Below are 243,793 nucleotides of genomic sequence, written 5' to 3' on the forward strand. Positions count from 1 at the left end.
GGTGGTGCTTGGGTTTACTTTTAAAAGGAAAAGCAGTACCACCAGTCGCGCGCACAGTCACTCACCCCCAAACAGGCACACACGGGGAGTACAGACAGACACCCTGCAGCACACAACGTAACGTCTGAACACATTCCAGACCCGAAGGCGCTGCTTTGGAAACCGACGCCAGGGAAGCGGGGCCCCTTCTGCCCACACGCGGCGGCTCCCCGTCTCACCTGGCACTCCGTGACCTCCCGGTCGTCGTGCGAGGCCGACGGCGGGCCCTGGCCGAGGCAGCAGAGGTAGAAGACCGTGTCGTAGCGCCGGCCGCCGCGCCCGGCCCGGCCCACGGGGGTCAGCCACTTGGACCACTCGTGCAGCGCCCAGATGTTGGGCACGCCGCGCAGCTGGCGGCAGAGCTGCAGGAAGGAGGCCGGCTGCCGCTGCACCCTCCGCCGCCACTCGGCCAGCTCCGAGGCCGGCGGCAGGCGCTCGGGGGGCAGCAGCGGGCCGGGAGGCTCAGCAGCCCCGCCGGGCGGCGGCTCCGCTGCGGCGTCAACCAGCAGAAGGACGCCGGCTTCCTCGAACGTCTCCCGGATGGCGCAGAGGCGGAAGGCCACCTCCTGCGGCAGCGGAGAGCTGCTCAGCTCGGGCCGGTCGGCGGCGAAGAGCGGCGGCGCCCGCGGCCGGCCGGAGCTCAGCCCGCCCTGCGAGGAGGAGGCGGCGCCGCCCGGCAGTAGCGCCCGCCAGTCGGCCGAGAAGTCGGCCGCGTCCACCGTCCCGCCGGGGAAGACGTGGGCGCTGGGCAGGAAGGCGCTGCGCGGGCTGCGGCGGAGCAGCAGCAGCTCGTAGTCGAAGGGGGCGCCCGGCGGCGGCGGGCAGGAGGAAGGGGGCTGCCGCGGAGAGCAGCCGCCGGCCGCCAGCAGCACCGTGGCCGCCTCCCGCCAGGGCCTCGAGCTCCTCATCGTGCCTCGGCTCGTCCGGAAGTTGCTGCTGGCCTGCCCTGGGCGACCCGAGGCCACGCGGGACTTGGGTCGCTCGCTCGCGGCCCGCCTCCGCCCCTCACCGTGGAGAGGCCGCCCAGGGCTGCGCCCGTCAGAGGAGGAGCGCTTGGGCTTAGGCCCGGGGCCCGAACCTGAGCCCCCCACCCCACCCCGTTGCCGTCCATGGACTGCTACACCTTCTTCTCGTCCCGCAATTTGGTTATACGGAGACTCAGGCATGTAGGAAGCGGCTGCCTTCTACCGAGTCGGGCCCTTGGCCCCCCCCCCCCCCAGCTCGGTATGGTCTGCTGCTGCACAGGCTGGCAGCGGCTTCTCCAGGGTTGCGGGCTGCAGGAGTCTCTCGCGTCTCCGCCCTGCCATTTCTACCGCTTGTCCCGCTAGCCCCAGTGCTTTCAGGCGCCGGGTAGGGTGCACCCAGAAGGGATCTTCTTTCGCTGTGGGAATGGGGTGCGTATCTCAGGGCAGGGGCGTTAGCAAGGTTGGAGTGGGCCCAGAGACCAGATTTTAAAATGCCCTCCCCTCACTGAAGCTCAGCTCATGAAGGAAAGAAATGAGGCTGAATAGTGGTAACAAAAAGCACAGTTATATATCTCTATATATAACATTTATGGGCCACAATAGAATATCATCCTGAATTATTTTTTAAAAGGCTTTGTAAATTGTGGACAATGCAAGTCATTTGATGGTACTAGAGAAAGCCATGCTGTTCTGGTAGCTCCAGGTCTTCACACTCATGTCAATTTCGGAGGACCAATACAAGTGAAGGAAGCCCAGGCGGGTGTGGGGCTGGGGGAGTCAGTCATGTGACTTGCCTCTGGGGGGCCCCCAAGGCAGTGGGCCCCCAGACAACTGTCTCCCCTTGCCCTGTTATAGGTACGCCCCTGAGAGGAGAAGATAAGTACCATGTCGATGCACAACACCAGTAATAGGTGACTAGAGACCTGAATCTGAATCCTTGCTCAAACCATCCTCACTGTGTGACCCTTGGCACGCTCTCAGCCTAACCTACCTCGGAGGATTATTGTGACTTTGAGGGGAAATGTATTATTATTTTTATTATTTATTATTTATTTGATTTATATACTGCCCTTCCAAAATGGCTCAGGGCGGTTGTAGGGAGGCACCATGTTTATCCTCACAACAACCCTGTGAGGTGGGTTAGGTTGAGAGATACGTGACTGGCCCAGAGTTACCCAGTGAGTTTCATGGCTGAACAAAGATTTGAACTCAGGTCTCCCCAGTCCTGGCCCACCACTCTAACCACTGCATCACACTAGCTCTTTCTCTTTTTGTTTCTCGCTAGCTGTAGTCACCCAGTGGAATGCCTGCCTAGACCAGGCCTGCTTATCCACATGTACATTGTTCTCCGTTATCCTAAGATGGCTTTTTAATTTTTTCATATCTCTAAATTTTGATTCTCCTGTGAGCTCTTTGGAGGTGTAAGCTGCACTTGAGGCCGTATGATGTAGTCGCATCATATACAGCTGGGCAGGCAGTTCATTTTAGTGCGAGCTCGGGCAGAGTAGCAGAGTTCAGCCAGCTGGCTGATTATATTAAAAACTGGGACAAAACACCAGCATAACTATAATCAGACATACACACGCACAAGTGGACATCTGCTCACTCTCTTTTTATATGCAGGGCTTTGTTTTATATGGGAAGAAATACAGGCTGTTAATCATAAAACCTATCTTATTGTCCAGGTATTTTGTCTGCTAAATACATTTACTAGGAAGTAAATCTTATTGAACTCAGTAGAAAATGCTTTCGAATAAGCAAGAATAGGATTGCTGTATTGGAAAATTATTGCCATAAATGGAGGGAATGCTTTGGCACATATTCTCTCAGTGGTTTGCCAAGTGCTAGTAAATATTTGGCTGATATCAATACGCAGCTAAATAAGCTCCCCGCCTCCCTTCCACTTCTTTGGGCACAATGTTTTTCCCCTTTTTCTTCCTTCCTAATTTATTTTGTCTAGCTCTAGATTGCAAACTTGCAGCCAGAGCCTGTGTTTTCATTTTTTGTACAGTGCTTATTGATGTGCTGTATAAATATATAAATGTTCATTTTAAAATTATGTATTCTGTGTGTGTACACACACACATACACACACAGTCAGTAGTCTTTGCTCCCTAATAGCTGCCTCTCAAATAATCTTTGTTCTAGACTAGGGTCTAGAACATGTGCAATATACTTTACTTTTTTTAATTGCAAAAAAGGCCCTCCAAGTTGTTGCTGGTCTTGTGGTAGCAAGTGTCCCCCTTGCTAAGCAGGTTCCACCCTGCTTGCATATGAATGGGAGCCTACAAGGGTGAGCACTCTAAGATGTTCCCCTTAGGGGATGATGAAGAAGCAGCTCTGGGAAGAGCATCTGCATGCTTGCATGCAGAACGTTTCAATTCCCCACCTTGGCATCTCCAAGATAAGGCTGAGAGAGATTCCTGCCTGCAGTCTTGGAGAAGCTGCTGCCAGTCTGGTCCATACTGAACTAGATGGACCAATGGTCTGACTCAGTATATGGCAGCTTCCTATATTCCACCCCTGACTACTGGCCACTGTAGCTGTGGATGATGGGAGCTGTAGTCCAACAGCAGCTCGGAGGACCAAAGTTTTACAGCCCTGGTATAGATTGTACCGTGCATCTGATTCCTGGCAATAAATTTATTGATTGAAAAACCACTCAGGCTTCACATTGCACTGCATTTTTTATCTTTTCCCTGTGAGCTGTAAAATAAATAATTATTAAATAATGGGCTCAGCTTTAAGAGCTAGGTTTTTACATGCTGAAATATTCATGAACAAATGCAATCTTCTTAGAAGTGAAGTGCAGTAGATAAGGAGTTGCTGATCAAAGACTGACCTAGTCAGGCTGCATCCATCTATGTCCTTCTGCCAAAAGAACCCTTTTTCTCAATTAAAAAAATAATATAAAGACAATGAACACTCTTGTTTCCAAGTCAGTAATATGTGCTTTTAAATTACTGGCTAGAGGCATTTAGCAGCCCTGCTAACTGAGCAAAGAGGCACCTTTTAGAAGTGGTCATTCTCTTTATTGAACAGGGGGAGAGCAACTGGCCCTATCCAGCCCCAGTGGCTGTTGCTTGTGCTGGTCTTATGTTTCTTTTTAGATTGTGAGCCCTTTGGAGACAGGGGACCATCTTTATTTATTTTTATTTCTCTATGTAAACCACTTTGGGTTTGTTGAAACCGCTTTGGGTTTGTTGTTGTGTCAACCCTATGAGCAAAACTATCCTATCTCCACCCCCCTCCCCTCCCCAGAGGTGGTGCTATATGAAGACCTGGGAATAGAGAACGTTGTTGGCCATATTGCCGTCTCCTTAACAATTGGCACAACTCGTTTCCTCTGCTCTAGGGTTACACAACTCCAGCTGTTTTCGGACTCCATCATCTGCAGCCACAATGATCAATAGTCAGGTATGATGAGAGTTGTAGTTTAGCATCTGCAGGAGGGTAAAAGTTGTGCAGCCCTGCTCTACTTCATGATTGCTCCATTGGCATTTAAACTCCACAGCCTGCACTTAGCCGTTTTTTAACTCAGAAACAAGTTCGATTTCAGTAGAACTGAATTCCTAATAAGTATGCTTAGAATTACAACACTTCTATGCATATTAACTGAAAGCAAGTGCTGTTGCACTGAGTGGGTCTCACTCCCAAGTTAATGTGTTTAGGATTGCATTATTATGGAATAGATAGGTTCAGGATGTCATTGTTGAGTACAAATGGTCTTTAAAGTCCTTTTACATTTTCAGGCAGAAGGATGATTCCAGCTTCTCTCCATATGTCTATAAATGTTACAAGAGATATGCGAATTTTATTATGCAGAAGTGCATTCTGACTATGGATGTGCAGAATATTTTGATGTTGAAACAATTTGACTTGAAGTGGGCTGATTTGACTCAAAATGGGCAGTTTCAAGTGTTTTGAATTCAAAATAGAACACCCTTTATTTAAAAGGCCTGTTTTGAGCTTGGAGCATAACAACCCCATTTTGAGCACCATTTTGGAGACCTGGTTTTCCCTTGCTGATTGGTTTTCTGGCACTGGTTTCCAATTGGATTGCAGTCTCCTTGCTGCTTGGTTGGCGGGCTGTCATACAACTCAAGTGTTGTCATGGCCAACTGTGCCCCCATTGGCTGAGGGGAGGGAGGAAGGGGAACACAAAAGGAGGGGATTTCAAAATGAATTCAAAGGGACTAGGAGGCATAGAGAGTCCCTGTAGTGTGCCTCTCCTGTAGAAGAGGATATATTGGGAGAAGAGGAAGGAAGGTTTGATTTTTTGGTTTTATTTTCTCAGCACCGAGTATAATATGCTGTGCTTTTGCTGCTATAACTGTCTGGTTTTGCTGGATCTCAGATTGACAAATGCAGAACTCAGGTGATTGCCTTCCTTGAGTTGTGTTTTGTTTGTGAGATAGTGTTGTGGCAAGAAATGGACAGTAGCAGGTGTGCATGCATATGTGTGTAATATTTCTTGGTGATTGATGTAATGAGCTCCATGTCTGGCCTTGGGACTAACTTATGCTTCACTCACTGCTTTGCAATCTGCATTGCAAGGTATACTCCGTCAAAAGCTTTTTAACCAGGCCTTTTAGCTTTTGTAATTTTAAATATTGTATTCGTTTTAGGCAGCTTTTTGGAGTTTTAATTGATTTTAATGTTTTGTTTATTTGTATTGTTTTATGACTGTGAACTGCCCCGAGATTTTGGTTTGGGGCAGTATAGAAATGTAATAAATAAATAAATAAATAAATAAATAAAATGTGGCTGAAGTTGCTCTAGTTGAGCTTAAGGCTATGTTTGCTGCTAAGGGTGCTGCTGTGGCAGCTGTTGCAATGCTAGGAAGTAAGGAGTCATAATTGTGAGTGAGAGAACAACTTGTGCCAATGATGTTACTGCAGCATAGGCACTATGTCTGGCAGTGGATTCTGGGTCAGTGATTCTTTTTTTGGCTATATTTGGACTATGTTTGAAATGTGTGTTCGGTTTTGGGAGGGAGAAATTCCCTTTTATTGTGTGCTTCTGCAGTGTTTTTCAAGGCAGGGCTGCAAACTCATTGCAAATTGCAATGCAAAACTTGTGTGCATGCATTCTGTGAGTGTAGCTTTTTCCAGCCATAGGGAAATTTGAAACATCCCATTGTTCCCCATGGGTAGCTGTTAGGGACACCAAAGTGGGTTGGGTGCTCTTGGGTGCACCAAAAGTGAGCAACAACTTTATCCAACGAGATCATCTCCTTTATTACAGTCACTTGTTGTCATGGCGATCCACACTAGGAATGTGCACGGAACTGAGTGGGGGTGGCTCGAAGGAGGGGGGAGGACTTTAAGGGTGGAGGAGGGTGCACTTACTCCTCCTCTGTTTCCCCGGTGCTGGAGTCCTGTAACATCTTTTGGGGTGGCGGTGTACCTCCTTGCCTCCCCTTCCCCTCTTCAGCCGGAAGTACTGGGCCCGTGTGTGCATGGCGCGATCACGCATTAGCCCGTCTGACGTGTGTTCAAGCGATGTGCACACACACCTGGCGTGCGCATGCGCACCCAAAACGTCCGGCTGAAGAGGGGATGGGGCAGCAGGGAAGTACACTGCTGCCCCAAAAGGTTTTACAGGACTCCAGGGGGGAAAGTGGGGGGAGGGATAAGTGCACCCTCCCCCACCCTTAAAGTTCTACCCCCTCCCCAAACATTCAAACCAGCCAGTGTGAACCTGTTTGGAAGCCTGTAAAAGGGCCTCCAAACTGGTTCGTGCACATCCCTAATCCACACCCTATTTTTAGGAGAAATGTAGAAGCAGAACTAAAATATATACTTCTGTACAATGGTCAGTAAGTAATGCAGTATCTAGTTTAAATGTCACAGCATCCCAGTCACCTCCTTGTTTAATACAGAGACAGTCCCTGAACACCTGTTAATATTAATAAATTGTGGCCTGTGCCTATTATTTTTTCCTGCCACATGCAACAGGAAGTTCATCATCTTGTACGGTATGCTTGCATGTTGGCCGAAGTCTTATCTCCTACCATTGTATTACTCAGATACTGCCACAGACTCAAATGCACACTGGATTTGGAGAGCAGCCATCCTTCAGTAATCCCAGTTGAACAGCCGGCTTCCCACTGCAACTGGCCACTCACTGCTCACGTGTAGCCCTTCTATTCCACCCAGGCCTCAGCCTGCATTAAAAGACTAACATAATCGTATTGAGAGGAAGCATTTAAAGGGCTATAATCCAATGGTCTTCCCGAATGACTTTTTATGTAATGAAAATCTGTGAAGGGTAAATATGTTGATGAGAAGCTTCACAAACATTTATTTATGTACAAACTATTATTCTGCGCATGTAAAGCTCCTAGCCTTCCGGCTAAAAATTAAGAACTGCTGGATTTTGGTTTTATATAGAAACAATCCTCTGACGCCACATAACAAAACCGGAAAAGCAATTTTGAATTTTAATTCCATACATGAGGTTTTTCTTTCATTATCCAGTCTTTCCTCCTGGTCATGTGTGCTTGTTTCTAACATGAGCAACATTTGTTCAAGAAGCATACATTTACTGTACATCCAGTGGCTGGCATCCTGACTAAATTACTCAGTAGTAGTACTCGGTAGTTACTCTGAGGAACTGCTAAATTTCAGTAGGACTTCCTTTGGCAAGTGTCACTAGGATGTTAGCCAGTGTTCAGTTTTTCAAGTTGCAGACCACTCGGCTTCAGTTGAGTATAGCAATGTAAATTCTTTTTGAATTCCTTCCTCTTCCTGTGCTTTCCACAGACCTCCAAAATTCAGTGCTGTTACAAAACCTGGCTGTGTTTCACACATCAGGCTTTACTGCGAGTTTGAAGTTGCCGCCCAAAAACGATGCAAAAAGTGGATTTTTTAACCCTGGATATAAATCGGGCTACACTCTTAATGCTCAACGAAACCCCCGAATCATGTGTGATTAGTGTTCTCCAATAGCTCGCAGGGACCTTGGGGTAAATCTGGCCGACATAAAGCGCACCTTCCATTCTGGAGGAGAGTTCAGCTAAAAGCCCTGTGTGAAAAACACCCTGATGAAGTGAATGTGTGATACAAGCATTCTGAGAGTCAGGCTGCTAGAGTAAATAAAGGATTAACACCCTGATCTAAAGCATATTTATTTTGAAATTAGTGCCATTCGTTTCTATGCAACTTCCCTGTGAGGTTTAGTCATGTTTTTGGAAATAGCTTAGATACCACTGGTACAAAGATTGAACATGTACATTCATTTGAACTTGGAGTTAAGCAAGTGTTCACTGCCTTATATTTTTATCACACAAAGACCAGAGTTTCCTCAAGAGGGGAAAAACACATGCACTTAACATTAAAGTTACTTCAACAAAAAAAATTTGGAACCCTCATGTGCCAAGTGTTCTAGATAGCCCGATAAAATAACTGCAAGATTTTAAGACTTCTCTCTAATCTCACATAACATTTTGATTTGACAATATAGTACCAAACTGAGTTATTTGGATCATGCAAGTGATTCAGTATGGAATATAAATCCATTTGATTGATAAGCTTATGCTCTGGCATCTGTCTTTTAAAAAAAATGACTGTTGCAAACAGGCTGGTGAGTTAACAGAACAGACTTTATTTTAAATAAATAATCGCAACAGGCAGTATCCTGAGCATAGAAAGCAACACTCCTGCACAGATGGAATGATGCCAGTTCATTTTAATAATTTAACACTTTCATATATTCATACTAAAAACAATTCTGTAATACGGATCTGACAAATGTTTGGAAGTAAAACCTGGATATTAGAAATCAAGTGTTTTTTTCCCTTTCGTACTGAATACTCAACATTTATAATATTTGGGCCACCATCAAAGTAGTAATACATGACTTTGTCATAGTTTGTAAAATATAGCAAAGTTTGATTTAAAAACAAACAAACCATATTTACAAAAACAAAACAAAAAAGATTTCCTCCCTCCCTTTTCTAATGAAAATATACATTCTTACAACAATAAAAATAACTAAGGCTGTAAACATAAGAAAATCCCCAGGCTTTTTAAAAAAAAGTATTTTGTTGTAACAAAACCCAAACCTTAGCTTGAATTAATGCAATGCTTTTACAAAGAAATTAAACAGATCAATAAATTGTAAAATTCTGGTAGCTGCAACACTCTTAAATCTATTTGCGGACAAGCATTTATTTTAAAAAGCAAGACAAACCAATCAAGATAGGCCCTTTGGGTTTCAAAACCTTCTGGAAGGGATTGGGGGGAGAATTTGATGAGCTTCTGTTTCTGTTATTGACAAAGGTGCATGAAACCCAGTTTCAGTTTGGATGGCCCGAAGTGCAACTTTTTCTAATAAGCCACAGTAATCTGTGTGGATTGTAACGATACTGTATGTGTATAATGTATACATACATAAAAGAAGATGGGGAGGGGTGGGATGCGAAGGCTACTTTCTGCTCCTGTCAGCCTTAGGGAGACCATAAGAAAAACCTTGCTGGATCAGGCCCAAGGCCTATCTAGTCCAGCACTCTGTTTCACACAGTGGTCCACCAGATGCCTTGGGAAGCCACACAACCAGGAGATGAAGGCATGCCCTCTTTCCTGCTGTTGCTCCCCTGCAACCAGTGTTCAGAGGCCAAAGGAAAGATGACATGTCTTCTATACTCATAGAAGACAATAGGTATCATTTTTCAGATTTATCCTGCTGCCAAAATGTAATCTTCTCCATAGTTATTTGAGATTCAGTAGGCCTGACCCCCCGTGCATCTGGTTGCCTTAGTTAACCACAGGACAGGCAGCTGTGCCTTAGGTCACATTGCGCATAAAACTGGGCTGGGCATACAAGTGAGATTAATGATGGGGACATTAGCTAATTCTATGGTGACAATCCCATGTCAGACTTGGGTCTATTTTTACATTTTGTGGCCATTAACATAAGCCCCCATGATAGTAGTGATGCTCTTGAGAAAGAGGCAAATTAATGAGATGTAAATTTTGAAAGAGATGCAAATAGTACAAGGTCTGCTCCTGATTTACAAATGAGTCATACCTTTATCTTAAGACAGGTTTACTTGAAAATAAGTTCCAGTAATTTCAGTAGAGTCTACATTCAAGTAAACGTTCTTGGGAATGCAGCCTGAGTCAGAGAGAAGAAACAATTCTCTCTGCAAGCAATATCTTTGTTTCATCACTTATTTCTGCAAACAGATACTGGATCATTTGTAAAGCAAATTTTGTAGACAAGCAAAATGGATAGATTTGAGTGGTTAATCCAACACTTCTACCAAATGAAGAGAAGAGCAGTTCATTCAAGTCACAACTGTACCAACACTGTCCATCACCTAATATGTTGTGCCCCTTGAAATGAGTGTGCAAAGAATATAGAACTTGTTTCTTATTAAGATACGTTAGCAGCAAACCAACTATGTGGTTGTGGGACTTCTGTAATCTTTCTTCATCTCAGGTTTAACATCACCTGCAAACCACTTGAGAGTTTTTAAGTGCAGGTAGTCTGCCAGTCACATTGTGGAAGAATGTTGAGCCCCTGTAGCAGCAAATACAGCATCACTACTTTTCAGTGGGCAACAATTTAAGTTAAACAATGGATGGGATACAGAGGATCCATAGCAGCAGTTTGAGTTAATATCAAGTATGAGTTGGTATCTACATAGAGAGATGGGGACTTTAGCACCAATAAAAGCACACAGTTTTGACCTTACCCCTGTAGTCTTAAATAAAATCCCAGCCCCGATCCCTCAGTGCCATTTGTGGACCAACCGACAGAGATTTACAATCACATTTCAAAATACTTTCATCACCTGAGTGTCACTAATTAAGGCTGCAATCTTAACACATTTACTTTTTGACTACCGGAGGACTGACTTCTGCGTAAACAGGCTCGGAGTCTTGGCTCCAATCCTAGATACACCTACTTGGGAGTAAGCCCCATTTAATCCAGAAAGACTTATTTCTGAGAAACAGGACTGCATCGTTAGACTGGCTTCGATAACACATTCAGTGCTGGGGCCAGGTTTGTGCTGGCTCCTACCAGGGCAAGAACCGCTGTGGTGTTATGCCTGCAGCAGCAGTGGGGGTGTTGGTAGCTATGCCATCTTTCCCTGTGACATTCAGTGCCCCTGCCATAGGATGCAATCAGTGTTCCCTCTAACAGGGATTCTCAGATGTTGTTGACTAAAGGTAAAGTAAAGTGTGCCGTCAAGTTGATATTGACTCCTGGCACCCACAGAGCCCTGCGGTTTTCTTTTGGTAGAATACAGGAGGGATTTACCATTGCCGCCTCCTGTACAATATGAGATTATGCCTTTCAGCATCTTCCTATATCGCTGCTGCCTGATATAGGTGTTTCCCATAGTCTGGGAAACATACCAGCGGGGATTCGAACCGGCAACCTTCTGCTTGTTAAGCACTTCCCTGCTGTGCCATAATCCCCAAGCAAAAGCCATTGCAGCTGGGGGTTCTGGGAGTTGTAGTCGGCAACATCTGGGTATCCCAGTTAGAGGGAACACTGGATGTAATGGTGGGAGCAGAGGGGCACTGCATTATAGGTGGCCTCCAGTGTGGTTACCAAAGAACACTCTGAGCTGCTGCTGCTAAGTCCCTGCAAAAATCTGGGGGAGGCTCATCTTGCTAATGGCAGCAGTAGCTGCTTGGCAACCACACACTGCCATCTTTTGACCCTCTGAGAGTCACCCATGGGCCCATGACCGGTCCTCAAGTTGGCTAACCCCTGACACCAGCCCAGTGTGAGTTTTCCAGTCATCCTTGCCCCCCAGGGCTACTTTCACCCACCTTGACATCTTGCTAGTGGATGGCCTGAACCAGAAGTCAGAACTTGGATTTAGGCAGATTAACACTTCAGTTCTAAACATATGTACTTAGAGCCAAATTACATGTTACATTAAGCCTGTTATTGATTGACAGGCTTAACAATGGAAGTGCCTCTGATGTAAAAAAATAAAATAAATAAAAGCAGCCATGGGGCCCCCAGTCCGGGTCAGGACTGTGATGTGTAAGGAAGTGGGTTAATATCCCCCTCCCACACTTTTAGGTTTTCCTGTCACGATCTTCCCTGTTCCCCAAAATGTAGCTTTCTGCTGCAAATAGCTACTTCAGGGGTGGGTGGGTAAGTTTAGGTGCACAGGTAGGGCAAGTGTTAATTTCTCCCCCTCTGGTCCCAACACAGATTGGGGCCCCCACCTGCCTTTTTTAATGTCTAAGATACACTTTTGGCTTACTTCTTGTGCTATGCCCTCCGCTAATTGCAAGCTTAACATAACATGTTTGGCCCTTAGAAGAAAGCTACAGCAGTCTTCGGCTCCCATTCTGTGCGTGCTCCCACACAGAAATACTTTCCCTAAAATCAGCTGGACAGACAAATGAATCCTGAACAAATTTCAGTTAACTTGCTTAGAGTAAGTGTATGATTGCAACCTTTGAAGTAATCTTGCATTGGTCAGTAAATTGGTGTACATCCAAATATTTTGTCTTAACAGGTTTGTTAGCAGTTTAATACTTGGACAACATAATCCTAAGCATATTTACTCAGTAGTAAGTTCCACTGAAGTCAGTGGCGCTTACTTCCCAGTAAGTCTGCAGTTGCAGCTTTTAAAGATGCAGAGCCAGCGTGGTGTAGTGGTTAGAGTGCTGGACTAGGACCGGGGAGACCCAAGTTCAAATCCCCATTCAGCCATGATACTCGCTGGGTGACTCTGGGCCAGTCACTTCTCTCTCAGCCTAACCTACCTCACAGGGTTGTTGGGAGGAGAAACTTAAGTATGTAGTACACTGCTCTGGGCTCCTTGGAGGAAGAGCGAGATATAAAATGTAGATAATAATAATAATAAACATTTATATGAAAACAAATCCCTCTTATTTTCACTGACAGCTGACTCTGAAGGAAGTCCAACTGTGTTCCATAGAGCTTCTTCCCAAATAAGTATGCACTTAGAACCATAGAGTTGGGGTGTCTTTAGGCTGCCTAACCCTTCCCCCTGCTCAATGCAGGAAACTTGGGAGTCAGTTCCGTTGGACCTAGTGGGACCTTCTAAGGGATCAATTGGATTAGGAGAGCTGGTCTTGTGGTAGCAAGCATGACTTGTCCCCATAGCTAAGCAGGGTCTGCCCTGGTTGCATATGAATGGGAGACTTGACGTGTGAGCACTGCAAGATATTCCCCTCAGGGGATGAAGCTGCTCTGGGAAGAGCAGAAGGTTCCAAGTTCCCTCTCTGGCATCTCCAAGATAGGACTGAGAGAGACTCCTGCCTACCACCTTGGAGAAGCCGCTGCTAGTCTGTGAAGACAATACTGAGCTAGATAGACCAATGGTCTGACTCAGTATATGGCAGTTTCCTATGTTCCTAAGTAACCAAACATAGTATTGAGCTGCTTGTATTCAAGCAAGGACATTCATGAGACCGGCTATATGGAACTTCATTTGAAATTAATGGGACCTAATATTATAGTTAGGTCACCTTAAGTGGAGCAGCCAGGAAATACTTTACTAGCAAGCAGAAGGTTGCTAGTTCGAATCCCCACTGGTATTATATCAGGCAGAAGCGATATAGGAAGATGCTGAAAGGCATCATCTCATACTGTGCGGGAGATGGCAATGGTAAACCCGTCCTGTATTCTACCAAAGCAAAACCACAGGGCTCTGTGGGCGCCAGGAGTTGACACCAACTCGAGGGCGCACTTTACCTTTTAGTATTGTGGTTAGAATGAATCTATTAATTAAACCTGAACTCTGTGAATAGTGGCTTAATGTCTTGTCTTCGGATCTTACATAGGATCAAGGTTTAAATTCCGCCACTTGCTTCTTAATAACCACAAAATAACCTCTCGTTAGTCCTGTGGCAAAGAGTGGCTGCTCTTGGGTGACTAGCTTGATCCAGATATATTGGATTCCTTTCTACTAATACCATAGGCCCATCTAACTCAGTATCATCTGCAGTAACTGGCAGCAGTTCTCCATGTTTCAGACAGGTTTTCTCAGTCCGCCTGACCCAAGAAAATTTGACTGAAGATGCCAAGGATTCAGCGAGGGACCTATTCAACAGATGTGCTCTATTACTGTGCCAATCCAGGCATCAGTCACAGCTCATCACTGGGAAATTAATTAATTAATTAATTCATTTTATATCCCGCTCTTCCTCCAAGGAGCCCAGAGCGGTGTACTACATACTTAAGTTTTTTCCTCACAACAACCCTGTGAAGTAGGTTAGGCTGAGAGAGAAGTGACTGGCCCAGAGTCACCCAGCAAGTATCATGGCTGAGTGGGGATTTGAACTCGGGTCTCCCCAGTCCTAGTCCAGCACTCTAACCACTACACCACTGCACATACAAATGTGCAGTGTAGTCCTCAGCATGCTTGCTTAGAAATAAGTCCTACTGAATTCAATAGGGCTTATTTCCAAAAAGTGTCCTTAGGCTTACTATCCAAGGTTGCAGTCTTATACATACTTGGCAGTAAGTCCCACTGCATTAAGTAGGCCTTTCTTCTAAATAAACATGCTTGGGATTGGGTTTCATGTTAGTTTTTGATGCTTAGAAAAATAATTGGCATTGAAGAGGAGAGAAGTGGAAAAATAGTCTTTGTAGTTATGATTGAGCACAGTCAAAAACGGAATGTTGAATAAATTGTTCTCAGCAAGCCATTGTTGTGAATAAAATGCAGCACTTTAGCTTAAGAGCTATTTCAGACAGACTTCTGGCTGTACCTCAGAAAGCCACTTTAAAAAAAAGAATTTATAAAATCTACAGTATGCATCTTAAAGATAATGAATTGCTTTAGAAAATGGTCTATTCCTATGGAAAACTCAATTGTTTTGTGATATTGTTCAAAAGGGGGAAATGCCCTACTTTCCCATAATGTTTATATACTTCCATGCTCAAGTTTCAGGAGCCTCAGGTCAGCGACAAGTCCAATCACTGCCATACTAGTCACAATAGTGTGAGTACTTGGGCCTGTCAAGATTATAAGATTGGTTCTAATCTTGATTCCTGCAGGTACATACAGAAATCCCATTAACAGTAATAGGAGACGCACATGTGCAAGCCTTAGACTGTCAACGTGAGATCAGGCCTCTCAATTTGCATCACAGAAACACAGGAGAGAGTGAACATTGCATGATTTATAAGGTTCTGCTACACTTAAAAAAATACTTTCCTTAGAAGTGTGCTCAGGATTGCATTGTGAGGTTCCAATATGAAAATTTAAACTGGCCTGCACTTGGAGCTTCAATCCTAAGCACATGTACCAGACAGTAAGCCTTACAGAAGTTATTTCTGAGTAGGCACGCTTAGTATCTTGCTGTATTCCAGTTGAGTTGATCAGTAAACCCCATCGTTTAGCCGCAATGCACAAACCACAAAGCCCAGAGAAGATGTACAGCCTGATCCTCTGCAAATTTACTCAGAAGTCTTCTTGAGTTCAGTTAGATTTACCTGGGAATAAGTGTGCATAGGACTGCAACCCTAACAGATTTCAAAGAAGTAAATGCCACATACTTGCAAGTTAAGAGCTACTGAGTAGAATGGGACATACCTTCTGCCAAGTTGGTCCTCCAGCCAAATCAGCAATTAAACCGAGTGGCATGAACAAAGAATCTGCACCGTTGCCGCAAAGCACCCCCAGTAGGATATAAATGATGGAATATGTTATGCAACAGTGGACCGAAAGAGCTTCTTAAGATCTCTGCAAATGGTACTTAATATCCCCTCTGCCCCTCATCTGGAATACTTTTCACATTGTGTGTGGTGCCAAGAAGTGCTATTTAGATCCTCTATCCCCACTCCCTCCAAAGTGTTCAGGTCTCTATCCTATTTGGTTCCACACACAGATTCTCAGGCTTCATAAAAGTAGATTTAAAAGGGATATAGGAAGGTGGAAAGGATGCCTAAGTGTTTCCATGCCCCCCCAATTTACTTCCAACCCCAAATCCTGTGCATTTCATACCCACTTTGTAAACATGGACCGAAATCCGACCCTACTATTCCCAAACAATATTTGTTTCCGATTACTGAGAACAGTCATCTATAAATAGCAGTCAAATCCCTACTATGGCTGGTAGTTGTAATTCCCATATATTATTAACCATGAAGGGACCAGTGAACAGACACGGTGCCTTTCTGAGTGTCGCTGTTTCAAATGCAAGCGGAGGTGTACCTTGAGTCGACTGGTCTTTTCAAGCTAACATAATGTGCAAAATCCCCCCACCCCACGCAGATAACCTGGATAGGCCACATGCCCACTCCAGCAGGGGGATTCAAGCCCCTAGCTCCTTTTTCCTTAGAAACCTGAGAGCACAGACCTGGCTCCTCACCACCTCCCAAGAAACAGTCTTCTTCTGGATCTGGCCCTCCACCAGCCTTAGGAGAGTTTCGCAACACACACCGCCAGGATGATGGCGATCAGGAGCACGGCAGTGAAAATGATGCCCGCGAGCACTTTGCTCACGTCGCAAAAGGCCTTGTTCTCCTCCACCTCGATCATGCCAATAGAGGAGGCGCCCACGCTGATGGTGGACTTCAGCTCCGCCCCGGGGTCCTGCTTGGCCTCCACCGTCCACTGCGGGACGTTGACTTTCATCTCCATCTCGTACATCATCTCCCCCACTTGGTTGATCTCGTTCTCCAAGTCCTTCAAGTCCACCACGTCGATGTTGTTGTCCGCCTCGTACTTCATGTTCTGGACGCTCATGGCCCTGGCGGCGACCCCAGAGGTGCCGCCGCTCATCCCCGTCTGGATGAGAGGCTTTTTGGGCACGTTGAGGGGGAACTCTTGGCCCAGCTCCAGGGCCCTCCGCATGTCGGTCTCCAGGATCTCCAGGCAGGTGGAGAAGATGACCCATAGCCTCTCGAACTCCGCCTTGTCCTCTTTGCTCGCCGTCTTGTCCCGCAAGGCCGTGGTGAGCTTGTTGCGGTTGGCCACCGCCAGCTCCTGGGCTTTCTGCCGCGTCTTCTTCAGCTCCTCCCGCAGGTTCTGCGAGTCCGAGGTGCCGCCGATGGTCAGCACCATGTGCCGGTAGCAGGCGGTCACTTTGTTGAGCGCGTCCAGCAGCGCTTTGCACTCCTCCTTCACCATGGCGCGCGCTGGCGAGGGCAGCCGGGCTGCTGCTGGCGATCGTGCGTGCCCTCCTCACCCCCGCAAGCTCCCTCCGCTCCCCGCAGCTCAGCCCAGCCGCCTCGGGGAGCAGCCGCCGGCGGCGGAGCCCGCAGGCATGGCCAGAGAGACTCCCGACGATCTGCGCCTTTCCCGCGCGCCCCAGCCGCTCACCACGCGCTCCAGGCGCCGTCTGTTTGGAGAGCCTCTTGGCGAGCGAGGGACACCATCATCGCCCCGCGCGGGCGGCTCTCGGGCATCCCTGGAGGACGCGCTTCTCGTCCCCCACGCGCTTGCTGGCCACGGCAGAGGCAAAAGTGCAGGAGAGATCCCGGTTCGGTGTTTCCGACCCACTCGGGACGCGGGACTCCCAAGTTGCTCTGGTCCCCTTAAGCGCGCGGCTCCGGCTCCGCATCAGCCGCGCTCTCGCCGGGGCAGCGCCCGGGCTGGCAGCGTTAAATAGCGCACAGCTGGCGCCCCTGGAGCAGTCACATGGGGGCCCGGCAGGAAGTAGCCTCGCAGCCCGCCGCTCCGCCACCGCCGGTGCAGCAGCCTCTGCCCTCGGCCAGCGGCAGCTCCTCTCCTGCCGCCGCCTCCCTCCGAGCGAGCCCTCTCCAAGCTCCACCTTCTCCCGCCGCTGATTGAGCCGACGCGAGCTGAGCCGCTGCGGGCCAGGACGGCTTATTGGCTCGCCTTCTGGGTAGGGCCCGCCTTGGTCGCCCTTGCTAGGAAGAGGTAGGGCTCGGTTGGAAAATGCGGAGCAGCAGCAGCAGCGCCGCCGAAGGGGGGGCGAGGAGCGGGGGGTGCGGAGGAGACCTCGCCGCGCCGGGTGGCCTTGGAGGAAGAGCAGCCCCCCGGCTCCCTTCATGAGCGCGTAAGCGAGCGCGGATCGGAAGCCTGCCCGGGCGAATGGGCGGCGGGCGGCGCCCAGGAGGGGGAGCGGAGGCGCTCAGAGCTGCTCCAGGCCTTTCCTGGACGCGTTGAGCCCCCTGCGAGAGCGTCGCTTCGTTCTGGCGGGTTCTGAATGGAGCTGGGTGCTGGAAGGAAACTTGGCCTCCCGGGGGAGTGACGCGAAGCGGGCGGATATCCCGTGTCAGCTTTTTTGCACGGTGAACGGCGGCTTCTTTCTGGCCTCTGCCTGCCCCCTTCTGCACCTTTCCCGAAGGGAGTTGACAGGGCTGCCAAAGGCCCCGCTCTCTCACCGCCCCCCGCCTTTTCCCGTTAATTTTAATGGGGCCCCACACTGTCTCATTCGCCCCCGGCCCTGCACCCCGCCAGGGCTCTCCAGGGACAGCCCTGGGAGTTGAAGTTGCCGCGGGTCATGTATTGGGTATGTCGGCACAGCAGCTTCTCTTCTCCTTTATAGTATCTCTTGAGGAGCTGGGGTAATTCTTCTGGTCTGTGAGATTGTAATAAAGATATACTATTGTTGCTATGTATTACTTGCATAGAGGAGCATTAGTTGGAGTGTTTGTCTTTCTGATGAGAAAACCAACAGGGGAGGTCAGGTGAGTCATCAAGGTTATTATCTGAGGCTTTCTCAGGGATAACACAGTCTCATAAAAGGAGTTGTTAGCTTGCAGGGTATGCGGCCTGGGTCCTGCTTGTGTTCCAAGCTGCGGGGGCTTCATTTTGCCCTTGCTGAAGAAAGGAATGAAGTGTTGGCTATGGATAAGACGTCGTTGGGTCATCAAATGTATACTTGATTCAAGGTTGAGAGGAGAGCTGGTCTTGTGGAAGCAAGCATGACTTGTCCCATTAAGCTAAACAGGGTCTGTTCTCGTTGCATACGAAAGGGAGACTAGAAGTGTTTGCACTCCCACCCTTGGGGGGGTGGAGCTGCTCTGGGGAGAGCATCTAGGCTCCAAGTTCCCTCCCTGGCATTTCCAAGATAGGGCAGAGAGAGATTCCTGCCTACAACCTTGGAGAAGCTGCTGCCAGTCTGTGTAGACAATACTGAGCTAGATGGACCTATGGTCTGACTCAGTATATGATAACTTCCTAGGTTCCTATGTTGGGGAACTTAAATATATTGATTAACTTTTATGCATGATTAACAAAATCTTAAAAATGTCCATGGTGTTGTGTACAATTTGCTTGTACTAAATAAGCCAAGACAGTAATGTATATTAGATTGTAGTTCATGATGTTTACTCTAAGTAAATGGTTGTGAGATTGTAGGCTTGCAAGCCCATGTACACCTCTATCTGGGAGTAAGCCCCATTGAACTTGGTGAGAGTTGCTTTTGAGTAAAAATAGGAGCATACTGCAATTGGACACTAAGGCTCTGCATAATATTAAGCTGAGGAAAGCTGGTCTTGTGGTAGCAAACATGACTTGTTCCCTTAGCTAAACAGGGTCCACCCTGGTTGCATATGAATGGGAGACTAGATGTGTGAGCACAGTAAGATATTCCCCTTGCGGGGTGGAGCCGCTCTGGGAAGAGCATCTAGGCTCCAAGTTCCCTCCCTGGCAGCATCTCCAAGATAGGACTGAGAGAGATTCCTGCCTGCAACCTTGGAGAAGCCATTGCCAATCTGTGTAGACAATACTGAGCTAGATGGACCTATGGTCTGACTCAGGATATGGCAGCTTCCTATGTGCCTAAGCTGAAGGCTGCAATCCTGTGTATACTTAGGTGTAAGACCCACAGAGTGGCACTTACTCCTGAGTAAATATATTTAGGATCAGGTTGTGTGGTGCACTGTTCCCTCTAAGATGTGCACACGCTCATACATTTTCTGATGTCCGCTCAGTTAATTTTAGATCCCGCTCAGGTTGAATCAAGAAGGCCCCATTCTGTATGCATGTGCACACACACACTGCCTTGATACTGCCACTCAGAACAAAACTCATTCTGCACCCAGATGAACAAACTCCTGTTCAGATGTTTTGATGAGATAATCTGCCTTTCTTCTAGAGCACAATTACTCAGAAGTAAGGCCAGTGCATTCTGTGAGGTCACCAAAGCAGCATAGCAAACATAGAACCAGTTGAAAAAGCACTGACAGAAATCTTCATGTAGCTGCTGTCAGTCAGCAGCACAATCTTTTCAGTGGACTTCCTTGAAAAGAGACCAAGTTGTGTCTGCAGTGGTGAGCATGAATGCTTCCCTTTGCCAAGCAGGGTTTGCTTTGATTTGCATTTGGTTTGGTGACTACATGTGAGCATTGACTCACATGTAAGAGATTTCCCTTGGGGAATGGTGCCATAGCTAAGTGGGTAGAACATCTGCTTGCATGCAGACGGTCCCAGGTTCAATCCCTGGTAGCATCTCCAGGTACGTCTGGGAGAGACTCCTGCCTGAAACTTTGAAGAGCCCTCACCAGTTTCAGCCAAGACAATACTGAGCTACATGGACGAATAGTCTGACTCTGTAGAAGGCAACTTCCTATGTTCCTAGATTATACGGACATGGTATTTCATGGCAAGTTCGCCAGCTTCTTAAAGTCACTCTTTTGCTGGATGAGTTTTGATTGTGGATTGTACTGTTAGATGGTGTCCTATAGAGGGTTTTGTTTTGAATGTGGACCTAGGTAGTGTGGTGGTCACCTTTTTGCCCTGCTGTGGGCTTTTCAGAAGCGTCTGGCCACTGAACTAGCAGATCCTCAGTCTGATAAAATGGCATTATTGTGTCCTTTTTACATATTCCTTATGTATTTGTTCAGTACAGGCTGTGGCTTCTTGAATAGAGAAACCACTTACTATTTGAATGTTGACACTCACGTCCTAACATGTGCCTGTTACAGGACACTCATCTTGTTGCTCTGTGTCTAGGGCAAAACTTCCCTATTATGCCATAAACAGCTGCAGTATTGTACCATATAGAACCTATATCAGGAGACCACCAGCTGTTACCTTTGAACTCTATGGCCCTGTTCTCAAGCCATAGCATTTCACACTTGGCTTACTACTTCTGCTGTCAAGCAACTGGCTGTGCATGAGCTGTATCAAAGTTTGATTCTGTTAACTGGTCCTGCAAGTATTGCTTACCACTCAAGAATGACAGATGCTCTCTGAATGTGGTAGTGCCTTGAAACTGACAGAGCTTAGTGAGTGGCGAAGAAGTGCTATGTTTGCTACAGCAGAGGAGAAAACATACTTAATATTAAAATAGCCTGAATGGTGAGCTTTCTGATTTGCCAGGTGAGAGCACTTGAATCATTGCATAAGAACAGATCCCTGTGCCACTGTGGCATGGGATGATGGGAATTGTACTCCAGCAACTTCTGGGGACCCATGTTTAGGAACCTCTGCAGTAGACTAATTTGCGAGTGGGTGGCCTTCTTGTTCTTCCTGTTGTTAAACTGAGAATCATAAACCCTTGCTGAAATACTAGAAATCACCCAGACAGAGATCTGGTAGCAGATCTGGATCTATTTCAGTGTTCCCTCTGATTTTTCTTCTGCACGTGGAATGAGTTGTGCTCTGGGTGGCAATATCAAGGCAGTGTGTGCACACATGCAGTCAGAACGGAGCCTTCCTGATTTAACCTGAGCAGGATCTAAAATTAACTGAGTGGACATCAAAAAGCTCATGCATGCACATGTGCACTCTTAGTGGGAACACTGGTCTGTTCTCCCCGCCCCTAGCCATGATGTATACACAAACAGACCACAAGTACCCCATATGGTTAACCCATTCTAGTCAGCCAGAGGTGCTTTTTCAAGCAGTGGTTTTCATTTTATTTAGCAGGTGGAGATCAACATCCCTATTCATCTCAGCACAGTGTTACTGCGGTTGTTGCTGGTGTTTGCTTGTTTCCTCTTAGATTGTAAGCGTTTTTTGAGATGGGGAAACGACTTCTCATTCCTTTTGCCACATAAACTGCCACATAAGCTATAAAAGGGAAGAAGACTTCTTTCAGAAAATGGAGGTCCTGCTGAAATGAAGAGAACAGGAAGGAACATAAACTCTGGCAAAAGAAATGCAAGGAGACAATAAGGGATGCAGAAAGAGTTTGAGGAACATATAGCTAAGAGTGTCAAGGGGAATAACAAAAGCTTCTTTAAATATATCAGAAGCAGAAAACCTGCCAGGGAGGCAGTTGGACCCTTAGATGATGAGAGTGTGAAAAGGATTATTGAGGATAAGGAGATTGCAGAGAAGCTAAATGAGTTCTTTGTTTCCGTCATCACGGTGGAGGATACTGTCCATATACCCATCTCAGAACTGAGTTTCTTGAGCTTGGAGGCTGAACAATGACCAATTTGAGGTGACGAGAGAGGTTGTTCTGAACTGTTTTGGAAAAACTGAAAATTAACAAATCGCCACAGCCAGATGGCATCCACCCAAGGGTTCTGAAGGAACTCAAATGTGAAAATGCTGTTCTCTTAGCAAATATATGTAACTTGTCCCTACAATCGGGCTCTGTACCAGAGGTCTGGAAAGTAGCTAATATAACTCCCATTTTCAAAAAAAGATCCGGGAAACTACAAGCCGGCTAGCTTAACTTCTGTTAAGCAGGAGAGAGGGCATGTTTTCTGTTCAGTTTATAAAAAGCTCTTAAAGTTGGAAAACTGCTGCTTAACTTGCTTGAAAAAAAACCAGTCTCTTATGGAGTTATACTTCAAGCAAGATTGATATTCTGCATGCGACATCTGAACTGGTTAACTCTTTAAAGTTGGTAAATGAACCCAATCTCTAAAAACAACAAAAAACAAAAACAAAAACTGAACCTAGTTTATTCATGGGCTTGAGATCCTGGCCAGAATTCATGTTACTTGGTGGATGTGCTTAAGGAAGAGTCCTAGAGAATGAACACATGACTGCAGACTGTACATGTGTTCAGGAGAATCATATCTTATAGCCCCACTGGGTCTGTAACATTTCAAAATGTGTGTTTGAGGACTGCATGGCTGAGTGCTTCTCATGTAGCACCCCAGGGGAGAGGATGTTGGAAGTTCTTGTCTCAGTATTTTGGTATGAGGAAGGGTCTCTTCACACAGGAGGGGAGCAGCATTATCTGTTTCTTTGAAGTGTCACAGTCCTCAGAGAACTGTAACTTGGTGGAACTTCTTTCAGGTCTATAGGCTGGTTCTCAGACACTTCCTTATGAAGCTTACTAGCTGCTCAGAGCAGTGGTTGCAGCCTATCTCTCGGGGACGGTGTGAATATGAAAATGAATTTCATAGGCTGCTCTGAGCTTCTAGAAGAGAAGATGAAATGGGTACTGTATGTACCCCTGATAAAAGAGCAAAGAGGCACCTTTTAAAAAGTGGTAGTTCTCTTTATTTAGCAGGGGGAGAGCAACAGGCCCTATCCATCCCCAGCACAGCATCCCTCCAGTGGCTGTTGTTGGTGTCTATCTTATGTTTCTTTTTTAGATTGTTAGCCCTATGTGGGAGAGGGAGCCATTTCATTATATTTATGTAAACTGCTTTGGGGACTTTTGATGAAAAGCAGCATATAAATATTCGTTGTATGTGCAACCTCATAAGAGATGGCAGGCAGGCAGGCATGGATTGTATCTCTCAAAGCCTGCCTGCCAAACTATTTGATCTATTGATTATTCTGCCCCCCCATCTTGAACTCCACTGTCCTTTGCTGGTTTTTATAGAACTCCACAGATTTGCAATGAAAAATAGGCAGTGAATAAGAAGAACACCACAGTGGTGGAGAGAACAACCAACAGCAGCTGCCTCTGCCTGCGTCTGTTCTGTTGCCACTAAGCGCTTTAGACCTAATTACTTGGGATGTTTAATCCTGCATGCTGGGAATTGCAGTCATATCATCACTCCAGACTCCTCCCCCCACCCCTCCTGTCCTATCAAAACTGCCATCTGTCAGAGCAAAATGACTTTAAATCACTGTGGTCTGGCTTGGATTTGTATTATCCTGTCTGCATTCGGCCAGTAGGATTAGACACCACACTTCTTAAATTATACTAGCAGCATTTGTAAATGTGTTTAAAAAGCACCTATTGGCTTTGCCTCTAGGGAGTGTTGAAGTGCGTGCCAGTGATAGGCACAGTTCAGCGTTTTGACGAGTAACCTGGAGTTTGATTAGTGGAACCTTGTCAATAAATGTATTTAAGGCTGGGGTGTCAAGCTGTTGTGTGGTGGGCTACAATCCTATACAGTTACTTGAGGGTAGGCCCCTTTGAGCACAAGGCTGGCTTCTGAGTAAACGCAATCTCGATTGTGCTGCTGAAATCTTCATTAAAGCGCCTGCAGTTGGGCAGCAGGCTCTTAAAGAAAACTACTTGGTAATTTATTAGTAAAAAAATAATTGGCAGGTACCATCTCAAATGCATTTCTCCTCATCACACATGTCTGGTAATACCTGCTGTGAAATGGCAGACATGCTTGTGGCTTCAGAGCTACTTAGGTTGAAGATCCATCTTTCACTGAGTAATCGGCTCACTTGTACAACTTAAACCATTTTTTTTAAGGGAGTGACAACCCTGAACTTTAGATACGTAGAAATCTTCCCTGAGAAGGGTCCTCCTTGGGTTGTGTGCCCATAGCATGGCTGGTCGGCAATTGTTACTGGACTACAATTTTCATCATCCCCAACTACAGTGGCCAGTAGTTAGAAATGAAAGGAGTTGTACTCCAGCAGTAGCTGGGGTGTGTGTTAAATGGTGTAACCCTGGCCTTTAGGAACAACATTACATAATGGCATTCTATCCTAGGAGAGGAGAGCTGGTCTTGTGGTAGCAAGTATGACTTGTCCCCTTACGCTAAGCAGGGTCTGTCCTGGTTGCATACAAAAGGGAGACTAGAAGTGTTTGCACTGTAAGATATTCCCCTTGGGGGGTGGAGCTGCTCTGGGAAGAGCATCTAGGGTCCAAGTTCCCTCCCTGGCATCTCCAAGATAGGGCAGGGAGAGATTCCTGCCTACAACCTTGGAGAAGCTGCTGCCAGTCTGTGTAGACAATACTGAGCTAGATAGACCTATGGTCTGACTCAGTATATGACAACTTCCTAAGTTGCTATATTGGGGAATCCCCCCTCCGGACCAGACCGAACTGGGTGGTGGTGCTTTCGAAGGGGTGCCGGACTGAACTGGTCTGGTCAGGTTTGAGTCCGGTCCAGACGTGAACTGAACTGGGCCAGCCGGTTCCGTGCACATCTTTATAGCTAAGCTAATTTATGCTTGCTACCACAAGACCAGCACTCCACTCCTCTCTCTCTTGGAGGCGCCCGGGAGGAAACTTGGAACTCTCTGCATGCAGTGTTCCCTCTAAAAGAGATTCCCAAATGTTGTCGACTACAACTTCCAGAATCCCCAACTGCAATGGCTTTTGCTTGGGGATTATGGGAGTTGTAGTCGACAACGTCTGGGTGTCCCTGTTAGAGGGAATACTGTCTTCATACAAATGCTGTTCCCAGAGCGGCCCCCTTCCCTGAGAGGAATAACTTACAGTGCTCACACATGGTAGTCTCCCATCCAAATGCAAACCAGGGTGGACCCAGATTAGCCAAGGGGACAATTTATGCTTGCTATCACAAGACCAGCTCTCTTCTCCTCTCTCTTCATCCTCTGCCTCAGCAGTCAGGTGTGATGGGAGCTGTAGTTCAACTGTCTACAGGAGGGCCAAAGAGGTGCAGCTCTGAATTATTGTAAGGTCCAGTATTTAGTGAGGGAACTTCACAACCTCACAACACTGGTTCTGGAGGGCCAGTTTCTTGTAATGGTGAAATGGTGGTGGATACATCGCTCTGAATAATGCCTTGCATATCCCTGTGAAATTGTGTGGCCATGAAAGGAAGAAAAATGCCTTTCTGCGAACTAGAGTAGCTGTGAAGCACCAAACAGATTCTTTTGCTGAAAAGTATCTTTCTCCTCTCCCCTCCGGAAGGCTCCTGCATTGGATACTTGGGAGTCCCATATGGCTGTGTATGATGAAGACCTCTTGAAGAACCCCTTCTATTTAACTATGCAGAAACGGCATCCAGACCTCTGCAGGAAAGCTGCAGAATTGCATGGAATTGTAAGTAACTCAGTGCTTCTAGGAAAGCCACGCTTCTACAGAGTGCCAGCGAGTGAGTGCAGCCTCCAGGATCTAGGGGTCAACTTAAACATAGGTGCAGTCTCCCAAAACTCTCTCTTTGTTGCTTATTGTAGACACTTTCTACCATTTAGTGCTTCCTGCTGTGTTCAGCACCGCACCAGTGCTGCATATCCCTGGCAGGAGCACTGGGTATGGAGAGGCTCTATATGGTTCAGTGACACACTAAGGAGTTTTTAAACACTATGCATGCTACACTGTCATGTCGGAAGGGCACTCGGACAGCTTCTGCATCGGGATCCACAAATTTAGGCTTGGCTCACTAGCCAGCCATTATGTGTGATCTCCACCAATCCCCTCTCTTGCCTCAGATGCTTTTCTGGCTCACAGGCAGAAGGTTATAAGTTTATTCGGTCATTGACCAGCAGACATTTACAATAAACCAGTACGTATTTTACAAATAATATAACAAAACTTGGCCATAACAGAAATAATATCAGTGTCCTCATTAATTAAAAGATAATTTAAATAAAGCAGAAGGCTTACTGAAGTTGGTTTTCTGTCATTTGCACTGGGATATGGAGATGGTAAGAAACATGGGTGTCTGGGAGGGGCAAGAGGGGGTACTTGCTCCTCCAGAATTGAGTCAGTCCCATAGAATTTAGTGGGGCTTACTGTCAAGCAATTGGGTATAGGATTGCAGCCTTTGCCCTGTCCCAGAAAAAGTCCTGTGGGCCCCCATGGTAAGAAACAGCAATGAGCCCTCTTCTATTACTCAGAATTCCTGCTGCTTTCAAAACCTGTTTGGCTCTTATAGGGTCAGCCTATTAAGGTGGTTCTTGTGACTTCTTGTTGGGGACCACTTCCACCACAATGCATAGTTGGGATGCCCAGTTGACTGTTCAAGAAAACCTCTTAATGGGTAACTAGTGTATTGGTTTCCAACTTATTATTTCAGTATTTGATGTCCTAATAGCATGATCTAGCAAACGGATGGTGCTTTTTCGGGGCTTGGGTCTGTCTGTCTGACTGTGTACTTGTGGTTATTTTCTAGGTACTAATACCATGCAAAGGAAGCCTTTCAAGCAGCATTCTCTCAACCTGCCAGTTCGACTCTTATGTTCTGAAGCCAGTGGAACAAAGCTTTCAAACCTTGAATGGAAAGGTACGTAGGCATTTAATAAGGAACCTAGAGCCCAGTCTTGCATTGACAGTGGTGGAGATATTAACCTAATGTCTCTGCAGTCTTGCAAAAGTTCTATAATTTCAGTAAAATAAATGGGTTGTAAACTAATCTCGTAGCCTTGCTTTCAGAGCCTGTGGGGGAAGAAAGATTAAAAAAACAAGTGTCTTATCTTCAGATTCATGTGCACTTGCTCTTTTATGTCTGAAGAGGTAGTACTTTGCCCTTTAATAAAATTGCCCATTTTATTTACTGTCTTTTCTCCCACTGTAGGGGATGGAGGGGAAAAACAAGTTAAAACTTGGTAGCTTATCCTGTAATACTGGACAGAAAAAGCTACTGAACAAAGCACAATAAACTGTTAATAAAAACAACCCCATGTGAAATCTTGACCTAGAATCAGATATTCCAAGATTGCTTCCATAGTCCTATATTGGAGTAAACTGTATGGGTTTTATTGCGTTAAGGTTCCTTTGGGCAAGATCATACTGGGCGGGTTCAGGCATCATACCAAACATTGGTTAACGCTGAGCTCCACGAAATGTCTTTCAGCCTCAGGAGTGTATGCCCCCTCCCATCCCTGCGTGAGCATCTACTTCCTTTCTAGGTTAGGAAAAGCTGAGATTGGGTTCAGACACTGCAACCAATCTAGGCTTATTCTTGAGTTCTCTGAAGCAAGCAGGGTGGAACAAGCTGGGATTGGTGGGTTTTAGAATGACTTCTCTCAGTTCTTCCTAACCTAGAAAGGAAATAGACACTCATGGGGTTGTAGGTGTGTACATGCTTCAGAGGCTGAGGGATGTCATGTGGAACTCCGTGTTAACAAAGGTTTTGCATGGCTCTTGAAGCCACCCACTCTACCTACGTGAAGCTACATATCCACTTATTAAATGGTTGTACTCTTCATGTTTCTCTCTCTCTCTCTTCTCTTAGGAAATTTTCATACAAGGCAACTTGATCATACTTGGGGCCGGCTTTAATCATCATTGCTCAGTACCTGTTCTCTTTGAGGAAACTTTCTACAACGAGAAAGAAGAGAGCTTCAGCATCCTTTGTATAGCTCATTCTCTGGAAAAAAATGAGAGCACAGGTGAGTGGTGGGGCTTTCTCTGTGCTAAGTAACTTTTGGACGACTCTGCTCTCAGCTTTTAAGTAGGCACCTTCAGTCTGGAAGGCAGTATCAGAAATTGTGAACCATTGAGAATTTAGAGAGCTAGTGAGTAGCAGGTCTGCATGGAAGAATTTTAGTGTGTCTTGCTGTTGGAAGCCAAGAAAACCTCTTTCCCAGAATTGCTGAGTTGGGAGGATCCATGGTTTTGGAAGAACTGAAACCTCTTGTACCTCTTGTACCTATTTATTATATAAATAGTACAGTAACTAAAGTTGGTTTCTATACACTGATTACTGCTTCCCATTTCAGAAGACTCCTCAGCTCCTTCAAATTCCTATTCCCTGAAAAGCGTTGAGGAGGTGAGAGAATTCTTGGGAAGGCACGCTGAGAAATTTGATAAAGCCATTGCGTCATTCCACAGGACCTTCAAGGAGCATGACAGGAAAAGTCTGCGACACTACATAGTCAGTATCTCAATCTCTAACTTGATCCAGTTCTGTATCCTTGTTAGTATTTCATAAGATAACGGATCTTCTGTAGATCTAGCATCAATGATTATAGTAACTGATGTCAGGGGTGTAGCCAGGTTGTAGTGGGCCCAGAGACGAGATTTTAAAATGCCCCCCCCCCCTCCGAAGCTCGGCTCATGAAGTAAAGAAATCTTAAATGAGGCTGAATAGTGGTAACAAAAAGCATATCTCTATCTCTATCTGTATCTCTCTCTCCCTCTCTCTAATCTAAACACCTATGTGCCACAATAGAACATCATCCTAAATGTCAGCATGGTGTAGTGGTTAGAGTGCTGGACTAGAACTAGGGAGACCCGAGTTAAAATCTCCATTCAGCCATGATACTTGCTGGGTGACTCTGGGACAGTCACTTCTCTCTCAGCCTAACCTACTTCACAGGGTTGTTGTGAGAAACCTAAGTATGTAGTACACTGCTCTGGGCTCCTTGGAGGAAGAGCGGGATATAAAATGTAAAAATAAATAAATAGCAAATTTATTTTTAAAAAGGCTTTGTAAATTGTGGGTAATGCAAGTCATTTAATGGTACTAGAGAAAGACATGCTATTCTGGTAGCTCCAGGTCTTAACACTCACATCAACTTTGGAGGATGAATACAACTGAAGGAAGCCCAGACGGGTGCGTGGCTGGGGGAGTCAGTCATGTGACTTGCCTCTGGGGGCCCCCAGACAACTGTCTCCTCTTGCCCTATTAGAGTTACTGCCCTGACTGATGTATATTCACCCAGCCATGTGACCTAAAACAGATGTACATATTATTGCGATCTTGATTACTTCAGAAGTATACAAACTACCCCAGCCAGCTAATCAGACTCTCTTAATCCATCACTTACTGGCATCTAGCTTCACTAAAATACTACGTTGTCAAGCATGTCAACCTCTTGTGGAACTGCAATAGGATAGGCTTGTGTTTTGTCTTTCAGGATTCTGTGAATGCACTCTACACCAAATGCATTCAGCAGTTACTGCGAGACTCCCACCTTGTGAGTACCACACTGATCGATTCCTGATGAGTTGCTGCCTTCTCCTTGGCTTGTGTATTAATGCTACCTTTTTTCTTAAACAGAGGATGCTTGCAAAGCAGGAACCCCAGATGAATCTGATGAAACAAGCTGTGGAAGTAAGTATCGGCATGCTGTGGCAACTTCAGTGGTGACACCTGGGGATGGGGGGAAATCAAGGTGGATGGGACAAAGTGCATTTCTGGGTGGGGTCAACTTTGTTTTGTGCCTTAGATATTCGAAATAAAAATAATGGAGCATTCCCCATTAATGTTTCTGCTTTAAATGGAAATGAGCTTGGGGGACCTGCTATCCTTGATGAGAAAAGCACCTTAAAGTTACTGCAGGGGTCCAGCAGTTGGAGAAGCAGCTTACTGTGTGTGTGTGTGGGGGGGAAGGGGGTGCACATTCTTCCTCTAGCACAGTCCATGGAAAGCTGCATGTACACTTCTCTGCCACAAAGTGTGGTGACCGCCAACAACCTGGATATTTTTAAGGGGTTTGGATAACTTCATGACGGAGAGGTCTATCATCGGCTACTAGTTAGAGGGCTATAGGTCACCTCGAGCCTCAAAGGCAGGATGCCTCTGAGTACCAGTTGCAGGGGAGTCACAGCAGGAGAGAGGGCATGCCCTCAACTCCTGCTGTAGGCTTCCAGTGGCATCTGCTGGGCCACAGTGAGAAACAGGATGCCGGACTAGGCGGGCCTTGGGCCTGATCCAGCAGGGCTGTTCTCATGTTCTTATGTACATGGTGCTTCTAATCGATCTTTCTTGGTTTCTCCAGATGTATGTCCACCATGCTCTTTATGACCTGATCTTTAAATACGTGGGGACCATTGAGGCAAGTGAGGTAAGTGTGTTCTGCCATGGGAAAACTGTGGTCCAGTCCCAATGTAGTAGGCAGCTACTGTTTCCCAATATGTGAATGAGCCATAGTTGCATGTGCCCCTCCCCCCACCTCAGCCGCCTCTTTTTGTGCATGAGATGCTTTTTGTGCATAAATGCTTTTCATCCTGTCGTATACATATATTTGATATATTTGATTTATAAGAGGATTTTCTTCCTTGGAGGCTTTCAGGAAAGTCCTAAAGACCCATCTCTTCAGCCTGGCTTTTAGTGATACCTAGTTTCAACCTTAATCTTAATGAGATTTAATCTGGTTTAAATGTTTTCTTGATTTTGATTGTGGTGTTGTGTGCATGGTTCTAATGCAAAACGCCCTGAGCCACTTCAGGAAGGGTGGTGTGTGATGAATGAGTCACAGGTCCTAATTGCACACCAGCTTGAAACTTTGACATACCTCAGATCAGTGGCATCGTTCATATCTAGCATGGAACTGCAAAGTGAAAGCTTCCTCCTTGTTGGCACACTAGGGGGAGAAGAGGGAACACATAAGATATGAGCCCCATTAACGTGTTACATGTGAATGTTGAACTCATACAAATGTACAGTTCTCAACACATGTTGAACTTGGGTACAAGTACACTTCCTGTTGGTACCTTGCATTTGAGGGACTTCTGCCCAGGTTCACTTTTAACATGAACACAGGTAAGTCATTCACACACAAACATGTTCAAGTGCACAGACATCTGTATACTCATACAACATAATGTCTGAATGGGACTCGGGTTTCCTGTTAATCTGAACTGGACCTGTGGATTCCCTTAAGAGACACTCTGTACTTCTGTTCCTACCTTGTAGTACAGATGGCATCTGTATTGTGGCATTTAGGAAGGGTACATTTTCAAAGGTCATTTTTCTTTCAAAAAATGGATGTGGCTATTTCTGATTGCTGCTCCAAATGCATTGTGGAAAATATAACTTGGTGTCTTCAACCAATGCAATATTTGGGTCCTGGCATATAAGCTGTCTTGAGATGTAGTTGGATAATGAGCTGTCTTGAGATGTAGTTGGATAATGGACTCTAAAATGACTTGATTTGTCTTAACTGGCTAGGATGCAGCTTTCAACAAAATTACAAGAAGTCTGCAGGACCTGCAGCAGAAAGACCTGGGTATCAAACCAGAGTTCAGGTGAGCTACATTAAGAGATGCCAAAATATTTAAAGGCTTTTTTGCAGTGGGTGTTGCTGGGGGAGGGGGGAGAGAATAGGGGGGCCCAAGGAACCTGAATTAAGCAAAGGAAGCTAATCTTTAGACCTGTGTTTTCTAAAGAGCATGGATTGCTCTTAATCAGTTGCCCTAATCACACATTATGTGCAATACTCATACAATCTGTGTGCACGTGTACAAATCTTCACCTGTGTATCAAGTAAAACTACTCACAGGTGAATGCAGGTACAGCAGTATACTTCCTGTCAATGTCCTGAATTTCAGGGGGCCCATACTTGGGTTTGCTTTTAAAACATATGTGGGTGCAATCACACACACACACACACACACACACACACACACACACACACACACCTCTGAGTGCAGGTATATCATTTCTGAATGAAGTCAGTGTATCTGAGAATGGGGCATAAAATGCAAGTTTGGACTGTAGCCTGTGTTAATGGTGTTTAGTCAACATTCCTCTTGGAGTGGGGCAGACCACGGTTTCCTGTAACAAGGATTCCCAGGTGTTGAGCACAACTCCCACAATCCCCAGCCAAAGGCCATTGCAACTGGGGATGCTGGGAGTTGTAGCTAAATCTGGGAATCTTACAGGGACCACTGGTGCAGACTTGGGATGCATCCCAGGAGGCAATGCTTTGGTTGAAGTAGCGCATGGGCAAGAGCCTGTACTGCTACTAACTAGTGATGTAGCCTTTTCTGAAACAGTCTGTTCAGCAATCCTTACAGCAGCCTGATCTTCAGACACCAGTAGACAGTACTTGTCAGTGCCATAAGCTTCACTTATAGACTCCTTTGGATGAAGCTGCAATTAACAGAACAGGGTTAGGTCAGGCTACACTTGACCTCTGGTAAGACTGGCAGCCCTAAAATGCTAGAAGAAAATGTGCATCTTAAACAGGGCTGCTCAACTTCGGCCCTCCTGCAGATGTTGGCCTAAAACTCCCATAATCCATGACTATTGGCCTCTGTGGCTGGGGATTATGGGAGTTGTAGTCCAAAAAACAGCTAAGTTGAGCAGGCTTGTCATAGTCTGGCATAATTGTGACATCTTTCTCTGTAAGTTAAAGGTTTTCTCCCCTCTCCTCTCTTGGTCGAAATGCTTCCTAGTTTCAACATACCACGTGCGAAACGAGAACTGGGTCAGCTGAATAAATGCACCTCCCCACAACAGAAGCTCCTCTGTCTGCGAAAAGTGGTGCAGGTGATCATGCAGTCTCCCAGTCAAAGAGGTTTGTAGCCATGGCAATGGAAGGATAAAGAATTTCATCAGATCACCTCTCTATATACAGGAAAGCACTCTCGACGCACTTGTATTAGAAATCTGTATAGTCACAAAAGCGTATAATGGAATATTCAGGTGCCTGTGTTCTGTCGCTTAGAAACATAGGAAGCTGCCATATACTGAGTCAGACCATAGGTCCATCTAGCTCAGTATTCTCTACACAGACGGTTAGCAGCTTCTCCAAGGTTGCAGGCAGGAATCTCTCTCAGTCCTATCTTGGAGAAGCCAAGGAAGAAACCTGGAACCTTCTGCTCTTCCCAGCATGGCGGCTCCATCCCCTGAGGGGAATATCTTACAGTGCCCGCACTTCTAGTCTCCCATTCATATGCAACCAGGGCAGACCCTGCTTAGCTAAGGGGACAAGTCATGCTTGCTACCACAAGACCAGCTCTCCTCTCCCTGCTTGCAAAATGAAAATGAAAAGCTTACAGTGGCCTGAGGGATTTAAATATTTGACTAGGACAAGTGCAGATCCTGTATTGAGATCCCTAGTGGGGCTTGTAGTCCATATGGCTAGGTATTCAATGACATGTATTTCAGGATAGCTGTGGGGTATAGAAGAGTCTGTGCTAATGGCTGAGTTTTCACTAGAAGGATATATACCAGGGGTGGGCAAACATCCTCCAGCTGTTCCTAGACTACAATTCCCAGCATCCCCAGCTACAGTATAGTGTCTGGGGAAGATGGGAATTCTAGGTCGACACCTGGAGGGCCAGGTTTGCCCACCTCTGATGTATAGGAACCTAAGGAGCTGCCTTATATGGAGTCAGACTATTGGTCCATCTAACTCAGTTGAACCTGGGACCTCCTGCATGCAAAACAGATACTCTTCCACTGGGCTCCAGCCCCACCCTCTTATAATACAGACATGCTTGAGTATATCAATGTGAAAAGCACAAGGACTTGTACAGCAAACCTTGTACCTCTTTCAGGGGGCTTATAGAAGGGATGGCATCCCAAATGATGAAGTGGCAGGCGGGGGCAGGCTGCTAGAGTGCAGTTCAGCACAGGTGAAATGCCGCTAGGAGAGTCTTCGGTTGCCAGCCAGCCCCGTAGAGTCCTGCTTCAGCCTTTGCCCTTCTGGTGAACCCAACACACACCATGCAGGATTTATTTTGAGAGCACTTAGATGGATAAAATGGCATGACTCGAGAGCTGCTACTGGCAGCAGTGGGCTGTGGCTCAGTGACATTTTGCAAGACTGAGAGCCTGTTCTCATGGTCGTTAACCAAGTCGGACAAGTGTCATGCCCCTATCGGGAGCTGTGCATGCTCCTGATTTTGGGTCATCTGTCAGCAAAAACCTAGGTAGGAAGGGGAGGTGATCATGTGGGAGGCAGGCTCCAGCACTATCCTGCCCAGCATATTTTTGAGGGTGGAGGAAATCTGTCCCCCTCATAACACTAGAACCAGGGGTCATCCCAGGAAACCTATGACCAAGCAGGCCTGTAACCAGCCTCAAAATATTTTGGGGGGTGATTGCAGAAGTCGGGGGAGGCAGGTTATAAAATGTTTGGTGAAAACAGTCAGTGAGGCTGGGGAGGAAAGAGAATTTGTTGTTGTTGTGGCAGGTACATACCATGCCGCCAGCTGGCTACATGCCTGTGACCCAGCAAAAGGAAGTGCTTTTTCACACAGTGCATGATTAACCTGTGGAATTCTCTGCCACAAGGTGCGGTGACATCCGTTAGCCTGGTTGCGTTTAAGAGGGGCTGAGACAAATTTGAGGACAGGTTTATCGATGGCTGCTAGTCATCTCAGCCTAACCTACTTCACAGGGTTGTTGTGAGGAGAAACCTAAGGATATAATACACCGCTCTGGGTTCCTTGGAGGGTGGGATATAAAATGTAATAAATAAATAAATATTAGTCTGAGGACTATAGGCCACCTCCAGCCTCAAAGGCAGGATGTCTCTGAATACCAGCTGCAGGGCAGCAAGAGCAGGAGAGAGGGCATGCCCTTACCTCTTGCCTGTGGGCTTTCCAGAGCCTTCTGGGCCACTGTGTGATCCAACAGGACTGTTCTTATGTAAACTCTGGCAGAGCTAGCACCCATCTCCAAGATGGTCATTTCTCCCTCCTACCAAGGCTTTGCTGACAACCAAAAACTGGGAGTGGGCACAGCTCCTGAATTGTCCTACCTAGTTTACTGTCGTTAGAAGAACCAGCTGAATGTCTGTCTGTGAAAGCAGGAAACATCGCTTTCTAACTTCTGTGCCTTCCACTTTCCCCACCTCCAGTTAACATGGACACAATGTGTGCAGATGATCTCCTTTCAGTCTTGCTGTATCTGCTGGTGAGAACCGAGATTCCAAACTGGTACGTAGCATTCCCCCCTCTGCTTCAAAGGATGCAACAGTTCTAGTACTCTATTGCCAGAAGCCATTTTAAACTCTCCTGGAACCCCTGAACGACTCCAGACTAGTGACGCTGCCTTGATAGCTATGACAAGTCCATGCAACTCCCAGATGCTTTAAATTGGGAAGATCAGCTGACAGCCGGCCCCTTAAATTAATGGCATTTGAGGAGTTCTAGGCTCTAAGCAGCTCTGCTGCATTCAGACAATTGCATAACTGAATTAAATGTCTGGCTGAGAAACTTGGTTCCACTTTTTGAACTGTGCATGCTTATAAAACTCTGGATTGGCTCTTGTGTTCTAGAATAAACTAGCTGGCCTGGGCGCAGAGCATCTGCTCCTCTAGTTCACCCTTGTTCTTGGCCCCCCTCCCTCTTTCTCTCCCGCCTGCTCCCACCGCTTTCTCTCCCTGGTCGCCTGGCCGTTCGCCTTATCTCCGCTGTCGCTTTCCTCTCCCCTTCCTCTCGCCCGCAGACTCTCCCGAGAGCTGCCATGTATGGGATGAGTGATGGGCACATCTAAGAGAATTATATATCGGCTACCCAACCCCTCACAGAGCATCTGTGCACTCTTTGGGGCTGGCGGTTACCTCCCCCACCTTCTGCCCCAGTCTCTGCTTCTGGGCCCAGCTGCCTCTCCTCCCCACCACCACTTCTCCCCACTCACTTTCTTTCCCCCCTCCTGGGCCTTGTCTCCGCTGCCGCGGCAACCAATCCTCCTGGGTGTGCCTCAGCCAATCAGGCGCATCTGCTGCCCAGCCAATCAGCTGAGTGCTGGGACGCACCTTCCAAGGCACACCTAAGAGAATTATATAGATAGATGTATATAGGACCCAATCTGGGATTTAGAGTTGGATCAGTGGATACAGAAAGTAATGTAGGTTAGTATAGTATAGTTGATCTCAGGATTCCTCTTGGCCCTGAAGCTTATCATGGTCCTACCTCATGGGCCCTGACAAGATGAAATGAGGGCAGAGCCATGTAAACTATCTCAAGTCCCTTGTGGAAGGGTAAGTTGTGAATGTGTTAAAAGAAATGTCAGTTTGTAAGCAAAGTAACTGGGGCATCACAACATCATTCAATTTCTTGCAGGGCCTGAGATATGGAGCAAGGCATCATTCTGTACCACGTCTGTATTGGCCCCAGCCCTGCTTCACAACCAAGCCTTGCATACTTTGAAAGTGGTGCAGGGGGCAGTGAAGGCTGCCAAAGAACTGCTCTGGTGGCAGGGTATATCTTTCAGCAGAATAATATCTGGGCAGTGAGGTGGTTCAGTGTTAGAACCGAGACCTGTAGGAACGTACCTTGAGGGCTACAGGTGAAAAGTGGACCCAACTGGCTGAAAGTCTAAAAAGGGACGTTGCATACTGCCAGGGCAACACAGTTGAGGATCAGAGTAGAACATTGTGAGCCAGCATGGTGTAGTGGTTAGAGTGACCGAGAAGACCCGAGTTCAAATCCCCATTCAGCCATGATACTTGCTGGGTGACTCTGGGCCAGTCCCTTCTCTCTCAGCCTAACCTACTTCACAGAATTGTTGAGAGGAGAAACTTAAGTATGTAGTACACTGCTCTGGCCTCCTTGGAGGAAGAGCAGGATCTAAAATGTAAAATAAATTAAATAAATAATAGCCAGGAAATGTCACCAGAGATGTTCAGTTGGGGGCCTTACTTGAGCTTGGATACTTGGTGGTCCAAGTGGAATGTTTCAGCTGCCCTCTGGTTGAGTCATTCAAGTATATAACGCATGGTTCTGCTTCTTTTGGCCATGGAAACTGCTCTTGCCCAAGGTGACAGCTAGACTTTTGCCTGCAAATCTGGAAAAATGTGTGTGCGATGTAACGTCTGTTGCCGAGCAGACCTTTGCTGTTCCTTCCTTCAGTATAATGCAGATTGAAACCATAAATGTAAATGCTCAAAGCAGAACTGTTGTATTAGCAAAGTGCTATTTCCAGGGATTACATGCATTTAATGAATGTGCTTATGTTTTTGGACGTCATAATGTAGTGCTGATATGCCTGGACCAATATGAACCCAAAAGGGTACAGCTGTAGGGACACCTCAATGGCATAGTTTGCAGTGATGTCTTCCACCCAGATTCAAGATGGTGGACGCATGAACATTTGAGGCTCAAGTGCCTCCAAAAAAAGTGGGCTAACTTGTGAACTGCCTAACCGATTTGGACTAAATTTACTCCAATTTGTAGGGATAGTGAAAAGGAAGTAGGTGGATTAGTCTTTACTAGAACAACTTGTTAATCCGTGTGTGTGTGTCTTTATTGGGCACGTGTGCTGCCTTTTGTGAATGTGTAGGTATGTGGCCCAAGTTCTGTACAGCTTTTGCTGTGTTGTGTGTTGCTCCTACAGGGTCTAAACTCTAGTTTTATACTACGATCCAGATAGTGAGATGTCCCTAGATTACATATAAAGCTGCTTCATATGGAGTCTGGCTGTTGATCCATCTATCCTGTCGGCAGCCCTCCTGGGTTTCAAGCACTATCTTACTCTGCTTTCCTTACCACACCAGAGGGTGAATCAGGGACCTTTTAAACATGCAAAGCTTGAAGCACTGAGCTACAGCTACTTCCAACATATGCCTAAACTCGATAAGATGACATCCCTCTCCCTTCCGTTGATAGTTTTGACAGTACAAATTAGAACTGCAGTGGCTTGGTCCCTACAAGTATCTGTATGCCTACTTTGGTTTTCATGTAAAAACCTTAAGTGCATCCTGCGCTTGGATACACCAACTAGAAGAAAATGGTGTGGTGAGCACTTGTTTGGTCACTATAGGGAACACAAGATAGACACAATCCTGTGCCATCACACACAGGCTGTTAAACAGTGTTGCAAAGTTTTGTGCTGCAGCTGTTGGGACACAGAAGGGATAAATTTAAAATTCAGATTGAATTTTGTTTTTAAAGTCTTTGAATGCTAACTGGTAAGTTAAAGATTAATATGGTGTTTGGATCTTATTTGAGCAATTGGAGTAACAATTCTAATTGTTTTGTTTGGACAGGAGGACCTCAGTATTCATGGGGGTTCTGTTTCACAGATACAGTGAATATCGCGGCATTAGGTCAATGGGGAATTGGGAGTTAGGTTTCTGGTTTGAAGAAAATGTCTAACTTTCTTTACGGGGGCAGGGATGCTGGGGGAAGCTGCCTATGATCTTAGCTGCTTTCCCCGAGTCGCACTGTGCCCCCAAATGCTTCCAAATAAGCTGAAAATTGCCAGTTTTTTCACGTGTTTCTAAAAACTGAGCCATTTTGAGGCTCCAAAACACAAAATGGTGGCTGAAAATGATCTCCACAGTCATTTCTGGCTACCCTTGACCTGCAGATAAGCGAGGTTGACGTCTTTCCCTCTTTTTCCCCACATACGCCAAGGTCGGGTGTCTTTCACCTGACTGTGGATCTGCAGATAATGAATCTGTGGATATTGAGGTCTGCCTATATTTAGAACTGATATCTGTGGCATATATAATTAAACCTTTGGTCAGTGACCGTAACAAAGACTCTGGGGGCAACCAGTGTTCCCTATAAAAGGGATTCCCTGATCTTGGCCACAACTCCCATAATCCTTGGCCAAAGGCCATTTTACTGGGCATGATAGGAGTTGTGGTCAACATCTGGAAGTTGCTGTTACAGGGGACACTGGTGGCAACTCTGCCTTTCTTCTGCTGTGGCGTCCCTGCAGGAAGCAAGCTTTGAACCTTGTTGCATTGGAACTTGCTAGCTAATAACCAAAGGCCAATAATCCAACCACTCAAGCTTGCAGAAGATGGCTTGGGGGGGGGGCTCACTAAATGGAGAAGCAAAAAAGAATGGAGGTGAAAACTGATTAGTATCTCTTTTGCGTCTATACTAGGGGCCTTCTGGAAGATGTATGATTTTTTTTGTTTATCTCTAGGATGGCCAACTTGAGTTACATCAAGAACTTCAAGTTTTGTAGCACGGCAAAGGATGAACTAGGCTACTGCCTGACCTCTGTTGAGGCCGCAATAGAATATATCCGTCAAGGAAACCTCTCAGACAAGCCAATGGTGAGTTGCTTTAATGGAAGCACTGTTTAAGTCCTGGTATGGAAGTCTGGCCAAATGGCTGCCTCCTATGTAACATGTCTTAAATAGGAGACCTTGTGGCTAGTTCAGCTCACAGATGTACAGCTCACTGCAGCAATTTGCTGTTTGTGTACTCCACTCCTTAAAACGGGTGTCAAACAGCAGCCCTGCAGCTATTAGCCTACAACTCCCAGTGTGGCGGTCAGTAGTCAGGGATGATGCAAGTTGTAGGTCTGCAGGAGGGCTGCAATTTGACACCCCTGGCTTAAATGTTTGCATAACGAAAGGTTAGTCTTCACGCTGTCACTCAGAGGTTTGAACAAGGCCTTCAGCCTTTGCCCTTCAAAGGAGGAGTGATACCTGAAGTGTGAATTGTAAACAAAGGCTAAATAGTGCATTTTTAGGAAATGTGGTAACTGCACCAGTGACCAGGCATGCTTGCTACTCAAGGGAGTATGAGATAGATCAAGGAGGATGGGAGGAGAGCTCATCTTGCAGCAAGTATGAATTGTTCCCTTGGCTAAGCAGGGCCCACCTGGTCTGTATTTGGATGGGAGACCACCTATAGGCACTGTAAAGAAATTCCCCTTAGGGGATGAGGCCACTCTGGGAAGAGCACCTGGCATGCAGAAGGTTCCGTTCCCTCCCAGGCATCTCCAAGATATGGCTGAGACACTCCTGCCTGTAACCTTGGAGAAGCTGCTGCCAGTCTGTGTAGACAAGACTGATTACTAGATGGACTAGTAATTCAAGACTTGTTTAGATGGTGCCCTGAGACAAGCATCCAACTGCTTTTGGGTGAACACTACCCTACACCTGACAATTCTGGGGTTAGCTGGATCGCCTGTAGAAATGGTGACTTGTATAAGCAAAGGTCAGCATTTCTCTGTGTTCGAAGTGTGTCTTGTGTATCCTCTTGTAATACTTACAACCCTATCAGGTAAGCATTCTTCTCAAATTGCAGCTGATGCTGAGAGGAAGTAGCTTGGCCACCAAGTCAGTTGACGACAAATGTCGGGCTTAAACTGGGAAGCCTCACTTGCCATCTCTGGCCCATTGGCTGTTACACTACTCCAGCTCTCAACACTGACTGAAAAATACTTGCCAAGGTCCACATTAGCAGGGGCGTACCTATAACAGGGCAAGGGGAGACAGTTGTCTGGGGGCCCACTGCCTTGGGGACCCCCCCAGAGGCAAGTCACATGATTGACTCCCCCAGCCACACACCCGCCTGGGCTTCCTTCAGTTGTATTCATCCTCCAAAATTGGTGCACATTTTAAAATCTTGTGTCTGGGCCCACTCCAGCCTTGCTACGCCCCTGCACATTAGGGTGATATAGCCCTATTTTTAGTACTCGGAACCCTGCCAAAGTCCTTTAGTTGATACTTTCTCAAATTTCACTTGAGCAGAAAACACTTGGTTTCTACCCTTGCAAAACTAGGTGCTCCCGATCTGACCAGGAGGCTGAAGGATGCGAACATGGTGCTACAATGAAATCTGTACCTGATATGCTGCAAAGAGATAGAATTTGGATGCTTAATTACATAATCTGGAGTGTGTGTGCGTGCACACACAAGGGCTGCTCTTCAATGGAATACTCCTCACTAAACCTGTTGCATTTTAAATGTGGTTTTACAGCATGTTCACTTTGCTCGCCAGAGGTGAATTTTTTTTAAGCAAGCTTGTGGCACTTGGCTATTTTGTGTGTGTGCAAATGTGAACCACAAGTGTTGCTTGCTAGATTTCAAAATCAAACATGTTAAGTGTCCAAAGGGTTGGGGAGAAATGCAAGCCAAGTTAAGATGTCAGTCTTCCGTTTTGCAGGAAGTTTAAGGATTAGTTGAACTCTTTCATGTCAGTTACCTAACTTGTTGTCAGAAAAGTTTTGGGTGGAAATGTTTGGATGGTAACTTATAAACGCTTATAAAATAAAATGCAACTTGGATAATGAAGTGTGTAGTCTTTTCCCCATGAGTAAAAGCTGCTTTAAAAGGTTCTTGGCTCAATAGATATACTGTATGCTTGCTCAGTAGATCAAGAATGTGTGTAAATGGGTCCTACTGCACTTTGAGTTGCTAAGCCTCTTGATATGTGCTGCTGCTTTTAGATGGCCTGATAAATCCCAGCCACCAGGGACCCTTGGCACCTAGAATTCTAACCATGGGCCCTAGATCAGGATATTTGGAGGTAAAGGTAAAGTGTGCCATCAAGTCAGTTTCGGCTCCTGGTGCCTACAGAGCCCTGTGGTTTTCTTTTGGTGGTAGTTAAGACTTAACAGGGCTGCCCTGGAGATGTTAAATTAAGCTACTTATAAAGTGGATAAAGAGAAGCCCATTCACCCTCCTACTGTGCCTGTCATTAAGCCCAGTAATTTTGCCGGGTGTCCATTGTCTGGTTCCTAGATACAAAGACAATTTGCTAAGGCCTGGCATAACACTGAGCCTGAAGGAAGAACTTAAGATCACACAGACTACTTCTGCTAGAAGGCTCCAAAGGAACATGAATTCTAAAGACTGGTGCTTCTTGGGCCTATGCTTAAAATATAATTTTCACCTGTTCACGGTAGCATGAACTTCCTTAGACCTGAGTTGGACACAGCAGTCTGAGATCCATCTGTTAAGCCCAGATTGTCCTAAATTGCATATAAGAAATGGATGCGTGTGTGTCTCAAACAGCTGCAGTGCTCTTTACTCCTTCACTAACCCAAAGACAGGGTCTAATGTGTGAATGACAGCTGCATCCATGTGTAGTGAGAACTCTTTTTTTTCTGTTCTGCAACACTAAAGTGCTTCACCAGTTCTCTTGGTTGCTGTGCCCTAGAGTGTCTCTTCCAGCCTGTCCGTTTGGATCTTACAGAAAAGGTGTAAGCTACTGCTTAGTGAAAACATAGCAGTTGGTAAATTGACTGAATCTCACCTTATTGTCTAATAAGCTGCAATAGGTTGCATTTTCAAGGCTCAAAGGTAACAATACCATTGCTGCAGCAACTTACTCATCTGTCAACTATATTAGATCTTCTGCACACTTAAAGTAGTACAAAGTACATGTAGCCTCCTAGTAGAACAGTCTATCCTGTGTACATTTCCCCCTGTACATTCAAAACAAAAATTGGATTTTTGGGGGGGTTCCTTAAAAAGGGAGCAGCTAATGAAGCTTAGGTGCAAATCAAAATATGAGGTAGGAACCACACTTGCTCACTTCATAATAGGTGAACAAAAAATAAAAACAAAAAGCAGTAAAGGGTTGTCAGAGAGGACTGAAAATGAAACACCCTTGGATGTGATGACCACCAGTTTGGATAGCTCTAAGCAGGGCTTAGACACCTTTATGGAGGACAAGTCTATCAGTGGCTACTAGTCCTGAAGGCTATAGGCTGTCTCCATGTTCAGAGGCAGTTGCAGGGAAGCAACAGCAGTAGAGGGAGCATGCCTTCATTGCCTGGTTATGTGGCTTCCCAAAGCATCTAGTGGGCAACTGTGTGAAACCAGGTGTTGGCTTAGAGAGGCCTTGGGCCTGATCCAGCAAGATTCCTAGGACGTCATTCCAGAATACAGAATGTCTATCTGTGATGTATCTGATATAGGGATCGTACATACAAAAATGTTTTAGGAGCTGCGACTCTACTCTAAAGAGGGTTTGGCTAAAACAGGCCTGCTCAACCTAGGCTCCCCCAGCTGTTAGTGGATTACAACTCCCATAATCCCCAGCCACAGTGGCCAATAGCCAGTGATCATGGGGGTCGTAAGCCAGCATCTGTAGGAATGAGCCCAGGCCTGCCAAAGTTGAGCAGGCCTGGGCTAAGACTTAGGTGGGCAGCCCCTATCCACTGCTAGTAATCCCATTTTTCAGGGACATGATTAATATGCATATAGATGTGTCCCATGGAAAGAAATGCAGTGCAGCTCTATGGCACCCACACTTCCATGCTACAATCCATAAGTCAAAAAGCAGTATGGTACACACACTGGCAGGATTCAGGGACAATAAGGTCCTCTGAGTTACGCTCTTGCATTTGCTTAGTTATTTGAGAATCAACCTTGGAACATGTGCTTCCTTTTTCTTAAAGGAATAGATGAGAAAGCTTCAGGCATCCTTCTGATATTGCTTCATGAAGCATCTGAAAGTTATTTTAATGTAAGAACAGACCAATGACCCATCTAGTCCAGCATCTTGTTTCCCACAGTGGCCCGCCAGATGCTTCTGGGAAGCCCTCAACAGTGGTGTGCACGGAATTGGCACCTGCTGGTTAGAAGCGGGGGGGGGGGATCTCTTTAAAAATTTGGGGAGGATGCTCTTACCCCTCCCGCTGCATTTCCCCCACTGGCACTGCCTTTTAAATTGGTCTGGCAATGTGGCAGTGCCACCCCAGTACCTCCTTGCCACCCCGGTACCTCCTTGGACCAGAAGTGACCGGAAGTTGCTGCTATGCATGCACATGCCTAGGAGAAACATCTAGTCAGTTCTGGTCCGAGGAAGCACTGGGGTGGCAAGGAGGTATACTGCCACCCCACCAGACCATTTTAAAAGACAGTGCTGGTGGGAGGTTAAGGGCACCCTCTTTACTCCTTAAAGAGATCCCCCCCCTTCCAACCGGCTGAACCGCTGGTCTTTCAAACCGGTTTGGAGGCCCCTGAAGGACCACCAAATCGGTTCCATAATCATCCCTAGCCCCCAAGCAGGAGATGAAGGTATGCCCTGCTGTTTTTCCCTTGCAACTGGTATTCAGAGGCGTCCTACCGTTGAAACTGGAGGTAGGCTGTAGCCATCAACACATAACTGAATGTTCTGTTGTAACAAAAACCAGGGAGTGGTAATCTGATTAATTCTGGACAGTGACTCTCTATTTTTTGTGTCTATACTCAAGCTGCAGATGGGTCATCCAGTGTGTGTGTGTCTGTCTGTGTCATTTTCTAAGCATCATGACTTTGTATACATCAGTCATACCCCATCAGCACAGAGTTGCTTTTCTGGGACTGCATCCTATGCTGCCATGGTTACATCTGGCCCCACCCACACTGGTTCTGATATCCAATCAGACACAAAGGATCTAACTAACCCTTCCCACCCGGTTCCAGCTTTCAAATGCTGTTGTGATTGCATGGCACAGCGCTATGCAAATGCTGACCCAACACCATTGTGGTAGTATGGCGTCCTTAACTGTCAAATATTTGGAGATTAAGAACTATAGAGCCAATACAGATGAGTTCCAGCATATCTGGCAACTTGAGATGCACCTATAGGGCAGCACCTGGTGAATCTGTGTGAAGTACATGATATGCACTCAAACCGTTTCAGACCCCACGGGCGGGTGTACATGCACATACATCATTAAGAGGCTAAATTGGCCTAGAAGTCTCCGATTGTTGACCCCCAATGGGCGTTGGTGTATTTCATTTTAATGTATTGATATTCTCTTTTCTGCAGTATGACTATCTGGTGGGGAGCTGTCAGCCCCTCTGGAGGCAATTCTAAAGATAATGGAATCAGGCACATTACTACTTTTTCAGTGATTGTAGCCATAAGCAAACTTTCAAGCCGATATTATACAGTATATACCCACTGACAAGAGAACATCTCCTAATACAATGCCATGTTTTTAATAAAACCTTCAAATATTATAGATATAATGTGCAAAACATGTTAGTAACAGAAATGGAAATTGTGTCCAAAATTTTTGATTCCATTACTGATGCATTTTGAGTGTTTCAAACCCTATATTATTTAAGGGTTTTGTAAAAATGGCCTTATAGTAGATGGTATTTTGCCAGTAGGTATACATAATATCAGCTTGAAGATTTGCTTATGGCTATTGTCATTTAAAAAGTGGTAATGTGCCTGATTCTATTATCTTTGGAATTGCCCCTTGGTTTATATATAAGTAATGACTGACTTCAGCATTGTATAAAATATGTATTATAAATGTATAACTAATATGTTTTGGTATCATCAAATCCATGTATTGAATCTGTAAGGATTCTTACTTGGGAGTAAGCCCCATTGAATACAGTAGGGCTTCTTTATTTTAATTTAATTGTATTTAAAATATTAATAACTTGCCCCTACATTGCAATATGCCACCTTAAGTGGCACAGCGGGGAAATGCCTGACTAACAAGCAGCAGGTTGCCGGTTTGATTCCCCATTGCTACTATATTGGGCAGCAGTGGTATAGGAAGATACTGAAAGGCATCATCTCAACCTGCGTGGGAGATGGCAATGGTAAACCCCTCCTGTATTCTACCAAAGGCAACCACAGGGCTCTGTGGGCACCAGGAGTCGAAATTGACTTGATGGCACACTTTATCTTTACACTGCGATACAGGTGGACCTCATTATTTTCTGGGGTTCCGGTCTCACCTATAAGCACGAATACGAAAACTGTGAATAACGAAACATTGAATCAGTGGGAATCCAGGCATTAGGTTTCTACACAAACATAAAAAAGAGCTTAAAAAGCTGGGAGGAGGCAGAAATAAGAGAAGAAAAGGACTGCATTCTCCAGCAATGCCCTCCCAAGCCCTCAACACCCCCCCCCCAATTTATTTATTTTTAATAAAGCCACAGAATGGCTCTCTGCTGGAAAATGATGGCCGGAAATAACATCCAAAGTCGTTTCTGGCCACTCAAAACCATGGATAGGCGAATTTTGCCTGTTTTTCTATGTATGGATAAGGAAACTGGGTCTCTGAAATGCAGTCGCAGATACATGAAACCATGGATATGAAGTCCACGGATAAAGAGGACCACCTGCACTGCTCAGGGCCACTCACAACAATTAAACAGTTTAAAATGAAATTTAAACAGTAAAATGAATAAAACACAGTATAAAATCAATTTATTGAAAACAGATCCATTGAAAAATTTAAAAACCATCAGTCTGTATTTCTGACTAAACATGCACAGAATTGCACTTCTAATCCAAGGCAGGATTCATTGCTCAACCCATTGTTGCACATTAAAGCTGTGATCCTAAAAACACTACGTTAGGGAATAGACCTCACTGAATACAATGAGATTTACTTATGTGTAAACAAGTTTAGGAGTGTTCTGCAAGAGGAGAACGGAAGTTTTAGAACTATCTGTATAGGAATATTTTTGACTGAGAGCAAGTTCTTTCTCTCCCTTCTAGGAATCGGGAAGAGTTAGTGAGAAGCTCTTTTTGAGACAAAGAATGAATTTACTCTCTCAGATGTCAACCACGCCAATAGACTGCTTCTTTCAGGTTTGAATTGCACAAATATTTTGTTAGCCCTGTAAATTTGCCAAAGCTTTCCTGCCTTAGAAGGCTTACATTCTTTGGTGGAACAATTTTGCAAACTTTTTTGCTGAGAAATTTGGCAGCAGTTCAGGTCTGTAGCTAGAGATGTTGATGTGTTGGAGGCCTAAGGGGGGATTATTGCTAAATATCTAGGTCATACATACAAGAACTTGGGATACTTAAAGTGATATAACTATTAAATATTAACAAAATAAAATCTAATTTCATTCAGTCGGAAAAATAAGGATTTGGAGCTTATTGATTATCCTATTGCCTTTGCATTCATTTTTCCAGAACTTTGGAAGGTGGCATCAAGTTTCTACTTCTTAATGAGCATTCTAGTAGAATCCTGCCTGCATGCATTTCCTTATGGGTCAATCCAGAGGTAACGGAATCGGTATGTTATCACTTCTTCAATTATGGTAGCCATAAACAACTTTTCAAGGTGATATTATATAGATATAGATATATATACCCAGTGGCAAGAGATAATCTCCTACTATAAACCATATTTTTTACAAAACCTCTAAATATTATAAATAGTATCCGAAACGTTCAAAATATGTTGGTAATGGAATCAGAATTTTTGGACACCTGTTCCCGATGTATTTTGCACATTTCAGACACAATTGTTAATATTTAAGGGCTTAAAAAAAATTGGTCTTCTAGGAGATGTTCTCTTGCCAGTGGGTATATAAAATACCAACTTGAAAATTTGCTTATGGTTACAATCATTGAAAAAGTGGTAACATGCCTGATTCCGTTACTGTTGGAATTTCCCGTATCTCTTTACAAGTAAAGTGAGCCTGAATATTGCTGGGTGAGCTGTGAGCCAGATGCGAACTCGACATACTGGAGGAACACTTTGCAACTTGGCCTTATTCATTATCCCAGTCTGCTCCTGAATTATCATACAGAACACAGCTTCTGCTGGCTTCAGTTGATATGCCAGCTGCACCCCTTCCTGGGGGCGAGAAGGAGAAGAAGAAGAAGACCTTGCCACTGTTGGCTTTGCCTTGGCAACCTCTTGACTAGACAGTAGACTTGGTCTCCCTACCAGAATCTGGGTGGGAGGAATGCCCAGCCAGGCTCCAAGCACCGTGCTCACTCCTGAGAAACATTCATGTGTTGGCAAAAATCGAGATAGGAGGAAGGGGAAGTGATCGTGTGCTAGCCCGGTAGGATGGCGGCAGCCAACCAGCTTCGTTGACCCAACATTGTATCGAGGGTGGAGGAAAGGCGCATCCCACAATGTCCTACCCAGATTCCAGCGAGCACACAATCACCTTCCCGTCATCCTACTTGGGTGTTTGCTGACACTTGACTGGTTTTGGGGAGTGTGCACAGGGCTTGGAGCCTGACTGGACGCTCCTCCAACCCAGCCATCGGTTGTGAAAAGAGGCTTTGTAATACGTTGCACATGGGGCTGCCCTTCAATGCAGCTTGGCTGCTTTGGAATCCGGCAGTCGGATTGGTGACCACTATTAGCTATCAGAGGCACATTATTCTAATATCACAAGAGTCCCACGAGATTCCTGTTTGTTCTCAGGCTAAAATGACAAGGATGGTTCTTACCTTTTAAAGCCTTGTAGAGCCTGGCTTTGGCACGCCCGAGGAAGTGCCTCGTCCTCTGAACCTCCCTGGGAATAGATGAACAGTTAAGAGTCTGTGTTGCCGATGCCAGCTCTTAGTGGTCAAACTGCCTGCTAATAGAGGATTTTCAGCTGGGGCCCAGCATCTCTGGGATCTAAGATCTGCCCAGTTGGAGGACTTGGCTCACTTAGGCTGTTAAAATGCTTTTGTTTAGGCGCGTGTTTAATATTTCATGTGATGGGAGTTTGTTGGAATGGATGGCGTTTTATTTTTCTCTGTTGGGGAGGAAAAGTTGCTGATCCAGCTTGTTCTTAAGAGTCTTTTTGGGGATGTAATGCATCTTGTGCAGGAGGCAGCTTAATGTTGTATTTTTAACTCACACACAGATCAGGTATCTGAATCAAATAGCGATGATGCTTTCAAAAAGCATTAAGAGCAATAATGAGTAAAAACAAGGCATTATGTGGAAAACATGTTCAGAAGAGATCATCACTATGGAATTTCTTTACCAGTGTTAGCACTGAATGGGGTTCTCTTTAGTTCTGTAGTATGTCTCAGTCTTTGTAAAGTTTCATACTTTAGTGCCTTGATCTAGCTAAGAAGCTTTGCATACCGTATTTACCCGAATAGAAGTCTAGTCCCCCTCCCCACCCAAGTTCTTTCCTGTAAACGAAGTTGGGGGTCATCTTAAATTCAGAGTCCTCTTTCTTTGGGCTCAATACAGGTATAACCTGTATCTAACCTCTATTTTCTAAGGGAGTTTTCTTAAATTTACTGTCATCTTCTATTTGGGTAAATAAGGTATATATCACAGGCTCGATCAGAAATGGGCGGTGGGGGTGGTGGGGACAAATTACATGCCCTTTGAAATGAACCATCATGGGCGGTATCTATCCACACCTTCTTGATCCAGCAGATTCAAATACACATTCTCACTCTGGCACAACTACTCACTTGTAAATAACATTTTAGAGCGTGACCAGAGTTGGCATGAAGCATAATTCTTGTGCATGTGATATGTATGTGAAAGAGATGTGTGCCTCACCATCCCCCTCACCCCGTTTTAAGCGCACAATTTAGCTTTATTTAGCACATTAGTTCTCTTCCACATCTGCTGCTTCATTGTTTGCATTTAAGTGGCTCGTATTAGGCCTGCACACACAGTGAATGACCACCTTGGAGCCTTAGCCAATTGCAGCTTCCGGTAGCTTGTTTACTGCGTGTTTCAGACAAAATGAGTGCTCTTCAAAGGTTGCAATTAGGGGAATAACCACAAGGTGACCCAGATAATGGGGCTGTAGCTCAGTAGTAGAGCATCTGCTTTGCGTGCAGAAGGTCCCAGGTTCAATTCCTGGCAGCATCTCCCAAGTAGGGCTGGGAAAGACTCCTGCCTGAAACCTTGGAGAGCTGCTGACAGTCAGTGTAGACCTGGCCTGCTCAATTTTGGCCCTCCAGCTGTTTTTGGACTACAATCCCCAGCCACAGCGGCCAGTCGCCAGGGATTATAAGAATTGTTGGCCAACATCTGCAGGAGGGCCGAAGTTGAGCAGGCCTGGTGTAGACAATATTGAGCCTAGGTGTACCAAAAGTCTGACTCGGTATAAGGCAGCTTCTTCTTTTCCTAAATGCAGATCTGTGATTTCTGTAATGTGTGAATCGATCCTTAGTTCCTCTTACCGTTCAGCTGCCCTTCTCCTCTACCACAGTCTGTCGGATCTGGGTTGTGCATCAGTGTCTGACTTACATTTTGCCCTTGTTTGTAGCATATTGCTTCTGGGGAACAGGACGAAGTAGAGCGCTTATTAAGCCAAGGGGACAGTGATAAGGACACGGTGCAAAAAATGTGCCATCCGCTCTGTTTCTGTGACCAGTGTGAGAAGCTGGTGTCTGGGTAAGGATCACAGTTTTTGAATATTTCCAAAGGTGTTTTTTCCCCACAAAGCAGGACTAGACATTACATCCAGGGTGAAGTTGCTTCTGTTCCCTGGAAGTCCTTGTGGGGTAGAGTGTGGGGAAAGGACTAGCTGGCGTTCTAGTTCTGTGCGTCTTTTATTTGGAAATAAGCCTCACTGTGTGATGATGGGGCTTCCTCACTGGAGCAGGCAGGGGTGGCCATCCTGAGGCTCTCCAGCTGTTGTTGGACTACAGTGCCCATTGCCCCCTGCCACAGTTTATTGATGGGAGTTGGAGTCCAGCAAGAGGTGGAGAGCCTCAGGTTGATGGAGCACCCCGGCACTAGTAAGTTTGTTTAGAAGTGCCGCCAGAGCCAGCAGCAAGGACTGGAATGGCTGAACACCCGCTGAGACCCATAATGCTGCAAGGCCTCTTCAGCCTTGCTACACCCCTGAGAGAGAGAATGGTCTCTTCCCATTTTTTAGGAGGAGGAGAGCTGGTCTTGCAATAGAAAGCATGAATTATCCCCTTTGCTAAGCAGGGTCCATCCCATTTGGATGTGGTCGCAAGCCTGACTTGTCCCCTTAAGCTAAGCAGGGTCTGCCCTGGTTGCATCTGAATGGGAGACTAGGAGTGTGAGCACTGGAAGAGATTCTCCTCAGGGGATCGAGCCGTGCTCTGGAAAGAGCAAAAGGTTCCAAGTTCCTTCCCTGGCTTCTCCAAGATAGGGCTGAGAAAGATTCCTGGAGAAACTGCTGCCAGTCTGTGAAGACAACCTCATGGCCTTTTGTTGATAGTGTGCGCATGCGCGCGCAAATACACATACACACACACACACACACACACACACACACACACACACACACACCCACACACCCCTCTCTTTACTTGCATCCCATGAGCTGATAGTGATTTCTTTATTTTAAGGAAGCTGAATGATCCTTCCATTGTCACGCCATTTTCTAGAGATGACCGGGGATTCACACCACTTCATATAGCTGCTATATACGGTAAGCACTACAGTTCTTTCCTCCTAGAATATTCCACTGTTTTTCACATTTTCTATCCCTGGAGGACACTCATCTACAGTGTACCCTCTAACAGAGATTCCCAGATATTGTTGACTACAACTCCCAGCATCCCTAGCTTCAGTAGCCTTTGCTTGTGGATTCTGGGAGTTGTAGTCAACAACACCTGGGAACCTCTGTTAGAGGGATCACCGCTTGTCTGCTGAGGGAATCCCTAAGCATTAAATTTTGACAATATGATCTGGAGCTGTGAGGAAGCTAGTGGCTAGCTGATCTTGCCCAGGGGCCCATCTTAACTTCTTGTCCTAGGGCCCACTTCAACCTTGCTGTGCCTCTGATAGAGAGAACAATCTCTTCCCAATTTGTTTAGGTGGAGGAGAGCTGGTCTTGTGGTAAAGGTAAAGTTGTGCCATCGAGTCGGTGTCGACTCCTGGCGCCCACAAAGTCCCGTGGTTGTCTTTGGTAGAATCCAAGAGGGTTTACCATTGCTATCTCCTGTGCAGTATGAGATGATGCCTTTCAGCATCTTCCTATATCGCTGCTGCCCAATATAGTTCCCCATAGTCTGGGAAACATACCAGTGGGGATTCGAACCGGCAACCTCTGGCTTGCTAGTCAAGTCATTTCCCCGCTGTGCTATTAGGTGGTATGGTCTTGTGGTAGCAACCATGTATTGTCCTCCTTGCTAAGCAGGGTCCATCCCATTTGGATGGGTGATTCCATGTGATCGCTGTCTGCTATAAGATACTCCCCTTATAGGATGGGGTCCTAACTCAGTGGTCGTGCATCTGCTTACATGCAGAGGTCCCAGCTTCACTCCCTGGCACCCCCAGCTAGGACTGGGAAAGACCCCTGTCTGAAATCGTAGAGAGTCGCTGCCAGTCAGTGTAGACAACACTGAACTAGATGGACCAAGGGCCTGACTCCGTATAGGTCAGCTTCCTATGTTGCCTTTTGGCTTGGTAGAGGGATGGACTTGAGGACCTTTTGGGCTCTGTGACCCTGTGATTCTCTCCCTTGTGAACCGAAAGCCTCTTCTGAAAGCCTGCCTTAATCCCTTCTGCGGCGTTGTGGGCTGCTGTGGCTTCTGCCCACTTTATGTAGGTCACAGCACGGACCTGAGAATTGCGAGCAAGTTCATGATTCCAGGAGGTTGCTTAATTAGTGTCCCTGTACAAGCCCCAGGGATGGGATTGCCCTTGCATGTACCTCCAGTTGGCGTTCCCATTGGTCTCTTCGTTAATTTATTGTTGCAAGGAGGCCCCTCGCTCAGCTGCGACCTGGAATAATCTGTCATAGATCGGGGGGGACTTTGATCACCAGGAACTACTGCTAAGAAACCTAGCCGCTTGCTCGAGCGGGAGGAATGGATTGTTAAGTGCACAGTTTGACTTGGAGAAAGAAAACTCCCTTTTCTCCCCATGAGACGCTGCCGTTTTGATTCTAACAAGCATGCTTCCCCCTCCACAGGACAAGCCTCATTAATTGACTTGTTAGTCTCCAAAGGCGCCGTTGTCAACGCTACGGATTACCACGGATCAACGCCACTTCACCTGGCTTGTCAGAAAGGCTACCAGAATGTTACCGTAAGCACCAAAGGGTTCATGAGGGATGTTGCACAAGACCCACAGAACACTGAAGCAGCTTTCTATCTGATGCAAGTGGGTGCAGAACCTCCTGGCTTTTTGCTGAGAGCAGAAACGGCTGCTTTTTCCACACTTTGACTGAATGCTGACTCCCGTAGCCTCCAATTGTGATCCAATTAAAAAAACCAATCCCTGTGGAGTGTCAAGCCTCATGCTAGGAATGCAGCCCTTATCCCTGACCTTTTTTTTAATGTTAAGTGTTAAAGAGAGAAGAATCCAGTTGTCATCTTCGGAATACAATGCAGGGGCCTCTGGCTTCATAGCTAGTTTCCTCTTCTCTGACAGCAGAGAGTACATTGAATCATAGCTACGGAAGAAAAGGTGGCAACTAAAAGAAAGTGGCTGGGATCCAGAGAGTTTCTCGAGTGAAAGGCAATAGGGCAAGAGGAAGTTGCCAGATTCTGGGAGCCCGGCCCCACAGAATACAAGGAGAGCTGGTCGTTTGGTTGCAAGCATGACTTGGCCCCTTAGCTAAGCAGGGTCCCCCCTGGTTGCATTTGAATAGGAGACTGCATGTATAAGCACTGTAAGATAATTCCCCTTAGGGGATGGGGCTGATCTGGGAAGAACACCTGCCTGTTTGTTCCCTCCAGAAGGTTCCAAGTTCAAGAATGCAGAAGGTTCCAAGTTCCCTCCCTGGCTTCTTCAAGACAGGACTGAGAGACACTCCTGCCTGCAAGCCTGGAGAAGCCGCTGCCAGTCTGTAGTGGTGCAGCGTGGTGTAGTGGGTAGAGTGCTGGACTAGGACCAGGGAGACCCGAGTTCAAATCCCCATTCAGCCGTGAAACTCGCTGGGTGACTCTGGGCCAGTCACTTCTCTCTCAGCCTAACCTACTTCACAGGGTTGTTGTGAGGAGAAACCTAAGTATGTAGTACACTGATGTAAAAATGTAAAACAATGTATAGACAATACTGAGCTAGATGGACCAGTGGTCTGACTCAGTATATGGCAGCTTCCTATGTTCCTAAGAATGGCTTTCCAGGAGGCTGCAGTGGGAAGGAGGAGGTAAGAAAGACTGTTGTGTATGTGGAGCTCTGCTCCCACTTCCCTGAATGGAACCTGATGTGTTCCGGTGTTCAATGTAAGTAAATACCCAAGCTAGGTTATACCCAAGAATAGGTTACTATTTGTCTACTGCCTCCTCTCAAAAGGCCATTGAAAGAATGCCGTCCATATTCTCTAAATATCAGCAGTGATGTGCAAATGGACACCTGTTAGGGACACAGGAAGCTGCCTTATACGGAGTCACGTCATTGGTCCATCTAGCTCAGGATTGTCTACACTGACTGGCAGCAACTTCTCCAAGGTTACAGGCAGGAGTTTCTCTCAGTCTTATCTTGGAGATGCTTCCAGGGAGGGAGCTTGGAACCTTCCTCATGCAAGCATGCAAATGCTCTTTTCAGGGCGGCCCCAGGCTCACACACGTAGTCTCCCATTCAAATCCAAACCAGGGTGGGCCCTGCTTAGCAAAGGGGACAATTCATGCTTGCTACCACAAGACCAGCTCTCCTCCCCATAGGAAGCTGCTTTATACAGAGTCATACCATTGCTCCGTCTAGCTCAGTACTTTACGCTGACTGGCAGCATCTCTCCAAGGTTCCAGGCAGGAGTCTTTCCCAGCCCTACCTGGAGATGCTGCCAGGGATTGAACCTGGGACCTTCTGCACATAAAACAGTTTCTCTGCTGATGAGCTACAGCCCCATCCTTTGGCCATGGCTCTATCTCATAGGGTAGACTACATTGCAGGATTGTTGCGGGGTGGGGTGGGGCGCGGAAATTACCCTGAACATCTTGCGGGGGGAAGTGGGGATGAAAAATATGAAACATCAGATAAGCAGGCAAGGCCTACTTTATATGCTGTGCATCACAGGTGCATAAAATAACTGCACTAATGTATGTGAAGTGTTTGAAATTTACTATGTCAGTACTAAGTTTGATTATGTAAAGAAGTGCTTTGAAGTACGCATTTAATTGAGCTTGAGGGTGCTTTTTGGACTGCAAAGCTCCTCTAGAAAGCCAAATATTGAACTCCTCTGGATTGTTCTGTACTGTAGCGGATGATATAATGTCTGGGCATCTTGGCTGTAACTCTGAATTGGTTTTAAATAGTGCATGACAAGAAGCTTTTATACGGGTCAGGAAATGGGTCAAAATGGTAACAAAAAGCCAACGAGAAGCATTATCACTTGGCTGCTTTCAGGCAGAGGAGAGATGCATTCTCTACTCATTTGCTCAGACTTAAAGGAGCCACAGCAGTAACAGCCCTCGCTGCCATCTTTGCAGTCTCTTCTTTATAAAACAGATGGGCTTGCTTCTCTCTCTCTTTCAGCTCCTCTTGCTGCACTATAAGGCAAGTACTGAAGTTCAAGACAATAACGGCAATACTCCACTCCATTTAGCTTGCACTTATGGCCATGAGGATGTAAGTAGTTTATCTATAAGAAATCAAAACACTGCCTGATGTTTGTACCACTTGCAAAATCTTGTCAGAATCCTAAAACCTGTGTGTGTCTATAGAAAGGAAATTCCTATCCTTCACCCTTTTGGGCATATTCTCAGAGTTGTCCCTGTATCCTTGAGGGCTAGAAACATTGGCCAGTTGAGATGGTATTTTATAGGGCGAAATCTCAGCCTAGTAAGCAGTGTTCCCTGTAAGGAGGATTCCCAGACGTTGTTTGACTATAACTCCCGGCATCCTCTGCTGCAGTGGCCTTTGGCTGGGGATTATGGGAGCTGTAGTCCACAACATCTGGGAACCCCTGTTATAGGGAATACTGCAGGTAAGAGTCTTCAAGGCATGCATGGAAGGAATGAGTGGAATGTGTTGTTAGGTTTGTTTGACTGTAGTATGACAAGCTCTATGGAGGACTAAAGAAAAAGGGCCTAAAGGCTAGGTAAGTCAATCAATTAAGTTTGTGAAAAGTTAAGAGCAAATGAGATAAGGAATGTTGAAGTTGCCAGTTGAAAACGGGGCTGAGGGGAATATGGAGGCACTGAACAGGAATTGGCCTGTTCACATCCCTAATAGCTTGAAGTATGTCTCCCAGAAGAGCTGATTAGGGCTGAGTGGGTGGAGAGGATGCATGTAGTCAAGTTAAGCTTTGCCTTTCTTGGTTGCAAAACAAGTGCAGGTTGCCTAAAAAAAAAATAAAAATCTATAAAGCACTGTAAGAATAAAAAATAAAAAATACAATCCAGTAAAAAGCAACCCAAAAGCAGCCGTCTAAAAACACAAGAAGAGTTCCGTCAATTGAAACAAACACTCCTTACCTAAAGCTTTGTGAAATAAAAAAATGGTTTCTTGTGCCATTCTCTGTGGCAGGGGGTGGGGAATGCCCCAGAAGTGGGGCTGCCTCCCAAAAGGCTCTGCTTCTGTCTGGTGCATGCCAAACTGATCTCAGTTAGAGGCAGTCCAGAAAGCAGGGCTTCCGATGACAATCTGAAGGGTGTGGAAAGGTTAATATAGAGCAGGTGGTCCTTGAGAGGGAGGCTGTTCCTAATCATGGAAGGGGTCTGTGTCCTGTTTTCAGAAATTTCCCCTTTGTGCTTGATCCCACACCCATCCGATAGCCCCCTGCCCCTCTCAGGAGAGACCTTTTAGGAGGCTGATGTGAACTTCTGGAAGGGTGGGGCAGCCCCCTTCCAGAAGTTTCCTTTTGCTCATGGTTCTTTGGCCATAAGCTTATGTTGGCTCCAGTGCTGGATAGTTCCATTGCTTTAGTGGTTTACTCTGTTTTGTTTTGTTTGGTTCAGTTTATAGCATCGTTTTGTGTGTGTGTTTGTTTTTAAACTTTCTAGTGTGTCAAGGCTTTAGTCTATTACGACGTCCATTCTTGTAAATTAGATATTGGCAACGAAAAAGGAGACACCCCTCTACACATCGCTTCCCGCTGGGGCTATCAAGGGATCATTGAAGTCTTGCTGCAGAACGGAGCCAATGCAGACATTCCAAACCGAATGAAAGAGACCGCTGTGCAGTGTGCTTTAAATTCTACGGTACTTTTGAAAATAGATATATTGATTTCTTCTTTGGAGACTTCAAAAAATGTGTTTCCTCTGTGATTTTTTTAAAATTGGTGTTTAATTGCCATGTGGGAGGAGTATCCAAACTAATGTCAACGTCACTTTACCTGTCTGCATGCAGTTAATTTGGCTGAGTCCTAGGAACATAGGAAGTTGCCTTATACCGAATCAGACTGTAGCTCTGTATTGTCTAGACCAGCGGTTCCCAACCTGGGTTCCTCTGGATGTTGATGAACTACAACTCCCACATCCCCAGCCATAATAAATGGTAGCTGGGGATGCTGGGAGTTCAGCAACATCTGGAGGAATCCAGGTTGGGAACCACTGGTCTATACCAAGGTGGCATATTTTTGGCCCTTTAGTGGCTTTTGGACTACTACTCCCATCATTTCCAACTGCAGTGGCCTATAGTCAGGAATTATGGGAGTTGGAGTCCCAACACCTGTAGGAGAGCCCAAATTTGTGCAGCCCTAGTTTACACTGACTGACTGACAGGGGCTCTCCGAGGTTTCATGCAGCCTTACCTGGAGATGCCAGGGATTGAACCTGGGACCTTCTGTGTCAGATGTCCTACCAGAGCAGATGTCCTACCACTGAGCTACGGCCCCATCCCATAAGGGGAATATATTACAGCACTCACATGTTGTAGTGACCCGAACACCCAGAGATATTTCCAGAGGGCATCAGGGTAAGTGAAGAGAGGGGAGAGCTCAGCAAAAATTGCTGCATAAAGACAGTGTTCGCTTGGATGCTGTTTAGGATTTATAATCAATGCCCTTCAATTTGGTTTGCTTTTGTGGAAGAAAAGCTATTGTTTTCTTTTGGAGTTGCATGCAGCCTGCATTAAATTCCAAGGTACTTTTTAATTTATCTTCTATTCTGGAGGTTTTTTTAAAAAACCAAGTGCTTCTGTGGTGTTTTTCTTCTTCTTTTTAAACTGATGGTTAACTGCAAAGAGAAATATATAGCCAGGGCCTTCAAAAATAATTTTCGGCCCGCTTTTGATGGGGGAAGGTCACAGCTTTACATCTGAAGTGCAAGGCATGTGTGCTAAGTGCTGCAAACTGGGTGCCCTCTAGTCTGCTTTTATATATAATCTCTTTTTGCTAATGCAAGGCTTGTTGATTTCTCTGAAGATGGAGTTGCGCCTGTGCGTTCATGAATATTTTATCTTTCTGCAGATTTTATCTTTAATGGAGCTGAACTACCTAACGTTTGAAAGAGGGAAGAGTACTTCTCAGGTAACAGAGAATGCTGGCTGCAAACCATTCTTTAAGGCGGGGGTTCTCAAACTTGGGTCTCTAGATGTTGTTGGGCTCCAGATGTTGTTGGGCCAAGGGCCATTGTGGCTGGGTTTTTGGGGGTTGTTGAAGCCCACCCACATCTGGGGACTCAGGCTGGAGGACCCCGCCTCAAAATTTTCAGCGGATTGGTTGCGATGATGGTGATGATCCTGCCAGCAACCTCACTTTGATTTATTTGCTGATTCTGTCAGCCCCTCGCCAAATCTCCTCCATGTTATGAAGATGCCATCAGCCAAGTGTCCTCTCTGTCCAGCTTACCTGAGCCAGCTGCAGTCAGTAGGCAAGAAGAAACAAAAGTGAACGATAAAGAGGTAAGTTGAAGAAGCTTTGAATCATCAGCCACACAGTAAAAACCCCAACATGCCCTGTGCCCTTTTGCTTATCTGTCTTGTCTCCCATAGATGGGAATGAAGTTGATCATAAGGCCAACCTAGACCAGGCCTGATGGCAAAGCAGAGGAGGGTCCCAGGAGCTTACTAGGGCTGTGTGACGGGATCTCTGATCCTGGCAAAAATGTACCGTTCCCCCAGCACTACGAGCTCCGTACAAGGTCTGCCTTTTCCGATATTGGAGGCCCTTTTTGCTGGAACAGGAGGGTGTGAAGGGAACTCTAGGAGGGTGTTCCGGGCCATCTGGGAAGCTGTACTCTCCTCCCAGTGCTTTTAAAATGAGAAAGTAAGTCCTGACAGGCGAAATACGGTCAGCTCAGCCTGAGCTGTTTGAACCGCACTTGCCTGCAGAGCTTTTCTACATCTAGTACATATCCAGGCAGAACCGAAGCTGTTCGCTGGGAAAGTGCCAAGAAGATAATTACAGTAATGCATTGTTTCCACACACACCCTTTTTTTAGTGCTTTAGAGCCAAGCCTCCCAACCTCAGGTCCTCTCAGATATCCCATAATCCCCAGGCTCCACTTTTGTTCTGGGGATGATGGGAGTTGTAGTCCAACAACATCTGGCAACCCACATTTGGGAAGCCCTGCTTTAGAGTGTTCGGTGTGGTTCCCCTGTTATGTCAGTAGTACAGCAGCCTTGCACGGTCAGTCAGTGCTGTTCTTCCCCTGCTGGGGAATAGCGGGGTGAGGCTGAGAGAGAGTGACTTGCCTGGGGCCATCTGGTGCGTTCGTGGCAGAGGCAAGATTTCAGTTGGGGGCTTCTTGGGAAGCTGCCTTATACTGAGTCAGACCATTGGTCCATCTAGCTCAGTATTGCCTTCACAGACTGGCAGCAGCTTCTCCAAGGTTGCAGGCAGGAACCTCTCTCAGCCCTGTCTTGGAGATGCTGCCAGGAAGGGAACTTGAAACCTTCTGCTCTTCCCAGAGCGGCGCCATCCCCTAAGAGAAACATCTTGCAGTGCTCACATGTGGTCTCCCTTTCAAAGGCAAACCAGGGCGGACCCTGCTTAGCAAAGGGAACAATTCATGCTTGCTACCACCAGACCAGCTCTCCTCCCTTCCTGCATCCCATTTCAGTCTTGGAGCTCCTGAGCTTCTCTGGCTAGAAGAGCCAGACGGGGCTGATGTTCTTTCCCTGTTAAATGTTCAGGGTTGTATTTTTTGAGTTCTGAGCTGTGTGTCTCTGGGATAGCATTTGAGCACCATGACTAACACTGGTGTGAATTTAATTCAGCCAAGTGCCGCTATGCCAAAAATAAGAAGCAAAGCGGGTAAAGAGCTGGTCTTGAGGAGGATTGCTGCTTTTGTGGTAGCAAGCATGGATTTGTCCCCTTTGCTAAGCAGGGTCTGCCTTGGTTTACATTCGGGTGGGTGACTACAGAGGAATGCTGTAAGATGGTAGGGGATGGGGCCATAGCTCACTGGAAGAGCATCTGTATACTTGCAGATTGGTTCCTTAAAAAACTAAAAGGCATCTTCAATTCCTGGCATCTCCAGATAGGGCTGGGAGAGACTCCTGCCGGAAATCTTGGAGAGTTGCTGCAAGTCCTGCCTGCAACCTTGGAGAAGCCGCTGCCAGTCTGGGTAGACAATACTGAGCTAGTCTGACTCCGTATATGGCAGCTTCCTATGTTCCCAAGACTCATTTACTAGCAGACTGGGATTGGCTTAAAAAAATCCTTAAAGGGGGACAGAGTTCTCACCCTCCATGGGCTGAGTTGATGGTTCAAGTCAGGGGAAAAGATTACCAGCAGCTTAGGCGTCTTGGCTTCTGGAGCTCATGGCCTCATTCTGTAATCCAACTTTAGTTCACTGCCATTTGCCATAATTCCTTTCGGTTTCTTGCAGTTGCCTCTCATGTTTGATCCTGTGTTTCAAGCCTCCAGATTAAAATGGGAATCTGTTTTTGCAGGAAAATCTTTATTTTTCATAAAGATGTCAACGCCATGTTTGCCATCCTTGCTCTCAAGTTCTGCTTCGACCGTACACTCACTGTGTGGCCTCGGGCAGTGTCTTGTCTTAGTTCCCCCCTAGCAAACAGAAAAAAGAGCCAACCCTTTTGTTCAAAATTGCCACACGGTACATGCCTTCTTGACTGTGCCGCTTCAGACTGAGTGGATGGAGAAGATTGGTTCCCTCAATGAAAAATCTCCCTGCCTGTAGAAATCTGATGCATCAGGAAGAAGGGTCCTAACCAGTGTTCCCTGTAACACGGAATCTGACATGATGTTGACTACAACTCCCAGCATCCCCAGCCAAAGACATTTGCAGCTGAGAATGTGGGAAGTTGTAGGTGTTAATGTCTGGGATTCCCTATTACAGAAAACACTGGTTCTGACCTAGTGTTCTCCCAGATGTCTTTGCTTTCTGTGGGCAGGGACATTTTTGACATGAAGCAGCAAGGAAGGAGAGCAGGTCTTGTGATAGCAAATATGAATGGTCTCCTTTGCTAAGCAGGAGGTGGGGGGCATGATCTAGCTAAAATTGGGGCATCTGAGGTGGGACTTGTAGATTGATTTAAGGGTCCCTGAATCTCCCCATAATGCAAGCACTACACAAGCAATATTTTCAGGATGAATCAAATACAGATTTTGTTTGTATAGGAACATAGGAAACTGCCATATACTGAGTCAGACCATTGGTCTGTCTAGCTCAGTGTTGTCTTCACAGACTGGCAGCGGCTTCTCCAAGGTTGCAGGCAGGAATCTCTCTCAGCTCTATCTTGGAGATGCTGCTAGGGAGGGAACTTGAAACCTTCTGCTCTTCCCAGAGCGGCTCCATCCCCTGAGGGGAATCTCTTCCATGCTCACACTTCAGGTCTCCCATTCAGATGCAACCAGGGCAGACCCTGCTTAGCTATGGGGACAAGTCATGCTTGCTACCACAAGACCAGTTCTCTTCTCCTCTATGTAACACTTGGTTCAAATCCTGATGATGGTCAGGCAGTTTTTTTGCAGGAGCGGTGCAGGATAATCTGAACTGTCCAGATTTGATCTTGTTAGAGGCAATGGCTCTCAAAGCTTTCCTAGGCTCCTCAGAATTTCCCTGAACAAGAAACTTTCTTTCAAGCATGTTGTTAAAGATTGAAATGATCGAATGTCTTAGTTAACATTGGACTTGCTTACTTATGGAGGTTGTCATCCCTCCCCTACCGCGAGGATTCCTTACTGGCAAAAACCTGTGTTTGGCAAATTCGCGCTTGGCAAGTCATTGAAATGAATGGGAAACAGAGGGTTAGGGGGACTGAGATTGCAAAAAGACCAAGAAATAAAGGGGAAATGTGTGAAAATCTGCAAAAATCCTTTAATACTGCCAAGAGTCACCCAGAAGAATGAGCAGATTGAACCTCTGGAAAAGCTTTGAAACACCCCCCACCCCCAATCACTCAAAGGCACTTTAAATTGCGAGAAGTGGGCAAGGGCCAGCAAGAGGAATGAATGGGTTGAACTTCTGAACTTTCACAAATCGCTAAAACCCTCGCCAGCCACGGATACTCGGGTTGCGGTTGCCGAGACCAGACACAATTTCCCGTTCGTGGATACTCAAAACCATGGCTGGAAAAACTGCGGTTGAAGAGGGATGATTGTATATACAGATGTTCTTAGACTACTCAGTGGACCCGCTTCTGTTTATTTTTTACCATTTGGCCTTTGTGTTCCCTCTAACAGGGATTCCCAGATGGTGTGGACTACAAATCCCACAATCCCCAAGCAAAAGCCATTGCAGCTGGAGATTCTGGGAGTTGTAGTGAACAACATCTGGGAATCCCTGTTAGCGAGAACACTGCTTTGGACTCAGATATAATCCTGAAAATGCAACCCTCAAGACAGCTTTTATGCTGCAACCCCAAACAAGGCAACTATAATCGGGCAGGTCATGTATATCCAGGCCCCATGTGGAGGTGCTGTTCGTACAGTTGGCCCTTATTGACCCCTTGTTGGGTCTACTGGATGTATGAACTGACCTGCCCACAAGAGAGGACCATGGATGTTCAGAGATCACATTATAAGACTGACACTGTAGATCGCACCTAAAATGTCTTTTCCTTTGGGTTTCATTTATTGTGTAGGTGGAAAAGCTCTTGCGAGCAGTGGCTGACGGAGACCTTGAAATGGTAAGGTGTCCTGTATTCTGTCTTATTTCTTTGGAGCTTTGTAGGTTGTATATGCAACACCATGTTGCCTGTGTTGATAGCGTTATAAATAACATAGGGATCACGACTAGGGTACACTTTGGCCAATGACATGAAGCTATAGAAAGAAGAGCCAAGGGAGGGGGGAGTTTGATTGCATTTGTAGAAAAGTCTGCATGGTGATATTGCTCCAATGCTTTCTAGAAAGGACAACTGGCCCTGAAATTGAGGACTTGATTTCACATTAGCCCAACTTGGTCATTATGCTACATACAGGTGTTTGTGCACTCGTACATGTGTACGTGTGAATGACTGTACCTATGTTCATTTTAAAAGTGAACCTGGATACAGGCCCTTCAAATGCATGGTTCATATAGGAAGTGGACTGCTGAACCTGCAGTCAACATAACTTGTTACTGACTCTACCTGTGTATAGGTCTGTACCTCTGTACACTCATTGTACAAGAGTTGAACATAACGTTGAATGGGCCTATTGTGATATGTTTCTCTCCCCGTTGAATTAGCTCCATGAAGTAGAATGCTCGCTCTGTTTAAAGAGAGCTTGGCTTTAAAAAGGTACCTCTTGCCTTGCCATGAGATCATTTCCGCAGCCATTTTAATACATCTTTTAGAATCATGAATATTTGGAGGTAGTCTCTTTCCTGGGTCTTCCTCCAAAGAGATGAGCTGGGCACTAAGAATTAGATGAATTCTTCTTCCAAAGAGTTAGATGAAAGGCACTAAAGCACTGATTGTGCATTGTATCGTGAGGTAATGGTCTCAGTTGCTGTGTGTGTTCTAGAAAAGCATATGGTGGGTCCCCTCAAGGGCTGTACCAGTTTGGAATAGAAGAAATGTACAATTGAGTTTGTTTAAAGGATTTTTTTAACCCTGCTTTACAGTTTTAATGGGAAGATTCCCAAGGCTTTAAATATGGAAATATCATTAAACATAAAAATTTCCCAAAATACAACAGTGTACAGAAGAACAAAAGCAGCCTAAAATCAAATAACAAAAAGTAGCAAGACCACATAAACAGTAAGATTCCATACACCAGTAAAAGCACCTCCTTGCAGTCTGCTAAAATCTCCAGCAAAGAGCTGTCTTCATTTGACATTTAAAACTTAACGAAACAGGTGCCAGCTAGACATCTCTGGGGAGGCAGTTGGGTGCCACCACAAAGAAGGTGCTCTCCTTGTTCATCTCCTTCCTCGGATCTCCTCTGGATGTTTTTCCATGTCAAAAATTATTTCTTTTTGGAAAGCTGGTATGCTAGGCAGAAGTCTAGTCTAGCCTCTTCTCCTTGTCCTGTGAGTGATTGTGTGGGAGCTGGACAGGGCATTCCATTCCCATCATATTACTGAGGGTGGGTGAAAAACCACCATATGATGACTCTGCCCTCCTCCGCCCTTGCTTTTTGAGTTCACATGACTGCCGATGGGGTGTGTGCCCAGCTCTCCTATCCTGATTGGCGGCTCCTCTAACCCTATTTCAGGTTGTGTGAATGAGCCTAATGTCTGAATAGGGCTCTTGTTAAAGAGACATTGAGCTTGTCTCTGTAGCATCCTGTGCAAGGCAGAATTCCTCTGACTGCCTCCCTCCCTCTATGTTGGGTCCTGCATGGACTCTCCTGCTGCGGCTTCTCCCTCCTTTTCCAGCAGTCACTCCAGGTTCTTCCTCTGCACCGGGGTTCTCAACCTTGGGTCCCCAGATGTTGCTGGACTCCAACTCCTATCACCCCCAGCCACAAATGGCCATTGTGGCTGGGCTGATGGGAGTTGAAGTTCAGCAACCTCTGGTTGAGAATCTCTGCTCTACACCAATCCTACTAGATGGTCCAGACCAGCCTAGACTCTGCTGTGAATATTTCTGCACAAAACACACATGTAAACACATCAGTTATAGAGGGGATGTATGTGTTTCAAATGTGGATTTTCCTTGGAGGATTTGTGCGGGAGGCAAGCAAGAATGGATTGGCCCTCTGTTTCCATGTATTTGAAAGGGAGAGAAGACATGTTTGAAATATGGGTGTTCTTTTAAGAACATAAGAACAGCCCTGCTGGATCAGGCCATAGGCCCATCTAGTCCAGTATCCTGTTTCACACAGTGGCCCACCAGATGCCTCTGAGAAGCCCACAGGCAGAGAGTAAGGATTTGTCCTCTCTCCTGCTGTTGCTCCCCTGCAACTGGTATTGAGAGGCATCGTGCCTCTGAGGCTGGAGGTGGCCCACAGCCACCAGACTAGTAGCCACTGATAGACATGTCCACCATGAATCTGTCTAAGCCCCTTTTAAAGTCATCCAAGCTGGTGGCCATCACCACATCCCATGGCAAGGAATTCCATAGATTAATTGCGTGCTGTGTGAAAAAGTACTTTTTTTGTCGGTCCTAAATTCCAACTTTCTGTTTCATGGGGTGACCCCTGGATCTAGTGTTGTGAGAAAGGGAGAAAAATTTCTCTCTTTCCACCCTCTCCACTCCATGCATAATTTTATACACCTTGATCATATCTCCCCTTAGTCGCCTCTTTTCTAATGCAAAGAGCCCCAGTTTAAGGAAGGTGCTCCAGGCCCCTGATGGATGGTGCAGCATGTTTTGGACTCAGGTGCAAAATCTCTCACGGGAAGCATTCCTGAGATGGAAATCAGGGCTTTGTTTCCTCAGTGTGTATAATTGTAATATCAGCTCTGAGCAAGAAGTCACGGCAGGCTTAATGATGTCAACAAACACAGTTAAAGAAAACAAACAGGCTTGCATGAATTAAAAGCAATTGGTGATGTGTTGACTGTTACTATCTTCCTTTCCATAAAGGGCTGGCATGGCAATATCAATCCAGCTATTCCCATCCTATAATTTGCATTATTTACTGTCTCCCTTAATGACTGAGAACTGCCATCGCAGTTTTATTCTTCAGAAACCTTTTAATCAGGCAAATTATACTGCTGCATATTTGATATTTAATGTTTGTGGGCGTTCCCATTTTTAAAAAAATACATGTAATTTACAAAGACTGTGAAACCATGGAGGCTCAATTCAGATATCACACCAGCCTGTGATTCATTCAGGAAACTTAGCTATGACTTGGTGCGATGGCTGAATTGACGAATCCTGCTTTGCAGTTGTTTGGCAAACCAGAATCAGAAACCATGGTTTTGAAGTGGGTTTGTAGCCTATGGTTTGTGATAACCATGGTTTGGCCTGGTGTCTGAATAAAGCCCTATTTACAGCTGTTGATGCACCTCCAGAGTCTGCTCCACTTAGAAATTGAGGTGCTGATCAAGTGGGAAACAAACACAGATCAACAGCTCTAAACCATGGTTTGCCTGTTCTCAACAACAGTGCAAATTATGGTTTGTCATGATGTCTGAATGGAACCTCATAACCCGGTAACAAGGATCAGCTTTAAAAAGCTGGCTTTAGTTGCACAAGGCAGGATCACGTGATCAGAGAGGAGAGCTGGTCTTGTGGTAGCAAGCATGACTTATCCCCTTAGTTAAGCAGGGTCTGCCCTGGTTGCATATGAATGGGAGACTTGATGTGTGAGCACTGTAAGATCTTCCCCTTAGGGGATGGAGCTCCTCTGGGAAGAGCAGAAGGTTCCAAGTTCCCTCCATGGCAGCATCTCCAAGATAGGGCTGAGAGAGATTCTTGCCTGCAACCTTGGAGAAGTTTGTGTAATACTGAGCTAGGTGGACCTATAGTCTGATTCAGTATATGGCAGCTTCCTATGATCTGCCTCAAGTCCAGTGCCCGGGGAGTGCATGCTCCCAAGGACACACCCATCCCTAGTTCCCCAAGCCTTCTGCCTGACATTCTCTGCAAATTTGTACCTGACATTTGAAGTTAGATGGAGAAAGTCCAGTGAGTGTTGGGTGGAAAGCTTGGGAACTTGCAGGGGGTGAGTTCAAACAGCACACTCCCTAGGAACCAGGGATGTGCAGCAGGTTGTACGAAGCTGTCCACAGCATGTGAGGCTGCAAGGCAATGCTCTTTGTTCTTCCTGTGTGCAACATCTACACAACTCCTGGGTGGCTGGTTTTATTTTCTGTTAGTCTTGATCATATGTGCCATTTGCAGTCAGCGCCCAGTAGAGGAGTTTGCCTTGATTTGCAAGCTGTTGGTTCAGCCAGCGAGAGAGTGAGTGCGTTCAGGAGGGAAGCAGAGATCGCTAGTAGTCACCACCTCGATGTCGCGTCATTTGTGGTGCCTCGTCATTTGCTGGGGAAATACTGGAGTTGTGGGGAAAACAAACAAAGTTGTTTTGTTGTGTTAAATGTTTTATTGTTTCACTGTTGTGAGCTGTCCTGAGCAGTACTGTACTGGCGGGTGGGGTTATAAACGTTTTAAATAAATAGGCAAACAAAACTCCACATAGCAAAAGCCATGCTGTTTTTATGTGGCCAAATATGCTTTGTTGCGCATGCAGCAAATGCATTACTGACCTGGAATAGTTGGGGGCCAAGGCACACTTCACAGCTTGGCCTGGCTGGGTATCTGCCCAGGTCGGCGTCCTTCAGGGGATCTGCCGCGAAGGGAAACCTGCCCTTTCTGTTCCTCCTGCTTGTGTGCCTGCCTTTACCTTCAGGTCTGGGGGCGGGGGGGGGGGACAAAAATGGCGGCAAGGAAGCAGAGCAGTCCTGCTATAGACTTGCTTGCCAGCTCTCTCCCTGGTGGCAGCTGACAGCAAAGGAATTGGTGGCTCCACCAAGTGTGCTTTGCTTAAGGATCTCCTACCACCTGGAAGCCAGCATTGTGAGGGTTAAAGGCTGTCTCCTGGGCTGAGTTCCTGCCTCCCAAAAAGCTGAATTGTGCAATGTCTTTGAAAGATACCAATTAACCTGTAATTTACTTAACTTGCTATGGGGGAGGCCAGTGAAGCCCTGCCGCTAGGAATCTTAACTCAGGCATTGTCCATACACTTTCTAACATACCTTTGCAGTAATGACTAGAAGCTTGCTTTTTATTTTTAATGGAAGCTGAGGTTTTCAGGAGGTTGAATTGTCCACTCTGTTCCGCATTCTGTGCTTTTCATGGGCTACTGTGGAATTGCAACATTCTTGCATGTATTTTCCCACTGCCATCCTGTATCTAAATAAAATAAAACAAATGGAAAAAACAACCCAAACAGAAAATGGTTAGGCAAGGGTTTTGGAAGCTGGGGGTCTCAGGCTGTTGACAGGCACTGGAAGGCTTTGCCATGCCCCCTTAGCCAACTGGTACCCAGACTGGTCTGCCAGTCCTACACAAAGACCTGGTTTATGCAGTTGTTCAAATCTAGGTTTAATGTGGGTTACCGACTTCAATGTGAGTGTGTGAACCCATGCCAAAGTGGTTTATGGTCTGAGATGAAGCTGAGAGTCCCAGCCTTGGTGTGGGTTCACACAATCATTTAAATGTTGGTAACCCACATTAAACCTAGATTCAAATGATTGTGTGAAGGAGGCCAAAGAGAAAAATGTCTATTCCAGCACAAGTTATAATGCATCTCTAGGAGATGAAGACAGCTGTGCAGCCAGATTCTGCAGCAGAGAGTACATCCTCTTGCTGGTTTGTTTTTTCTGAATTGCTTCTTGTCGGAAATGTAAAGAAATCGCAAAGTGACGTGCATTAATTGATGAGATCAGATTACGACAGCTTCATGGGATACTTAACATGTGCATCTATTTTAAAGTGCATTTAACCTTTCGACTGAAATCCTCCATTAATCCATTGTAATTGGAAACAGATAGGTTTGAGATAGCATGATTAAACTTTGGTAAAGCACAAATTTAAATTGCAGTGTAGTGCTGAACTGTTATTTAGTCTACAGATTTCTGGTTGTCCAGAGATTGTACTATCTGTGCAACTGATGGGAGGAGCTTGTACAGGAATGAATCTTGTTTATCTGCATCTGAGGAGCTTAATTGTCCTTAGGATACATCCCAGGGATGTGGGTTTTCCATTAACCTTTGAACTGGAAAGATTTCTGGAAAACTTCCAGGAAAATGTTTTCCTGAATTTCCATGCAGTTTTTCTAATTTGCACAAAATTGTCATCAAATCAGACTGTAATCTGATTTGGCATGGTTTTTTACCTGTATAGTTAGAGTGGGTGAGAGAGTGCACCCACACAAATTTTACTGTTTACAATCAGTAAAACACATATGTACTCTCTCTCTCATGCTTCTTAGAGAAACTCACCTAAAAACATTATTTTTGATCCTTCTAGTTGTGGTGATGATGATGAATATTTATATGATGATGAATATTTATATTTATGCAAAAGCAAAAAAAAAAAGTTCTCGAAGCAGCTTACATAGAAAAAGAAACAAGTGGTTCCCTGTACCAAAAGGGCTGACAGTCTAAAAAGAAACATGAGGTAGACACCAGCAACAGCCACTGGAGGGATGCTGTGCTCGGGTTGGATAGGGCCAGTTGCTCTCCCCCTGCTAAACATAAGGGACTCACAATTTTAAAAAGGTGCCCATTTGCTCAGTTACAATTCACCTAATATTTTTATCTTTTGGTTATGTCAAATGATTGAGCGCTTCTTAGATTTCTCTCTCTCTCCAACCCTCCCCAGTTCTAATGCTAACCAGGCATACACCAAAACAAAGGTTGTTCGTACGTACTGGCTCTTTCCTTCCCTCAACTCCCTCTATGGCTGTACTATATTTATACCACAAAATACATTCCTTATGCCAGGCAACTTGAAGCATGGCCTGTACTGGATGCTTTTGCTTCTGTGACAGGTTTGCTTAAGAGCAAGATGGTGTTTTAACCTAGTTCTGTAGCTTGGTTGTGTGGGTAGCCTGTGGTATGACTAGCTACTTTTGTGTGTTTTGTGTGTGTGTGTGTGTGTGTGTGTGTGTGTGTGTGTGAGTGTGTGAAGCAAGACTGAATATTTCAAAAACTCCTCTGGGAAAGCATACAGAAGTATATCAGACTGCCCTGGGAGTGAGGTGGTCCATGATGTTCTCTCCGCTGCGATGTTCTCTCATTTTATTCCCCCCACCACCGCCAATATGTGTAAATGGCAGCCTGCCTTTACCATCAGTCAGTCTATCTGAAGCTCCTTCCTGACAGAAGAGCATGAAACCTGGACTGTTCCCTATAACATGGTTAAGAACACAAGAACAGCCCTGCTGGATCAGGCCCAAGGAAGCCCATCTGGTCCAGCATCCTGTTTCACACAGTGGCCCACCAGATGCCGCTGGAAGCCCACAGGCAGGAGTTGAGGGCATGCCCTCTCTCCTGCTGTGACTCCCCTGCAACTGGTACTCAGAGGCATCCTGCCTTTGAGGCTGGAGGTGGCCTGTAGCCCTCCTATAGTTCCTGTAACCCCAACGTGCAAAGGCCCAGAAGAGTATGCCTCTCTTCCATCCAAAATATTTGCAGTTATATTATGTCTTTGTGCGGATTTTCATTGTCTGAAAAGTGGAGTATAAATATAATAGATTTCCTTGCATGGGATAAATAGAGGGGAGCTTAGGGGTGCCAGAGGTGCTGAGGCTAAACCTGCACTGACTGCAGGGTCTTGGCCAAGATTTAGGGTTGGCCCCCTTTCAGCTGCATCCCAGGCTTGCTTTGGAACAAAGCATCTGGCCCCTATCCGCATAGTCTTGTCCTGGCTTCTGTTTCTTGGTCACTGAACATTGGCAGTTTTTCTTCTTTCTTTTCGCATGTAGATAATCAGATAGGATGTTTTCATAGGTTTCTGGCTATACAGAATTATAGAATAAATGTGAAATACTCTCAGTAAAGCAGTGGTATCCCTTTAGAAGATTCAGCTGGTCAAAGGTTGCTTGTAATAATGATCAACCACACGTTTTTCAGGTTCCCTAATTAAAGGGAACTGTCCGTCTCCAGTTACCACTGGTATGTCTGGCGGCGACTTGGAACTGGGCCTTCTCTGTAGCTGCTCTTGGGCTGTGGAATGCACTCCCTGCAGAAATCTGTGCTTTGGGATAATCGTTGGCCTTCAAGAGAGCCCTTAAAACTTATTTGTTTGGTCTGACCATCCAGGGTTTTTTAATTGCTTTTAAACGGTTCTAACTCTTGATGGTTTTAGACTGTTTTAAAATTTGTTTTTCTAGTGTTTTAAGTTGATTGTTTTAAATGATTGTTTGCATTTTAAATTATTTTGTTTTAAACTTTGTTTTAAAACAATATAATATTGTTTTAAATGATTTTGTTTTGTTGAGCACTGCCCAAATCCTTTAGATGGGGTGTTTATAAAAATGTAATAAATGATGATGATGGTGGTGGTGGTGATGATGATGATGATGATGATATCAATAACAATAATATTGATAATAAAATTCTGCCATCCCAGGTCCTTGGGAAGGAATGTCTGGATAAAACAAACCAGTCAATAACACCTGTCTGACTGTGTAAACAAGAAATAATAATACAATAAAGTACACAGATTGTTTGTGATTTCAGCATGTGTCTTTGGTGCAAGACACTGTGCTTGGTCCCGCTCTTTGCTTATGTTGTAGTATGGAAAAATAAGGATTTATTTATTATAAGCTCTAGGGGACGAGTGCTGGTCTTGTGGTAGTAAGCATGACTTGCCCCCTTTGCTAAGCAGGGTCTACCTTGGTTTGTATTTAGATGGGTGACTACATGTGAGCATTGTAAGAGATTTCCCTTAGGGAATGGGGCTGTAGCTCAGTAGAAGAGCATCTGCTTGCATGCAGAAGGTCCCAGGTTCATTCCCTGGCATCTCCAGATAGGACTGGGAGAGACTCCTGCCTGAACCCTTGGAGAAGCCGCTGCCAATCAGTGTATACAATACTGAGCTAGATGGACCAAGAGCTGGACTCCACATAAGGCAGCTTCCTCTATTCCTATGTCAGTTCCATCTGTGGTGTGGATATAAACTGGCACATGGAATTCCTATCTTCAAGCTAAGGTAGTTGGTTCTTTTACAGCTGTATGAAATGTTAAAATGTGTATGCTGGCTTTGAGTTTTCCAACAGCAAGGCCTTGCAATTAAGAATTTCTCCACCAAATGTCTCAGCAAACTTGTCCCATCTGAGGAAGAGAAACAGTAGCCTTTGAAACAAAAGGTGTTCCAGCCCTGCATGGCTTTTCCTTCTGAGCAAAAATCAGCATACTTATCTTTGACTCGAAGCAGTGATGTTTAAAATACAAGAAAAGGTGAGGACCAGGGAAAGATGCCAGCATATTCTGGCGGACTGCCCTCAGTTTAATCTCCAGCAATCCAACCTAAAAGGATTTGAGAAGCCGTGTGCAGAGGTGAGCGTCAAAGTCTCGATTAGGAGCGGGGGAGTCGTTTCCAATTTACCTCACCATGCCTTGACGAACTTTTCTTGACAGCAAGAATGTTTACCTTTCCCCTCTTATTTTCACTTGACTTGAAGTAAATGAAATGCCAGGAGGGTCCTTGGTGAGGTCTCCTTGATGTCTCATTCATTTTGCAGTTCTCTTCTTTTTCTGTGAAAATATCACCAGGTGGCAGCCTTGTTCTCACTGAAGTGGCAATCCTGTGTCTGGGCATTATGCTCATGCGCGTAGATGCTCCTCCAGGAAAGGAAATTCACCCATATTGAAAACTAGCATGTAGAAGCCTAGTCGCCTCCTTGATATGCTAGCTTTCCGCATGCAGGAATTTTTTTTTATATGGAAGAGAATTCAATCACATGAGCCACCACTAGCAGTCAAAAGTGGTACAGTCCAGACACAAGCTTACACCTTCGGTAAGCCTACGATTCAGACTATAAAAAGATAATGCTTCCCCCCCCCTCCCCATTGCAGGTTCGTTATCTTCTGGAGTGGGTGGAGGATGATCTAGAAGAAGCTGAGGAAGCCAGCAGCATGGAGAAACTCGAGTTCTGCCACCCCTTGTGCCAGTGTCCCCGATGTGGTCCTGTGCAAAAGGTTTGTTTTCCTAACCCACCAGCCAGCGTTCCATGTCATAGATTCCCAGGTGTTGCTGACAGCAACTCCCATCATCCCTAGCGGCAATGGCCTTTGGCTGGGAATGATGGGAATTGCAGTCAGCCACATCTGGGAATCCCTGTTACACAGAGGCATAACTATAGGGGGGGCAGGGGGGGCACGTGCCCCGGGCGCCATCTTTTCTGGTCACATGGGGGGCGCCGACATGACAACATTTTAAATTTTTTTTTTAAATTTTTTGTTAATACAAATGTTTCCTGCTCAGTGCAGCAGCGCTGCAGCAGTCAAGGGAGCGCGTAGGCAGCCCATTCCCCATGAGCGGTCCCTTCCGTGCCGCCCGCCCCCCCCCCATTGCTTTGCTGGTGCCTGGCGGCCAGTCAGTGGCCTGGCTTGGCGGTGGCAGCGGGCGCTTGTGAGGAAAAACCTAAGTATAATGTAGTATGTTGTGGCACGGGGGGGCGCGGGGGGGCGCCATTTCAGTGCTTGCCCCGGGCGCCATTTTCCCTAGTTACACCTCTGCTGTTACAGGGCACAGTGTCGCTCTTTGCTCATAAGAGGCCTGTGATTAATAGTGTCCAGCTCTTAAACATGGCCCCGTCCTTAATAGAGTTCATGACCTCGTGGGATGAAGCTGCTTTTCTGGCTAATCGGACTGTTGAAAGGATTGAGCAGCAGTGGGGGGAAGCTTATTTCCCTGTGTTAGCAGGCTAACCCTGCTAATGAGGCAAGGAGGCAGCTTTCAAAGTGGGGATTCTCTTATATTTATCAGGGGGTGAGCAATGGGCCCAGTTCAACCCCAGCATAGCATTTCTCCTGTGGCTGTTGCTGGCGTCTCTGTTGTGTTCGTTTTTAGACTGTGTGAGCCCTTTGAGGAAAGGGAACCTCCATCTCCTTCTTCATCTCCTCCTCCTCCTCCTTCGCAAACCGTTTTGAGAACATTTGTTGAAAAGCAGTATGGAAATAGTAGTAGTAACAGCGACAGACTTTTCAGAGGATGAATTTTTATGTCCTCAACGTTCTGCTTTTTTCAATGGCGCATTCCAGAACTTTATTACCGTTATCTTCAAGAAGATTTTGTACCGGTGAGAGTAAATGAGAGTTCTGTTCTGGCTGTGTCTTTCTCTTGCTTAAGCACATGAAGACTTGGCTAGCAGATGTGTATATAGGGGTGTTTTTGTTTTTGTCTTAAAGCGTGCAGATCCATTTACTAAAAGCATCTTTCAAAATCATAGATAAGAGAGACACCACTTTAAACGGTGCCTGTTTTTAAACTGGACGAAACACTGTGATGAATTCCCTTTTGGGTTTTTAAACTTGTCTTTCCCCCAACAGAAACTCCTCAGAGTCCCCTCCAGTGGCCTGGGAGTGGATGTTGCCAACCAGGATGGCTTGACACCGTTGCATGTGGCCGCGCTCCATGGGCATGCGGACTTGGTGTCCCTCTTACTCAGACACGGAGCCAGCAGTGGGGTGAGGAACGTGAGCTGTGCGGTGCCTCTTCACCTAGCCTGCCAGAATGGGCACTTCCAGGTGAGTGCTGTTTTACTCCAAAAACCTAACGGAGCACCCGAAAGGCAACTTGAAGTATGGTTGGTGCTGAGTAAAGCCATGTGGGCGACAAGGATAGAGGGGAGTCTGGCTTTTAACTTGTTTAATATTGCATCTGCTTTAATTAAGCAGATAGTATTGCCTCTGCTCTTAATTCATAGGGGATTTGGAAGGACAAGACAGGATGCTAACATTTACATATAAAAAGAGACCTCAAAATCCCCAGTGCCTTTCTTCTCACTTCCTTGGCCCTGTTCAACCCTTGTTCTCCTCTCCAGTCCATCCCAGCTCACTCAATTTAAAATGTCCACATCCTTTCTTATGTGAAAATTGCATGCTTGTTTGTTTATTTAATTTCTATTCCGCCAGACTTCAAAGGCTCGGTTCCCAGAGAAGGAGATGCTCTTATTTCATCAGGGAGCATATTCCAAAGCCCAGGATTCAGAGCACATTGCCAACATCATTTAACCTTTCTCCTCCTCCTCCTCCTCCTCGCCTATCATAGAGCAATAAGGACTCTTTTTGGCTTACACTCTTAGGTCTAGTTCTCACACAGTAGATGAGGCGATAAAACTGTGTGAGGGCTGTACCACTTCAAATCACAAGTGAGGGCAGATGGAAGACTTGATTCTGGAGTGGTACTAGGGTGGAGGAAGTCTGGTTTACATCTCTCTTCCGACATCCTTGTTCTCTGTGCATGACAGACAGCCCAGACAGGAACAGGAGGGCATGTGGGCTTGATTTGTGGGCAAATAGGTGGTCTTGCATTTTCGCTTGCCTGTTCAGCTGCTGAATATGAGCACAAGAAGTTCTTTTGCTGGGCTAAACCAAGCTCCAGGTTCTAGTCCATCATTCTTGGGAAGACTCCCAGCAACCAGAAGACATAGATGGTCCACTAGAAATTGGCTAGTGGTCCATTGGTGGGTCACAGTCTACCTTTACCCAGCCCTGGTCTAGTTCGCATTCCCTTGTTCTCTCTTCTTCCCATCACTATGAACACAGACTGTGAAGTGGGGCCTCATGATCCTTTTGACTCTTGGGTTTTTAAAGGGGGATGTGTCAGAAAAGTTACCAGAAAGTACAGGGTTCAGAAAAGTAACCAGTGACTACATGCCAGTGACTACACACACACACACACACACACACACACACACACACACACACACACACACACACACTCTCTGGCAAAATCTGGAAATGTAGGAGTGCCTTTTCGAAAGTAATGGCCACCCACCCACCCCCGGCTTCATGTCCCAAACTGCTGTTACTTTTCGGAAACCTGTACTTTGTGGTAACTTTTCTGACACTTCCCGCTTTAAAAACCCAAAAGTCAGAAGGATGGTGAGGCTTGTGTTCTTAGTGAAAGTCAAGATCAAGGGAGCTTTTGCCCTTCTGTTCTGCGGGAGGCTTCTGTCTACTTCGATGTGTAAGTGAATGTGCACATCTTTTGCCTTGCACTAAATGTAAGCCTTGGCTACAGTGCAGAGCTGCAAACATTTAACTCTTATTTCTGTACTCTGTGTAACACTGGAAGGTCAACACTTCTTTCAACAGGTTGTAAAGTGTCTGATGGAGTGCAATGCGAACCAAAATAAAAAGGACATTCATGGCAATACACCCTTAATTTATGCTTGCTCCAATGGTTATCAAGAGATGGTGGCCTTCTTATTACAGGTGAGAGAAGCTTACAGTTGTGTATTTTCACTTTCCTTTATGGAGGAGAGCTGGACTTGTGGTAGCAAGCACGACTTGTCCCCTTTGCTAAGCAGGGTCTGCCCTGGTTTCCATTTGAATAGGAGCCTGCATGTGTGGGCGCTGTAAGATATTCCTCTTAGGAGGTGGGGCTGCAGTGGGAAGAACATCTGCCTGCTTGCCTGCAGAAAGTTGTACGTTTCCTTCCTGGCATCTTTAGATCAGGCTGAGAGAGACTCCTGCCTGCAACCTTGGAGACGCTGATGCCACCCTGTGTAGACAAAAGTGAGCTAGATGGACCAATGGCAGCTTCCTATGTTTAGTTCTCATATTTTGTCGTCATGGGGGAATCTAGTATTCTTAATAGCAATGCTTTTCCCTGCTGGAATAGTATCCACTGAAAACTAATATATAGGACTGCAGCCATTGATGGATTGATCCAATTAGATTAATCCAGGGTTTCCCAACCTGTGGTACTCCAGATACTGCTGAACTGCAACTCCCATCATCCCCAGCCTTATAGCTGGGGATGATGGGAGTTGTAGTTTGGCAACATCTGGAGAACCACAAGTTGGGAAATTCTGGATTAATCTAACCGGATCAATAAATTAAAGGCTGCAGTCCTATATATTAGTTTCTGGATAAATACATTCTGGATTAATTTATTTAAAACTACAAAGGCATCCCCTAATAATCAGACAACACATAGTTAAACATTTTTTTAAAAAAATATGTAATTATTTATAAAAACTGCCTTAGAAGGGGCATTTCCTCTACACTTTCACATGGGAGCAAATGTCTTTGCCTGCTTTGAATCACTCATTTGCACCATCCGAAAGCAAAGGAAGTGTGGATGAAAAATAGTTTTTTTAAAATCAAAGCCATTATCTTGGATCTGAAGAACAATGGGCAGAAGGAGAAAATGATGTCCTGCTACTTCGCAAACTCTTCTGCAATCTCTAGTGGAAGCCATCTCCCGAGTATTGAATCACACCATACCAGGGGCTGCATCACATGGAGGGAGATGGTGGCTAAGCCTGTAGCATATCAACTCCAGTGGGCCATAAAAGGGTTTTGAAAAGATCTTGGGCAGAATCTTGCAGAAGAGCTTGTGCAAATGGAGGAACACTTTTGGATCTCAGATGACTGTTTTCCCATTCAGTGCTCATCCAGTAGGTCAGAAACTGCTCTGTCAGAAACTGTCAGAAAGTGGAAGAGGCTCTCTGCTAGTGAATGGGTACTTTAGACCCAAGCTGTTCTGTTAAGGCTTTTGCAAATATATGTAGGTTTAATCAATTAAAACTCATCTGATTACTCAACTAAGATTTCTGTAATCAGGAAATCCACCCTACTAATATTTATTTATTTTAATTTCATTTAACATATTTTTATACTGCCCCAAACGTACATCTCTGGGCGGTTCACAACAAAGCAAAACAAATGACCACAGAAAAAGTTAAAACATTAGTTAAAACAATGATAACAGAAAAAGTTAAAACATTACAATTTAAATTTTTTTAAAATTTTTTTTTAAAACAATGTTAAAACTATTTAAACTATATTTAATTGAACGCATGGGTGAACAGAGATGTGTCTTTAATGACTTTTAAAAAGTTGTCAGAGATAGTCAGGCTCCTTACTTCAGAAGGGAGCGTGTTCCAAAGCTTTGGAGCAGCAGTGGAGAAGGCCCGTCCCCCAGTAGCCACCAGACGAGCCAGTGGCAACTGCAGTCGGTCCTCTCCTGGTTATCTCAGTGGGTGGTGGGGTTCATGAAGAAGAAGACATTCTCTTAAATATAACATTCTGATGACCTGTATCTTGATTTCTGTGTGTGAGGTAGGGATGGGGGGAATCTAAACTCATGGTGATGCTTTCCTGTAAAAATGCCCCTTGTATAAGCTCACCCTTATGTGTTGCAGTAATAGATATTTGGTGTCTTCCATGCCCTGTGGGCTTTGACCAGCTTTGGCGAATGAACTGGCTGTGTCAGTTTCTGTCACAGTCAGATCTGGCTATGGTTACTATTCAAGAGGGCCTTCTCAGTGGTGGCCTCCTGCTCCGTGGAATTCTTTCCTGGGAGATTTGATTAAACCCGCCCCACCCTCTTGATGATATTTAGATATGTAGCTAAGACATTGTTCCAGCACGCATTCTCATCTCCCTCCTGAATTGCTTCTCCTGGGGTATTCTGGCCTGAGGTTTGTTGGGTTTTTGTTTGTTTACTCTTTAACCTTCTTAATCATGTTGTTGATGGCAAGCTGCCCTGAGTCCAATTAGAAGAGAAGTGAGGTAGAAAATTTTAAAACATTATTTTGTATCCTCTCCCTCGTGCCAGTTTTATATCCTTTGGCGTTCTTTCTGTTTCCAGCACGGGGCCTCGGTTGGCCTTTCCAATCACCGAGGCAATACAGCCCTCCACAATGCTGTGATCGGGAGGCATGAAGCTGTGGTTGAGCTGCTTCTGCAGTATGGAGCATCGGCCCACCTGAGGAACCACAGGCAGCGCACCCCGCTGGATTATGCAGAACCAGTAAGTGGCCCAAATTGGTTCCTGGAATGATCATCGCCACGGACAACATTTCTGAGCCTACAGTGGGATCACCCTGCTAACTCTGAATTGCCCCCCAGTAGCCAGTCACAACTGGTGCCTCTGCATCCCAAATCAGATCCCTTTTGATGCTGAAATTATTATACTTGGGTATTCGGTACAACACAACTAGACTAATTACGTACTGCACAGTTTGTGCACAGTTGGGACTAAATGTGCCTATTCAGTAGCAGAAATAGCATTGTGTGACTAATTTAACTATTCAGTCGCGTACCGAAACAGTAGATTGAAAACATTAAACGTTTTTGCAAAAAATGTAAAGCTCATTAATTGACCTGTACTGAGGTATAATCTCTCATGTGGCTGCTTTTTTTTTGCATTTTTTAAAACTAGATTTGGAAGAAAAGACCTTAAAACAATGATTCCCCTGCAACAATGATTCCCCTGCATTATTCCCCTCCTTCAAACCAAGCAACAGCAAATGCAATCAGACCTTTTACCCTCTTGGAGGCTATTGACGTTTGCTCGTTCTTGATGAGTTTCTCTGAGTGAAGAGTGAACTAGGATTCTAAAGTAACTCCACTCTCCCTTTTATTTTTGAAGACCAGACTTTTTAGTAGTGCTGTCACTTGATTAAAGAGATCTTAGTCACCTAATCATATGATAATTAATTAATTAATTGATTAAACTTGCATATGAGTAACAGTTTTGAAGGAAAAAAATATTGTTTACATTGAGATGATGCCCCAGCACCATTTGAAAGGAGAGATGTCTGTACATTTGTATGTGTTTTGTCTGTGAATGACTGTATCTTTGTTCATTTAAAAAATGAACCTGGGTACTGGCCCCTCAAATGCAGTGTTCCCTCTAAGGTGAGCATACATACGTGTGCACACAAGTTTTTTGATGTCCGCTTAGTTAATTTAAGATCCCGCTCAGATTGAATCAGGACGGTCCCACTCTGCATATACATGCGTGCACACTGCCTTGATACTGCCGCCCAGAACAAAATTCATTCAGCACACAGATGAAAAAAAGTAGAGAGAACACTGCTCAAATGCAGGATACAGACAGGAATTCCCTATTCAAACATTATATTCAGTACTTGTACAACAAGTGTACAGTGTAAACACATGCAGTCATTCACGCGTTATGTTGAACACAGGTACAGCACTATATTTCCTATCAAACTGTAAGCATGATGTGAGTTTGGGGTGAGATATAAATATGTGAAATGAATAAAATAATAAATAAGCTTTATGTACAAGATAGAAGAGGACTAGGACCGGGGAGAACCGAGTTCAGATTCCCATTCAGCCACGATACTTGCTGGGTGACTCTGGGCCAGTCACTTCTCTCTCAGCCTAACCTACCTTACAGGGTTGTTGTGAGGGGAAACTTAAGTATGTAGTACACCGCTCTGGGCTCCTTGGACGAAGAGCGGGGGAGATATCTATCTATCTATCTATCTATCTATCTATCTATCTATCTATCTATCTATCTATCTATCTATAAATAAAATAACCAAAATAAATCATGCAGACTTCCAAGACTGTAACACTGGAGATTTCTGAGGGATGGGACTTATTCCCATAGTGCCAACCTGTGATTTGGATTATATCTGAACCAACCCAAGAAGTTATGCAAAGTAAGGCAGATGCAGAAAAATGTTTAGTTCAGGGCTGCTCAGCTTTGGCCCTCCTGTAGATGTTGGCCTACAATTCCCATAACAAAAACAAATATTTATATATTGCTTTTCAACAAAAGGTTCCAAAGTGGTTTACATAGAGAAATAATAAAATAAAATAAAATAAAATAAAATGGTTTCCTGTCCCCAAAGGGCCCACAATCTAAAAAGAAACATAAGATAACCAGCAAGAGTCACTGGAGGTCCTGTGCTGGGGGTGGATAGGGCCAGTTACTCTCCCCCTGCTAAATAAAAGAGAATCACCACGTTAAAAGGTGCCTCTTTGCCAAGTGAGCAGGGGTAAAAATATACATTTTGTTTGTATGGTTCACTTGGTTCAAATCCCTTGCTATTGGCCACTGTAGCTGGGGATTATGGGAGTTGTAGTCCAAGAGCATCTGGGGGGCCTGAGTTGAGCAGGCCTGGGTTAGTTTGAAGAATTAATTCAAGTTGCAGAATTTTGCATGTCCTAGGGCACAGTTTTGACTGTTCTGGTGAGAATGTTTGATGTTTCATTGGCCCAGAGTACATGCTGTCCGGACAAGGAATATGGCTACTGCTTATTCTTCCTATATCTGATGTATCACTGTATACACCAAGGCTACACAACTTTGGCCCTCCTGCAGATGTTGAACTACAACTCCCATCATCCTGGTGTTGTAGTCCAAAGTTGTGCAGCTCTGGTATACGCACTACCTTCAGTGTTCTGAGAATGCTCAGCCCTCATATTCTGCATTGTGTAATGGCATCCTGAGATCTTGCAATGCGCTTTTTTAAAAAAATGGAAATAACCATGCCTTTCCCCCCTATCTCCCACCCACTTAAAGAATTCAGGTATCCTCAAGCTGTTACAAGCTGTTCCAGTCCCCGAAGAGGAGGAACCTAAAGACTGCCGTGCTCACATGGCTGGGAAGATCAGGGACAAAAGTGAGTGCTATGTGTTGGCTAGCATAAGCAGAGAGAGAACAGGGCCCATCCTGCCAGTGATCGCGGCATTGACCAACCCGTTGACCAGGGAAACTCTCTCTTAGCTGCTCTACCAAATTATATGGATATGCTACCAAGTCTCATCTTGGTAGATCTGTTTTCTGCCTGGGGTTGTCAGGGTAAGAGGCAGAGTATCGGCCGCTGTAGTGCAGGATTGGGCAGAAGGTAGACTGCAGTTCACTGGCCAGCTTCCAATGGGCCTGGGCCATCCATTGCCTGCTGGTTGCTGGATTAGGTAGACAGTCCCTTTAGCTGTGCTAAATAAGGACCGCAACCCAACATGGAATCAGATTCTACCGAAATCCAAATGGGAACGCACGTCCAAATCCACACCTGCCTAATGCAGAGAGATGTTACCTAACGCAATGTATGCCAACACTTAGAGGTGGCTCAGTCCAGGAGAAGCTAAACAACTTTGTCTTCCCATTGTGTAAGCAGGGGTATTACCTGCCGCTTAATTATTTCTAAGCTTTTAAAAAGAACATGATCCGCTGACCTTTGCTGGGATGGGCAAGGCTTTGCCTTTCCTTTTATAGCCCCACCCAGTTACTACGTGGATAACTGTATATGTATCCTTTTGTTTGTTGCCCTAAGTGGGAATGATGGGCAGAACCCAGCATTCTTGCTCATGCAATTGATCCCTACGGGGTACTTCTGCATCAATTATTTGTTCATCTAGTAGTAAGGAGTCCATCCTCATGAAGTTTATTTCAGGAACTTTTCTGCAAGAAAGGATTTTGAACAGGCTTGGGGAGTGTGCTGCCCAGGACCTTTTTTGGTGTCTGGAGCAGGGGGACTATTCACACATGCTGATACCTCATTGTTGGCTGCATGGCTGTATTGAAGATTGCAGTGTCAGTGATTTTTAACTATAGTATGCTCTGAACTACTGCACTGATTCTGGACTAAATGTGCATACCTAGTCTTAGGCACCCTTTACCACAGAAGTATCTTGGCCTTAACAGACTAGTTTCTTCTTTGTGACTGAATTGTTGGCATCTGTCTATCTATTTCTCTTAGGCGTACCCGTAGTTAATCCTATGTGTGGCAGCTCTCGCCAGAGTTCGCGAGCAGCTGCTCGGATAGCAACAGGGACGGGAAAGCAAATGGCGGTGGCAGCAGGCCGCCTGGTGGGTGCGCAAAGAAAACGGCGGTGAATGGTGGCGGCTGGCCGGCCAAAGAAGGCGGCAGGCGGGCAGGAAGAAGATGGTGGCGGGGGTGGTGGTGGTGGCTGGCGGGTGAGAAGAAGAAGGCAGGTGGGCAGGGGAAGAAGAAGAAGGCGGGACGGGGGCAGGCAAAAAAGCGACGGTGGCAAACTAGAGGTGCAGATGCTCTGCACCCAGCCCAGCTAGTTTTAGTGATGATGTAGAGAGATCTTAGACTGCAATGCCATCTTGGGTCAGTGGTGTTACCACTACTCCAGGCAGTCTTACGAAAGAAGAATAGCAGCTGTCCACGAATCTAGCTCACTAGCCAGCCATTATTTGTGGTCACCCGCTACACCCCCACGCCGCCAGATCCTTTTCTGGCACAGGCAGGGAGCTTCGGAGAGAAGCAGATCTTTTCTCATTTGCATGGGGATATTAAGAGGGCAAGAAACGGGGGACCCCCTTCCTACTACCCAAAAAGGATTCCTGCTGTTTCTTACCTTCTCAAAAATGTCAGTGGAAATTAGACTTCTAGAGAGGAGATCTCTGTGGTGCTTGGTGTCCTCCTTGCCAGGGGGCCAGAGCCACTTGCTGCTGGCAATTGAATTTGTGGATGCCTGAAGAATACCAATTTTATGTGTTCTGTTACTTAAATCTGCAGTCGGTGCTAAATCTCCTGAGACAGCAGACGATCTCATTGCTCGGCGACTGCAGATGGTCCAGTCAATCAACCAGTTTAACAAGTAGGTCTGATAACTTGCTTCCCAAGTACTTACGGCAGATGCAATCAAAGCAGCAAATACTGTATTTACCTGAATCCAAGACTAGCCTCCCCCACCACCCAACCAGGTTCTTTGATGTTGTTCTTTGATGAAACGAGGAGGAGGTCTTACATCCAGAGTCCTCGAGCCCTTTCTCACGATCAGGAGAAAAGGCTCAAAGGGGCGGGGGGAGGAAATCTTGAAATGCTTACCTCCCTCACAGACAATCTCCTTTTCCATTGCTGAGCAGCGGCTCATGCGCCCAGATGACTGCCAGCTACTGCTGGCTGCGTGGAGGGTTGCGGGCCGGGATGTGTCTTCCCCAGCCCCCGGAACTCCTATAATCCACCGCGTGTGCATGCGGTGCATTATAGGGATCTTCCTGGCATTGGCTGAAAAGCTACTCGCATGTAGATGTTGTGTGGAGTTGCGAGGCACCGATCAATTAGTCCGGTTTCTAGGCGCCCTTGCACCCAAAACTTGGGCTAAGTGACGGGCTCCCTAAGTGGGATTTCTGCTGGCGGGAGCCATGTGGCTCACACTGGTTCACACATACCAACATCACTGGGCTGGGCTTCCTTAGCTTGGTTTTGCCTGTGCGTATGAATAGCCCCCTCTTCTTTTTCAGGTAAATGCAGGTATAATCAACTCAACTTTATTGTTATTACAGCCAACAGCCTCTCATTACAACAGAACCACACAGAAAACTATACATCTCGTCACATCAGTAACATCAATAGAAACTACAATAGGAACAATACAATAAAAACAATAATCGTACATAAGAAAGTTTCAAATAAATAAAATCTGTTCACCCTCCTAATGTGCTATGCCCACATCTACCCTCAACATTTCTTCTGCGAAGTTTACTTGCAATGCAAAAACACTTGGCAACTCCTGCAAAGCTGAAATCGTCCAAGTCTGAGAGTAAAAACTCCACTCTATCCTGGCCTGAGGTCAATCTATGATCTCTTAAAAGGGGAGAAATTAATTCTTTTCTTAGATCTTTATAAAAACAGCAACTCAGCAAAACGTATTCAGTAGATTCTAATCTAATATAATCTGTATTTAACCTCTGTTTTTAAAGGGGGGTGTTTTAAATTCAGAGTCAACTTCTGTTTGGGTAAATATGGTAAGAACATAGGAAGCTGCTATATACCGAGTTGGTCCATTGGTCCATCTAGCTCAGTATTGTCTACACAGACTGGCAGTGGCTTTTCCAAGGCTGCAGGCAGGAATCTCTCTCAACCCTATCTTAGAGAAGCCAGGGTGGGAATCTGAGACCTTCTGCTCTTCCCATGGCGAATGATCATGGCGTACAGCTCATGAAAACCCCCAAATCCACAATCTCAGAAAATTAGAATATTACATGGAACCAAGAAGACAAGGATTGAAGAATAGAACAATATCGGACCTCTGAAAAGTATAAGCATGCATATGTATTCAGTACTTGGTTTGGGCCCCTTTTGCAGCAATTACTGCCTCAATGCGGCGTGGCATGGATGCTATCAGCCTGTGGCACTGATGAGGTATTATGGAAGACCAGGATGCTTCATTAGCGGCCTTCAGCAATTCTGCATTGTTTGGTCTCATGTCTCTCATCCTTCTCTTGGCAATGCCCCATAGATTCTCTATGGGGTCAGGTCAGGCGAGTTTGCTGGCCAATCAAGCACAGTATACTGTATACTTTTCAGAGGTCCGATATTGTTCTATTCTACAATCCTTGTCTTCTTGGTTCCATGTAATATTCTAATTTTCTGAGATTGTGGATTTGGGGGTTTTCATGAGCTGTACGCCATGATCATCACAATTATAACAAATGAAGGCTTGACTTATCTCGCTTTGCATGTAATGCGTCTGTCTCATATATCAGTTTCACCTTTTAATTTGCATTACTGAAATTAATGGACTTTTGCACGATATTCTAATTTTCCGAGTTTCACCTGTAGGTGGGAGTGCTGTCTGCTGTAAGATATTCCCCGTAGGGGATGGAGCCATAGTTCAGTGGTAAAGCATCTCCTTGCATGCAGAAGGTCCCAGGTTCACTGCCTGGGCCCTCCAGGTAGGTTTGGGAGAGACTGCTGCCTGGAACCTTGGAGAGCTGCTGCTAGTCAGTGTAGACAATAGTGTGCCAGATGGACCAATTGTCTGACTCAGTATAAGGCAGCTTTCTATGTTCCTATGACTGTTATAAAGCCCAAACACCTGTAAAAGGGTATAATTGTGCAGCAAAATAGATTTCTGACCCCTGAACCTGTGCATGGAGAACCGAGTAGCCTATAAGTATACACAAGTTGGCCATTCCTGATTAAGGCAGCTGACAAGATGACTATTAGTCTCAAGGGTAAATTTAAATGGCTTGGATTCAGACCTTTACAGGCTTAAACTCCAGAGAGCAGCTCATGCCCTTTATCTCCTGGGAAGGTCACATGATGAGAATGTTCCAAGTCAGTTTAGGCTTGGGGTTTTGCTGTAGGAATATTGACACCTAGTGGCTGCCAGGAATCTGTATTAAAAATGCAATAGTTTAATTTATTTGAGGCTTATTCATGGTGTGTGTTTTTTTAGATCAAAATATTTGCGGAAAACCATAACAAGAGATAAAAGCGTCCCTAATTTTGATGATGAATTACTGCACCAGGTAGGTAGAACGGTGCAAAGAAAATAGGTATTGAAATACAGTACTGTAAATCATGGGTTTACTGTTGGGGAAAGTTGAAGGAAAGAGAAGAGGATGACCAGGAGCAAGGTGGATGAACTTGATTAAGGCAGCAATGAATCCACCACTGAGAGACCTTCAAGGCCCAGTTGAAGACAGATCAGCCTCGAGAGAATCTATCTATGTCGTCACTAAGAGTGGACACTGACTTGACGGCACTTAATCAATCAATCAAATCATGGGTGGGTTCTGCAAAAGGGCCTGGATTAACTTTGGCTTTGTTCTTTGGAAAAAAAAATTATATATATATATATGTGTGTATGTGTATGTGTGTGTGTGTGTATTTTATTTTCATATTTATTTGCTCACTTGCTTATTTTAAATTGTTGCATGTTTGATAAATCTTTTCATCTGACTGATTCTGGAAACAAGAGGTTGAGTCCCTGAGCCAGACCCACACATTGGCCATCGGTACCATCTTGGGATGAATGCTCATAGTGATTTTTGGCAATGTCTACCTCGTAGAGATGGGAAGTGGGTGATAGCTTTGTTGCACTAACAACTTTCTCTGTACTATCACCCCTTCTTTATCACTACCCCCTAACCATTAGGGTAGAACTGCAGTCATTTGTGCACGGAGGATTTTTTAAAATTGATTAAGTGCCATCAAGTTGGTGTCGGCTCTTAGCTGCCACATAGATAGATTCTCTCCAGGATGATCTGTCTTCAACTTGGCCTTTAAGGATGGCACCGAGGATAGGGTTAGGGCAACAATGATAAAATTTTGTACTCTCTTTCCATGGAATAATCTTTAGAGAACATTCCGGTCCTGAGGGACAGCAAGACCTAAACAGGACAGACTCAATCCTTAACCTTGCAGCTCAGATGCAGCACACTCGTCAGCATTTTATAATAGCTTTTAAATCTAGTATTTTAAGGTTTTACAGTTTTATAGCCTTGCAACTTTTTAGATATCAAGATTTTGGCATTTTAAGACTTTGGGATTCTGGGATATCAAGATTTTGAGACTCAAGAGATCTAGACCCTTGGGATCTTAGCATCTAGGGAGTTCTAATTCCTTTTAACATCTTCTTCATTCTTTCAATGTCATTTTATACCTGTATGCCATTTAAAATCTTGTCTCTTTATGTCATTCTAACCTACTTTATGCTGGTCTTTTTGATTGATTAAGTGCCGTCCAGTCGGTGTCGACTCTTAGTGACCACATAGATAGATTCTCTCCAGGATGATCTGTCTTCAACTTGGCCTTGAAGGTCTCTCAATGGTGCCGTAATAAAGATGAGTTGATTTAGAGAACCGGGCCCATTTTTATTTCTGTTCCTTTGACAACACTGATACACTTTTATAGTAGTTTTTATATGTTTAAAATGTTTAAAAGCTTTTAAAGCACCATTGCACATTGGGCTGCTGCAGGCCTGAAGGTCAGGACAATAAAGTAAGTTCACATACTGGAAGCTGAAAGTATTGCAATCCTATCACCCGTTTTCCATCTCTAGAGGTGCAGACCTTGTCAAGAATCACAATGATTCCCCGCTCCCCCGATGGAGTACTGACCACTCCAGCTGGCTCATGCTGGTCTTGTGGTAAAAGGTAAATGTGCCCTTGAGTCGATGTTGATTCCTGGCAACCACAGAGCTCTGTGGTTGTCTTTGGTAGAATGCAGGAGGGGTTTACCATTGCCATTTCCCACACAGTATGAGATGGTGCCTTTCAGCACCTTCCTATATTGCTGCTGCCTGATATAGGTGTTTCCCATAATCTGGGGAATTTAGCAGTGGGGATTTGCACTGGCAACCTCTGGCTTGCTAGTCCTGTCCCTTTTGCTAAGCAGGGTCTGCCCTGGTTGCATTTGAATGGGAGACTACATGTGAGCACTCTTAAGAAATCCCCCTTAGGGGATGGGGCCGCTCCGGGAAGAGCATCTGCCTGCTTGCATGCAGAAGGTTCCAAGTTCCTTCTCTGGCATCTCCAGATAGGGCTGAGAGAGACTCCTGCAACTTTGGAGAAGCCGCTGCCAGTCTGAGTAGACAATACTGAGCTAGATGAACCAATGGTCTGACTCAATATATGGCAGCTGCCTATGTTCCTATTTGAGCAGAAAGTGGGGGGAAAGCAGGACGACAAACGAAGGTGCTGTAGCTGCTTTTCAGGTCTTCCTCTTCCTCATGGCTGGTGAAAGGCTGTCAGGAGTCTTGTGCATTTGCTCTAGTAAAGCAGCTTCTGATGCCAAGGCAAATATGAAGGAAATCTACTAATGCTAGCTTGCCAGTCAGTTGACTGCCTACAGCATCAGTATTCTGTGATGCGGATGATGTTTGAAGAATTGGCTTGCTGCCTACTTAACATCACTGCCTGTCAAAACTGACTTTGAATCCTTGCTGCTGTTTTGCTTTAACTTCCTTTTTAAAAATTAAGTAACTTTAGACTGGATTTGGTGTCCCAGCCAGCTTCTGTCTGGCTCTCTCCTCAGCATGGACCATTGCTCATGCAAATACTGGAGACGTGGTGCAATGGATAGAGTGTAGGATTGAGACCGTGGAGACCTGGGTTCAAATCCCACATTAGCGATGAAGCTCTCTGGGTGACTTTAGGTTGCTTGCTCTCAGCTTCATTTACCCCAACAGGCCTGCTAGGATTACATGAGATAATCCCCACGTATGCTACCCTGTACTCCTTGAGAGAAAGGGCAGGCTAAGATGTGCTATATGCAGCCCTTGCCTAACGTGAGGTGTCTCCAAATGCATTTGTCACTTCCTACTCCATAGGAACAGAAAGATGTTGCTTTGGAATTTGCATGTCTACTTTGACAGAGAAATGTAACAGCCTAACTCATGCTCCCCCCCTTTCCTCCCCAAGTTATCTATTAAGAGCAAGCTAAAGCCTGTGGATCTTTTAGAGCAAAGCAGAGCAGAAATCTTTGATGCCAGCAGTGGAGGTGAACCTGCAAGAAACAAAGGCAAGGATGTGGCAGCTGCACCGCCTCCTGGAAGCAAACGCATGCATCGGAGCCACACGGTTAATGTTGCCCTTTCAGCAGCAGATGCAGACGACATCTGCGATTTATCCAGTTCCAGAGATCCAAGTGTTTCCTCAGCAGAGGGCTGATGACTGAAGCTTTCAAAACACTGACAAGGAAACAAGCTTCCTGCCAAGAAACAAAAGAACCAGGTGGCATCTTTTCCCACCAGGCATTAAAAAAGAATCAAAGGATGCTTGGGATCAAGGTTTTCAAAAATGGGATCAGAAGGGCTGGTTGGCAGGAAGGAAGTGGTACTCCTCTTCCCAACTTGATTTGCACTTTTGGCGACAGAATCCTGTTTTTATTTGCAGATAAATCCACAAGATTCAATTGTTTGGTTCATCTTAAAAAAAACAACAAAAACATACAGAGATGTCAAAATACGAATTCCTATACTGTAAAGAGTGGTGATGGTGCAGAAGAGGAGTTCTCTGTGGGATTTCCAAGGCCCGGCAATTCTAGTTTCAAAAGGCACTGGTTTGCTTTGGCTGCCAAATACTTGAAGTGCAGCATCCTTGCATTGTGAGGCACTCTGTATAAAACTTGACACAAAAGGCAAAATTGCAGTTCTTTAGTTCTTACCAATTTCATTGGCATGTAGGCCATACAGTGGCCAAAGAGTTGGAAGGTGGGAGGCTAAAGCAACTGCTTTTAACAAAATGTTTGTAGAGTGGGCGTGCAATTAAGAGATTTTCTCTGAAAAAGCACAGTGGAGATGTAACAAGAATGCTTTTATTTTTGTTGAGCACCTGCAGAAGTGAACAGATGCTTAACTTCCTGTGCAGAGGTGATAGCCTGACCTTGTTCCACTTAAAATTACAACAATGCATTGAGCATTTACGTTTTGGAGAAGGGTCTCAACTGGCATACTTAAACACACACATGCAGACTGATATATTCACACACACCTTTAGAGATGGGGTGTCAGTTTCAGTAAACATTCTGTTCAAATCTCTTTATTTTTAAAGAGGTTGAATGATCACTTGAACAGCATGACTTTGATCAATTTCACCTTTTATTTTTATGTAAGATTTGTATACAGAACCTTGCTTTTTTAAAATTTAGTTTAATAATCTACATGGGGATAAAGTCAAATTGACCTGTCATGATTTCTCTTTACAGAATGTTTAAGTGTAGGTACAACAGTAAAGCTTTAGGCTGCTCCTAAAGGAGGATAGGTATATTTTTCTAAGCACTTCTGAGTTCATCTAGTTTTCTTATGTGCCTTGGATTTGTGCCAAATGATGGAAGGGAAAAATAGTAAAGTTAACAAATCTATCCTTCTAATGTGGGGCTCTTATTTACAACCAAGTCTGCTTTTGCAAAGTTGTCTTCTGGAGGCAGCTTTCTGGTATATGGAGAAAAACCTTGGTAGTTTTTGCCTTGTATTTTGAGTGTGGGGTTGCATGTGTTAGACTGAAATCTGTTCTTGGAATAACAACTTCAACCAGCTATTCAGTAGTAACCCTATGATATGCATACCAAACATACCTCTTTCCTTTTAAGATACACCTCCGTGGCCTTCGCAACGTGCCAATTTAGCCCAGTAACCAGGATACCAATTTCCTGTGCACTTATGCAGAGTAGCTGTAGTTATGGTTGTCCCCCATCATTATAGTATGCATTAGGACGTTGCAGTGCAAAATATAAACTGGCTGGTTCCATTATTATTCATGGTAAAATATAATTATGAGAAGTTCTACACCAGCATTTTTATTGCACAAAATCCAGGAGTGAGAGGAAAATAGTGACTTCTTCTCAAATGAATGTACCATCAAGTAGCACACAGCTGGTGAGCTGGCTATTCAATGCATCATTAGGTTATCACCTGCTCACCCCATGGCTGTAAACACCAGTCAGATTGAGGCAGGACTTCTATTTCAGTCCATTTACCAGTTTAATAAATGCAAGAACCTTTTTCCACCAACCGGAATGGACACAAAAGTTGCTCACTGCAGCTCTGTCCTTTACACAATGGTTTTAATTGCAAAGCTCTATTATATATGGGCATAACCTCTAAAAACCAGGAGAGACAAATACCACCTTCTCCTTTTACATTCTGGCTTACATGGGACGTTGATACAATATAATCAAACACTTCTCATAGCATTCTCAAAGGCACAACATGAAGTTACAGTGGCATCATGCATGTAAGATGGTCACCGGGGGTCTGGGCAACTGCTTAGACAATTCTGAATTCTTGGAAAAAGGGAGGTAGCGGGAATAATCTGGTGTTTTGCTATGCAGGACTATGTTGCACTGAAACATAAAAGGGACACAATTCAGGAATAGCGAAGCCCTTTGAAGCTGCATTGGTTTTAGTAAGAGAGAATTAATCCTGTGTTTCAAGTCTCCTGTTGAAAAATAAGAGGACTTAAATGCTTACCCCCCTGACTGTATCATGCCCAACAGATGAAGCATTCTCAACTAATGACTCTACTAGCTTCTTCATGAAAAAAGCACCTTAGTGAAATTGTATTTCCCCCCCAAGCAGAGCCAATACCTACTATTAAATGCAGCAGATCATCCAGCCAGATACAGAACCTCTTATGGAGTCATCGAATTGCCAACCCTTCTTGCTTAGTTTCAAACAAGGATTTATTTGGGCAAACTGCAGAGAGCATTCCACATGCCAAGTCAAAACACACACACAGTGCTCCTGATCCTTTAAACTGGCGAATGCTAATCGGGATTTGCTGCAGGACTGGTTTCAAAGCCCTGGTTAAAGTCATCAAGGGAAGAGGTAGGCACCGCACAACTCTGACTAGGTCCTAATCCCTTAGCCATGCTTAAGGGATCAGGAATGTTAGGCCCATGCTTTCAATGCACACAGAATGAAAATTCTCTCTACCATATTTAGCCTGCTAACTGAGATAAACTACATGTTTGCAGTGCAGTCTCTTTCACTCCCCAGTGTTTTGGTTGCAGAAGCAGGGCGAAAGATTTATACGATCTGAAGAGAAACCAGAGTATTTTTTGAAGAGAAACCAGAAGCAGGACAAACATGCTGTTTAAGGTGTCGACAGCAGAGCAGGTTTGCTAGGTAGTGTCAAAGGAAAGCTGAAGGCCAAGGGGGAGTCAGTGAACTATTTCTCAGGCCTTCAATATAAAAATGATCTAAGAAAACCATTTCACCTAATTTTATTATACAGAACACAAGATCATTTGTTTCCCCTTTATATAAAAATGTGTACAGGAAAAAAAATTGTGTAAACTTTATGCTCCTGTCAGGTACAGCATACTTTCCTTGACATCTTCCATTTGATTTGCACTTGACATTCACTTTGATAGTTCAAATTAATCTTCCTCATCAGAATCCAGCACTTTTCTTCTGTTGAACTAGGAAAAAGAATTGCAGTACAGGATGAAGCAGCAATGCCAAAACCTTACAACTGCTTCAGGCTAGATTTAATCTGCAAGGGGTGCTCCTTTCAGAGTTCCCCAACTGTTAGGAAAACAGTGGAAAATGAGGTATAAAAAGATACTCCCAGGATATTTGCAAGATGCATGTCTTATACAGTTGTCTCTTGCCAACTGCAAGGGTTCAGTTCCTGGAAGCCCTCATGGTTGGCGAATTCATTGTGGACAAGGCATAGAAAGCAATACGAAATAGGGGAATCGTGGTCACAAAAAGACCAAACAAAACAATTTAAAATAGAAAAAAACTGCCCCCTGATTGCTGGAAATGTCCCCCCAAACCCCCAGAAATGACCCTCTGACCCCCCCATTACAAAAAACTCCACCCTACCCTGAATTTTTTTCCCTTTTAAATCACCAAACCGTGGATACTCAAGTTGTGGTTGGTGAGGGCGGTCACAATTTCTCTATTGCAGATACTCAAATCCGCAATTGGGAAAACCGCGATAGGCGAGGGACAACTGTACTTGCATCTGCCTGTTCTAACATTTAGACATGAGAACTTGCAAGTCCTGTGCCCCACTGCCCCCTTAACACACGATGTGGTCAGAGGAGCTTCTACAGTTTCACCAGCATTCCTGTGAAACTCCAACCCATCACAAACATCCAGAGGCCCAGGCTAACAGATATTAGTGGAGATAAAGAATCCTCATCTATGGCTTTCATGGGACTTGCATTCTCTGTGCTAAAACAGAGTAAATTTTCAATTCCCAATACATTCAGCAAGTAGAATATGAAGTTACAGTACCAACAGAGGGAAAACAGACAAAAATGAATTCTGAATAAGGGGGCATCTTCTGTTATTACTGTAGTTGACTCTCCTTGTGAACTTCTCCTATAGTCACACACTTAGTGTGTCAACAAGTCACATATGCAGGTTTATGATCAGGAAATAAATCCTCTCTTACACAAAGTGTACTGGTTTTCACTTAGTTTGTCCTATCATGGGACAATACAATTTGAGCAGTAAACATAATTATCTCCCCTAAGTGGAGTTTCCAGTTTTCTGCATGGTATAAATGTAACAGTTTTATGTAACAAATGAAAGAAGTTTTAACAAAAAGACTGGACAGAGAACAACATAGCCCATTCCCTACCACTCTCTCTGCAATTTTGTATTATTTCCAAATCAGCTTGATTTAAGATATTTCTTACCTTTACTGTTGTTTTCTTGTCAGTTTGCTGACTCACTTTTTCAAGTATTTCTATCAACCCTTGTTCTGATACCTGGGAAGCAAAACAACAACAACAACAACAACAACAAAACCATGTAGAGAACACTCAGTTGCAGAAATGATTTGTCTTGCATCTGTCCTCTGGGAACAGTTCGATTTTTTATTTATAAAAAGGTCTTTCTAAATTGTCTGGCCAAAAAAAAAAAAAAGCAGAATGGAAAACCAGTTGTAGCCAGTCCTTCAAGCCAGGCAGCGAAGAAGGCATTAATTGAGAAGGCAGGAAGAGACTGGCTATACAACACAGGTAATGTAACAATTTACTTTTATTTTAAAACCAAAAGGGAGAATTATTTAGAAATTACTTAGTGATGCTAAAGGATTATGCTAATTGCATTTTTAAAAAATACTTTACACCTAGTGCTCTAAGATATGCTGCCTCTGAACAAGAAGTTCCATTTAGCTATAAATCTACATTTCAAGGATTTGTGATTTCCCAAGATGTGTTTCATTTAGGAGTCATGACAGAGGATTAACTCACCTTTCCACCCAACTGTCCAAATCTTGCCATCTGTATAAGATAGTTCTCAACCGCTTTAGCCTTTTCTGGTTTTACAAGCGCTAAATTACTTACTGAAAAGAAGAACAGTTATTTTGTGATTTTAAGAAATTTTTTTCAAAACAGAATAGAAATTTACAAAAGGCACTCTAGACGATTATTATTATTTTTACATTGTTACTATAGTTCATGGGGGGAAAGCCTCTTCAAGTGCAAGAGGTTGCACTTATATTCACCGGCTGACATCCAGCCTAGTCCTGAGCTGACACACTAGGTTTTATGTTGTGCAAGAGGAAAGGGCCAATTTTCAATCTCCTCCCTTTCTTTTGCAACAGCCTATGCCTCATAAAACAATGTCCCTGAGGGCTAGGAGACCCTCAAGGACATAGTTTGGGAGGCACAGCCAGCTGCAGATGGAGGGGAACCTGCTGAAAATCACCTCACCCCTCATGCAATGGAAACACTGGTGCTCTGTACAGGGTTAGTCTAGATAACAGCCACTGTTATTTTAAGATGTATTACCGGAATAAGCCTTGTCTTAGGAACAAGGTATTGATATTTTTAAGAAGTCAGCTCACTGCCTGCTTAACTACTTATTAGGATGGTTACATTCTTTTGTCCCTATTGCTCTGACAAATATAGTAAAATTAAGATACATGCAGCAGCTAAGATTGCTGATCATACTTTGCATATATTTCAGAATAAAGGTTTCTAAGGTGGCCCCACAACTGGGCTCCCCCCCGCAAGCCCCCTAGGAAAAAGATCTACTGTCACTGACAATCAGTTTTTGATGTATTGAAGAATGCCAGCAGCACTGTCCTCTTTTCCTCCACTGGAGATAACTTTGTATAAGCAATAGGACTTTGATTCAGGAAAGGGCAAAAAAGGCTTCTAGAAATTGACTAGAAGGCTGCATGGATGCTTACATCTGGCACGAGCGGCTTGATCCAAAACTTGAGCCAAAATATTATTTCTCATTTCTACTTCTCTGTAAATAGTAATAAAAATAATTAAAACACAGGAACAGTGCAGGTTCAGAAGGATCCAACATAGCAAACTGCAAGACAGGCATCAGATTCATTTCGTATGATGAAAGAGCTTCATGTTTCGACTTTTCAATGCTATGCAAATTATGGCATCCATTAATTTTATGAAAGGCTTTAGGACCTAGGTGCACACATCACAGTTGGACATATCCTACACCACTAGATGAACAGCTGCCCTTGTGTCTCAGGTATCTAAAATAGTGGGATTTCCCCCCAACTGTGTTTCTTCTTCATGATAATTATTTTCCCCATTTTGCATTTTATTTTGTGGATGACCAGATAAAAGCTAACCACCATACATCTTTAAAACAGAAAAATGTACACAAAATGAATCACATTAAAATGGGGGGTTATATATCCACAAAAGACTAACTTTTTCACAGAGCTCCAGTGGCCTTTGGTTGGAGATTATGGGAGTTGAAGTCCAATAACATCTGAGAACCCAACGCTGAGAATCCCTGCGTGTAGTGATCAGACCCTCCTTCTGCCAGAGAGTTAATGGGGTGAATCCTTGTCTTGACTGACACACTGGTAAACTCCAGGGCAGCCAATCAGTACATAAGGTGGGTAGGACCTAGAGAGCGGTTGCTGGGATTTCTAGAAACAAGAAGGGCAGTCATCGGAGAGAAGTGTGTGTGGATAGGCTTCATGAGGGATATGGAGTTTTTGCTCCCTCATGGTCAAAGACAGCATGGAGGTTTCTCTCATGGAATAACTGCAGATCCTTGAGAAACAGGATTGTAGGAAGCTTGATTCTCATCAGAGGTTGGGTAAGTTTTCAAGGAAAAGGGGATTCAGCATAGGGAACAGTTTGTTAGATTTTGTGTTAGAAACATATTTCTTTGGGTAAGTGCTCTGCATACTGTTCTATTATAGTTTACCTGCAATGTAAATGAAATAAGAAACAGTAGCCTATGCTCAATACACCTAGGGTGTTGCAAAAGACTCTATAAACATTTAAGCGTGCATTAAGACAACCTATTTTTGTAATCCTACTAAGTATTCTTAACTGTATCTAATAGCTGAGAAAGCCTCAGATGGAAGCAGTCTGTAGTAACTGAATAAAACTGTTTTTTTAAAGTTCTTTTCACAAGTCTCTCCGAGTTGACTTTTAACTCAGGAAAAGGGGCGTGCGCGCATGAAGGGGGATTTATCTGGTGCAAACATGTCCTCAAACGTTCAGCAGCTATCAGTTTTCTCACAATGTGTAGGCTTGCACAGGGAAGATTTTTGTACTTGTCCAACAGCCAAATTAAGATAATTTTTCTTTCTGGATTATCCCACCCCAAGTCCAGAGAGTTTCTATAGACAGAAGGGGTGACGGCGGCAGCATTTTGAAGCTACCAATAATACATAATAGTTTTAGGAGAAGCCTAGCCAGGCAGCTCAGCAGAGATTATTATTATTATTATTATTTCTTGTTTACACAGTCAGACAGGTGTTATTGACTGGTTTGTTTTATCCAGATTTCTATACCACCCTTCCAAAAATGGCTCAGGGCAGTTTACACAGAGAAATTACAAACATATAAATAAGATGGATCCCTGTCTCCAAAGGGCTCACAATCTAAAAAGAAACTAAGATACACACCAGCAACAGTCACTGGAGGTACTGTGCTGGGGGTGGATGGGGCCAGTTACTCTCCCCCTCCTAAATAAAGAGAATCACCACATTAAAAGGTGCCTCTTTGCCAAGTTAGCAGGGATGATTCAGTACTTCTTTCCCTCACGTAAGCTTCCTCTGAGACAAAGGCTTTAATCCACTACAGATGCTCATTAATGCAAGCTTTTGGATCAGGGCAATTCTGTACTGCAAAACACTACCTTTGAGCAAGATGCTCATCATTTAAGAGCAAATTCATTCATTATTAACTGAAAAACAGAATCTATAAAAATGTGCAACTCGAAACAGACAACAAATTACTTATGGCTCAGTACCAAAGCTCTCACAGAGGTAAAATTTCCACACTTTTAAACAGCACAGTCTTGAAGCAGTAAGGTTAAAACACCTTAGTTCAGTGGTTTGGATCCAGAGAACAAGTAGCACTCCACTCACAGAATGGGGCTTTCCCACCCCATTTAATTTCTATTTAGAGTCTCCCACAAAAGCCTATCTTAAGGGTCAGCCCCCCACCCCCAACAGTGTGAGGTGTAGCACGAGGTGCTGCTGATAGAAGGGAGAGCTGGCAGAAACTCTTGTGTGAGCAGGAAGTGCAAATCTGCTTGTGCAAACATCAGGACCCAACTCAACAAGTTTTGTACACAATTTTACATATACTTCTAAAGAGAAAAAAGGCAACATAATTATTTAAAGAGACTGGCAAAGTGCTACTCATCTAGCTGCCTGATGAGCAACCAGTTACTCTGGGATAATATGGAAGACAGTCTGGTTATCCTCCAATTGAAATTAGTTTTCTATGTACTTTTAAGGTCTTCTCTCCCCATTTTTGTATTGGTGCCCTCCCTTCTTTTCTTCACCTATGGAGAATAAAGGCCAAGTTTAATGTGAAATGGGAGTTCTGTGACTTGAATGCCTAACCTCTTTCTCTCTTTTTAAGAAGTAGCTAGAGGGAGCCCTGATTTGGACTGGGGCTGTGAAAAACAATGGTATTCCTCTGAACAGAATTAGAGCCCCAGTGGCCATTTGAAAGGAAATGGGAAAGAATGAAGGTATCCGATTAAGGATTTCCCATGTCACAGCCACGTGGACTCCTAGAACATACTGTCTAGGAAAGGCTATGCTGGTCTAAGACCATAATAAAGATGATTGATTGATTGACTGATTGATGGTCTAGGAAATGCAATTAAGCCATCACATACCTCTGTTTTGTTTCTTGTTGTGCAATATCACTGGAAGGATCCTGAAAGGTCAGAAATGAGATAGGCACTATTTTAGAAGCAAGCCTAAGTGTGAGAGATGCTTATTTTGAGTTCTAAACTCCCTAAGGCTGAATTATGCATGCTGCTAATTTAAGATCACACGTACGTGATTTCAATGGCTCATGTACTGCACAGCCTTTACTGCCCACAGGTAGGGAAAAGACAGCCAGGCTTCAACTGAACTGAGACACAAAACAAGCAAAGTGGTGGTTTGTTTGTTTGTTTGTTTTAAACTGGCCAAATTCTGTTAGTATAGAAGTCTGCAAGCTTCTAAAGTTTGTTTGCATAGATTATTGAGGTTGTTTTTGTCACATAACTTGTTAAAATTAAACTCTTCTTGTTTTGGTTGCATAACTTCCTAAAGTGTTGTTTTGTTTTTGCTTTTAAACTGGCCAAATTCTGTTGTTATAGAAGTATGGAAGCTTTGGGTTAGTCAAGAAGGAAAATAACAAAAGAGGGAAGTTACTTTTTAAATGCAGACACGTTACAAGCTTGCAAACTGCTACTGTTCTGGAGACAGGTTTTGTTTTGTTTTTTAAACAGATGACCAAGCAGGAAAGTTTTACAAATGCTGGTCCCACCCCAGCCCACCCTTGATGTTATACAAATATGAAGAGTATTTATAAACCACTTTCCAACAAAAGTTCACAAAGTGATTTGCATAAAGTAAGAATAGTTTCCTGTCCACTTCAAATGCCGACGTGTGAAAATGTACTTCCTCGTCAGTCCTAAATTTCCCAGGCTTCAGTTTCATGGGATGATCCCTGGTTCTAGTGTTGTGAGAGAGGGAGAAAAGTTTCTCTCTGTCCACTCTCTCTACTCTAGGCATAATTTTATGCACCTCTATCATGTCTCCCTGTAATCACCTCTTTTCCAAACTAAAAAGCCCCAGATGCTTTAGCCTTGCCTCATAAGGAAGGTGCTCCAGGCTCCTGATCATCTTGGTTGCCCTCTTCTGCACTTTCCCTAGTTCTACAATATCCTTCTTCAGATAACAGTGACCAAAACTGTACGCAGTACTCCAGATGTGGCTGCACCATAGATTTGTATAAGGGCCTTATAATATTTTTATTTTCAACCCCTTTCCTAATGTTGCCTAACATGGAATGCCTAGCATGGAACTGGCCTTTTTCACAGCTTCCGCAAATTGAGTCGACACTTTCAATCAGCTGTCCACCAAGATCTCTCTCCTGGTGAGTCACTGACAGCTCAGATCCCATCAGTGTATATGTGAATTTGGGTTGTTTTGCCCCAATATGCAACATTTTACACTTCAGATTTGGGCCTAGCTATCTCCTCTTCTGTGTGCAAGGCTTTTAGAAAAACAAAGAGCCTTGCAGTACCCTAAAGCCTAACCAATTTATTTCAGCCAAATGAAGTGAAATTGAGTCATCGAAACCACATGCTGACATAACTGTGCTAAGTCTTTAAAAGATCCTACAAGACTCTTGTTTCTGCTAGAGATGAATACAGCTCTGGAAGATTTTCCTTTTCTGGTGCAGATAAACATTCCATAGTTCAATTTTAGATGTGTTTTTGTACCCCATCTTTTAGAAGAAAAATGCCTAAGGAGACTTTCAATATAAAAAGCACCACTTACACTGGCAACATCCAGACAGAGTTCATCATGATTAAGTCCCAATGAGGCCAGTTAGTCTTGACTAAGAGTAACCTGGTCAAGACAAACTGGCTTCAAGCCAACATTATCCTGTACTGAATTATTCTGAGCCAGTCTTCATATTTTTAACTGTCCAGTGATTTTTTTTAAAAAAATGTTATTTCAACTTTCCAGTTCTTGAATTAAATATTTTTGTTATGGTTACAGCTAAACAAATACACTGATTGACTGACTACCTAGTCTCATTGATTTCAATGGGGTTTTATTTATAACCAACTAGTCTGGACACTAGTGTGTACACAGACACACACACCCCTACCTGCCCCTAATTGGGCAAAGAGGCAGCTTCCTTACATTTGTGTGGAGAAAAGATGCATTTTTATCCAAGCACAGCATCTTTTCTAGGGCCTGTTGCTGGTACCTCCCTTGTGTTTCTTTAGATTAGTCATAAACTGCCCGGGGCTATTAATTTAGATTGGGCATTATAAAGCATAACAAATAAATAAATAAAGACCCATTATTTCATTTCTTGAGCACTGAGAACTGTTGGCTGAACAGCAGCATGTAAATTTCTTAATTTCAATAGTACACAAGCACATAATACACCACAGAAAATATCTGAGAAACTACCTAGAGATACACACACATACACTATATATACACACACACACATATATACACACATACACACCACACACGTGTGTGATGTTATACACTATACACACACACACATATGTGTGTGCTCCTTGACTTTCATTACTAGAGCTTGCAGATCATCCTCATTCTCAGCTATCTACGAAGGAATAAACCAGCATTTTAAGCTATCTGGTCCCAGTTTTTATATACACACATCATTCTCATATACCGTGTTTTCCCCAAAACAAGACAGTGTCTTATATTAATTTTAGCCCCAAAAAATGCACTAGGGCAATAAGCGGTACATCAGAAATTACTACTAGGTCTAACTTTCGGGGTAGGTCTTACAGGGTATATATATGAGTGTGTGTGCACACACTGGACAGATATATATATCTATTTGTCCAGTGCGCGCACACACACACACACTATACACACACACACACACACACACACACACAGAGTGAGAATATGCTCTCTCTCGTGTGTGTGCGTATACATATAAATAAATAAAGGTCAGAAAGCTGAACATGGACCAGAGAGCTTAAAATGCTGGAAGCCAGGGAGCTGCTTCCCTTCGCACTCCCCTCCCCAGGTGGTACAGCCCACGCACAGGCTGCCCTCTCCCCATCCCCTCCAGAGAGCCGCGAAGGCTCCATGCCAACCGGCGCGACTATCTATCGGGAAGGGGTGAGGCCCGGCCCGCCCCGCGACCTCCGTCCGAGCGGGCCGCGCCTTCCTCACCCCGTGCTTGGCCTGCAGCTCGGCCAGCCTCTGCTTGCGCAGCGCCTCCAGCTCCTCGTCCGCCATGGTCGCGCGAGAAGCAGAAGGAGAAGAAACTCGAGGCCGCCGCGCGCCGCCGGGACCCTCGAACGCGGGGGAGGGCGCAGAGAACGCGAGACTCCGCGGGGCGTCAGAAGCCGAGACAGCTCCCGCTCGCCAGTTGCCCGGCCAAGCCCTCGGCCTCGGCAATGCGCCTGCGCCGAGCCAGGCAGTCCACGCCAGTCCAACGCCGAGAGCAAGCTACGAGAGCCCAGCTAGGCTGAGTCAGTCGAGCGTCGAAGGGCCAGTTCCTCTCCTCCCGTTATAACATAGCGAGGCTCTTGGGAAGGGCATATAATAAACACATTACCGTAACTAGCTTAATATACAGCTTTTATATATATTAATATACTTGAAGTAATCTATATCTGAATATGGAGAGCTATTAAAGTATTATCGATTTATTCCTTGGTAGATAGCTGAGAATGCGGATGAACTGCAGGCTCTAATAATGAAAGTCAAGGAGCACAGTGAAAAAATGAGACTCACTCCGACTCAATGTAAAGAAGACTAAACTAATGACAACGGATACAGCAGCCAGCCTCAGAACTAACAATGAAGACACTGAAGTGGTGGACAGATCCTGCCTTTTAGAATCAACCATCAACAGTACAAGATCCAGCAGTCAAGAAATACGCCACAGACTTGCACTTGGTAGGGTTGCATCAAAGGCTTTGGAAAGGATATTTAGATGCAGTGACATGTTTACACCTACAAAGACTAGAATCGTTTGGACAGTGGTTTTTCCTGTGACACTCTTATGGATGCGAAAAGATTTTGGAGGTGCTGGACACTGAGCAGCATCCTCCAGACGAGATAGTCATTCATTCATTCATTCATTCGTTTAGATACCACCCTTCCAAAAATGGCTTAGGGTGGTTTACAACAAAATAAAAACAATTAAAATAAATTAACAATTAAAACCCAAACTAAATCAATCAAACAATTAAAATCATTTAAACATTAAAACCATTTAAAACCATTAAAATTTAAAACCATAGATCTAATTAAAAGCCTGGGTGAATAAATGTGTCTCCAGTGCCTTTTTAAAAGTTGCCAGAGATGGGGAGGCTCTTATTTCAACAGGGAGTGTATTCCAAATCCCAGGGGCAGCAAGGAGAAGTGCAGTCATGACAAAGCCCCACTGAAATCAATGAGACAAGCTTAATCATGACTAAGATAGACTGGGTGCTGCCCACTGATTTCATGATGGTACAAGGAAAGAATAATGCCTATGTCTCTGTTTTTAGAAAATATAAAATCTAGTGGTTACTCAGTTCCAAACAGTTCCAGCTCTAATGGAAGCAGATGGGCCTTTTGTGAGGCAGAGAGCAGAAGGAAAAGAGAAACATAGAATATTTGTTTATTAGCAAAGCTAGAGGTGTTTTTAAAAGCTTTTAGATGTTGTATTAAGTACTGAAACAAGAGACGCCGAAATGGGTAGTATTATCTAGTGGCTGCAAGGCATTTAACACCTCCAAAGTACCATCTTAAAGTAGCAAAAGATTGTTTTCCTCCACTTTCAGAATTCCTCCACTTGATGGCTAAATACAGTATTCTCCAAAATACAAAAGATTGGGGGTTACTATGTTAGTCCCTTGGCAAAAACCTGAAAGCCACTATCTGGTAATACCTGTATTAGGACCAACCAAAATGACAAAAAATACTGAGCAGTTAGCTTTTGAGGTGGTTGTTTGGATACCTGCTAGAACATATACTGATGCACCCCGCAAAACACACACACACACACACACACACACACACACGTTTTTGCTTTGTTTATAATCCAGGCTGATGAAAAGTTCTGGAGAATTTAAAATACTGACTTGATAAAAGTATTACCAGATTATAAAGGTTTAATAAAATCTTTGGACTAAAGCATCCATAATGCAGTGTGACTTTGATCAAAACTCACACAACTCACACACACATGCACACTTGAGGCTTTTTATGCAAACAAGCTATTTACTGTTCTGGAAATGAAATCAACTGGGATTCAAGTAAGGTGATTTTGCTTGGAAATCGACTACTTAGGACTCAGGATACATGTATGACTGATCAGTCCCTTTACAGGCTTGTCTCCATCATCTCAAGAGCTTTTAAAATGAAATAAAACCCTGAGACATCACTGGATTCTGCACTAGATAACAGTTTCCATGCCCCCTGCACTTGACCTGTGGAAGCATAACATGCACATCTTGAATAAGACAAGTAGAAGTAACAAGTTTTCTTCAAGGGATTTGGGGGAAAGTATATGGACAGTGCATTAGCAGCAGAGGGCGCTCTGGCTCTACCAAAATGGTTATTTTGCTCTTTAAGACTCCAAAGCAACAAATGCAGTAATTGGGGTTTCCTGTTATCATGCAGTATATCCTCCCAGATGAAGCTTTAATCTGTAGCGTGCATCTTTGCTGCTGTGAATTCATGCTCCATTATACGACCATATGCTTTGATTCTCCTTGAAAATGCCGCAGTCATCTTAACATTTTGTTCTGGAATTGTTGCTTAGCATGCTTGATAGCGTATCGCTCTTGTCCACACTTTTAGTATTGTGTCTGAACAAGTTGTCTTAAGTCGATTAGCAATGAGCCTATGAAAGAAGTGTTTGGTTTTTAAAAATCTTACAGGGTCAATGACACCCATGGTGATTATAAGATGCATTTCAGGAGACAGAGAAGAGCTGGTCTTGTGGTAGAGTGCATGAATTGTCTCCTATGTCATGTGGGGTCCATCTCGGTTTGCATTTGGATGAGAGACTACAGGTGAGCACTGTAAGATAAGGGAATGGGGCTACAGCTCACTGGAAGAGCATCTGCATGGTCCCGGGTTCAGTCCCTGGCAGCATCTCCAGGTAGGGCTGGGAGAGACTCCTGCCTGAAACCTTGGAGAGCTGCTGCCAGTCAGTGCCTAGACAATACTGTGCTAGATGGACCAATGGGCTGACTCAGTATAAGGCAGCTTCCTATGTTCTTATGAAAAACCTTGCTGGATCAGCCAGCCAATCAGATTTGTAATATTGACTGGAAGGGAGGGAAGCCCCAACACCTGGAGAACTACTTCAGATAAGCCCGGGAGCAACCCAATGCCTATCCCTGTTAAAGTGGAGGTTCAAGAACTCTGTGCGCCTGAAGCAGGGTGTCAAATGCTGCCCCTTTGTGTGCACCTGTCAAAACTCTTAGCGCCAGCATCCCTGCTAGCTACTGCCTCTAGTGGTGATCCGTTACATTCAGCCTCTGGGCTCTTTGCTGGCCTGGCCCTTGGAAGCTTGCTGTTGGTTCCTTTGCAGAATCCCTACCGTAGGGTTCAGCGCCGCTGGGGGCAGGGGTGGAGCGGGACCTTTGCAAGGGAATACAGCAGGTCCTTCCCTGCTCTCCACTGTCCCATGCAGCTGCCTGCAGCGATGGCGCTCCCCCCAACAACCCGCTCACGGAGCCAGCACGCCCATGGCCTCTGCACATGCGCGGATGCCATTCGCATGGTTAGCTTGGTGTCACTGACCACACAAATGGCGCCCGCACATGTGCATGCTGGTGCTGTGCAAGGGTGGTTGAAGGGAGCGCAATCACAGCAGCAAGCTGCGTGGGCGGTGGAGAGCAGGTCAGGACACGCTGTACTCCATTTCAAAGGCCAAGCTCTCTGCTCCGCCCGCTCCCCGGCGCTGCCGAACTGGTTGGGCGCCCAACCTGTGCCCGAACCGAAGTTTGTGCACATCCCTACAGGGCTGCACAACTTTGGCCCACCAGTTGTTGTTGGACTACAACTCCATCATCCCCAGCCACAGTGGCCAATAGGCAAGGATTATGGGAGTTGTCGTCCAACATCTGCAGGAGGGCCAAAGTTGGACAGCCCTGCTTTACAGACAGGAAGGGTATAAGCTGTATACTTCCTGTCAGGAGTAACTTTTGCCTTAGTATCAAGGTTCCTTGGTCTCATGTGCATCATCATCATCATCATCATCACCATCATCATTTTATTATTATTGTTATATTGCCTGTCTCGGTGTTTTAACTCCTGTCCTGTCCTTGACTTCAGTTCCCACTTGCTCCTTTTGACTTGACTTGGCTTGGTGCTTGGTGTGACTTTGACTGCTGGCTCTTGGTTCAATCCTTGACCTGCTGTATCCTTGGTTCTGATCCCTCACACTGGCCCTTGCCTCCTGCCTAAGCTTTGATTCCTGATGGACATATCCAGCCATGCAGCAGACGCTTACCATATGCCTCTTGTAATCGCACGAAGGGATGGCCATCTGTGGCCGCAGACTGTTCTATTCAGGCCAGTGTTCCCACCTCTCGATAGATACTTGGGAAATCTGCAAAAGCAAAAGGTGATCATGCCTAACTTAATCATGTGTTTGGTGGAGAAAGATCAGTGGCTTCCCATGTGATTTACAGGCACTAGGCTGTATGGTTTCAAGTGGCAGTCACCGGATTCCTCGGGACCTGAACCCACCCAAAGCAACAGAGGCTAGCCAGGGGGTGTTGACTGCAGAACTTTAAAAATGCCTTCCAATAAGAGACGCAATGCTTCCAGCTGATTGTTGGAGAAATGTGTGTGGGAGAAACCACCCCCACTTCTGCGTAGATGCCGCCAGACCGAATTACCGATTTAGAGCAGCCGTTTGTCTTTGAATGAAAGCCAAGCAGCTTTAGCCTATAATTCAGCTCCTTCTCTGTCACTGTCGCCGGGCTCATCATGAGCAGCTTGTATTTAATATCTTGAAACACATGTGGGTCAGCGAGACATATGACCTGAGCATTGCTAGCACATACAGGGAAGCTATTGACCACCAGGGATTAAAGTTGAGCATAAAGCATGATAAGGCTTAGCATTGATGCCACATTCTTTTGCATTGTTCAAAAAGCCACACACAAATTATCTGAGTAGTCCCTACAACAATCCTGTCAAGTAGGTCAATAAAATTATCCTATTGCAGATGTCACGTAGGAAGCTGCCTTATACTGAGTCAGACGATTGGTCCATCTAGCTCAGTAATGTCTACACAGACTGGCAGCGGCTTATTCAAGGTTGCAGGCAGGAGTCTCTCTCAGCCCTATCTTGGAGATGCCAGAGAGGGAACTTGGGACCTTCTGCTTTTCCCAGAGAACGCCCCATCGCCTAAGGGGGATATCTAACAGTGCTCACATGTAGTGCTCTCAATACCAGTGCTGGGGAACAACAGCAGGAGAGATGGCATGCACATACCTCTTGCCTGTGAGCTCCCCACAGGATGCTGGACTAGAAACAGGATGCTGGACTAGAAAGGCCCTCGGCTTGGTCCAGCAGGGCTGTTCTTATGTAGCCTGCCATTCTAATGCAACCCTCTGCAGACCCTGCTTAGCAAAATGGACAATTCATGCTTACTGCCACAAGACCAGCTCTCCTCCTTCTGATGCTATGGGAAAACTACTTGCCTAAACTACTTGCCTAAGCCACCTAGTGCAGGGGTTCAGCCAAAATGGCCAAAAGATTATGGGAGTTGTAGTACAACATCTGAGGACCCACCTCTGAGAACCCCCACACTAGGTGGCTTAGGCAGGTAGTTTAGGCAAGTAGTTTTCCCATAGCATCAGAAGGACCAACATCATCTGGGGACCAGGGTTTGGAAACTCCTGACCTAGTGACTTCCCGGAAGACACAAGATTCAAACCAAGGGAGTGCGCAGATTTGTAGTCCCATATTATTAGTCTACAAATAATAAAAAGTTCTACATCATTTGGACACGTTGCCTTCTTAATCTGTGAAGATTGCCTTATCTAGGACCATTAGCTCCCAAATAAAACAAAACTTTCATAGAAGGAGATGTAAGCCTAGTCACACATTATGTTCAACACTCATATGAGTATACAGCATACACAGGAGCAGATCTGTACCCAAGTGCAGTTATTCACATGTTACGTTGAGAACAGGTACAGCAGCCCTCTTCCTATCTATTCCATGCCTTTGAGAGTCCCGTACCCAGGTTCACTTTTAAAACGAATGCAGGTACAATCATTCAGGCAAAAACATGTACAAATGTACAGACACCTGTACATTCCTACAACATAATGTCTGAAGAGGGCTTTAGAATGCTTCCATCCACAGACTGTACAAGCTGGATCCAAGTCATCTCTGAGGTCTGCAATTTTGCATGTCTGCTCTCTAGGCTGGCATAGTTTTGGTCTTTCTTCATTCTCTCCATGCCCTGGAAATGTCACAAGGTGACCTCAACGCACTGGTCTGTTCAGATCCCCATTCTCTTGACTACATTCCCTACAATGGGACTCTAATGGGCTTCTCTTGTTATTTCTCTGAAAGCAGCCTTTCTGGTGATACAGTTGCATTTAATTTCAACTCAGGAGCATGACTGCACTCCTAACAAGAAGATTTTGTTGTGTTTCCCCCTTATGGTGCCTATTAACCCAGTTTTCAGTAGCTTGATATTTCTTCCTTTGTTTCAGTAAACATTTTAATGGATGCAAAGACAGATCAGTGACCTACTACTACTACTACTACTACTGAGAATATTTATATACCACTCTTCAACAAAATCCTCAAAGCAATTTACATAGAAAAACAAATAACACATAAATAAGCTGGATCCCTGTCCCCAAAGGACTCACAGTCTAAAAAGAAACATAAGGTAGACACCATCAGCAGCCACTGAAGGGATGCTGTGCTGGGGCTGGATAGGGCCAATTGCTCTCCCCCTGCTAAATATAAGAGAATCACCACTTTAAAAGGTGTCTATTTGCTCAGTTACCAGAGGAAATTCTGTTTTGTTTAACAAAATTTTAACATAGCTGAAGTCCATCAACATTTGACAGGTATAGTCTCTTTTCACCAACCCAATTAACCTATTGTATGTATGTATATATGTATGTACAGGCAAACATCTTTACTCGCGGATTTGTTATCCAGGGTTTTGCATATCCATGACTGGGAAAATGACACTTGACCTCGGCACACACTGACCTCACATATCTGCAGGTCGAGGTGATGGTGGAAATGACCGCAGAGGTCATTTCCAGCTGCCATTTAAGGGATCAGAGCCACAAAATGGTTCCCGTATAAAAAAAGGGGGAAATCATGATTTTTGCCCAATTTTCAGCCATCTTGGGGGCACATTGCAACTCAGGGGGAGCAAGCAGAGCAAGGTAAGAAGTCCCCCCCCCCGCCAAAATTGGCCGATTTCCGGCCATTTGGGGGCCATTTCCGGCCACTTTGGAACCTAACCCCTGCGATCCCATAGGGATCAATGATCCAATATTTGTGGTTTCTGTATCTGTGGCACAGCTGTGGAATGGAACCTCTGTGAATATCAAGGTTCATCCATATGTATGTATGTATGTATGTATGTATGTATGTATGTATGTATGTATACATTTATATCCCACTCTTTCTCCAAGGAGCCCAGAGTGGTATTCAAGGTTATGTTTATCTTCCCAACATCCCTGCGAAGTAGATTAGGCTGAGAGATAAGTGACTAGCCCAGAATCACACACTGAGTTTCATGGCTGAATGGAGATTTGAACTTAGGTATCTCTGGTCCTAGTCCAACACTCTAACCCAGGGTTAGGCAACGTGCAACTCTCCAGATGTTGCTGAACTACAACTCCCATCATCCCCAGCAGTAATAAATTGTGGCTGGGGTGGTGGGAGTTGTAGCTCAGCAACATCTGGAGATGCCCATGTGGCCTATCCTAGCCCTAACCCCTGCGCCCTGCTGGCTCTCATGGGCCAACTTGCTTCCAGTCTAGAATGGTCTCGGGAGAAGCAGGTGAAAGCGGTTGTGGATGAAGGCTTCAATAGGTCAATTTGAAACCCCTCCTTTGCTAAGACAAGCAGGTCTAGTAACCTTCAGTGCAGCCTCTGAAGAGTGGTATCCTGTTCCACACTGGAGTCCAGAAGAGTAACAAGATATATGGCAAAGATGTCAGCAGGCATCCAAGCAGGGAAACAGAAGATTCAGCTCACTGATCAGGACCATGGACAGATCACTGGCCAGGAACAGGCTGCATGGAAAGCATCCCCACACAGCAAGCTAGGGAGCCCCTGGTGGTGCAGTGGTAAAACTGCTGCCCTGTAACCAGAAGGTTACAAGTTCAATCCTGACCAGGGTTGACTCAGCCTTCCATCCTTCCGAGGTTGGTAAAATGAGTACCCAGAAATGTTGGGGGCAATATGCTAAATCAGAAATGTTGGGGGCAATATGCTAAATCATTGTAAACCGCTTAGAGAGCTCCGGCTATAGAGCGGTATATAAATGTAAGTGCTATTGCTATTGTTGCTCCAGTAACAATCTGGAGCTCATTGAGGGTTTCAGTCGTCCTCCAGTCTCCAGCAATAGACCCCCTTGCAGGACCGTTGGGGCCTAAAGGTGCTGTGCCCTATTTCTCAAGCACTGGTTGCAGAGATGCTTTTGAGCATCCTGCATTTCTGGAAGTTCTGAGAAAGAGTCAGAGGAAGAAGATAGGGACTTGTCAGGGTTCCTTGAGGCTTTTCTTATTGCAAAACACACAGTTCTGTTAAACTGGAAAAGTGCTAGCTCTCCAGACAGAGAAGAGTGCGTACAACAAACGGTAAAGCTTGCAGCTCTTGCGGGGCGGGGGGCGGGGGATCGTTTATGAAACAAAACTTGACTCACAAATTTTACAAAATATGGAATGGTTATTTAAAATGTTTTTCAGTTTAAGTAGGAACAGTGTTACATTTGTAATCTTCCTTTTGTGTTATTTTCTCATTATTTAATCATTATCATTGCTACTGTCTGTTTATTTATTACTTATTTTAATAATCTGTGTCTTTATATTTTTTCTTAAGGGGGGATATGGCGGGGAGTGAAGGAAAACATTTGACATTGTTAAATTTTGTTTATTATTGTGTAGTGTTGAACAAAACACAATCAGCCAAGGCTTCTCAACCCCTGGGTCCCCAAATGTTGTTGGACTACAACTCCCATCATCCCTGGTTACATTTGCCAAGCCATTGTGGCTAGGGATGATGGGAGCTGTCATCCAACCACATCTGGGGACCCAGGGTTGAGAACCCTAAATAGATCCTTATTGTGATTCTTCCAGAATGGATACATAATGGAGTGTGCATGCACAGTCAAGATCTCAGGACACTCTCAGAGCTTTTAAGAGTTCCCCAAGGCAAAGACTCTGTTTACCACTGCCCCTTGTGGTAATGTGCTGCACTGCAGCAGCATTTGCATCTCCAGAATGTATGGTGACCCCACCCGCGGAGGTGCACTTAGGTAATTTTGGAGACTGGACCTAAAGGCCTTTGGAGGGCTCCCCTCCCCTGCAAATTAAGCACCATCATGCTGGGGCAGGCAACCACACTAAAAATGACGGACTAAAAATGACGTGGAGGCCCCCAGGGGCTGTGAAAGCCCCGGACTTCGGTCCGGAAGGCCAGGGGTAAGAGCGCCTCTGCCAGCCTGTGAGGCCTAGTCAATGGCTTCCCTGCAGACAGGAAGAGTATAAGAGGATACTGGTTTGTACTTTTGGCTACTGGTTTGTCTGTTTTTTGTACTGACTGTTTACTTGGCTTGATCTCTGGTATATTTCTGACCCTCAGCTACTGGTTTTGATCTCTGAGCTCTGACTGGTTGCCTGGTTTTCATGGTCCTGGCTTCTGTTCAAAGTTGCCCCAAATACCCAGTGCAAAAAATGGATTTTTTAATTCCGGATATAAATCGGGCTACACTCTAACGCTCAATGAAAAACCCGAATTGTCCGTGCAGTGCTCCCCGATAGCTCGCAGGGACTCCGGGGCAAATTTGGCCCATATGTGAATGCCCACCTCCATTCCAGAGGAGATGTGAACTAAAAGCATCTCCTGGTCCTAACAAGAAGCTTTGTTCGCACCACTATCCCAAGTGACCCAGCTACAATTTGGGAAATAGGAGAGCTGGAAAATTATGATAGAAACAGCAGACTGTGCACCACCATTCTCTCACCAGATCACGCTCGTATCGGTTGCCCTAAAAGCATTCCCAACTTCTCCTCCTCTTTGTTCCTCCAGCAAAATTATGCCGAATGCCCTTTACTGCAGATCCTAGCTAGAAGCAAGTGCTGTTCTTGATCAAACAATGCCCTTTAACATCTTCTGCCACTTTGCCCGCAGCCATCCAACACAACTGCATCATGCATGATGACCAGGACAGGTGAGTGGCATCCCTTCCTTAGCCTTGACACGCCATCCTGTTGTACACCTGCGGTTATTTATTTGGTAAAGGTAGAAGTTACCCCCTTTGTGTTCTCTGCTAATTGTATAAACAAAAATTAATTTGATTTAAAAAAAACACCACGAATGCTGTGTCAGGGAAAGAATGTGATTAATGGTTAATTAACAGCTGTATTAATATTATCAATTGCTAAGTCACTCGTGAAGAACAAAGATTCAATGATTTTTTGGGGGGACGTAAATTAATCTTTCATGACAGGCCCTTGCGGCTTTGTCATAGCAAGCATCTGGCAATCTCAGTGGGAGGGAGAAGGACAAGGCTAGAATGATTTAGCAGTGCAGCAATACTTACAGCCTGATCCACAATCCAGCTATGCCAAAAAATGTAAAAGATGAAGACAGCTGTAACTTTTAAAGTGTGGTGGAGGTATTCTGAACACATTTTTGCTGTCCTGGAAACACACACATATTCTTCTGTTTTGGAGTGAGTTCTGGGAGAAAAATGTTTTTGCAGGTTTCCAATATGTCAAGGAAAAGCTGGGTGTGCTAAGCACCTCCTGTCTAGCATCCGTGATGCCCAGAAGTGCACCTAGGTAATTTTGGAGCCTGGATCTAAAGACCTTTGGAGGCTCCCACCATGCTGGAGGCCCCCCAGCCGATGATAGACCTCTCCTCCATGAAGTTATCCAAACCCCTCTTAAAGCCATCCAGGTTGTTGACTGTTACCACATCTCGTGGCAGAGAATTCCACAAGTTGATTATGTGTTGTGTGTGATTATGCGTTCTGTTTGCTGGTCCTAGATTTCCCAGCAATCAATTTCATGGGATGACCCCTGGTTCTAATGTTATGGGAGAGGGAGAAGAATTTCTCTCTCTCCACTTTCTCCACACCATGCATGATTTTATAAACCTCTATCATGTCTCCCTGCAGTCGTCTTTTTTTTAAACTAAAAAGCCGCAGGTGTTGTAGCCTTGCTTCATAAGGAAGGTGCTCCAGGCTCCTGATCATCTTGGTTGCCCTCTTCTGCACATTTTCCTAGTTCTTCAGATACGGTGAACAAAACTGTACACAGTACTCCAAATGTCGCCGCACCATAGATTTGTATAAGGGCATTATAATATTTTTATTGTCAACCCCCTTCCTAATGATGCCTAGCATGGAATTTGCCTTTTTTACAGCTACCGCACATTGAGTCGACCCTTTCAACAAGCTATCCACCACGGCCCCAAGATCTGTCTCATCATCAGTCACCGACAGCTCAGATCCCATCAGCGTATACTTGAAGTTGGGGTTTTTCGTCCCAATGTGCATCACTTTACACTTGCCAACATTGAACCGCATTTGCCATTTTGTCGCCCACTCCCCCAGTTTGGAGAGATCCTCTTGGAGCTCCTCACAATCAGTTTTGGATTTCACTACCTGCAAGAGTATGGTATCATCTGCAAACTGGGCCACTTCGCTGCTTACCCCTGCTTCTAGATCATTTATGAATAAATTAAAAAGCACCGGTCCCAGTACAGATCCCTGGGGGACGCCACTTCTTACTTCCCTCCATTGTGGAAACTCTCCGTTTATCCCTACCTTCTGTTTCCTGTCTTTATAGATGAAGATGCTTCTGATGCAGAAGGCAAGTTGCTGCATGTTTGCCTTGCCCCCCACAATCTCCCCCCCCCCACCCCCGGCTCTGCTTTCTGGTTATGGTCTGACAGTCTATTCTGCCAGGCTTTTAAGATCTCTGTGGCATTTTGACATGTGCTCTTTTCTCAGAGCGTACTGCTGGGGGTGGTTGCTGCTTCTTTCGCTTTGAGTTTGGTTTGAGATTGTTTTGCAATGGCTGCATCTTTAGCGCTGAGATTTTATGTAAGAGCATAGGAAGCGGCTTTATATACCTTATATTCTCTTTATTGAGCAGGGGGAGAGCAACTGGCCCTCTCCATCCCCAGCACCGCATCCCTCCAGTGGCTGTTGCTGGGGTCTGTCTTATGTTTCTTTTTTAGATTGAGAGCCCTTTGGGGACAGGGAGCCATTTTGTTTATGTGTTCATATCTATGTAATAGATATGATTTGGGAACTTTTGTTGAAAAGCAGTATGTAAATATTGGCTGTGCTGAGTCAGACCATTGGTCCACCTAGCTCAGAGGTGAGCATGGGAACCTCACCTCCATGGTCTGGCACTGGGCAGGGGGTGGGGGAGGGTGTACTTACCCCTCCCGCCGCTTTCCCCCCACTGGCGCACCTGTTTTTTAAAGCATTTGGGGCGGCAGGGTACCTCCCTGCCGTCCCTTCCCCCATTCCTCAGCAAAAGGCTTCATAAAGCCTGACTGTGTGCAGGTTGCGCATGTATGTGTCATGTCTGCGCGTCGCATGCGTGCATACGTCAGACGTGTGCACGCACAACGTACGCACGTGACACGCAGACATGATGCGCATGCGTTATGTGTGCACGCGCAGTCATAGGAACATAAGAAGCTGCCATATACTGAGTCAGACCATTGGTCTATCTAGCTCAGTATTGTCTTCATGGACTGGCAGCGGCTTCTCCAAGGTTGCAGGCAGGAATCTCTCTCAGCTCTATCTTGGAGAAGCCAGGGAGGGAACTTGAGAAGATGCTCTTCTCAAAGCGGCTTCATCCCCTGAGGGGAATATCTTCCACTGCTCACATGTGGTCTCCCATTCAAATGCAACCAGGGCAGACCCTGCTTAGCTATGGGGACAAGTCCTGCTTGCTACCACAAGACCAGCTCTCCTCTCCTATGCTTTAAAAAACAGGTGCTCCAGTGGGGGGAAAGTGGCGGGAGAGGTAAGTACACCCTCCTCCTCCCTTAAAGGTCTATTCGCCCCGGCGCCGAACCGCTGAACCAACCTCATGTCCGGACTGGTCCGGAGGCCCTTTAGAATGTCCTCCAGACTGGTCCGTGGACATCCCTAAGCACAGTATCGTCTACACTGACTGGCAGCAGCTCTCCATAGTTCCAGGCAGGAGTCTCTCCCAGCCCTTCTGCCTGCAAATAAGATGCTCTTATCACTGAACCATGGCCCCATTTTAGCTGCCAGTTGGACAGCCAAAGGGTTTGTGCCATTTTAGCTGCCTTGGACATCACTGTATGGAAAGGCTACCCATATTTATAATAAATAAGATAAACTCGTCAAATATTTTCCCCATACTAGGTTGCAGGAAAGGAATATATAGAAGAATATCGACTGCCATCAATCCAAATACTGCAAGCAAAAGCAAGATGGCCCAGAGCTCTCTCAAACGAATTAGCAATGTAAAGTTCAGCATCTCAACTTAAAGGTGACTTTGGAGGGGAGGGGGGGAACAGAGATGGGAAAGGACTGAAAAACTGCAGAGGATTTTGACTGGTACGTGTCTCCCTTCTGGAATATGTGCTTTGATGTTAGAGAAAAACTTTTTTCTTTCTTTTGGCAGTTAAGGGAATCAGATGAAACTGCATCCATGTTACAAGCGGCGAACGCTATTAAAGGAGCACTTCAGTAATATTTTATATCAAATTCTTTTTGTGATTTATTAATAGCTGTACTTGACAGACAATTTAAAAGCTGACGGCCAGACTGAAAACAAAACAAAACCAAAATAAAAATAAAAAATAGGGGCCTACATCTGAGGGAGGAAAAAAAAGAATGACAGGATTTTAATGGGTACAACAAACAAACAAAATATCTTCAGACAAGAAAATAAAGGCCTAATAAACTTCATTGAGTATTAGTCTGTTTCAGTGAAATGCGCTATGGCAGCAAACAATTTATGAAAGCACCTTGGAAGTTTTCTGATCTTCCAAAATTAAAACAAAAGACAAGATGTAGAAGCCAAAATTCACAGTGAAACAAAACAAACAATTTTGGAATGAGAAGCGTAAGTGACACGTTAACATAATTCCTGGGCTCTTGCCCGTTAGGAAAGATGGTTGGTCACAAGACAGTTCCTGTGCTCATGCTGTAAGTCTGCATGTGGCAAGAGACACTTTGCAACAGGCAGTTCCACAAGAGTGCAGATTGGTGAATGGTCCATGAATGATGCATTTCCACAGGGATGAAACACACATGATGCCCACCCCTGAATGGTCACACTCATTCACCCTTCAAAATCCCAGTCCTTTCATGCTCCATAGCGTTAATTCACACAGGGGCTTAGTGAACGAGGTTCCATGTGGCGAGGATCCTCCAGCTAATGGTTGCTGTGACAGCTACACTCACCTGCAGAAAGATCCCTTCCGGCTCTCCTGCTCTCTGCATTGCCATGCTGTCCATCTGTTTGCTCACCCTCCCTGCCTCCAGCAACACCTGGCTGGCTGCTACTTGGATAGGGAGTAGCAAAGAGCAACAAGTGAGCTGATGCACCACAAGGATTCCCCCCCACTGACTCTAAATGGCAAGCCCGTATTTAGAAGATGTCTGGGTAGTTCGGCTTTTGAGCTGTAAGGACAGCAGTGGCCTCCAGATGGCAGAGCAAGGAAAAGACAGGGATAGGCTTTAGTTGGACTGGACGCATTTTTGAAGCCTATTCCTATTAGAGTGTTGGTTCTTCCTTCTGCGTTGCTGCAGGGTAGCAATGCTGTCCATTTGCTGACCGAATCTGCCCGTGTGGGTTGGGGGAGAATGAAATGATGCAGTTTTTATTATTGATTGATTGATTGAGTGCTGTCAAGTCGCTGTTGACACTTAGCGACCACACAGATAGATTTATTATTATTATTATTATTATTATTATTATTATTATTATTATTAATTCAATTTCTATACCGCCCTTCCAAAAATGGCTCAGGGCGGTTTACACAGAGAAATAAGAAATAAATAAGATGGATCCCTGTCCCCAAAAGCCTACATTCTAAAAAGAAACACAAGATAGACACTAGCAACAGTCACTGGAGGTACTGTGATGGGGGTGGATAGGGCCAGTTACTCTCCCCCTGCTAAATAAAGAGAAACACCACGGTAAAAGGTGCCTCTTTGCCCAGTTAGCAGGGGGCAAATTCTCTCCAAGATGATCTGTCTTCCACTTGGCCTTTAAGGCCTCTCAGTGGTGCCTTCATTGCTGTCATAATCGAGTCTATCCACCTTGTTGCTGGTCGTCCCCTTCTCTTTCCTTCAAATTTCCCCAGCATTATGGACTTCTCAAGGGAGCTGGGTTTTCGGATAAGGTGTCCCAAGTATGAAAGTTTGCACCTGGTTATTTGTTCCTCGAGTGAAAATTCTGGATTGATTTGTTCTATGATCCATTTGTTTGTTTTCCTGGCTGTCCATGGTAGCCTCAAAAGTCTTCGCCAGCAGCAAAGTTCAAAAGTGTCAATACTTTTTCTATCTTGCTTCTTCTTTTATTATACTGCCCTTTTAACAAGGATGCTCACATGAGTCATATTACTCCCCTATTGCTGAAATAGCTGGGCAACTCAAATGGGCTTTATACCACGTTTCTTCTCTCTGATTCAAACCAATTTATAACCTTGGTAGCTACGTTTTGTATGGCAGCAATGAAGTTACAACAAATGACTCAGTCATGAAACAGTTGCTTTTGAATCTCTCAGTCTCTCTCTCTCTCTCTCTCTCTGTAGAACTGTATAGTTCTGTAGCTGATCTTTGACCGTAAATAAACTTGTTGTTATTTAAGGTTGCAATATCTGAACTGTGCTTTGAAAGCAAGAAAGGAAAGGGGATCAGATATTCTGTAAAGCAGGTGCATTTTATTAGAACTGTATTCACATCATAACATAAACAATATCACATAGTAACACAGTGCATTCAACAATCATATTTTCCATATAACACAAGAGAATCCGGAATCAAATCTAGTACTATTAATATGATAAATATAATCTGTCCAAATACGGTAGAACTGTGATTCTACTCTCACAGCCTTCATTAATCTAATCTTATTGGTGATCTTTTCTAGCATCACAGTTGACCACACCTTATTATACCACTTCTCACTTGTTACCTGGTCCAAATATTTCCATTGTTGGACAATATTGTTTTTGCTGCCAAAATTAAAAAGATTACAAGTTCCTTATTCTTTTAACTCGGCATTATTTCCTTCGAATATATGTAATAACCCTAATTCTGGAGAATGAGGGTTACTCCACATTTTGTCTCATTAGAATTCTTATTTCTCCAAATATTCTTTGCCAAAAACATACCACCTTTTCACAAGACCACCACATGTGGTAAAATGTTCCTTTTTGTTTATAATCCCTCCAACTCTGAGTAGAGTAATTATGAGAAAAATATGCTAATTTTACCGGAGTGAAAGGATTCAACTCCAAGTAAAATTAAAATTGGATTCAACTCCAAGTCAACTTCAGGATGCTGATCTTTCTTTGGTAATGGGGAAGCACCTAGCAGTTGGGTGTCAACTACGTTTTTAATGTTCTCTAAGGACTGCCCTTGGGGTTCATTTACAGCACATTTAAGCAACAAATTACTTGCACAATGAAGTCTGAAGGAGGCAAGGGGGAAACACCACTTTATCCTCACTTAGCCAGAATGGATATTTCGATGAAATATTCAGCAGTCTGTTCTGCTATCGCTGCTGTGGCATGGGGCGGCCCTTCCATGAGGCAGGGTGAGGGATCACCTCAGACACAGGTGTGAGGAGGGGCATAAGGGGGGCAGCAAGCACTGCCCCCTCAACAGGTGTCATGTCATGGACCTCCATGCTGCCCTCCTTCATCCCACTGGCCATGCTGTCAGCAAGCATGAATTGTCTCCTTCGCTAAGCAGGGTCTGCCTTGGTTTGCATTTGGATGTGAGACTACACGTCTCTGCTAGTCCCCGCAGAGTGGTTGCGGTGCCATGCTGTGACCTCTGCTTTAGAGACAGAGGGGGGAGTGGGAAAGAAATATGTGGGGTGGGACTATGTTAAGTTGAGTGTTGAAATGTTTCTGCTCATGCATATTTGCTCATGCTCATACCTTTTCAAAATATTCTTACATTTTTGTGAGTGAGAGAGAGAACCCACATGTTAAAAATACTTCATGTGTCACAGGGTGTGTGTTTAGGGCAGGCCTACTCAACTCCCCCCCCCAGCTGTTTTCTGACTACAACTCCCATTATCCCCAGCCACATTGGCCAATAGCCAGGCATTATGGGAGTTGTAGGCCAACATCTGCAGGAGGGCCGAAGTTGAGCAGCTCTGGTGTAGGGGACCTTTAGGTCCAGGCTCCAAAATTACCTAGGTGCACCTCTGGAGTGCTGGCAACCTTCCCTCTGTCAAGCAAGTTCTTCCACAGTTTGAGATTTAGCTGATGCTATCTTGCTTGGTGCTGGAGAAGACTTTTGTGGAGACCATGGACAGCCAGGAAAACAAACAAATGGATCATAGAACAAATCAATCCAGAATTTTCATTCGAGACACAAATGATCAGGCTCAAACTATAATAATTCAGACATATTATGCGAAGATTCAGCTCCCTTGAGAAGTCCATAATGCTGGGAAAATTTGAAGGAAAGAGAAGGCAAGGACGACCAGCAGCAAGGTGGATGGACTGGATTACGACAGCAATGAAGGCACCACGGAGAGACCTTCAAGGCCAAGTGGAAGACAGATCATCATCCTGGAGAGAATCTATCTATGTGGTCGCTAAGAGTCCACGGCACTTGACGGCACTTAATCAATCAATCAATTTTGCTTGGAAAATGGGCCCCTCCCCCCAGGATCACCCGGAATCCTCAAAAGGATCCCAAATGCCTCAAAAAGCAGCCCCCGGCAGTTAGCTGTCCAGCTCTCCCCTTCTGTTACCTAGACTTGCCATCTCAGGATCAAATATATAAACCGAGGGAGGAAGGCAGCTGACACGCTGCTTGTTAGCGAGGCGCCATGTGCTCCCCACCCCCACCCGGCACATTCAAAGTCTGCAAGGACTAGCTTTGAAGGGGGGCTGGCCCCACCCGGGCACGAGGAAGGCAGTCTTCTGCACTTCACCTCAGGCACGCCTCCGGCCACCTCTGCTGCTGCCGCCATTCGCTGGCCAAGTGGCTGGCCCATGGCCCAAAACAGCCAACTGTAGGAGGGAGGTCAGATTTAACGTTCCATGCATCTCAGAAAAGATAGGGGGCAAGGAAGATGGGGGGGCTGGTATCGCCCAACCCAAGGACCCTCCCCCATTGAAAGTGTGATGTAATCCTGGTCTATACCACACAAAACTGTAGTAGGTGAGTGGAGTGTATCACTTCAGTCAGCAAGAGGATGAGAAATCCTTAAAAAAACCCAACTTTCTCCACATTAAAAAAGTTGAACATAGGAACATAGGAAGCTGCCTTATACCGAGGCAGACCATTGGTCGATCTAGCTACCGTCTACACAGCCTACACAGACTGGCAGCAGCTTCTCCAAGGTTGCAGGCAGGAGTCTCTTTCAGCCTTATTTTGGAGAAGATGACAGGGAGGGAATCTGGGACCTTCTGCTCTTCCCAGAGTGGCCCCATTCAGAGGTGCACCTAGATAATGTTGGAGTCTGGACCTAAGGGCCTTTGGAGGCCCCTGCAAATCATCATCACGCTCCACCGGGCGACCACACCATCTGGGACAGGCTAAAGAGGATTTGGGGGCTCCCAGTGGCTGAGGAGGCCCTGGACCTCAGTCCCAAAGTCCAGGGGTAAGAGCGCCTCTGGTCCCATTGCCTAAGGGGAAGTATCTTACTGTGCTCACACATGTAGTCTCCCATTCCAATGCAAACCACAGCAGACCCTGCTTAGCAAAGGGGACAATTCATGCTTGCTACCACAAGACCAACTCTCCACTTCTAGGGAGGAGCACCTCTCCTTCCCACTATGGGGGGAAAAGAAAAGCACCCTCGGGGGAAAAAAAGCTGCTAGCCTGGACACACCTGCAGTGAGGTTTCCTACCTGCAGGGAGTTGTGTGTTTTGTTTCCCAGAGGGAAGCATTCAAAGATCTCATCTCCTACTTGCAGCCTGAAGTGGTACAGTCCACCCTACCGTCTCAGGTTGACTCTACCACTACACTGCGCTGCTACACCAGGCTAAACCGGCAAGGGCAGCTGGTGTGTGCGTGTGCGGGGGGGGGGCACCCTCTCAGACAAGGAGTTCCCTCCCCAGACCTGCATTGCTGTTTCAGAAATTCATTGTCCTCTCCGGGTGGCGCCACTGGAACGCAGCCCCCTTGGACGGCGCCCTCGTCGGTTTGGATTCCAAGGCGAAGGTTTTGGGTTGTGTTCTCGGTATTTGATGGAGCCTGTTAATGGTGAGTTGAGTTGGGACCTTCAAATGGCACAGCGGCGAAATGAGTGGACTAGCAAGCCAGAGGCTGCCGGTTCGAATCTCCGCTGGGTTCCGGAGAGGGGTGGCAAGCGGCGCCGCCCGCCCCGCGGAAATCTAGCCAGTGGGACACAGCTCGCTCGCCCACGCTGTCCTTTCTGTTGCCGCCCCGCTGGCCTGAGAACCCTCGGACACCCCGGGGCTGACTTCCTAGGCTTGCCCTGCCTGCTCGGGCTCAGCTCACCGGCTCGCGGGGAGGGGGAGGCAGGGAAGGCCAGCCACCCCCACCCCCCGCATGTCCCCCGCCGGCCCCAAATCGCAGCGCGGAAGGGCAAGCGAACGAGCCGCTTCGACGACGTGTCTGACTGTGTGGAATCACGGCGGGGCGGGGGAGCGATGGAGCAGCCCCAGCCCAGCCCCCGCGGCCGCGGCCCGGGATTGGCCGTCCAAATCCCCCGGCTCCCGGCCCTTTAATCCGCCCACCCAACCGGGTCTCCATCCGCGCGCCTTGGCTCCGCCTTCCCTGCACTCCGCAGCGGCCAAAGCAGCAGCATGCCTCGGCAGTAGCACGGGCAGGCAGCAGCTGTCGGGGGCGTCGAGCAGGACTGCAGGAGGTTGCCCGGGGCGCGCCATGACCTCGCCGCTGCGCTCCCACCTGTGGCTCCTGCTGCTGGGCTGGGCTCTGGCTGGCGGCGGCGGTGGCGCGGCACCGAAGCGCAAGCCTGCCTTCCGGGGCCACGTCCCCGAGAACTGGCCGGCGGGCAGCCGGGTGGCCGGCCTGAGCATCCCGCTGACCCGCCTGGGGCCGGAGCCGTGGTGCGCCAAGGTGCAAGGGCGGCGCTGGCACCTGCAGCTGCTGGGCGAGGGGCACGCGCACTTCCAGGTGGCCCTGCACGCGCGCTCGGGCCAGGTGTGGCTGCGCACCACGCGGCCCCTGGACCGCGAGGCGCGCGCCCTCTACGCCCTGCGCCTGGCCCTCTGCTGCAAGCGCTGCTCGCCTTCGGGCCGGAGCGCGCCCTCCGAGCTGGCCACCGTCGCCGTCGCCGTGCTGGACGCCAACGACAACGCGCCCCGCTTCGTGCCCCGGCCCGGCAGCGGCCCGGCGGTGACGCGGCTCCGCGTGGCGGAGACCCTGGCGCTGCGGGCGCAAGTGTGGCAGGCGCTGGCGCAGGACTCGGACGCCGGCGCCAACGCCGAGCTGCGCTACTTCGCGCGCCCGGGCAGCGCCCACTTCTTCGTGGTGCCCCGCAGTGGGCGCGTGGTGCTGGTGCGCTCGCTCCTCAACGTCCGCGCGCCCATCCCGCTGCGCCTCTTCGCCCGCGACCGCGGCCAGCCCGCGCTCCTCAGCGCCCCGCTCGACCTCGAGGTCCTGCCCGAGCCCGTCGAGCTGCCCCTCGGCCGTAGTAATAGCAGCAGCAGCAGCCGCCGCCGCCGCCGCCGCGGGCGCAGCGCGCGCGCCCTCCTCCGGCCCGAGCCGCCGCTCGCACTGGCGCTGCCCGAGGACGCCCGCCCGGGGACCCTCCTGGCCTCGCTGGGACCCGCGGCCCGCTTCGCCTCCGCCCGCTTCGAGCTGGTCTCGCCTCCGCCCGACGACGCCCCCGTGCGGCTGGACAGGGACACCGGCGAGGTCACCTTAGCCAGGAGCCTCGACAGGGAGGCGGTGGCCAGGTGGGAGATCATCTGCCGAGTCCAGGAGCGAGCAGGTAGGGGAGCGGGCCGGAGGGGAAGGGGAAGGGGGCTGCTTTCGCGTGTAGGATTGCTTGGCAGGACTCCTGCCTCGCTCCCAGCTGCATGGCAGGCAGCTGTTCAAGAGGGGCAGCTTCTTTCATTCATTGCTTTACAAGGGTCCACAAGTGTTCCTGGCTGACTGTGATGCCCATCATCTCCAGGCTCAGTCACAGAGCTTCTCAAATTGGAGTCCCCAGATGTTGACGGACCAGGGCTCCCATCATTCCCAACCACAGTGGCTCCATCCTTTGTGGCTGAGGCGGATGGGAGCTGTAGTCCAACATTTGGGACCCAAATTTGAGAATTATGTATGATTATTGCATTGGTTTCATAATATTTATACACTGCTTTTCAAACCCAAACAAACAAAAAAAGTCCACCCAAGGGTTTGCATGGCAAAAAGAATTTGAGAATGGTTGGGAATGCCAGCCCCAGAGGAAGGGAAAAAAGACATTAAAACGTACCTTTACAGACGTCTTACTCAAATCTCAAGGGGAAACACCAGCAACAGCCTCTGGAGAGATCCTGTGCTGAGGCTGAAGAGGGACAATGGCTCTCCTCTGGCTAAATACGAGAGAGGTGCTTCTTTACCAGAGGCACCCTTTCCCCTGGACTTCTGGGCCTCTACATCCCCCTGGGTGCCCCCCAAGCCTCTTTAGTCTGTCCTGGGTGGTGTGGTCACTGCACCGTGCCACTGACCTGCATTGTGCTGGGCGGCTGAGCATACCTGTGTCTTGCACTGGTCGTCTGAGTGTGACTCTGCTTTTAGAGACAGAGTGGAGAATGGGGAAAGAAATGTTCCCATCCCACATATGCTGAGTTGCATGTTGAAATGCCGCTGCTTAATGCACATTTGTATAAACATACCTGTTATTACATTTTTGTGAGTTCACTTGCAGTTTGTGCCCTCAGGAACACACGTGTTAAAAATACTTCGTGTGTCAGAGAGAGAGAGAGAGAGAGAGAGAGAGAGAGAGAGAGAGTACTTAATGATGCTTAACCTGCAGCGAGCAGGGCTCCAAAGGCCTTTAGGCTCCAAAATTACCTAGTTGCACCTCTGCTGTTTACCCAGTTATGTGCGTATACTTCTCTTTTCAACCAATCTTGGCTCCTGAGAACAGCATTCAACAATGTAAAAAGCATCACAAATCTAAGTGGTTGAGAACTAGCACGGTGTGGTGGTTAGAGCACTGTTGGCCCAGGAGTGATGAGATCTAGGTTCAAATGGCACTCCATTTGAACCATCTCCCAACCTGCTCTCCCTCACACAGTTCTTGTGAGGTAAAAGGGGAAGAAGACCCTGGCATACTGCCTGAGTTTCTTGCCAGAAGGCTGGAATAATATAAGAACAATAAATGGATGAGTTGGAAATTGGGGGTCTGTATGTGTATACAGAAGACTCTTTTGGTTTCTGGCACTAACGATGTAGTCCAGTTTCCAGGAATATCTGTCCAGAGTGAGGGGAGCAGAAGGCAGAGGAGGTGGACCTGGTGTGGCTGATAGTAAATGCACCAGCCCACTGAAGCCGCTTCTCCATTGATCTCTTTTTCTGACATGACAGTGCAGTGATGGGGAAAAGCTCCTCCTGTTGTAGTTCAGCTCCTGTGCTGGAGTTGAAAGAGACACAGGAGCGACTTCTTAATGTGTTGAGAATCCAGTATAAGGCCTGTTTTATTGGAAACTATTTTCAGTAGAAATCAGTGGGACAGACTGCCTCTTTATACAGATGTCATAAATGTTTGACCTGTTTTGAAAGTACAAACATTGAAAATGTAACAACTCCTTCCTGAAACTCACAAATAGGCAGCTAACCAACTTCTTATTGCAGGTGTTCTCAAATGTGGGTTGCCAGATGTTGTTGTTGTTGTTATTTATTTACACAGTCAGACAGGTGTTATTGACTGGTTTGTTTTATCCAGACATTGAGTCCTTCCCAAGGACCTGGGATGGCTGAATTTTATTGTCAATGTTGTTGCTGTTGTTATAGATATCGTCTCAAAATATAGGCTGTTCCCAGTAAAGTTGCTTTTTGTAATTGACTTATGGTGATTTCTGTGGCCCCTATGGTGTTGAGGTGCTTGCTCTTCAAGTTGTTTTGGAATTGCACCTAGGGCACCAATTACCACTGGGATTATTTTGGTCTTTTTCTGCCACAGCCTTTCAATTTCAATTTGTAGATCTTTGTATTTGATGATTTTTTCCTATTTCTTTTTCTTCTATTCTGCTATCCCCTGGTATTGCGATGTTGATTATTTTGACTTGTTTTTCTTTCTTCTCAACTACAGTTATATCTGGTGTATTGTGTGGCAGATGTTTGTCTGTTTGTAGTCAGAAGTCCCATAATATTTTTACATCTTCATTTTCTTCAACTTTTTCAATTTGATGGTCCCACCAATTTTTGGCTACAGGTAGCTGGTATTTTTTGCAGATGTTCCAGTGTATCATCCCTGCTACCTTGTCATGCCTTTGTTTGTAGTCAGTCTGTGTGATCTTTTTACAACAGCTGATTAGGTGGTCCACTGTTTCATCTGCTTCTTTACAAAGGCGGCACTTGCTGTTTGTGGTGGATTTTTCGACTTTGGCTCTTATTGCATTTGTTCTTAGTGCCTGTTCTTGTGCAGCCAGTATTAAACCCTCTGTTTCTTTCTTCAGGTTGCCATTCTTAAGCTATTGCCAGGTCTTGGTGATGTCTGATTTTCCAGTGATACTGTGCAAATATTGACCATGCAGTGGCTTATTTTTCCATTTTTCTGCTCAGTTCTTGACTTGTTCTTTCTTATAGGCCTGCTTTGTTTCATTGGTATTGAATAGTTTATTATTATTATTATTATTATTATTATTATTATTACATTTATATCCTGCTCTTCCTCCAAGGAGCCCAGAGCGGTGTACTACATACTTGAGTTTCTCCTCACAACAACCCTGTGAAGTAGGTTAGGCTGAGAGAGGAGTGACTGGCCCAGAGTCATGCAGCTAGTATCATGGCTGAATGGGGATTTGAACTCAGGTCTCCCCGGTCCGAGTCTAGCACTCTAACCACTACACCACGCTGGCTCTATGAACTACAACTCCCATCATCCCCATTGACAATGGGTGAATGATGGGAGCCGTAGTCCAGCAACTAAAGGGGATCCACATTTGAGAACCCCAGTTTTACTGTTATTATCCTCTTCCTACATAAACACAACCCAAAGAGTAGATGCATGGATTTGGGTGAATCTCCAGCAGAATCAAATGTTGGTTATTCTAGGGCAGGGGTTCCCAACCTGTGGCACTCCAGATGTTGCTGAATCATTCTCCCAGCCACAATATGTTGTAGCTGGGGATGGCGGGAGGTGTAGTTCAGCATCATCTGGAGTGCTACAGGTTGGGAAGCTCTGTTTTAGGGGAACTACGGTATGCCTACACTGCAAGATTATATCCGTTTTATACCAGTTTAACTGTTATGCATGACTGCCCTGGCTCAAGTAATTGTGGGAATTGTAGTTTGCTCAGGGTGCTGAGAATTGTCAACATTTCCCAGTGAATGACTATTAAGTTGCTTTAGGTGTGTAGTGCTAGTAAACCCTGATGATCTCCTGCTATGTATCCTTCCCATTCTGACATACTGTTTACAGCGGTGTGGTTAACAAGGTGACCTCAGGACTGGTCCTAACATCACTTAGTGTGTAGCTGCTGCTTCTGTGTGGTGGTTTCACATGTCACTCTGGTTGTGAATGTGACGGGGAGATCTTTTCTTATCAGGATAATGTCACTTGGTATGACTTGGAGACAGATGGTGTCACTTGGAAACTGTCGTCCTTCTGAATGTGAACTTTTGTATGGTGTTCCCAAGGGCTCCGTACTGTCTCCAATGCTTTTTAACATTTACATGAAACCACTGGGAGAGATAATCAGGAGTTTGGTGCAGGATGCTGTTAGTATGCTGATGACACCCAAATTTGTTTCTTCATGTCAACATCATCAAGAGATGGCATGGAGGCAGTAGTGGGCTGGATGAGGGAAAACAAACTGAGACTGAATCCAGATAAGATGGAAGTACTTATTGTTTGGAGTCGGAACTTGGGAGATGATTTTGATCTGCCTGTTCAGGATGAGGTCACACTTCCCCAGAAGGAACAGGTACACAGTCTGAGGGTGCTTCTGGATCCACAACTTTCCCTGGTATCCCAGGCTGAGGCGGTGGCCAGAAGTGCTTTCTATAAGCCTTTCTCTCTCCTCCTCCCCAGCTTAGCTGCTTAGCGGCTGGCATGGTAAGTCTTAAGAACAGAATCTTTAAAATCAGAAAATTATGAACTGGTTTGAAGATTGGTGTTGTTTTCTAGATGCAAATTTCTCTAAAATGTTGACTGAACGTTTCAGTACGTTTCACTAAAGATGTTTCACTATGCCTTCGGTTGTTGTGCCCATTTTGCCAAACCTGAACTCAAAAATCTCTCTTCCCACCACCTGCTCTTGCTCAGACTAGGGGTGTGCGCGGAACCACGGAGGCACAGTCCGGCACTGGGGGGAGTGTGGCTTTAAGGGCGGGGGGTAGTACTTACCCTCCCGCCGCTTTCCCCCCTCTGGCGCTCAACTTATTAGTAAAGTTTTTGAGGTGGCAGAGTTCCTCTCTGCCGCCCCTGCCCCCATTGTTGTCTGGAATAAGGAGAAGTTGGCGCCATGCACGTGTGTGTTGCAGTGCGCGTGCGGCCGTCACCGCATGCCACATACATCACACTTGTGTGTGACATATGCAGCGCACACGTGCCGGGATGGGCACATGCGTGGCGCCAACTTCTCCTTCTTCAAGACAACGATGGGGGCAGGGGCGGCAGGGAGGAACTCTGCCGCCCCAAAAACTTTGCTCATAAGTTGAGCGCCGGAGGGGGAAAAGCAGCGGGAGAGGTAAGTACTACCCCCCGCCCTTAAAGCCACACTCCCCCACCCGCCGGACCGGCCAAATTCCGAACTGGTCCGGAGGCCTCTTACATGGCCCCGGACCGGTTCCGTGTACACTCCTAGTTCAGACTTGTGGGGCCCCAGTTCAAATGCAAATGTGCTATTTGGAGTAAGGTATGTATATTTGAACTCTTGATATTTTGTACTCAGAGTACAAAATGGTGAGTGAGGGATTTGTCCTGAGAATATTGATGAAAGGAAGGTATTGATGAAAGGAAGGCACCAATCCCTTTTGAAATGGCTAGCTCGAAGGGCTGGTTCAGTCAGCACTGTTCACTGGCTCTGCTGATTCACATAATTAGAAGTATGAGCATGCATATCCATTACTCCTAGCATACTAACACATCGCTGCTTGATTGCATGTGAAGTTGGAACATCTAACCTGCCCTGTGTGATTTAAACGCTGTTTTACTTTGAAGTAGTATTGAGACGGGACACCATTCCAATAATTGCACCAGTTAGCCATAGGCAGGCTCTGCTCAGTTTGACTTGAAATTAGGCTTGGTTATGTTTATAGCACCATCTGTATGTGTAGCACTTTATACAGATGGAGAAGACAGGTTCCTGTCCTAAAAAAGGTCACAATCTAAAAGAGGCACAAAGAAGACGATGAATTGGAGGGAAATGGATACAGGGAAACACTGGGAAGAATATGTAATTATTTAATGTACATATATGTCACTATTGGAAAATAGTGTGTATTTTTCTTGAGCCTGATTCTAAAATTTAGGTCCTGTTAGGAACATAGGAAGCTGTAATGTAATATTTTAATGTTTATTAGTTTTTACTCTCTGTTTGGTCAATGACTGTAACTAAAATTACATTACATAGGAAGCTGCCATATGCTGAGGCTGTTCCCACGATCGCCCAAAAGTGGGCTAAGGGGACAAGTCATGCTTGCTACCACAAGACCAGCTCTCCTCTCATCCCTGGCATACAGGTATGAACTGAATGCCATTCCCAAACCTTCTCCTGTGAACTCCTGGATTCTGCCCTACTCTCTCTTTCTTTACCATCTGTTGGTGACCGAGAAATCTTGCTTCTTTTAACAGTTTCCGTTCGTTCCTCTCTGGCACTTTGAACACTGCCGTGATAGAAGCTGTTCTCATGCATAGGCAAAACCGGGTTAGGGAAGCCTGGCCTGGTTTTGCCTGCGGTTGAGAACCCTTGGGAGCTGCGCGGTGACCTGTGAATGACCTCCTAGTTTTTCAGTACACTTGAGTCCTTTATATGGACGTCAGGCACCCTGGGACATGGAGTTTCCAAGGGGCCTTAGGACTTCGAACTTGGCCATCTAGAAAACTCCATTTTCTGTGGTTCCCTGGCAGTTGGGATGCTGATGTTTCAGTGTTCAAGGTGCCAGGGAGGAAGAGTCTCTCTGTCTATCTCAATGCTTTGCATTTATTTTTTATTTTTTTAAAAGGACTTTAAAATAATTACATAGCAAAAGGAACCAAAAAACCTAGCTGGGCTAGGCACAGAGCATCTGAGACTCTAGTGCTCCCCCTCCTTTGCCCCCTCCCTCTCGGTTTCCCCTCTGTTCTCAGCCCCCCATTCATTCTTTGCCTGTCCACCACCGCCGCTTTCTTTCCCCGCTTGCCACTGCCACCGTTTTCTCCCTCACCTGCCACTGCTACTTCCCCCCCTGCCACCCCCACCGTTTTCTCCCCCCCGCCGCCATTTTCTTTCTTCTCTCACCTGCAAGCCTGTTTGCGGTGCTGGTACTTTCCATTCCCCCTGCTGGCAGCTTGCTCGTGAACTCTCGCAAGAGCTGCCACACATAGGGTAAGCGATGGGTACGCCTTGGGGGGGGGGGAGAGAAGATAGCTAGCTAGCTAGAGATAGATAGATAGATGGTTCCCTGGCCCCAAAGGGAACCAATGGGGTGGCCCACCTGAGGATCACCTTCTGTGTTTGGACTACAACTCCCATCACCCCCAGCCACAATAAAAAATGAATGGTGGCTGGGGGGTGATGGGATTTATAGTCCCAACAACAGCTGCAGACCCTCAGGTGGTCTAACAGGATACACCTGGGAGACGCCAGGAACAGCCACTGAGAGATGCTCTGATGAGCTGAATAGAGACAGTTGTCCTTCCCCTGCTAAATATGGGAGCTGCCACTTTAAAAGTTGCCTCTGCTCAATTTGCTGGAGCATAGAATAAAAATTCTGAACACTTCAGAGAAAAACACCCATCAGCTGCCTGTTCAGCTGCGCAGAAATCTTCTTAAGATGAATGGTTTCAAAGTGTTGGGGGCTGTTCAATGGGGAGTTTGCCCAATTGTCTTGGAATGTGCTCTAATTTTTATTTAATAAAACTTGGGAGCTGCATATCCTGATGTCTTGCTTCTTATTCTCAGTCCCCAAAGGGTTCTGCATGACGACTTCAACGTTGTCAGGAAGATCTCTTTCCAGTGGTGGCTTCCATCTCGCCATTTCTATTTCCCCACAGTCTTTTCCAAGGCGTGTTTTAGCTGCTTGAAGTCTCTGCAATCTCCAATCTTGTTTTTCTCCAGAGCAAATCAGTTTTCTTTAATGTTTTCTGCCAGTCCTTGTCATCTGCAGTAGCTCTAACGGATAAAGAACAGCACATCATGGCGGGGGGGAGGAAAGGGTTGATTTTTTTCAAAATAGCTGCTTTTAGAACTACTAGTCCATCCTATGGCTCTGAGCCAGCTACTTTGGTGCCAGCAAACGAAATTGCTACATCAGTGGAAAAGCACAAAACAATATTCAAACAAACAAACTGGCAATGGAGAACTTGATATCAATTACATGCATGTGTTTCTGAATCACAGTGTGCAGTGTTTCTCATTCCCTCTTACAACTTCTGAAAACAATTTTATTTTTCTTGAGAGTGACGCTGTTTGGGAAATGGACCATATCTTGATTGAAACCTAGCAGGTCCATCCGAAATCAGCTAAAATAGCTTCAGGGATGAGGCTTGGCACGTAACTCACCAATGGGTCATTCCTGGTGTATAGGAGAGAGAACCCCCTTCCCCCCTTAATGACTCAGCTGGGACTGCAAATTCATATTCTGTATGTACAGCCAAATTGCTTGCGCCGTACATTCCTAATTTCGATAGCTGCTTATGCCAGACCAAAAACAATTTTCTCTAGACATCAGGTACCAAACTAATGATGATCAGCATGTGCATAGCAAATCTCAAGTGCTTTAAGAGCTTGGTGTGTGTTATCGGTAAACCTCTCCTGTATTCTACCAAAGACAAGCACAGGGCTCTGTGGTTGCCAGGAGTCAAGCGGGAGTTGCCAGAACCTAAGGGGTATACTCGTGGGTCAAATGGGTCGTAAGCCAGTTGTTGCTGCTTGATCAGCAGCAATGGATGGAGTAGGCTGGGAAAGTGGCAGCAGCATCAGGCAGGCACAGGCGGAGCACACCCCCAAAGGCAGAGAGTCACTCTTTCAGTCAGTTCTGTCTTTGAGAGGGACGCCATCCTCTGTCCTCTCTGGAAACTGCCTTGCAATGTCATTCCATGCATGTTTACTCAGAAAAAGCCTCCTAATGGAAGTGGGGAAATGCTTGACTAACTAGCAGAAGGTTGCTAGTTCGAATCCCTGCTGGTACTATATCGGGCAGCAGTGATACAGGAAGATGCTGAAAGGCATCCTGTCATACTGCACTGGAGAAGGCAATGATCAACCCTTCCTGGATTCTACCAAAGACAACCACAGGGCTCTGTGGGCGCCAGGAGTCAACACCGACTCAACAGCAAACTTTACCTTTACCTTACTCGGAAGTATGTCCCATTTGGCTCAGGGAGGCAACAGACCATGGATGCACAATTCAAATACTCAGGTGGGACAGAACCAACTATGACTTGGTATGCAAGAAACCCTGGTCTATTTTCAGTGCATTATTTCATTAAGATTAATTAACAATAGTAATGAAAGCAATTATTTGTGGAACCTTTCCCTGCGTCAATGGAACCACCATTTTATAGGATTTACCTAACCCTAATCCCTGCTGCCTGGGCAAAGAGGCACCTTTTTAACGTGGTGATTCTTTTTATTTAGTAGGGGGAGATCAGCTGGCTCTATCCACCCCCAGCACAGCATCCCTCCAGTGGCTGTTGCTGGTGTCTATCTTATGTTCCGTTTTAGATTGTGAACACTTAAGGGACAGGGATCCATCTTATTTCTTTATTATTTCTCTATGGAAACCAGTTTTGGAGGCTTTTGTTGAAAAGCGGTATATAAATATTTCTTGTTGTTGTCGTTGAGCCAAGCACAGTGGCCAGAAAATAGGCCCTGTCTCTGCTCAGTCACTGGGCCACGTAGAGTGGATGCCAGCCCCAAACAAATGTGATGCCTCTTCTCCCTAAGTCACTGCTGTCTTCAGGCTGCAATCCTAGGCATGCTTCTTTGGGAGTAAGCCTCACTTGTTCACCATAAGGCCCTATAATTATGGCCATTAGTATTGGCTTCATATTACAGATGGAGTGCTGAGCTGGAGAGGAGAGTTACTTAAGGCCACCTAGGGAGTCTGTGGTTGGGATGAGACTTGAAACTGGGCACTTCCTGGTCCAATGGCTATTAGTCACGGCAGTTATGTGGAGCCTTCATGTTCAGAGGCAGCGTACCCCTGAATACCAGTTCCTGGGGGAGTGTAACAGTAGAGATAGGCTGTTGCCTTCATACCCTGCTTATGGGCTTCTTATTTAATTATTCAATTATTTATTCAATTTATTTATTCTTGAAGGCGTCTCGTTGGCTGCTGTCCAGCATCTAGTCCAAAGTTGGGGTGCCCAACCTTGGTCCTTAAAGTTGTTATTGGACTCCAACTCCCATCATCCCCTGTCCTGCTAGAGGGCTAAAACTGGGCTAGAGGGCCAAAACTGGGCACCTCAGATGGACCTTTTTGATCTGATCCATTGGGAGGTCTTTTGATATTCGCACTTTTACCTACAAGGCTCCTGAACTCTGCTCTGCTTCCAAGGTCTACTTCATCTTAAGACACCAGATGAAGTGCCTTAATTACACTAGATGAGACGATCAGTGTGAGAAGAATGAGCTGTATAGTCCTATCAGTGTTACTTGGCAGCCGTGTTTGATTGGTGCTATTCTGTTTGTTCACAGAAGGAAGGTGAAAGGGGTTTTAGTTGCGGACTGAGCATTAACATGTTGATGTTACTCTGACATTTTAATTCTAAGAAGGAGCCAGATTTCCATTAATGCTTGGGTGAAATGCATGAAAGATCCTTTCTCCTTAATCCTCTGTCATCTTGGGCTTCTGTGACCTTCCTTCATCCCTTGGCATTAGCTTAGTAATCCCTTCTCGTTCACTTTTCCCCCTTTTCTTATCAAGGGATTTTCTTCAGGTGGTGCTTGGCACTCTCTCCAAATAGGTAACACCGATCTTGTTATATTTGATTTAAGCACATATTTGCATCATTTAAGCCATGTGGTGAGAGCCAACATCATTTAAGCCAATATTCAAAATATTTTGAATATTTTATGACAATAAGCCTTGCTTTAATGAAGGCAAAGGGCAATCAATTTGAGTGGAGGAGGACATAGTCAGTAGCTCCCTGTGTCGATTGCGTGAGGGTGTCATGACCTGTCCAGGGCTTGTCTTAGAGATTTGATAGCCTTGGCAGAGGAAGAGGAGGAGAATGTTCCATATAGGCCAGGTCAGAGGAAGAGGCAAGCAGAATGAACCCCTAGGGTGAGTACTGTGTATAAGATGCCCAAGCTGAGGCCTGGTCTATGTGCAGTAGAATGAAATGGTCGTTATTTATTTCTTTAGTGTTTATTTATTTATTAATCACATTTGTACACTGCCCCAAACTTTCGTCTAGGAGAGGATGAAATGGTTTTAGGAGAGGAGAGCTGGTCTTGTGGTTGCAGGCATGAATTGTCTCCTTTGCTGAGCAGGGTCTACCTTGGTTTGCATTTGGATGGGAGACTACGAGGCGATTCTCATGATCAGTGGAAAGCGGGCTAAGGGAGCTTAACCCGCTTTCTACGGACCGTGGGAACCACCGGGCTCATAGGCGAGCCTGGTTTCCCCAAAGCGGGTAACCCGCTTAAATACCCCTCCCCTTAGCCTGGACTCCATGCCACGGCAACACATGAGAAGACCCCTGATGGGAGGTTGCAAGCAGCCTCCCGGGCTCAGGGGTCTCTCCAGGGCTCGCACAGGGCATCCTGCTAACTGGGCAAAGAGGCACCTTTTACCATGGTGATTCTCTTTATTTAGCAGGGGGAGAGTAACTGGCCCTATCCAGCCCCAGCACAGTACTTCCTCCAGTGACTGTTGCTGGTTTCTATCTTATGTTTCTTTTTAGATTGTGAGCCCTTTGGGGACAGGATTCCATCTTATTTATTGATTATTTCTCTATGTAACCACTTTGGAAACTTTTGTTGAAAAGCAGTATATAAATGGTTGTTGTTGCTCCAGGAAGCTGCTGGAGCAACGTCCCACTCGTGTTCCACTAGCCAAGGTGCTGATTGGGAGCTGTCCAAGGTCTGTGCTGCTCCTAGAGCCCTTCCTTAGCGAGACCCTGGTTTAGCCCGTCCTGGCAACTTAATCAAGAATTCCACCTAACAGAGGGATGGTGGATCAGGTGCTTTAACAATATGGAATAACCACAGGTTTGCTTTCTCTGTGCCATCTGAAAATATTTCTTTCTTTTTCAGTTTGCAGCTCTGGCATGTTGCCCACTTGCCGTGCACGTGAATATAAATGAGGGAAGTTGAGAGATAAAGCTGGCTCTCTGCTGCCTTCGTTTGTGCATACAGGAGATTTAGATAGGACATCTTTTACTGCAGGCAGTCAGATTAGAAACATCTTTGTAAAACTACTTGCATATGAGTGAGCTCTAAAGCTGTTTAGACCTGCTGGCTGTTTCCCCCCCATTCCCTTACAAACATTTAATTTCTGCAGAAGTCATCAGCTTTTTTTTTTAAAGATCTAACTGAATTTCACACAAATCTGTTAATCTGGTGACAGATGTAAATTGTAGAACATATGGGAAAGTCTGTCTGTCTCTTAAAGCTGGATTGTAGCACTTCAAATAGGAGACAAAGTTGTGAGCCTGAAACAGTGTTGGTTTCACTTGAAACCATTTAATATAGGGGTTCCCAAACCTGGATGTGCACATGTTGTTGGACTACAATTCCCATCATCCCTAGTGACATTGTGTTTAAGGATGATGGGAGTTGTAGTCCAACAACATTGGGTTTCATTTGAAACAATTTAATACAGGCTTATTATGTAATATTATTTATTATTTTATTATTTAATACAGGCTTTGGTGCAACATCTGTACTAAACCTGGGGGTGCAGATGTTGTTGGATTCCCATAATTCCCGTAATCCCCAGCAATTGTATGGCTGGGGATGTTGGGAGTTGTAGTCCAGCAACCGTGGCCCCAAGTTTGAGAACCCATGTTAAATTCTTAACAGTTACGGGTTCAGAAGGTAGTTCATCCTGATCCTTTATTCTTTTAGCTTTTCTGAATATATCTGCCCTGTAATGTTAACTTCTTAAATTGCTATCCATATACATGACACTTTAGGAAAAAACAAGAGGACAGGTCTCTGCCCCGAGGGGCTTACAATCTACTTATTGACATAAAAGAAGCAACAGAGAGGAGGGGTGTGGAAATGGTGTGGACTGGGGAAGAATATGAATTCATTTCAGTTGCACATTCTTCAGCAAGCTGCATAGTAGGGTATAGGAATTTAGGAGTTGTACCAAAGGTGTTGGAAGAACAGGTGGGTTTAAGATGGGATTTGAAGGAAGTGAAAGAGGAGGCATCACATAGGTGTTTTGGGAAAGGGTTCTAAGTATAAGGGGCTGTAAGGGAGGGAGGACCAAGTTGTCTGAAGGAGTCAGAGACCTCTGGATGATTAAGGGTGGTGGAGTTGGAGAAGCAAAGGTTATGTGGGCAGGAGTGTAGCAAGAGAGGGGAACTGAGAGAGAGAGAGAGGAAGGAAGGAAGGAGTTGATTTGGAACAATCTTGATGGGCTCTTTATCCAGAGGAGCTATGGATCCTGCAGTGAAACTAAACAGTTGTCCCTCAAAATCGGGAAGGATGCAGAAACTAGATTTTATTTAAGTTAGAGGTGGGCAAACGTAAAACTTGCGGAAACTGCTTTTGGTTCACCCTAGCACTCCAAGGTCCACTCTTCCAAATATTCAAGGTTAAAGTATGAGAAAAGCACTGCATTTTGGGGAGATTTTGTTGTGATTTATTTTTCTTGAAACTTGCTAGGCTTATAGCAGTGTTACTGATGCACAGGGCAGATGGGCACGCTTCCTGCCCCTTTGGTGCAAAGAGATTTATGCCTTTTGTAGTGGTCACCTTAAGTGGCGCAGCAGGGAAATGCTTGATTAACAAGTAGAAGGTTGCCGGTTCGAATCCCCACTGGTACTATATCGAGCAGCAGTGATATTGGAAGATGCTGAAAGGCATCCTCTCATACTGTGCAGGAGGAGGCAATGGTCAACCCCTCCTGTATTCTACCAAAGAAAACCACAGGGCTCTGTGGGCGCCAGGAATTGAAGTCGGCTTGACGGCATGCTTTACCTTTACTCATATTTCGTACACAGGAACATTAAACTTTAACATTAGAATTAGTTGCTCAGTATGTAGAACCAGTACCGGGGAAGTCCACACAACTATAAGCTGGATAGGAGACAAATCTTATCCAGTTCTGGGAGCTGGGTGCATTTCTGCTTTGCGCTCAACTGTTGGAAGTGGGGAGCTTGATCATCGCCAGCTGGTGGGATGATTCTTCTGACTACCTTGTTCCGAAGCTGGGGATGGAATCTGGATAGGGTGTGGTTGTCTTACCCAGCTGGGACTTGACAAATATCAGGCTCCCACATCCAACCTTGCTTTATACAGGGAATTTAACCAATCAATCAATTAATTAATTTGAAATACATCTAAACCACCCAAACCTTACGTCTCTGGGCGGTTTACCATTACAGTAATTTAGGACATCAAATCAATTAACAATTAAAATCATTGAAAACATTTGAAACCCAATATTAAAGCTATACATCTAATTAAAAGCCAGGGTGAATAAATGTGTCTTCAGTGCCTTTTTAAAAGTTGGGGATGCTCTTATTTCAGTAGGGAACACATTCCAAAGTCCAGGGGCAGCAACAGAGAAGGCCCATTCTGGAGTAGCTGCCAAATGAGTTGGCAGCAACTGCAAACGAACCTCTCCAGATGATCTTAACAGGCCATGGCAAAGAAGATGTTCTCTTAAATATCCAGCGCCTAAGCTGTTCAGGGCTTTATAGGTAATAACCAGCACCTTGTATTTTGCCCAGAAATGTATCGGCAGCCAATGTAGTTCCTTCAATATCGCCTGACTCCAAAGGCAGTTCACAAAAATAAACACAAGAAACAAAACAAGACAGACTGTTAAAACAATTAAAAACTGTCAGGTCCCCGTTTCCATTTTTATTGATGCACAGCTGTCATTTCAACTGGGGTTGGTAGAAGGTGCTCCTGGCCATAGGCTCAACCTGAGGCCTGAGTCCAGAAGCTCTCCCAAGCTACGTACCTGATCCTACTCACCTGATCCATATGAATGCAAAACGGGAGCACACCCAGCTCTCGTAACTGGGTAGAATCCATCTCCTACCCATCTTATATCTGAGTGAACTGCCCCACATTCTGAGCCAATAGCTCAGTGGTGGAACTCAAACTTTGCATGCAATCTCAGGTTCAATTCCCTGGCATTTCTAGGTTAAAAATCTGGTAGCAGGGAAAGCCGGGAAAAAGCTTGAAAAGCTGCTGCCCGTTGGAGTAGATGGACCAGTGATCTGACTCTTTATAGAAGGGCTGCTCAACTTCAGCCCTCCTGCAGATGTTGGCCTACAATCCCATAATCCCTGGTTATTGGCCACTGTGCCTGGGGATTATGGGAGTTGTAGTCCAGAAACAGCTGGGGGTGGTGGCTAAGTTGAGCAGGCCTGCTTTATAGCTTCACATGTTTGTGCTCCTTGACTTCTCCTGCAGAAATATCTGAGATGTTTCACTGAATGCTGCTGAAGGTCGAAAATGTCGAAGCTATGAACTGCCTCTGAATCGGAGACATTTGGGATTTGAAGTTTTACTGTCGAGCAATATTTTTTCCATTTGCTTTTAACTTCTAGTTCATTTTTAAGCACCCCAGCTTTTAAACGTAAGATGAGAGAGTAAAGAGCAAAGACATGACAAAGTGATATTATTTTACCTATGAATAAGGTAAAGCTGTCTGAGAAAAGAGCATGAGCTGTCTATTCCTTTCGAAGGGTTTATGTTTTATGAATGAAGAAAGTACAGTACTTGAGAGCAAAAATCAGTCACTGTCAGCCTGGATTTCTAGAATTGACAAGTGTACATTGTTTTACTTTTAAGAGAGCTCCTCCCTACCCCCGTTTAAAGAGTTTGGAGCAATAACTGGTAACTCTGGGAATGCGCTCCCATAACTCCCAGTCATTACAGTGATGCTTTTGCAGGAGAACTTCTCACTGAATGGTTCCCTTTTTGCATTGCATTAAATGAAAGCAGAGATTTCCCCCAGATACTCTTTACCATCTGCCTATGGAATAACTTTTGACATTTTTTCCCCTCTGCCTGTCAGTTCAGTAAAACATTGACCTTGCAAAATATTGCTTTGGATCTCCCCAGAACCATGGACAGTTCCAGAGGCAGCTGCCACAGGACCTATTCCTTTGTGAGAGTAGCATACTAGAGGCTTCTGGTATTTTGTGTGATTATATCTGTTTCCAAAAGAGCTGGAAAAGTTATGATCCTTACAGATGCATATGTGGAGCACCTGGGAGTGAGAAGGCGGTACTGGCAGACTCTGGGTAACCCACAGATAGGTTGGTTTCACGAAAATCTGAAGGGAAAAAAACCCCCCAAAGGGGACCAAAAACTCCCCATACTGTCCCAGTGTAATCCAATGGAGCGGAATGTTCACAAACTCATAGGGCACTTAACAGACAACTAGGGGGGTGGAGCTGATGAAACTCAGTGGCAAGTTGGGGGAAAGGAGGGCTTAACAAAAAGAGTGGGAAATTTTGTAGCTTGAAGAATGCTCCCTCAAGACAGTCACAACCCCTTCTGCTTCTGAGGGGGAATGGTGCCTAAAACCTTCATTGTGACCAGACACAGGTTCAGGTAACACGTGCACACCAGGGACATAGGTAAAGGTAAAGTGTGCCATCGAGTCATTGTCGACTCCTGGAGTCCTCAGAGCCCTGTGGTTGTCTTTGGTAGAATACAGGAGGGGTTTACATTGCCATCTCCCACACAGATGATGCCTTTCAGCATCTTCCTATATCGCCGCTGCCTGATATAGGTGTTTCCCATATTCTGGGAAACATACCAGTGGGGATTCGAACCGGCAACCTCAGGCTTGCTAATCAAGTCATTTTCCCGCTGTTACATTTTGTTGTGGGTCCATACTTGTATCTTTTAATAAACAAATGTGTAAGCTGAGCATGGGGGAGTTTGCATATACTCAGATTGCTAGTCCATAAAATCCTACATTAGTTCCTTTCCAAAGCAAACAGCATATTCATAGCCAGATGCAAAACTCAGATTTTTGCTTGGCAGCATTCTAGCCACCAGATTGTGAATTCCTTCACACGAGAATGAAAAAGAGGCAAGGAGTCATGGTTTTGCAAACCGATGGGAATCCCTCCTATCCAAGTTGTTCAAAATAGCCAAGTTCTGTACCCTACTCTTTACCCAGGTAGGAGTAAAAGAGAGCTCCTCCCTTCTTGTTTTGGTAGTGGCAGTGCATTTATCTTTTCTAATAGTTCCTGGGACTCAGCGGCCATGTTAACGATAGAGAACTGTGGCTACAGGAGCTGCCATCCGTGCATGTGCTGCTCTGCAAAGCACACTCTATGATCCTGTTGCTTCCAATACCTTCAGTAGGGCTGGCCCTGACTCCTGCTCCTTGTCATCAGTCAGAGGAGAGCTGATGATGTAACAAGGATTGCCAGTCTGCTGGCAGCACAGTGCATGCTGGGATGGCTGACACGTTCCTTGGAGGACCTTCTATTCTCCCAGGTCCCTATTTTAGCAGTGGAGTCCAGAGCTGCTTTGATTGTCTGTGTCCTGGGTTTGGTGACCCAAACAGAAGTTCTGCTCATCTGGCTATTAGGGTAGAAGCTCTTTACTCCCCACCCACCTCCACACATGTGAAAGGGCTCTGTTTCTCTCCTGCCACAGAGATAGGTAGAACTTGGGTCCTTAACTAGCACTTGCTATTTCTCATTTGCACCCTCCATGACCTTGCAACCCTCAAGGTCAGTTATTGAGCTCTGTCCCAACCTGCAAGGGCATCAAACAAGACTGCATACCTGCCCCGCTCCTGTTTAATTTCTATATAAATGCTATGGTGGGCCACCTGAATAATTTGGACTTTCATCCCCCTAAGTTGACAGAGAAACACATCTCCATTGTGCTCTACACAGATGACATGGCAGTTCTCTCAAGGACCCCTTTAGGACCCCCTGAGCATTGGGAGCCCTTGCCCAATACTGTAAGGAGACTCTACTGGAAATAAATAACCATAAAACTAAGATCGTGGTCTTTGCCAAGAGACCAAAGACATACACCTGATGTATAAATGGGGACACAATCGAGTGGGTCTCATGCTTCAGATATCTGGTATTGGTCTTTCATGCCTTTGGTACTAGGAAGGTTTATGGCAGCTATGTTGCCGCAAATGCCCAGAGCAGCGCTGCTGACATCCTAAAATCATTCTGAACGAGAGGAGGCCAATACATTCCTTACACCCCTTAACCTATTTGAAGCTGAATCACTGGCACAACTCCTCTACAGTGCTCAGCTGGGCCCTTTCCCCAACTTTGCCCCTTTGGAGCTTGACCAGCCTAAATTCCTAAGAGCAATATTGCAGGTACCCTGCTGTGTCTAACGCTGTTCTTCGATTGGAGGCAGGGCTGGTGAAGGTGGAGGCCAGAGTATGGCTGACCATACTCAACTGCTGGCTAAGACTGTCCCCAGTGGGCTTAGCCCCCACTGGAGGAAGCAAACTCATGGAAGCAAACTCTGCTGGCAAAACCTTCATTACCTGGGTTCTCCCCTCCCTCCCTACTTTAGGCCAGGACACTCCTTAAACAGTGTATAACAGATGAAGAGCGTCAAACTGATTCAGGCAGGGCTCCAAACTTCCCTATCATTGAAAGTCTAAGGTATTATAGCAACACCTGCTGCATATCTTATGCAGCCAGAAGCCCCTAACCAGAGAAGGGCCTTCACCGTAGCTCATTGTAGTGCCCTCCCTTCGGCTGTGTTAGATGAAGGATGTAGGAGAATCCCCTTTCGGAACATCTGTGGCCTTACGACGTCGGCCAAGTTGAAACCACCGAGCACATCCTCCTTTACTGCTTATTTTACAGAGATGTCCACAATATTCTTAATTCTCCCATTACTTATCAGGCTGCTGGGCTGCTCCAGCCAATTTTACACCTTCCTCTTACTCTCTGACTGTAACCCATAATGTTGCCAAGTTCTGCGTGGCAGTGTGCAAAATTCATCGAGGTCTAACCGCCAGTAAGAGTTAGCCTGGCTTGACACAGCTCATACCTACATTGTTGCACCTAATTTCCAGTTGCTTAGTTTTATAGCTTTTACTGTTACAGCTTGTCTCTTTAGCTTTTATTGTTACAGCCTATCTCTCTAGCTTTTTAGACTTTATTACTTTTATTACAGTTTATAATATTTTTTATTATACCTTATAGTCATTGATTTAATTTCATAGCCTTGTAGAATTTCACAGAATTTAGCTTTAGGGCATTTTTATAGTTCTTAGGCTACCACTTTTTAACTCTATAATTATTATTTGCCTTTAGGCATAGACCTTACAGTTATTAATGCCATAGTGGTTAATTTTATAGCGTTTATGTTCCTTCTACTGTATGCTGGTCAAAAACCGAAATAAAGATGATTGATTGAGTGATTGGACTCTGGTCCCAGTGCCCACTTTGTCTGGTAGGTTTATTGAGTTGTCTATCAAATAAAATTTTTCTAGCTATCAGTGCCTTTTGAGGAAACATCCTCCACTATTAACTAAGCCAAACAGACCTGATAAAGAGTCATCTTCACATTTGATGGCCTAAGACCATCTTTACAAATTTTTAGATTGTGAGCCCTTTTTTGTGCAGGAACCATCTTATTACTTTTTACGTGTAAACTGCTTTGAGAGCACTTTTTGTTGAAAAGCGGTATAGAAAATATTCAGAATATTTAATAAAATCTAAAATATTGATATGCTGCATGTTCTTGCCAAAGATGTTTTAAAGCTACTTTGCTATGTACAGCTGAAGTGAAAGCACATGCAGTATTTACCCGAATAGAAGATAACTCTGAATTTAAGACAACCCCCTTTAAAAATTACAGGTTAAATACAGCTTATACTGTATACCTAAAAGGAAGAGGACTCTGAAATTAAAACAATCCCCTGATTTCTAACATCAAAGAACTTGGAAAAAGCCTAGCGGCTGTTCTTGCCATCAGACGAAACCAGGCTAAGGAAGCCAAGCCTGGTCTTGGCTGATTGTAAGAACCACTGGCAGCCACACAGCTGCCAGCACAGCAGAGCTTTGGCGGCAAACCCGCCGAACCAGCCAACCTCTTAAATGAGGTTAAGGGAGCGCTCACTCCTTTAACCCCATTTCCCTGCTTGTGTGCAGCTCCAGCTGCTTTTCGCCTGCATTGCTGCAGTGATGGGCACCACTGCTGGGATACCCATCATGCACCGTGCACTCATACGGTGCATCATGGGAGTTCCGAGGGCCAGGAGGACGTGCCTCGTTTTCTGACCCTCCATGCTTCCGGGGGCTGCCAGCGATCATCTGGGCGGGCAATCTGCCCGCCCGTAGAGAAACAAAGGATCATCTGCAGGGAAGTAAGTGTCAGCAGCCTTCCTCCCTGCACTCCCTCGAGCCCTTTCTCACCGGTCATGAGAAGGGGCTCCTAGTCTTGGATTCAGGTAAATAAGGTATTAATAAATGACTATAAATTGCATAATGTGGTCGGGTTCACACATGTTGTGGAACCTACTTGCAAAGTCGGTAACCAGCTTGCCCGTGAATGTCTGAATCCATGCCAGGGCAGGAATCTGAGGATCACTCCGGGTGTCAAACTGAGATGCATAACCAAGATTTGAAGCAGACTTGCCAGACCAAATTCTGATCACCCTGTGGTTCCTGCTATGTCTGAATGCACACTTTCCATGAGTCTCTGGTTCATTGCAGGTGAGCCTTTGCAATCATGACTGATGGATGCCAGGCAGATGGCACAGTGAAGGCTTGCCAGCCAAAGGGCAGCTCAAGGCAGACTGAGATAGCATCCAGGACCTTGTTGGGAAGCCCTGACAGGTGGCACACCTCTGGCTCGACCCGGCTACTTCCACCAAATCAAGATTTGTGATCGTCTGCAGCACCAAGTTTAGTTCCCTCCATCTCTTGGGCTGGGGGAACCTCAGGTTCCCTGCTCTGTGTGAAGCCGCCTGATATAAAAAGTAACAATCTTTGCTCCCAAATTCATTTCTTGATTAACAGAACTTCTTACGGCTGTGTAAATCTTGTCTTGAAGACTTTGCAAGACTTTCATTGCTCTTGTAATTTTTTTTTTTAAACCATAAATTGAAGTGACCTAAAAATGCCAGGATCAACCTGACTTCTCAGCCATTATTGTTTAATCATATTAATACAATACCTCTTCTCTCAGTAAAATAAAATAATGCAGACTAGAGTCCCTAATTGTGAAGACATGTTCACCCAAGTAAAATATTCCATACTGTCAGGTTTTTTTTCACTGGAATCACTGAGACTGTCAGGTCCCTGTCCCCATTTATATTGATGCACAGACGCTTATATTTATAATGACTTGAGCATTCTTGATTTATAAGAGCAGATCTCTTCATAAAGCATTCATAGGGTCTTTTTTCCTTTTTGAGAAGGCAGCTAAACTGGTACAAGGCTAATGAAATCAGATGTCTGAAAACATGTTGAGTTTTTATAGATGGACAACATTTTTCATGATTTGACATGGTGAGATGACAAGTCTAGAGGGGCATTCTGTATTATGGGACCATATTCCAACAACTGGCAGCCTGTTTAGGGCAGCTTGTTTCTGGGATCGGTTTAATCAGTGTTGTGCTTGGAATGTACATTGCTGATCTACGTCTGATTTTTTAAAATGTGTTCAAACGGCAGGGCTGGCCCTCGGGTTTTGATTCTGGCGCAAGGGCGTAGCAGCCGTTGAACAAATAGGTTCAAAGAACCTGGGCCATTATGTTCCAGGGGCCACGCCTGGTGCCCCAGCCACATCAGCCAACAGGGCCACGTGCCCCATTTGGAAGTAAAATTCGGCCAGCACCATGTTTGCAGCGTGGCTGGGATGGCTTCTCCCTGCTTGCAAAGGCAGGGAGAGGCATCCCTGGCCAGGCTGGGAGCCCAGCGCTGGTTGAAACTTCTCAAAAACAGAGCCATGGGGTTTCAGCCAGAAGTATCAGCCAGCGCTGGTCTTTGCAAGCAGAGAGAGGCATCCCTGGCCAGGCTGGGAGCTGGTTGAAACTTCTAAAAACCGGAGCCACTTGTTCATGTGGCCACACAGCCTGCGTCTGACGTGGGGGGCATGGCTGGGGTGGTGGGGGTCCCCGGTGGCAGACTGGACAGGGGCTGTTGGTGTCTTTACTCTGCCACTGTGCTGGTGTCCCTCCCCCCACCGCCAGCACCAGCTGAGAAGTGCGGAGTCCCGGCTTTATCAGGCCACATGGCTGCTCATTTGCCAGATCGAATGACCAGCGCATGTGACCAGCAAATGGCTAGCCTGTGCTGGTTTGAGGATACAATGGGAGAGGGAGATGGGTTGTTGAGTTTGGAGCCTGCCCGACATCCACCTTTCCTCCATTGCTGCCATCTCCCTCCCCTCAACAATGTAGGGACGGAGATCCTCCGGGCCAACCAAACTCTGTGTGTCCCTGAGAGGCTGCTTTTAATGGTGCTGCAAGGAGCTTCTCTCCATGACCAACCAGGCCTGGCCGCAGCCAAGCCAACCCTCTCATGCACCACTGTGCTTCCTGTTTTGGATCCAGGCACTTGAGAAACCAGGATGGAGGCTCTTGCCTGAGCAGTCAGAGGAGTATTGGAGCAGAGTGAGACAGGGAGGGGGCAGGAACAGCGCACACTGAGGGGAGAGGAGGAGGAAAGCAAGCCAGAGACCAGCTAGGAAATGGGCCCTGCCCACTCAGCCTCCACCCAGGGAGCTGCAGCGCCCCCAAGAATTGTTTTCCTAGGCGACTGCCTAGGTCTGCCTAGTGGACAGGCCAGACCAGTCAGAAGCGGTGAAAAATGTTTCTCTTGTCTCAACTGTAGGGCAGCCCAAGCCACCATCTGGTGGTTCCACCTCCCTTCCCCATCCTCTCCAGATTGTCTTGCTGAATGGGAAAGAGATTCATGTAATGGAACTCAGCAGTGATGGGATAGTCCTGCAGGGAGGGGGCAAGTCTCCTATGCCAGTACTGGTGATTACTGCTGTTAGTGGTTTCTGAGAAACCACTCTCTGAACCCTGTGTAAATCAAGTGTGTGATGGGGAATTGTTCTAGCTTCTCATGGACATTTCCTCCTCAGACAGCCTGAGCACATACAGAGTTGGGTGCCTAGAGCACCCGATTCACAGGGGAATTCCCCTAATGCATCGTGCTGCTCGTGTGGTCCAGTTTGGGATTCCTGGAGGCCGGGACATGTTTCCCCACCCTCCAGTGATCTGCATTGCTTGGAGCAGCGCAGAATGTGGGGCACGCACCAGCGTGCCGAAGAGGAGATCCCCAGTCATCTGGGGGGAAGGAAGGTTCATCCCTGCCATCCCCCCACCCTTCCTCCTGGCCCCTCCCACAGCCATGTGTACAGCCTTGCACTGTAGTTCCTGTGGGACACTCCACATTCTCTGTGTGACTGAGAGCCCTTTCTCATGAGCAATGGGAAATGGCAAGGCAGCTAGTGGGGAGGAAGCCTTAAAAAAGCTTACCTCCCCACGGACGAGCAGATTCCTTCTTTTGGGTGGATGGATTGCTCACCCAGATTGTCACCAGCTGCTGCTGGTAGCTCCAAGGGTTGGGGTGCCGAGACACCTTGCCCCGCTCCCCGGAGCTCCAATGATGCGCTGCATGAGTTAGGGTTGCCAACATTGTGTTGGCTGAAATTGGGATGTGGGGGGCCACCTAGAGGCGGGGCCTGTCTTGGTCCCAGGTGGCAGCCGCTGCTGGATGTGCTCAGTATCACCACCATCTGGAAGGATGAGCCGGCTGCAGGTGGCGGCGCTGCTGCTGGAGGAAAGTGAAACTGCTCCTGACCAGTGGGGGCTCCTCACTGCACACGGCGCGCCCCACCTGGGGGAAGGAGGGAGCCGAAGTTGGCAGTGGCACTGGCCGTGTGCATGTACCATCTGATCCTGGCAGTTCACATATGCATGCAAAGCCAGGCTGGGCTTCCTTAGCCCGGTTTTGCCCGAGCGTGTGAATAGCTTCTGAGAGTTTCTTCCAATAAACAGCAATTCAGAGTCTATAAACCTAAGAGAATCCAAAAGTGCAGCAAATTTAATTTAGACATGAAAGGTTGGCTGTTGTCAATAATTACAAGCCTTCTAGCAAGAGTAATAAATCAAAGCATGCATTCTTTTATAAGAAGAGAGCCCTGTTTGTGTTCTCCTTCCCCGAAAAGCATGAAAAATATCTGCCCTTTGGCAGCTGAAATTAAAGGTTAAACTCCTGTTTTAAAATATTTCATTCCCCCCCTTCCTCTCTCAGTTTTTCTGTCAACAGAAAATTCTTGTGGGCCTTGATATTTTGGGGAGTAGGAATAATAATAAAAAGTTGCCCTGAAGGCTGAAAGCATATCCTCATTTTGATGACATTTTGGTACCATAATTCCAAAGGGTGTGTGAGTTTCTGTCCCAGTGCAGTCTCTCCTCTCTGGTTTTGCTGCCCCCTCCCAGTGCGACAGGAGAGGCATTTCATTCTGAAGGAGACATCTTTAACAGTCACTTGAAACAGCTATACCCAAATAAATTCCAAGTGACTTCTGACCTTCCTCAGCTGGATAGCTAAAGGGGAACTTTCCAGCTATATTTTTATCTCTCTCACATGTGAAAACATCATCTGGATATAATTTGACATTAACTCCTCGGAGCACTTTGGACCCTCAAATAAATGGACTATATTAATGTGTGTGTACCAATGAAAGCCTGGCAGTTGTGTGATTATTTATTCATAAGACTGAAATGCCATCTTTCTGCCATAAGCACTGCAGAGTGGCTTACAAAAATACATTTGAAAACAACTCAAAAACAAATTTTAATAATAAAACTTTAAGCATGATGAAAGAGATGGCGAAGCAGACTAACATTCAAGCATAAACCTCCTGTAAGAGGCCCTGGGCATGTAAATGGCCTGGATCACACAATCCTTCTCAGGGATGAAGAAATGTTGGCTCAGTTTATCAGCCACACAAAATATTTTACTGGTCAAGCTGTGTTGGTACATTGCTCATCAGGACTTTTTTTCACTCTTCAGGCATCATTTTTCACTCATCATAGACTGATCATTTGAATCTAAGTTTAAGGTGGGTTACCAACATTAGCATGACTGTGTGAACCCATGCCAAGGTGGTTTATGGCTTGAGATGAATCTGAGATGAATCTTTTAGGGGTGTGACTTTGGCTACAGCTCTGTTCCTTTCTACCCTTGTACAGGTGAAACTCGGAAAATTAGAATATCGTGCAAAAGTCCATTAATTTCAGTAATGCAAATTAAAAGGTGAAACTGATATATGAGACAGACGCATTACATGCAAAGCGAGATAAGTCAAGCCTTAATTTGTTATAATTGTGATGATCATGGCGTATAGCTCATGAAAACCCCAAATCCACAATCTCAGAAAATTAGAATATTACATGGAACCAAGAAGACAAGGATTGAAGAATAGAACAATATCGGACCTCTGAAAAGTATAAGCATGCGTATGTATTCAGTACTTGGTTTGGGCCCCTTTTGCAGCAATTACTGCCTCAATGTGGCGTGGCATGGATGCTATCAGCCTGTGGCACTGATGAGGTATTATGGAAGACCAGGATGCTTCATTAGCGGCCTTCAGCAATTCTGCATTGTTTGGTCTCATGTCTCTCATCCTTCTCTTGGCAATGCCCCATAGATTCTCTATGGGGTCAGGTCAGGCGAGTTTGCTGGCCAATCAAGCACAGCACACTGTATACTTTTCAGAGGTCCGATATTGTTCTATTCTTCAATCCTTGTCTTCTTGGTTCCATGTAATATTCTAATTTTCTGAGATTGTGGATTTGGGGTTTTCATGAGCTGTACGCCATGATCATCACAATTATAACAAATTAAGGCTTGACTTATCTCGCTTTGCATGTAATGCGTCTGTCTCATATATCAGTTTCACCTTTTAATTTGCATTACTGAAATTAATGGACTTTTGCACGATATTCTAATTTTCCGAGTTTCACCTGTATATACCCCCCTTTTATAGCAATATGGTTAGCAATATGTGTTTGACAAATGCAGACTTCCATCATCTTGAAGCAAGAGCATCACTCCAGAACATCTAACAAACCATCCCTTCACCAATCTCCTAAACTTATCTGACACAGGAGATAAGGACACCACCCAGAGGGGAGGAGATTAGAATATGCTTTGAACTATGCACAGGTGTGAGGGCCACCATCCCCTGGGCCCAGCTCACTCCCTCCCTCATGGCTTTAAAGCTAGAGGGGAAAGCAGAAATAAGGGGAGTGCTGCACAGTACCTTTCACCTTCCAGATCCCCAGCTTCTCCAGTAATCCCCCCAAATCCTTCAATTATTGCCCCCCAAACCTGCCCAAAAGGTTGGGAGGGGGGAATCGCTCAAAGGCTACTCTGCCTCCAAGCCAGAAATGCCACCAGAAATACCCCAGGAAGTGTGAAAATCATGTACAGGAACTTCAAATAGCTGAAAACCACCCTCATGATAATGGAAACTGGGTCATGATGGCCCGACGGCGAATAAGCAAAACTGATATAAGAACCTGTGGAAAATGAGAGCCTCCTGTATTCCATTTCAGTGGCCGTTACTGTTGTAACGACCAGTTTTGCCCACACATGACCAAGATCCCTGCAGAATTCTCTCTCTCTCTCTTTTTAAAATATAAGTCTGTTCATGCAAATGTGGCTTGGAAATTCTTTAGCATACTTGTGCTGTCTCACATCCATGTGTTGCACATTATTGTCCATGTCAGTCTCTTCAAAGTTCTCTCTGTCCTCTGGCAAGCCCTTGTCTGATTATGCTTCACCAGACACTACGAGATTTATTCCCACAGCTTGTCTGGTCGTATTTGTAGGTCTCAGTGCAGAAAAGGCAGGCCTGCCTCTTCTGCAGTTCTTACTGTGGCGGGTGGTGCAGGATCAAGCCCTCAGATGTCACTGTAATGTTCCATAGGAAGCAGGGCCAAATTAACAAATGGCTGTAGTAGGGCAAGGCTCTGTGGTCGCCAGGAGTCGGCACCGACTCGAGGGCACAACTTTACCTTATACTATACTACAGCACTGGGGGCCAGCCAAATAACGATCATCTGGATAGTGTATTTTATTGCTTTGCTTAAAGCAGGCCTGCTCAACTTCGGCCCTCCTGCAGATGTTGGCCTACAGCTCCCATAATTCCCGGCTATTGGCTGCTATGGCTAGGGATTATGGGAGTTGTAGTCCAAAAACAGCTGGGGGGCCAAAGTTGAGCAGGCCTGGCTTAATGTATGCCCCTGCTTCTCCTGCCCCTGCTGATATTTAACATGCGTACAGTTGACATAATAAAGCATGCATATACAACACCATGAAGTCGTACACACAAGCAAAACCACCTGCGGTGGAGAGGGCAGACGGAGAGGCAGGGTCCTGCCTGCCTCCCCGCACACGGGGCACATGGTGAGCAGCAGAGCAGGGAGCTGGAGGAGGGAGTCCTCCGGCATCCCTCAATGCACTGCACCAGGAGTCTGTTGCATTGAGGGCTCCTCCCCCAGCCGGCTGCTGCGCAACGACTCCACAGCATTATTTCCAAAGACCCCACGACACAGAGAGGTCAATCAAACCTGACCCCGGACTTGGGCTTAAAGGTGTGCTCACACCCTTAAACCCAGGTTAAAGCCTAGGGTAAATTCCTGGGCTAAGGACTGAGACAGCGCAGGGACCGGGCTTGATCCTGGCACTTCACGCAGGCAGCCAAGTTGGGCTGCCCAAGCCTGGGCTTGGCTGCTTGTGTGAATCTCCTCCATGTCTTTTATTAGGGGATGCAGCTGGAGCTCAACGGTGCATGCTTGGCTCAGAGCCTCTGCTTTGCAAGCAGAAGGTCCCAGGCATCCGTGTTCCCTCTAAGGTGTGCCCGTGTCTGCGTGCTCACACATTTTTTGATGTCTGCTCAGTTATTTTTAGATCCCGCTCAGGTTGAATCAGGAAGGTCCCACTCTGAATCTCTGTGTGCACACACTGCCTTGATACTGCCGCCCAGAACAAAACTCATTCCGCACAGAGGTGAATTTTTTTTAAAGAGGACACTGCCAGGCATCTGTGGCATCTCCAGGAAGGCCTGGGAGAGACTCCTCCCTGAAACCTTAGAGAGCCGCTGCCAGTCAGTGTAGAGAATACTGAGCTAGATAGACCAATGGTCTGTCTCAATATAAGGCAGCTTCTGTCACGCCCTCGGTCTCAGGTAGCGAGGAGGAAGGGGAAGCTGACAGCCTTTCAGCTGATGCAGGGGTGCCTGAGGGGCAGAGCCCAGCTGTCAGTTCCCAAGAGACGGCTGAGGAGGGTCTGGCTGGTGTTTCAGAGCAGGCACAGCAGTCTGAGGCAGCAGAGACAGCGATGGACAGACTAGAAGATGAGCTGTGCAGGCAACCCCCACTGACTCCGCAGCAACGGCGTGTCACAAGGCGGAAAGCACAGCTGGAAACTATCAGGAGGAGTAAACGCAGAGGGCTGATAAGCCTTGAATCCCTGCCGGCTGAGAGTTATCAGCTTGGACTATAAAGCACGTCAACATCTTTCTGTTAGCTGCTGGAAGACAACATTTGTCAACCCTCATGTTGACAGCTTTCAGCCTGAGCCTGATATAAAGAACTATTCCGAGCAGTGTTTCGTTTCTGCAGCCCAGTTTGTATTGTGGACTATCTTCCTGGACTTCCCTTCTGGGTGGCCAGATTGCTGACAGTTTCATATGTTCCTGTTAGAACCATCCCACTTATCTATAGTTGTGTGAAGAGTCTTCATATCCTACATCCATGTTGCTTGATCTTATTTACAATGACTCTATGACAGAGAGAGGTCATTCACACAGTCAAAAACTGTGTTCTACCCAGATTTGGGAGCTGTGTGTGCTCCTAATTTTTGGTTATGTAGAAGCAAGGTAGGAGGAAAATCTGGGTAGAAATGATTTTGTGGAATTATGGTAGGAGGAAAACCTGAGTAGCTTTTCCTCCTACCTTGCTTCCATGCAATCAATTCCCTCTTACCTTGCCTCTTACCTTGCTCAAGGTTTCCCTCTTACCTTGCCTCAACACAACCGATAATTGGGAGCACACACAGCTCCGAAATCTGGGTAGAACACAGCTTTTGATTGTGTTAATGACCTCAGAATGTTGTTAGATTGACAGTGAGGTAAAGGTTTGTGTTCCAAGTTGTGTCTATCTAGCTTAGTATTGTCTTCACAGACTGGCAGCGGCTGCTCCAAGGTTGCAGGCAGGAATCTAACCTTCTGCTCTTCCCAGAGTGGCTCCATCCCCTGAGGGGAATATCTTACAGTGCTCACACATCAAGTCTCCCATTCATATGCAACCAGGGCTGACCCCAGTTAGCTAAGGTGACAAGTCATGCTTGCTACCACAAGACCAGCTCTCCTGTATTTTCTGTTTGTTAGTTTTCATGAGACTGCTCCCCGTGCTGGGCGCTTTGCTGTTTGCATTTTGAATGCGATTCGCCCGAACCGAAGCATTTTGCCACTGTTGAGCGGGTAATCTGTAAGCGCCCTGTAATTAACAGGGGAGGAAAGATATCTGTGTTTTGTTTATATACATGCACCTCCTGTGCATAAGGACTATTCGAAGCTTCAGTGACTAATTTGATTCAGAAATTATTCGGCCTGGTTTGACCACTAAAGCTTTGATTTGGATCTGAATCGGTGGGCCCCTGGTTTGATCTGAATTGAAGCAGCTATTGCCAAATTTGGCCAATTCACCTCTGAATCAATTTGGCCACTTGGAGCCCTCCCCACTTTGGGCCTTCCCCCCCTGCCTCTCTATCCTCCCTTGACTGCTGTAGGTATTTACTAGTATGGGCAGGGACAGGCTGGCTCTACCCGCCCTGAGCCATTTTTGGAAGGGTGGTATATAAATCAGTCAAACAAATAAATATATTTCCCCTAGAGCTCAGTAAAGGAGCAGCATATTTTAAAATGGAGCCCAGACAAGATGTTTCCCCTGCAGTTCTGGGAAAGGTGCACAGGGTTTTATCGGAACTGTATTATTTTCTGGGGCTGCAATTTGGACCAAAGCAAAGTGCCACCTCCTTAAGCCCTGAACTGAATGGCTGGTTGTGGCGTGTGAGGCTGTGTCTCCTGAAATGCTGAGACAGTCTCCAAATCAAATTGTGGCTGCTTCACAGGCCTTGCTGTCCATAACATTGCAGCTTCTGCTGATTTTTGTCCCACATTGAAGGTCATGTTGCAGCATCAAAGATGTGTTTGCCCACTTCTGGCACAAAACGAGATCGACTTATAACGGATATTTCCATCATCAAGTGTGATCGACTTCTTTGTCATGAACCCTGCCGCCTCTTAAGATCATCTGGGGAGGTCTGGTTACGGTTGCCACCGGCTCGTCTGGAGGTGACTCGGGGCCGGGCCTTTTCTGTGGCTGCCCCAGGGCTATGGAATGGACTCCCTGTCAAAATAAGAGCTTCTTAATCTCTGGTTGCTTTGAAAAAGACCCTTAAGGCACGCGTGTTTTCTCAGGCTTTTAATTAAAATTATTTTTAAAGTGTTTAATTGTTTTTATCCTGTGAACTTATTTTAATTGTTCCACTCTGTGCGTTGGTTTTTTTAAAAATTGTTTTTATTCTGTGAAAATGTTTTGTTTTTGTTTTTATATTGTAATTTGGATTGTGTACACCGCCTAGAGATGTATATATCAGGAGGTATATAAATATGATGATAATGAAAAACATCAACCACCCCACACAGCTCCCCTGAAGCATTGCAGTAGCATGGGTGTCACTTTATAGCAGAAGCGGGCAGGGCGATATGGCATGGTTATACCATCCCCTGTGTAGGAGGCGCCCCTCCCTCTTCTTCAGTCTCTCCTCTGCCCTCTGGGGCTCTAGACTTCCAAATGCATGTGGCAAGTGATCAAAAGCAGCTTGCAGATATGGATTTTTAAAATGATTCTGAACTGGGAACTGGCTTCTGCCCTAGGTTATGGAGATTTTAATCATCTCATTCTACAATCATAAGATGCGTTCCTGGCTGCCCCTGGAAAACTCCATTATCAATACAAGCATTATTGACAAATGTGAAGGAGAAAGTTCAATGCGTTTTGGACTGGGTGGTGTCCTTGGTTGTGCAGATTTTAAGCTTCATACTTGCGTGATTGATTTGATGTTGATGTCATGGAAGTGGCAGAAGTGCTTGAGTTCTGCTGCGGCTACCAGTGGAATGCTGTTTATTTTTAGGTGGGACAGAAAGTACTTAAGGGTTGTAATAGGTTAAGACTTTGGAGTCTATACTAAGAAACTTAAACTTGGCATAGTTAATCGCTGTACCAGGGAATTTTCCTTACCAGAATCCACTTACTCGTTCTTTATAGACCGCAGATTATGATAGTGCATGCTAAATTTGCTATCTTGCTTCGAGACTGCCCGAGAAATCTTTAGCATATGATGTGTCACACAGATATATAAATATGAATGCCCTGATGGATAAAAAAAGGGGAAATGGATAACTATGATGTAAGGAGTAGATGCTGCATACAAAGTAAATGCAGACATTTTTAGAGCAGAGAAGATGATTATTTCTAAATGGATATGGAAACTAGCAGAGAAGAGGAGCCAAGTGAGGTGCTTCAGGGATAACATGGTGCCACAAGAAGATAATACTGTTTACGGGATCAGCGTATGGGACAAAGGTTTATATTTAGAGTGCTCCACATGCTTGATTGTTCAGTTAGAGAACTTAGAATGCTTAATGGGGTGGTGTTCTATTTCTGTTTAGTAAATTTGTAGCCCTATTTTCCAAGACTAAAATGCAGTGACAATTGTACTGCCAAAAATGGCAGGTTTTGCATTGTTCTTCCAATGGCAATCTTAAATTTGCTGAAAAATAATTCAAGGAGTAGATACTAATTCTCAGCTTTTTCTGATGCTGGGCTATTCTGGGGCAATTTGGTGTTCTGCGGAGGGCCAGTTGAAACATTAAGGTAAAGGTAAAGTGTGCTGTCAAGTTGGTTTTGACTCCTGGTGCCCACAGAGCCTTGTGGCTTTCTTTGGTAGAACACAGGAGGGGTTTACCATTGTCTCCTTCTGTATGAGATGTATGAGATGATGCCTTTCAGCATCTTCCTCTGTCGCTGCTGCCTGATATACTACCAGCGGGGATTTGAACCGGCAACCTTCTGCTTGTTAGTCAAGCATTTCCCCGCTGCGCCTCTTGTTGAAACATTACAGCCCTCATATAGAGGCTGTCCAAAAGTGCTGCTGCATGATGGTGTGCCACATGGTATCGGTGACACCTGAAACCCCTTCACTAGGTGCGTCAACTCAGTTGCATGCCTCTGCACATCAGTGGTGGAAACGGCCATGGGGGTGTGGCACTGGCATGGGGATGCTGCAGCCACTGGGCCCCAAGAGGATTAGAATACATTCTTACTTTTAGTGTGTATGTGTATTTCCCAAGGGAAAGGGAGGGATGGGGTGCCCATGGGCTTGATGCGCTGCTGTGTCTTCCAGACACCAGCAGAGTTGATCCATCCTATACTGTTTCAGTTGGAAAGATCATTGGAGTTTATGAGGCTGTTCTCATGAGCAGCCTAGCCCAGGGTAGGGCAGATCCTGCTGCTCCTGCCCAGCCTAACCCCGCTCCTAAGCCCATCTCTTAGCTGAGCAAGCGCTCCCTTAACCCGTCTGCTGGGCTTGTGTGCCTCCTCGGCTCCACCGCCTAGAGTGCCATTCTGATGGGCGAATCCCCCAAGACCCCGCGCTCATAGCACTGTGGGATATGTGGAGGCTGGGGAAAATGAGCCATGGCCTCTGTTGCTCAGTGCGGGTTGTCTGGGGGAAGGTGGTTGAATCCTGCCTTCCCCCCTGCACCATCATGTGAATAGCCTCTCTCTCTCTCTCTCTCTCTCTCTCTCTCTCTCTCTCTCTCTCTCTCTCTCTTCAAAAGCTGATCTCCTTTGGTTAGATTAGGGCAGGTAGCAATTTCAGATAGTCAGTCTGTTAAAAAATGCTACCCATCTGGCTCTCATAATCTTGAACCAGGGAAATAGATTCTGGCTGATGTTGCACAGTGAAATAGGGATGTTTCTGAACTGCCCATGCTGTTGTGGGTGCCTTTAAAAAAAGCCAGTGATCTTGCACAAGAGTGCTCCCCTGCAAACACTTAAGCTGGCACAATCACGTTTACTTTTTTTTTTCCAGTGCAAGTAACATTGCAAAAAGTGTGATTGTGCCAGTTTAAGTATTTGTGCAAGAGTACTTTTTTTTTTTTAGGCACCCATAGCTGTCTGTGCTGGCAGTTCAGAACTGCCTGTGTTTCACTGCGCAACGTGCCAGTGAGTGAGTCCCAATGAAAAATGCTAACAGCTCACCATTTTTGATAATCCATTCTGGCGCTAATGTACTGTATTTTCTTCTCTTAGCCTAAGTAGCTGTTCCTGGCAGGTAACATCTCCGACTGCTGATTTATGGCAGTCGGTCCAGAAATGCTACCTGTCTCATTTTGCTACCCTTGGACTAGGGGACATAGTTAAGGCTTTTTATTCTGATTTACAGATGTTGTTAATGGTGGTGGAGGAGGGAAAGTTACCTGTGCAAAGGGCCTTGAATATAAACAGGAAAAGGTTGTAGCTGCTTTGCTAGACTGCTGCTACTAAATGCTTCTGTATCTCAGATACTTCATAATTATATAAAAATGAATGATTTTCCTTTTGATTCTTAACCTTTTGGGGGGTTGTTGGATATTATGAACGCGTGAGGTGTTTGATGTGGTAGTTTCGTGTAGTAGTACAAGCATTCCCAATTTTGCTTCCCCCAGATGTTGTTGGACTATATCATCCCTTGACTTTTGGCCATTGTGTCTGAGGATGATGGGAGTTGTAGTCCAACTACATCTGGGGAAGCAAGATTGGGAAGCCCTGGTGTAGTAATTCCACAGACGTAAGAGGATAACATGAACCTTTAATGGAACTGGAGTAGGGTCTCCAATGGCCATCTCAAGAAGAATTAGGACATTGTGAGGCTGTTCTCATGTGCAGGCAAAACCAGACTAACAAACCTGGTCCTGCCCGTGTGTGAGAACCAACGGGATCATGCCTGATCCCAGCGGCACCTCGGCGGCAAACCCGTTAAGCAGCCACCTTCTTACATTGGGTTAAGGGAGCTAGCAATCCATTAGCCCTGAGTTTTAAAAAAAACCATTTGCCAGCACCAGCTGCTTGCAGTCAGGGCTGTGAGACTGCGGAGCTCCCGGCTGCAGTCAGGGAAATCCCAATAATGCACTGCACACTCGCACAGTTAATTATGGGAGTTCTGGGGGACAGGGCAACACATCCCAGCCCCCTCTCCCCCAACCCTCTGTGCCTGCCAGAGAAAAGAAAGCTGCATGTCTGGGCTTGCAATCTCCTCTCCCAGACCAGAGGCAATCGTGGTCTGCAGGGAGGTAAGCTTTTTGACGCTTCCTCCCCCACTCCCTAGAACCCTTTCTCTCCGATAATGAGAAAGGACTCAGTGCCTTGGCCAGCAATGAAATAACAACCTCTGACATCTAATAACTGAGCTACTGTTGTTGCCTGTAGAAAGCTATTCCTGCTAAGTGGATCTTTTCTTTCTCCTCTGTTAACTGACAGGAAAGAATTGGTACCTGGTGCATTTAGAACTTACAGTGACTGATGTAAACGACAATGTCCCTGAGTGGACAATGGAACCTTTCCCATATTTGGCCACCGTTTCTCCCAAAGCTTCTGCTGGCACTAAAGTGTACAAGCTTTCTGCTAAAGATCAAGACGCAGAGGAAAATGGAGCTGTGGAATATTTTCTTGAGGAAGGTAAAGAAGATTTTTAAAAGTTACAGATGGCACCGGCACATGCTCATGTATTCGGCCTTTCCTCTCTCACTCTGTACTAGGCTGGGTTTCTGCTGCTGTATTTATTTTTAGAATTTGTACCCTGCCATTCAGCTTAATAGGTTCTCAGGATGAATATAATTAAAATAAGACCTAACATACAAATCTGACATAACAGTAGGTTTTAAGTGCTCTCGAAATAATAAAGTATGCATGAAGCAGCATTCTGAACAAAATCCGGTCCAATTAACAGTTATTCAGGGAGGCACCACAGCTCAGGGTTAGAGCACTTCCCTTGTGTGCAGGAGGGTCCTTCCTAGACTCAGTCCTCAGCATCTCCAGTTCCAGGATCCAAGGGTTGAACTATGTGTTGTGGGAAGAGCGCTTCCATGGGTGGAGCTCGCTGATGGGGAGGCCTTTTTCCATTCCACTGCCATTTCTGTTGGAGTTCCAGTGCATCGACCTTTTGCACCAACTATCCTAATGACCACTAGGGGCACTAGGAGTAGAGATAGTGAGTCAGGGTCTCCCTAGCTGTCTTACCTGTCTCTAGTCTATGACCCCAGATTGGACTCTTCAGGTATTTCCTTTTGAGAGTCAGAATCCCTTCCTTTCCTCTTAGAGAGCAGATGGAAACATTTCTCTCCCCGCCTACCTATTGATTATGTAGTTCTTTAGATTAAGGATTCGGCCTTTCCTATCCAAAGGTGTCCTTCACCAATAAATCTACTTGTTTTTTATTCTACAAGAATCTCCATGTGTCTTCTCTAAATAGCTGCGACAACTAACCTCTGCATTCTGCTCTGTAACTGGAGTGGGCAGCTTCTTTAATGCTCTGCTAATTAACTGGGGGATAACAATTACAACCACCAACAATTTCATGGTCATAGCAGACTTTAAAAAGTCCCATTTCAGTCTAGAAATAATAATCTAACATCCCTGGTGGCCTTTAGGAAATGGTTTAAGGCACACCTGTTCAACCAGCCATTTGGTTGATTTTAATGGTTTTCGCTGTTAATTATTTGGTTTCGTTTTATCATTATTTGTAAACTGCCATGAGAAACTGTGCAGTGTTCCCTCTAAGGCGTGCACGTGTGCATGTGCTCACATTGTTTGTTATGTCCGCTCCATCAATTTTAGATCCCAATCAGGTTGTATAAGGAATGCCCCACTCTGAATTCATATGCGCACACACTGCCTTGATACTGCTGCCCAGAACAAAACTCATTCTGTACACAGATGAAAAAAATTAGAGAGAACACTCTTTGAGCGGAGGTATAAAAATGCAATAAACAAATAAATGCACTGTTTAATTGCTCCGAAACCACACCCAAGCTGCTTAGTTGCTTCCGCTTCCTATCTTCAGTCTCAGGTGGGTGACTGAAGACGAGTGGGCGAGGGAGGGATTGTGGTGACCTCCATGTGTCTGTTTGGAAAGTCTTAGATTTTACTCTCCATGTGGCCCCGAAGCCAGCTTTTTCAGGATTCCCAGTCATGTGGATGACCTTCAAATGGGTGCGCATGGGCCAAGAGTGAAAACAGTGTGCACAAACCAACTCCCTCCATTACCTGCACGCAAAACACGCGGGACTGAGGGTGCGAATCGGGTTTATGTTCAACAAGGCCCAGTTTGCGAATTAGTCTGTAGATAACCAGTCTCCGTGTTTGTGTCTGTGTCTTCGTAGGTGGAGAAGATCGATTTGAAGTTGAAAGGGACACTGGCTGGGTCAAAACAACAGGCTTGCCTCTGGTGAAGGAGAGGGAGTATTTACTAACAGTTGTAGCAGCTGACAAACCTGGCCGGCGAGGCTCTCCTGCCTCCATTTTCGTGGCTGCTGGCCGTCGACCACCACAGTTTGCCAACACTTCCTATGCTGTTTATGTTCCTGAAAACACGCCGCAGGGGAAATCGTGAGTACCAGCAGGAGGTTAAATTGTTTAATTAAAAGATTGCATTCTACACTCAGAAGCCCCGAGGCCTGCTGGCTAGAGTCAAAGAGAAGTGGAGTGAAACATGTTATTGGCTCTCTCTCTCTCTCTCTCTCTCTCTCTCTCTCTCTCTCTCTCTCTCTCTCTCTCTCTCTAGATGACTGCTTCACTGAGGTGTGTGTGGTGAGCATTAGCACACAAGGAAGAGCACTTCCTCTCTCCCCTCATACTGTGGCCATAATGGTGTAGCCAGCGTGGTGTAGTGGTTAGAGAGCTGGACTAGGACCGGGGAGACCCGAGTTCAAATCCCCATTCAGCCATGAAACTAGCTGGGTGACTCTGGGCCAGTCACTTCTCTCTCTCAGCCTAACCTACTTCACAGGGTTGTTGTGAAAGAGAAACTTAAGGATGTAGTACACCGCTCTGGGCTCCTTGGAGGAAGAGCGGGATATAAATGTAAATAATAATAATAAAATAATAATGAAAATGACTCCCTTGCCCCATGAATTGTCTTTGGAGGGAAGCTGCCATTGGTGACATGGGGGCTTCTGTCCCATGGCAAATAACTTTGTGGAGGGCACTAACATCAGGACTTCAGTGAAAGGGGAAAGGGTTTTGTGCCCCTCTCTGTCTTGATCCTGATCAGGTCCCTTCACAGCTGCTGTTTTAATTAAACAACAAAATAGAAGCACAACTGATGTGTTTTGCAGCAGAGAGGAGAGCTGGTCTTGTGGTGGCAAGTTGTGCTTGCCACCACAACTAAGCAGGGTCTGCCTGGTTGCATATGAATGGGAGACTTGATGTGTGAGCACTGCAAGATATTCCCCTCAGGGGAGGAAGCCACTCTGGGAAGAGCAGAAGGTTTCACGTTCCCTCCCTGGCTTCTCCAAGATAGGGCTAGAGAGATTCCTGCCTGCAACCTTGGAGAAACCGCTGCCAGACTGTGTAGACAATACTGAGCTAGATGGACGTATATAAGACGGGGTCAGAACTCTAGAGATGATTTTGATCTGCCTGTTCTAGATGGGATCACACTTCCCCAAAAGGAACAGGTTCGCAGTCTGGGAGTACTTCTGGATTCACACCTCTCCCTGGTTTCTCAGGTTGAGGCGGTGGCCAAGGGTGCTTTCTGTCAGCTTCGGTTGATACGCCAGGTGCACCCGTTTCTCGAGATCAATGACCTCAAAACAGTGGTACTCTGTTGGTGACCTCCAGACTTGACTTTTTAAATGCACTCTATGTGGGGCTGCCTTTGTACGTAGTTCGGAAACTTCAGTTGGTTCAGAATGCGGCAGCCAGGTTGGTCTCTGGGTCATCTCGGAGCGACCATGTTACTCCTTTACTTATGGAGTTACACTGGCTGCCAATAGGTTCCCGGACAAAATACAAAGTGCTAGTTATAACTTTAAAAACCCTAAACAGCTTAGGCCCTGGGTACCTAAGAGAGCATCTTCTTCATTATGAGCCCCACCGCCCATTGAGGTCATCTGAAGAGGTCCGTCTCCAGTTGCCACCAACTCGTCGCTGCCCTGAGATTGCAGAATGCGCTCTCTGCTGAGATACGATCCTCCCCATCTCTGGCAATATTCAAAGAACACCTGAAAACCCCTCTTTTCACCCAAGCGTTCTCAGCTTCCTAAATTTTGGGGTTTTTAATATCTGGTTTATTTTAAAATTAAAAACCCGATTTTGGGATTTTAATCACTGTAGTTGTTTAATTGTTGTTTTTAAATGCTTTTAAATTGTTAATTGTTATATTGTTTTTTAATTTGTTTTAGCTCTTTACTGTTTTAGTGGTTTGTTTTAATTGTAAACCGCCCAGAGCCATTTTGGAAGGGCAGTATACGAATCCAATCCAATCCAATCCAATCCAATCCAATCCAATCCAATCCAATCCATCAATCAACCAATCAATAAAAATAATATGGTCTGACTCAGTATATGGCAGCTTCCTATGTCCCTTTGTTCCAGCACATATAAGCTCTATTCAGATGTTGTATGCGTGTAAACATGTGTGCATACTAGTACATGTATTTGTGTGTGAATGACTGAACCTGCACTCATTTTAAAAGGGAACTTGGGTACAGGCCTCTCACATGCATGGTACAGATAGGAATTGTACTGCTGTACCTGTATCCAACATAATGGGTGAATAATGTTACCTATGTACATTGTACACTCGTACGAGTGTTGAACATAACGTGTGAATAAGGCTGTAGCTTGATCCTGAAAATGAACTACTATGGCTCCAGATTCAGATATTGTCAGAAGACTGATTGTTGTTCCTATGAATAAGACATTTGGACATTAATGAAAGGTGAAGGTGCAGCCACTGGGTAATGCTGGAGTGAAAAAAAGAAAGTCAGAGCTAAAGGGAAGATTTCATCCTCTCCTCCGAATCTCCCCTCCCTGAAACTCATGAGTCATTTTTATTATATTAACATTGCCAAGAATATTGCCGAGTGCTTGCATGTGGCACTTTATGGGTGCAAATTGGTTTCTTTTTTTCTTTTTTTTTGGAGCTTTTCAGTTGAAACAGATGGACAGAAGATGCTTGCTGCTTCTGTTAGGTGATATAGTATATAGCAACTCATCCTCTTTTCAGGATAAGTCCTATTATAATCTTACCAGATGTAGGACTTGACCCATTAAAGTCTAGGAGACTCCCATGTACTTTGCTGAACTCTGGATCCGATCTGACAATCTGTCATAATTTAGTACATGTGTTATCGGATGACACTGTGGCTTTAACTTAAATAGTTTACTATCTCATTTACTGTCTGTTGTCCCTGCTTTCTAAGAATAGTGGTTTTCATAGTTGCTACTTCGAAAGCAAGAAAACATATTTCCAAATGGGCCAGATGGAAGATCACCTGAATTATACCAGTGTGAAATCAGACCTTACTGGATTGCTCCACGCTGATTTTGACCACAAATGTTTCCAACACTGTGCACACTTTTCTGGAGTGTTTTAATAACAAGTGTTTTTCTTACCTCTGTACAGCAGTAGTAATGCAAAATAAATAAATTTATTTTTAATGCAGGTTCAGGGCACTATGGTAATAAATTGAAAAACATTATTTGGTATTAGATTGAAAACACTATTTTTATTTATTTTGTTGTATAAATTAAAGTGCAATAAAATCAACAATAAAAACTCAATAATAAGAGCAAAACAAAACAAAAAAACACAAAACACTCTGTCCCATCAACCATAAGAGTTAGAACTCCATCTTGTGCATTTTGAATATTTGTATATTATTAAGAAAAACACCACTTTTGCCACCATTTTTAGGTCTGTTGTGCGTAAGGAAGCATTACAGTAAAATAGTTTTGCTCAATTGTATCAATTAATGTGTTTTTTTAGTAAGCAATTCTGATTTCTCCAACCTCATTGAAATGTTTTTGTTCTGTCTTTTTATTTGTTCCTTTTTGGATATTGAGGGCTTTGATGGTTTTTGGTAGTCGTTTATTATGGCCTCCTCCACATGTAATGGCAGCAAGTAAGTACTGAAGAGCGTCAGTTCTTACTGAGCATGTGCACTACCACTGCCTGTTCCATGAAGTTTGGAGGAGAGTTGGTCTTATGGTAGCAAGCATGCATTGTCCCCTTTTCTAAGTAGGGTCTGCCCTGGTTTGCATTTGAATGGGAGACTACATGTGAGCACTGTAAGATATTCCCCTTAGGTGATGGGGCCGCTCTGGAAAGAGCATCTGGGTTCTAATGTTCCCTCCCTGGCAACTTCAAGATAGGGCTGAGAGAGATTCCTGCCTGCAACTTTGGAGAAGCTGTTGTCAGTCTGTGTAGACAATTCTGAGCTAGATGGACCAAGGGTCTGACTCGGTAGAAGGCAGCTTTCTGTCTTCCTATGAACCCACCAATGTTGGATGGAGAATGTTGGTAACCCACCTCAGCCTGACTTTGTCAAGCTGACTTCAAATGTCTGATTCTAAGTGTACGGCTGAGAAGGGTTACTGACATTCTCCACCAGAAATTAGTGGGTTCAGACACCACAGAAGTGGCGGCAGTGTTAGGAGCACATGCCTGGCAGAAACTGGTGGCTCTTCTATACATGCTTGGCGCTATTATGTGTGGACTCACCCTATATTCTAGCGTTGCTTCTTATTTATTTGTTACATGTTTATCCACTCTTCTTCCAAGGAACTCGGAGATTAGCATACAAGGTTCTCCTCCCGCTTCTCTGCCATTTTATTTAGAGGTAGGTTAGGCTGAGACGTCGGTGAGCTTTGCAACTGAGGAAGGATTTGAACCTGAGACTCTCTGGTCCTAGTCTAACACTCCAAAGCACTACACCACTGTTATGGACAGCGCTCATCTTTCGGTGGGTGTCTGATCTTAAATTGGCAAAAGGGCTTGAGCAGAGCCATTTTCATCCAGGAAAATCCAGATCGGATCTAAAGTTCAGCAAAGTACACGGGAGTACTCATAGACTTTAATGGGTCAAGCCCTACATCTGGTGAGATTATAAGAAGACTTATCCTGAAAAGAGGATGAATTGCTATATGGCTATCCAGAGGCGTAACTAGGGAAAACGGCGCCCGGGGCAAGCACTGAAATGGCGCCCCCCCACCACGCCCCCCCCAACATACTACATTATACTTAGGTTTTTCCTCACAAGCGCCCGCCACCGCCGCCAAGCCAGGCCACTGACTGGCCGCCAGGCGCCAGCAAAGCAATGGGGGGGGGGGCGCAGGCGGCACGGAAGGGACCGCTCATGGGGAAGGGGGCACCGACGTGCTCCCTTGACTGCTGCAGCGCTGCTGCACTGAGCAGGAAACATTTGTATTAACAAAATTTTTTTTTAAAAATTAAAAAATTGGTCATGGCGGCGCCCCCCACGTGACCAGAAAAGATGGCGCCCGGGGCACGTGCCCCCCCTGCCCCCCCTATAGTTACGCCTCTGTGGCTATCAGAAACTGGAGATGCCAGGAATTGAACCCAAGGCCTTCTGAATGCAAAGAATGTGCCCTTCCATTGGAGCTATGTCCCCTCTCCGCTGAGCTGTGAAGGGTGAGGTGTATATGAATGGATAGCTTGTATGTTTCAAGAATGTTTCAGGGCTTGGAGAGGGGGTCTGGATCCCTTTCAGTGAGGGCTAGACCACCTAGTGTCAGGGAGGAGGGCCACATTTGAGCTCACCACAACATCATCCTCAAATACAGCCACTTACTTTCGCCTACCCTGATGGTCCCTGATGCATTCAGGATACCACTTGAGCATGTCACACTTTCCCCAGCCTGTGAGAATCAAGCCTGTTCCTTCTCTGCCGTGCCCTGCCTCTTCATCTGCTCTGCTGGGTTTTGTTTCTTGGTCATCTTACCGCATGTGTGACAGAACATTTGGACACTGGCTTCATTTGTCCATTTGCTTTTAATTTTAATTTAGTTTTAACTTTTACCTAGGTTTTTGACAGTGTCTGCTTTGTCACATCAAAACAAGTCCCTGAGTTACAGCCTCATAACTAACCCACATGGCCTCTTCGGCATTAACCAGGCAACAGGGGACATATACTTCAGTCGAAATATGGATTACGAGAGTGACCAACACCAGTACCTCCTTCTGGTTCAAGCAAGGGAGAACCAAGGACAGCTCAGCAGCACAGTGGAGGCGAGTGCATCTTATTAACATTGCATCCTCGATTCACCATTTATATTTTTGTTTGTTATTACACCTGCATTGTGTCCCAGTACCAACCTTCTCCAAGCAAATTCTGTCCCACACATCTGGAACAGGGTCTTCTGGGTTCTGGTGCCCAGACTTTGGGACCCCCTCCCTCAAGAAATCCATCTGGCTCCCTCTCTCTATACCTTTGAAGGTGACAACACCTTTTTATTTTAATGTGCTTTCCAGTCCAAGTGATTTGTACTTTCTCCTGATTGAGTTCCTCTTGTGTGTGTTTTTTTAAAAAATGGTGCTGGTTTGTTATTTATTTAAATGCTGCCTAATGCATTTTTATTTATTTATTTATTACATTTATAAATGCCAGTAATGAATCTCATGCTGGTTTACAACAAAATAAAATAGACAATTAAAGGCAGTTAAAAACAATCAAAAGTTTCAAATAAAACCCTTCTGGAAAAGATGTGTTTTTAAGAAGGTCACCAAAGATGTTGAGTCTTGTATCAACATAGATGGAATGGGATGGCATGGGGGTGCATTCCAAAGCTTATGTCGTCTTATATGCTTTTGAAAATGATGTTGTTGGGGGCAGGGGTGATGCTTAAAATCATCTAAGGAAATCTAATCATACACTAACACATGGCCTTGGGTTGGTGGATGATGATGATGATATCTGGACTAATGAAGTGCCACCACAGTGAACAGAATTGTGCTAATGCAAGAAGATCACATAGTTGCATGAAGTCATGGGGATTTTTGGAATTGTTCTCTCTCCTCACGGGGGGAAGGGGGGAGGCATGCCACAGATTGTGTACCTTGTTGCACTAACATAAACTAGTTTGCACTAGTTCAACACTAGTCAACTAGTCTGGAGTGCAAGCTCTAGATTTAGTGCAACTATGCTGGCACAACACATTTCCGCAAGCACTTGGTTAGTCTATACGACAACTGATGTTATATAGCATCATCTATATACATGGCACTTTACCAGGAATGAGAAGGCAGGTCTTTGCCCCAAGGGGTTTTACAGTTTAATAATCCACATGAACAGAGGAAGGGGAGGAAAGTGGAGGCAAAGATAAACCTGGGAAGAAAATGTGATTTTTTTCATTTTACATGTGTAGACCTTTTTTTTTTTTTTTTTTAAAAACACCCCACGGTATAGTAACTTGCGTCTCTTTGTTGGAAAAATATCCTTTGCCCATCCAATCATGTGGCATGTTTTAATTGGCTTTGGCATTATTTTACCTGTTGTTGTCATACAGAGTTGGGAAAATCTATTGGGAGGCACCTCTTAATGTGGTGATTCTCTTTATTTAGCAGGGGGAGAGTAACTGGCCCTATCCACCGCCAGCACAGTACCTCCAGTGACTGTTGCTGGTATCAAGCTTATGTTTCTTTTTAGATTGTGAGCCCTTTGGGGGCAGGGATCCATCTTATTTATTTATTATTACTCTGTGTAAACTGCCTTGAGCCATTTTTGGAAGGGCAGTATAGAAATCGAATACAACAACAACAATAGTATTGGTACTCTTAAGCACCACCTTTCAATTTCTAGCTATTTGGGCAACTGGGTACCTATGATGTTGTCAATCTTGATGCAACTTATTTATTTATTTATTTATTTAGCAAATTTATATACCATCCAAAACTCACGTCTCTGGGAGGTTTACAAATTAAGAACGTTAAAAACATTTAAAATATAAAACAGTACAATGATAGATTCTATAAATCTCATTAAAAGGTGCGATGAATAAATGTAGCCACCTAATGGCGCAGTGGGGAAATGGCTTGATTAGCAAGCCAGAGGTTGCCGGTTCTAATCCCAACTGGTATGTTTCCCAGACTATGGGAAACACCTACATCTGGCAGAAGCGATATAGGAAGATACTGAAAGGCATCATCTCATACTGCACGGGAGATGGCAGTGGTAAACCCCTTCCTGGATTCTGCCAAAGACAACCACAGGACACTTTACCTAACAGCTCTCTTAAAAGCGGTCAGAGATAGGGAGGCTCTTATTTCAGCAGGGAATGCATTCCAAAGCCTCAACACTTCTATGTCTTCTATGTCTTAGCAGTTATCTTTTTTTAAAGCCTAGCTTTCTAGTAGAAATCCCTTGAATGTTGTTATGGGAAAATCCTAGTTTCAGACATTACACGCAGTGGAGACACAGCAGTGATCTACTCTGATACTACTAAATTCTCTTTTGTCTTGTCTGTTTAGGTTTGGGTAGTAATCACAGATGTGAATGATTGTGCCCCAGAATTCCAGCAGTCCATCTATACCAAAGACAACGTCCCTGAAACAGTGACCGTAACATCCGCACTTCTACAAGGTTAATACCTCTCCCCCACCCACTAGCCCCCCAAACAGTTTCACATTTTGCTGTCAGCTACCTGAATGGGCATGCTTTGAGTGGAGTTGCAGGGAATGAGGGGCGATGCAAAGCGAAGGAATGCCAAATCAGCTGTAGTCATACGGAGCAAAAAGAGCAAGTAGTTGGGAAGAGCAAAAAGGCTGAATTGTTCAGTCCAAGGAGCCAGGCCTGAGCTGGAATTCCTTATAGAAGGCAAGGGACGTTCTAACTGGGCAAAGAGGCACCTATTCAAGTGATGGCTTTCTTCTATTTAGCCAAGGGAGAGCAGCTGTCTTTATTTAGCCCAACACAGCATCCCTCTAGTGCCTATTGTGGATGCCAGTTTGAAGCCAATGTTATGTTACAAGGAGAATATTTCAAGCATCAAAACCTTTCATCATTGCTGTTGCCATTGGATCCAGCTTGCTTATTCCCTTACAGAATTTTGTTGTGGATGCAATTAGGGCGGCTTGTGTTGTTGGCTGAACCTTGACTATTGAATTCAGGTTCCACACACATTGGTAACCTTACTGATTTATTTAACCTTAACCCTTAAAAAGAAATACGTATAAGAGTATATGCAGCTCCCTGACAGGGCTCTTAACAAAGGGCTACAGCAGGGTGTTTCCTAGACTCAAGACCAGGGGGTGGGCAAAACTGCTCCTCCAGCTGTTGTTATCACCAACTCTAGGCTTCCCCAGCCACAGTGAATTGTGGCTGGGGATTATGGGAGTTGTAGTTCAACAACAGCTGAAGGGCCAGGTTTGTCCAACTCGGTCTAGACCAGGGCTGCTCAACTTTGGCCCTCCTGCAGATGTTGGCCTACAATTCCCATAATCCCTGGCTATTGGCCACTGTGGCTAGGGATTATGGGAGTCGTAGTCCAAAAACAGCTGGGGGGCCAAAGTTGAGCAGGCCTGGTCTAGACCAATGGAAAAGAGGAAGAGGGCTGTCTGGAGGCTGAGTTCTTAAGAGGGCAGCCCACTCTTAAATGGGATATGAATGCAGCACCTTTCTTTCTTTCAACAGTGTCAAGCAGTGACTGCGATTTTGAAGAAAATGCAGAAATATCATATTACACTTTGAGCCCTGATTTCAGCATCTCTACTCATGGCACCATCTTCCCAGCAACACAGTTGGACTATGAGCGGCCTAATCACCTTTACGAGTTTGTAATTATGGCTGTAGATAAAGGAGACCCTCCAAGAACTGGGACAGCCACGGTCAGGATCCGTGTCTCAAATGTCAATGATGAAGTGCCCAAGTTTTCACAACCCATGTAAGTATATGCTATGGGGTTTTATTTGCTGGGGGTTGTTAATTTTACCCTCAGTAGGTAAACAGCAGAGCACTAAGGAATAGAGCACGCACTCCAGTTACAGAGTAGGTAGCAGAGGATGGTTTATGTTTTGCAGCTATTTAGAGAAAACACACGGAGATCCTTGTAGAACTAAATATTAAGTATTTATTGGTTAAGTACATTTGGATAGGAAAGACCTAATCCTAATCTAAAGGACTACATAATGAATAGGTAAGGAAGGAGAGGGAGAGAGAGAGAGAGAGAGAGAGAGAGAGAGAGAGAGAGAGAGAGATGTTTCCATCTACTCTCTAGGAGGAAAGGAAGGATTGTGATTGAGCACAGGAAGTGCTGAAGAGTTAATTCAGGGGTTAGAACATAAGAACAGCCCTGCTGGATCGGGCCCAAGGCCTGTCTAGTCCAGCATCCGATTATAGAGTAGGGACAGATAGGAGACCCTGACTCACTGTCTCTACTCCCAATGCCCCTAGTGGTCATTAGGATAGTTGGTGCAAAAGGTCGATGCACTGGAACTCCATCTTCAACATTATTAAGGCTTCAGATGATGTTTGATTATTTTTTATTGCCACATGGCAGTTTCCAGGATCTGCATTGCCAGCATGGGGTTGCCAGCATGGAGTTTTGTGAACTCAGCACATTAAGAAAGAGTGGCTGGGTTCAGTGTTTCACAGTGTTTTGTGAAATTAGCATCTTAATGTAGTATAGTGATTTGGTTGAGACGTAACACGAAGCCATGACTTGTGCAGGACTAGAATGATGGGTGATTGACGATGGCCGATGGGGTCTCAGCTCAGTGGTAGAGCAGCATCTCCAGTTAGGGCTGGGAGGGATATTCCTTCCTGGAGCCTTGGAGAGCCACTGCCAGTTGGTGTAGACAGTACTGAGCTAGATGGACCAGTGGTCTGACTGAGAGGGAATGGCTTGGCATATAGTGAGTTCATGACAGAAGTGGGATTTGGAGGACCAGGGAAGTGTTGATCTGTAGGTCAGACTCTTGTCCACTATGCTATGCCAGCACATAAGAAATAGCTACCTACGGCCTGTTCCTAACATGACAACCTAAATACAGAGGTGTAATAAAGCATTCTCCCCCCCCCACCACCTTTTTGCTAAAAAGGGTGACCACCAGCGATATCATTCCATTGCATTTGATATTTGAGCTTTGTTTCCTTTACTCTGTTTCTGCAATCACACCAAACGTTCTTGTGTTTGACAGCTACAGGAGTTTCGTTTCTGAAGATGCAGGTCCCAACACACTGATTGCCACAGTTCATGCTATAGATCCTGATGGAGATGGTGTTTCTTACAGCATTACTGGAGGGAATCAAAAGGGAAACTTTGTTATTGACTCTCAGAAAGGTAATAGTGTGATTTCGCTAATCATCTTAGATCTGCAGTTACAAGTAGTTGGGCACGACTAGAAATGGAGTGTGGCCTCTGTCCAAAGCACATCTTGGGCATCTCTGTTTTCTCATCTCTAAATAGATGGGTATCTCACATCCATTTAATGTTGGTAGTTTTCCTTGGTGTCAGGACTTGCTTCTCATCTGTAACCTAATGAATGGTATTCAAAGCACAACAGAGACTGTTTGAGCATCTCTTTGTTGTAATTATTATTATTATTATTATTATTATTATTATTATTATTATTATTATTAATTGGCTCCAGTTTCCCAGCATGCCATAAAGAAGGAAGTAGGAAGAGGCTGATGACCGCCTTGACCACAGGTTTTTTAAACTTCTCCTTGGCGGTGCTTTCCTCTTGAAACACGTGGCTGACATCCACACTAATGCTACCCAAGCAAAGAGGCACCTTTTAAAGTGGCAATTCTCTTATATTTAGCAGGGGGAGAGCAACTGTCCCTATCCAACCGCAACACAACTTCCTTCCGGTGGTGGTTGCTGGTGTCTACCTGAGGTTTCTTTTTACCTTGTGAGCCCTTTTGGGACAGGGGTCCATCTTTACTTGTTTATCATTTTCCTATGTAACCCATTTTGAGAACTTTGGCTGAAAAGCAGTGTGTAAACATTTGTAATGGTAGCAGTGCAAGGATGTGGCACAACTAGTTCTGCTAAACTGGGAACTTGAGTCCCAGACTAGTGTTGCGCTGATGCAACAGCGGGTGCTTGGACAACAGGGTGCACAGCCTCCCGTGGAGCCTCTTCCTTGGTCCATATATGTTGCAGGGCTGTCTGTGCTTCTTGTTCCACCAGCACAACACTAGTGGAGATGGACTGAGAACACAAGACGTCACGCAGTTTTGAGCATTTACTCAGCTGTGTGACCTTCTGATGTGTACTCATCTTTGTCCATTGCAATAGCACAGTGTTTTAGTCTGGATGTTGGCCTTGAAGGCCTTTCACACTGTTGGAGATGGAGCTCCTGATGGTGGCGTCGACTCTTAGCACCAGCAACACTATATTGACCACTAGGGACACTGTGGGTGGGGATAGTGAGCCAGGGAATCCCCTCTCTGACTACGCTTTCTCTACGCTGATTCCCCTTTGATAGTCTCTGGTTTCATTCTCTCACCTGGAGAGAGAGAGACTTCCATCTTGTCCCTTTCCCTCTTCCTGTATGTAGCTAGCAGCTAAACGTTTAGGCTTATCTATCTCCCTGATGGATTTCCTAAATAAATTACTTTATTTAGAACTTTAACTCCATGTCTCCAGACAATGTTAATTAGCAGTGCTCCCCTTACCTGTGCACTTCTGCTGTAGTTGGGGTAGATTCAGAAATCTCCCCTCCAAGCTCTCTAACACACACGGTCATCTGGGGGTGATTTGAGGGAGGGAGGAGCTCCTATTCCGATCCCCAGAAATGAGCAGATCTTCCCTTAGGCTCTCTGCACTCACTTTACAGACAATCAGGCCGGCGTGTGCCCCAGTATGGAGAAAACAGAGCTGGGTCCTCCAGGCTATCCCACAGTGCTTTGTGCATACAGCAGACAGGCAGTCCTCAGTACAGCAGCCCTCCAGCCACAGAACTCTATGATAAAGATGGCCACTGGCTGCCTGGGAACAGTTTTAACAGTGATCTTTGCACACAAGTAGCAGACTGAGGTATGGGGGCTCCTTTCCCCCTCCAACCTGGGTTAAGACTTGGGTGGAAAAGTGAGGGTACTCTCTTTTGAGGGAGCTGATTTGTGCGGGCTGACATGTGCCTGCAAACCTGCTCTACATGCCCGTAAGCCTCTTTCTGCTGCTCGTTTGTACGACCTTTGTGCTTCTTTGTTCCTTTCCTTTCTCGTTCTCCCTGCCTGTCCTGTCCCTTCTGTTAGTTCCTCTTCTGGCACCTGTTATTATGTCCTGAATCGTGTTCCATTTGTGTCTGTCTGCCTGAATCTTTCTTGTCTGCCTTGGGTTTTGCTGATGCTAATCCCACCAAGCATATTTTCCAGCTTCCAGATCTTGCTATGCTGCTTATGTCTCAGCAAATCCCTGATACTTGGTATCCTGAATGCACACATTTGTCTTGACAATATTCCACACCCACATCTCCATCTTCAGCAATGTTTGTGTTCTTTCGGAAGTCTCCTGGGGGAACACTTAGGGTTCTATTGCCCATTTCAAAAGGAAGGAAAACTAGGACACCATCACATATTAAGTAGTTAAGTTATCCTGTCATATTCCCCCCTTCCTGCCCGCCCGCTCTTGCGAAAATGCTTAGCAAAAAAATCTTCATGGTTATGCTAATTCTGTACACTCCCAGCCATTGCCCTGACACATTTACTTGAAAGTGTTGTTGATTTCAGTAGCAAGTTAATTTCTCGGTTAGTGTGCTTAAATGAACAGTAGTGAAGCTCACCAGGGGGAAGAAAACCTAGATGGAATCTCCAGTGGATATTGTGAATTCTCAGCAGTTTTTAAGATTTCAAATCTAAGCATACGTCTTTGGAAGTAAGCCCCACCGAAACCAACAGAACTGACAGAGGAAATGAAATTAGGATAGAGGAGTGTAACTTAATGAGAATCAAAAACCTCCCTGCTATTTCAGATATGTGAATTATCGGAGTTTTGAGACAAATGCCTTGAAAGGAATCATCCCTATTATGCAAATAGTTTGTCTGGAGAGGAGGAAGATGCATATTTTCAGTAACTTTAGCTGATGAAGGCCAAAAAGAACAGACAGTATTTTAGAAAAACAACCTTCATGCACAAATGAGTTCTTGTGTCAAGAGTATCTACCGCTTCTGCTGTTTCCCTGGTGCAATTACATTAAACCAGAATTCCATTAACTTTTTTTTAAAGGTGGTGCTGGGGAAGCAGATGCGATCTGATGCAAGAGTGTCCTGTGACAATATCCTTGATTGGATCTGGGTTTGTGGGTACCCAGGCTTTGCTGCTTCCACAATTATGTGACATTTAGGGGCAATAAACATGGTGGCCCATGGCAGATGTGCACGTGGCCCTCTCAAATATGGTAGTTTAAGTGTTTAATCTGTAGAAGTGAGCCTGAAATACAAATTCAAATTCACAAGAGACACTGGTGCATGTAAACATGATGGGTGGATCCCAAGAACGGTGAGTAGAAGGAAGAGAGTTGCCAGTGCCATTCTGCTACCCTTGCATAAGACTTCACACAATTCTGTAACAGATAAGGACAGTTCACACAACCAGTGCGTGCATAGGACAAGTGTCCGCCAAAGTTTGGGAGCTGTGTGTGCTCCTGTTTTTTTAAATCATGTGTGAGTGTGAAACCAGGTTGGAGACAGGGAACTTGATAATTTGCCAAGTTCCTTCTGGGTAGAATGATTTTCTTCCTGCCTGTTCTGAAGCTGGGGACAGAATCTGGGAACATAGGAAGCTGCCTTAAACTGAGTCAGACCCTGGGTCCATCTAACACAGTATTATCTACACAGACTGGCAGCGGCTTCTCCAAGGTTGCAGGCAGGAGTCTCTCTCAGCTATTTCTAGAAAATGCTGTGAGAGAGGGAACTTGGAACCTTCTGTTTTCCCCAGAGAAAGTCCCTTCCCCTAAGGGGAATATCTTAAAGTGCTCACACATGTGGTCTCCCATTCAAATGCAACCAGAGTGGACCCTGCTTAGCAAAGGGGACAATTCATGCTTGCTTCCAAGCCACCTAATGGTTCAGAGGAGAAGTAACTTGCCTAGGAAGTAAGAGGTTGCTGGTTTGAATGCCGACTGGTATGTTTTCCAGACTATGGGAAACACCAGTATCGGGCAGCAGTGATATAGGAAGATGCTGAAAGGCATCATCTCATACTACATGCGAGATGGCAATGGTAAACCCCTCCTGTATTCTACCAAAAGAAAACCACATGGCTCTGTGGTCACTAGGAGTCGACACCGACTCAATGGCACAACTTTACTTTACTTTACCACAAGACCAGCAATCCTCCTTGACCATATTAGAGTTTGTTCATAATTGGAGTAAGACGTGCTCAGCTGAGCAAACATTGGAGTAAGACGTGCTCAGTTTAGCAAACATTCAAGCTCCCTGCCTCCTACCTTTATTTACACCCACAATCACAAAATGGGAGTTCTCACAGCTCCTGAACTTGGGTAGGACACTTCTTTGCTACCCAAGTATCGATCATGTGATCTGCCCTGTAGGGTCTATAGCAGTTCTCATGCATCTGCTTGTTCAGGAGGGAAGGTTGTCTTCTGTGTGTAGAAAGGCACCATTGGATTCAGTCCTGTGTACCTTTCCCATGTCTCATGGTTTTCAGTCATGAGATTAAAAGAGCATTTCATTTTGTTCAAAACCTCTTTGGACTGGCTCTGTGTTAGACGTTAAGTTGAAATCCTACACAGAAATCCTCAAACTGTTTCCAACTCAAGAATTCCCAATTGTTTAAATTAATATGGCTATAAAGTACATAGGTGTGTATGTGTGTTAGTTAATGCAGAATCCCCAAATTTACGCTCCTAGCAAAAGGTACTTCATCCCTTGGCTTTGAGCAACCGATCTATTAAGTGAAATCAGTGGGACTCCAGCTGTTAAGAGTTACCAAAACAAGAGTAAGTTGTGTTGTGTATTTGGAGTTACTCTGATGGCTTTGCCTAATTTAACTGCAGTCAAATTTTTTCCCTGGCTTCCTGTGCTCTCCTGAGTCGGAAAGCTAATCACAAGTAAATAAGATGCCACAGATCTGTCCTTCTCTTCGTTTGATCTGTCTTAGGGGTTCACTTATCATGAAAATTTAATTTCAGTGCAAATAGTACTTTTGAAATATTCATGTTCCAGTCTGAATGTATTTCAGAAATGTCCCAGAAAAAGATGCCATCAAATTATTATACAAGGTGTTATCTCAGACAGATCTCTTTTCTAGATTACAGCATCCTGTGCCCCTTTATGACTTTCTTTATGTTGCAGATCTGCATTGGCCTCATATACTGAACCAATACTGCAGATGTTAAGCTAAAACTGCCAGTGATATAAATTATTTCACTGGTGTTTAAGCCATTTAGCCTCTGTTGTTCTACTGCTGCTAACTGAGCAAAGAGGTACCTTCTTCAAGTGGTGGTTTTCTTATATTTTACAGGGGGAGAGCAACTATCCGTATCCAGCCCCAGCACAGCATCCCTCCAGTGGCTGTAGCTGGACTCTCTCCCTTGAGTTTCATTTAAGATTGTAAGCCCTCTTGGGACATGGAACCAATTTCTTTCTTTGTAAACTGCTTTGAGAATTCTTTGTTGAAAAGTGGTATATAAATATAGGTCGTAACAATACTGATTGACTTCTGTACTGCAAGACTGGATATCACTGTGCCTTTTTTCTAGGCAATAGAATTGGAGATGTGATGAACTCTAAAATCAGGGGTGGGGTGGGATTCAGATGCTGGGTTTTTGGAGTCTATCATTCATTCATTCGATTTCTGTACTGCCCTTCCAAAAATGGCTCAGGGCAGTTTACACAGAGAAATAATAAGTAAATAAGATGGCTCCCTGTCCCCAAAGGGCTCACAATCTAAAAAGAAACATAAGACAGACACCAGCAACAGCCACTGGAGGAAGTACTGTGCTGGGGGTGGATAGGGCCAGTTACTCTCCCCCTGCTAAATAAAGAGAATCACCACGGTAAAAGTTGCCTCTTTGCCAAGTTAGCAGGGGTTAGTTAGTAGTTAGTTAGTAGCATATTACTATACTACTGCTATTTATATACCGATTGCCAACAGAAGTTTCCAAAGCGGCTTACATAGAAAAATAAGTAATAAATAAATAAGATGGTCCCCTGTCCCCAAAGGGCTCATTATCTAAAAAGAAACGTAAAATAGACACCAGCAACAGGAATGCTGTGCTAGGGTGGGCTACGGCCAGTTTCTCTCCCACTGCTAAATATAAAGAATTGCCACTTTAAAAGGTGCTGCTTTGCTCAGTCGGCCGGGTAATTGAGTCCCCCACCCCCAATCCATCTCTGACCAGATCCAAAGCGTCTCTGTTCCAGCCTTCAGTGTGCCCCAGGGTCATTTCTTCAGTCCCTTCTCCCAGATTTACTGGGGTTGGAGGAGGTGATCAAAAGGGCTCCCAAAATGGCAGACGCCTCGCTCACTGATCCACATGCTCACTGCAGTGTCCAGGCACCACAGGATATTTTGTCAACATCTTTTCCAGAGTCCTTGGATGCTGCAGTGACCTTGTACAGCTGTGTCCAGTGCCAGAGGTCCTGCCCTAGTAGTTCTTGTGAGCGCTTTCCACTGTATCTTGCTCAAAACCACAACAGGTTAAACTTAAGAGGGCTCATCTGCCCCAGACCCAGTTTAGAGTTCCTGTTATTTTGGGGCATCCAGCAGATGTTTCCGCCAGAAATGAGGTGGTGCTGAATGGACAGCCCTGGTAACAGTTCGTAGAGCAAATATGTAAATAGGAATTGGGGTGTGCGGGGAGAGGAAATAATCTGATTTGCTGAAGAATTGCACTTAAGGAAATAGACTTGAACCTATTAAAGTTGATATAGGAACATAGGAAGCTCTTTTATACTGAGCTGGACTGTTGGTCCATCTAGCTCAGTATTGTCTATACTGACTGGCAGCAACTCTCCAAGGATTCAGGCAGGAGTGTCTCCCGGCCCTAACTGGAGATGCCAGGAAGTGAACCTGGGACCTTCTGTATGCAAGCATGCAGGTACTCTTCAATTGAGCTGTGGCCCCATCCCCTAAGGGGAATATCTTACAGCAGATGGTGCTCTCATGCAGTCACCCATCCAAATGCAAGCCAGGGCAGACCCTGCTTAGCAAATGAGCACAATCCATGCTCGTTACCACAAGACCAGCTCAAGAATAAACCTGTTTGCCTTTCAGGAGCCATATGGCACTCTAGTTCTTGCTCCAACAGATTTAACACAGTCCCTCTATTAAAAAAAATTACCTTGGTCACTGATTTTAAGTTTTTAGCTTTTATGGGGATGGTAGCATGTTTTTCCTCCCTTTTTCTGAAAGTTGTTTTTCAGTAATGATTTGGCTTGGTTGATAGGCTCCACCCCTTAAATCTACTGTCTCCTTGGGCAGTTTTAGTTTAAGGCAGTACTGTCAGTGGAATGCCAAGGTGAAGCTGAGACATCTGTCAAAAGCAAGCGGCAAAGACATGGCCTTTGCAAGGGGAGTGAGTGGCACTTGTCATGTAACCACGATCCATTTGCAAATGACAGCTTTCATTATGCTGGATAAATAATAGACACAATGGGACAGTGTGGGTGCAGAAAGAATGACATCTGTTCGTTGCAGCTTTCCTAATAGCTGGAGTTTGGTTTGCTTTTAAAACAACAACAAACTTTGTGTATTTCTGCCTGTGCCAGCCCTTGTATGACCTACATCAAGTGGCATGGCCGTGCCCTGAGACCCACGAAGCAGGGCCTCCTCGAAGTGTCTTGTCAGCTTTGCTCTCTTTAGAGGAGCAGAGTGGGGATGCAGTAAATAACATGCTTGCTTGAAATACTGCCTGTGGAAGTTTGCAGTGGTAGGCTGTGTGCAGGAGTGTGCAGTATCACAGTGTCACAAAATGAAGTTAATGCTGCCTGCTTAGGGGAGATAGGAATCTGCCTTCTATTGAGTCAAGACCACTGGTCCATCTAGCTCAGTATTGCCTTCGCAGACTGGCACCGGCTTCTCCAAGGCTGCAGGCAGGAGTCTCTCTCAGCCCCATCTGGAGATGCCAGGGAGGGAACTTTGAATCATCTGCATGCAAATGCTCTTCCCAGGAGTCGTCCCATCCCCTAGGCTGAGCATCTTACAGTGCTCATGCATGTAGTCTCCCATTCAAATGCAAACCAGGGCAGACTCTGCTTAGCAAAGAGGACAATTCATGCTTCCTACCACAAGGCAAGCTCTCCTCCCAGATATGAAGGCAGTTCACACAATTATAATATTAGGGCAGTACTATATATTTATTATTTATTTATTTATTGTTGAATTTCTATACCGCCTTTCGTTAAAAACAACCCCAAGGCGGCTTACAAAAGTTAAAAACATACAATAAAAATGACAATTAAAATATTAAGCTAAAAATATAAAACATATCTAATTTAAAAACTATAAAATACAAGCATAAAAACACACATAGAAGCAGCATAGAAATGGTCATGTAAAAGCCTGGGTAAAAAGCCAAGATTTAAGAAGCTTTCTAAAAACTGTGATGGAGTCTGAGGAGCGAATTGCCACTGGGAGAGCATTCCAAAATCTAGGGTAGCCCTACCCTATTTATGATTTATGAACTGCCTCCTAGTTCAGGAGCTGTGCTCACTTCAATTTTGTGATTGTGCATGAGTGGGGGAAAGCAAGGTTGGACATGGAGGGGGTGATCATCTGGGAGAGAGGAGCTGGGTCGGAGGGTGCTGTCCTACCCGGCTCTCATACCCAGCACTTTACTGAGGTTGGAGGAAATGCTGTCCGACCTGGCTCTTCCCTCCCAGACAGTCACTTCCTCCCACTTCAGCCTTGCTGTTCCCTTCACACAGGATCACAAAACAGAAGCACATTTGTCCAACCCTAATTATAATTGGGTGCACTGCCTTATTCTTTATAAATTCCGATCACCTTTGGTTTGCAGATATGTTTATTTTTCTAAAGTGTTAGTTCTTAGAGGCATGTTACAAAAAAGTAAATTGTTGTCTTTTTGGATGAGTTTTCTATTCGTATATTTATTTTATTATATATGGTATGATTATTATATGATTAGTACTGCAATAATCAAGTGTATGCCAAAGCTAGATAGACCAATGGTTTGACTCAGTATATGGCAGCTTCCTATGTTCCTATGTACCCTTGGGTTCTCCACTGGTGGGAAATAGTGTTTCAGTGCTCTTACATCTATACAGTATATTAAAAAAATTCCAGCAAACTGAAAGATAGTACTTCAAAGCTAGTACTTTTCCCCCCTGACACACTAGCTTTCTGAGCTAAAGGAGCTATTCCTGTCTGGATTAGACTTCTAATTTCTCCACCTGCAGCCTGAAGTGGTACAGATGAGAAGGGTTTCACCATGTGATTCTGTTCAAAAGGAATTTCTAACATAGGTAGTCTGGAATTTAGAGGCAGCATGATATTAATACATTTGTAATTTGAACATTCGGGAAATTTGCTTAAAGCCAAGGTTCATGGGTGCTGATCATACATAGGAACATAGGAAACTGCCATATACTGAGTCAGACCATTGGTCCATCTAGCTCAGTATTGTCTTCACAGACTGGCAGCGGCTCCTCCAAGGTTGCAGGCAGGAATCTCTCTCAGCCCTATCTTGGAGATGCTGCCAGGGAGGGAACTTGAAACCTTCTGCTCTTCCCAGAGGCTTCATCCCCTGAGGGGAATATCTTGCAGTGCTCACACATCAAGTCTCCCATTCATACGCAACCAGGGCAGACCCTGCTTAGCTTAGGGGACAAGTCATACTTGCTACCACAAGACCAGCTCACCTCTCCTTCATTCATTATATTTTAATCCAACTCTTTCTCTAAGGAAGAGCACTTGGTTCTTGACAACGATTCTGCATGGGAGTTAAGAGCATAAGAACATCCCTTTTGGATCAGGTTCAAGGCCTATCTAGGCCAGCATCCTGTTTCACACAGTGGCCCACCAGATGCCTCCGGGAAGCCCACAGGCAGGAGCTGAGGCCATGCCCTCTCTCCTACTGTTACTCCCCTGCAACTGGTATTTAGAGGCATCCTGTCTCTGAGGTTGGAGGTTGTCTATAGCCCTCAGACTAGTAGCCATTGATAGACCTGTCCTCCATGAATTTGTCTAAACCCCTCTTAAAGCCATCCACATTTTTTGGAAGACATCACCATATCATTTTCTGGAAGAAGATCACCACATCTTGTGGCACAGAATTCCACAAGTTGATTATGCTTTGTGTGAAAAAGTACTTTTTGTTGGTCCTAAATTTCTTGGCAATCAGTTTCATGGGATGACCCCTGCTTCTAGTGTTATGAGAGGGGGAGAAAAACTTATCTCTGTCCACACCATGCATGATTTTATAGACCTCTATCATGTCTCCCTTTAGTCGTCTTTTTTCCAAACTAAAAAGCCCCAGGTGTTGCAGCCTTGCCTTGTAAGGAAGGTGCTCTATGCCCCTGATCATCTTGGTTACCCTCTTCTGCACCTTCTCCAGTTCTATAACTGGAGTTATATACAACAGCCCTGTGGAGTTGGTGATGAATCCAAAGTCACTCGATGTGCTTTATAGTTGAGCATGAGCTTGATTCAGGTCTTTCCATTTCAGATTCAATCCTCTGTGACACCATTAACAGCAAAGGGAATCAAGGATATTTAAAGCTTAAATATGTTTTAAAAAAACAAACAATTCTTGCTTTTACAGGGTTAATTCGCCTGCGCTCAAACCCACTTCCTAAGCTTCAAGGGCCTGAGTATGTCCTTAATGTTACGGCTACAGATGACAATGCCTCTGGTGGACCCCACTCTCTTACAAGTACTGCTCAGGTCGTTGTACACGTTGATGATGTCAACAATAACAAGCCTATATTTCAGAAGGTAAACATCCTGCCTTCATTAAGAGAGCATAATGGTGAATCATCTCCCACTTCAGCGTGTCGTGTACGTGTGGTGCAAACAAGAGAGACGACCTCAGAACCGCTTCAGACATTTATGGATTTACTAGGGAGAAGCACTTCAATGTAGGAAAAAGCTTGGAGTTTCACATGGCTTCTGCATGTGATGTGCTAGGCAGCCATCGGTAACCCTGGGTTCCCAGCATACATACCTGTAGCAAAAACAGAGAATTCTGAATCGATGCACTTGAGAACCTAAATGCATTTACCAGATTTCTTCCGGCATAGAAGTGCTTTTCTGCATAGAACCGCCTTGGGATTGTTTTAATGAAAGGCGGTATATACATTTAACCATAAATACATAAATAAAATTTCATGCAGAACATGCATGACCTTTGAAGCAGCTTTGAAAGCATGACCTGGTGCTCTGTCTGACTCTTTGTCAAGTTGACTCACACAGACTCACCCTCGTCCCTTTCTACGGTATGAGGCTGTTCTCATGAGCAACCAAGACAGGGCTTGGCTGCCCGTGAGAACCGCCAGGAGCCATGTGATTCCCAGCGGTGCCTCGGCGGCAGACTTGGCTACGAAATCCAGCTGTTAAATGAGGTCAAGTGACCACTCCCTTATCCCTGTTTTATGTACTGTGTCGAATGGTAAGTTAAATGGCTTTCAGCTGGCTCTGAGACACTGCCTGCTAGTTGCTGGGATGCCTGCCCGTCGTCATGCGGTGCATTGTGGGATTTCTGGGGGCCAGGATGATGAATCCCAGCCCAGCCCCCACAACTCTGCACTGACTTGGGCAGTAGCAGATCATCTGGGCATGCAATGCAATCTGTGCTCCTAGCAACTGGGACCTGGTCGTCTGTGTGGGAGGTAAACTTCTATAGCCTTCCTCCCTGTGCGCCCTCCCACCTAGGTCCCTGATTGTGAGAAACGACCCTATACTTGTCTGCCTAGTTCCTGATCTCCCTGCTTATCTGATTGGAAATGGAAGTCTGGATTCTCAGTATCTCGTCCGCGGCCCAGGACTGCAAAAAGAAGGACTTAAAACTTCTTCTGCCACCTAGAGGTGAAGAAGAATGATAGATCTATTTTGTGAAAGTTTGTGCTTGCTCTAATTCTAGTTGATCTTAATAAATTACTACTGACAAGCCTTGGCGTGGGGGAGGAAGAGAGAAAGAAAAGACCAAACAACAGAACCAATTCCATTCATTTTTAATGCACTCAAGTTCACTCGAGCTCTCTTCACTCTGCAGTGAATCAGTTGTGTGATTGCTCCAGCTTCTCCTTGAATTCTCCTTGAATTCTAACTTGCTGTGTCTAGGGTAATCTTCCAAAAATGCACTGAGTAACAAAAATGATAGTGTGATTAGCCCCAAGAAGAATTTTGGAATTCTGTACGGTGCCCCCTTTTTAAATTCTCACAGCCTAGTCCATCCAAAATCCTGCTTTGCACCTTTGTACAGGTTCTTGATAGCTCAGAAAAACCATTCAATTTACAGGTGCAGTTGTAGTTTTCTTCAGCCCCAGAAGAGCATTTTCTCGGCAATTGCCACTTGCTTGCAGATCTGGGAGGCTCTTGTTCAGTGTAGCAGTGAGAGAGCTGGACTAGGACTTGGAAAAACCGGGTTTATAAGAACATAGGAAGCTGCTTTATAACAAGTCACATCATTGGTCCATTTAGCTCAGTATTGCCTACACTCACTGGCAGTGAGACTCCAAGGTTTCAGGCAGGAGTCTTCCCCAGCCAGGCATCAAACCTGCAACCTTCTGCATGCAACAGATGCTCCACCACTGAAGTATGGCTGCATCCCCTCAGCAGACAGAACTCACACGTTGCCAACCATCCAAATGCATAGCAAGGTGAATCCTTCTTAGCAAAGGGGGCAATTCATGATTGCAACTACAAGACTGTCTCTTCACCCCCAAACCCCACTCTGCTGTGAAGCTCACCGGATGACCTTGGGCCAGTCACTATCCTTCAGCCTAACCTACCTTACAGGGTTGTTAAGAGTATAATGCAGGTGTGGCCAACCCAAGGCAATTGTTGGAGGCTGGGGATAATGGGAGTTGTAGTTCAATCATAGCAAGAGGGTTGTCCACCACTGATAAACATACAGAGAGGTCATTCACGCAAACAGAAACTATGTTCTACCCAGGTTTGGGTGCTGTGTGTGCTCCCAATTATTGGTTGTGTGGAAGCAAGAGGAAAACCTAGGTAGAAGTGATTGTGTGGAAGCAAGGTAGGAGGAAAACCTGAGTAACTTTTGCTCCTACCTTGCTTCCACACAATCGCTTCTACCCAGGTTTTCCTTGCTTCCACACAGCCGAAAATTGAGAGCACAAGCAGAGCTCCCAAACCTGGGTAGAACACAGTTTTTGATTGCGTGAATGACCTCCTTATGTTATTCGTTAAGTGATTTTGGTTGTGGTTTTGGGGTAATGCCCCTGAATCCACTGGATTGCATCATAATGTCAAATTGTGTTTAAGCATGTTTCCTGTTGTTCCACCAGTGTCAGTATTACCGCGAACATGCATCTGTGCTGGAGAATCAGCCCGTGGGAACATTTGTCTTGCAAGTTGAAGCAACAGATGAAGATGAAGCAGCCAATGGCCGAGTGAAATATGGCTTGATGCACAGGGATGGTGCCCTTCCTGCGTTCAACATTCACCCTGACACAGGTGATAATCCACAGCTGGAGTGCAGCTGGATTTGTGCCTAGTGTAGAGATGGCCAGCTGCATGGGCATGCAATGATGTAATTGAACTGATGCCATTTTGTCCCAACTGTGTACCTCTGCTCTCTTGCAGAAACTTCTGAAAAATATAGTCTTCGTGCCGTTGGGTTCTACTTGACCCATAAGAGTTGGATCCATTCAGTAGCGGCTGGTGCAGGGGCGACGAGAGGCACCTTTAAGCATGAATTAGTAGGTGTTTATTTTCACCCCAGCTGCCCTGCAAGCCATTCCAAGCAGCAGCATGCCACCCTGCATTCCCTGCAGGGGGAGATCAGCTCTGCCACTCACCTGGCTTCTGCAGATCCAATCCCCCACCGGTGGCCAGGTGACTGGTGGAGCTGATCCCCTGCTTCTTGGAGTGCTGGGTGGCACACTGCTGCTTGGAGCAGCTTGCAGGGACAGCTGGAGCGGAGGTAAGCACCTTCTAATTTATGCTTAAAGGTGCCTCTCCCCACCCTCCCCACTGGCGGCGTCCACACCAGCCGCTACTGGATAAATTGCAGCTTAAAGATCAAGCAACAGTTTGGGAACATAGGAAGCTGTCATATACTGAGTCAGACCATTGGTCCATCTAGCTCAGTATTGTCTGCACAGACTGGCAGTGGCTTCTCCAAGGTTGCAGGCAGGGATCTCTCTCAGCCCTATCTGGAAGAAGCCAGGGAGGGAACTTGAAAACCTTCTGCTCTTCCCAGAGCAGCTCCATCCCTGAGAAAAATATCTTCCAGTGCTCACACGTTGAGTCTCCCATTCATATGCAACCAGGCCAGACCCTGCTTAGCTAAGGGGACAAGTCATGTTTGCCACCAGAAGACCAGCTCTCCTCTCCTCTTGCTTGCTTTTACTTGAAAGACATCCAGCAAATGGCATCCTGGGGACCCCAGTAAGTGTTCACTCAAACAACTACCATTTCCACTAGTTTCCAAAGCCTTGTTTTACTTCCAAGGGATGTAGGTCACTTATGCTTAGAGACTGAGCTTGCAAGAAGTGGTTGTTCAGACAATGTCAGTCACAGGAAATGAATTCTTGAAGTTTATGAATGCGGAAGGATGATAGGTGAGAAGGTCTGTGGCTTTTATCTAGCCACAGAAATGTGCTCCTGAGTGTATCCATCCCAAGGCAGTACACCTTGGAATCTAAGCTGAGCAGACCTACACCATCACAAAATTGCTTGTTCAAAGAACAAGGCACATCCAATTAATCTTTGACACATGGATTGTCATTCAGACTTAACAACAAGATTTCTGGTTATACATTTGTGCAGCCTTTGCTAATGGTGTAGCGTAGGCTACTAAAGGCTAGTACACAGTAACGTAACTCGATACCTGCATGCATCCTATACCTCTGTAGAATGGATCTGACGCAGAGTTTGCATGCTTTTGTCTTGGATAGCATGCACTTCTCAAAGGTAGGGGGGAAAGGGAAAGAGACCAGTTTTAAGCTGCTGATAAGAAAAGTGGCAATTTATTAAGGGACAATTGCCCACTGTGTTTTGACCAATGGTCTCCCTCAGGGGAAAAAGCGTCTTCAACTCAATACCTTTCTAGGAATATGGTTAGACTAAACTATAAGGGTCCAGAAAGACTGCAGCGATTTATATTTTGTAAGGCTGTTAAAAATCTGTTCTAATGGGATAAAGAGAAATTACATAAAGTTCTGTATTTATCTGCCTGTTGTCTAAAACGGTCTTTCTGATTTTGTAGCATGCGTAAATTCAATGGTGAATTTGTGAATTTATTTATAAAGGGTTTATTTATTTATTTTGTATGTTTTAATTATGTCTGTGTATCTGTTTTTGAAACATACATGCTTTTTTTAAAAAAAGGACATACCCCGATATCTCCTTGGCAGTGGCATGTTTCTAATATCTGCCAGAGCTGAGGGTTTTCACCAAAATATTAGGGTGCTTTGGATAGTGTAAATTTAGCACAGGATTGTACCCTTTTGTTTTTTGCCCTTCTTCCAACCATCTGGAGATCTTTTAGAGGAAATAAACAATAACTAATGCAGAGTCATTAGTGGTCAGTGAACCCCTACATTCCAGTCTCTGAATGAAATATGATGAAATACTGAGAACTAGCTGGGCCGGGCGCAGAACATCTGCACCTCTAGTTTTCCCTTCCCACCTGCCACTGCTGCCACCAATTTCTTTCCCAGCCCGCCCGCTGCTGCTTTCTTCCCTGCCTGCCCGCCCTCCCCCCACTGCCATTTTCTTGCATGCCTGCCCCTGCCATTGTCTCCCCCTGCCCACTGCTGCCGTTTCTGTTTTCTCCTGCCTGCCCCCCACCGCTACCATTTTGTTTCCCACCTTGCCTCTGCTTTCCCTGCTGGCAGATTGTTTGCGAACTCTCGAGAGAGCTGCCACACATGGGATTAGCGACAGGTACGCCTAAGAGAAATATAGATCTAGATGGGGCCATAGTTTAGTGGTAGAGCATCTGCTTTGCATGCAGAAGGTCCCAGGTTCAGTCTCTGGCAGGTTCTCCAGGTAGGGGTAGGAAAGATCCCTGCCTGAAACCTCAGAGAGCCACTATCAGCTGGTGTAGAGCATACTGAGCTAGATGGACCAATAGTGTGACTCTATAAGGCAACTTCCTGTGTTCCTGGGCTGCATTTTAAGATTTGTTCTGTATTTGATCTTCTTTCCAGGTGTCTTGACAACGCTTCAAATATTTGATCGAGAGAAGCAGAGAGAGCATCCTATCACTGTGACAGCAACGGACCAGGCTGCAGAGCCTCTCATTGGGATCTGCCAGATCAATGTCGCCATCTTGGATGTCAATGATAACAGCCCTAGATTTGAAAACTCCTACTATGAATGTAATTGTGAATCATTGGATAGCGTTTCAGTTCCCTGAGTGTGAGCTTACCTGATGTCTAAGCTTTGTGTGTGTTTGTGTGTTTCTGGGTTTTTGTTTGCTTCCCCCACCTTCCATACAGCTGCATCTTTTATTTTATTTATTTTTTTTAGTGTAAAGGGGTGGGCGAAGTGAAGTGAAGATCTGGTTCATGTTTTTGATGATGGCTGCAGCATCAGTGGTGACCTCCATGTGCAAATGCACCATCATAGATCAGCTACTTCTCATTAATAGGGATGTTTACATCAGGCGGTATACAAAAATGATAGCTAGATAAATAATAAATAAATAATACGAATATGACAAATATTTATATACTGCTTTTCAACCAAGGTTCCCAAAGCAGTTTACATAGATATAAATAAAAAATACAAAAGGTGGGTGTTAGCTCAGCTTAGGGCAAACTAGACATTGGAAAGAACATAGGAAGCGGCAGTTTACTGAGTCAGACCATTGGTCCATCTAGCTCAGCATTACCTACTCTTGACTCACAGCATCTCCCCAAGGTTTCAGGCAGGAGTCTTTCTCAGCCATGCCAGAGAGGCCAGGGATTGGACCAGGGACTTCCTGCATGCAAAGTAGATGCTCTGCCACTGAGCTGCGGCTCCATCCTCGATTGTCTATAGGTGTAGACAATATGCCCATTGTGTGATTGGGACCCATGTGCTTGATTTTTGAAATGCAAACTGCAGCCACGTAGGGCCCAGATTTAGATTAAGGCTGCGGTGCATGGGGAGGAGAACCATTTGCCCCACTCTAGTCATAACCCAAGTCATCTCCCTCTGTGGCAGCTCTAAGAAAGATGCTCCTGTTGATGCCAATGGATATTTTTTATTCTTTGTCAAAAAGTGACAACAGGGGGCCCAGTCTGGGTCGAGGTAAGGAGTTACTACTCCTCCTCCTCCTATGCCATGGTCTTGATCCAAACTGGATCAGCCTCTTCTCTTTCACTGCCATTGTGCATAGCTCCCTTCTCCATTTCCTGTGTCTTGCTAACCATGGTTTACTGTGATGTCCAAACTATGATAACCATGGTTTACTGTGATGTCCAAACTATGAGAACCATGGTTTACTTGGATGTCCAAACTACGATTGTCCCCCAGACCAGAATTGCACTTCAAACCATAGTTTCTGATTTGGTGGTCAAGTTCTAACAATACAGGCATTGTGGCAACCGCCATGAGCCATTTTTGGAAGGGCGGTATAGAAATCAAATACATAAATAATATAAATAAATTTTAAAAATGTGGTTTGCTCTCCCTACCCAGCCTCTTTGCTTTCCAGTGTGAATCCCCTTTCCTGCTCTTCTGTTATCGGCCTCAAGCATGGCTCAGGATTAAGCCTTTGCTGTCTATAGCACTGGTTAGTGTTGACCAGGGTTCCCATTTTGACCAGGATTTCAAGCCAGTGAAATTTGCATGGCTCCTTGTGGGAAGGGAGTGGGGCAGGAAATCCTTGCATGACTGGGGAAGAGGCTTCTTGGAGAAAGCATTGAATTCCATTCCATCCTCATTTCCAATTCCCCCTCTCTTAACCAAGGGATCAGCCTATTATGTTGACACTGATGAGAACAAAATATGTACTGATTTAGCTGTAACCCATGTCAGTTCTGAAAAAATTTCTTCCACTTGATGTGGCATCATTGAGTTAATAACTGGTGTCAAATCCACTTTCCCAGACTTCCTGAGAGAAGACACAAATGTTGGGACTAGCTTCCTTCGAGTGGCCGCCCATGACGACGACTATGGTTCAAACGCCTCTGTTACGTATTCTGCAGCTGGTGGGAAAACAAGATATTTCCAAGTCAACCCTACCACGGGTTGGGTTTACGTCAGTCAACCTATGATGCAGGTATGGTGCTGGTTGTCTTTGGCCTGGAGCCAGATGTCAGTTGATGGGGTGTAGAGCAGATAGATACACAGCAGGATAGCTAGTATGGAAACATTTGGCTTGACAGCCCTGGCTTTCTGCTGGTATAAATTAATGTCAGTCTGATTGGTGTGTACCAGTTGAGGGCCTGCTCTTCTTGAATGAATTATTTCTACAAGCACAAAGTTATTCACAGCTGTCATGTTATGCTGATAACTCTTGTTCTTCCTTGGAGGAAAACAAAAGAAATGAGAAAGGGTGCCAGTGGAGTCCAATCCTGGAGACAATGACCCGATCGGAATTTTTTGAACCCAAGAAATTGCACCCATTCTTACAGTGTTAGGCAAATCTGCACATTGCCTTACAGATCAATGTTTGCAAAATCAAGTGCTTTTTCAAAATTTGGATCTCTTTTGTTGATTGAGGGAAAGGTAGGCACAGGGAGGTGAGACTTATTACTTTTAAACAAAAAATGTTCTCAAAGTGGTTTACATAGAAAAAGAAGAAGAAGAAGAAGAAGAAGGCTCCCCAGATGTGTGGGATGGTTGGAAGGACAAAACTTTGCCTGTAGGAAGTTGGGGAGACATGATAGAGGTGTATAAAAGTGTGCATGGAGTAGAAAGAGTGGACAACACTAGAACCAGGGGTCATCCTATGAAGCTGAAGTCCGGGAAATTCAGGACTGGCAAAAGGAAGTACTTTTGCACACAGTGCATAGTTAACTTATGGAATTTTCTGCCACAGGATGTGGTGATGGTCACTAGCTTGGATGGCTTTGAAAGGGGCTTAGACAAATTCATGGAGGACAGGTCTATCAATAGTTATTAATCTGGTGGCTTTAGGCCACCTCCAGCTTAGCCTCAGAGGCAAGATGCTGCTAAATACCAGTTGCAGGGGAACAACAGCAGGAGAGAGGGCAAACCCTCACCCACTGCCTGTGGGCTTCTTGGAGGCATCTGGTGGGCCACTGTGTGAAAGAGGATGCTGGACTAGATAGGCCTTAGGCTTGATCCCACAGGGCTGTTCTTATGTTCTTAAGTGCCAAGCGGAGAATCAGTGGGGTTTTTTTAGGCTTCAAACAAACAATATCAGCAGACTGTACATCTTTCTCTACTTTCAGAAGAGTAATATTTTTCTTGTTTTGATGGCTGTAAGCCAACTGTGAGTGGCCACTGCTGAGCAGCCCTGGGCTGGTGGGGATGTTGGGTCAAGGGAGAAGTTGTGGGCTTGGTGGCTGTACTTGTCCCTCTGAAATTTGCCCTTTTCTCTCCCTGCTTCCCAGTTCTCAAACTTGGGTTCCCAAGTGTTGTTGGACTGGTTGGGAATGATGGGAGTTCTAGTCCAACAACATCTGGGAACTCAAAGTTGGGAACCCCTGCTGTAAGGAATGATACAGAGGGGCGATGCTTATGTCCATTGGTCCTGTTAAGATGATGATATAAAGGCCAGACTAGATGTGACTTTTAATCACTCGCTTTGTCCTTGAGCATTTGCTTTCATTTATGGATTGGGGCTGAAGCCCCCAAACAGGCCCTCTGCATCAACAATTTACATGAGAAAAAGGTAAGTGTGTCGGGGTCAATGATGTGATTAGGTCTGGTTTGACTCTGAAGCATAATAAAGATACTCATGAATGAACCCTGGCAGGTCTTGAGCCCCTCCCCTCCCCTGCTCCTCTACACGCAACATGAGGAGAGTGAAAACCTTTGCTTTCACCTGAGAACAAACCACAGTATGATGTACAAAACTGAAGAACTGCAATTTGTTAAAACTAACTAGAATTTGAACAAACCAGAAAGAAGGGGCTCCTTGAAAATCAAAGGTGAATAGTTTGGATTTTTGTCCAATGCTAATACGATCATGTGGGCCCCTTGTAAGGCAGAGAGGAGAAATAAAGAAAATCTAGGTAGTGCTTATATTAGCAAAGCTAGACACCTGCAGCTTTTGAAGTCATTCACACAATCAAAAACTGTGTTCTACCTGGCTTTATTGGGAACTATGTGTGCTCCCAATTTTTGGTTGTGTGGAAGCAAGGTAAGAGGAAAATGTGGGTAGAAGTGATTGTGTGGAAGCAAGGTAGGAAAAGCTACCCAGATTTTGTTGGAGATGGAGTTCCAGTGCTTTGACCTTTTGCACCAACTATCCTAATGACCACTAGGGGCATTGGGAGTAGAGACAGTGAGTCAGGGTCTCCCTAACTGTTCTACCTGTCTCTGCTCTATGACCCCTGATCTGACTCTTCCATACTTCCTGTGCTGAGTCACAATCCTTCCTTTCCTCTTAGAGAACAGATGGAAACATCTCTCTCTCTCTCTCTCTCTCTCTCTCTCTCTCTCTCTCTCTCTCTCTCTCTCTCCTTACCTATTCATTATGTAGTCCTTTAGATTAGGATTAGGTCTTTCCTATCCAAGTGTACTTAACCAATAAATACTTAGTGTTTAGTTCTACAAGGATCTCCATGTGTTTTCTCTAAATAGCTGCAACAACTAAACCATCCTCTGCTACCGACTCTGTAACTGGAGTGTGTGCTCATTCCTCAGTGCTCTGTTGTTTTACCTACTGGGGGTAAAGATTAACAACCCTAACAGTTTCCCTCCTACCTTGCTTCCACACAATCACTTCTACCCTTGTTTTCCTCCTATCTTGCTTCCACAGAACTGAAAACTGAGAGCACACACAGCTCCCAAACCTGGGTAGAACACAGTTTTTGATTGTGTGAATGACCTCTTTGTTAAAAAATAATCGTGTGCTGAAGAAAACCTTTTCTTCCTCAGAAGTCCTTTATAACTGAAGAAATCATAGCGATGGATGGAGGGAACAGGAGTACTAAGGTTGAACTTAGAGTAACTGTCACTAGTGCAAAAAACCAGCCACCTCAGTGGGAAAGAGACAGTTATGAAGTTGTCATCCCAGAGAATACAACAAGAGATACTTCCATTGTGGTAAGTCTGGTGTTTTCCAAAAAGGAAAATTGTACATTGCTATATGAAGTCATTGCAGTCACTATATTAATACTGTGGTTTCAGATGTCTGCTAAAATGCTGCTGCTCCATACTGAGAAATAGCAGTTACGGTAAAAAGCAGATGACCTAACTTCCTGAGGCAGCTTGTTCCATTAGTGACCTGCTTTTAAGTGGGAAGTTAGTCATTGGCTAGTGAAGTGTTTGCAGAAGGGCATTGTGCAATCGCAAAGCTGTTGCACTGGAGATTGTGTTCCAAACTAGCTCTGTGTTGTTTCACAAGCATGTGTGCCCAACAGTTGCACAACCACGTCACATCTCATCTGTTTTAAAGGGAACTTTTGCGCAAGGACGCTGTAGTGCAAGAGCGCAATTCTTCACACTAGCATAGGGATGTGGGCAGTGGCCTGTGGCTAGGTTTTTTGGCTGCTCCCACCACCATCTCCGCTGGCCCACCTCCCTCTCTCCTCAGCTGCCTTCCTCCCTACCCATTACTGGTGGCGGCAAAGAGCCAGAGCCCAGCCTAATGACAACACCGCAGATGGGCGCCTGCAAAGGCAGGCGATGCGCATCTCACTGCATGCAGTTGTCCGATGGTAGATCTGTCCCTGATTCCACAAATCTCCACTCCTTAGCAGATCCTTGCCATCTCCTTGCATTAGTGAAACTTTGTTATGCAAGTGCTTCATTAGGTTGTCCGCCCTAATGTTTAATGTGAATTCTACATTCTCTGTGGCTTGAAGTTGTTGCTTTTTGCACTGTCCTCCACTGGAGAAAATTCAGGGCTTCTGCCCTTCCTCCTTTTTGACATCTATTTAAAGACTTGAGATCGCCACACTGAGTGCATCCAGCTGTTGTGGGACTGTGCTTTTTGTACAATAGTATGTCCTTTGCATCCGTCAGTCAGCTGAGTTTAAGGGATCTGGAGAACAAGCGGAGAGCTGGTTTAGAGGCAGATGCTGCTGGACCAAGTGTACCATTCATCTTAAGAGTAGAAGGAGACCCTTTCTACATTTATATTTCATTTCTGCTGACCTGACTTAATATGCAGAGATGTGTCACACTATTTTAGATGTTTGTCAAAATCCATGATGTGAGCCTTACAGCTTTTTAAACTTAAAAAAAACCACAAAATTTTATTTTTGTGCATACCAAAAACGACTTCTGATTCTGTGAACGTTTTGAACTGCACAGACAATTAAAGCAACATCCCCCCTTGGCGATCCACGTATAACTTATAATCTAGAAGAGGGACTTGTTCCAGAGACCAACATGCCAATCCGATTCTACTTGACTCCAAACAGAGATGATGGTTCTGCATCCATCCTCATCGCCGAGCCTTTGGATTATGAAACCACCAAGACCTTTTTGCTGAGGATTCGGGCCCAGAATGTTGCTGCGGTGCCCCTAGCGGCCTTTGCCATTGTCTATGTGAATGTGACAGGTAGGTAACATCATTGTAATGTTGGGGCCAATGACCAAAATGACCCAAATCACTAGGGATGTGCATGGAATTGGTTTGGAGGCCCTTTATGGGCCTCTGAATTGGTTCAAAGAAAGTTCTGCTGGTTCGAAGGTGGCAGGGGTCTATCTTTAAGAGTGGGGAAGGGTGCACTTATCCCTCCTGCCGCTTTCCCCCCACCAGCGTCGGTGTTTTTCAATGCCCATCAAGGTGGCAGCATACCTCCCTGCCGCCCCATTTCTCCTGTCTTCCGGAAATGACCGGAAGCCACCTCCCCGCTGCAGTTCTGTCATGCACATCCCTACAAATCGCACTGCTTGCCTAGGAGTACCCCTTTCACCCTGATGTCTCACTTGCACTCTCCATGAATGAGAGTGCCCACGTGGGTGGGCTAGACTGTGGATCTGTGTGTTTCGCTGCCTTAACGTTCTCTGGATAGGATAGTAAGTGTGCTAATTGTTAAATATTTGGGCTAATTATCTGAATTTTAAAAACATGCGTAGATGTCAACGACAATGTTCCTTTCTTCACCTCATCCATCTATGAAGCTTCTGTAACAGAAGGAGCAGAGATTGGGACTTTGGTTCTCCAGGTTTCTGCCACTGATCTAGACCTTGGTCGGAATGGTGAGGTAATTGTCTTGAATTCACATTTGAGAAGAGCGGGAACTGTGCATAAGGGGCTGCTTTGGGTAGTAATGCGAAGAACTACAGTAGGAGGTTTCTTGCAAAATACACACTCAGCCAGTCAGAACTCTCTGAGTGTTGCACTTGCTTTTTTGCAATCACATGTGACATTTTTAGGCTTACTTTAAAAAAAAAAAAAAATATATATATATATATATATATATATATATATATATATATATATATATATATATATAATGTGTGAAGTCATCCTGATAGCCCATCTCATTGAGTGCCACCCAGAACTTCTAGTGAATCTGCAGAACACCAGCCTTGGTTCAAGACTGGCTGTGGTCACAATTCTTGGTATCATTTCTTGAGTGAGTACAAGGCAGTGTGCCGTTTTATACGAGAATGAGGAAGAACCAGTGGGACCTGCAACAAAATGATACATCTCCCCAACCCTAATGGGAATACAGGAGGTCCTCTTTATTCGCAGGGGTTCCGTTCCCGCCAATTAGCACGGATATGGAAACCACAAATAAAGAAACCTCACTCCTTTGGGAATCCAAGGGTTAGGTTCCTTACACTGCCAAAAATGCCAAAAAAGCAGGGAGGGGTAGAAATAAGAGCAGTAAAGCTCAATACCTTGCTTTCCAGCTCTTCAGGAATGCCCCCCACCTTCTCCTATCTTTTGCTTAAAAAATTGTTTGTTTTTAAAAGAGCCAAAAAACTCTCATGACTTTTTAAAAGGCAGTCAAGACACATTTGTTCACCCAGGCTTTTAATTAGATATTGTTTTCATTGTGTTTTTAATAGTTCTAATATTTTAAATTGTTGTAATGTTTTAGCCTTATTATTTGTTGTTTTTATGGAGACTTGCATTTTGGGCAGTATACAAATGTGATAGATAGACAGATAGATAGATAAAATGGCTCTGTGCTTCAAAATGGTGCCCAGAAATGACATCAAATGTCATTTCCAGCGATTCAAGAACCATGGATAGGCACAATTCACCTATATTTTGTGCCAAAGATAAAGTAACTGGGTCTCCAAGACTCATCCACGAATACAGGAAACCACGATCTGCGAAACCATGGATAATGAGGGTCCCTGAACTATGTTGTTAATGTCTGGGTTACTATAAGCTTTTAAAGGCACGAACAGGCCAATTCCCTCCCCTTGCACCCTGTTAAGGATCCTATGTCCTCCTCCCCAGTTGACAGTTTCACAACCTGTGACGCTTGGGGTCCACCACTGAGTACCTCAGTGCTTGTCAAGTTGGGGTCCTCCTCTCTTTTTCCTCACAGTACATAATTTTGTAAATGGCACACCTAGGGATTCCCTCAAGTATGTAGAAAGCACTGCTATATTTTGGAGTGACCCTGCTTTGCTTCCAGTCTGATAGCTGCTAAACTACCTGAGTTCACTATTAGACATCAGAGGCTTATCCAATGGAAAGGCAGAAATAACCCTGGATTTCACTGTAGTCCTTCTCTCTCTTAATCTTTCCAGATCACTTATTCTCTGCTACCTGACCGCAGCGGGGACTATACATTTTTCCACTTGGACTCGAAAACGGGTTCAATCTATACTGCCTCTGTGTTTGATAGGGAAAAGAAAGCATCATACCTCTTAGAAGTCAAATCAACTGATGGCTCTGAATCTGCTCGTCCAGGAAAGCATGGACAACCAAATTCTGGTAAGAGAGGGGGAAGCAATAGATAACTGGAGCCAGGGGCGTAAGAAGGTTGGAGTGGGCCCAGAGATAAGATTTTAAAATGCACCCCTTCACTGAAGCATTTGTGGACGATACAAGTTATTTGATGGTGCTAGAGAAAGACACGCTGTTCTGGTAGCTCCAGGTCTTAACATTCACATCAATTTCAGAGGATGAAAACAACTGAAGGAAGCCCGGGTGGGTGTGTGGCTGGGGGAGTCAGTCATTTGACTTACTTCTGGGGGGCCCCCCAAGGCAGTGGGCCCCCAGACAACTGTCTCCCCTTGCCCTATTATAGGTACACCCCTGACTGGAGCCTATTTTTTAAAAACTGGTTTTGAAAATATTAGTTTGTTTTTTTTAAAAAGTATTTTAAAAGAGCCTCTCAGTTAAAGATGGTAAGATAAATAGTTCCAGGTTGTGTATCTGCAACACTCAAACTACGTATATGAAGCCAAGTCGTTGGCACAATTACAATATGGCGCCCACCCAGGATCTCCATCCAGTCTTGCCATACAGGAACGTGTTCAATCTAAATTCCTGAGAGGGACCTTACAAGTGCCTTGTTGTGTCTTCAGTGCCACCCTACGGCTGGAAACTGGCATGATAAAAGTTGAGGCGAAGGTTTGGATGACAGTTCTCAATCTCAACCACTAGCTCAAACTAGCCCTTTCTCCATGGGGCTTGGCCCCACTAACCCTGCAAGACAACTTTCAGTCCTCATGGAAACGGGCAGTCTCCAACAAAGTGGTACAGCTGGGCTTCTCTCCATCCATTTTGCTTACAATGGGCTGGGACCCAGCGAAAATGACCATCAATCAGAGGATTCTGGACATGGAACACCAGGCAGATCTAAGTAAGGCGACAGGCTTTCTGGCCCCGGACAGTTGTAGGTTTACCATCTCCCCCTCTGCATATTTGGCACAATTGGAAATATCAAGCCATAGAAGGGCATTCACTCTTGCGCGGTGTCATGCCCATCCTTCTGCCGTTCTGGAAGGCAAAATACAAGAAGATCTCATTCATGGAAGGGCTCTGTCCTTGTGACTCTGGGGAGGTGGAAACCATAGACCATGTGCTCCTTACATGTCCCTTTTATAAAGACAGTTGGGACAGGCTCATATCTCCCCTGCTTCTTAAATAACCCAGTCGCTCTAGTCAAGTCTACACCAAGATGCTGCTCTCAGATGACAATCGGTCCTGCACATACAAAGTTGCAAGGTTCTTTGGGGAAGCGTGCAAGATCCACAGGGTCCTGACCACCAGTTAATATCCTTGGCAGCAGATGTCTGACTATGGAGCATTTTATTTGCTTGATTGTATGATAATTTTAATTTGCCTTTTACTTCACTGCTTTTATATTGTTTTTATGTAGCTTGTATATATATTTTAACCATTTTATACTTTTAGTTGCCATACTTTTAAGGATAGCTGTTCATTTACTCTATTAATCTTCCTGCAGGTTTTTAGGCTTAGCTGGTAGCATTTTTAAAAATTAATTCCATACAGTTTTTAGAGTTATATTTTACTATTATAATCATCCTTAGCTTCTAGAGTTATATTTTATTTAGCAGGGGGTTTATTTTATTGTATTTGTACTTTATCCTGTGCTGGTCTTTGACCGTAATAAAGATGATTGATAGTTCCAGGTTGTTAAACAGGGGTGCTGACAAAGGGAAAACTTGGGTGTGGCTGGGCTCTCTTTTTGGAGGGCTTTTGGGAATGCTGCAGTCTGATCTTTGATTGGTGGTGTTATAGAAAGTTCTTCGGCTGCCACATTTATTTTTGGGCTTGGTCATTTTATTCTTACTTTATTTTGTGTTGTGCTTTCCTACAATTGTATTAGCATATTGGTGGTTAACCACCTTGATTAGCAAATTGGATAGAAAGGCAGATGTAACATCCAACTTGTGGATATTGAGTAAGCCTGGATGTGATTGTGGACTCCTCTCTTTTGATGTCTTAAGAAAATGTAAGTTTACAACTTCAGCTTTCAAGACCACCGTTTTTGGGTTTAAGCTATTAAAGCGATTGGATTAAAGTTTAAGTAGAAAGCTTTCTCGTTTGGTGAGGATGGGTATTAAAATTAAAAAGGTGAGAAAGTAAAGGATAGAGGCTAGTTGTCCAATGATGATAAACGGGTCTTCTACTGGTTGGCCGCCAATGTATGTTAATACAATAATGTTTGAAATGAGGGCTCATATAACTGCATATAAGCCCCATTCAGACATTGTGCTGCACCTGTGTCCATATGTCTGCACACATGAATGTGCGTTTGTGTGAATGGCTGTACCTGCCTTCATTTTAGAAGTGAAGCTGCATATAGGCCTCTCAAATACATAATACCGATAGAAAGTATACTGCTATATCTGTGTTCAACGTAACATGTGAATAACCATATCTGTGTACAACTGTATACCAGTGAACACTGTATACTCATTGTACAAATGTTTAACACTATGTCTGAATAGGGCAAAAGATGGTGTGACATCTGCATAGGACTTGTATATGTCAAGTTGTGGAAGAGCTTCACATACCATACAATAATGTCACAATCTGTAATGAAATGCTGCCAGAGAACAGGTCAAGACTTTCATAATAATCATAAATAAACAAACAAACAAAAAAAATCTAATTGTCAGTTGACTTGGCAGAGTTTTAAAGAGCCCTCTCCATCCCCAGCACAGCATCTCTCCAGTGGCTGTTGCTAGTGTTTCCCTTATGTTTCTTTTTTAGATTGTGAGCCCTTTGGGGACAGGAAGCCTGTCTGTCTGTCTATCTATCTATCTATCTATCTATCTATCTATCTATCTATCTATCTATCTATCTATCTATCTATGTCTCTGTCTGTCTGTCTGTCTGTCTCTCCTTTGAGATCTTCAAATTTTATTATGTAAAAACAGATAAAAAATTGTAAAAACATTTTTACAAGGTATTATCTGTTTTTACGTAATACATTCGAAGATCTTAAAGGAGTACTTGGGAGTCATCTTAAATATGCGTATTGCATCGCCAGCTTATCAATTTATATCCATCTATTTATTTCGATGTAAGCCACTTTGGGAACTTTTGTTGAACAGTGGTATATAAATATTCGTCTTATTCGTATTAGAGAAAGTAGTTAATATTGGGCACTATGGCTCTGGTATAGGAAGGTTACAATAAAAGTGCCAGTTATTCACGTTATCTGCTTAGACAAATTGGATGTGGCATTCATTTGATATCCAAGTGCTTTTTGAGTAATGTTGGTATTATAAATTGTCCACAACCCTGAGGGTTCGTTTCTGTATTGTCTGCGTTATTCGTCTTCATTTAACGTGCAGCTAGACAGTTTAAGGAATTGTGTCTGACAGAAGTGGCACAGCTGAGTATTTTAATCTCTTGTTCTTTGTCTCGCTCAAGACACAGCCTACGTGCGCATTTTTATCAGCGACGTGAACGACAACAAGCCCATCTTCACCAAGAGTGTCTATGAAATTAATGTGGATGAAGACCGAGATGTGGGATCAACCGTTGTTACCGTCAGCGCTAATGATGAAGATGAAGGTAAAGCTTTGGAACCCCTAGTGGCGGCCCCTGAAATATTAATGAGTTAACTGTATTTTAAGACATCGGGAAGGAAAATGTCTTTTCTGTCGCTCTACATTTTTAAAAAATTCTTCTCTCTGTGCTTGACAGGCTGTGAGCATTTACTTTGTACAGGGCTCATGAGGCTTATGCCACATAACTCTTGATCAGGCAGACCATGCATTAAGGACAGCTAAGATTGGGGATCTGCCCTAGGTTCATCATACAGTGCACATCTCTGTTCTAGAAAAGAGAGCAAAGACATGAATGTGGGATAGTAATGGTTCTTCTGACCACTAGAACAAGGTTGATTCCTGAGCTTTGATATAGTTAGCTTCTGAACAGTGCAATATTCCCATCTGCAATATGGGGGTAGTAATTCAGACCCACTTTATGAGGCTATTTCACCATTATAGAGTATATGAAGTATTTCAAACACTATGTATATGCTGATGGTAGTAATAATACCTCATGCTAACATTAACTAGCTAATTGTAATCAGTCACCCCAAACCTTTGACGATGAGATGAAGATTCAGTAATGTGGGCAGGTATTAATGAAGATAGAAATCAGTTTGCGTGACTGATGCAGAGAACAGTGGTTAGTAGTGATAACTATGTTATGATGATAAATAATGACCAGAGCTCCCTTTCTAGTTCAAATTAGTGCTGTAATGCTCCCCTAATTTTATTATTGTCTATGGAGTCGGCGGGGGGATCGTTTGGGGGATTTCTGTGTGTGTTTGTAAAAACCGGGTGACCTACAGTCTTCCCAAATCTGCCATTTCCCCCAAGAAGCCTCCTCTCCACAACAGTATGTCATCGCATAGTGTCATGGGGAGGGGACTTCTGGGGTGGGTGTGTGGAGAGTGGTGGCTGTTGGGAGAAATACTGTCCCCTTTGTGAAACAGGCGGTGGAAAAAAGGTGAAGTGGGGAGGGCTCAATTTGCGGGGAGCTCTTGCCCCTGAACCACCTCCCATTTCGAGCTGAACGTTCTTCTGTAAGAAATTTCAGGTCAGCCCTAAAAGGGATGCTTCTAAATGCCCTTAAGTAGCGTCAAGCAAACAAGATTGCCTGAGCATAATAATGCTGATTGATCTAAAGGCCCCTTTTCTCCCTTTCCGTTTCCAGGAGCCAATGCAAAATTAAGATACCAGATAACAGCTGGAAACACTGGAGGGGCGTTTGATGTTGAGCCCGAAACGGGAGTCGTCTTCATTGCACAGCCACTGGATTATGAAGAGGCCCAGCTTTATGAACTGCATCTGTTGGCTTCTGATGGAAAATGGGAGGATTACGCTATCGTCCTCATCAGTGTTGTGAATAAAAATGACGAGGCTCCCGTTTTTGCTCTCAATGAATATTATGGAAGTGTTATTGAGGAACTTGATGGCCTTCCAGTCTTTGTTCTGCAGGTACACCCAGATAAAAAGCAAGCAGGAGAGGATAACTGATCTTGGGGCAGAGAACTGGTCTTGAGGCACCAAGCATGAATTGCTCCCTTTGCTAAGCAGGGTCTGGATTGGTTTGCATTTGGATGGGAGAATACTTCCAGGCACTGTAGGATAGTGTCATTGAGGGATGTGGTGGCTGTAGCTTAGTGGTAGAGCATCTGTCTGCATGCAAAAGGTCCCAGATTTGTTCCCTGGCATCTCCAGTTAGGGTTGGGAGAGCAGCTGCCAGTCACTGTGGTGTAGACAATACTGAGCTAGATAGACCAATGGTCTGGCTGGGTATTAGGCAGTTTCCTATGTTTCTAGTAATCTGGGCAGCCCAGTGCTGGTTGTTGGAGCTACTGTGGGCCCCCTGCATCACATGGCAGTGCCTTTATATCACAGTTGAGCCCCAACTGACCCCACTCACCTTGGTGGTGGAACCTTGACTGGTGTATCCAGCTGCACACTTGTGCTTTCTGTTCCCTGTATGGGAAGTCAGGATTATGGCCAGTGACTTCTTTTTTCCTGCTACAAGCAATAGGCTACCCTTTACCAAAGCTATTCCAGTAGGACCCCAAGGTTCAGAGTTGCCACAGTGTTTTGTAAACTGGAATAAGGCTATCTTGTGAAAATTTGTGGGCACTGGTGATTGCTTTCTCGGATGTGCACGGAACTGGTGCCTGCCAGTCCGAAGGCGGGGGGTTGGATAACTTTAAGGGTGGGGGAGGGTGCTCTGACCTCTCCTGCTGCGTTCCCCCCACCAGTGCCATCTGTATTCAGATGGTCCAGTGGGGCAGTAGTGTACCTCCCTGCCGCCCATCTGTGAAGACAATACTGAGTTAGATAGACCAATGGTCTGACTCAGTATATGGCAGTTTCTTATGTTCCTATGTCCTGTGTTCCTGTTGCTTCCTCGGACTGGAAGTGCATGCACACATATGTGTGCATATGTGCATGTAGCGTGCACATATGGTGTGTGCACACGCAGCGGGAACTTCTGGTCACTTCTGGTCCAAGGAAGGAACGGGGCGGCAGGGAGGTACGCTGCTGCCTTGCCGGACCATTTGAACACACAGTGCCAGCAGGGGAAACGCGGCAGGAGGGGTAAAAGCCACAGAACTGGTTCGGCACTCCTAGAATGGTGTGTAGAATGGTTCTGTGTACATCCGCATTGTTGTTGTTGTTGTTGTTGTTTATTTACGATCTTAGATCAAACATCAATATACACAGAATATACACAGTAAAAAGAGAAAACAATAATGGAAACTAAGTCTAAAATGTCATCAAATATATAAAATCAGGAATCTTTGACAGTAACCAATTGCTGTGCTCTAGCTTCTCTTAGTTTGGTCAATGTATAACATATGTCTGTGGTTGTACTCCATGCATAATCCACATTTGGACTGTGTTTAGGATGGCAGTTCCCATGTGAAACATGCTTCCACAGTATCCTTACAATTTTCATAAAGATGCTATTTGTTCTCTGACTATCCATAATGCATTGTTTATATCTATTGGCCAATCTTCAGAGCAGGCAGCCATTGCACTAGAAGATGGCTTAGTTGCGCTAAAAATGGTGATTGCCAAGTGCACTCTTGCACAGAAGTTCCTAGTAAATAAACGAGGTGTGCTGTAGTTCTACAATTGCAAACACACTTGCAGTTTTGCCACATTACGCTAGCAGAAAATTCTTCTGCAAGCGGTACACTAATATGGATGTCAGGCATTGTTCCTACAGTGTTGATATGCTGTGCATTTTTTAACTTCAATCTCCCTAGGTTGTAGCAAATGATCCTGATAGCAGCATGGATGGAGGAGATTTAAGATACTCCTTGCACGGACATGGTGCGGATGATGTCTTCGCAATAGATGAGAACACGGGCAGCATTTATTCCCAGAAGGTGCTGGATCGGGAAGAACGAGCCTTTTGGAGATTTGTTGTGTTGGCAACTGATGAAGGAGGGGAAGGTCTTACTGGATTTGCGGACGTGATTATAAACGTATGGGATATAAATGATAACACCCCAGTGTTCACCTGTATGCCCAATGATTGCAATGGGAGTGTCTTCGAAAATTCTCCCGGCGACACGTTCATCATGGAGATGACAGCTGTAGACTCAGATGACCCCAATGTGGGCCTCAATGCCATTTTGACTTACCATATAATCGAGAATGTGAAAAACGAGTTTGATATGGACTTGTTCAAAATCAATCCCACCACTGGCAACATCTATGTAGCAGGAGGAATGTTGGACAGAGAGGAGATGGACATATATTTCCTTACTGTGGAAGCAAAAGATGGCGGAGGATTGACAGGAACAGGTACTGCCACCATCTGGGTTGCCGATGTAAATGATCACATCCCTAGTTTCACACGTGAACTTTGCCATGCCATAATTCCCGAAACTAGTGCAGTCAACTCAGAGGTTCTGGAAGTGTTGGCAGCCGATGAGGACAGTGGAGAAAATGCTCAGTTAACGTTCAGCATTATTGGGGGAGATTTGGGACAGAAGTTTTACATTGAAAACCAAGATGGTCAACATGCCACGATCAAGCTGAAAAAACCCTTGGATTATGAACAAATTCATGAAAGGCAGTTCAACCTTACAATCAAGGTGGAAGACTTAGATTTTTCCAGTGTTGCCTCTTGCTTGATCGAAGTGGAAGATCGCAATGACCACAGCCCTGTTTTCAGTTCACAGTTTGTCCAGTTGAGCCCTTTCTTTGAAAACATACCTGTGGGTACTACCATCATCACTGTCACAGCTGTTGATGAGGATTCTGGTTTGAATGGGGACATTGAGTACTCCATCCAGTTAGAGTCGGATCCCTCTGAGCAGTTTGCAGTAGACCAAGATGGTCATGTGACGGTGGCAAAAGAGCTGGACCGGGAGGTTATTCAGGAGTATGCTCTAGTCATACAGGCTTCTGATCAAGGCCTTCCTGCCCAAACAGGAAGTGTTACAATATTGATTGACTTGCTAGATGTCAACGACAACGGACCAAGGTTTGAGGCACTGTACACGCCTGTGGTCTGGGAAAATACACCAGGACCTCAACTGGTTTATATGAATCCTACATCTAGCCTACTTTGGGCTTTTGATCCAGACAGCGATGGGAACGGTCCTCCTTTTTTGTTTTTCTTTCCACCCGATTATCAGAACACTTTAGATTTTTCTCTTACTGATAATGGAAATAATACTGCAACGATTACTGCTCTGAGGTCTTTTGACAGAGAGAAGCAGAAGGCATTTCATCTACCCATAATTATAACGGATAGCGGGAACCCACCTATGAGTTCTACCAACATCTTGACTATAACGATTGGTGATGAAAATGATAACAGTCATGAAGCTGGCCATAAGGAAATCTACGTTTACACACACCGAGGTAGATATATACATTGTGGGTGTATTTACATAACAGTCTTGGCTTAGACATTGCTTCCTCAGAGTGGCCAATACAAACGAGCTGGAAGTGGGTCGAAAATGAGCTGCAGGGGCAGTATGTGATACTCCCGCCCCACCCAGCTCTCTCTCTCCCTTTCTCATCTTGCCCCAGCCCAGTTCATCTGCCTAGTTGGAGAGTTCAGTCTCTATCCAGGCGAATTAACAGCCCCCTGGGTTTGGGGTGGGACGAGACAAGAGAGATGGCCAGGCAGAACGGGAGCATCATGCACAACCTTTGTATCTCATCTCCTCTTCCACAGCTCAGAAACGAGTCTTTCAAGGACGACCAGAGACCTTGAGAACAGAAAATTCGAAGCATCTACAGCATTCCTATTCTTAACAGCTTTTTATTTAAAAGTGGTTTCTTCCCAGATTTTTTATTCTGAGCTTTCCTTGCAAATAATTTTCGAGGCAAACCAGCAGGGGATGTTCTCCCATCACTATTAACATCATGTCTTACAAATCATAATTCATTGGGTAACAATTGCTATTCAATCCGGTTCTTTTACTTTAGCAAGCCTGTGCAAAAAGGCTGATTTCACCTTGACGGTTTTCTCCCTTAGTGGAGGAAGGTGGCCTGGAGCCGATTGCTTCTCTGTGCACATTTGCTTCATGCCTGGTCCCATCCTGTAGCACGGGACTGCACAACTTTGGCCCTCCTGCAGATGTTGGACTGTAGCTCCCATAATCCACGGTGTCTGGAGATTATGGGAGTCGTAGTCCTGAAGCAGCTGGAGGGCTGAGGTTGTGCAGCCCTGCTGTAGGAGGAGGCTCCTCCCAGCCCCACATGTCTTGGGCATGCAGTTTTTGTTATCTGCAATAACAATAACATGAGAACAGCCCTGCTGGATCAGGCCCAAGAAGGCCTATCTAGTCCAGCATCCTGTTTCACACAGTAGCTCACCAGATGCCTCCGAGAAGCCCACAAGCAAGAGGTAAGGGCATGCCCTCTCTCCTGCTGTTGCTCCTCTGCAACTGGTATTGAGAGGAATAATTTAAGAGATATTTAGAGGAATAATTTATTCAGTTATTAAATAATTGATTGAATGAACAATTAATTATGACTATTAATTAATTAATTAATTAATTAATTAACAATTCATTTTCTATACCGCCCTTCCAAAAATGGCTCAAGGTGGTTATTCGAGCTGCAGAAGACAACCTTTCTTGGAGCCTAGTTTTGGGTTAGGTTGGCAGAGAAACCTTAAAGAGGGGCGGGACACACTGCTGCTAGGAATCGCTTTCAGGTGTGATGGTAAAGGAGGTAAGCACCTACTAATTTACACTTTAAGGTGCCTCCCACTGCCCCCGCCAGCGGCACCAGCCACCACTGATTCCGTGGTGGAGCATCTGCTTTGCATACAGAAGGTCTCAGGTTGAGTCCCTGGCAGCATCTCCAGATAGGACTGGGAGAGACCCCTGCCTAACTTCTGCCTGAAACCTTGAAGAGCGGCTGCCAGTCAGTGCAGAAAATCCAGAGCTAGATGAGCTCAATATAAGACAGCTTCCTATGTTCCTAATATATGTTGTCTAGCATCCCAGCTGCACTTATGTGAAGGATCAGAGTATATGCTATTGCATTACTTAAAATGTCTTTGATCATAACCTTCATGAATGCCAAGCAGCAATAAACATGATAAATGCAGCAATAAATGTGGTGGAATGTAAAGCTCTTTAGGGAAAAAAGAAAAAAATAATAATGCAGATTTATTATAATTTATCTTAACAGGAAAATGGTCAACAACGGTGCTTGGGGAAGTGTTTGCACCAGATCAGGATGACTGGGACAATAAAACATTTGTCTCGGAAGGAAAGATTCACAAGTGAGGATTGTATTTGTGTCAACCTGAGTAATATTTATGCTTCTGTAATTATTTTCTTATGCTTCTTTGTGTATGTTATACATATAAAGCTGAGATTACTTCTTGGTACAGAGACGGGAGATCTCTTATACTTGCATTTTGTATTTATCGTAGGCTACAGTTGTAACAATCATTTTATTGGTGTTAACCCCATTTGTGTCCCATAGCATTACAGCAGACAAGTGACTTCCTTTAGGAGTGACACAGGAAGGTCATTCACACAATCAAAAACTGTGTTCTACCCGGGTTTGGGAGCTCTGTGCGCTCCCAATGTTAGGTTGTGTGGAAGTAAGGTAAGAGGAAAAGCTACCCAGGTTTTCCTCCTTCCTTGCTTCCACACAACCAAAAATTGAGATCATACACAGCTCCCAAACCCGGGTAGAACACAGTTTTTGATTGTGTGAATGACCTCACAATGTGAGTTTTAAAATGGCTCCACTCTTTACATATCCGTTGGGTATTTCTCTGTTTTTCTCAAGACGGCTAAGGTATGACCAATGGATGTACATCTTTGAACAGTTTGGAACGAGCTGCAGTCCAAACAATGATCCCAGTGCATGTACTTGGTTATTTTAAAGGTGCACATGGGTTGGACACTTTTTAGGTGACTGCTATGGTGAATACTGCTGCGACACTACATACTTGTAGTGAATAACATGTGAAGGGTGGAGCCTTTCTTATTAAAGGTAGACTGTAGGTGATACTGCATGAAGGTTATTAGCTTATGTGTGAGGGACTGGGAATACGATATTATTGTGGATTTTTCAGGAACAAACAAGCAGGAAACCAGATACTGGTACACCAAGGACAGCTGGTGGAAGGTGGAGTGGAAGGCAGAGTATTCCTTTAACCCTCGATAAAAGCTCCCACCACTACCACTCAGCATCCTGTGCAGCCAACAAGCTGTGCCCGCCCCCCACCATTCAGCAGGCTGATGAGCATGTGCAGCAGCCATTTGAGGGGTTGGCACAGCAGGTTTTTGCTGTGCTGACCCCCAAATGGCTGAAACACATGCACATTCCGCCTCAGCCACCACCACTGCATTACACTGTGTTCAGCTGCCTGTACACACGTGCAAACAGATCTGTACACACATACACTGTACACAGATTATATGTGCATCGAACATAATATGAGAATAGGGTGCTTGTTAGCTTGATAATGCACAGTTTTCTCATTGATTTTTTCTTCTGAAGGAATAATCCTTGTAGAGAAGAGAGTTGCGTCAGAATCAGTTCAGCAGCAGAGGGGATATAGAAGCAAAGTAGGCTGCAAAGAGAAACACTTTTAGTTTTAATCTTCCTCTGTGTGTTACGAGACTCGGATATTGTCACTGAAGACAGGAGGTTTCATTGGAAAAATTTAGCATATCCTAAAATAATGCCTGGTTTGAGGTATATAGAACACAAGGCTTTTATGGATGTGTATGTGTGTGATGTTTCTAGATCTTTCAGACTGAATCAAAGGACTGGTTCTCTGATCATGGTGGATGATGCTCCCCAGGGGATATATGAGTTAAAAATCAGGGTGTCAGACGGAATCTGGCCTGATGTTGTAGCATCTGTGCAAATACATGTCAAAGAGATAGAAAACGAAGCCATTCGAAATTCAGCCACTGTGCGCCTGGCAGGTAAGTTTCTTCCGTCCGTTGAGCTTAATTGCTACTGTACTTGAAATAACTTGTCTTTCACCCTTATTAGGAGGCCAAACTCTGTTGCCAGAAAAGTCTTGTTTGGCTGTTTGCCATAGATTTTCTTAAAATTGCATGCGTTTCTGGTGTGGCTCCCCCCCCCCCGCAGAATTTGTAATAGTTGAGGAATTTTAACGTATTGATCAAGATGTGGATGGAAATCAGAGGTGAATCTCAATGAGAACTAGTAGGAAACAGTGTTTCTATAGGGACAAGATCTCTGTGGGTGAGGCCTTCAAGCGATGCTGAAGGTAATATGGCCCACCCCCTTACTTCTGAAGAACTTAGCCATGTCCCTCTGCATTCTAAACATTTAGCAGAATTTGTTGCATGTATATATATTTTTTCAACTTTGCAACTGTGAAATGTATACACTTTCTTAGTATGTATGTGTGTTTAAAGAAAAAAGAGATCCTGAAAAGTTTCCGATGGTTAGAAACTTTATCATCGGCAAATAAGACCATGCAGGTTCTTCAGTACTGATACTATTTTTAAACATAGCACTGTTAACACATGAAAACATTTCACACTATGAGGCTGTTCTCATGGGTTAGGCTGCTCAGGTAGAGTGCTGGTATCTGTACGAATCCCAGTGCTTCCGCCCAGCCAAACCTTAGTTTTAAACCCGGCTCTTAGCCAAGGTTCAAGGGAGTGAGCGCTCCCTTGACCTGGCTGCTGGAATTGTGCATGCAGCCCAAGGAGACACAGAAACGGCCCCCTAGAGCGTTCGTTTGATGGGGAAATCCCCCAATACACTGTGCTTGGCACGCAGTGCATTGTGGGATACCTCAAGGCTGGGACATGCACTAAAAAACAACAACCCCCAAACCAAAGCATGTCTGCGTTCAAAATGCATGTAATGTAACTTGTAGGTTGAACCGTAATCAGGCTGGGATGGAAGTAATTCACTACATCTTTCAAGACATTTGTGTCAGTACTTAGTTTTGTTAATCCTTTCCTTCATCTCAGACATGACTGCAGAGGAGTTCGTAAGGAAAGATGAGCCTGAAGAAAGCAGGCACGACAAATTTAAAGACCTGCTCGCTGGAATCCTCTCGGTCCTTCCTGATGATGTCATTGTTTTCAGCGTGACGAATGTTGATGGGAAACAGACAGACGTGAGATTTGCAGTTCAGAATGGCTCTTCCTATTACAGGCCAGAGAAATTGCAGGGGCAGATAGCTGCCTTTAAAAATAAGGTGCGGCCACAAGCTTGCTGTCATATGTGATCTAACATTGGCTGTATGTGAAGTATTTTCAGGAGGCACAAAACAGCCCATTTGGTCTAGAGAAACCATATTGAATGGAATGCATTCAAACTCCTTCTTCACCCAAGCTTTTTAACTTGAGTTGTGATTTTAAATTTGTTTCAAAGTTTCAATTCCTGTTTTAATTTGTTTGTTGTTGCTTTAGACCACCCAGAGACAGAGGTTTGGGGTGGTATATAAATTAAATTAAATTCCACCTTTTTTGAGAAGCCTTCGCCATAGCTTATTTATTATTTATTGATTTATTTACATTTATATTTTACACTCTTCCACCAAGGAGCAATGCACATAGTTTATGTTAATCCTCACAACAACCCTATGAAGTAACTTAGGCTGAGAGATGTGATTGGCCCAGAGTCACCCAGTGAGTTTCATGGCCAAGTGAGAATTTGAACTCCAGGAGGTCATTCACACAATCAAAAACTGTGTTCTATCTGGGTTTGGGAGCTGTGGGTGCTCCCAATTTTCGATTGTGTGGAAGCAAGATAGGAGGAAAACCTGGGTAGAAGTGAGTGTGTGGAAGCAAGGGTAGCTTGTGTGGAAGTGATTTTGTGGAAGTTACCTTTTGCTCCTTCCTTGCTTCTACTGGGTAGAACACAGTTTTGGGCTGTGTGAATGACCTCCAGGTCTCTCTGGCCCTGGTCCAACACTAACCACTACAGCATGCTGGCTTCTTAGAATAATTAAGAATAACTTCTTAGTTCTCATGCCCTAATTTGTAGATCAGAAATAATTGCATATTCTTCCCCAGCTTACCCCAGCTTCCATTTTGCTTCCCTTCTTCTGTATTCTTCTTTGTGTCAGTATCTAGATTGCAATCCTCTTGAGTCAGGGACTTGTCCTCTCATTTTTTGTAAAGCACAATGCATGTGGAAGTGCTATAAAAGTAACAACTCAATAGCCCTTGATTTGATCCAGCAAGGCAGTGCTTATACTCCTGTTCTGTAGTGAACTGTACAAGCAGAGGAGAAACATTATTTTTTGCAGTCTTTGGAAAATAATTAATAGGTTTGCCCAGAATGAGCATTGATTCGCAGTTAACCATGTAGACTTTAAATTAGAGCTTAAACCATGGTTAACCACGTAGAGTTTAAATTAAGATCTACAATCTTAAATGAAAGGAAACCTATCAGGACTTTTTGCATCTTTCTTCCCATGAAATCTAGGCTAGGTGTTAAAAGAGCCATTTTATTTTTAATTGAAACGGGCAGCAGCTTTTTGTGAGCTCAGAGATGTAGAACAGAGGTTCCCAACCTGTGGTACCCCCGATGTTGCTGAACTACAACTCCAATCATCCCTAGCCACATCAAATTATAGTTGGGGATGATAGGAGTTGTAGTTCAGCAGCCTCTGGAATACCACAAGATGGGAACCCCTAATGTAGAGAAATTCCTTGGAAGTTTAAATTAAAACTCCCTCCCGCCCAAGCGACATACTGGTAATTTGCTGAACTACATTTTCCTCTTAGATCCAGTTGGCTTTAGGAGTCAATGTTTCTCAGGTTGATGTGGATGAATGCCGCAGGATGGATTGCAGCGGCAGCAGCGGCTGCACAAACTACATCACGGTGAGTGACATCCCCACAGTGATGGACACAGGAAGTGTCTCGCTTGTCTCCATAACAACCAGCGTCAGCGCCGTCTGCACGTGTGCAGCTAGAGACAGAGTTCATCGGTCATGTAGCTCCTACTCCCACAACCCATGTTTCAATGGAGGGACTTGCATTGACATGCTGAATGGTTACAGGTGAGCAAGCCCACACTTCACAAGTTGTTTTTCCTTATTTTTTTCCTCTCCAAAACGTCAAGTTATAAAGCTGCGATGCTGTTATAGAAAATGATACACGGACCTTTTCAGAGGTCCAGTTCACCATGTGGAATACTTGGCTTTCATTTCAGCCCTGTTTTGTTCACTGTCTTTTGCTGTTTGCTTCAGATGTCGGTGTTCTGCTTCATTTCATGGACCTGATTGTCAGCAGACGAAACACAGTTTCCATGGAAATGGCTATGCATGGTTCCGTCCCATCAGGCCTTGTTTTGAGAGTTCCCTCTCTCTCGAGTTCATTACTGATGTTCCAGATGGGCTTTTGCTATACAACGGTCCTTTGTCAGATTCAGATCTCAGGAATTCGGAAAATTTCATTGCAATAGGTATTTTATATGTTGATCAGCACCTTCTATCTAGACTACTTTGAAAACTTCAATTTTGAAAAGTGTTCTATAAATATTTGTAATAATCAGTGGTGTAGTGCTGCGGAGACAGGCAGGGACAGACTCAGTAGTTTTTTCCTCCAGGGTCTCAGCAGTATAACATAACATAACAGCAGGGAAGCAAAGTCCTTTGCTTTTTCAATGGAGATAATATGCTGTTCCAACAGTTCATTACATAATTGAATATTGCACTACAATTGATTTTATTACCATTCTTCCTGTCTTACAAGGAGTGTCCTCCACCCTTTGTGGTTGGCAAACCAAACTGCTCTTCTGCATGAATAACCACATGGGGTTCAAGCTTTGTAGGATTAGGAAACTATCCTTGACTATTTGTAACAGATCTGCCCAAACTATTGCATCTATTGAATTGGGGGTGTGTGTGGTGGCCATTGGGTGGGCGTAGCTATGGGGCATGAGGACTGTTGGTGTGGACGTGGCTATGGGGGCCATCATAGAGAGTGCCTACACATCTGAATTTTCAGCAACACCACTGGTAATAACAATAACTTCCTGGGGAAAAACTTCCTGGGGAAAAAAAGTGCACTCCACCAATAACTTCTTGAGTTAAAGAGGACAGTTATATATTAGACAAAAACAGGGCACCAAAACCAAACTTCAGTGGAGAGTTGGTGGGTCTGTGTCATTTCCCTGAATCTTAATGCAGAACTTTGTTCCCTAGATGAGAAGCAAATAACTAGCATACATCCCTCAGAATCTCAGCTTCTGTGCAAGTAAGAAAGCAAAACAAGTTGTTCTAGTAAGAACTAATATGCCTACTTTCCTTTCACTATCCCTACAACTGGATTAAATTTGGTTCAAATCGGTTAGATGGTCCACAGGTTCGCCCACTTGTGTCTCAAATATTTACTGTATGTGTCCACCATCTTGAATCAGGGTAGATGATAGCATCACAAACTATTCATGCATTCATTTGATTTCTATACCAAATGGCTCAGGGCAGTTTACACAGAGAAATATAATTAAATAAGATGGCTCCCTGTCCCCAAAGGGCTCACAATCTAAAAAGAAACATCAGACTATGCCATTGAGGTGTCCCTGTGTGCCACTCACTACAGCTGTACCTAATTTGGTCCAAATTAATTAGACAGTCCACAAGTTAGCCCACTTGCACATCAAAAGTTCATATGTCTACCATCTTTAATCGGGGTGGATGACATCATCAGAAACTATGCCATTGGGTTAGTCCCTACAGCTGTAGTAAATTTGGTTCAAAGGTTTATGCATCCGCCATCTTGAATTGGGGTGGGTGACATTATCACAAACGACTGTACGCTGTTGTGGTGTCCCTTTGTCTCCCTACAACTGTACCTGATTTGGTTCATATTGGTCCAGGCATTGCGAAGTTGATAGTGGGGGACAGACAGACACCCACAGAATGCTGGGTGATCCCATAAGCCTACTGGAAAGTAGGCTAACAAATACATAAAATCTACCAATATATAGCAACTCATGGCTGGGAAAAGTATGTTTAGAAATATTCAGTAGGCCTCTCTGAATGTGTGCCGGGATCCTCCATTCACTCCTGTAGAGGGACTTGTGTGCATTTTGTAGGAGTGTGCGGCTTGGATCTATCCACTGGAATGAATAAAATAGTATATAAGACTGGGAAATCAGGGTGCCTCTTACCTGAAAAACAGTACTGGAATTATTTAGGCAATGAATTGTGGCTGGGGGTGATGGGAGTTGTAGTTCATCAATATCTGGAGTACCACAGGTTGGGAACCCCTGTCTTAGGGGATCAAGATGATGCCCAGCACGTCTACATGTTTCTTCTCTGCTCATGGCCTGTGTGACTCTGTTTTTAAGATTCTAGTCACTCTTCCTTTATTCATGTGTTCTTCCCTCAGCACTACTACTTCTGGTAAAATATAACAACCACCAAAAAAGGTTGTGTGTCAAAACCAGAATAAAGCATGAAAGTTGAGTGCACTAATGCAACGTTCCCACCTTTGCACATTCTGTGTCATTTCTCTTGGTTGAAGAATTTCCCATGGCCAAGCCCAAGGCTCAGAAATTCAAGCTTTTGACTTGTGAAAAAGGGGGTCAAAATCTGACAGACGATTTTTTGTGAGGAGGGGGCTTGGGGCCAGTGATCTGACTTTACATATGGCAGCTTCCTATGTAACCTATATAAGCAGCCATCCATAATAAGCACATGCTATATAGAAAGAATGTATTTTATTCGTAATACTCTTCTCCCATCATTGACTATGTATACCAGGTCCACATGCATGTTTGAAACACTTAGTGGTGGTTCAAACAAATTTCACAATCTTTCCGTTGCCCCCTTGGCTTCCCAAGGCCCTATGTAAAGTGGGAACACCAAAACCATAACATGCAAGCAATGTCACTAACCCGCCTGATTTGGTGATGGCAGCAGCATTTCTTTAAAACTTTTAAAAGAGAAGTGGAATTCTTCTTGGTAGCCACCATATTTTTTTTAAACCCAGAAGGCCCACTGGAACAACACTACATGGATGTGGTGTGCTTTAGTACATTAGTATACCCAGTGATAATATGCTAATCCTTTTTAAAAGACAGTGAGCGTGCATACTATATTTGAGTAGGTGGTTTTAGAACCTCCTGGTTATGGCTTCTAGCCCATCTCTGAGATGAAGCAATCAAAAAGGAAACAAAGCAGGCAGTTCTATCAGAAGAATTCCATTGGGAAGCGTCCATTGCTTCGAGTATTTCAAATATTTTTGAGGCAGGTATTCATCATTAATGAAGTCCTACTTGCATGTTATTTTTATGTGGCTTGGTGAAAACATATAACCTACTTTTGAAAAGTCTTCGCCTCCACTCAAGGCTTTCTCTCCCCACCCTGCCAACCAGTGCTGCTTTTTAATTTTTTTGTTAAAGGCTTTTGGCTGGTTGAGTGAAATGTAATTTTATTGTACTGTCATGTCACTGGGGAAAAAGCGAGCAAAAATTGTAGTCAGCTGCAATAGTGAGAGCTTCTTGTACTCCTGTGTTATGGTGCATCAAAAATAGTACGATGGGATATTGTTCTGTTGAACCAAATTACATTTTCTATTTTTGAAGTGGGTGTCCTTCGTGTGGACACTCCAGGGCACTTTCCAGATTAGAACCTGCAAAAGGATCATGTCAGATCTCGGAAGTGTACTCAAAGCAATGAATGCTTCCCAATGGAATTCTCCTGATAGAACTGCCTGCTTTGTTTTCTTTGGGGCAATTCTATCAGGTTCTAATCAGATCCAGAGGTGGAGCCACCATTGAGCGAATGGCATCAGGAGATTTGGGCCTGGTGGCCCCAATGTCTCCCCCACTTAGGTCTTTCAGCTACCACAAGTTTCTGTGGTAGTATAGGGGTCTGGAGGACAGCAAGCTCACCCTTCCCCTTTGACCCCTATTCCCATCACAGGAGTGAATCTAATTTCTTGCTTTTGTTTCTCGTGAATCCTAGAACTTTCTCGTGGCATTCCGGTGCTGAAAATAAGCCATGGCTTGGGCACTGTGGAGTTGCATTTACCCAGTTATGTGAACGTGACGGACCAAAGGTGGCATCGGCTTGAAATGAGAAGCAGCAAGCAGGTTAGTGACACTGATTGCATGTTATGGTTTTGTGGCTCCCACTTTACATATGGCCTTGGAAAGAAGAGGGGGCAATGGAAAGATCGTGAAATTTGCATGAGTCACCACAGAGAATTTCATGCATGCATGTGGACTGGTATATGTAGTGAATGTTGGGAGAATAGTGTTATGAATAGAATACATTCTCTCTATATATCATGTGCTTATTATGGATGGCTGCTTTTATAGGTTACATAGGAAGCTGCCATATGTAGAGTCAGATCCAGGGGCGGAGTCACCATTGAGCGAATGGGTTCAAAGAACCAGGGCCACTGCCAATCAGAGGTGCACTCCTGGCACCCCAGCCACGCCCCCTGTGTCTGATGTCAGACAAGGGGGCGCGGCTTTGCTGGCAAATGGGGCCGCGTCCTCCGTTTGAGAGCAAATACTGGCCAGCACTGCGTTCACAGCAGTTGCAGCCTTTAAAGGCAGGGAGAGCATTTCTGGCCACGCTGTGAATGTGGCGCTGTGAACAGGGCATGGCTTCACTCCACAAACAGGGCCACGCCCCCGTTTGTAAGCAAATTCCAGCCAGTGCCGTGTTCACAGTGCGGCCAGGAATGCTCTCCCTGCCTTTAAAGGCAGGGAGAGCAGCTCCCGGATACTCTGAGAACGCAGTGCTGGCCAGAATTTGCTCTCAAACGGGGAACGTGGCCCTGTTTGCAAGCGAAGCTGCTCCCCCTTTGTCTGACATCCGACGCGGGGTGGGGGCACTGCGGCGGGAGGAACATGGGCCACCAATTGGCTTCCTCCACCACTGGTCAGGTCATTGGCCCATTTAGCTCAGTATTATCTATGCTGACTGTCAACAGCTTTCCAGGGTTTCAGATGGATGGCTCTCTGGGATTGGGGTTGAATCTGGGGCTTTCTGCATGCACAGCGGATGCTCTGCCATTGGATATCCCTGCCACTAACCTTTAGTAGTTACGCTTGCAAAATCCTGATAAGTATTGGAGATTGGCAGCAAACACCAGGGATGTGTCTAAATTATGGAGTTGTTTCAGTTCTGTGCCTTAATTTTTTTTTTATCCTACTGTACTAACTGTCCAAAGTGCAGTTTGTCTGTTCAGGTTAAATGCTGGTTAGCTGGAGTGGTTTAACCAGGGTTACCCTGAAATCCTCCTCTGTGGGGCTTGGTGATCCTGATTAACCTTTTAACCAGGATCTTTGTGATTGTGAGAATGCAGAGATCGTAGGGCATTCTAGAACACTGGGGACTGACTCTTTCTTCCAGAAGGATGCAGGCCCTGCTTGCAAAATGCACCCATAAGGTTAAGTAATCTGACTGTAAAGGTTGTTCAGGCTGCATCGTCATAGATCTTGTCTCTGTGCTCGTGTAGAGCTCTGGTATTCTGTTGTCTTGGCCGTCTTGATTTCCCCCAGCTATGTCTGTTTCCTGGTTTTATTTTTGAGCTGTGTGATGCTGCATGTAGTACTCTTTGTGTTGCAGTGTTTTAATGATTTTCTGCATGTTGGTACAGGACGTTCGATTCATTTTGGACCAGTGCAAAGCTGCAATTGTGTCGGAGATAGAAGGAGTTGGGAAGTGGCTGTCCACTGAAGACAGAACGAACTGCGAAGTCATGGGTTTTGTTCCACAAGCGAGAAGGTAACATTTAAATAACTTTCCAGAATTTGGAAACACATTTGCCAATGTGCAGGCAGCATTTTGTCTAATACGTTACTAAGAAATCTTTTTTACTTTGTGTCAATTTAATCATTTACTAGTTCCAATTAGACGTGATTAAGCACATCGGTTCTGAATAGTATCAGACTGCACAGCTCTAACTCTGCACACACTTACTTGAGCGTGAGTGAGGTTGTCCACGCAGCTCCTGCTGCCTCCCTGAACACGATCACCCTCCCCAGTTTACTCTGCCACTTGCTGCGGCACTCGATCACCACCCCTGTGAGCAGCAGAGCAGGGAGCTGGAGGTGGAAGTCCTCTGACATCTCTCAATGCACCACGCCAGGATCCCGGTTCTTTGAGGGATCCCCCATCAGCCGGGTGCTCTTGCCGCTCTGTGTGTGCATGGGCTGCCTGCAGCACACACATGACCCCAGCACCGGCATTAAGGGCATGCTTGTGAGAACAGCCTTTGTTTCTTTCAGCAACATGATTCAGAGGTCTGGTCTACACATGCAAGCAAAATAGGATGGTAGTCTAGGGGTGTGTGAAGCAGCTTGAGGTAGAACTGGTTTAAAATCGAACCGGGCCGGCTTGAGGGCTTGCCCTTGAGCTGGACTGGACCCGCTTTGGCTCGACCTCGAGCTGAACCCCTTGGGCCAGTTCGGGGATCTAACGTGGGATTAAAAAAACCAAAACTTACTGCTGTGTTTGGCAGCTTCCGGAGGGGTGTATCCAGTAATCCCCCCTCCCCCTGCTGGCCTCTCCCCAGTCTTTGGCCCATTTTGGCCCTCTGTGGTTGCAGTGGCCATTTTGGAGACCATGGAGAGAGCCAAAATGGCCTGAAACTGGCCTGAACTGGCCCATAGATGGGGAGCTAGTGGGGGGGAGGGGAGACCACCAGAGACCCCACTGTGGCAGCACCACCCAGAGGTGGTGAGTTTCTTTTAAAAATCCCCCCTTTAGAACTCCGAACTGGCTTGAATTAGGGCCAAGCCAGCTTGGGATGCCAAAACCGAACGTGCCTGGTCTGGCTCGAGTCTGGCTTGGACTCAAACCGAATTGGGCAAGCCAGTTTTGTATACACCCCTAGTAGAGTCCTGATGTGATAGAGTGGACTGTATCACTTCCGACTGCAGGGGGATGATTCCTGCCACCAGATAACAGCATATTGGGGAGCAATAACAGCATACCTTCAGTGCAAGAGCCATTTCAGACTGTGCTGACCTCCGTATAGTACTGCGCTTTCCTCGGTGCTGGGAGGGCCCCTTAAGAGAGATGGAGTCCTCTTTTAAGAGCTCTGTGGGGAAAGCCCTGGGAAGGGCTACACTTCCCAGCACTCTGTGCACACCTTGCAAGATGGTGGCAGGGGCTCAAGAGGGCTCCATTTCCCTTAAAAGAGTGCCCCCACACTGTGTGGACAACGTGCAGCACCGCATGGTGAGAATGGTCATCTCCTCATGGTGACGGGGGATTGTGCACAGTTTTCAGTTCGGGCCGAAATTTCACACAGGCCCAATAAGCTATTAATCAGAGAGCCGCACTTAGGGAGCTGCCACACGTCCCCAGATTTTGCAATGCAGAACACTTTATTAGGTCATTAGCAAACACATTAATTAATTAATTAATTAATTAATTAATTAGATGTACCACCTGACACCAAAGGCTCTAGGAGGTTCACAAAAATACACATTGGAAATGTCTTGCCCATAATTATCAGTTAATAGTGTTGAACTCTTGTGTTTGAATGGCATCCCTGAATTTAGTGGCATTATATTATCAAAGCTTTCGATCTGTCTGTAGAGTGGAATCAGTTTATTTTTGCTGATGTGTGATGTGGTTGGTTGATCTGCCCTGCTGCCAGGGTATTTTTAGTAGCACATATACTAACATTCATCTCTTATTTAGCACCTCTCTGTTTTGAAGGTACTTGAACATGAATCAAGTTCTCCAGTTGGGTGGTGTGAAAGATTCGATTCCTTATTCATACCCACAGCTGCAACATAAGCACTTCACTGGCTGCATTCGCAATCTCATTGTGGACACTCAGGTAAGAGGCAAGTGGTCACAGTGCTGATGAGGGTCATGCCAGTAATATAGGAACATAGGAAGCTGTCTTCTACCAAGTCAGATCCTTGGTCCATCTAGCTCAGTATTGTCTACACAGACTGGCAGCAGCTTCTCCAAGGTTGCAGGCAGGAGTCTCTCTGAGCCCAATCTTGGAGATGCTGCCAGGGAAGGAACTTGGAACCTTCTGAATGCAGGTGCTCATCCCAGTGTGGCCCCATCCCCTGGGGGGAATATCTTACAGTGCCTACACATGTCTCCCATTCAAATACAAACCAGGGCAGACCCTGTTTAGCAAAGGGGACAATTCATGCTTGCTACCACATGCCCTGAGCCATTTTGGAAGGGCGGTATATAAATCAAATAAATAAATAAATAAATAAATAATAAACCATTCCTGTACTCTACCATGGCTCTATGGTCGCCAGGAGTCGACACTGACTCGATGGCACAACCAACCAACCAACAACCCCTGTCAGATGAGGTGAGCTGGGTGGTTTCTAGAAAGAGGGCCTTTGGCACCCTGGTTGTACAATAGCCTCCCCTCTGACACTAGGTGGAAACCTTTCTGTTCACCCAGGCCTTTAAAAAAATAATATATTTTTCAAGTTTAAAAAATGTTTTTGTAGTTTGTTGTAATTTGCTTAATATGTTTCTTGTTGTATGTTTTATTCCGTTGCGTGGATTGATTTTTGTTGGTTTGGTTTACTTTGAGAGCTGCCCAGAGAACCGCCGTTAGGGGGTGGCCAACAAATGAAGATGTTCGTCTTAATGCATCACCTCTTTAGAACCCCCCAGAAGTCCACACTAAAGCTTCCCGTATTGTTTTCTGCAGCCACCCAGCCTTGATGCGTTCTCCCCCCACCCATTTTGTTGTTTGTTTAAAGGTGTATGACCTTGAATCTCCAGCAGAGTCGCTGAACAGCTCTCCTGGCTGCGCCTTGGCAGACAGCAGCTGTGAGAAGATGGGCTCTTCTCCCTGTGGGGGTCATGGACAGTGCCTTGGCGAGCCAGCCTCCTTCGCTTGCCATTGCTTGCCAGGCTACTATGGCTATAAATGTGACAAAGGTAAAGAGTGAGCCTTGCGCTTCTTTGGAATGGCCTGCTTCCTATCTAACTACTGTGCCACAAATGAGTATTTGAGCCTCGGGAATGAGCATGCCGGAGAGGAATTCCCCAGAGACTTGCAAGGGCTGTGGCAGTCGTGTGCAGGAACACCTCTCTGTGTTACGGTTGGCACCAGTATGGCTGCCCGCCCATTCACTTGAGCTGCTTGGATGAGGATTGGGACCCTCCTGCCCCCATGCACAGCTGCCTTGTGTAGTGAACCACTAGACTACAGGCTGGAGCATCTTCCTGGGTAGAAAAGGGTTCCCAGGCAATGCAGGTGTGTTAACTGGTTTTATGTTGTTGCAAACTGACCAGAGATGGAAGTTTGGGGCGGTATACAAATTTGATAGAACTTCCATCTCTGGGCAGTTTGCAACAACATAAAACCAGTTAAAACACAAAAGTAAAAATCTTAAAATGGCATATTTTAGTGACTGCGTGTGCATTCTCCCTCTCTTATGAGAGTTTGCATGCAGCAGTGATATGGTGCTGCCTCGGGTTGTCTAGAGATGACTTTGACTTGTTCTTGGCAACCAGAAATTCTGCTTAAAAGCCTGCATTCTGCTTAGGTAGTCTTCTAGATATATATTTCAGCGTCTCATTTCACCCTCTTCCCCCCATAGAAAGCATTTTTTAAAAAACAAACAACACCAATTTCCCCCCAAATGTTATAGCTGCTGAAGAATCCTCCTTTGGGCCAGAGAGCTACATCCGTTATCAGCTTCCTGTCGCTATACCTGCTCGCAGAACATTGGTGGAGGCAATGATAAGGACGCGGCAGCCCAGCGGTATCATCCTGAATATGTCTTCCCGTAACAAGGATGAACACATCACCCTGCAGGTGAATGAGGAGTGATGCTGGTCAATTTCAGTTCAGAGTTAATTCTGGTCTAACCCATTGAGCCATAGACAAGATCAGTCTCTCTTGGTTCAGTGTATTCGTCTTTATGGTTTAGAATTCTCCTGTGCCCTTGATTTTTTTTTTTTTGCTCTCCATCTTTTCTAATGAAATTCAGTACAGCCATGCAGTCTAAATCATGAGTTTAAAGACCTTGCCAAAGGACAGAGCCCTCATCCAGACCTAGGGGCTAGTTCACATTGTGAAATTCCTATATGTGAGTACTATATGTGCTCCTATATATTCCTATATGCTGTGCTCCTATATGTGCTCCTCGTATTCCTATATGTGAGCACCTATTAAGAAATATTAGTGTGAGCTGGTCTGTACAGGTGGAAAACCAGCAACTGTTTCCATAGTTACCCCTGCTATCTGAGCAAAGAGACACATTTTAAGAGGGGTTTGGATAACTTCATGGAGGAAAGGTCTATCATCGGCTACTAGTCAGAGGGCTACAGGCCACCTCCAGCCTCAAAGGCAGGATGCCTCTGAGTACCAGTTGCGGAGGAGGAACAGCAGGAGAGAGGGCATGCCCTCAACTCCTGCCTGTGGCTTCCAGCGGCATCTGGTGGGCCACTGTGTGAAACAGGATGCTGGACTAGATGGGCCTCCTTGGGCCTGATCCAGCAGGGCTGTTCTTATGTTCTTAAAGTGGTGATTCCCTTATATTTAGCAGGGAGAGCGACTGGCCCTATCCATTCCCAGCACAGCATCCCTCCAGTGGCTGCTGCTGCTATCTGCCTTATGTTTCTTTTTCGATTGTCAGCCCTTTGGGGATGGGGGATCATGTTATTTATGTATTATTTATTTTTCTATGTAAACCACTTTGAGAACTTTGATTGAAGAGCAGTATATAAATATTCGTCGTGGTGTTGGTGGTGTTTGTGTGCATTCCCACGAAGGCATGGAGAACATGTGCCCATTGATACTATGGTCAACATATCTAGTCTCCAAGTGATGTGTAGAATGACATTGTCTACTTGTAGAGTAGTGGTCGATCGGTACTCATATGCATTGACCGCTGGCATCAATGCTTTATACTTTATGATATTCACCATTTGGGAGCCATGGACTGACCATTGACTTAATCCATGTGTGTATTCACTACTAGGGGGCATAGACATTGCCTGGGCAATGAAGGAAATTTTCACAGATGCTATGCATTGTAACTGGGCTGTTTATGGGACATTTGATCAAATCACATGCTCTGACATCTTGTGATGATTGTCCATATGTAGTGGTTGAAGCAGTCCATATGGGTACACTGTTTTAACGTGATTCTGTGTCACTTGTCATTCTTAGCTGCCCTTCAGGCTTCTTGGCCCATGTGGCAGGTTATAAGTATAAAGAAAGCAAGGAGCCATCTGTGTTTCATGCACATTCCCCAGTCTACTCACGTTTAACTTCAGTATATTCATAAAATATTGCCCCTGTTGCCATGGGAAGATTGCTACATGTGTCTAATTGTGTAAAAAGAACTGCATTTTCGAAGACTGATCTTGTGCATGCCCACAGATATACACGCACATGTGGTTGAGAGCTCATGGTTTAATTTGCAGAGTTCATCCCCTGCTCTTGTTTTTTTCTTTCGCATTGCCCAGAGCCTTATTGTATAGCATACAAAGTGTCTGACTCTGATTCCTGCATTTCTGCAAGGTGGTCCAGGGGTTACTAGCGGTTTCTTACAACCTGGGAGATGGAGCACTTGCTGTTGTTCTTCCCTCCTACCAAATTGATAACGGCGAGTGGCATCATGTCTCCCTGGAGAGAAATGAGAATGAGTTCATTCTTCGCCTGGATGAAGGAGGTGGGAAGAGAGAGATCCACAAGGCAGCTGGCACCTACAAAGAGATCATCATTGACCCCCACAGCTTGGTGGTTGGCAACATATACCCTGCCAATCAAACCCACGGTTTCCAAGGTAAAGAGAGTTCCACATCACTGTTATCTCAAATAGCTGTCCATCTTGGAGCCTTATAAGTCGCCAATTGATCACCATCCACAGTGCTTTACGTAATAGCGTTTTGCAACTGTCGCTCTTGCTTTGTTGTTCTTGCACAGTGTTAGAGTTGCCAGATTAAATAAATAAAGAGTATGGAGGGGAATACCTAGTGGCAGCTTTCCCTTTGCTTCTGGTTGTTTTGACTTTCCCTTGATATATCTTAGCCTGTTGTGCTTTCTTGTAAACGGAAGTTGAAAAGATACAAAGGTTGTGCACATGATCAAACCATGGGTGGGAAGGGCAGGCAGTGGGGAAGGCAGGGTTTCACCTACCTCCCCACTCCCTGCAATGACCAACGGAGCTCTCTTTGGTGCACCAGCGCATGCTCACATGATCCACACTGCTCAGTGCAGCACAGATCGCTGGAGGTAAGTGTGCTGTCAAATCAGTTTTGACTCCTGGCCCCCTCAGAGCCCTGTGGTTGTCTTTGGTAGAATACAGGAGGGGGTTACCATTGCCGCCTCCTGCACAGTATGAGATGATGCCTTTCAGCATCTTCCTATATCGCTGCTGCCCGATATAGTACCAGCAGGGATTCGAACCGGCAACCTTCTGCTTGTTAGTCAAGCACTTCCCCGCTGCGCCACTTACGGGGCTCATTTTCCCAGTCTCCAGGAATCCTACAATGTACCGTGTGATGAGTGTGGTGCATTGGGGGGTGGGGTTCCCTTGGGAGTGGGGAGCTCTAGATGCCCAACTCTGTGTATGCTCAGGCTGCGTGCCGCTGAGCATGCACAAGACCCCGGAGCTGGAGTTAAGGGTGCGCTCATTCACTTAAACCCTGGTTAAAGTCCATGGTAAAAAGTTGAGCTACCCACGAGGGCAGTGCCAGGATTGGGACTGATTTCATTGCAATGCACATGGGCGGTCAAACCTACGCTGGGCTGTCCTAGCCTGGGTCTGGCTTCTTGTGTTCACAGCCTTACAATGTTTTAAGAGTGATGGAGAAGGTTTAGTTGTGCCTCTGCTTCTCTGTAAACCAGGACTGCACAACTTTGGTCCTCCAGCTGTTTGGGGACCTCAGCGTCCAACATCCCCAGTCACAATTGCCCATAGTCAGGGATTCTGGGAGTTGTAGGCCAACATCTGCAGGAGGGCTGAAGTTGTGCAGCCCTGCTGTACACAAATGTACATTTTTCTCTTCTGAGAGAAACTAGAAAAAACAAGTCCTGCGTATTTTTTTAGAATGGTTCAGTTTAGATGGGGAAAAGCTGGCTGTGGTTGTTGCCTGTTGGTTGGCACCTGTATCATCAACACCCCCACTAGGGTTGCCATATTCCGGCTTTCCAAATCCTGGCACCTAATTTGCATATTATGTAAATTGGCTTGAAAATAATTTTTGAGCAGAATAGTGACTTCACGTTTTGCTCCATAACTCCGCTTCTACAAGGGCTAGCGCTGATCTTCTTCTTCTTCTTCTTCTTCTTCTTCTTCTTCTTCTTCTTCTTCTTCTTCTTCTTCTTCTTCTTCAAATGAATGCTGAAATCCAGGTGAATCTGGGTGGGCTATGCAATGTGGATGAGATGCTTAAAATCTGGGTGAAACCCAGAATTTCAGGGGGCATGGCAACTCTACCCCCACCCCTGTCCCAAGTTCCTGGACTGGTTCGGCAACTATTTGGAATTTTTTGGGGTGGGGTGGGGGGCGGGGCTTAAAGTTTGACGCTGAAACATATCTGGGCTGCTGGAAAAACAAAACAAAACTCCCAAAGAAAGCATATAGCCCATCTGAACATGAGTGGAGGGGGAGGCTGAGGGCTTATCCAGTGATCTGTTTGTCTGTTACAAAGCTGAGCTCACACTGAGGGGGAGGAACCCTCTGTAACTGCTCCGAAAATCCTCTGCCGATCTTTGCTCTGAGGCATTTTCTCTATTAAGTTGGAGGTGTGATTTACTCCTGGGCTACTAGGAAGGTCAGATCCGATCTCCTTCAGAATATTTTCTCCAGTGCTTCAACAAAGAACCAGTCCTCTCCAACTCTGGGGTGGAGAACATCTGAACTGGGGCTGAACCCCTTTCCTGGCTTGAGCTAGTTGTTAAACATCCCACATGCACAGCCCTACGGCACTGTGATGTCTGTTTCTAAAATAGCTCTCGATCAAGAGCTTTCAAATCCAAGCTTCTTCTTTTTGTATTTCGCCTTAGGATGCATGAAGGATGTCAGATTCAATAACTACGGGCTACCTCTAGATCCTCACCCTAAGGAGCTGGTGTTGAGTGCCCAAGGAGTGAAAAAAGGCTGCCTTTCAGAAGCTTGCAAGAGCAATCCCTGCAGCCAGCAGTTTATATGCATTGACTTGTGGATGATGCACGAGTGCAGGTACAGCGGCTGAGTTGCATGAGCTCATGATGTGGCAGAATTCAACGTCTTGCCACTATGCCTGTTCTGCCATTATGTAATCTACTAAAGAAAAGACCACCCCATGATCTTTTTGGCTCCGAAGCACTATACCCAAACATAGCTGCTTGTCTCCCAATGAGCCTGCACCCCCAGGCATTGCTTTCTGACTACTCCCCGTTGTTCCGAGATGCTGCAGCGCTCTTAGGGGCCCAAGCAAGGAGGAGCAAGGTCATGTTCTGCTTGAGGGGTCTTCCATTGGGAGCTGTAGGCCTGCACAACCATTGCTCAGTAGTAGAGCACTTGCGCTGTATGCAGAAGGTCTCAGGTTCAGTCTCTGGTGTCTCCCGGTGAGTCTGGGAAAGAGCTTCTGTCTGAAACACGCGAAAGCTGCTGCCAGTTGCTGTGGACCAGGGGTAGGCAACCTTGGCTGTCCAGCATTGCTACACTACAATTCCCATCACCCCCCCATCCACAGTTTGTGGTGGCTGGGGATGATGGAAGTTGTAATGCAACAACAGCCTGAGAGCCAAGGTTGCCTGTGCCTGCTGTCGGCAATACTGAAGCTAGATGGAACAGTGGCTTGGTTCTGTATAAAGTGGCTTCATAGGGTGCTGGTGCCCTTTGATTGTGTGCTCTCTACTGCCTTCCTCCAGGAGTCAAAGCAGGGAGGGAACAGGTTCTGCAAAGCATACCCCTGGACCCAGAACCCTTCCAAATGGAGGACCAGCCTACAATGAGTTGGGTGATAAATGCATCCATATAGGCCCTTGTTGATCTCCTAGTGATTGGTTGTTAACTTCAGTTGTTTAACCTACTATGTATGCTTTCAGCGTGTGGTCATGTTTTACTCTCAGCTCCATTGTGGGTTTTCCACCCACTGGACCTGTTTGCCTGTGTGTGGATTCTCCACTTAAGAGCTTGCTTCATCAGATCCCTTGCGGACAGAAGCTTCTGACACAATCCATTTGTTTTAAGCTTTAAGGCTGCAAGGCCCTCTGTGTTTTGCATGCAACCTTGCAGGAACACCATCCTGTGAACTGGATCTGTTCCAGAAACCTGACCTTCCTCATGGGGGGTGAGCAGACCATATTTTGTTAGGATTGGTTCTTGATCAAGCTAAATCAGGATGCAGGTAATTTAGATTGACGTAAATTAATGTGCCATAGATGGGCCAATGGTGAGTTGAATTCTAAACAATGTATTCGTGTCTTTCAGTTGCCCTCCAGGACACATGTTGGTGGAGAATGCCACAGGCCGACACTGCCTGTACACGGCATGCGCTCAAAGACCCTGCAACTTTGGCACTTGCATCTCCCAGTCTGCAAGCAAATTCCGATGCCACTGTCCTGACGGCTATGCTGGCCGTAACTGTGAAATCACGCTGGCCATCTTCCACAAGGATGCTGGGCTGAGCTTCAGCTCTATGTTTGCCATCTGCATTTGTTTTTTGGCCCTTCTAGGTAGCTATGGCAACTACATATTGTACTATCTGTGGTGACACAACGTCATCAACCTGTCTTTGTTGTCATCGATACTGTGAAGACCCCCCAACTGGATTATGCCTTCACTTTGCTGTCCTTCAGTCTTTCTTCTGTCAACCAGCACTGTCTCTAGCCATTTCATCTACATCTTTATTTTATTTATATTGCAAAAGTTCCTTTTCATTTTCTGTTTGCCTATTTCTGTTTCTATGTTACATTCCACTGCCATGCATAGGTTCGAAGGGACAAATTGAGAGCATATTCTCTATGATAATAGAAAGGGAGGACCAGACCAAAGATCCTCCTGTTCCAGCATCCTGCATCCCACAGTGACTACCAGATGCTTCCAGGAAGCATGAAGGCAATAGCCCTCTCCTATGGTGGCACCCTGCCCCCAGCAGCTGATATTCAGAGGCTTATTGCTTATGAAAGTGGAGGCTCAATTTAGTAATGGCTAAAAGCCTTGTCATCCATGAATTTGTCTCATCCTCTTTTGATGCTGTCTATGCCAGTGGCTCAAAATATATCCATTTTTCAGAGTGTGATCATCATGAAGGAAAGTTCCCAGCCTAAGAATGGGAGGAGAGCTGGTCTTGTGGTTGTAAGCATGAATTTTCCATTTCACACTCTGGTTTGCATTTGAATAGGAGTCTGCATGTGAGCACTAAAAGATATTCCCCTTAGGGGATGGGGCTGCTCTGGGAAGAGCATCTGCATACTTGCATGCAGAAGGTTCCAAGTTCCGTCCTTGGCATCTCCAAGATAAGGCTGAGAGAGATTCCTGCCTGCAACCTTGAAGAAGCCGCTGCCAGTCTGTGTAGACAATACTAGCTAGATGGATCAGTGGTTTGACTCAGTATAAGGCAACTTCCTATGTCCCTGTGTCCCCAAGATCAACAGTTGGGGTGAAGATGGAAAATCCCCTCTTCAGTCAGTGTGGTCTTTGTTATTACGTAGTTACTTGTAGTAAGTTTAATTGTCATTTATTATGATACAGCACTTCTTAAATTTACAATATTTTTATCCTAATAACAACTCTGTGAGATGTGTAACAACAGTAACTGTTGTTCCTGTTGTACAAGTTTGGGGATTTCATTGACATAAGTGTATCGCAGAAATAAGTGTATTGCAGAAGAATCACATATCATTATTCAGGTTTCCTAATCCCTATTCTAGTTTTTTTATTTGCCCCAACTGGCTCCTTTTGCCAGTTGGGGAAACAGCTGGAAAAGAAAATGGCAGCATCAATGGAGCTGTGACTCCTGTTAGGTGATTTTTGTTGCAAAGCTACGAAGACATCTATAGGTTTGATTCTCTTAGGACCCTTACTGAAGTCTTGCCTCTCAACCTGTGGAAGTTCGGTAGAATTAAGCCTCCAATTATAATGGAAGCTCATCTTTATTCTGATGGCTTTGCACAGTGCTCTTTTGAAGTCGTCCTAGTTGTGATGTTGCAGGTTGGAAAATGCAGTTTGCTTCTCTTGTTTTGGTTTGCTGTCACTCCAGAGTTGTCTTTGCATTTCTGTTGCATGGATATTCCTGTCAGGGGTCCACAAATTGTGGCTGGTCTTGGTAGCCAGTGACATTTCTACTAGCCAACTGTGAAGTCCACTCACATCATGATAGTGCAACAATTTTGTATGCATTTATCAAAACTGATACCAGTTTTATGTTTTAATAACTCAGGCTTTATCTAGAGTCATGAATACATGGATTTTTTGTTCTAAGGGTGTGTTTTGGGAGAATGATTCCTTCCTTCCCTTGCTTTCTCAGGTGTAAACTTTACTTCACAGTAAGGGGCTAAATAATCATTCTTGAAACAGTGTTAAATATGGCCCTCCCCTACTGAAAGCTGAGTCTGTTGCTAGGGCTCTTGTCCCGATGAAGCTTACACATTGGTTGTAAGTTTCCATTCAGTTTGATGCACATTAGAGCTGGCTTGGAGATGTAAAGCTTGCATCCAATGACGCTTTCTGACAGGCAGTACCAGAGGAGCCACTCTTGGGAGAGTTGTGTCTTCAGAATGCAGGACTTGAAAGCATTTTGGAAGAGACAGAGTTCCATCTTAGAGATGCAACATCCCTGTGCTTCAAAGAAGCTTCTTAAATCAGAGGAGAGACTTTTTTGTGCCAGGAACAAGGAAGGCAGAGCAATCTGGGGACACTCATTTAAATCTTGAATAGGGACCCTTTGGACATTCTGCAGGGCTGTGTGGGGAAGACCCAAATGATTGTGCCCAGGCATGTGGTCAGCTCACCTTTAAACGCTCTCCAAGCGTTAACTGGGGCTGGGAAAATATCTAACAGACTCCTAGGTCTACTGCTTTTAGTACCTTCAATTTGATATTGCTGCGACCAATGACAGACATTTTATCTGGTTGGTTATGGCATATTGCTAAAAAGGCATTTTATTTAGTATACCTTTTGTACAAGGATGTATATCTCAGATCCAGATAGTCTATTGAAATATCCTCAGGAAAGGCTCCTTAATATCAGTGGGTCCCACCTTGGGATACTGAATCCTTAGAATACTGGTATTTCAAATATTGTAGCCTGATTCTATGCATGTTTACTCAAAAATAATTCCTACTGAGTTCAGTGGACTTACTCCCAAGTAACTGTGCCTAGGACTGCAACATTAAATATATTTTAGTTAGGTCATTTATCACCAAGTTCTGTGAAACTTAGCAAGTGTCCTTAGGCATGCTGCAGTCCTCTGTACGTGTACTTAGGAGTTAATCCTATTGCGTGCTGCAGGATTTACTTCTGAGTAAACATGTTTAGGATTATGCTGCCTGATTGCAGTCCTCAAAGCCCAAAGTTTTAATTGAGACTCAGGATAAGTATGGATTACAGTCTATTGGAAGATAGAATAGTAAACATTTATTTAAGATTGCAAGTTTTGTGGAAACATTTTACTGGGATATTTTCCTGCTTTTTCACTGACAGGATTTTTTTTGAACGAGCTGTGCAGCAAGCATTTCCTTTTTAAAAACACTACTGCCGTAACTCACTGCAATAAGATTGCAATAATCCCCATTGTAGTGGATATTTGATTGTTCTGATTATGTAAACTTTAATTTTAATATATTATAGACATCATTACATTTTTTTTTAAAAACACAACAACCTTGTGCCTGAATTATTTTTCTAATAAAGTGTGTAATACACCACTCTCTTCTCCTTTGTTTAATGTCATGTTCATCATTTCTGTTCTTTTTCATAGTACGTCTTCCTTCTGATGTTATCCATTTTGTGTAATTAAATTAGAGTGTGTTTTTACCTTAGGTTTATTTCACAGTGACCAGTTCCACCATATAATCACATTTAAAGGGACAGTCACAAGATCACACACCCCTTATTCTGGAATTCTGTGTTATATTGGTAATTGCAAAGGTTCCTTAAAGACTGGAACCTTAGCTCCACATGTGGAAATGTGGAGAGCTGGTCTTGTGGTAGCAAGCTTGACTTGTCCCCTTAGCTAAGCAGGGTCTGCTCTGGTTGCATCTGAATGGCAGACTAGATGTGAGCACTGTAAGATATTTCCCTTGGGGCAGGGGATGGAGCCGCTCTGGGAAGAGCAGAAAGTTCCAAGTTCCCTCCCTGGCATCTCCAAGAGAGGGCTGAGAGAGATTCCTGCCTGCAACCTAGGAGAAGCCACTGCCACTCTGTGTGTAAGCAAAACTGAGCTAATGGACCTATGGTCTGACTCAGTATATGGCAGCTTCCTATGTTCCTATGAAATACCATTGGGAGCCTAGGAACAATCCGAATCTGTCCCACTTTTCTTGTACTTTTGCTTCCACTTCTCTGTTCTCTTTTAAATCTCATTTAAAGAGAGCTGGTCTTGTGGTAGCAAGCATGACTTGTCCCATTAGCTAAGCAGGGTCTGCCCTGGTTGCATTTGAATGGCAGACTAGAAATGTGAGTATTGCAAGATCTTCCCCTCAGGGGATGGAGCCGCCACTCTGGGAAGAGCATCTAGGTTCCAACTTCCCTCCCTGGCAGCATGTCCAAGATAGGGCTGAGAGAGATTCCTGCCTGCAACCTTGGAGAAGCCGCTGCCAGTCTGTGTAGACAATACTGAGCTAGATAGACCAGTGGTGTGACTCTGTATATGGCAGTTTCCTATGTTCCTATGTACTTAGGTTTCTATCTTTGGGTGGACCTTGTCTCAGATTTTTTGTGTCTGTTTTAAATAGTTAAACTCCATCTTTTGATCAAATGAGCTCAAATTGGTGTTGGGGGTCAGCATTGTTGGCCAGCTGCCCAAGGAACTCAGAAGGACCCACCTCTGATACCAGAGACCACCTCTGTGCCCACAGCCTCTCTCTCTGTGTGGTGTGTGAGTGTGTGCGCGTATATATATGTGTGTGTGTGTGTGGAGGTGATTTTTTCAACATCCACCTAGCTTGCAGCTGGCCTTGATCCCCAAGGCAGCCTAAAGTTGTGCCGTCAAGTCGGTGTCAACTCCTGGCAACCACAGAGCCATGCAGTTTTCTTTGGCAGAATACAGGAGGGGTTTACCATTGCCATCTCCCGCACAGTGTGAGATGATGCCTTCAATATCTTCCTTTATCGCTGCTGCCCGATTTAGGTGTTTCCCATAGTCTGGGAAACAGACCAGCGGGGATTTGAACCAGCAACCTCTTGCTCTCTAGGCAAGTTTCTTCCCCTCTGTGCCATTAGGTGGCAGCCTACAGCATCTTAAAACAATACAAGGATAAAATGCAAAGCAATTTATCAAAAGCTTGAGCAAACAAAATAGCTTTTTACCTAGCAGTCGTTGTACAGCAGCTAGCAGAGTGTGGAGGTGTTAGAATAATATAATTTATCAACAAAAGTGTAAGTTACCACTTATGATAGCTTAAATGTCCTTTGAAACACATTAAATTAAATAGAACTAGAAATAGGAAGTGTGCTCAAAACAATCTCTACTAGCCGCTTTCAAACTGGAGGAAAGGAAATAAGACTTTCCATTTTATATCCCACCTTTCCATTGGCATTCTCGAGGCAGCTACCAAAACCAACGTTGCACAAAGCAATAGCAAAATCAATAGCATCGAATCGATACCGAATTAATGTCATAAAAATATTTTGCAATAACTGCCATAAGCTTTGAGTGGCTGCAGTTGTTCAGTCATTGCAGCGAGGTTGGCAAATAGAAGGCAGGTCTTGGCCCCACTGCTGTTGGGCAATAGGCATTTTAACGATTCAGCAGCAACTATAACAAATAGGCTGGTTTTGTGGGATAAATTAGAGATGAAGCTATTCTCATAGGATGATACAAAATACGGTTGTTGTAGAGACCTACAGCCAAAGTCTCAATGTGTACCCCACCTGCCAAAAAAAATTGATGGACCGTTCTCCCAACCCCTGAACCTGATGCATGTTCATTTGCCTTCTCTACCTCGATTCATCTATTCACACTGGCCCTCACTCCATGCACCTCACAGCTGCTGCTCATTGAGTTGACCCTTTCAACGAGCTGTCCACCACGACCATAAGATCTCTCTCCTGGTCAGTTACCCACAACTCAGATCCTATCAGTGTATATGTGAAGTTGGGGTGTTTTTGCTCCAATATATATCACTTTACACTTGCTTACATTGAACTGTGTCTGCCATTTTGTTGCCTACTCGCCCAGTTTGGAGAGATCCTATTGGAGCTCCTCACAGTCTTTTTTGGATTTCACTACCCTGAATAGTTTAGTATCATCTGCAAATTTTGCCACCTCACAGCTTTCCCCAACTGGACAGCAGTTTGAGTGTGTTGATTAGGATGTACATCTGCCTCTCCCATCTCTACTCTGGCTTCCCTCCTCCCTGATGTATTTGGCATTTGTAGCAAGGATTCAACATCATGAAGGTAATGCAAGATAAGATGACCTATTTGATACTATAGGCTTCTGATGAGATATAGCTTTTGTGGAGTTGCTGAAATGTCATTATCCTCCGCCCCATTTGTATCTTCTCTTACCTTTGTTATCACTTTTAGCTAACAAAGCACTTTACCATCTTCATGTCATTCATTCCTCATGACAGCCATTCAAGGTAGGTCATTATTATTCTGATTTTACACAAGAGGGAGTGAGTGGATGAGATAATGAGCACAAAGCCATCCATTAATGTTTACAGCTGGCTGGTTTTTAAACTCAACCAAGTGGTTTACATGCTGGGCTTCAGCACGGTGATCCTCCATCTATTTAGTTTGAAGTAAGACCCATTGGGGACATTCACACAACCTACCGGGCAAGTGTGTAGGGAGGAAACTTCCCAAACTTAGCCTTGCCCCCAGATTATCAGTGTTTACCTGGTGAGGGCACGGAGCCCAATCCCACATGATCCCTGCTGCTCTGTGTATTGCAGAACCGCGTGGATAGCTCTGCGGCTGGGACTCATTCTGGCCTCCGAGAGTCCCACAGTGCACTGTGTTCTGAGTGCAGTGCACACGGGGATTACCCCAGGGGTCGGCACTCTAGACGCCCATATCTGTGTCAGCGCAAGCTGCAAACGAACATGATCCTAGTTGTAAGACACATCATCATGACACATAATCCCAGGAGCCGGGTTAAGGGCTAACAGCTGGGCTGTGGCACTGGGTTTAGCACCACTGGGACCCTCCTGGATCCCAGTGGTTCTCATGGGCTTGGCTGCTTGTGAGAACAGCCTCATCCATTTCGTGGAATTCTCTTCCAAGCAGGTGCTCTAGGGATTGCAATCTAAATGTGAGTGCTAAGATGCTGCACCTCTGAATATTACCTTCTAATTGATTTCTTCTTAACAGTAAATCAAAAGGTGAGCTTAAGTTGCTGCTAAAACTGTAGTGGCAGTAATTGGATTGTCTACTTAAAGGTCTGAATCTGTGTACACTTAAAGCAGCAGAGTTCCATTGGCTTTTATAGAATGACTGAGGTGCTCTTGGCTTGAGAGCAGACATTGGCGCTATTAGCACGAGGGGAAAGTTGGTTCTTAAAACTGTTAATGTATTCACGTCAGGCCAGTTGAAATATCACATACGCATGCCTTTCAAATATGCCATAACAGATAGACCAGAGTTGTTTCACAGGGGACGGTATTCCAGGATGGAAGCCACAGTTCTTGAGGTTCTACTTATTTCAGTGGTTCCCAACCACGGTTCCTCCAGATGGTGCTGAACTACAACTCCCATCACCCATGGCCACAATAAATTGTAGCTGGGAATGATGGGAGTTGTAGTTCAGCAACATCTGGAGAAACCCTGGTTGGGAACCACTGACTTATTTTAATGGTGGTAAGCTCAGTTTATAAACACTAATCTTTGCTTTTATCCGTCTCTTCATCCAGTTCTGTTCAGTGGTGTTTTCTTGTGGACTCGGTGGAAGAGCCGTAAAAGTATGGATGGAGGCATCTACCATGTCACCACCTGTCATGATGACCTGGAGGACATCAGGGAGAACATCCTAAACTATAATGAAGAAGGTGGTGGGGAGCAGGATCAGGTAAGGATCTCTCTTAGTCAGGAGGGTATATGAGGGAGGCCAAAAGCCTTAGATCAAACAGCAAACAATCCACTGTGCTCTTTGATCCTACTGACATATTCCTTCAAATGATGGTTGAACTTTTCCCCATATGATAAAAGGATAAGTAGTCTTGATTTGCCTTAAAATAAACCAGACACTTTTGTCTAAGTTATGCCATCTAATGAGAGGACTGGCTAAGAACTTTAAGAACGTATTGTTTCAAGTGGAAGATACTTTGCTGTAGTCAACAGAAATTACTCTTACAGAAAAATAGAACCTTTCATTTGATTTCTTTCACAGAAGCATTTCTTGCCTCTCCAGAGACGTTAATCCCCCCCCCACCTCATTGTGGAAGTCATCTTAATTTCAGTGGGACTCAGTCAGGATCTTGCCCTTTGCTTGACTGTATTTTCAATCCAAACATTAAAAGATTCCATATGACAGAGGCTAATAACAAACCTAAGAGGGGGAATAAATGATCTAAATTGAAGGCCCACCTAAACAAGATAGTACTTGCAAATCTGTGGAAGATTTGCAAGTACTAAACAAGCCTTCTTAGGGAAGTTCAGACAGAGTCAAGCCAGGGTTCGAAAAAGCAGGAACACTGTATTCGTGCCCCTGTCCCCTAAAAGTGCACTCTGGACCATTGCCCTCCCTCTGACATGCCCAGAAGCTCCACTGTCCATGATTACAGCATTTGTCTCTGCAACCAAAGACTTTAACTGTGGACAGCAGGGGGGCAGAACTTCAGAGCATATTTTCAGGGATGCTGTATTTCATTACAGCATCCTTGATTTTTATAACGCCCAAATAGGTCAGTTTTTTAAAAAATCTGGAAACAAATGTTGGGTTCTATATGCGTTGCAGTTTGAGATTGTTAAATTATCTGCTTTCTCGTGTGCCTTTTAGAAAACCAGATTTCTCAGCTAAATTCAAGCAACTGGTGCATGTATTCCAAAAAAGAAGGTCTGATATTATCACTTTGTCCTGCTCACAACATTTCATGAAAATGATGTTTCTGTACAGGAATCTTAGTATTGCCCCAATGAAGTATCTTAACATGGTAGTCCTCTAACCCCTTAAACCAGAGCCCTTTCACTGAGATCGGTGAGAACGACCTCAAAGAAAATATGACGCAAATATTCCACAAAAGATAGTAATTTATAAAAATGCTCACAAATATTGATGTACGCTTGTGATATTCTGTTATTTGTTTTTTTTAACCTTCAGTCAACTAAAAAAAATCACCCTGATTTAATCAGTTAGATATATATTTCTCCCTATGTAGAATACAAGTACTTATTAAAAAAATTCCACTTTGAATTTCCTAATGGTTGCTAGTCAAAAGCAAATTCCCCACACTTATAAGAAGCGGAAGATTTTGATGAATTTCCGTGAACATCTTTTAAACACTTAAAGGGATATTTATCTTCAAGGTGGCACATTGAGAGCTAAGTATACAAATCCTATTAGTGTTTAATAAGATTAACTCCCTCTGCAAATTGTAAGGCAAAAAATAGGTTTACCCACGCAGGGGATATGTACTGAGGAAACATGCATTGTTTGTCTGACACCCAGCAGGCATTTTGTCTCTTTTGGAAAGTAGCAAAATTAGTCAAGGTGGTTCAAATGCAGGTTCCTTCCTTGTGGCAGGGATGGAGTCAGAGCATCCATACCTCCACAGGGGGTTGCTGGCTCTGGCAGAGTTCTGTAAGATCAGAAGGCTCTTCTATATTTATTTAGGATGCCCTATCCTTGCACAGGCATTTACAAATCCACTTGCCACTGGCGACGGCCCCCAGCCCTCTGGAGAACGGGACATCCAGCACCACACAGGTCTCCTCCCCATCTCCACAGCCAATTTTGAGAAAGTAAGAAACAGCAAGAACCCTTTCTGAGCAGGACAAGAGGGCTCACACTTTTTCTTACCATCTGCATATCCCAGCTCCAAAGACAGAAGACCCGCTTCTCTCCTAAGCCTTCTGCCTGTGTCCCAGAAAAGGATCTGTGGGAAGAGAGGGGATTGGTGGTGACCACCAATAAAGGCAGGCTCGGTTCAAAGCCCCACTGGTCTGTTTCCCAGAATATGGGAGACACCTTTGTCGGGCAGCAGCAATATAGGAAGCTGCTGAAAGGCATCCTCTCAGACTGCGCAGGAGATGGCAATGGCAAACCCTTCCTGTATTCTACCAAAGACAACCACAGGGCTCTGTGGACGCCAGGAGTTGACGCCGACTTGCGGGCACAACTTTTCTTTTACCTTTGGTAAGCTGTGCCTAAATTGGTAGATTGCTGTCCATGCATATGGCATTTTTACAGAGCAGTAGATGCCAGGGTGGTGTAATGGTTAGAGGGGCTACCCAAAGAGACCACATTACCCCTATTTTAAAAGAACTACAACTGGCTGCCAATAAGCTTCCAAAACACAAAGTGCTGGTTATTTCCTATAAAGACCCGAATGGCTTGGGCTCAGGGTATTTTAGGGAGCACCTGCTTCATGAACCCCACTGCCTATTAAGGCATTCATTATAAATGTAATAAATAATAATAAATAATATTAAGAAATTTGGGGGAGGTCCAGTTGCGGTTACCACTGGCTCATCTGGTGGTGACCCCAAACTGGGCTTCCTCTAAGGTTGCCCCAGGGCTGTGGAACGTGCTCCCATATGAAGACACCCCCCCCCGACTATTTTGAAGAGGCATTTGAAAATGAACCTATTTTATCAGGCTTCTAGTTTAAAACATTATAAACTAGATGGTCATCATATACTATTAATGGTTATTTTAATTTCTTTTAGATGATTTAAGGTTTTAATTGTTGTGTTTGTTTCAATTTGTAAACCAGCCAAAGATTTTATATGGAGCGATGTATAAATATGATAAATAAATAGGGTGTTGGACTAAGACCGGGGAGACTTGAGCTCAAATCTCCATTCAGCCATGAAACTCACTGGGTGATTCTGAGTCAGTCACTTATCTCTCAGCCCTTCCTAACTCACAGAGTTGTTGTGAGAATATGCATAACCTGATTGCCAGGAAATTTAGGACTGATTTTTTAAAAAAGTACTTTTTCACACAGTGCATAATGAATCTATGTAATGCTTTGCCACAGGATGTAGTGATGGCCCCCAGCTTGGGTGGCTTTAAAAGGGGTTTAGGCAAATTCATGGAGGACATGCCTATCAATGGCTAATAATCCTGGTGACTATAGGCTACCTCCAGGCTCAGAGGCAGGATGCCTCTGAATGCCAGTTTCAGGGAAGCAACAGCCAGTGGTACCATTAGGTATGGACCTGGGGGCCCAGATCCATATGCCCACTCTCCTAGAGGGCCCCATGATGTTTTCCCAAGGGAAAAGAGGGTCCCTTTTATATTTCTGTAATGGCTTGGCCCAGAGTTCTGAAATTTGGCACAGATTCAGGGCAGGTTATCAGGACTCTGTGTATTGATTTTGAAATGGATTTGTTAATCCATTGATTTTTTTTAATGGTTTTTTAAAAAAATTTAAACTTCAAAAAAAGTCCTTTAAGTGCCTCATTTCATGGCACTTACAAAATTACAAAAACTTCTGGAACTGAAATCCCCCACCCAGAACATCATCCCACCCCCATGTGGAGGAATCAGCCCATTGCCTTCATAAAAAAGGGTAAATTCACCCCACTTTTTACCCCGCTTCCAGAATGGCTTGGCCTAGAGTTCTGAAAGTGGGAACAGATGTAGGATGGGTTAGCAAGACACGGTGTATTGATCTTGAAGTGGATTGGTCAGTTTGTTGATTTTTAATGATTTTTTTTTAATTGGGAAAAAAAAAACTTCAAAAAAGTCCTATAAATGGCTTGTTTCATAGTAGAAAATTACAAAAACTTCTGGAAATGAAGCTCAGCCTTGGACCATCATTCTATCCCCACAAGGATTCTGCCCTTTGCCTTCATAAAAAAGTGCAACATGCTCTCCCCTTTTGGCCAATCCTTTACATTTCCAGGATGGCTGGGCTTAGAGTTCTGAAATTAGGCACACAGTAGCCCAAGATGGCAGGACTCTGTGTATTTTTATTTGAAGGATATTGATCAATCCTTTGATTTTTAATGAATTTCCCCCTTATTGCAGTAAAGCTGCCGAAAAGAGTTATCTTTGTCCACAGAGTACTTCACATCTAGTGAAAGTAGAACTAACTGTTACATCTGAATAAACAAACAACTTTTTTTAAAAAGCACTATACTTAAAAACAAATATTTATATACCGCTTTTCAACAAAAGTTTCCGAAGTGGTTAAGAAATAATAAATATTAAATTAAATAAATAAGATGGCTCCCTGTCCCTAAAGGGCTCACAACCTAAAAAGAAACATAAGATAGACACCAGCAACAGTCACTGGAGATAACGGTGCTGGGGGTCGATAGGGCTAGTTATTCTCCCCCTTCTAAATAAAGAGAATCACCACATTAAAAAGCTGTGTTATTCCATTGGGGCTTGTGTAGCCTTTTTTTCTTTCTTTCTGGCCCAGATCTGTGGGTTTGTAGTGAATGATCAAGAAGATATATGGATCCTTTGGAGCTTATGTAGTTTTCTTATTACCCCCACCTACAAATGCACTCTGGCCCAGACCTGTGAGTTTGTAGTACAGGATGCATGGGGGTTTAGTTCTTCACTACTACTGTGGATACAGAAATTGCGATTACTGTGTTATTGGCGCAATGGGATCGTGGGGGGTTGGTTTCCCGAAGCCCCCAAAGTTAGTTTAAAACGTAGGGGAAATGGTTCTAAAGGGCAAAATAAAATGTCCTACTGTGCTCTGCAGGCCTTTGGCATCCAGCAATGCCCCCACCACCACTGAAGGCAAAAACTGTCAAATTTTGAGGTTTCCTCCTGTGATTTTTCACGTTTTTTTCCTGAGTAAATGAGCCACAAAATGGCTCCAATTCCCAAAATGGCAGTCGGAAATGACCTCTGTGGTCATTTCTGGCTGTCTCCAACCCATGGACACACAGTTAACCCCCTTTTTTGCTGGTTTTCATTCACGTATGCCGAGGTTGGGTGTCAATCATCTGACCGCACATACACGAAACCGCAGATGGTTATGGGGGTCCTACTGTAAAATGTATATATATGGAGAGGATGCTTATTTAGTGGAAGGGTCATTAGGTCCGGGGTCCAAACTTATGTAGCTGCACCTCTGGCAACAGCAGGCGAGAGGGCATGCCTCCATCTCTTGCTTGTGGGCTTCCCAGAGGCATCTGGTGGGCCACTGTAGGAGGTAGAATGCTGGACTAGGTAGGCCTTGGGCCTGATCCAGTAGGACAGTTCCTATGACCTTTAAGGAGAGGTGAGAATTGGCACCACATAATCGTTCAAGGAGGGTCCTTCAGAGTTCCGCAGGCAATTAGGTCAACCCATTTTTTTTTAATGCACATGGCTGTTGAGTGAAAACCCATTGCTTGTATTATCTTCCCAGGAGCAGAGCATGAACCATATCTTTTGGCAGAGTTTCTGCACTACTCTTTTAATGCAGCTCTAATTTCTTCCCCCAGGATGCATATAACATGGCAGAGCTGCAGATGTCTCTCCAAACCAGCCCAGCCTACTCTCTCTACAAGAAGAAAGGGAAACGGACAGAGCTGCAAAGTCCTGTGAGCTGCGACTTCCCCCTCAGCCCCAAGGAGCCCCTGGAAGCCGCTGTGGGTGCTGGAAGGGGCTCCTCCTCCTTCTCAAGTTTAGATTTCGGATGCTACCTTTCTGGCGTGGTCAGAAATGTTGATCAGCAGCACCATGCTTTGCCGTGTGATTCTTTGCAAGTGTTCTACACTGAAGGAGAGTGTTCAGAAGCCAGCAGTCTAAGTTCTCTTGGCTCTTGTGGCTGGGATGAAGATACGGTGTATGGAGATATTAAAGATTGGGGGCCAAAATTTGAAAAACTAAGTGAACTTTATTCGCATGCAGAGCCTGATGATATCTAGGCAACTGAATCAATCTTTGCATTATGCTAGACAGACTCTTGACTTTAAAATAAAAAAGGTGATTTGAGAAAGTTGAAGTCAAATACCCACCCACCCAAGGTAGATGTTGGACTTGATGCCAGATACCCAACAAAGGGCTTTGACTGTGCAAACAGCCAATCCAAGGTGAAAAATGGGATTGAAAACTACTGACACCTGCCTTGGAATCCAGGAAGAAAAGGGCAGAGAGGAGACTGGATTTGAAGTTGACCTTATAATTGTTGCAGGAAGATTAAGAAGAAGAAAACACAACACATCCTCTGCATTGGTGGTGACAGAGGATGCCTTTTCCATAGGGTGTTTTTTTCTGCGCGTATATAAGGAACTGGAGGGAAAATTCAGCACTAGGTAAACTGTATTCATCTTGGGACTCTGCAAGGACCTGTTGCCATGGCTTGTATTATTTATGCTGCTGCTACTGCAATAAGTTGTGAAATTTTTAGTGTACAATTTTTATCACTGTGCTACTGCATTGGAACGAAGCTTTCTCCTGAACTTCAAAGGCCCGTGCTATGCTTCTTCTGATGTCAGAACCTGGCCTTGGTGTGGGTTTTTCTCATAAAAAAGAAACCTGGCTAAAATCACCCCATGTCCTTCCCCAGCTCAAGAGGGAACAAGATCTTGTATCTGGGCACAAGATTCTGAAATCCATTGCTTGCCATGTTTACCACTCAGCCCAAATCAGCTGTTTTGCCACTGAAATGGTCCAAGCCAGAAATATCTGCTAGGAGTTGCTTTTCTGTATGTCAGTCGAAAGATGCCAAAATAAGAAAGATTCCAAACAACCAAACATCCATATTTGTGCAGTCCTGTGTTGGCAGGAGATTAATCATCTGGTCGATCACCAACAGGGCTCACTGTAGACTTGTGTTCCTGTGTTTTGCATTGCTCCAGCCAGCTGTTGCCTAGATCTCTCTGCTCTTGATCTCCCCATGCAAAGGGGCCACACTCCCCCGCCACCAAGATTTCAGAAGTTCCCCTTCTCTAGTAATCCTCAATGACTGGTTAACACAGGTGCATTATATGGACAAAAGTAGTGGTTTATCTTCAGTAATGGCATTTTTTTAAAAAAGATGCACACATTGAGATATATATTTATTTATTTGTTAGATTTATATACCACCTTTCATCCGAAGTCCCCAAGGCTGCTTTCAGGCATCATAAAACATCCGGCAAATATAAAATAGAATAATAAGTCCTCAAAAAGCTGTAGCAGTTGGAACAGGCAGGGGTGTAGCAAGGTTGGAGGGGGCCCTGGGACAAAAAGTAAAGATGCCCTCTGTCCACTCCCTGCCAAAAATATGCCCTCCGTAACTTTGCTGCAGAAGAACCGTAAGGACATGGAGAAAAACCATTCTCGGCATACCCTTTCTCTCCTCCCCATTCAGATCATATCACATATTCCCCACCACCACCCCACCCACCCAGACTTTCTTCCACATACTTGCACGTGGGAATTTCCTGGCTCAGAAACAGGTTTTTTTAAAATCACATTGTATTTACCTGAATCCGAGACTAGGTCTCTCCCCCCCCCCGCCCAAGTTCTTTGATGGTAGAAATCAGGGAGTTGTCTTAAATACAGAGTCCAGTTCCTTTTGGGTAAATATGGATATAGCATGTATTTCACCTCTGACTCTGGTGGTGGAGGAGAGTGGTCTTTAAATTCAGAGTCCTCTTCTCTTCGGGTAAATTTGGTATATACCTTGGCTTGAAGCCAAGATGAATTCCCCTCTCAGGAGCCCCGCAGTATGCTGGGAAATCAGGGAGGTGGGAAGGGAGAAGTGAACTGTGAGCTGTTGCTCAGCCTGTGAGGTCTCTGTCCCTTCAGAGACCCAGGGACATTTGTCTGCCCTTGCTCCATTCTGCCTACGCCTCTGATGGAGGCGGCAATGGTGACGTTTTGCCTTCTCATTTCCACCACCACCTCTGGTCGTTGGTGACTCTGTAGCCCTTCGGAAGGGCTTTAGAGAGGGCGGGGCTAGTAAATCTTGAAACATTGTTTGCATTCCATATATTTAACCCAGGTGCAACGGAAACCCCGCCTTTCCTGAAACCTTGAGATGCTGAAGTTGATTAAGCATCTTAGCTGTCCATTTACAAGCTACAAACTGCTGGTTTGGCCATTTGGGGCTGACTTCACACAAGCAGTATAATGAGTTTGGGGTGGATTGGTTAGAATAGTTTGTACCATTGCAGATGACAGGGAGGGTCATTGCTGGATGTTCTCTTTTAAAAACCAAACAAAAAAATGCTACAGTAGAAAGGTAGCAGCCACCTAATGGTGCAGTGGGGAAATGACTTGACTAGCAACCTAGAGGTTGCCGGTTCGAATTCCTGCTGGTATGTTGGTGGACTATGGGAAACACCAATATCAGGCAGCAGCAATATAGGAAGATGCTGAAAGGCATCATCTCATACTGTGCGGGAGGAGGCAATGGTCAACCCCTCCTACCAAAGACAACCACAGGGCTCTGTGGTTGCCAGGAGTCGACACCGACTCGACGGCACGCTTCACCTTTTACCTTTAGAAAGGTAGCAGAGCAGATAGCTGTTTTAACCCTTTCTTCCTATAATGCTAGGGTTTTTTTTTTAATTAGCAGGGAGCTTTTTATGTGTGAGTATGGTCCTGTCATGGCTTAAATAGCCACTGCCAGCACTCAAGCCCGATTCAGACATTATGCTTGTGGAGTGTACAGATGTCTGAACACTCATACATGTGTTTGTGTGAATGACGGTACCGGGCTCATTTTAAAAGTGAACCTGGATGCAGGCCCTTCAAATGCATGGTACAGATAGTTTAAACAAAGGTTTACTGAAACATAAGTATAAATTTTGGAGTGGGGAGGGGGGAATCCTTTCAGCAACATTGCAATTACTGTACAACACAGAGCAATAGCACTTCTTATTTCTATTTCTTTATATGTTGCTACTTTGTAACACCTCTCCCATATCTGCATAAGCCTGACTGACTTATACAAATATGACGAATATTTATATACCCCTTCCCCATAAAAGGTCCCAAAGCGGTTTACATAGATATAAATAAACATATAAATACATAAACTGGCCCCCTGTCCACCAAAGGGCTCACAATCTAAAAAAGACGCATAAGATAGACAACAGCAACAGCCACTGGAGGGATGCCGTGCTGGGGCCGGAGAGGGCCAGTTGCTCTCCCCCTGCTAAATAAAGAGAATCGCCACTTTTAAAAGCTACCTCTTTCCTCAGCTAGCAGGGGATTACCTATACAGATTCTAACAGGGACTTCTGTGCAGGGACTATTCTTCTCTGGCAACCAACTTTGTACCTTGTTCCATCTTTAAACCATTCAATCATAAGAACATAGGACTACTTTGAATCATTTCCCTTTGTGATTTAAAAGCTGATAGGAGAGGAGAGCTGGTCTTGTGGAAGCAAGCATGATTTGTCCTCTTAGCTAAGCAGGGTCTGCCCTGGTTGCATATGAATGGGAGACTAGATGTGTGAGCACTGTCAGAGATTCCCCTCAGGGGATGGAGCTGCTCTGGGAAGAGCATCTAGGTTCCAAGTTCCCTCCCTGGCAGCATCTCCAAGAGAAGGCTGAGAGAGATTCCTGCCCGCAACCATGGAGAAGCCACTGCCAGTCTGTGAAGGCAATACTGAGCTAGATAGACCAATGGTCTGACTCAGTATATGGCAGCTTCCTATGTTCCTATGTTAACTTTTTAAAAAGCAAACTTTTGAACAGAAAAACACTCTCTCGCACCCTTCCACCCCACTCTATATTGACCTTTTTGTCACGGTGCATTTAAGAACAGGATATCGCCGCCAATCTGCTGTGGCACAGTCTGCTCTGTTTTGACACTTTGCCACCTTATTCCGCTTCTTGTGCAGACAAGCCTTCACCTAGAATCGGAAACGCCACAATATTCCTGCAATTGGGGTTGCTTTAATGCAACAATCAATTACCGCCTTGAGATTGTTTTAATGAATGGCAGTATAAAAATTTAACGATAAACAAAATAATATGCTTGGATCACTTAATTCCCCCAATCCCAGTTTTTCTTTTCAAAAGGAGCCTTGTGTTTCCAAACTCTTAGAAATGTATAGAAACCACAGACTTTCAACAAGCTTTTTTGTTCTTCCTGACATGAGCTGTAGAATCATCTGACGAGCCATCTCTACAAATATCATCCCAGCACTAGTCATCCTGGCTTCTGCAAAAATAGGAATTCTCTGGCAGGGGATAAAAATCATTCCAAAGCCATTTGGGACAAATCCCTCCATTAGGAACAATGGTTTTAAGGTATGATTTGCTGTATGTTGATCCACATTTTCCATCCCCCCCCCTTGACTAGCTCAAATGCCAATGTGCTGTATTTTTACTAATAGCTACTAATATCTGAAATGAAGAAAATACTCTATGTGGTGCATTTCAGTCTTCTTATTTTGGGTCTTCATTTCTGCTTAAACTTTGAGCATAAAAGCTATGCAGTGAACTAGAAAGCACTGTGGACTTAAAATCTAAAGTTAGATTTCATTCTGCTGACATTTCAGCCCAGAGTAAGTTATCCTGTTCCCTTGGCTTTGCAAAAGAAGACTCCAGTTATGAGTGCTCTTTAGATTATTCATACATTTTTTCCCCCAGCAAATGATGCATGGAAGAACAAGATATAATGTTATGAGAAAAGTCAGGGAAATAGGGGATCAGGAAATGGAAGATCATATGTGCACAGGAGAGAATGAACAACTATACCGTGAGGCAGTGAATGGAGATTTAAACGTCCTTGGTAGCACACTGAATAACATTTTCAAAAGTTTCTCAGCCTAATTTTTCAAGTCACTAAGAAGTTCAATATTTTCATAGGAAGCCAGACCTACTCAGTTGTTTTTCAGGCCTTTCTGTTCTGGTTGATAAGGTCATTTTCTCAGTCAAAGCAATGCTAGACTGCACACTCAGCCATTCTGTATATGATTGCAGGTTTTCACTGCTTCAGGATCATAGGGATTGGTCCTAAAATCTCAGATATCAGTGCCATAATTGTATCAATTACTTAGTCAATAGCTAGAGGAATAAGAATCGCCACCTTAGCTGTTAAAAGAGTTTTCAAGAAACTGTTATGGGAAGGGAGGGAGATGGAAAAGGGCTCTCTTCCACCCACCTAAGGACTGAAAGCTGCAAGCTAACAGCAGATTTATGACTAAGGCAGGACATTGTGAATGCCCAACTCAACGGGGCTATTCACATGTTACCATTGTGCATACAAGCATCAGTATGTGTGTACATATTTTTGTGTGAATGGTTGCCTTTTAAAAATCAGCGTGGCTCTGCGCCGTGGCTACTCGTGAATAGACCCCTGGCTGGGAGGCTTAAAAGCAGCCTCTCAGCTCGGGGGTCTCCCCAGTATGCTCTGCACGCTCGCAGCGCATGGCCCCCCGAGCTCCCCAGCCCCCACCGGCTCTGTCTCGGAGCCGGCAATCGTGTGGGCGGCCGATCTGGCCGTCCAGGGCTCCCTCCCCGCTCATAAGCGGGGAGAGCGGGCTTAGCCCGCTCTTCCCCAAACTGGGTCTGGTGAGACCCGGCTCATTGTCTGTTATGTGCCATTTACTCCTTTTGTGTGTCCACTACAGAATTTTTTAAAAAGCTGTTTCCAACATACAGCCTACATTCCAACCTGTATGCCATTCAACCCAACCATCAAATGCTGGGCGGGGCATGAAGCTGAAGATACAAATAGG

At 45.1% G+C, this 243,793-nt stretch overlaps 5 protein-coding genes, 1 long non-coding RNA gene and 1 other non-coding gene across 13 annotated transcripts in view; 3 read left to right on the plus strand and 4 right to left on the minus strand.

Moving 5' to 3' along the window:
• The window catches only part of NUDT19 (nudix hydrolase 19), a 5,753-nt gene extending 4,397 nt beyond the window's left edge, over window positions 1-1,356 (minus strand). Inside the window, exon 1 of the mRNA XM_053271396.1 lies at window positions 219-1,356. Coding sequence (XP_053127371.1) covers window positions 219-1,205 — 987 coding nt within the window. The 5' untranslated portion in view covers window positions 1,206-1,356. The remainder of the gene's footprint in view (window positions 1-218) is intronic.
• Window positions 1,357-14,328: 12,972 nt separating this feature from the next.
• On the minus strand, window positions 14,329-17,091 carry RGS9BP (regulator of G protein signaling 9 binding protein). The gene has a single exon (XM_053270394.1). The coding sequence runs from the start codon at window positions 17,089-17,091 to the stop codon at window positions 16,378-16,380; it is 714 nt and encodes a 237-aa protein (XP_053126369.1). The 3' UTR covers window positions 14,329-16,377.
• Window positions 17,092-17,581: 490 nt separating this feature from the next.
• Window positions 17,582-90,189, plus strand: ANKRD27 (ankyrin repeat domain 27). Of its 7 annotated transcripts, XR_008311179.1 has the most exons (30): window positions 18,420-18,439; window positions 25,916-26,047; window positions 27,120-27,230; window positions 28,182-28,338; window positions 28,669-28,823; window positions 29,809-29,868; window positions 29,952-30,005; window positions 30,673-30,738; window positions 31,845-31,921; window positions 33,074-33,195; window positions 35,488-35,566; window positions 39,513-39,645; window positions 46,793-46,885; window positions 50,278-50,405; window positions 51,335-51,417; window positions 52,906-53,021; window positions 55,413-55,505; window positions 56,882-57,079; window positions 58,288-58,347; window positions 58,602-58,721; window positions 62,874-62,918; window positions 72,698-72,820; window positions 74,174-74,371; window positions 75,944-76,063; window positions 78,450-78,611; window positions 81,144-81,243; window positions 83,113-83,194; window positions 85,781-85,853; window positions 87,389-87,482; window positions 88,749-88,879. XR_008311179.1 is itself a non-coding variant. In XM_053270388.1 (29 exons), the coding sequence occupies exons 2-29, from the start codon at window positions 25,946-25,948 to the stop codon at window positions 88,995-88,997; spliced, it is 3,159 nt and encodes a 1,052-aa protein (XP_053126363.1). In that variant the 5' UTR covers window positions 17,582-17,844; window positions 25,916-25,945; the 3' UTR covers window positions 88,998-90,189. The 7 variants fall into 7 exon arrangements, 6 of the variants coding, with proteins under 6 accessions (XP_053126363.1, XP_053126366.1, XP_053126365.1 ...); XM_053270388.1 differs by lacking the exons at window positions 18,420-18,439; window positions 87,389-87,482 and adding an exon at window positions 17,582-17,844 and having other exon boundaries at window positions 88,749-90,189; XM_053270391.1 differs by lacking the exons at window positions 18,420-18,439; window positions 87,389-87,482 and adding an exon at window positions 17,582-17,809 and having other exon boundaries at window positions 88,749-90,189.
• On the minus strand, window positions 28,039-35,607 carry LOC128334116 (uncharacterized). Its single transcript, XR_008311180.1, has 4 exons — window positions 35,389-35,607; window positions 31,189-31,257; window positions 29,866-30,044; window positions 28,039-28,316 (listed from the first exon to the last, which is right to left on the minus strand). It is a non-coding gene; the product is annotated as an uncharacterized LOC128334116 (long non-coding RNA).
• On the plus strand, window positions 49,806-49,877 carry TRNAA-UGC (transfer RNA alanine (anticodon UGC)). The gene has a single exon. It is a non-coding gene; the product is annotated as a tRNA-Ala (tRNA).
• A 683-nt stretch (window positions 90,190-90,872) lies between the features above and the next one.
• Window positions 90,873-101,215, minus strand: PDCD5 (programmed cell death 5). The gene is made up of 6 exons (XM_053270395.1): window positions 100,983-101,215; window positions 97,925-97,965; window positions 94,986-95,047; window positions 94,042-94,133; window positions 93,484-93,555; window positions 90,873-92,250 (listed from the first exon to the last, which is right to left on the minus strand). Exons 1-6 carry the CDS (start codon window positions 101,046-101,048, stop codon window positions 92,209-92,211), a joined length of 375 nt encoding a protein of 124 aa, XP_053126370.1. The 5' UTR covers window positions 101,049-101,215; the 3' UTR covers window positions 90,873-92,208.
• A 19,539-nt stretch (window positions 101,216-120,754) lies between these two features.
• LOC128334480 (neural-cadherin-like) lies at window positions 120,755-242,478 on the plus strand. Its single transcript, XM_053271345.1, has 33 exons — window positions 120,755-122,162; window positions 156,299-156,496; window positions 158,200-158,425; window positions 163,868-164,072; window positions 166,311-166,422; window positions 167,473-167,722; window positions 168,978-169,120; window positions 179,535-179,707; window positions 182,242-182,410; window positions 185,113-185,283; window positions 187,000-187,172; window positions 189,965-190,132; window positions 191,345-191,594; window positions 192,116-192,243; window positions 193,754-193,940; window positions 197,361-197,504; window positions 198,657-198,940; window positions 200,740-202,351; window positions 204,140-204,233; window positions 205,718-205,902; window positions 206,932-207,161; window positions 208,699-208,976; window positions 209,166-209,380; window positions 212,892-213,019; window positions 214,540-214,667; window positions 216,612-216,735; window positions 217,640-217,820; window positions 218,537-218,703; window positions 220,417-220,681; window positions 222,907-223,081; window positions 224,318-224,562; window positions 231,907-232,061; window positions 237,611-242,478. The coding sequence occupies exons 1-33, from the start codon at window positions 120,755-120,757 to the stop codon at window positions 238,034-238,036; spliced, it is 8,997 nt and encodes a 2,998-aa protein (XP_053127320.1). The 3' UTR covers window positions 238,037-242,478.
• Window positions 242,479-243,793: the final 1,315 nt, after the last annotated feature.

Source organism: Hemicordylus capensis, chromosome 9, assembly GCF_027244095.1.
Source record: "Hemicordylus capensis ecotype Gifberg chromosome 9, rHemCap1.1.pri, whole genome shotgun sequence".
In the NCBI taxonomy this organism is placed as follows: Eukaryota; Metazoa; Chordata; class Lepidosauria; order Squamata; family Cordylidae; genus Hemicordylus; species Hemicordylus capensis.

What these genes read in the sequence shown, in the direction of transcription:
- LOC128334480 (XM_053271345.1), top strand. Translation starts at nt 120,755, where the DNA reads ATGTCCCCCGCCGGCCCCAAATCGCAGCGCGGAAGGGCAAGCGAACGA. An exon ending in TGTCTATGTGAATGTGACAG is followed by an intron (nt 191,595 to 192,115) that starts GTAGGTAACATC and finishes AAACATGCGTAG; the next exon opens with ATGTCAACGACAATGTTCCT. An exon ending in CGCTAATGATGAAGATGAAG is followed by an intron (nt 197,505 to 198,656) that starts GTAAAGCTTTGG and finishes TTCCGTTTCCAG; the next exon opens with GAGCCAATGCAAAATTAAGA.
- RGS9BP (XM_053270394.1), bottom strand. Translation starts at nt 17,091, where the DNA reads ATGGTGAAGGAGGAGTGCAAAGCGCTGCTGGACGCGCTCAACAAAGTG.
- ANKRD27 (XM_053270387.1), top strand. An exon ending in GGACCATTGAGGCAAGTGAG is followed by an intron (nt 30,739 to 31,844) that starts GTAAGTGTGTTC and finishes TTAACTGGCTAG; the next exon opens with GATGCAGCTTTCAACAAAAT. An exon ending in CGCTGGATTATGCAGAACCA is followed by an intron (nt 78,612 to 81,143) that starts GTAAGTGGCCCA and finishes ACCCACTTAAAG; the next exon opens with AATTCAGGTATCCTCAAGCT.
- PDCD5 (XM_053270395.1), bottom strand. Translation starts at nt 101,048, where the DNA reads ATGGCGGACGAGGAGCTGGAGGCGCTGCGCAAGCAGAGGCTGGCCGAG. An exon ending in AGCTGCAGGCCAAGCACGGG is followed by an intron (nt 97,966 to 100,982) that starts GTGAGGAAGGCG and finishes CTGACCTTTCAG; the next exon opens with GATCCTTCCAGTGATATTGC. An exon ending in TTGGACAGTTGGGTGGAAAG is followed by an intron (nt 93,556 to 94,041) that starts GTGAGTTAATCC and finishes TTTGCTTCCCAG; the next exon opens with GTATCAGAACAAGGGTTGAT.